Genomic DNA, 288,358 nt, shown 5'->3' with positions numbered 1-288,358 from the left:
AATGTTTTTGCAGATGGGTGTTTATCCACGGCCTGTTTTGAAAGAATTCATTCTGAATCGCCAGTAATAGGATTTAACCTTATTTTCTAGATTCAATTATTTTCCATGGTTTCATGGCTAATCCAAAAATACATTCGTCTGCCACAACATTAAATCCAGTTACCGGTTTTTAATGATCGGTGTATTTTTATTCATAACATTTGATAACATAATACAATTATGATATTAGATAAAATATTTCAACAAATACTACAGGATGTTTGGAATTAACCAGATGAAGTCGTCTGTCCCTTTGCACCTCTGCAAATTAGATGGTAATGGAAAAGTTCTTGGATGGTAATTCTCCCAGCCCCCCCCCCCCCTTTGATTAAACATCAGCATTGCTTCACTTCAGAAAACACTGTTATTACACAATTAGTCTTTGGCACTACTTTAATCAATATGTATCCTCTCCCGCTGATCTTGTTTTCCAAGCAGTTTGCCCAGCAATGAGTTTGCCAGCATCTGAAAACACATCTTTTTAAATGCTTATGAAACTCCGTTGAGCTTTCAATTTTTGCATCCGCTGTTCCGGGAGAGTAATTGCAAATAATTGGTCTAAAGCAATGTCAAAGACTTTGGTGGAATTTCCCCCGCAGCATTACCACAACAGATCAATAGATGTCCCTCATTTCATTAAGCCTGTCTGTACTAAGCTCTTGGAACCTGGTCTCGTAATAGATCGGACCAAGTCACTGTAATTTGCTGCAGGTGGATGATCAATAGCGTGCTTGTTTTGTGTAATTGTCGAGCATCCACTCTAGAGTGAGAGCTTGATTTGTCAAAGTTATTCTGGGAGCTTAATAATTAATGCTGGGCCATCTCATTTAGAAAGGAAACAGGGTGTGATTACAGCCATGGATCGCTCTGCATGTATGTGTCTCATGTGTTTTAATGTTGGACATACCATAGAGGTGGAGAGGAGGGAGGGTGTTTTATATAGCATCATCTCTAATGGAACTGGAAGAGACAATGTCCTTGAGGAGGTAGCCATGCAGTGCTGTAATATCGCCCGGGCTTCTGGCCAGTAAGTGGAAGATCAATCTTTAGGAAAGCAATAGAGAACAGCTTCCGCAAAACTTGGAGCTGGACACCATGTTGGCGTAATGGTAATGCTGGTGTGCAGTGCCTATCTGTTTCTCATTAAACGGCTTATAAAGGCTCAGCAGTGCCATGTGATCAGCAGCGAAAAATGGTTTATTAGCTTATGAAGAGGCTTTTTTCAAGATGCTTTATGCCAGATTGATTTGTAGCTGGCTGCTGTGCGGTCATTTGATTTTATGAGCTAAGTGAAGCAGATGACAGTTTCATCTCTACCTCCAAAATTTCAAGAGGGGATCAGTTATGTTAGAAATTGTAGATAGAGACGTCTAAATTGGCATCAGCTATCTGCTCGGATTCCTTTTTCAACAATTCTCTGCCCTTGTGACATGTTGTCCTCATGATAACACGCACACACACACACACACACACACACACACACACACACGCACACACACACACACACACACACACACACACACACACACACACACACACACACACACACACACACACACACACACACACACAGGGTGCCGGTTAATGACTGATGATTATCTGCCTCCTACGTGTCTCCCATGTTCCAGGAACACTTCCTGGAGGTCATTCAGAACCAAGAGTTCCTGCTGCTCCCCACAGCTGAGATTGTTAAGCTGCTCTCCAGCGATGACATCAACGTTCCCGACGAGGAGACCATCTTCCAGGCTTTGATGATGTGGGTGCGATACGATGTGCAGCATCGACAGAAGGACCTCGGCGTCCTGCTCGCCTACATCCGCCTGCCTCTTCTTCCTCCACAGGTGAGATTACAGAGGTGGTGGCTTAAAAAAAAGGTACAATCAGGATTATACACTGTGAAGTGAAAAAAAAAAGGTTTTGCTTGAAAAAAACGTTAATGATTCACTGAATAGCAAAATAGTTGCCAGTTAAAGTGTCAATAACCCATTTGTTAGTGGCTGAAGTGAAATAACTCTCCTCTCGCAGAGATAAATCAAAGAGGCAGCATGACAGCAACACATGACATTTTATGTGCGCTGTCAAGGACATCGATTTGTAGCCTGGTTTGAATTGTTATTGATGGAAACTCATGTTTTATGAATGTCTTGTTTTTAAGAGGAGCAAATATTTTACTCTGTCATCCAAATTTGTATAACATCAAACACCGATAAGCCTTTATTGCAGATAATAGGTATGAACATCTGAAAAAACGAAAAAATGCTGCTTTATTTAAAGATTATTTTCCAAAACTAATTATTCTATAGTTAAGCAGTCTTTCATTGTCTCGCAATGTATTTTTATTCAATAAAAACTAAATGGATGAACAAGATCAATACATACATGCATAACTTTCAGTCACATATAATATTCAATAAAACCAAAAACTACTTCATCACATCTCAGCCCAGGTTTAATGGTATATGGAGATAAGTCACCTAAAACTGAAAAGACTACAAGTCCATCTTATAAAACATATCCTTATTTAACTTAGAAAATTTATTAATCTTTGAAGTAACAGAGATACAGAAATGACTGATATCTCTATTCTGGAATGAAATCAATAACTATATAGCTCAGGTTCTGGATCCCATCTAAAGTTTTCTTTATATTAACATTAAAACAGTAAAACCCTTACGACAGATTTCTTGTAATGTAGCTCCTTGCAGATCTAGAAAACAACAAGATGTTCTCTGATGATCTGGAATGCCAAAAGCTGCTGATGGAGGCCATGAAGTACCATCTCCTGCCCGAGCGACGACCCATGTTTCAGAGCCCCAGAACCAAACCTAGAAAGTCCACTGTGGGAGCACTGTACGCTGTGGGAGGGATGGATGCCACCAAAGGTATGAGACATTTAGTAATGTAACACATCAACGCAAGCTTATCTGAATAATAATACTTTACGTGTCTGTGGTTTTAGGTTCGACCACCATAGAAAAGTACGACCTGCGGACAAACACTTGGGTCCAGGTTGGAGTGATGAATGGACGGCGGCTGCAGTTTGGCGTGGCGGTGATAGACAACAAGCTGTATGTGGTCGGAGGGAGGGACGGACTCAAGACGTCCAACATGGTGGAGTGCTACAATCCGATCAATAAAGTGTGGTCCACCATGCCGCCCATGTCAACACACAGACATGGACTAGGTAAGTGTGTCACACTGTACTTCACTTATTTCACAAAAAAAAAAGTAAGGAGGAAATACATTGAAAGAATTTTCCTATTTTCTCATAAAAACGTTGGAAATCAAGTCAGGACACTGTTTCAAAAAGCTAATCATGTATGTCAGTATGTTAAGGTCTGACACTTTTTTAACTCCACTAAGGAGAAAATGTTTCTGTCTGGATCTGTTTGTTTGTTTGTTTGTTTGTTTGTTTGTTTAGTTTTTTAGCAGGATTACAAAAAGATTTTCATTAAGATCTGTGGAGGGGTGGGACCTGACCTAAGGAGTAAGCAATACAAATTTAGCAAGAATCTGAATTGGTCCCCCCCCCTCCACCTTTTATTCAACATTGCAAAATATTACATTTTTTCAAGATTTCTAAGAAAAGGATTCGTTGATCTTAATTTAAAAAAACAGACATGTTTAGGAGACTGATATTTATGAGTGTGTGCAAATTGATGCAGATCCAAATAAATATCTAGTAAAGTTAAATATGTTTTTCATAAGGAGATTGATGGGCCTTGGTGGTGGTATGCATATGAGTTTACCTTTTAAGATAAACTGATAAAGACTTTGTGAATAATATAGTAAAGACTCAAATATCCTTGTGTGTATATTTCTAAATGTTTATGTACATACCCTCTAATCTTTCCTTACTTCTGTCAACTATCATTATTATTATTATTATTATTATTATTATTATTATTATTATTATTATTATTATTATTATATATAAATTACTGTTTTCAGAGGGTGTTCATGATAAAATACAGTTCTTTCAATCATTTCAGTGTTTGAAGTTTCCACTCCATCGTGCTTCCTGTAGTTCTTTTCCCAGAAATTTCCGGATGCATGCTCAGAAGGGGTCACAGTTGGCATGCTGTAAAAAAAATTACACATGTCTTTTTGAGATAGACCTTTGATATTTTCCCCTTTCCCCTATCAAAGCTTGGCAGGCTGTGCTGGCCCTGCTCTCCTTTACCCTTCCCAACCCAATAAATCTCATATCAGAGGCATTTTGATTCACAGTTGAAACAGTCTGGCTAACAGAACGGGAAGATCTTGTCAAAGCGTTCTGTGTGGTTGGACGTATCAGCGAGCCCAGGAGATCACACTGTACAGATTACCTGTGTCGTCTTTCATCTTTCCTGTAGCAGCTATCTCTCTCTGCTTGGCTTGTTCTGTGAATATTCTGAGTCTGGATATATTAGGAGCTTAGTGTCTACCAACATCCCTGCATGCACGGCCCCTTCCTGCTGTGTGCATTACGGGTAAAGACGGGAGAAAGAAAAATATTTATTCCAAAACCCCCGTGCAGTAATGTAAGCGAGCCTCAATATGAGAATTCAAGTCAGTCATTCAAGGTTCTCTGAATGTGGTCTTGCCCTCGTGCTCCCTCGGCATAATTGAACTCCCACGAAAAAAGGAAATAAAGGGTGGTAATATAAAAATCCATTGTGTTAAAACATCCTTTGAAAACCACTTTCCTCTGTGGTTTGGGAATGAGGAATAACAATGCAGTTATTTTTTTTATTTTATAGTCTTCCTGTTTTTTGGAAAAGATTTGGTCAGCTCTATGACTCACTCTGCTCGGTTCTAACAGAGAAATATACCTCTCCTTCAGCTCTCTCCAAGAAACAAGGACATGTTTGATTCGGAAATGCCACTTCATTTATTTTAATAGTTTTGTGAGCAACATGTGGTTTATATTTCCTTTTGCCTACAGGATGTGTCATGATGGGAGTTTGAAAAATCTTTGTTTCACTAGCTTCAAAGAGGTTATTTATGTACAGTAACTTCAGCTTTGATTTTTGTTTGAAATACTATAAGTCATTACAAAACAGGTGGATGTTGTAGCAGAACCACAAACTCTCAATTCATAAAAACACACACACACACAAACTCACAATTTAAATACACTAGTGCCTGTTGTAAACCGGCCTGTTTGTAAAGGCTGTAACAGTGACCTGTAGTAAATGAGTCAGGTCATGTATAGACATGCTGCTGGACCCTGACGCCTTGCAGCCGTTCACCTGTTTATTCAAAGTTCAGTGGAGTTCGACGCAGAACCCCGAACAGGAGAATCAGCTGTTGTTGCCATTGTTGTGAACGTGCTGTTGTCATAATCGACAATGTCTCTTGTGTTGGGTCATCCCAGCCGCCACTGTCGCTGGTCATCTGTTTGTTCAAAGTTTATTAAAATCGAAGCGATCTCGTTTCCTAGTCAAACCCAATCCAACACTGCAGTTCCTTGGACCTGTAACAATACACTCTCCAAGTGTGAAGCCAAAAAGATGAAAGGTTCTCGAGATTTGCGAGATTTCTGGTACTACTAGATAGAACAAAAAGGTTTCTGCCTTGTTCATGATTGCTTGCAATTATAGAATTCAAATCATGTAATGGTACAACTTTTCTTCTTCTTTCACAAAACCATATAATAAAACAATAGGTTTTGCTCAGTAACATTTATCACCTGTATCCATTTTTGTAGGCATCGCTGTGCTGGAGGGCCCCATGTACGCTGTCGGCGGCCATGACGGCTGGAGCTATCTCAACACAGTGGAGCGCTGGGACCCGCAGGCCAGACAGTGGAACTACGTGGCCAGTATGTCGACACCACGGAGCACCATGGGAGTCACAGCACTCAATGGAAAGTAGGTTGGACTTTTTATTTTTATCACACCTCCAGAATATTGTCAACATAACCTTTTGATAAGAAATGTGCAACTTTAAACTTTTGGGCAAATGATATTTGTCTTTCTTCTGCTTTAAAATATCATCTTGCCTGAGGTTGAGTTCACTGGTATTTGTTAAGCCCCAACAAGCACAGAGTACAGGCAATTTACACTGAAAAGGAATAATACTGTTTGTGCATGACTTTGAAAGGGCTGCCAAGAGGTTCAGTTTGCTATTTAAATGCATTTAAACTGCATATTCCAGTACTGTAACAACCACACAATACCAGTGTTCTTGCACACTCTTGCATGTTTTGTCCAATTTGTTTAGTTTTAACAAGAAAATCATTATCTAACATTAATTTGCCTTTTTGTGAAATTCAGTGTCAGAAAAAGGTTTTTCCTTGCAAGTACAATCTGTTTCAGACTGAAAAAGAAATGCAGATAGTAGATTTAATCATCTGCATGTGGATTTGCAGACAGTGTGAAACGAATTACCATTACGAATCTAAAAATCAATAACTGTATAGCTGCCTTGTTTGTAGAGATATTTGGCACAATGTGTTATTTGGAATGGAGCATGCGGTAGAACAGGCTCGGTTGTGTAACAGTGCCCTGGAGAGGCTAAGGTGCAGCATTAGTTTGGTAATAGTTTGACAACATAATGCTTCTTGTGGTCTGTGTGAGATGAACTGCAGTGTGGCTGCAGCAGCACGGAGCTCTTCTGATTAGCGTGGTAATTCATGCAGTGTAAGCGGAGTCTATAAAAGCAAAACAGTTTGTATATTTGAAAGTATTTAATGCCTTACAACCCCGTTTGAGAGTAAATTAAGCAAAAATAACGCAGCTCTCTGTCTCATTTAAATATGTCTGTGTGCTGAAGGAGAAAAGAGGCCGCTGCTGCTCGGCTGCATCCAGCATTCAACGTTAAAGTCGATGCTGAGTTATTTCTGCATCTAGGTCAAAAATAGACAACAAGGAAACTGTTTCCCTAGCCTCTACTTTCCTACTGTCGGGCCTGTGAGCTACAAGCACTTAAAATACTGATGTGATCTTTGTGGCAGAGAACACTCAAGGAAAGGGCCTTTGAAAAATGCTATCCACTGTGTACTGCTGTATCTTATAAAATCTGTCACATTGACAATGTTCTGTCACTGTTTTTTTACAAACATCTGACAGCTGAGTTCAGCTTCTCTTGCAGGATTCAACAGGACTGAACATCCGTGTCAAACACTGGAGATGTTGACGCCGTTTTGTTTCATTCCTCAGATTGTTTGCAGTCGGTGGTCGAGACGGCAGCTCGTGCCTGAGGTCGATGGAGTGCTTCGATCCGCACACCAACAAGTGGAGCATGTGTGCGCCCATGGCCAAGAGGCGAGGAGGTGTGGGTGTGGCGACATACAACAACTTCCTGTATGCTGTAGGCGGACACGATGCCCCTGCCTCCAACCACTGTTCTCGACTCTCCGATTGTGTTGAGAGGTCGGTAAACGCTTCTGCCCTGGAGGAAATAACTGACACACACAAAAATGTTGCGTAAGCTGTTGCATTTGGCCGAGCTCAGTAAGGCGTGGCTGCTGAATTTCTCATGAGAACAAAGTAGAGCTAAACTCCTGGAGATCTCCACCCTGTTCCTGTATTTTCAGACCTGTCAGTGTTGCACTACATGTTACTAAACTCAAGAGATCATATTTTCCACACTTGGTTATATTTGATGGTATCTGGCACCATCTGCTGGACATGCTGGTAAAATAACACACCAGCAGAGAACCTTCATTTGTAATTCACTGCTCAGAATAAACAGTGGTGCAGTGATGAGCGCCTCGCAGCAAGAAGGGTTTGAACTCACACAGCTCTTTCTTTGGGGAGTTTGCACGTTCTCCTCATTTCTGTGTGAGTTTTGCTTCCTTGCACACCTAAGACATGGAGATTGGGTTAATTGGAGGCACTAAAAGTTGTGAATGGTTGATTGTCTCCATGTGTCAGCCCTGGGATGGACTGGTTGTACCCCACCTCTTTCCCTATGTCAGCTAGTATTGACTCCAGCTCCTCGGCGACCCTCAAAGGATAAGCGGTATAGATAATATATGCTAATGGAGGGATATATACATATGCTTTCCGTTATGTTCATATTTAAACATACAGTGCAACAATATTCTTCAATAACTAATTGATGCCATTTTGCAAGTGGAACTGAAACAAATCTTCCTCAGCAAGGCAGTTTTATTTACAAAGCACATTTCATACACAGAGGTAGATTCAAGGTGCTGGACATTACAAACAAAGAATCTAGAGAATCAGAAAGCACAGTTTGAAATCATTTTTAAACAAAATAAAACAAATAAGAAATAAAAAGGATCAAATCAGTATAAAGAAAATGTAAAATAAGTCAAAGAACTATATTCACAAAACGAATGATAGATAGATAGAAATGTGTAAAATAGTTTTCTTAACCCCCACAAATAAATTTGGCACATAGATTTCTCACCATCAATGCTGTTTCTTTAATTATCCATGAACCTTTTAATAACTGAGAGGATGCATGTTTAATACTTTCTGATTGTTACATATTGTTTGGGCTTATTATTTATAATGTTTATTATTCCTGGAGTTAAATAGACCCACAAAGCAATTTTAAAACTTGATAAAAAATGTTTGATGCATCAGCATTGTTGTTGGAACTTTTAATATTTTAATCAGAGGAATAAGTTTGTTAAATTGCATCATTTTGATTATATCAGTTCCTATCCAGTCCCACATCTGTGTGAGTATGGCTCTTTTCCTTATTCTGCTGGGATCTGTTATTTAAATCCACTATTTCATAATTATTTTCTTGGCACATTATGTTGCAAGCATTAGGTTATTTTGCTTAAAAATGACAAAAACATTTGAATAACTTCATTTCATTGAATTCATACAAAGTTAGATCAACACAGCGTCTTTGTTTTCCTCATCGAAGTGGCCAACATGGTGCAAAGGACTTTTTTTTTTGTGTGCAGCAGCTTTCCGCCCTCGCTGATGAGTTCAGGTCTCTGTGGACCCAGCGTCCACCAGCTGCTGTTCCAGAGACAGTTTTGTTTTTAACTTTCAATTTGGTTCTGTGTCTACAGTGCTGCAAAGAGTTCCCCCTGGTGACCATTCACACAGCTGTGATTTATAGTGAACATAAGGGTGTTTGACTTCACCATCCATAATGCAAAAACAACCATTTGACCAAAACAATTGCATTTACAGGTACGACCCAAAGACGGACATGTGGACGACTGTGTCCTCCCTCAGCATTCCCCGCGATGCAGTGGGTGTGTGCCTGCTGGGCGACAGGCTGTATGCTGTGGGGGGATATGACGGCCAATCGTATCTGACCACTGTTGAATCCTATGATGCACAGAACAACGAGTGGACTGAGGTAATGACACAAAACTAAACCATTTGTAAGTCAGGTAACGGGCTTAAAACATTAAAATCCCTATTGTGTTAATATAAATAATAAATACTGCCATGCACATTTTGTTTTAAGGAACTTTTGACATTTTAATTGGATACATTTTAATGAGATTGTAGGTTGTGTTTGCACATGTAACATCAGGGTTCCACTTAATGCCTGTCAGGAAGACAAATCTGCTGAAGTCAATGAATCCTATCAATATTTTATAGCTTGCTTTTCTCTTTTTGCCTCTGTAGCTCTCGTATTTGTTTGCTTTTTATTTTTTGAGACGGCCTCAGATGAGAAGCTGCATGTTAACCTCTCTGTCTTCCTGTAGGAGGTCCCTCTGAACGTTGGCAGGGCGGGCACCTGTGTGGTGGTGGTGAAATTGCCTTGAGTGTTTTGTCTCATGACAGCACGGGAAACAAGTGAGAGAGTGGGCAAAGAAAAAGTGGACAAACAAAACAACGGATCAAGGACACCTCCTTCGAGAGTCGTGTTTTCATCATTATTTTTTTTTTTGCTCTAAATCCATGATTTTTCAGAGGGAAACACAGACTGAGCCTTCACCCATTGTTTCTATCATTAGTGGACATGTCTGCCCACTGGGGAGGAGCTGTTCAGAAACTCTGCTCCGCTCTGCACATTCTCCACATTCTCAACCGATCAAGAATTTTCATAGACTTGGCGAAGCTGCAGCGAATCAGTGCCAAGCCTTTGTTGTTGCTGGTTTGTTGCGCTAGTTTTATGGAAAGTTCTGCGTGTGTCTGTAAGATAAAATGTAAAAGTTGCATTTTGAGTAAATGGGCCGAACTCCAGGTTACGTTTACATTTATACACCAACATTTCCTCTCAGTGCCATCACATACAGTATATTTTTGGGGTTTATATTTCCCTTTATAGCTACTCTGATGAAAAAAAAGAAGAAGTTAAAAATGTAATGTACCAGTGTCTTTCCTTAGTGGGTGGTCCAAACAGATTCTCTTTAGCGATGAAGAAACCACTGTGACCACTGAGGCTGATGAGTTCGGGAATTAAATCAAACTTTTTGCTGAATAATAATAATATATTTGGACATTTTCTTTTTTTTTTATTGAGCCTGTAGCTGCAGAACACCAAAGTCATTTGCTTGTCTTAGAAGAGGTTTTGTTGCGCATTAAATAAAAGTTTACAAAATTGTGAATTACAGAGAATATATCATATTGATATTTCACATTGCTGTGTAATGTTTTTGTGGAACTACATTTGTTGTTGATGGGAATCTCGCCTAAACCAGAGCACTGGTGACTACACATGTTATTATTCTGTTGGCTTCATTTCTGGGCATGCGAGGTGAGCTACTGTTTTTGTTTGATTTTTACAGTATTACACATCAAGATCATTGTCTCTTCAGTACTGTAGGGGACTCAATGCCTTCTTGGTCATCACATACACGGCTCAGATGTTGGATGAACCCTGAAGAAACATCAAACTGGGGCTCAGTGTCACCGGGTGCATCCACAGTGCTGTTTTATGTTTTTTTTTTTGGGTGCAGCACTTGAAAACCAGACACTCACAGCACTTCTCTAACGTGACTCTGATTAGACTTTTTAGATTTGTCAAGCTGCTCATAAAAGTAAACATTACCGACTTGCTCACGATGAGATCTATTTGTAATTGTAATTATAAAATGTTTTTTGGGGCCAAATGTTACTTTTTATGTTTTTATCATAATTTTGTACAGCATGCGAAACCTATAAATAAAAGGACTTCAGTCTCCTCTGCATGATCAAATCCATGTTTAGAGCTGAATGTGGTTCCCTCGGTGGGCAGATCTTTCATTTCTCTTGTTCTGCTTTAAGTAAACTAAGCTCGCTCTTTCACCTAAACAGACTGGGAAGCTACTTTGATGTCAGAATTAACCTCAGTCTTGTCGTCGTCACTGCAGCCACTTCTTGAATCGAGCGAGCATGTTTGTTGGTACAGCTCTGGGCAGCTTTTTATTTCCTCACCAACAAATTGAGGAGCAACTGCCTCTGCTTGCCGTCTTTTTCCTTCGTTGTTTACTCTCCAAACAGTTTCAGTCCCTCCACTCTCCGCTCGCGTGTTTGGTTAGATTACAATGGTTTCTGCATACAAAGCGCTGTATTATGTGCCCAGAAACCAGTCTGTGTTTTTAGAGAACACAAACATATTAGGAACACATTACAGCAAGATCCCCCCTTGTTTCACAATCCATATCTCAGATGAGGCTCCCTCACTAAACTTTCTATTTCTGTTTATCTGCATCTCCTGCTGCCAGATCTTATAAAAGAAATCAATAAAGGATAACAACTTTAACCTTCGTCAACCTCCTCAGAGAATAATATCACTGAAAGCCCGAACATGTAGAACATTTATCTCAATAGATCTTTGTGCAATTAATTCAAAAGGCATAGGCTTTTAATGGCTGTTGAAACATGAGAGTGTAATGATAGCTCCATTTACTTTCCCCCTGCGTTGGAAAGGATTGCTGCAAAAAGTGAACGATTTTATACTTTTACAATCTGTTTTTCATATCTTAAACTCCTCATCTGTTAGTCTTGCTTTGCCAACTCGGTGGAGGTACCACCCATCGGGCAGCAACCGCACCTAGAAGCACACAGTGATAAAGAACAGGAGAGTCCACACCACGTGATGAGGGTCTGATGTAATACACCACCTAGGTTTCATCAGGTTTCAAAATCGTAAAGGGATGGTTCACCCAAAAATGAAAAACAAATGTTATCCTCCTCTGGAACTTAAATGTGGGGGCTTACGGACACTAAGATGACACCACAGGAGCAGTATGGAGGCATTTTATCTTTTTTTCAGTTGTTTTTTTCTGTTTGAAGAAGTTGACGCTAGTTACTTCAATTGTATTGGATTTGGCTGCAACGCTGTTTACCCCTTAAACTCCAAAAGTGTTTTGTGGACTCAAACACTTCACCCACCCCTCAAATCGGCATAGCGGTGAGTAGATAATGAGGGAATTTTCATTTTTTGGTGAACTATCCCTTTAATGCAGCTTGAATGACCCGCAGAAGAATGAGCTTTATCTTTTTGTACATTATATTTCTACACCTTCACTTGCACTAAACTTTCACAAGAGAATTTTCACTTCTGCAGCCATTTTTGATAGAAACCCTAAGAAATAAAATGTGAGATGAGGTAACTGATAATTCAGATAATTCAGAAATAAAGTCTCACAGCACTGGCTTATCTGAAAGGTGCTTTGTTTTAGCTGATGCGGCACAACATTGATAGTAATACTGTTAAGATTATCCTTAGAATCATTTAACCATTTACTGTAAGTAGGATTTCTTATGGTTTATTTGTTATTTTCTCTGTGAAGAAAAAACAAACAAAAATAGTAGTGAAAAAGCTTCTTTTTGTTCAGAGGTCTCAACAAGAATCTGCTATTTCGAATGTATTTTGTAATGAAATCATGCAGAGTATTTAAATATTTAATAACACTCTATTCTGGTTTTGTTAGTGAGTGTTCATCTTAATTCATTTTTGCAGTTGTATTTGTCTGAGTCTCACACAGACACACACACACAAACACAAATGCACACACACAAATGCACACAAATTCACACACACACACACACACACACACACACACACACACACACACACACACACACACGCACACACTTTGTAAGCTCCTTCATGGTGATGTAATCATATCATAAATTATCAAGAGAGGGTGCTGTTGCACTGTGGTACCGAACACCGCTCACCACTGCAAACGGCAAATCAAAGATCTCCAATACCATTACTGTTCATAATAAATGTCAACCACCATTAAGAATTCCAAGGACAAATACTTGAGCTAATCACCCTGCATAATTATCGAGACATGATGATGAAATGTTGGGAAATTGGCTGTTAAGGCGCCACCATCCTTAACTTTCATACGAGCATCTCGCTGAGTTTAAAGGGAAGCACAGAGCCCAACGAACGAGACAAGTTGTGACTTGACAGATGATTTATCAGGTTTTAAAGGGATTTCGGCGTCACCAAAGTCTGAACAACCTCTCACAATTGTGTGACAAATGTAGACAGATTGTTCTATTTTTGAGCTCTGCTCCTAGGCTCCTTTTGATTTTTGTTTTTAGAAGTGAGATAGCAGCTCTCCCTCCTATTTTATTCTTCTGGTGACAGTGAGAGATGGAAAGTGATGAGGGAAAGATGCAACAGCACAGCATGAGAAGCAAACAATGTTCTATATCGATTGCAGGTTGCGAATACGCACCATATGTGCACCAGGCTGCTTTCTCATTTAATATATATTTTTAGATTTAGGTGGAAGGGCAGTTCGCATAAATTAAAAGAGAAGAATCGCTCCATTACAAAGATAACGCTCTGCCTTTTCATTTTCAAAGAAGAAAGACTGAAAAAAAAAAAACAGCGCGTGAGATCATTTTTACCACAGGGACAAAAGACAAGATGGATCCTTCTACAAGTGCCACAACAAACTGTCGGCTCATAAAAAACCCCGAAAAGATTGTCTCCTCAATCCTGCTTAAATTAGCCTGTTATCTTGGCACTTTTGATAACTTGCAATGAAACGCCGTGCCAGGCCAAACGCTTGGTCTTCCCTCTCAAGGTAATGGCAAATTGATTTTACACTGCAACAAATTTTTCTTGTCCGAATTCAGGGAAGACAAAAAGATTGAAAAGATCCCAGAGGCAGCAGGACAGTAACCACAGGGACGTGTGTGTTCCTGCGCAGCTCGACAATCCAGGTGAACTTGAGGGATCGCCCGCTCGAGGAACTACACCACAAACTATTGCCTTTTCGTGACACTGCTGGTGATGAAGTAGTTAGCCGGGCTTTCATGAGTCTCGCGCCGATACAAAGAGTGACAGTTGCTTTTCTCGTCCGATCAAAGGCGGCAGACAAGTGCTGCAGAATGTTTCCCCCCCTCCGTCCTCCCCCCTGAAACCCCGTCTCTATCTAATGATAGTTGAATACATTGTCATCTCATTATCTTTGAAGAGAGGAAAGATCCCTCCCATATGAGTGGGCACCGTGTCTCTTGCCATCAGACGGGCCCCGAGATTGGTGAAGCGCACTCTCCTCTCATTATGTTGAGTGAGAGATATCAGACACATCCCATCTGCCGAACGCCTTCGACACACATGCCGCCATGCTTCAGCCACGCTGGCTGATGCGGAGATACGCCGAGTGGTTTATCTGTAATTCTGCAACTCTGCTATGAGACTGGTGTTCTAAGAAGGTTCAGGCACGGCTATCGGCTAAATCAATGTGTGGTTGAAAATTGCTGTCAGAATTAAAAGAACACACACTCACTTGTGATTGGATCAGTATAAGCAGGACTTGTTATTTCAGTGGTTGCCATCAAAGAGCCCTGGACCCTTAGACGTCGGTCTCGTCTGCATCTTATACCATCATTAATATTGCAAGGAATCATGTAGTTTATTTCTTAATGGTTTTAAACTAGAACACAAAACTTCATTTACCCCCAGGCAACTGGTTGCAAGGCTTTTACTGGTTCCTGCTGACAAATGGAAAGAGAACAAAATTTCACTTGTGCAATCCCTCCCAGTTTTCCAATTTGCAAACCCTCTATGGGGTAAAAAAAAATAGTACCAATAGGGTAAAAATATAAATAAATGAAATGAAAAAATCACAACATGTTACTCACACCAAAATCTGCAGCCTGAAAAATCATGATAAAGCTCACATACAAAAAATATTCACCTTTTAATTAACTTTTATGTTGTTTAAATATTTTTTTTTAGATCAAGGTATATCTTTTATACTTGTGTGACTATTCTATTATGAATGAATAGCACTTAAAGGCAAAAGTCAACAAAAATATATGTGACAGAAATGCCAAATTGGTCCCAGTTTCTCTTGACTGGCTCTAACAGATGTCATGGGCCGATTGCCAAAACATCTTATCGTGGACACAGTACAGTGGAACCACAACACTGATCTACATGATGGATGTCAGATCAAAATGAATCCAGCCATGGTTTTACCAGCTTTGAATTCATGCATGGGGAGGCCTGTCAGGGGCGAGAGATGATGTGGACACTGGCTCTCAAGATTTTACATCCCTCCCCCTCGCTACTCGTTTGAAGCAAGTCGTCTGCTGTCAAGCAGCCGGCTGCCAGTACGCCTGAGAATCTGGATTCAACATTTGTGGACTTTTCACAGGAATGAATGCAATTAGACTGTTTTGTGGGTGTAAAGCATCCTTTTGCATACACCAGGCAATCTATCATTTTAATGGGCCTCAACTTTCTCAGGGAACGTGCTTTAATTTGGTAACTGCACTTGTCTATTCCTTTTTTTATGTGTCTAATTCAGACAGTAATTCAGTGACCCATCAGTGGCACCTTTTTTTTCTCCATCAGTTTTGCCTATTTAGAAGACTGGGAGGAATAAAAAAAAAAAAAACAGAACTAAAAGCAGACTTTTGAAAGTCGAGCATCAAATGATTTTTCAACATCAAATGGAATAATAAGGAAACATCAAGACCAGAAAAAAGATCACATATGCAAACAGCCCAATTCTTGATATGAGACATGTTGTTTGTTTTCTGACAACCACAATGACAAAGTCGCACTGGTCTGACTCCGCTTCTGCCTTTGCAGCATCCAGAATTCAGAGAACATGATGTCCACTTCAGAAATACAAACCGCGGCGGCTTGAAGGACACACACAATATACATTTTACTGCTTTCTTTTTTCAGATAAATCTTTGCAATAGGAGGAAAAAGAAACATCTAGAGTTGCTTGTGTGCCACTATTTTGTCTGCTCCGCCTCTTACCCCATATGATCTTCCCCTCGGCACATTACTGCTGCCCCTGCAACACCCACTTACGAATTACCTCCAGAACTAAATCACTTCCTTTGTCAGACACGACTGCCTTTCTTTCCCAGACCCATTGCTTACTGCTATTGTTAGTGAAGATGAACAGCTCACGACAATTAAAGGTGTGGACCATTACTTTCCCCTGTAAGGACGGTTAGGCCTCATGCTTTACAGCCTGTGGGAGCCACTGCCATATCTACATTTGTCATCCGGAGCCATAATGGACGGCTTTCGAATGGATGAGGAGCCAACAAATGTCCACTGCTCTGCACGCTACGGGTCAGGTTCATGCAGCCATGTCGGACGACTTGAGGATGCAGGCTGAATAGGAAGTGAAGTGAAACTAAGTTATAGAAATGTGGCTATGCGGCAAAAACAGAAAACACAGGAATGCAACAAGCCCAGTCTGCTGCTTTTAAATGGTGTACAAAAATTTGCTAGCAAACACTAACTTTAGATTCTTATCTTATTTTGAAATTGCCTATACATTTAGCTATAGCTCCTCTGCAGTTTTAATTGTTTAAATGCCTTTGTTTGCAACTGCGGTTCATGATTGTTTTCGAAAATAAAACGTACCAACGCTATTTATTTCATTAAATAGGTTATGGTTCGCACAGATACGACAGATGTCTCAGAAAAGGTGGTTCTGTCACAAATACCATTGTGAATTCCAGTTACCTACATGGCTGCGATATGTGCCAGAACCATTAGTGATTATCAGTTTGTAAGTTAATATAAATGTTGACGATTAGTGCTAGCGATTAGCACTACTAGCAATTAGCCCTACTAGCAATTCCCAGGCTAATTTAAAATGTTGGCATTAATGTGCATTTACAACCAGTTAGGTCTGGTAAAAGGTACGTGAACGATCGTGGCAGTTTGTAGGTGTAATTGTATAGCTTTTACTGTGACCCATATACGGCATACTGCTTCAGCTTTATTCATCTCCACAGTGGTGCTAGCATATGGCCCGGACCACAACAACTTAGCAATTATTTTTCTATGTGAACAGGCCAACAGTTGGTCCCTTATGGCTGAATACCTGTCAGGTAACTGCAGGCAAACACATATGTGGCTGTTACATGTGATCACTGAGAAACATCATGGTGACATGGTGCAAGAGATAATATGTGTGTTTGACTTGGACTTGGTCTGACTTCCAGTAGGACACTCTCTACTTCTCGTAGCGTCAGTGAGACGAGAAACAACGGCCGTCTGGTTTTTTGTGATTGAACAACAAACTGAGAACTTTTGTTCAGCTGAAAATTAAAACTATAGTGTAGAGTTACCCTGTCTAAACCAGAGACTAGCTGTCAGAAGGAGATGTAATTCATCACATCCTCTTTGGATAGAAATATACAGAGATACCGTTTTTCTTTTTTATTAATCACCACATTAGAAATACAAAATAAGACACAAAGAAACAAAGAGAAACAAAGAGATATAAATAGAGATAAATATAGATATAGATAAATTATATAGATATTTAATTACGAGGTAAGAGGTGGATAATGTTCCTATATAGAACATTTTTAGGGTTTGCCTTTTAACATCTTACATTCATGGATATACATGGCAGAAAATGCATCTGAATTCTCAGAATAAAAACGTAACACACGTCACACACGTCACTGAAGCCTTCAGCCAATCAGTTTTCAATGTCATTACAACTGGAAACATGCAGCTAATCTGGATGACTTGTAAGTGCGGGGAGCCGGACCAGAGTGGCCTTTAAAATTCAGACTCAGAAACCCATGTTAGATGTGTAATGAGACATGTAACAAGAAAATAACAGTTAACTCATCTCGATATATAACGACCACAAATAACATCACATGCACATGGCTACACTCTGCTGTACTTTCTCCCTGACAGTTAAACGACAACTGCTTATATAGCCCCTCCATCAGCAGGAGCTGGCCCAGACTTTACCCTCCTGGAAACAGGCAGGTGAAAGTTATAGATTAGAACCAACTTTAAAAGCGCTTGTGCTGGTACTTACACCAAACTTACATTTGGCAGCTTGATTGAAACCCTATACACAAAATATAGAAAATATAATGATAACAATACCTACCACACCCCCACTCACACATGGTTTCTTCCAGTGACATCACTGCTGATATCACCAAAGGTGTAAATGCAGGACATGGTGGGCCACATTCTACTTTAGTTCCAGCAACACATGGTGGGAAAGGTGAGTACCAAAGAAATAGTGATTAACTAATGAAAAACTTAACTGTACTTGTCTGATTTTATTTAATTATGATGATATGTGGACTGTAACCTTACACAATGCCAAACACAAACAAACCTAGGATAGACTGTGTCTGCAAGCTGCAACTTAAGATGATATTATGGTTGAAATAAACAATAAACAAGCATAGTTCAATTATATGGATTCCGGCTTCTGAAAAGGACAAAAGCCGAGTTCCCACTTTGTCAGAGTAAGGAGAAACACTGATAGAATTAACACTCTTTGCGGTTTGAGTGTGTCCAGCAAGCAACTTCTTCAAGGTTTCCTTCTGAAATGCTGAAACAGAAAGACAATTTGTGAATGTGCCTTTTGTTGCTGCTGTGGAGCTTCGGCTAAAGTAAAATTGTTTTGCTGGAGGAACCGTCACGAAGCAGATATGGCAAGCTATTGACAAAACACTAAAGGGAACCACAAGAAATGTCCAGTGTTTCTCTCTGGTCTGCAATGAAAAAGAAATAATAAATACCACCTGAGACATTTTTATGCATGCTTTTACTGTCAACTTTGATACAAGGGAGGAATTACTGTCTTTGCAAGCAATACCTACCACTACTAAAGGTGAGAAGCCTATTTGTATGAGCAAGTTGTTTTGACTAAAAGCAGGTGTAAGTGGCATCATCATCATCATCATCATCATCTGACATCAGAGGTCACAGAGTATTAGTTCCAGTCATTGCATTAGAGAGGCCAGTGTGACAAGTAATGGACCGGAATTTTATTCTCTAGAGCACCTTTCACAGTCCTTAGAGCAAAGGTTAAAAACTACAAACAAATAAGGACAGAGATACAAGTATACCATATAATGTAATCTAGATAAAAAAATTATAGTGGCCAATGAGGGATGTTTTGAAAAAATGAAATGAATGAAAAAATGAACTAAATCCAGTAGATGCTGTAAAGGCCTAACATGAGGGTAGTTTTTTTAGAATTGTGTGGACATTCAAACTGAAAAGTGTAAAAATATGGTAATTGTTGAATATATGTTTTTTTGTACTTTTGTAGAGAAAATGTTATGTGGTTTTGGTGCAGTAGTCGTGGGCAGGAAGCTCAGCTCAACAGAAAGAGAAGCGATTTAATTGCTTTTATCTGAGGCGGCACGTTGCGTCTGCTCAGCTGGGGTGGTAGCATTAGTTGATAACTAGCTGCTGCTATTCCTACATTTATGAGCCACCTGGGTTTTAGCCATAGCTGAATGGTGTTTAGACCCTGCAGCTTGAGGATGGGATTTCTAAAATGTTCTTAAGCTATCTGTTGATGGTCAGCACGCCTTTCAACTATACGCTGGTTGCTTGTTAAACTATTTTCTAGTTTCATATTTTTCCTTGAATTAAATAAATCGCAGTTTTCTAATAGCCACAGTTGTTAAAAAATAAATAAATAAATAAATATATATATATTTATTTATTTTGATACTTATATCTGACAAATAATGTTGGTCAATGCAAAAAAGCAATGTTTTGTTACCTAAAGTCATCTGCTGTGCTGCGTTATCTCAGTGTGACTGGATTATTTTCAGGGCAAAACTATAACACCAGATAAGTAAATTTACCTGAGTTACTGACCAAACACATCTTTGATACAAGGGAGGAATTACTGTTGGTTAAAGTTAACTCGCAAATACTCATAAAATGTAAAACTGTTTATCATTTTTTTTTCCTGCCATCATGTTTGGTACCAACTTACTGTGTATTTCTACAACACAGCCCCAGAGACTCTGCTTTTGATGATGGGTATTGTAATTGGTGTAAAAGCTGGTGCTTCCGTCTTGCTTTGCAGCCGCATTAGCGATAAAGTGCTTTTGCACTAGCATATCTCCTCTTTTTTCAGTTCTCACTATGAAAGAAAAATATATCCTGTGCACCAAGGGATTTCTCAGGAATGTCCTCTCTGACACATGCAACAGAAAGTCAGTTAATGTATGTTAAAACATATTTAAATCACTTTCATATGTATCTATTTATAACATATTATTAATTCATTCCTAATTCAAAATCCCATGGAGAAAGATGGCTTAGGTCAAACCGACTTTAATTAATCAATATGAGATGTAGCACTGCACGCACAGGGATGAAGTGACAGTTATGTAAATGTGACAAGAAAATGAAATTTCTGAAGTAATGAGGATAATGTGCGAGTACAGTGAGGTGATGTTGTAAATCTGAACACTTCTGCTGTGTTTCAGCTGTAGGCCACAGTCTATAACTACCTACAGATGGGATCTGAGCACAGACACACCGGGGTTGATTTAATCAATTTTTAGAACATTTTGTTTCTTGCTTAACCCCAGGCAATCAGCATCACACAGGCAAAACCCACACAGAAGCCATATTGCCAGGAGGATTGCCCACGGTGGACAAAAGCTGAACCATTCTTATCCGCCTATAGCCTGCCGTCTGAATCTGATAGTGTGTTCATGCAGATAACAACTTCAAAAGATTAATTCACATCTTACTACACATTTCTTGCAGGAAAATCCCTTGTACTCCGAGAAGTCTAAGTCTTTTGTTACATAGCCTTTAGCTTGGTAAAATACTTTCCCTTCAAATTCATCCTGCGGCTCATGTCTGATACCCCAGTTTGACGTGCAGAGGTGTTCAATTATTTAGGTTGAATCTGTATTTTGTTATAGAATGGAGCTGGAAGGAATACTAAAAATATACCAAGTTACCAGTTCTGATGACTGGGTGACTAAAAACAGAAGATATTGAACCTGTGTCCTCTATCGCATCACATTTAAGCCAGTGAATGAAAGAAACATTTCTGTAGAAGTTAGTGCATGTGAGCTGGTGTTTAATGAGTTTTCTCAATGGCCAAAGCATATGGCAAATTTAAACTAAATGGAAAAGTAAGCTCCATATGCCACAGAAGGAAATATGGCACCACATACAGTCTTATTTGAAGAAAATCAAATAAGGAGTAAAAGCAAAAATCAAATGCCAGGGTAAATAGTGACGGCCACCTGTCTCCCTCTTTCTCCTCTCCAGCACTGATACCGCATGCCTTCTGTCCTTCACAGCACAGGAAACCATGCATAAAGACCAGGCTTCCCAGCATGCCTCAGGCTTTCCAACATAGCTGCCAGCAGGATGCAACACTGCAAAAGGTGCTGCCTCTTTAAGTCTCCTGTGTGGCATGTTAAGCAATGGTAATCTGCCGCAGTGCAGACAATAAATTCCACTGCATAACTAAGCGTCGCCATGACATCGTACCTGGATGGAATATCATATGGGCAGATGGAGGGATAGATGGGTGGAGGCCATGCCCACTGCAGGACCAACATATGACGAACCAGTGTCGACACAAACGGCACGGAATCTTATAACTATAGTCGCAGTGTCACCGCTTTTTAGAGAAAGGAAAAAAAGAGGACTGCATTAATTATTTCCCCTAGCTTAGTGCTGGATTGGTCAACATGTGATTCATCTGTTCAGTGCAACAATGGAGCTCAATGCTAAGACAAATCTGAAAGCCTGGGCTGTCTTCCCAGTTCCCAAAAGCTTAATAGTGTGCCATGTGGAATGATGTAATGCTAAAACACTGCAAAACTTGAGTGCTCACCAGCTTCAGTGAGGGCAGGGGAAAGAGGGGGAGAGAGAGAGAGAGAGACAGACTGGAGAGAAAAAGAGAGGGAGTGAGAGAAGGAGGGGAGGGTGAGATGCAGAGAGACAGAGAAAGAGACAGAAGGAGACTCAAAGGGCCTGATTACTGCATATCATCTAGAATACAACTTGTCCCGCACAAATCTCCAGTGAGATCCCCATACTGTTGGCGTATGATAACAGAAATGAAAAGCCAGTTTGTGCTGGGGCTCTTAACGCAGCCGCCTCGCAGTGTTGAGGACAGTGATCTTTGAATGTTCACTGCATGACTTAGACAGCAACTCTGCACTTATTTGACAAACTGAAAGCCATTTCAGGCTGTCACAGGCAAAATTATTTGGAACACCCTGTAGCAAGGACCTATAATCCCCAACAAAGAAATGTTATTATTCACAACAGTGTGAAAAGAGACACACCAAAGCTGCCCTGCACTAACTGTGGGTTTGCTTTGGGTTTTGAGCATTTCTTTTTCTGGAATTTTTTTTCTGAAAAATATTAGACTGGCTTTTTATTCTTTTCACTTCTTTCAAGTAGGGAAGATTAAAGGGTTGTGCAAGCACAGTAACACTATAAAACAGCTCTTTGCATAGACATTGCTTCTCACATAAAGGAAACCAGTCAACCAGTGTGCTGTCACATGTAATGAGAAATGCCAAAACAGATGCAGTGGAGTATTAAGAATAATGCTCAATTGTTCTAATACAGTTATAGATCTTCCATGATTGTTATCAACATTCAGTACAAGTGATTCAGATTTTTTAGAGGTGACAATACATGGATACGGCTTTGAATAACAGTCAGCTATATAACATGATGAGTCACTAATAACTCTGACATCGCTCATGACTTCAAAAATCTTTTTAGACATAAAACTGCGGCCAAACATTCACATCAGGGTAATAAACATGCAGTGGTGAGGGAATAAAATAACATTTTGCTCCAAGAAGTTTATACACACTTTTAAATCGCTAGAAATACAAATCTAATGTGATTATTATTATTATTTTTTATCTCCAGCTAGAGTCTGTGGGCATATTTCAGTGTCATCTCACACTGAGTTATATATGCACGAGGAATACATATTAGATTTTGATCAGATAATTCCAGAGACTAATCGTCTTAAGCTCCAGTTTCTTTTTTTTTTCATTACATTACCAATCAAATTACATTATATCATCCGGCAACATAATTTCAGTTTGTATTTTAAATCATGATTTAGATCGTGGGAGAAAAGCACTAGATCTAAGGTCTAATGAGGCTGGATTCTTAAAAGGTCTCTTAAGAGTAGTTTCTTCATGGTAAGTCTTTATTATTGGATGGCACAGAAATCAATTACAGTTTTATAGAGAATCTTGATCCCTTTAGGGGCAATTCAGGAAGGAACACTTTGCATTTTACAGGTCCTCAGGTTCCAGACGACAATGAAAAGTGTTCACCGGTGACATGTCTGTGGTGTTTCAGTGCCAAGTTCCGGCTCCTCCTCATAATAACAATAATATTCATAATATTGACACCAAATCCAGTATAATTCCTCCATCCTCTCCTCTTTCCTGCCACCTCTTTGATGCTCATACGAGAAACTTTAACATTCATGGTCAATTTTCAATTTCTATTCAGATCCCAGACCAATTTGTAGCAGCCTGTAGAAATGCACTCTTTACTATGCATGGCGTTCAAATACCTTTGGCCCTTGGTGGACAAAAGGCAGGGCAGAGGACCAGGGGCATTTCATTTCATGCTCTGCCTCCTCAACCCCAGATGTTCACCTCGAAAACATCTCCACTGAAACAGGTAGGAGCTTAATGGCCTGTAAATTGCCCCGAGCTCAGGTAATGAAATGCAACCTCTGTATAATTTTAATTGAGAACTCTGGATGGAAATCAAATGATAATGTGCTGCATGCATGGGAAGTTTTCAAGTAACAGTGAAATTTGTGTCTGGTGTGTAAGTGCAGCTTGGCCTACGGTAAATGGCTTTTTCCTTCGGAGCCTTGCTTCATTTTAATTGAGGATTGCACGGTGTAATAAACAGGTTGGTCATGACTTAGCATCTGGTAAATGAAGCAGAGGATGTACACACCTCTGAATGTACAACGGTGCTCCATATTTACAATTCAATCTGACAGGGTGCCTATTAGGAGCCATAAAGCTGCTCAACTGTTAGATAAGATATCCTCTATAACCCCTACCCCCACTTCACGGATGCGCAGATCTCCTGTGGTTAACATTGCTCAGTTAATTTGTCCTCATTAATATTACGTGTTTTCTCTGCATGTTTATTGAAAGTATTTGTTTGTAAGACGATCACAGATCAGTGCCCTTAGCTGTAATCACCCATTATTGTTTCAACAGGGTTGTGACTCACAGCAAGAAATAGAATTTTGAGCATATTCATTTTTTTTTTTTTTTGCCATTTATAAAGTTAATGTCAACTGTGTCGGCTATCAAATGCTGATTTATACTTCCAGCAGACACATGGCAACGTTTCAGATGACCTGAGTAATGTAAGTCTAATATTCACTCTGTTTTTCTCTCTGTTTTGGTCTCTACCAAGTCCTGAGGGATACGTTTGGCTTTTTAGTTCTTGAATGCCCCACTGTGTTCACTGGCTAGCTGCCATCTTTGTCTGTCTGCTGTTTGCTGCAGGGCAGGTAGCGTGCTGTGGGTTTATCAGTGTTTTTAACTCTGAAAATGTGCTGCTGGAAATACGATTGCTGTGTGTGTCTTCGTCCGTAAAACCAAACTACTGAGCTGAGAGATGCCAAAGATGCTTTGCGGAGCTGAGAGAAACAGCAGGTCGGGTGATAATTCTCCGCGGGTTTGTCACAGACACAAGTGACACCTTTTACCTCATAGAGCAATGTCATACATGCAGCAATCTTTTCATTGTTGATTTTCAAATATTGATTTGTACAGTTTTAACTCCAGAAACATGGCCAGCTTTTATTTACTGAACATGATCCTCTTCATCCTCCTCTAAGCTCCGGCAAATTTACACCACAGGTTTGTTGACCGAAAGGAGGTCGCAGTCAACAGATGTCAGCCAAGCAGAGACGCTATGTGCAATGCACTGTGGGACGTGCTCGGAGGAGTCGGAGGAAACCAGATGTCGTCAAACTGTCAAATGAAGCCCTGTCACCGCAACAAATATAGTATTTGAACCAGAAGTGACAGTGACATGATTAGAAAAAAATGTGCGGATGTAGAGATATAGCTCAAGCGTTAGAATGTATTACCCAGAGTCAGGCTGGTGAACGGTTTACCAAAAAAAGCAATTTATATACAGCAAATTATATGTGTTCTTGGCTGTGTCATTTGACACGAGGTGCAGAAATGCAAACTTAGTGACGTGCTGGTTTCATCTCCAGGCACCACTGCTTATTTGTCACCTGTTGCACCTCTCCCAGATGTTCACGAGGCACCTAATGATGTTCTCTCTCTCTCTCCTTCTCCCTCCAGTTTTCTTAAGGTAGAAGAAGGAATTCGGTCTCTGCTTGATGTTGACTCTTAAGTATGTTGCACACACATGCACACACATACATTCATGCACTTAGGGCATGGATGGACCATATCTGAGAGCCTTCTGACAGGCAGCAGGTGATGGCGCCAAGGCCAGCTGCTCCTGCCCCACCTCTGCTCAGCTGTCCGAGCCCAGAGCAGCCTTTGAACAGCCTATTACCCCGACACAGCACCGGGGGAAAGCAATCAGCTCCAGAGGTGCACCGCTCTCGCACCAGATGGTGTGGGAGATGAATCGAGCCATTATATTAGTGCTGGGTAATTCCTCAGATGAAGGTAATTAACAAGAAAAATAAGTGCTATCCTACCTCTTCTTACCACCTTTGCAATCCGGATGGAAACTCCACAATGACACCTTTTTACTTCACGTTTAAAAAGAGAAAGGTCGTTTTCGAGAATCCCTCGAATTAACGTTCCTCGAAACATCAAGAACATTTCAAATGGAACGAGATAACCAGCATTTGAAAAAAACAAAAAAACACCTAACTAAAATGACTGACAGCACAATCTGGTGCTTTCCCAGACAATAAAGAATACCGTTGACAGAGTAGATATGCTTTACAGGCTGGAACCTGTGTATTTTAATTAAACCGTAATAGAGCATAATCTGATTAGATCATCACCTCATGATTGTTTTTATCCCAATATGTTTATTATAATCAGGCATTAAGCACCCCAGCTGCACGAGCTGTTATGCATTTCACAACATTTAATAGTAAAGATTTAACATCTTTCACTCACACTGACAGTCACGAGTACGGCACAGCATTTTTCAAATCTTCCCTGTTTTTTTTTACGACTCTGGATGTAGTGCAAGTTTGCACCGAAAACCGTGAAATAAACTTTACATCTGCTATTGTGTGTCGTCACACCTTGAGAAATATGGCTGCAAAAAAGTGTGTCAAAGAGCTCTGTAAATATGGTACCTGCATTGGCTTAAGCCCGAGCAGACAGAGACAGATGACACCAGAAGGTGGATCTCCGTTAGCTTTAAAGGATTTAGGTAAACTCTGAAACAGTGCTTATTGCTCTCTTATCCACTTTTGTGTTAATGAAAAGCATGTCCTGAATCCGTCAAGGGAGATTATAGGTGAATATCATTACTATTGTCCTTTTGCCAATGTAGATTCACTGTATCCACAGGGATTATAGTCCAACCCATTCCAACATGTATTACCTTTCCCCGCCAAGGAAACTTACGAAAGGTTGAGCTGATGATAAGGGCTGGATATCATGTGTCACAGGAAATTCAGACTGCATCAAATTGTCAGGGGTGGTTCCTATTTTTGACTGCGCCATAACAACCCAGTTCATCACAACACTGCACTTCAGATGGAAGATAGGATTCTCTGACCATGACTGGGAGTTGAGTTCAGTCACGGCCATTACTACTTTTCATGTAATACAATACAAATTTTAAAATACAAATTTTTCTCTGGGCCAGAAGTCTTTATACTGCATCAAATTATCATATAAGAAAGACAAGTTAACAATACTTATTGTCTTGTAATGGCTAATCACTCAGATCATTCATTAACAGACGATAACACAGATTTGTAAAGGAGATATCTTACAATATTTATTCGTTCTTTATCTTCATACTTTATCTTCAACCTTCATTTTATTTCTCATTTTGCACGTTACTATCCTCTGCACATTACCCGTATAATGTATACCAATTAAACCACATTAGTTTATATTATTCTACATGTATACCTCTTCTTGTGATTTCATACCCTTAAGCCTGCATACCTTTCTATATTAACACAATATTGTGTGGTATTGTGAATCTATTATATAAAATATGTTGTGTTTTTAGTTAAATATACTGAATTTATGCCACATCAATAGTATTCTTATACTTATATTGTCTAATCTGCATATATACGTGCAGCTCAATATTTCCTTATTCTAATGCACACATACAGTTTTAATTCTGCAATCATCCTGTGCAGCTGCACTTTACCCTAGTACATTTCTTTGCAAAAAATAATTCTGAAGAGAAAGGTGTATATTATGTACATATTCAGTTTTTTATCAAAATTGTATTTATTTATTCCATTGCCTTTTTTATTTCTCTTGTCATTCTGACTTGTCTGCTGCTGTAACTAGTGAGTTTCCTGTGTGGGATCAATAAAGTTTTATATTATCTTTAGTAAAGCAAAGGACTTGTGGTTTCGTTGTAAATTAACAACAACATATGCATATTGTTTCTCGAAGCTCTGAGTTCATGTGTCCACCGGGTCGATGACCCTAAAATGTCAGATTGATTCCCTGTGTCAGGCTTTATCATTCTCCGAGCTGATCACACACTGGATATAGAGACGACGACAGAACTGCTCTCCATAGGTGAAGCCAAAGTGTCTAGATCACCCCTGGTGGTTGACTGCAGTATAGATCATAAACCTCAACCTTCTCCATGTTGATAAGTGTGACATGGAGGTGGTTTGTAATTTAAGGTAGTTCATGGTCAGGTACTGATGTTCAAGTTACCAATACATATTAGAGTTATTTATACATATTATGACAGCTGACACTGACTCGCTTTTGGTAAGTGGGACTTTTTCAAATTCCCTCACCCAGCTGCTCTGAGCGTAGCTCAACACCACAAACCAGTTTCACTGTGTTGATATTCCTTTTAAATGCCACCAAAATCCATATCAAGGTAAAAGTATTTATATTCAGAACCATGCTGTTCTGCAGCTTAATTCTTGACTCGGGAACAACATCCCAAATATGTAAATCAGTCATCTCAGTGTCCTTCCCCATAGCTTTTAAAATCAGGGGCAAAAAGCCCTTGGCCTTAATTTTAAAAAATGGACAGGTTCACCTGGCAATGCCTGGAGATACCTTGAGGGCTTTTCCATGAAAAGTCGCAACAACGGAATAGTATTTTCAAATGAAGTAATTAAATTAACCATGTCTTGCTGTACATGCACATAGTATTTCTTGAGATGAACCCGAATCTAGACTCAACATTTAGTATATTTGTAATTGAATATTTTTTTACATTGTCCACGGATGAGTTTTTTTTATAACTGTGTAATGTTGAATTTCATTTTGTTTGACACTGGTTTGGAATAAAGTCTACCTTAAACACTCGCAGATTATACAAACACTGAATGATTTACAGAAGGATTACACTGATCTAAAGACTCATTCCTTGTTGAGTTTTTCAGAACTGAAGGTTCATTCAGCAGCAGCAGTAAATTACTGCAAGTCAGTTGAGAGGAGTGAGTTCCAGTTATCAAAGGTCATACTGCTTAGACGAACACTTCCAGTGCAGCCAATGCACGGTTTTCGAGCTGAGAGCATTGCTCTCCGCTCATGTTCAGCATCTAAAAAAACTTTCTTTAAAAAAACCAGCGGGGGATGTCAGCTCAAAATAGAAAAAAGTCAAACACATCCAGAAAATGCAGAGCAGCCAATTATAAAGTCTCTGTAAGTTTGTGTTCGTCGGAAAAACCTCAGAATCACGCGGGTTGCTGTCTGTGAACTGCTGCACCACCTAAACTTTACTTAGGGCACGTGTTCAGTGGTCAGCCTCGGAAGAGTTAGCCTCAAGTTTGGTTTTGAAATACCTCCTAATTCAGATTTTTTTTGCAAAGCTTCAACCTACTATTCATTTCTGTTCACTACTAACTTACAATGGAAAACTGAATCAAACCCTCTTCTCCACTCTTTTTGTTGTTAGGGAAGCTATCGGCCTGTTTTACAGATCCATCACCATTAGTCTGAACAGAGCATGGACCCTATATACCTGTATATATAATGTATGCAGAATGTCAACACACATTCATTGAAGTCAGGTGTAAGAGCCACTTAAGAACGTTGACATTTATGACATGTTACGTATGGGCTAATAATATGTTTGAAAATTGGACTACGCTAAGTTATGTATAAATATTTGTTTTAATATTTTAGAATACAGACAGTCAGCGGAGTTTCTGACCTTGTGATATATAAAGGATATCAATAATCGCCGGTGCTGAAATGTAATGTTGCTCTGGATCACCTGCAGTGACGATGGTTGTATACCAGTAGAAGTTTTCCTGCTTTAAATATGATGACATTGGTTTTTCACAATAAGGTCAACTTTGGAACACTAGGGGGACAGTGGTGTTATTTTTCTAATTTGTTAGATAAAGTATAGAATAGGGGTAGAACTTGCATGTTGCTTCTTCTTGCTATTAATCTATGTTGATTTATGTTGCTGATATCTATTTTGAAATGTTTTTTTTCAACAAATGTATCTTTTATTTTACCTTTTAAAAAATTTCGAAACAAACTAGACAAGTCGAAATGAGATACTCAGGAGCATCTTCAGTATAAGAGCTGGAGAGATCATAGTAAACGGCCACTACATCAGGAGAAAGCTGCTCCATTTAAAAATACAAATATCATATCTCAAATACCTTCAACTACTGGTGTTTCACATTATGATTCTCATATTACTGGACACACTGGCAATCATCTACCTGCATCGTGTCAAGACAAGTTTGGCACTTCAAACTAGTTCCGAGCTTTGAAGAGGACCGACGGCACAAATGAGATTGTCAGTGCCACGGGTTTCAGCCTATACCCAAAGCTAAGATGCGCTTAAAAATTCATAGAGTATCGATCCTGGCGCTCCAGCAAAGTAAAATACCAAATATAAGGGCAATATTGATGTATACTGTTCCTGAAGTATGATGTTTAAGATATAAGTTAAGGGGGGCACATCTTTTAGGTTCAGGAGGAGGTGTGCTCAGGTCACCATTACTCATGGGATACTCAATACAATCTTTGTGTTGTACAACTTTATTTTAGTTGACACAGGTGAAAAGAGGTCAAGGAAGAGAAGTTGAAGATTTAAAGGCTGTTTACGTGCACGTATGACTGAATGGCAGTAAATGGAAGAAAGATTGAGAAATATAAAAAGTGGATCCTGATTATAAAAAACTAAACAAGCAATCAATAACTAAGCTTTAGTAAATACTAGTTTACAGGAGTAGAAGTGTAGTCCGTCAGATAGTTTTCCTTAGGTGTTCCAAAAACTCCAAAATGTCTTGCCTGTTAGCAATAACAGCTAATCATGCAAATGGGATCAAGGGTGCCACTTTTCTTTTCCCGAGGTGACACTCTGGGTCCACACAACACATGCACTTACACACACGTACACAAAAAAACAACACAAGCCCACACTCAAAAATACATATTGCAGACAAACACCGGGAAATTTCCATACGGCTTTCATTAACAGCCACTCCATCATGCAGAGGATGCCAGACTACATGAGTGATATACAATCAGTGGCAGAAGTAATCCATAAAATAGCCATGCACTTGTCCAAGGTGTAATTTCCATTTCAAGACGTGATTGCGCGCAGTTGCTGAGTGAAGTGAATTGGAATACTGTTTATATTTCTTTTCTCGATTGATTTTCTTATCACCGGCTCGACGCCGCTCCATTCAGAATGTTTTTCTTGTGTCTTACCTCACAAAACGTGAACTTATGGACCGCCTCGATCTCGTATTTAAGGCGGCGTTTGTTTGTTTCGCACGCTCAACTGACGTCATTGCTATGTAATGACAGAGTTATTCCCTGTCGGTAGCCTCAACATTTTGGCTTTGGTCAGAGACATGACCAAACAATACAACTGTAAATTAAACGTGCACAAAAATAGTATATGCAAAACAGCTCTGAACATAGTGTAAATGCAACCTTGAAATGCTAATATTTTGCAAGTCTCAAGAGTTTCTCTGACAGATTCTCAGAAGAAAAGTTTGATGTTTATGTAAATCATATGGTGCTGACAGATGTAATGCTGTCTTTGGAAGTGCAAACAAAGAAAAAATGGGGAAGGCGATAGTAAGCACTGAGGAGCATGTCTATTGTTTCGACAGCTTGTGTCCCCAGCATCTGGCATCAAGCACGAACAGCATGTCAAGATTAATGAAATGTTACTTTTATTGATCTGCAGCGTGCAGTATATAAATATTCACTGCTTTAGAAACGGCAGGCACTCAAATAGTGCCCAGCAGCGAGCGCGAGATCAGTTTGTAAAGTTTCTGAAGTTTTCTGGGGGTTTGCAAACTAAAAAAAAAAAAAAAGATAAGAAATGAGGTTTCAGCCATATACTGTACCACAATTTAAAAACAAATGTTCAGCGCACGGTTTAGGGACTAGATAATCTTAATGTCTCCCTTGCTATATTCTGGGGCTTTAAATTCCAATCAATGAAGTGAAATTAAAGACCATGTGAATGACTTTCAGCGCGCGTCGACTGAGTGGACTTGTTAGTGGGAGCAGGGCCATGGTGACAAGAGCGTGGCAGAGACTGCTCCCTCACTCTCCTCTCCCCATTTAATTTTCCAATCCACTTCCTCCACATAGTTAGGAGAAGTGAGTTTTGTTCTGGTTTGATACACCATCTAATGAGACCTACTAAGAGCCTGTTGAAATCATTCCCTAATAACACATTCTGAAGGCTGCGAATGAGAAATATCCCCCCCCCCCCCACACTCTCTCCATTCCGGGTTTAATATATTCTTTCACTCACCCCTCTTCCATTTACATTCCTTCGCCACGTTTCTCCACTTGCATTAAATGTATTTTGGAGAAGGAGAAAAACACTCATTACACTTTGATTTTATATGGTTTTAAACAGTGATGGATTTTAGTTTTACGGTTTGTGGTTTCTGGCAGCTGACGCACTCCCACAAAATCCCAGAAAGAAACAACTTTGTGAGGAAAAGCATTAAATATCTTCAGCGTAAAGATTCACAGATACAAGTGTTGATATTAGAATAACTTCTTATCTTAATAAGAGCACAAGCTTTACCGAGTAACCTTGATTTGATCCGAAATTGGTCACACGTCAACCATGAAAATGTGTAAGATCCTGTTTATCAGCCAAATACTGTACAGGTACTTTCTGAAATAAATATGCTATGCTAGCATATACCCCATTGAACTGAATGGTGCATGACAGGCCAGCCTGTCCACCCTTAATCAATTCTACTTGCTTGACGCATTCTAGCTCTAACAGGAACAAGTGACCTGACCCGTGCTGCTATACGCTGTCTGCTTTAAACTCCTCTGCGGTTTAAATGTTATCTCTTTCAAAGATAAAGCACCCTCCCCTCCACTTCCTTGGGCTGTGGGCATTAGTTACAGCTGAAACACTGGTTTGTATTCCGCTTTGAATTCTGGAATTGTGTCGGCACCTTGACGTTTGATTGGATCTGTGCAAATACATGTATATGCAAATTCGCCAGATATCAGTTCTTGCTCGGGGTGAAATGGGAAACAGTGGGCTGCATTCTGACGAGCCGCTTGCATGGACCTTCCCTCTCTTCCTCCTTAGAGAGCAGCGTTTGGTGATCTATAAATTCCCAGTAAATCTCGGAGCCTGGGTGCCTTCCCTGACATTTCCACACTCCCACATAGCATATTTTTAAGCAGGTAAAATCCATAATCTGTGTCAATGGTATCACATGCTTTATTCACAGGGGGGCCTGCACGCACTAAACTGGCCAAGGATGCAGTGCAGAGGCTCAGAGGAGGTAGAAATGTTTGTTCTTACCTCTGTTGTCATACGCGTGCCTCAGGGCCTACCTCAGTTATTCATACCCCAACAAAGGCTTTCCAGTATTCTGCTTACTACACAGCGACGCTCTTCATGCAACGAGACTAAATGTGACCTTATTTATAGAAATGATGCAATTGTTGTTGTTCTGAATAGAAATAGAACAACAATTAATTATCTGGTTTGAAAAGCTAAAAGGTCAAAATGTGACATAAATTCAGCAAATTAGAGACAAATGTTTTTAATGGGATTATAGGAATATATTATAATTAGATTTTATTGTATCTTCATCTCCATCTTGTCCTTTTCATAAAGATAATAATAATGTCATTGTTATATAAAACATCAAGGGAAAGGGATATCAACCTACTAATTCCACAAACATCTGTATGTGGAATGCATATCTCACTTCATTTTATCTGCATCACACGTGGCATTTCTATTGTAACTAAGTTGAGAAAGTGCAGTGCTGAGTTTGGTGCAATTTGGACATGCAATATAGTTACAATATTAAAAGAAATTAAATAAACAGGGGTCAGTGGGGGCGGGGCAGTGTGCTCACGGTCAGTCTACAAACCAAAATAAACAGGATAAACCACAGCAGCGGCCGGCAGCTATCCCGCCAGATCATTTTGACGATTTTATTATTTTTATTTCACCGTATTGGACTGACAGACATGAGTCACGGGTGCTGATCTATATCATGGCAACAACAATCATAGAATCACTTCCTCTTCAGTAAGTTCTCTTATTTTGTAAAAAAGCTATTAAACTGGGTCTGAAGATTTTGTTAATTGCCGGTGGGCTCTGTCAGAGGTCTGTTACGCAATCAATTCATCCTACCTGATGAACACACTAGTTTATAATATCCTTGGAGTGTAAAACTACCTAGCATGTAATTATGTAGTTTTTATCTGCTTATATTACACTCGTACGCATATCTATAACCATTATCTTTGCAGGAAACTCTATACTGTATGTACCCAGTGGTGATGCATTACATCAGAAAGTACTGTACGCTCCAGAAACAAGGTCGAGTAGAATAAATAAAACACTTTCAAATCATTTTGGGGGTTCTGATGCATTGCTATTCTGACATTCATTCTTGCAGAGAAGAGCAGATGAAGGTATATGATACCCACCAGAAAGCTGTAATATCTGTGCACCTATGCATTTGGACACTGGTAATCATTAGTCTTTCACAGATCTCTGCAATTAATCCACCTTGACGTGATAATTTGCGTCTGTTCTATTTGAAGTGTTTTTGGGAACCTTTGCTCAGCAGGGTGGCCCGACGCCGTGCATCTGCAGACGAAACAAGAGGCAGCTGCATCCAGTGTTTCACGACGCAGGCTGAGATCAGAACAGAACGGGTTTCCCTCATTGTGTCACCAAATTACATGTGACAGGTGGAGGGGAAAATGGTATGATTGATGAACAGAGTGATTCTCTACATGTAATTAATACAGTACTAATGGCGAACCATTTGTCTTCCGTACTGCGCAGTAAAAACCCAGAGGAAGGTGGAAGCAAGGCATCATGATGAAGGCTCCTATCTGACCGCCCGGTGAACGATTGTGTTTCCTTTGCAAGATTTAGTTACCTAATGGCTCGTCTGAAAGCCATGGGGACATTGTAATGGACCATGTAATGGATAAAGGATTGTATTGATGGCCTTGTGTTGACTTAACAACATTGATCCGGAGAATTTATATTGAAAAAATATTTCGCTGTAAAAACACTTTTACGGGAGGAATAGCACAAAGCTTTTTCATCAGCTAACAGTATAAATCTATGACATGTCCTTGAATCAAATGTCATTTTGATACATAATATTTGATAGCATGAGAGCTATAACATATTCTACTTTAAACACCACTTTAAAAAAAATATCTAGTGCACGGAAAATTATCCTTTGCTTTCCACCAACAGCAACATTTTTTTGGAAGAGACGAGAAAAACCGAGCACAAGAACCACAGAGCGGCTATAATGAGCGGCGATGCCCACTTATGTGGAGCAGACAAAGAGAAGAAGAGCCACATACAGACACTCAAACTTTATAAATCCCGAATCAAAGGGGCAAAGAAGAGAACTAAACACACTGTTTGATTGAGGAGAGATCTCCAGGGAGCTTAGTTCAGCAACACGACAGCAACAAGCACTTAGCAACAAAGACAAGCAACAATAACACTTTTTTGTTTTTTTTGACAAAGTCTCTAATTTAGGATTGAAAAAGCACGGTATGGCTCCATCAATTAGAGTAGACAGATCTGACAGACAGACGTAAGCAGACAGATAACAGAGCACCTAATCAAACAATGTGAGCATGGCGTAATGGTACAGAGGGAGAGAGAAAGAAAAGAAAGGGGGGAGAGATTGTGATGGATGACACAAGACCCAGCATAGTATCATATCTCTGTGGATTAAATGCTCTGGGAAACTGGCCCCGGAGTGTGCTTGTGCATATCATCAAGCTCCACGAAGAGGAGGAGGAGGTGGAGACGTCTGCCCGGGCCAAGTGCACGGATAGGCCACGTCTCACAGCTGGCAACCGTTTCTAGGAAGGATCGGTTTCGATAACTTGTATATATTTTTTTCCCCCACCGAGTATTTGAGACGATAAACATTGCATCCGGACAGAGGGAGAACAATCTAAGTAGCCCTGAAGGATCTGTGCGTGTCTGAAGAGCGTGCGCCGGACAGAGGGTGGTTTTGCAAGGCTTTGCACATCTATCCACATCCTTGTTCACCGTTCAGCTTGTCTGGCGTCCAAAGTGTGTTTACCTGTGTGAGTTTGGCTGTGTGCGCCGTGTGTGTCATTCTTCCCGGAAGGCAGTTTTAAAAACACACTATGTCAGATATTGGATGGCTACTGTATAATTTGACGGGTCCGTGCACAGAGGCCGGCTGTGGTATGAGTCATTGATTACACATCAGCTTAGTATGCTGCAGTGCAGACCCTTACATTGGTGGAGAGGCAACCTGAAGCCCCCGAATCAATACCGGCAGGCCTGTGAAGCTTTCCGCTCGGTCCGCGCTGAAGGACTCCCTCACTCTCCTCTGGGCCCAGGCCTAACCTTTTCCAAAGAGAGGTGATGAAGGAGCTCATCATTTCTAATGAGGAATTAGTGATCGGGGCCAGAAGAAATGACCGTCAGCACCACATCGAGGAGTCCAAAAAGGTCTCGCCGAGTGGGAAGTGCCAAACAGTATTCTTCAGGGACCGGCAGATTTTCTTGATTCGCTTTGAGAGGCAGACAGCGGGGTTTAGCGGCTGAGCTGAGGAAGCCCAGTGATTAAATATCTCTGTGGTCCTGACATTGAATTTTTTTAATGTTTTTGAATTGGGGAGAGAATGAATATCGCTTGAAGATAATTCAGTTGTCACCGCTCGAAGAGCAGAGAACAAAGCAATATCGAGAATTATTAAAGATTTAGATTTTCAGAGGGACCTACATTTTAATGTCAGAACTTTTAACCCTGATAACATGCCCTCGTTCTAAAAACCGAGCTAATGCCGCCTCTCTCAAACCACGTGATACATTCCATGTTTAAGAGATGAATCACTCCAATTGACAGAAACATATTCACAGCTAATTAAAAATGTAATTGCGTGCACTTTAGCCATTTAGAGGAAGATGAATGTGAAATCATTAGGCATCCTCTAAAAACCAGATGTTCATTAAATTATGTCTATACAAATGCCATTGTTCAATAGATTGCCAGAATATATGCTTACAGTAAAATGCCGAGTAATTCATCGCTTAAAGTGCGTTAATTGATTCAAGCCTGCAAAAATAGCCCATCACTGCAGCACAACATTAAAAGCCAGAACCGGAATGACGGTTATTTTCTCCCTTTCTTTCTGTTGTTCTATGGCTCATCTATTATTAAGATCCATTTTAGAATCTGAGATCAATTCTGAATGAATAAGAAGTCTGATTAATCTTAGGGGAGTAATTCAGTTGCCAGGCAATGTTGCTTTTAAATAAATAATATCTGTAACCTAGTATAGCTTATGAGTGTAATCTGCTTTTGACGCACGTGGTAATCACAGCAGAGATGAGGCGACATTCCTCTTCGCCTGGCCTCAGACAAAACCCATCTCGGGAGAACGCAACAATCATGCCTCAGTCTCTCTCTCTCAATTAGCCCCCGCTGTGCAATTCATTGGGTCTGCTGTAACAGTCCCTTAACAATACTTACCCAGGCTAGTCATTACTCAGTTCTACAAGATAGGGGCCACCATCTGCATATTTGGGAGACATAATATAGGGTCTGTGAAACAAATAAGAAAAAGGTCAAAAATCTGATGGCTCCTGCCGATGAAAGAGAGACACAAAACTACCCAACCTCCTCAAAACCTAAGCCACCTACTTGTTATTTCCTTTTCCTCATTTCTTGTCAAGTTAAACTTGGCCACAAAAAATACAAAAATCTATGTTTGGACTGCCAAGTGGTAGGCTGGAAACAAAAATCCTCACAATGTCTCGCCCATATTTCCTTCGCTGTTTTGATTATCTGGCTTTTCCGAATACAGACAAACTTGGGACTAACTATCTGAGTTTGTGCAAACTGTATATATGTATTTTCTGTTCTGAGACAAGATCAAAAAGGCTCAGCCGAGTAACGATTGTTTGTAGACAAAAGGTCTCTGACCTTTCCAAAATTATCCCCTGTTGGTTTCCTTCTTTTATACGCCCAGTGAATACCTCCTTTTTGTGTTATGACAATTATTATGAGCCTCTGTCAGACACACCAAGAAGCCAACTCACCACTCACTTTATGTACCTAATAAAAGCTATGCTGAGTAATTTCAATTTCACTGAAGGCTTAACCACAGCCACTGCCTCTGCTTTTTACATTAGACAGCTCTTCCACTGGCTGTGGATTGGACTAATGGAAAGTGTGCTTTTGCCTTTTCCTTGGAAGAATGGAGAGAAAGAGTGAAGAGGGCAGAGCGCGTCGAGGATGACAGATGGGTCGACTGCAGCGTTGACACAGCATCCTGTTATGAAATGAAGATTCCTGCAAATTTAACTTGTATTTTGAGTAGTTTAGAGTGACAGACAAATATTCCACTTTATGTCAAAACACTTCTTTGACAGACAAATTAAACTGTGTGGATGCCTTAGTGATTTTCACAACCTTACAATTGATTCTCTGCGTTACTCCTGGTAAAAGCCTAAATATGTTTGCATCAAAAGGTTCTTTGCAAAACAGACTCAGACACTTTGCTCAAAGCAGCTGCGTCTGTCTCCAGTGTCAGTCGCTTCTCATGAGGAGAGCAGATGGGGACCGTTCACAAGCGTTCACTAGGTGGCAGTCTAGTAACATAAAACCAGGTGGCTGATGTGAGCCTGCATGCATACGTCAAGGTAGAGATATGGATCGACAAGATTTAGGTGTTTTACGGCTGCATCAGAATACATAATTTTATGGTGGTCTTAAAAACCAAACTTAGTGTAGAAGTTTTGTACATCCAGGTGCTGCTGACTGTGATTATCACTTTTTTTCTTTCTCTTTCAGTTACACTGATGGGGTCCGGGCTGCGGTGGGTGCATGAGGTGGTCTGTTTTACTTTAAGGATCTGTAAATTGTCCAAGCTGTGTTCTTTGCTCTGATACCTACCCACCTGAAACTGCTGTTCCTACACTTCACTGAAGCAATTATAGAGAGGGACTTTGGCAGATCAATGAAATCCCCTTTAGATGAGAGAGCCGTACGGGCATTTTGATCAATTCCAGATCAATTCCAGCATTTTGCCCAAACCTTGGCCAAATAAAAGTGGAACTTCTGGTTGAGAGTGGAGCACTCGCCAATAACGACGGCGTCTCCTTCGATTGGCTGCTTGTATCTGTGTTCTGGCTGGTGTCTGGATACAGTATATTGCCTACAGTGCTAGGCTCAGCACACACCTGCTGGTCTCTCTCTCTCTCTCTGTACATCGCCCCATTTCCCTTTTTTTCCAAACGTGGAAACGTGACAGGTGCTTGAATGCAATCGGAGTTGGCAACTCGCATCAAAGCTCTCGGTAAATTCTAAAGACGAGCTGAGAATTGTCATTAAAGAGACTCCGCATGGCTAAATCTGACAAGACTAAGTACTGAGTGTAAGTGAGAAGGCAGGAGATTGAAGGAAAGAACAGTCGTAATTTCTCCCAAATTTCACTGTCATTGGACAGTATGTTCATTGTCAAGAATACTGCCGGAATAATTTTTATGGATTGCTGTGATGCATCCCATTGGTTTTGATTTACGGTCACACATTACCATTGTAAAAGTACAGTCTATGCTGTGTTTCTATGTGGCTCCTACTTGCAGTGAGACAAAACTGTTAAAGCCATGGCTTAATTTCAAAAAGCGCAAGTAAACAACAGAGTAGATCTTAAGAATTTCGCTATCTTTATAGAAACGGACTAAAAAAGAAGAAGAAAGATCTCCTGCTGGTGAGTCTTTCTTTGTCTGGACAGAGATCCAGATTCCTAAGAAATATTCCTAACAGAAGCAGAGTTTCATCTGAGCAAACAAACCGAATCAATGCTTTTCCGGTTAGTGAAGATGGGATTGTCTTCTCTAATGCAGCCTCACTTTATGATGAGGCTGATAAAGTGGGTGACTTTCTACATTTAAAAAATACCTTATGCAGCCTAAAAACTATCGACTAATGCTACTGGCCTACTGCATTACTACTTTTTCACTATTTGAAAAATGCCCTGTTTGCTAATAGTTATATATTGAATCCTCATTTTATCCCCTCATTTGGATGTGTTTTCCTCCCTTTCCCTTGTATTTTAATCCTCTCTTCATTCGAAGCTCTGTGCTCTTAACAGAGTTAATATAACAAGTGAGAATGATGATTTCACACACTTGAAATATAAACTATGCTCTTATCACCACACAGACACACGAGCTTTGCCTCTTCTCCTGTATACACGAGGAGCACAGGCAATATTTGTAGAGTCAAGCATACTCATCCTGTACTTTGCACCGGAGCAAGTCAGGAGCTGTTAATACATTTCGGTGCAGCTACAGCTCTCCACAGCTTCATGATAATATATTTCCATCAGCTGGAGACAAGAAAAACACATCTGAGGCCTTTAATAATGTAGACACGAGAGCCACTTTGCCCCACCCGCACAATGGATCCCAAAATTAGTGTCAAATGCATGCATCTTCAGAAATAGCTTGGCTGCGAAAGCAGACTGAAAAATAAATATGTCAAACTTATTGGCGTTTTGTATGAATAATGGATGTTTTAATACATCAGCGTGTTGTATTGTATTGCAAAAAGGCCATATGAAATATACATCATCTAATTAGATGTCATTCTCGGACGTGGCACAGCCTGTTTTTGATCAATATGTAATAAGATCTAGTATCAATTAGTGATGGCTGGGGGTAGAGATTTAGCAGCAGACAATGGCAACTCTAAAGGTAAGTAAAACAGCAGTAAAAACCACTGCAGCACAGGGAATAAACAAAGCACACAATAAAGATTTAAAAGCTCATTTCGAAAGCAAAATATTGAAATATGTAGATTTACTGCATCATTATGCTGCGGCTAACCTATAACCACTGTATTGATCAAGAGGAATTATGTCTTCTGGGTGTTCTATTCCCACCTACAGCGCAGGAAGACTTCCATCTGTAAAAAAGATAACTTCTGAAAAGGTGCACAGATGTGACAGTGACTGCGTGCTTAGCAATAACTCCAGTGATTATAATGACTGTGTTTAATCACAACCATAGGTCCTTTTTGCATCTACAACTGCTATTCACTCCAGACTTTATTTCAACAACAAACCACGTAGATTTTTATCTTGTGTTTTCGGAAACCTCACAGAGTCAGTGGATGATAAATGAAATGATCAACATGTCATGTAGCATTTGTATGACACTAAATGATCAGTGTTATTGTACGGGCTATAAACCCAATCCATATACTGAAGTCAATACTCTGCCTTGTTACACAAACCGGAAGATTAATCCTGAGTTATACGCACATCTATCAATTCACTCATAACTACGAGTCAGCCCAGCACAAGGATCTCGCACGCAGAAGGACGGGAGGGAAGATTGTGCTCTGACCTGCTCTGCCGCTGGTGGTGGCGGTAGGCAGCCTATCTGTGATGCAGGGGCAGTGTGAGTTTGTGTCTGCGTGTGAGTGTGTGTTGAGGGAAGTCACTGAAGCAAAGACAGAGCATGCACTTGAATGATTGAGGTTACCCGGGTGACCTCATAAACCAAAAACCGTGGCAGTCTCCCAAGGTGAACGCTGAATTATGCCGTCATTAAAGGACAGGCCCAGTTGCCAAGGTTAGTATGTAAAGTATAATCATCTTCCTCCCCCTTCTTCCAGTCACTCATTAGTCCCCCTCATGGGCCAACAGAGATTATACCTTGAACTTGCTTGACTATAGCTATCTGCCCGCCGGGAATGGTTCTGCTATGGGCCATTTATATCCCCTCCCGCTATCGCCAGCAAGCTAGGCCTACAATTCTGCAGGTGTAGCGTCTGTATGCTCTTGGGAGAGTGCACTTGTGTGTGTGCCTCCCCACCCCACCCTCCGCACACAGATCATCGAGTTTGTCCCATAAAAAAATGAGGGATGCTTTGACTTACCGCCGCATTATGTCCCAATTTATAAAAGAACCACTGGGAAGAAGCCCACTGGCGTTGCAACAATTTGTTAGAATTAGGACCATTTGTTTTGTTTCCCTGGGCACTCAGTGCTGATTCAAACCCTTTGCTTCCAAAATGGTACCCCTGCCATTTGAGGTGCAAAAATACTGCCAAGCGTCACAAATATAACTTCACCTTTCCGTTGTAAAAGACGATTGAAAGTAATGGCAATCAAAATACATCTTGCAATCAAGCACGGACACTTTGGGGTTGTTCACCACATTAGGATGCATACAGGGCAGTCACGTTTAATCAAAACCCTGAAGAGCAGCAAAAGATTTAGTTTTTAGAGGAAATCATGTGTTGCTAAAATCCAACCTGACCATTTATCACAATCATTTACTTTTGTTTACCACATTGACCACTCAAAATCACAGTAATAGTTCAAATTAGCACTACAGGTTTGAATTAAGAAGCCCCATTCTGTCTAGTGGTGCCTCTTTTCAATGTTCAATGTATTACCTTGAGGTGAGCTGGGATTTTGTTAAATATTATAGAACTCTGTGATAAGACTGTTTATGTTTGCACAAAGTGATGGATAATGTTTATCCACATTCCCATTCATTGTAGCCAATTCCCTGCTAATGCTGGTATCGGACGCTAAGAGAGGGTATTCATTTCAAAATTGGCAGTGACACTAAGCACACTTAACTACGAGTGCTTCTGGTTGAACGTACAGCCGCTAAAAAGTAACACATTCTGACTCTGTTGATGTGTCTGCTCTCAATTAGTTGTACACTGTCATTCCATTTAGGGGGAATCATTTTGCCTGCTTTGTGTGAATTGTTCTTCAACAATAGAGAGCTTGTGCGTCAGGTATCCATTTTATTGTACACTAGGTTTATAGCTTCAGTCACTGACACTGCATCTCCTAAAGACACGAAGTCAAACTTTCTCTGGCATACTCCTCTTCAGAAGCAGGACAAAAGTTCATCCTCCAAACCACTAACCCCCCCCCCCCCCCACACACACACACACACACACACACACACACACACACACACACACACACACACACACACACACACAGATACACAAACACAAATGCACACATGCACCTACACAAACAATTTTACTATCAGCAATTATTTGCAACTAATAAAAAAGGATCCAAGTTGGATGTCAGTGAACTAAAGGTCAGCAAGATAGCATCGGCAAACTCTTATTTATTTTCCCTTCATAAATCATACTTCGTTGAACTTCATAACTTCACTTCACGAGCTTCACTCCATAATTTTTCCCCTGGTAATCCGCGCCCTCCCTGCAGTGGATTTATGCCCACCACCAAGGGGGCCTGCCCTCCAGCCCGAGGCTTCATCCACTTTATGTTTTAGTAAAATGCATCTCTTTCGGTATGTTTACACCTGGCATCCACTCCAGACATTCTGAGCTCCTTAAACCTGAGGCTTTTGAAAATGCCGTTGGTCCTGTTTTAGTTTGAAAACCCTGGGGTTGGTGGGCAGAAAATGAAACTTTTGGAAGCAGCGATGTAGAAGCCCACCTTTGCTTCCTGATTGGGTCTTTCCAGTCCCGACTCGACTGCCAGTGGTGAACCCAGCATGGATTTCAAATTACAAATGTGTCTAACACTAAGTTACAGCTCCACTTTGTCAAAGTTCATCAGGTCAGACAGTAATGATCAGCAAAACCACTCCATTTCTAAGTAGAAGATGGCCATGGACAAGAAAGCCCTTGTGCTGAAACTCAGAAGTCCCACTGCACTGGCTGGCAGCTGGAAGTTCAAACATCAGCAATGAAATACTCACACACAACAAGTTTGTCACTCACAGTCTTAAGTGCTAAGTTCAGCCCTGAAGAAAAACGCAGATACATCGAGCAGGAGAAACTGATGAATAGACAAGTGAATCAACCACAAATCTCCTCCACTCAAGCTGCACTGAACAGAGCTTGATGCCTGAACACTTCTTATGCAATGCACACAAACAGCTGTAGGAGGATCCCATTTTGATATGCCATCTTCACAGGACAAATTATGCAGCCTCTCTGTCACTGTCCCTGTCATCCTTACGGGCGGACGGGATTGAGTGCATTGTGCTTATGTATTAGAGGCAAATGCTCTTAGGTAAGAAAGATGGAGTCAGTTTGAGGTACTACGGAGACCCACTCTTTCAAATATTCAGCTCAGGTTTACTGAAAGGTATACAAATCACTCACACTCTTTGTTGAGGTCAAAGAAAGTAGCTGCGCCATCTTAATTGCCAGTGACTTGAGAAATGTGCCAAATATGCTCAAAGGGCTCGTTTGAAAGGACCTCAATAACCAAAGCCAATTCCCACTGAGGGACAGAGAAACTGATCAGTGGACAATTCCGTAACACCCAGTCTGAAATGCTTCAAGACAGACTGCGCTTCTTCCAAAACTCCTCATGCCAACAGAGGCTCACTGAAGCATACATTTTCACTCAAAGAATTTAATTTGAACGTAGCAGTCCATATCCCTGCAGAGCCTTCATAAGTTGCACGGATTCTTTTTTTTTCTCCATAAGACAACATAGAATCATTGCAACAACACACTGGGGACTGGCATCATTTACTGCGAACTACTTGCACTGGTTTAACCTTTTTGTCAACTTTATGAAATTATAAAAATCGTAGCTTTAAAATTTATCAATGCAGATAAACGTGACACAAGTTAGGTGAGCATTGCTAAGGAAATCCAAATCAGGCCTGCTCATTTGTCCATCCCCCTTCCCCGTCTAATTCCACTAATCTCACCAAGAGCTTCTACTTAGCGACCCCTCTAAATGAATTGTGGCCTTTGACCGGCCATACTTAATAAAGTGACATAATGTCGGGACTAATCTGTGCCTGAGTGTAAGGGTGCAGGGAAATCTACGGGGTCATCAGGTGTATTCGTGTGTTGTTCAAAGTGTCATAAGATCCCACCACAAGTTCCGCACTCGCTCTAACGCACAGGAACTACGGTGTCTGCTTTAAACTCTTACACCAAGTTCACTTAACGGGAACAAAACTGATTTGCCAACCAAACCCCTTCAGCGTATCCCCACTGGGCAGACCTCAAGTTTCCAGCATCACTCCTCTGCCTCTGGAGCCACCTCTGTAGGTTTTTCCTCTCATAGGCTGTCAACTCCGCAAATTACTCAACCCACTGTGGCTCTGACCACAGCAGAAGATTTGGTCTTAGATTAGTCATAGCTACCTCCCGAGGAGCTATGCGCTGCTTTCTCAAATCTACTCTAATTTGCCAGTATCTCCCTGCCTTTAGCTGACAGGTATAACACCTTTTCAAAGCCACTTGCTTCCTGATTTGTTCACTCTCACAAACAAACAAAATCCCACCTTGTTTCCTTTTTTACATCTGCTAGACAATTCAGCACTTGGGTACGTGAATGAATACCCCTGCATTATCCTAACCTTCCTCCTCATCAGCACAGAAAACAAAACACCTATACAACCAAGAGTGTCTCTTGCAGAAAAGAACAGTAATTGCTTAGTTGCACCATGCAGCACATACAGACAACTATGCACCCAGAGTAGAACCTTAAAGTATATTATTTTGACATGTCTCTGGGCATAATCTTAAAAACTATGACAGTTCGCACCCTCTAGGATCCTTCAAATTCCCCTTATGCAACAGAAAAGTCGGCATTATTGAATTGAATTATTGAAGGTGTAGGATCTCTGCCTGCATTGTCAGATCCCATCACCCTCTGCACGGGCACACTGACCAAGGTAGAGGTTGCTAACTGGACTAATCTATATCCCTGTTTTGATAATGTATCAGTTAATGAAAAAGCCCACTGCAAATCAGAGAGTGCAGATTGAATGCACATCACTGCTGCTGCCTTCAGATGAGTGTGGGCAGTCACTCTGCTTCAAAGTAGGGGTTTCATACAGACCGCTAACAGCTGGGGATGAGATATAATGTGTATACCCTCTGAGTGTATGTATCTAGATGGGTCTGTTGACGATTGCTGGGGAAAGTATAGCAAAAGTCAGAAACGATTAAATGTACAAGGGTGATTTGTTTGTTTTGTTGTGCACTTAAGACATTTGGCTTTTATATAAGATGAATATTAAACAAAATTTGAGCTATTATTTCCTGGTATTGAAATCGACATATGTTAGACAATGTATAAGATGACGCCTTTTCTATCCACGTAATTTTTAGGTGAACACAAGTAACTCTCTAGCATTCTTCATTCGTAATGCTCTTCCAGCCTTTTAACACTTTTCAGTTCTTGTTTGTTTCGAGAGGTTTGTCTCTTCAGTCTCCTCTTCACGAGGTAAAAAGCTGCTCTATTTGGTTAAGGTCCTGTGATTGACTATGACTGTCTAAAGCTTTTCACCTCCCCCCTAATGAAGTCCTTTGTTGTGTTGGCAATGTGTTTTGGGTCATTGTCTTGCAGCATGATGAATTTACTTGTCTGTTTCTCTGTAAATTGGCAGGGAAAAATGTTTCTGGACACCTCTGTGAGCTTCCAGAAGCAGTCGAGAAAACCCAAGCCATGACAACACCTCCATTCTTCATGGGTAAACCTTTATATTTTGGCTCATGAGCAGATCTTCTCTTTCTCCACACTTTGCCTTTTTCATCATTCAAGTAAGGGTTCATTTCGCTCTCATCATTTAAGAAAAGACTTCTGTGTCTTTTGTAGGTAAAATTCAAATCTGGTGATGAGTGATTTGTGTTTCTTGGGTTGCATGTTCAGCTCTGCCCTTTGGATGTTGGTGGTGATGGCACTGACTGTTATTTTGAGATTTTTCATGGGGGCTTTCTTGCAAAGTTTCTGTCATCAACTGCTTTCATCCTTGGCCTGTTGCTCAGTGGAAGAGATTTTTTGGTTTCCAGGACTTTTCCAAATTGTTTTAGTGGCAATACCGAATGTCCGTGCAGATCAATTTCCCCTTTTTTCTCAGCTCTCAAAAGAACTTGCTTTTTCTCCCAAAGAAAACCCAACAAATGGAATCCAAGGCTAAAGCCAAGAGTAGACATTTTTATTTTCAATATAAACAGCAAAACTTGGAATAAACAAGAATAATCTATTAGTCACACTCCAGTACCTTTGCTTACTTGAACAGTGGCTGGGTTCAAAGAAAATGAGCTATGTCCTACATTGTTCAACACATCAAGGTCTTAGTAAAAGCTGAAAGTTTGTTTTGATCTAAAATCCAGATTTCATCAAAAAACAAGCAAATTTGAAAAAGCGAGCATGGCATGCAGTAGATCAATGCGTGTTGACTTCCTCTACCACAATAGTACAATGAGACTATGTAATAGTAAGTGGGTGATTAGCTTTGCACCAATGTCTGATTTAGGTTAGGCACACACAATAAACATTTTAATCTATCCAGTTACAGATGCCATTATTCAAATAACTTATTCTCAAGTTATTTGACAATTTATATATTATTATCACGAACAATAAAATGACCTTTCTTAACAAGAAGTGAAGGATTAATGCTCACAACCCCAGGGTGCAAAAATACATTGCCAGCCATGGTTCAGTAGAGCTGCGAGGAAAAAGCTCTGCCAGCAGGGCTAAGCTCAGCAGCTTAGCCATAAGAGCAAAAAGAATAGGTTTATTGGGAAAGGTCACTCCACCACAGACCAATGGTGAGGAAGCACAGAAGGGCAGTTAACCCGCTGCTTATAATTGGACACAAGAAACAGGAAGATGTGTTACATAGCTGCAGCCGTGGACATGTCTAAGTGTTGCAGCGATATGTGATCGTCTCAACATCAGCAGGCTCTAGCAGTCAGTGTTACTGCCATAGCTCAACTTGTCTCTTGCTCTTTCCTTCTTTTGAGTCACCGAATGCTCCCCTGATGATTCGGCTGCAAACACCTGGTTGTTGAATGTGCCGAGAGTGAGAAACATGAATAAAGAGCAACGTCAATACTGCCCGTTTATAGGCAGCAGCCCCTATAGGTCCCCCCTGACTCGCTCTGCACTCATGAAAATTTAAGCATGTAGAGATGAGTATAGGTGTAACAAGCCTTGTTAGAAGGTGAAGACAGGAGCATGCCTCACATTAATTAGCCCCCCCACGAGGTGCCACAAATGATGACAGATCTTTGAATAAAACACTGTCAACAACAACACTAAACACATGTAGAGTGACAAAGCTGGGACTAAGTTGAAGAAAAGCAAGGAAGAAAACTGACAAAATGTATTAGAGTATGTTGAATCTGCACACATGAATCTCCTGACAAGAATGGATTTGGTCACGTTCCTGTGTGGAGTTTGAGGCTGTACTGATGTTCTTCATGTGGTGGATGTGTGGTTGAGAAATGCTATTCAGTCTATTTACGCAGAATTCCAGTGCTGTGAAAGGCATTTTTTCCTGATGCAATATACATGCATTAGTCAATATGCTGTAGAGTCTCGTTAAGAGATACAAATCAGGAGTCTCCTATGCTGTCTCCTTCTGTCAGACACTGACTCATCCAAACATCTAATGGTGATCTATAGTCGATGTTATACGGCACTAATCGTTGAGTTATGTTTTCCAATGAGCAGCTTCATTTCTTATACTTTATGTAGTTTTTTGTGATACAAGTCCTGCACATTATAGCAATGAATGATTCCGAAATTATGTAAGTAGTGTTTTTATTTGCGTGTCATCACACACACATGAGTTAACTGGGCCGACTCTTTCTTCTCTCTCCACACTGCTGTGTCACAGAGTTCAAGCACTGACCAAAAAAAAGAGGTATTAGAATTCAACATTTTTACGTCGACTGTTGGCTGACTGATGGTATTATTTTATTAATGACTTAGCACTGAACTTTGCATTGTGCTGACACCAGAGATGGGGTAGCTAAGCTGTGAATTAAGCCCCAAATCCCTTCGATTCCCCCTGGCTGGCAGTCTGCTCATCACCATTACTTATTCACCTGAAATAAAAAAGTGACTTCCAGTGTGGTAGCGGGCCCTCTACGTACACTGTATCGTCCAAGTCCTGCCTACCTGTTATAATCCTGCATAATGGAAAAGTGGAATGTCACCTTGTGTGAGAGACAGCTGATATCTCTCCGCGAGCAGAAAAAAAGCCATTTAGCACAAGTGCAGATCACATTTAATTAGACGAGAGGATTTAAATTGCCATGCATCAAACACTGCAGATGACCAAAACGGATAGAACTTGGGCCACGGGCCAGATTCCTTGAGCTCTTCCATAACCCATCACAATCCCTTGAGCTACGGGGGTCAATAAGTCAGAACACAGCCGCCTTAATTAACAATGACCATAGCTGGGGGGGGTGTCCAGAATGTTAATGCGTGTCACCAGCATTCCAGTAAAATATGGAGGAAAATTACAAATTAGCGGTTTTAGCTAGAAATGTGCCATTATTGTTTTATACAGTTCAGGGTTTAATTTGGAATGTCTGTCCTGGAATGTGTGATCGGGAAAGAGCATGAGAGGATTATACAGCAGTAACTCATTACACGTCTATGATAGATATCTCCGTGAGGCGTCGCAGATAAAATGAGTTTGATGTTTCTAGTTCACTAATGACCCCAGTTGAGGTACGGTCGGGTAATTCTGTGATACATGTAAACCTGTCAAAGCCGGCGAATATTTCCAACACTTAGCTGCCACCTATTGTTGAGGAGTGATTTCACTTTCATTATGCTTTGCCCATACATCAATAATAGCCACACAGCTGTCAGAGTCCATTAAGACACATCTACATAAGGATAGGGGCAAATATTCATAGGCATATCACTTTTCTGGGAACGGCTCGGTGAGATGGATTGGAATGACACAAAGATGAACTCCCTTTTCAATCCATTGTGAGACAGGAACTGCCACATTGGCTCACGGTAAAATATCACCCACACATGTACACACACATTGAACAGCACACACACTCACAGGTATGGACACATCACGCACATATAAAATTATTTATAAATCTCTCAGTCATGTGGCACCTTCTTTTTTTACTGAGGTGTTATTGTCTGAGAGCTCATCTTTCCAATGTGACATTGCAGAGAACCTGGCCATACAATAAGGAATCATTGATTCTGTGGATATTTTTCTGTCTTTACCTTTTACAATATTTGAATAAAGTAAACTTTGATGGTATTGTACACATAGAACGCCAAACAGATAATAACCACATGAATAGACACTATACAATAAAGGTGAATACATAATTAGTTTAATAAATGATGCATAAATTAGTATTTATTTCACAGACCTTTATTGACTTATTATTTTTGATAATAGCAATCCGCAATACCCCTTTCATTTCATTTAGAAAGATATAACAATCCCCAACCCCTAGGAATCATAACACCAATTAATCTGATATGAAAACATCTCATGTGATCCCACAGCTACTGAGCTTTTCAGATGCCATCATAGGTAGCATCTCCATTGTTTGCATTTTACTCATTGTCTCTGTGCATTAATTTACAGCAGTGGCTATTTATTTATTTACACCTTGTTTTGTACAATAAAAACTAACTGGTTAATTGGGAATGTCTTTGGCATTGGTGGTTTTGCTACATGTAGTAGTAGACATCACATAATAACATAATTAAATACAACAAAACTGTCACGGGGGGGGGGGGGGAATCTACGTATTATTGTGCATGCGTTTTGAAACACAACATAAAAACAACAAAACAAAACTAATATTCTGCGCAAACTCAAAATTCTAATAATAAAGACACAAATGAGAAAAACGTACAATTAGGTAAGTTCACCCGGAGCACAAATCTACTTCTTTACATGATATTTTGTGCAGAAAATGAGTCCTCGTCTCGTTGTTTTTGATTCACATCTGTGACAAACAGAGCCAAACTGAGTTAGCATGCACTGACATTATTGCCTTGATACCTCTGTAGCCCCCAGCAGTCCCAGTATAATGAGAACAATGTGTGCTTGATGGTCTCATGATTGCTTCATATTGCTTTGCACACACAGGGCCTCATTTGCACTGTAAGCCTAAATACAGGTTTACATGCATTCCACTTCAATTAATATTCTAAGGTGTGTTGCCTTCTTTGTCTTAGCTCAGCAGAAACACACATTAATAAATAAATAAAAAGGAGAGGAAGAAATGAACGCTGTGATTATGGATTACACTGGATCAAATCCCAGATGGAGTAGTTTCATTACAATGACCGAATATCCTATAGCTCACGTCCAGGTGTCCCTGGAAACGCAGGTATTGACCATCACAACAGTGCTGGAGTGAGAACAAGCTTCCCTGTGGGGCCCAGATGAGTAAGGAGCTGTCAAGCTTGGCTCCCCTAAGCGTTAATAGACCCCCTGCCTGAAACTATCTCCAGGTCTGCATCAAGCCTCCAGCTGAGGCTTCCTAAAGCTCTAGCTGTAGAACCCTGTTTCTATAGTCACCTTCATCTCATTCTGTTTTATAGTTAATTGTTATTAGAGCAGCACTGCTCACATCTTTTAAAATGCATCAGTATGATTTTATTTCATACAGCATATGTTTATATTAGTAGCAGAAGCATAACCCTAACCAGTGATGTGAGGAGCCAAAGAACCAACAAATCTATCTTAGGTTCAGTGTAGAAGTGGAAAGAGATGTAAAGAATATTTGAAATTTGACTGTCCAGTAGGTGGTGGAGGGGTTTGACGAGGATTATTCATAACAGATAACACTTCAGGTCAGTGTGCTCCTCTACTTCAAAGATGTCTCGCCAGTTCGCAGTTAGTTCCAGAGCCAGCATTCTGGGTCAGTTCAATCAGTGTGTTGGTGTCACTGGCTCGGAGGCCGCTTCTCCTGCAGACTATGGCAAAGTACAGTGAGCTTCCATCATCCTACTTCACACATTGATGGATCTCAGCTTAATCTGGAAACAGACCCTTCTAATATTCAGCCTAAATTTTCATTTTCCAGTTCTGTCTGTTCAATGCTGAGGCCTATTGGTACTTGTAGCCCTCCACCCTTTGGACATCCTTTCCTAAAATGCACATGGGCTGTGTCATCGTCTTCCTTCTCAAGTCACCATCTCTCATGAAATGTTCTACTTCTACTCGGTACCCAGTAGTTTTACTAACTAAGTCTGAGGTGTGCAAGGTGAATAGGAATGAAACATTGCCTGTAGCTCCTGGACTAACTAGCACCATTTCAGACCGAGCACTGCCCATTTGGACAAACTAGTGTCTGTCTGTCAGGTAGTTGGTAATCCAGGAAATGCGTCTACCCTCATTGATTGTAGCTTCTTCAGTAGCAGTGACTGGATGGTATTGAATCCTCTGGAGAATGGGAGTGAGCTGGTAGATCCACTCCAAGGTGAAGTTAGTAGGAAAACTACACATAGTGATGATTTCCCTTGTGCTCCATTGTAATCCAATCCATCCAGCACCTTCATCACGGTGATTGAACTGGCAGCAAATATGCGTAAGGGAACCACTTGGTAACGGGGTGGGATAGCAACTGGTTGATAGTCATTAAGGCCAGATGGAGTTGATTTCTTGGGAAGCAGAACCAGGCAGGAGGTTTTCACAGCACTGGTTTCTTCTCATGGTTCAGATTCATGTTGAGGAGGTGATTCAGAGGGCAGATGGTTCGCTGGCTGGAACAGGTCCTCCAAACTCTGGGGATGCAGCCTTGCCTTGGTGCAGTCTCTCCAGCTGTCTCCTAACCTGACTGTCAAAGTCAGACAGGGAAGGATGCTCGTCTGTTGTGTTTCGATCCATGGAGCTCACCAGAATGGATTTAGGTTGGGGAGCGTGGAAGCACTGGGAGCAGTGGGCATGTGTGGATCCTTGGTTGTGCGGTGAAGGAGATCGCTTAGGGCTGTGACCGTGATAGAGACAGAGTTTGGCTCATCATTGACCTCATCAGGCTGTCCACTGGTTGTCTCTCATCTTGAGTGATTTTCTTCATCGCGCTCTGCACATCCCTCATGCTGTTCTGTTTGAGTTTGGCCTCCAGCTTCCTCCTGTAGGAGTCCTTGCACTCCCTCAGCTTCACCCTCAGGTTGTGTTGTAACTTCCTCAGTATGTCTGCTATTGTTGCCATAAACTGACTAATCTGCATAATCCTTTAAACGGTATTATATAGTCACTTCAACTCTGTTACGTTGAAAAACCTTTCTGTGTGAGGTCAAGATTGTTTCGGCCTTCAGTATTGCATAATAAAGAACTGGTATAGTTGAAGATGTGTTTTGAAGTAACTTAGTGAAAAGTCTGAAGTTACAATAGTTGCATATTAAGTGTCTGTCAATGGTCACAGACCCGTGGTTACACAAGCACAAACTTGAAACCTGTAGTGGTGCTTTGTTCAAAATGAATAATCTGTCTAGAGATACAGCTGCACAAGGTAAGGCAGAATTCTAATCCTTTTCTTTAGATTACATAACAAAAACATTATTTATATTTTGTTATATTCAAGGGATACCATGAATAAAAAGCAAGCATTGTGAGAGAATGTTTTAAGTGTACAAGAGTATACTGAAGAAGATTTATTCAGCTGAAACTTTCTCTTGGGCATTTTGTACTAACCTGTGCAAGCTATATATGTTTTTTTTAGATATATAATAACTATTTATTTATATTGTTTACTTACTTAACTAATATGATTGGGTGGTAGTATAATAATTGCAGTAACATGATCTAGCATGTAGTTACTGGACCTAAAAAGACAACATGCTCAATTGCACAGGAGAAAACAACAAACGAAAAAAAATAAAAATAATAAAACAGAATGGCACCCCCCTTTTTTTCAGCAATAGACATAAATGCTTTTTTTATTTCGTGATGACCTCTTCTGTCAGAGTCTGCCATTCATGCACTCGATTTAAATCACCGTACGTCACATGATGTGTCTATAGCTTTAAATGATTGTTAACTGTTCAGTCTCCTGATGCTGTAAGTTGGGTCAAAGTGTCTCTGAAAGGTTTGTCACCCGCTCGCTGTGCAGCTGTAGTCAGCTTGAATTGAACGGTGGTAAAATCTTCATCAGAACATTTGAAGTAGAACCCAACCCTCTGCTCTCCGTCCACATGGTCAGGCACATTTTGACATAAACAGACGATTGCAATGACCTCATGTGGAAGATGAGTATTTTGAATGTTTGGATCCTTTTTTTTTTCTCACCAGTCCAAGTGTAGCCACTCTTCTTTCACAGAGACCATGTATAAATAGGCAAGATCGAGAACAAAGAGTCCCTCATGTATTTTGTCTTGCTCTGCATTTCTGGAGAAGCTGCAAAGCAGATGCCACTGCCAGCAATGACACACAAAAGGCTTTTTTCCCCCATAGACAACCAACTAAAATCATTTTGTGGTTATTTATGGTACGAAAATAAAATAAAAATAGTTGTCTGATATTGTTTATCACCTGAGGCCACAAGTTCCAAATCCAAGTTCGTATGATTATCAGTAGATTGTGATATTTTGACTGCTGTAGTTTGTGAAAAATTTACTGAGTAAAGCACTTAAACAAAAGTACAAATATATAGTTTTATGTATATGTTTATACACTGGTATTGTACAATATGGTTGATGTCCAGGTGAAGATAAGTCTTTAACTTATAGACCAGAGTCTGGCTCCCTCATCTAGAGACTTAGATACCTTATCCTTTAATTCCTGCCCTTAACTTCAGCCATGCCTTCATTAAACCTAAAATCCTATTTTCCCTCTCTCTCACCTGAAGCCAGATACTGATTTAAAGATAGGGATTCCACTGAATATATTTCGGCAAACTCATTCATATTAGGGAAGTTGATCAAGAGATGAAGAGTCCAACAGAAAGTCTGTGTGGAACACTGACATGTTAAAGCTGCACTGACCACCAGCGGATGAACCCAACACTTCAAAGCAAATGCGCTGTCTGTGTGCATGAGGCTTTAGCTTTTCAAGTTCTTGGAGGAAATTCACTGGAGTCCTCTTTCTGGCTACCTGTCCAGTATCACACTCACTGGCCTGCCAGTTATTCAGACAATTTTTGACTAGCTATTTCTTTTAATTTCACATTTAATAAATGAAGAAAAAAAATTTGGCTCTACGATACAGCAAGATTCGTGTGAGCTCGTAGGCTCAAGAACGTTGCCCGTTACTTTATAGAAAATTAATTGAAAGCTGCCACTTCCAACTGGGGTGTTGATTCTCAGCAGAATAAGCAGCAGTTGCCACTCTTTCACACGACTGTCAGTTATTTGGTTCAGTGACACACTTCCTCCCTAGCTCTGGAGTGATAGCTGTGATCAATGAAACCATTTGGCAAAAATAAATCCATGGCCAGCAAGTGTGCAGACATTGGAGAGATGTACCTCTAAAGGCACAAATCTGCCAACTGTGCTTCTCAGGACTCCTCTGCTGCTTGTTGTTTAATGTCTCTGTTAAATTCAACAAGATTGACGATCACAGTCGGTGGTTTGGACAGTTGTTGTATTTAGTATTTTTCTAATTTGTGGTTTACAAAACGGGTAAACTAGCACCATCCAATCAGAGTGAGACATCGCCTCAGGACATGTCATGAATCAAGATCGTGGCTTATTACTGATAATGAAAGGATTTCATCATTGTTACGTCTGTAGCTTGTATGTTGCTTTGATCTTGCGTTTTATAAGGGACCCTCCTCTCGGCTGTGTTTGCAGTAAAGTTTGCAGTAACTTGACGTAAAGATGAAAATCTCCAGATCTTTTTTTCTTTCATTCTTAGAAAGCAAGTATACAGACCTCAGTAATCAAAAAGAGAACCTCTTCTGAATAGAACCAAATGACACCTTTCCCTGTTCGTGTTTGTGATTGAAAGTTATGTCACCACGATGTCATATTCCCAGAGTTTGTGTTTAACTGGTCGAAAAAGTGATACATAAATTGATGGATAGAAATTTCATGATTGTATCCTTTGCTCAATTTGTTTGACATATTCATGACAGCATTTAATCCTTTATTCCAACGATCTATTTTCCATCTAAATGTATATTTCTTTTCCGCTTTCTCATTAAAATTCCCTTTGAGTGGAGGTTTAATTCCCTAAGCCAAGGTCCCACGATGGCTTATTTGACGTATGTCTCGGAGTTCAACAGCTCTTAAAAACCCTGTTGTAAGTGTCTCATGGTGCACACCATCAGAACTCTGCCTCATTGAGATAGACAAGCACAAAACACAAGTGAAAATAGGATATGTAGAGGGTAAAAAGTTTCCATGGCAACAAAGAGAAAGGCTTTGATACCTCTGGGCATGGAATGATGAAGATAGAGAATGACTGGATGGATTTGCGTCGCAGTCCTGCACTGTATGAATAGGGCTGCCATTAGAAAACTTTGCCACGACGAAACCTTTCAAACCTATTGAAACTTGCACATTCTTTTTTTCAGTTATGTCTATGTTTATGTCAAAGAATGGAACGACACTGAGGTATAATCATATGTCATAAAGGAGTCACGTATTTACTGTAAAAATTCAATGCCACGCCAAAGCCTTCGCCACTGGCTTTATCTCTTACCTTATCTGAAATCCATTACTGGACCCACAGAGCCTCTATAGTATTGAAAATAATCATGAATAATTCAGATACTTTTATATATTTATTTTATATGGAGTGATTTGAGTGTGTGGTAACGTTTCTATTCCTTTCATTTCAACATCCATTGATATCCTCTTTCTTTGTCAAACGCGAACAATAAGCCTATTAAATGACAAGTATTAGTTAAAACTTTCTTTCTGTAACCCACGTTATCTAAAGTCGTGCTGCTTTGATTCTTACTTGGAAAAAGCTGTGGTGTGCCATGTTGAGATGTAAGAGTGTCTGCCCTGTTTTATAGCCAGCCTGTCAGAGTATATTATTACAAGCCTTATTGGTTCCCTGATTTTCATTTAATCTACCTCCGAGATGCATTATTGCTCACCCTTTATGATCTCATATTGTTTTATTGAACATGCATTGTGCTTCTCTGGTAGTGCTTGCTTTTATGGCGATGCAGTAAATTCCACTCTTTTAAGATGAAATCATGAATTACGTTAAAAAGTTGATGCTGAGCAGCGCGGGGGGGGGGGGGGGCACAGGCAAAATTTGGAGGAAGTGGCGAGCTGTGGTTTAATGCCGGGTTCCCAACAGTCTAACAGCCAATTGTGGCGGAGTCTGGTGGAATATGCACAGAGTCTTGATGCTTCCACCAGTACAGCTCAAAAATCCCACCGATCAAACTTCGGCATTCACTGGTTGTCTTGCTCTAGTTGGAAACACCCTGTATCGTGCACATGTTGAATCTAAGTCACTAAGATGTGCCTTAGGATTTAAATGACTCACAATCTGAGGTCAGCGACGACCACAACTCAAATCTGATGATGGCAGTTTTATGAATGACAGCAGTTAATACAGGGGAGGGGCGTTATTGTTTTGATAAACATGTTTATTGTCTTTTTCAGAAGCGCAAAGAAAACCACTTAACATAACATAACAACGCACGTCAACATCAAGGTCACACGCAGGCCCCCTGGAGGCCCTTGAAATGTTGAGGAAGTATGACACGTTTCTGCTCCAGCACGGGTACACAACTAAATATTTCTCATCATAGTGGATAGAGGGAAAAAATAACATTTTAAAAGAAATTATATGCACACACGCACATACATGGGCGTTCTTAACAGTAACTCTGTGTTTGCACCGGCTGCTCTTATACAGCATCGTTGACGTATCAATAATTACGAGCTTCAGACGATACATTACATCTTCAGTAAGATCCAAACAGAAAGGTTACCTCGTCTTTAGTCTCCCCCGAGGCGTGTAGCACACTGACTTTATATAGAGCAGAGATATAATGGATGCATTTGAGCGGTAAGATGATTTGAGTGATGGCTTCAGCTCTGAAGTAAATATCACTGGGGAAGTGTTTAGCGTTAATATGCTACAAACCCTGGCTGTTTAGGACCATTATTATTCCGGACTTATTTTACAACAGAAACAGATATTCCAGGGAGTAAATGCAATCATTTAAAAATTACAACGAGAAAAAAAGACTCATTTAATTTGTAGCTGCCCTCTATTTATTTATTTTTTTCATTTCGTATTATTCTGGTGTCCTGTTGTAAAACGGTCGGATGTAATTGTCCCTGTAAATGTCAGCCCTGCACAGTGCATCCAAAATGTATGTTAGGTGCAGATCAAGTTTAACAAGATAGCTGTTTAATCATAGGCTAATTAATTGATCAACTTCGCACTGGGTCTAACAACACCCATGGCAATTTACACCATTGCCTGCTGTCTTGTTATCGTTACTGCTTTACCACACTCTTATTATAGGAATGTTCTGATTCTGCTTAAATCGGGCTCTTTCTTTCTTCCTTATGACAAAATCAAGGTTTTCTCTTTCAGCTAGCGAAAGTAAAGACACACTTCATTCCCAGGATGAAGAGGTTTCATAATCATTGTAGCATAAGTGGGAGTAATTTTGTTGAACTGCACTCACACAACTTGAAATTCGAAATTTATGTGCATTTCATTGAATCTGCTTTCCAGTTTGCAAGAATGAACTTAATCTTAAAAACAACTATATATCTTGAACTATCCAAAACTTTAATGGCACAGGTTCATAAAAGAGTTTCCTCCCCTGGAAGTAAAAGCACAGCGGCTAGAAGTGATTGTTCTTCAATAAAAAAATGTCAAAACTTTGATACAGTTGTTTCAAACACATGCAGAAGTGGAGGATTTGATAAATAAGGAAAATTACAAACGAGCTTCCTGGTTTCCACAAGAAGTGGCATGGCTACCAACAGAGCATGGTTGGTTTGCTTTATGGCGATTTCCGACACAGTTATAGAGAACATCTCCGACCAAATTGCTCGGCTTGAACTTCTCGTTATACAACAGAGTATTAACTACAAATTGTGAGTCAGCAGAACTTGAGATGCATTAATGTGCCCTTTATTGTATCAGCGGTGAAACTGCTTGATTTAACTGAGTGTGCAGTGAGATGAGTAAAGGTGTCTTGGTGCATTCAGGCGAGAACAATAAAATTCAGCAGATTTGGGAGTAAAACTTTGAAACACACAATGTAAACATTCTGGAGTGCATCAACATTACACCTACAACCAGTATGTGATTGTGCAACTCATTTACCAGTGGTACAATTATGGCACCATATGTAATCCTCTGCCGACCCCTCGAAATTGCACCTTGTCTAAATGTAAATCGAAGTAATATGCATATGTTTCCATTTCAGAGAATCTAAAATACCATGTTTTTCTTCAGCATACAATCATCTCTCTCTTCATCACTTGTGCTAAAGTCTGGAAGAACTACTGAGGTGATGCTATTTACATCTGTTTTGCAGAGACCTCCTGTTGATATTTACTGGATGTCAGTGAGGACTTATTCATGGCAACTATATCTCACGCTCAGGAGCTCTAGCCCCAGTGCCGCATGTTGGGGGAATTCTTCGCAGTGAGAAGAATCATACGGATGTATAAATCAAAAGGTGCATTTTCAACTGATAAAGAGGAAGATAAATAGGCCAAATCCAATAGTGCCTCTGGAAGGAGCTGCGGGCTCGAGGCATTCAAAAGCAGCCCACCCCCTTCAATAAGCCATGAGCAGATGAATGGACTGTTCTTCCATTCCAGGCTGATTGGTGCTGACAAACTATAGATCACCTGTGAGGGAGCAGCACATTATTTTCACCTCGACTTGTCTCACTCTATTCCTCAGCTACTGGTATCACTCTACCCAAGACAAAACGTCAACTCTGGCTTCGGGTGTGATTTTCTTTCCACCCTCACACAGCCAATTGAATGCTAATGATTACGGATGCGCTACATGTACGCGGTAGCGACTTTGCTCGGCATGCAGGTACACGTTTCCTTGAAGAGTAACACTTGCGATATTACTGTTTTCTTCTAATATTGTATAATTCTGGCAAACCTCCTCTGCACTAACTTGGGAAGGTGAATTTTGGCTGCTTCTTTGTTGACGCCTGTGTGTTGATGCCGTCTGCTAATTGGAGAGAAGACTTGTTACCAAAGTGAGAAATTCACCACTGATCTCAGCTGGTTTATGTCTGACATCACTTTTTCGCTGCGTGGGTGATGAAAGGCCTCAGATTAAAAAAATCACCACACACAGAGAGTGTAGCCAAATTATGCTAATATACAGTATGTCTATGAACCCTACACGTATCATCCAGTTGAGAACACATGACAATTGATGTAATAAACCCATGCCTACAGTGACTTTTACTTTGAAAAACAGCTCATTAGAGACAGAGAAAAGTGTGCGTTCCGAGCCCGAACGACGAACAGTTGGTTTGGTAGTTACAGGAGCAGTTTTATTTGTGAATGATGAAAAATAGCCCGTGAACTACAGGCACTACATGCGATGCCGAACCTATCAATTGAATAAGTTGCATGATTTTCTATCCTGTTAATATATCCTTCAAACTCATTTTTAATACATCTTTTATCGCTTGGGGCAAAACTCTGTTTCTTTGATCCTCTGCAAGCCTTTGCATAGAGGATCATAAGGAATTGTGCCATTAGGATTAGGGGAACAGCTTCTTTTATCAATTACATCAAAGATTCCGCTGGTGCCCATTAAATGCATGCTCACGGAGACACCCGAACATATGAGTACACATGCACGCCATTTAATTCTCTGGACATCCAAAAGATTGTTGGTAAAAATAAGGAGCACATTCTTGTGCTCGACTTGCCTCAGTGTCTGCATAGTAATCAGCTTGTAAATTTGGGTTGAATCACAAGTCAATCCTCAAAGCATCATGCTTGTTAGACCCATAGGCTTGAGGCTAGGAGCTTGGAAGAAAGCCAGGGGCATTTAAAAACAGTCTTCTATCCAAAGAAGGGATGAAAGCTTACTTTTAACTTCTGCGATGCTGCCAGTGCACTGCTGACACTGTTACTGTGCTCTGTGCAAACATGCTGACATGTACATCAACCGTAGATGACGCTAATGATAATAAGCAGCGGGGAATATTTTGTTATTACCAAACAGCGCTTAGACTCTCTTATTAGCGGCATAACATGCAGCTACTGTTTACTGTAAAATTTTATAACGAGAAAAAAGCGTGACTGGTTCTGATCAAGACGGAAGCTATAGTTGGTTATTTAAAGTAATTACAGCAAAGAAACGCGATAAATTAACTCTCTGCTGCAGGAAGTAAAAAGCACAACCTCTACAATGCCCTTGTGAGATGGTAAATTTTATGATGGAGCCCTCTGTGTTGAGCATTCATTGAATAAAATCCCTCATGACTTGTTATATGGCAGCTAAGAGGAGATGGATCACCCTCTCAAAGCAGATGTTGCTGCCACACACAGGGCCCTCTGAAAACAATGTGATCCTCCAGGACCAACTAAAGCACACATAGGCAGACACAAACAAAACACAGACACACACTGATCTTAATATATTACATGGACGTTCCCCTTTACTTGTAGCTACACAGACAAACACATGCGCACATGGATATTCTCCTTTCATATGCTTTCACAGCGCACAGACACACACACATGAGGCCACAGATACACAAAGGGACTTTTGCCAGCACACAAAATGCACATCACCCAAGGTTTGTTTGTGTGTTATTCTCAGAGCCACTATGCCAGAGAGGACATCACACAGAGAAGAGCTGTCGATAAAACCTGCTGAGCGTGCCCTGAAGTGTTTATTTTAGTATTAAAGGTAAGGTCACACCATCTTACAGAGAGCAACTTCCTACACAGAAAACACAACTAAAACGCTCTTATCATATGTTACGTTATAGGACACATTCTATGTGATGTTGCTGCATGCCACTGTTGTGTGTGGTGTGTGGTGCTTTTCAAAGTGAGAACATCAGAGATTTTAAAAACAGGCCTGCTCTAAAAACTCAAATCTGGGAGCGTTTTCCTAATGAAGGAGCGTCTCACGAGGGACAATTTTTAATTTCACTTCTCGCATGCCTTTTGACTTTAGATATTCTGCTGCTTGCATGTTTTGTAAAGTCGACCATTGTCAGGGGAATTGAAGTGGAGCACATGCACACAGTGACACACACAAAGCTAAATGTCAACCTGCTTCCCCGGGGTAAATGAGTCATATGGTGTTTGGAAAGGTGTGTAACAAGACCCAAGTTGGGCCCAAGATAAAAAGTTGTTGGTAGCTGGCCTATTAAAAAAGAGTCTGCCCTACGATACATACTGAGTGCTCTTTTCATGTTGTACTTTCAATCTGTGCAAAAAAATGTACCTTGTCCTTGGAGTCCTAGCTGCAGTGTAGACTATTACATTGACATCAAAAGAGAGATGCAACATGAGCACGTGTGATTAAGCTTACTGACGATTTTAATCTTGCGGTCTCGGGTCCAGTTCTCCTCATCAGGACGGACAGAGCAGGCTCTGTGTGCAAACTTCCCCCATCGTCTCTATTGTGTGATCTGTAAATGAGAGACAATTTGCATTACGTGGCGTTGGTAAAGGGATTAGGAGGCATGATTTATGCTCAAAAGACATTTATCATTCAAAGCAAATGAGTTTCTTTTCTCAGAGGAACAATGGGGGACTGCCTGACTCCTCCCTTCATCTTTGTGAACAAAAAGGGCTCACTAAACTGGAACTGAGGGCCCATGTAATTCAGACCCTGATTAAGCCACTTCCACTAATTTAACATTCGCCTGGCTTTCTGTTCCCCCAGTTATGAGCATTAATCACAGTTACACAAGCCAATAAGAGGTCAAAACAATCTTATGCGTTGCTTTTTATTGGTTATTGCTGAGGCAGGGAAGCAAAGGTTTGAATCAAAGGCTTTCTTCGTCTTTGAAATAAGTCGAGAAATTTGTAGAAGCCAAAGTAAAAACGCTTTTGTTTCTTTTGTTCTTTGTTCCTCTTTTTGTCCAGAAAGCCATTTGTAGATGATGAGCTGAAGGTGCCTTTCGTTTCTCTGAAATAGGCAGTTGCAACAAAAAAAAAAGACCCTCTACAGTTTACTACTGCCCCTTTTGAAAATGATTTGTTGGAATTGGTCCCTGACACAGCTCCAGGATATTTTGTCGTTAACATCCCAGATCTGAAAATGTTTTTGACCTCCTCCTCCTCCTCCTCCTCCTTCCCTGCCTTCTCCAGCACAGCTCACCTGCACCACAGATCTGAAAACACACACTGTAACTCCTGTTTGAACGTCCGTCCAGAACTCTGAGGCTGACAGTTTCTGTATTTTTCCACAGTCATCAGGGGTTTGTCCACGATCACAATGAGCCCACAATGGGACCCTGGAGTCAAAGGAGTCAATGTGATTGGCATGACTTTCAACCTTGGTGAGGTTTGACGGTTAAATGTTTAGGGGGTTGGGGTTGCATGGGGATGGGGTGGGGGGTGGGAGGGGTTCCTGGCGGTTAACACATGGCATAGTACTCAGCCAGGGAGATTAATGGTTCTGACTGCATCAGCCCAGTGACTGGGGATCAGAGGATGTAATTGGGTTGGGCATTCTAGACAGCTGCTCATAGCAGGAGCCAATCACACACTCCCGTCCCTGCCATGCTTCCAGTGGTTCACCACCTCAGGTAAAGACATTGGAATGTGCTGGAAAAGTTGCTGTGAGAATTTTTGCTATTGATCACTTGTCTTTTGTTGGAAGAGATTCTTTCCAAAATCAAACATGCATTATTTCAGATGCTTAGTTTGAGTGTAAACGGATGCATAAGATGTAAAAGCAATGTTCTCAGTTTGTTGCAAACCATGTCCTCTTTCCATCTCGCTGTAACTCTTGTCTCTCTACTGATATATGGAAAAAAATATATACAGAAAGCCTTAGGGAAGCTCGGTAAGGCCAGAGCATTTCTGGCAAAAACATATATATAGTACAGTGTTTAGTTCCACTACAATTTGGTGATTAGAGGAAGCGTTGTAAGTACAAATTTGTTCTGACTATATATAAATGAAGTTCAAGTCTTTACCTCAAAACTAGCCAGTTTGGAACGAGTTGGCCTTGCTCCTTTGACATTGTCACACTCTCCTAATTCCAGCAAAGTCCCCACTCTGATCCCAGCTGTACCAGCAAAGATATCATGTAAATTTATTGGTGACATTGAGATGGTTCTTTGCTATTCAAATGAGGCCTGCCTCATCAGACGCTAAACGGTAGCGCGTATTGGCCGGTAGCGGTAACCTCCCCGCAAACAGCTGTGACCCCATGCAGGAAGTCAGACATCCCACTTCCTGTGGCAAGCTGTGCCGCTGGCTCTCTTGGCCGAGGATGGCTTTCTAATTGGTGTCCTCTCACCTCTCCACTATGAGATGCTCCTGCCTGACAGGTCTTGGCAGCGGGAGGAGATGTCCTTGGGGGTAAAAAAAAAGAAAAAAAAGTGAGATCTAAGAAAATACCAGAGTACAACATTTTTGAAAAAATCCCTCAAAGAAAAGTACTGGTGAATTTTATTAGATGTACACAAGTGAGATAACGTTGAGCAAACGCAACCTCTTTGTTATATAAGCCAAATTCCTGCTAGTTTAAGAAATGGCATTCAGCCACTGTTTGTTTGAGACAGGCAAAAAAGCTGAATTGCTGAATAATAAAAGTTGTATCCAAGGTTATAAGAATGTGTTCTGTATATTTAAAAGAACTGTCTGTTATAAAGATGAATTCTTTGTTGAGTTTTTTATCCTGGTTTTCTTTGAAAGCCTGCAACGTTCAGTATTATCGATGTTTTACGAAGTTAAAAGCTGAGCAAATGGTGCAAAAAAGAAGTTAACATTCTATACTTCTCTGAAACATTAACAGAAAATAAAGAAGTTATGTTTGATGACTAGTCCTAACTTCTATGCTGCTCATAAATAACTCAATAATGATATTATTTCATAGGATTAAAGGAAGCTTGTAATAATGACCTGGATTACTGTCCAGACTCATATATGTAAACCTTGAAGGAATCTAAAAAAATCTAAAAGTTGATTTCTTCAGTTATTATTAAATACATATTCAATATTATATTAAATTTAAAGAAATTCCCTCAACTCACTCATGAAATATCATCATTAAGAAGCCGAAACAGGTGTTTTGTAAAATCCATTCGACCTTGACCTTTGCCGACAAAAATCAAATCAGTTTATTCTTTAGTCTTAGTATAAATATTCATTTTGAGTCTCAGTGAATATTTATACCAAATTGTAAAAAATTCCCTTGCGGCGTTCTTGAGATGTCAAGTTCATGAGAGTGGGACGTCGAACCATATGGACACATATGGATAAATGCATTAAAAATGATGGTGGACATATTGTATTCATGCCTGATGCTGTACGATTAGAGCTGTATTCCCATGTTGCATTTGCAGTGCAATGCAATACAGTGCAGTGAACATGTAATTTGCTCTGTAAATTAGCTGCTATCTGTATGGATCATCAAAGAAACAAACACTGCCCACTTAAATACACAAAGGTCACTTTCCTCCATGATTCCCTCACTGCAGTTTTGACCACGAGTCCACTTCTGGATCACACACCCTCCAGCAGTTCTTTGATGATTTTGTTATAGTGGGTGTCTGGTGGAGTACGGAGAACCATCTGCGGCTAAATGTCAGTAAGATCAAGGGGCCGATGGTGAATTTCCGACAGAGCGAGCAGCTACTGACACCTGTCATCATTCAGGGTGAAGAGGTGGAGATGGTGCAGACCTACATGTACCTGCACATCCACAAACCCTGCCGACCTGACAAAAGAGAGACACCGTATGAGAGAGGCCTGCACAGACTACTCATCTGAGAAGAGACTTAGGTCTATGCAACAGACTGCTTTTCATGTGTAGTCCAAGTTTAGGGCACTGTGGTTTGTGTTTATCCTATAAATTTAGCAGTCAGGGTTTTATAAAAGCTGTTTGAAAACAATTATGGAAAAAAGGCCGTCCATACACAGCATCGCCTTTCCTCACTTAGTTCTCTTTCAACTGCTGCTGCTATTTGGCTGTCATGGCTGTATTTTAGATATTTTGGTACTGATTCAGGTAATTCATATCACACTGGAGGTCAACCCGCTCTAGAGCTTTCAGTTAATATTTCGGGTCTTTTGTATATATTCTTCTGACTTTCCTTTGATAATATTCCACTCGCATGTGTCCTGTTGCTATTTTCTCCTTTGAGGGTTTGCCAATGGTGATTATTAAATCTATCTTCCTATTGGCACAACACATTATTTTCCACTCAAATGCCCCCAACCTATACAAAATCCAATTGTACGGACAGAGATACAGCAGTAAGCGGTGATAGAGTAGAAGAATCCAGCGTGTGGAACATACATCACGGTTTTTGATATGGAGTGCACCGGCTGTGCTCTCAGACTTTATCTGATAATGTGCAGAGGAGAGAAGCACAATCTATATTGTTAAAGCCAAAGCCTGTGGGCATCAAACATCGAAATGTCAGGTTTGGGCTCAATTCAAAGGATAAATTATTCATATGGCCTCAGTAAAGGCTGTGCACGGGGTCACCAGCAGGCCTCACAAGCAAAGGAGAACTTGACAGGGAGCAGCACAAGAGTAGTCTCCCAACCCCTGTAAGGAAAGAGAGGAGGGGGCGCCACCGAAGCAGCTGTTCAAGCAAGCAGGGGAAGTGACCTGCTCAGTAAACCATAAACTAGTGTGGAGAATATGCAAAAACGGCCTCTGCGCTGTACACCGAGTCGGATTTAGCGAGATAGCGTGCTCACCTTGGGGAGGTGAGGAATTGAGATGAGACACGCCAAGTCAAACACACTGATGTCACCGCAGATTTAAGAAAGCGCTTGATCCTGCTGATGTACCCAACATCATCACAGGAGTCGGTGCCACCCCCTATCAGATGACAGCTCAACAATCTCGGGTCAAATATAACATGACGCCGTTGATTAGGTCGCCCCCTGCGAGCGCGAGTAAGTAAAATAAAATGTCAAATTGTATTCTTTTACCTCAACTTAATTTAGATGGCAAGACAGCTTAGAGGATTACAGGCACGTCGGGACCAAAGACTCAGACAGGTAACAAACATTTGATCTCACAGTCTGCTGGGGAGTCGCTTCAGATAGATATGATAGCTTATGAAAGATTATTGAAATCTAGATGCTCATCCTGAGGGGGAAGACACAGAGTTTCAGCTCGTATCCTTATTTGCTGGGACAGTTTGGTGTATATTAGGGAGTATTTACTTTCTTCACGTAGGATAGAAAAGCTCCTGAAGCCACAGCTCAGAGGATGTCGCACCTTGTTAAGCCCTATGAGACAAATTGTGAATATGGGCTTTAGGAATACAATTTGATTGATTCATTAATCAATCAGGGTTTGACACTTTGAAATGGATCATATTGAGGTCATTCAGATTTAAATCTTGATGCAATAATGGCAGTTGATCAGAAAAACAGTGCCTCTTTCATCGCTATGGGTAAAAGTGCCAACACTTTCATTTCTTTGATTAAATCAACTCTAAATTGTATTATTTTTTTGTGGTTTTCCCTACTTACATCAAATTGTTTTACTCATCTGAAGTGTGCTTCATATACTCCCGTGTATACAACTATCACACGCTGCTGCTTTAAAGAGAAAAGTTTTATTGAACCAATTAATCCCCGAAGACAAAAGCAACCTCTTCTCGTCTTGCAAGACCTTTTTCTTTCAAAAACACAGATTGCTATATTTCTACTGTGAATCTCTGTGGCAGTGACAAGGAAACCAATGCTGACCTTCATTTAGACTATGGAATGACAATACCGGAGGGGAAAAAGAAAGTGAGGGGGGGGGTGAGAAAAACGGGAAATCAATAGCTCATTTTCTGCTTTTTTGTATAGGGATTCTGATGTTTGCTTAGATAAAGGTCGACAAGCCTGAGAGATCTCTTACAGCGTCTTAACTTGAATAACCCTGAAATTGCTATTGTGTCCACAGCAATTTAAAACTCAGAAATCAGATTTTGCCAGATAGTCTAAAATGTGTCTCAAAGAAAAAAGGTTCAGATTTGTTTATTATTATGAATTATCTTAAATTCCCTGAAAAAAAAATCTATATAAGCCACAACTTTTGTTCATATGTATGAAAATAGCACATTACTCCATAATCCAATCAAAACATCTATATCCAAGATCTACTGTGGACTGTATGTGACATAAACAGTTAAAAAAAGTACACTTATCATATTTTTAACTACAGCCATAATTGTAATATAATGTGTTACCATGATTACATTGTATTTTGTTAATGATCAAAGCAGAAAAAATGAACGCACGGATTCACAGAAAAGCATCCACACAGCTGGTGAGGTGTGTCCACACTGTATATCAAGCATTACATATACGATACGAGATACTAAAAAGCAAACATCAAAAACACTGAAAACAGCTTGGATGGGAGGACTAGCCAGATGTTTAATTCTGATATCACACATTACAATTAATGTCAATGATGTAAAGCTGCGGACTACAGTGAAACAGTTGCCTTCAGACTGGCATGGCAGTTAGCGATTATAAACACATGCAAATCGGGCCTGTGATCAAGATGAAAAGACAATTACAATTGCTTAAGAACAAGTGCATCAGCTCTCTGATTCAACAACACGAGGGCGGAAGCAAAAAATGACGTTACACAACCAAAGACAAAGGTCAAATGAAGTTAACCGAACAAAATATTCCATAGCTCCATTTAAGAAAAAGTCACGTTTCTTTAGATTTTTGTTAAATCAAAGTAATTTCACAATTTACAACGGCATTCACTTTGATCTTCCTGAGAAAAAATGGCTAAAAGCTACAGTAATACGGATCATCCACCTCATGTCAAAATGGGTTCGTGCCTCCCATTTCAGCAGAGCTGTCTTTCCCTTGCCAGATGCTCCCCGTTGTGTGTTCTCACAATAATTCGTAGGTTTTGACGATGGATGTTGAAGTCTCCTGTGGACATAATCACACCATCTCCACTTCCATCATTTCTCCCATTCAAAGAAGTGTCAAGTTCACAGCCTCTGGTAATTATGATGTCTTTTCTCAGCAGGAGGGGACGTGTGGAGATGGGTCAGAAACCTCCAACTCAACTTCTGTCAGGGCTACTTTAAAAAATGGGGAAGAAAATCTTCATTGTGGCATCTTCATTTCTCGCTTGTGACCAGACTGTCAACACGTATATAGATAGCCTTAGCACGACTGGATCTAAGTGCAGCGTATCGATGGGAATGATCAGCCAACCTTGTGCAAATACATATTTTATGAATAACACTGGCTAAGGTGTGTACTCCCACTTGTAGGTATTGAACATGTTTGTTTTCTCAAGGTTGTGCAATGCAAATTAGGCATTACACCATCAATCAACACAAGAGGGTGCACTGAATAACACTATGTAAGGCTGCTGAGGGCACGTTGTGTGGAGAGGCATAGTAAAGTAAGTTGAACATTGTGCACTTCACAGAGCGGATATTTCTACAGTCACTGCACTGACAAGTTTTCAATTATAGGGGTGTTAATGATAGTGTCCAACCCTGGTTCATGTAGTATGACACCAACATAATTGGCAGGTGTGTTTAAATATACCGTCATTGAACGTGTACACAGTAAGACAAAGTATTTTACGCCATTTATAAAATGTGTGCCTTTAAAGGATAAGGCAGAAAAACTACATTTTTAACAAAATACTATGGAAAGATCCAACAAACATGAGTCACTGTATTTTTTAGTACATGTTAGTACTGTCACTGTATTTAATAAATAATACATTGACCATTCTCAGCTATAGACTAATACACATCTGTTCCCCCAGTGAGTGAATTATTAATATGCCCTCATGGGATTCTGGACAACTTCGGATGGTTTGCATTAAAATACTTATACAAATAATACAAATATAAAAGGGGTATTTTATGTTCAACTAGAATTGCACTCAGACGAGCACATACCCCCACCAAGGTCCAACAGTCACTGAAAATTCAATCAAGATGCACCAAAATGTCTTATGCTTTCACAAAGTTTTTGGGGAAATCTGTCCAGCTTTTTTGCATAATCCTGTTGACAAACAAACAAACCAACCATACCAACAAACAATCAAACAGACAGGGGCCGAAAACCTAACCTGATTGGTGGAGGCAGCAATATCAAAAAAAGGCCGCATGAAGACATAAAGCCCAATATTCCAGGTAATGGAGCAGGTTCGCTGTTAAAGTACCCGTGGCCATAAAATCACCTGTTGTATGTGATTATTTGTGACATTGATGGCATAAGGACTGAAACCAGAAAACAGATGCTTCCATCCAACCAGTCTGCTGGGCTACTAATGAATCACAAACCCCTTGAATGCTAAGTGGCATTTGAGAAGTCCCAGGGTGTGCTTGTTTTTTTTAGCCGGAATGGCTCTCCCAGAGCACCTTCACCATGACAGTTATAGATGCCTCACTCCCAGTGCCTCATATGGGCGGCCTGTCGAGTGTGTGGTGAGGCATTTTATTTCGTGATGGAAACATGTAATTGTTAACCAGTTAGAAACAGGTTTAAGTCACAGCAACCTGCTACATGTGTGGTTATGTTTGATTAAAATGAAAGCATCTTTCCAAAGAGAAAAACCTCCTTCCAGGTTGATTTCCAGTTGATGATGCAGCCAACCCATCAATGGAAGTGACTGTTGGGATGTTCGAGATCTTTAATCTGAATAAGCAGCATCCTTTGCCCCCTGCAATTGACTTGCACGCATCAGCTGTTGTCTGCTGTGATCAATTATCTCAGATGAAAGTGACAAGTCGTCTGCACCTTTACAGTGGAACATTTCCTGTGTGAGCCCCGGCCCGTGGAGTGATGGGATGTCTCTGTCAGCAGATCTGTCTCTGGAAATTCAGGCTTCTCAGCTGTGACACTTGCTCAAACAGCAACAGAGATGTGACTATGTTATGGAAGAGAGGTGTCAGTTATTGAATGACCCCCCCCCCCCCCCCTCATATATTGGTGGAAAAGAATGAGGTGTCAGAACAAAAGTGGTAATAGACTGGAATACATTAAATGATGTGGAGTGTCCAGCGGACTGGAACCAATTCTGCCCGTGTCTTTAAAGCTCAGTTGCCCGAGAAACAGTGGAGGGCTCGTAGCCATGTGTGGTTTAGGGGATTAAAAAGGAGAGGTGTGTGTGTGTGTGTGTGTGTAAACAATGCTGCTGAAATTATCTTTGATTTCGCACGTGTATCAGTGTCAAAAGGGAAACGTTTCGAATTAAGGGCTGTTTATTCAACAAATTCAAGAAATTATCAGAAAAGAGATTTTTAATACATAAAAATGCCAAATTTAAACCAAATAATCGCGGACATGAATTAATTGAAGCAAATATGTTCAAAACATGCACAATATACAACAAGTTCAAACTTCAAAGTGCTCAAGGTAAATTTTCCGAAGCCTTTTATGAGAAATAAAAATGTCTCAGGTTTATCATCTAACAAATGTGCATGCTGACAAGACACTGAAGCTTGACATTTCAAAAGATTTCAAAGTGCACCCGTGCCCCTCCCAATCTCTCTCCCTCACACGTGCACACACTTACACACACACACACACACACACACACACACACACACACACACGCTTCCACACCTTCCTCTCCAGTCTAGTAAATCTCATGGCATCAGCTGTGAAAGCTGCTGGGATCTGCTATTTTGTTCTCTTTGGGATTGCTGCCTCTTCCCACTTGATCCAAACAGTCAGCTTAGGGAGCTTGTGGCACACAGGCGTACAAGTTGCCAAGGAGCTGTCACAGGGATGTCCGCACAAAGGATTTCTGCTGCAGACTAGTGGAGTTTGATATATAGAACAGCGCTTTCCCTCGGTATTTGAATGTACATAGCGGTGGGGGGTGATCCAATTGCAGCCCCGGGAAACGTTGAATTTTAAACCGCAAACCCAGTTTAGCAACGAAATGACAGCTTGAGGAATAAAGGGGCGTTGATGAGGTGCAAGACGCAGCTCGACAACGCTGAAAACATTCGATACCTGGTGCCATGCAAATTGAAATCAGGCAGAACTGGGAGAAGGCAAATGAGGACGATAATGTGGTTATCAACTACTTTTCAACGTATAAAATGTATAAAAAACAACAAGTCAACAAGAAAAAGGATTTAAAATACACAGAACTGAACCACAACCAAATCAGTGCTCTTATTTCATCACGATTTCAAAAGAACTGTTCCATCTGAATACAAACGGAGAAAACAGCCCTGATGGTAGCTGTTTATATTGTTTCTGTCACTATACCCCGATGATTACTGACACACCGATGTCACTCAAGCTGGACAGGTTTGGTTCAAGTGCTGAAAAACTCCAGAGTGAATCTTCAGCCGCTGTCCATCTAATGGCATCAGAGACTCGAGCGAGCCCCCGACCACAGACAGCACTCAATCAGTCTGGGCCTTCAAACTGACCTTGCTCTGCAATCATCTAGCTACAGGGGATTAGGCAATCACTCAAACCACCTGGAAAGGACTGTTTGTTCACATCCCACAGCCTCCATCATATCACAGATATACGTCAAAGCAATTTTTCTTTTTTTCCTTTAAGCCCCCCGGATTCATCAATAACTCTCTGATTAGGGAGCAACCCCAGTGTTTCGCACAAACAAATTTACAGTGTCAATTGTTCGTTTATCCCTTTCATTTTCTTCTAGCTAGAGGCTTGCTCGTGCACTCCTAATTGGACATTGTCTCTTGATTATATCTATTATACAATCATGATAATGAGAAACTTCGCGAGAGATATTCAGCCTTGTCTGCTTTTAGCAATAACACATACAGAATATCAAATTTTCTCATTACTGTACATCGCTGTTTTTTCGTTTAGTTTTTCATAACTGTTTGTCTTTGTAATTGCTGTATAGTCTTCAAAAGCAGCCCTGCTTGTTAACACTTATTCCAACCAGTGAGGGGGTGTGACAGATATGCCCCCCCTCACACCCAACAGCATGACTGGGTCGCTCTGTGACAGCCTCCCCCCCCCCAAGTGGCTTTACTAGTTTACACTTTGCTCTATAATTGCTTATGAGACGATCAAAGAAATGCCACAACTGAAGATCCCGCTGATGTGTTCTGGTCTTTTCCTTCGTTCATGCTGTTGTGTTGCGTCTTTTTTGTTGTCTGACGGCGTTTCAATACTAGAATGGTTACATCATTTTATCAGATGACTAAGTTTAATAAGCTTCCTCTATTGTGCAAAAACAGATACCGCAAATAATTGGGGATTAAATCACATTTTCTAAATTGTTCAGTTTTTGTGAGAATTTGACTTACATGATTGATCAGAAAAAAGAAGAAGAAGAAGAAAAGAAACAGTTTGTAGAAAATATGTATAACTTGCCCAATTAAAATAACAGCCGAGCCAAGGCGACAGTTTTCAATCCTTTTTCTTCTTTTTCATCAAGGTTTTAGTTGGTTGGCAGGAAAACTTCTTCCTCTACTCTAGTTTGTACAGTCATGCCTATAACACTGGGATATTTGCTTCACACCAGTCAATGGAAACACACGTTTCCTTTCTTGGAACATTTCAAAAAAATTCTCTTCAAATTTGCTTGGAACTTACACGGAAACACACATATTGACTCCTCCCAAATGTTTTACAATCCTGAATTCTAGCCATCACTTTTTTGAAAGTGAATGCATAGTGACAGATCAAAATAAACATGTGTAAATCGGTAGACGCGTACGCAGGGTTCAGCATTCAGTGAAAGATTTACTTTTGTCTTTTCATTAAAGCACTTGCTCATTTGATGTCGGACTCATTGAGGCTCTGCTGAATGGAACCACACCAAGGTTAAGCGAATAGCAACACTGTCGCTTGACGAAAGTGAAACAACATCCAAAGCAACCGTCGTGTTTTAGCCTTGTGGACTGAGGGATGTTGATGTTTTGCTTCCTCTGAAACCAAATTCTTTGTTTTGTTTGTGAATAGCATGATTTGGTTGTTGTTTTGTCTAGCAAAGCCTTTGCATCGGACCTCAGTGCCCTTGAGAAGATAAAGTCAACTTGCAGTTCCAGTCAAAACACTCAATGACAAATGTCAGTGCATGATATCCGTTATGCATATTCATTAGAATCTGATGCCAGATATTTGAAAGGAGGATGAAGCACCTACTTAATAATATCTGGCCCGATAAATTTGGCCCTCCTGCCTTAATGTGGTACAAGTACAGTTCATTTTCTAAATGTATTGACATGGCCTTTGTCCGTGCAACAACGTGCGGTACAAAACGGCTGCCCTGACTCGGTAACATTTGACCAAACAGAGAGAGAAAATTATGATTGCGTGAGGTGAGGGAGCAGCTAAGGAGTGACTTTTCAACTCACGACACCAAACATCAACTTTGCGTATACTACCTGGACTTACTGCTAAATGTCAGTGTGTTGCTACAAATGAGAGGGATTAGCTGAGGGCATTTCCAATAATGCTGCAGCATCTCTCTCATCATCTCGGTCGTTTGCCTTGTTTCAGGAGCATAAAGCCCTGTTGCATCCTCGCTTTATACGTGATACTTCCTGCATCCAATTACGGGGCACATTAGGGTAATTTTCTAACAGTGCTGCATTTGCATTCTGTCGGAGACAGGCGACAGGGATGTCAGTCATTAATCATGGCCCAATGAGGGCTGTCAGAGCATTGTCATGCTTGTCAAATGTCTGCTCTCTAAACTCCCTCCAGTTATCAAATCCAGATCTCTGACCCACCTTCAAAGCTCGACAGAGCTGGAGGTGACCTCCTTTGAGCAGGTAAAAGCGTGAAGGGGAGGAATGTGTGTGTCTGTGCGTGTGTCTGTGAGTGTGTGTGTGTGCGCATTTTTATCTGTCGTTCCTCCTAGACTTTCCACTTGTGTGTGTGTGTGTCTGAATGCGTGAGTTGGGGCTGAGGGGTGAATTTTGTCGCCTAAGATCTCAATTAGCTAATCACTGTTTGTTTCTGTTTCTGTTTTTAGGGTTTCCACAGTCGATACAAACATAATAGCGAGCTGAATTTTAACAGAGGCTGGTGATTGTGAGTAAACACAAGAAGAACCCAATGATTAGATAGTGCTAAATAATGCTAATTCAGCTGTGGCTATGCTGGGAAACGACAAAAAGCCACTGTTGGTTTTTCAGAGACTGCTGACACTAAATCCATGCCAGAATGCCAGATGTGAGACAATGAAATGTTTGCACTATTTGAATTGGCTTTATGTTACCTCTTCTTTTCGGTCACTCCAAATAACACCTTGATGTCCATTATCTGCACACGTAATTGCCATATTGATTTTCCCTGTTGCTTCTTTCTTTTCATCCCACCGTGCTTTTGCTTGCCATTGTTCAAAAGATGTTCTTGAAAGTAAAGGTTGATTGCCTAGAGTAATACTGCTTTGAAATAGGGCCATGAAAAGCCCATAGCAGTGCTTTTGCAAATGTTGGCCCACAATAAAGTAAATTATAGGTAATTTATATTTTTCAAAGAACATTATGGTTTTTAAGCTTTCAGTTTTCAGAAATCTGAAAGGTAGGAAAAATGCATACTTATAGATAGATAGATAGATAGATAGATAGATAGATAGATAGATAGATAGATAGATAGATAGATAGATAGATAGTATTTATTTTGTAATCTAGCAACAATGCAACAGCATATAGAAACCTCTAACCATGGAAATTGATTATATATTCAAACCACAAACACAACACACCCTGCATCAACACTGTTGTTTTGTTTGATCTTCCGGATTTCAAAGGGGAGGGAGAAGCGTCCCACCATCGGAGAGACTCTGACAATAAACTCCACAGAGGAAGAGCTTCAGGGACTTGCTGCCTTAACTGCAGGAAAGCTCTGGGTGTGTGTGTGTGCTGAACGGGAACAGGCTTGTCAGGCACAGTGGCTGCCCTGTGATACTGTCTTTAGATTCGCACAGAGAAGTCGCAGTAAAAGCAGTTTCTCGGATGTACTTCCTCACTGCGAAAGGGGCATGATGTGAACTTAGTTTCTCTTTATTACCTATCAGGCAAGCCAACTTTATATAGGTCTCATCTTTTTTCATTCAGGCAGGAAACCCCTGAGAGGAAAAAATAAAGTGGTAGTTGTTATTAATGAAGTAGAGCAACACAGAGAAACACCTTTACACGGATGTATTTATTTATTTATGGAGCCATGCTGGCAGCATGGATGTCGATAATGGTCTGTTGGTCAGTTCATACAGTCATTCATGGCCCCCATGAGAGGAATCCTTCAGATTCTCGTGATTCTCAGACTTCTCATCTAGCGCCACCACGAGGTTCACATTTTAAGTTTGGTGTGAAATACTTATTTTAAATATTCCAGAGATATTTAAGGTCCCTTGAGATTCCTATCCTTTCATATCATGTAATAAACACTGCTTATAACATGTGAGAATGTTTAAATACTAAGGTAAAATCTAACATAGCTGCTAGCACACTGTCTGGGTCTGGGTCTGATATCCTATTCCCAATAGAAATAGCTGTACTGGCTCACATGCATTTTTCTGTATAACAAGAATCTTTGTGAAAAGAAAACTTAGAAAGTCAAACTTTGGGTCAAGGGATGGCTGTGCAGTGTTGCATTTAGTGTGATTACAGGGAATGACACTGCAGAAACACTATATGAGTACCCACTTAGCTTCAACAACATTACTAGTTTGAAAACAAAAACACGGTTTTGTCTTGCATAAGTAAGATCTATGGCCTTTTGTCTTCTGCAAATCTTTTTACATCAGGATTTAGCATTGTGCAAAACACATTTTGAAATAAAGACACAGCTGCATAGATTGTATTTTGCTGTACAGTCTCCTATCAGTAATTGCTCTCTAATGGCGAGGGGAGATTTTCTGGCATGGCTTTGATTCTCTAATGTCCAAGAGGACAAGGTCAATGTTAATTACCAGCAATTACCCCAAATTTTGACGAATCATTTGGGTTGTCTGGCAGTGAAGAGCATTGTCTCTGACCCTCTTTCAAACCTTGCCATAAATACTCAACTGAGATCAGACTGAATGTGGTTATTCATTGGGCCTGGCCATATGGTTATAATCATTGTGATGGTGCTGAGCCCACTGGGTGACTACTACTGGTCTCTCAGTAATAATAACACTGGAAGAAGCCAGTCCGTGGAAAACAAAGTATTTCACCACCGATCGCCCACTTTTCTTATCTGTTGTCACCTGAGTTCCACAGGTTGATGCAGTTTTAAAGACTGGTTCTCTCTCTGCTTATGTATTTATGTTGCTCAGAGATGTGAGGGACAGTTGTGTGCTAGGTCCCAGGGGTAATCTCTGCAGAGTGTCCCTAAAGGTTGAGCAGAGATGGAAAGAAACTCCACAGAACCTCTGCCCTCTCTGTGGAGAATACCCCACAGAAACATAAAAGCATGAGGGAGCAGAAGCTGTAACTGGTTTGGAAAACTACTGAGGGAGGATGAGTCTGTTGAATTCGTCTTTATTCTTATGTTAATAAATTATCAAGTAAAATAAACAAATGGTGAATAAATAATTATGAATACATTGAATACAATGCTTTATGTTTATCAGGTTAGTTGGTTTCAGTGTTTTTGACATGAGATCTGATTGGAATTAAAATCAGGTTTATTTCTTGTGTAGTCATAGTTTTGGAATCATGGTTTACAAGGTTTTATTGGATAGCCAGCAGAGTTGAGAGCATAATAAAGAAGTGTCAGCTTGCACAGCAGGATAATATTGGATCCTAAGCCACGCCGAGATAGGCTATCTTCTCTCTCAAAAACCCTTTACATTAACTTTACATGAGTCACTCTGTTTTCTGGTTGGCAACCTTCTTCTTTGTGCAGGCAAAAAAATTTCATTTTGTCTTTCAGGGCTTATCGCAACTATCTCATTTTCTCACACACGAAAAGCGACGTTTTTATCCATCTGCTGACCTCATTTTCATGGCCAGGCTGAAATCGTTGAGTGGAATTCTCTTTGTGTGTACACTCAGCCGTCCCTTGGATGTCGTTGGCATGTCTCCGAAGCAATTTTCTCAACTATGAATAATTCACCAGATATTATTCCAAAGGTCATCTTATAGTAATTAGTACCCTGCTGTTGACTAAACAGCCTCAAGGTACCTGATGGCCGGTTTAATTACAATTTGAAATGAGTGTACTGTTTGACAATCTCTATATGTTCTCCTGACACCTCAACAGATGACACCTTGAGAACTAAGCAGGCTTACAATAAGTTGGCTTGTTAGCAGATGGGGACGGACTGCCTGTGTGTGTCCGGGTTTGTGTGTGTGCTTGGGGTGGAGGTGGGAGGGCACCGAGTGTGCTGTTAAATCACAAAATCCTTACTGCTCAAATATGCAGTAATTACTGGAAATGCAGATTGGTGTTGTTGAGTATGCATGTGTTTTGACAGGGCGGACATCCTCGGCGCAGACCCTGTCTCATTATTAACCAATTACCATGGAAAACTAGCGGGACAGGTCACAGCCGGCTCTCTTAAGGAGGCTGGGGACTGAACATATGCTGAAGATGCAGCGGGATGACACAGTCCAGCAAGCCTTTGGCACGTTACGAGCTACATGACATGGCTCTTTGTGTCGCGCAAGTTAGGAGTCAGTGCCGGGAGATCCTGTCATGTACTGTTGTCGTGAACATCAACCCCTGCACTGTACTGTATGCTTTAGGTTTCCTCTCTGAGGGATTGTACGTATTCATAAGAGAACAGTGTAAAAAGCAGGAAGTCAAAAGGGCCTCAGGTAGGATACATAGCCCAGGGGGGATTGTCGAAGCTGTTGCCGAGTTTGCCTTTGAGGCATCAAAGCTCTCATAGATGGATGGATGGATGGGTACATGGACGGATGGATGAGTAGATTTACAGATGCACAGTCCAGATTTTTGACAAGGAATGGACAAAAAAGTCTGAAATTAAATCAAATGTATATATATATAATGTACATGTACACTCTTGTTTTCTATATTTTGACTGTGTATGAGAGCAAATGGCCACAGGTATAGTGGACAGCCTGAGGGTATCACTGAAAAGATGATGATGATGATGCTCAGTGAGTCAAACTAAACCACAGCTTGTCATTCTGAGCGGCCACAGCAGATGCTTTTCTATCATCCTGACTTAAAGTTACATTTACCTCTTGGCCCTGGGACCAAAAGGCTAAAATCAAGGGTTTGTTGTATTCTATTGATTTACTCGTCTGCTTTATAGGCACCTTCCTAGAGTCTATGGCCTATGCTGATATGATACTGTCTGGACAGTGTATTGAGTAGAGGAGCCACCTGGTGACGGGAAGCACATTGATTTGACTCTCAAAACTTTACGTATACTGACATAAATAACTCAAGAGTTTTACTGAGTGTACAGATGAAAATGAGCATTTGATTGGATTCAATATTTAAAACACCCATGAGTTGTACCTCTCATCCCCGAAATCCAGTGGCTATAGGAAGCTATTTTCATTATTAATGGTGTAAAAGTCCTGCAGTTTGCTATGCTAAGGTAAAGCTAAATGCTTTTCACATCATGTGGGAGGGAGTGTAGCTTCAAACTTAGAAATATAAGCAACTACTAATATCAACAACATGACTGCACAAACCCTAGGGGGAATTCTCGAACGTCTTTAGGCTCATTGTTTTGGTTCTCCAGCCCACAAGTCACCACTTTTGGTTTAGTCTCATTTATTGGTGCTTTAATGAGCATGAACATTGGCTACAGCAGGTATCTCTTTTCAGAGAAACAGCTCTATAACACTACCTGCCAAGCACCAAAGAAAACCGATAATTATGCTGTTGGCCAGATCATGTAGTTTTTAACAAAAGAGACAAATAATTCTGTCAGTCATTAGTGGAGACCAAAAACAGAGTTAAAAGGGGGGGAAATATTGCTCAAATGCTAGTTTTCCATATCAACTTTATATGGTGACAATAGTCAGTGTTGATTTTGCAGCTTGTTTCTGCTAATCCAACTCCCTGCCCCTGCAAAAAAAGATGTTATTTTTTTCAGTTTTCAGTTTTTTTTATTGACTTGATGCATCCACATTCTTTGCATTTTGTTGAAAGAAATGTTAGGTTTGAAAATGTTGAGAATATATTAGATTTAATATGAATGTATCTACAGCCAACAAGCCTGGCTTTAGCTGATGTCCATAATATAAAATATGGTATTGTTCCATTTTGAGGCTGCCAGTTTTATTGTTATTTGTCAATTAGTGTTTTAAAAAATACACGTATATGTCATAGGCCATATCCCCACCGGCATTAATTTCTAGAAATTATGAGGGTAAAATGCCATGTCCGATTTGATGGGTCTTCTTTCATTAGCTGGTAATTGCAATAATTGGAAAACAGTGACAGTATGCTCTCGTGTCGCATCTATCGCTGAATGACAGTGCTCTCGAACAACGATGTAAAGTGAAGGACAAACACGATCCAGGCATACTTTGAGGACGCAATATTTAATGGCTCAAGTAAAATTCAATGACAAGAAAAATCATTTCACCATATGGAACTTTTTTTTTTTTTTTCTTTTCATAGATTTAAATGGAATATCTTACAAAGGCATGACAACACAGACTGTATAGCTTTAACTGACCAATACAGATTCGCTGGCAAGCATTGAAGCCTTCTCTCAAAGCAAAACTCAACCTGACTCACTGATGACTAATTTACAAGCATATACTTAAGTCTTATATCATATTTTGATATAGTTTTTTTGTACAAGATACATTTGTGTACATAAAATATTCTGGCAAGGTGCATGCCAGTATACACGTATGTGCACACACACACATTCATACATGCAAGGAGACGCGCACATTCCCCCTCACACATACATACAAGATCACCTATAAACACATTCAAACACACTCTCATCAATATTATGCATATGTAGCCATTTACATTACAAGAGAGATTGTCATCTCATCACTTCTTTCCTTTTGAAACAACATAATGAATTCCAGTACATAACCTGTTGCCGTTCATCTTTCCTGTTTGTCTTTCCAGTTTGTAACCATTGGTACTAGTTCTGAGGGGTACTGCTATGTACAATTTAAAATCCAGTTAACCGGACAGTATAGATATTTGTGTGTACGCGGAGGCATAAGTGGTACGCACATTTCACAAAGTTCGAATGTGTACACTGTATAACATTTGCTTTGTTCCATAAGACAGACTAACAGGTAGAGTAGTAAACACCAATACGGACACTGAATCTAATGACGGATGCGAGGACACCCACAGGCAAGTGTCAAAACGCCTTGTGCGAGTCCAAACAGTTCATGCAAATCATGACACGGGTGGGCATGGTAATTATGACACACATTTGAATAGAGAATTTTCAGAAACTTAAAAAAGCAATTTCCAGTCTTAAGTATAATGTCTTTTCTATTTATATGATCAGGGCAGAGGGAGTTAGAAAACTATGAAAATAGCAGAATGAGGGCAGAATCGTGCAAAGTGAAAACATGTCGTCACATCTTGTCTTTGTCACTGTGTGTTTTGTGAGCGATGTAAAACCTTTGACACAGTCAGACGAGCAAATCATCCCAAAAAACAAACAAACAAACATACATATGATATGTTCCTTGCTTAGAAAATAAATTAATAATTGAAACACCACTACGTTTACCTCTAAAGGGACTTATGGTAAAACGATATGTTACTGCAGTAGACAAAATAACTTATGTTAGTATCAAAAGCAACATCCTACAGAAGTTACATTCATGCAGTTACTGTACTGTTCCCTCTCTTTTGATTAATGTAGCTGCTGCAGCGTTTACAGTACATGTGGGTTATGTAGGCAGGGAAAGTTAAAACACAGTGAGAGTTACACGTAGGTAATATTGTGCTAACTGTACACGTGTGATTGGATAAATGATTCCACACAATCACCGTCCTTTTACAGTGTGTGACAGTGTATCATCTCTAACTTATCTCATGGTTATTCTCTCCCTCTGCGATATGAGGAAGGGCACAATTTACTGTGTCATATTTATAAACACTCCAACAGCAGATAACGTCTGTGTTTCTCATTGTTAAAGAATGGGAAAGTCCGCTGTTATTTTTTTCAGTTTTATGTTTGTTGAAACGGTCCAGCCAGGGAGTGATCCGCCCTATTTATTCATGTGATCATAAACAGAGACTGAAAAGACCTGGGAGTACTTCGAGGAAACTTTAGGATCACATATCACAAATGTTGGATTTGTCAGTGATAAAATTCCAATTTCCCGTGACATCATGATGCATGTTCCCTTTGATATAGGCTCCTTTTGATTAAATGTGAATTGTTTGTACCATTTGGTGAAACATGTCTATCCTTGGAAATGACATGGAGAGTGATAGAGAGAAATAAAAAACATCTGAGTATTAGTAAATGAGCTGAAATTGAATTCCCAAACTGGGACATTTTCTTCAATCTGTTTAGAAGAGGATTTATTTAAGTGACTTGTTTTGAATTAAATCAATTTTCACAATTGACTGAGGTGGAATTGAATTATCCCTTCCTGTGTCCTTGACACACTGTTCCTTTTAGTGATCATCTCAGAGCCTCAGATAGATTCCCTTCATAATGATAAGAGTCCTGACCCTATAGTATCACAGAGAATAGGCGTGGTAGCTAAGAGCATGCAAACACAATTTGCCTTGCGCCTTCCCTCGAGAATGCCACGTTGCATTATAGATTTAGGCCTGTTCCCAATTTGCAGGATGGTACAAGAAAAATGAATCGCATGAATCATATACCTGATGATGTAGACACCTGGCTTGGATGTTACTGGGGAGAAAAATGGATATCAGCAAAGTCACTTATTGCTGTAGCAATAGATTATACTGCACCCAATCTGTTACTACAGAGTTAGTCCGAAGTAGTTATCATCATCAGTACAATTTGCACACACAGGCAGTGATGCAGTGTGTGCATGTGAAACCATGGTGAGAGGCAGCCTGCAGGAAGGTCCTTTCAAATGGTGCCAATGCCTATTATTATGACAACTGCAAGAATAACTTTAACATCAATAATTCACTTCGACTCAGGACCCTGAAGAAATTTATGCATGTACCTCGGTCAATTATTCTGGTGTCAACACGGATAGTAAAAATACGACAGTAGAAACTTTGCAGCTAAACTGAGCTATATGAAGATGCAAAATATTAATTGAAGCACTAACATAGGTGTTTGCGTTGAAACGATGGGAAGAGAGCGAGTGTGTGAAGCGCTGGTAACCTTTTCATTACCTCTACATGTGTGGAGCATGTTTCTGGCCAGCCGAGAGAATCATTCCAGACCTCCTTACCACAATGAGGGTCGCCTCTGAGATCGCCCATCAAAGTAATTAGACTGAGAATTTCATAATTGGCTCCAAGGCTGTTATAATGTGAGAGTTTCTGAGCAGAGAAAAAATGCAAGAAACAGAAACAAAGGGAAGGAAACAAAGGGTACATTTCCAAAGCGCATCTGTCTGCGCTTTTCAAGGCTAAGCTACTGATATAATGCTAGGAGTGAAAATTTTTCTTAATAGAGTTGGCAGAGATGAGGCGACCACCGTATGGAAAACATCCGGGGCATGTGTGTGTATGTGCAGGAGTTTGTGTTTTTTTTCTTCTGAAACAGTTTGTGTACCGGTCCATGGTGAAAATGTAGAATACAAAAGCTTACCGGTGCTGTCTAACATTGGCCTAGTTATGCTTTGTAGACTTTTTTTTTTTTTATCCTTCTGCAGTCCCCTGACCAAAATAGACTTCTGAAACACGTTCATTGAAGACAAAGAAACATCTCCCACCACCAAAGGAGTTTGTGCTGCGTGTTATACAGAGCAATACTTCACTAGAACTTGAACACAAACACTGTCCACCCAGAGCTCATAATTAACATTTAGCCCAGTTTAGTGCACTCACACAAAGTAATGTATTTTTATTTGTTTCTGTGCAAGGGAACGTTTTTTTTTTAGCTGGGCCCGAGGACTTTAAAGCGTACATCGCCCTGTCATGTCACTAAGCAAACATTGTCAAACCGAAAGCAAAAAAACTTCTTTTTTTTCTGTGATGAATCTACTTTGGTATAGAACTACCTTTTATTTATTGTACATGGGTCTGCTATGTTAACACTTACATTTCCTTTCAGAGACTTAAGCTTTCAGACTGATCCCCGCATGGTTTTGTCTGAACGACATCGTCAAGATCAAATCCATTCTCAGATGTCTTCATTAGTAAAACTAAGCAGGAGCTGGTCAAAGTTATTCAAATTATGCATACCTCCACACGTACGCATACACACTGATCATAAGTCACTGACAAAAAGCCGTCAAAGGAGGGAGTCACAAGTACGACAGGCCGGCGCAGCTCTGTCTGTTATGCTTACAACTGGTGCTCATGTAAGAAAGAGCTGCTGCCCCCGCCGGTGGGCGTCTGCTGACCGAGGGGGGAAAAACTCGCCAGGGGGATGACCTTGATGGTGTCCTCCTTCTTACTACTGCAGTGTCTGTCCAGGGTGTTGTAGAACTGCGGTCGGTTGATCCCTTTGTCCAGTTCATCCTTTTTGGGCACAGACCTGCCCAGGGTATGGCGGCCGTCCATGACCCCCATGCCTCCCATGTTAGCTCTGGCTCCTCGGGCACAGCTCTGCTGGAAGCCAAAAGAGGGGAGGGTACCAATGATGACGGCGGGGTTGGAGGTGGGGCTGTTGCTGCCAGGACCCTGGAACTGGGCCAGGGCTGGAGGCATCCAGCAGCTGTCCGAGTGGCCCAGTATCAGACACTCCTGGGTACAGGTCTCAGAGGCCTCAGCCAAGGCTTTCTGCAAGTTCACCTCAATGGCTGTAAAAAAAAAAAAAGAGAGAAAAAGAAGAAAACAACATAGTTAATCTAACAGGTCAGAACATACAGACTGCAGCTGAAATGGTTTTATACCAGGGTGTTGTAAAGGCACTGAATGAACTCATGAATCATAATGTAAACAGAAGACAGTTGTCATCTTATTAGTTTTTGACCCACAAAATGTCAGCCTTTTAGAGAAATGAAAGTCAGTGATAAATGTTTCATTTCATCTTGTAATGAGAAAAACACCAGCAGAGCATTTAATTTCCATTGGTATTCCCGTGACTCTGTCTGTTTACCTACAATATGCAATGAATTCCCAGTAGCTTAATTAGAGTTAGAAAAAAAAAAATGTCTTGCTGTTTATGTCTCGGATTGGCTTTAGTGTATTCAATATTTAATGAACGTCTTAACAAAGCGTTGTTTATTTTCATCACTGTCAATGTGGCACACCTTAAATCCCTTTGATCTTTCAGAATCCAGAATAAATCTGGTCAAACAAGAAAACTCAAACAATGAGAACTGGAAGAAAAAAAATGAGAACTGGAAGAAAAAAAGAAAGAACGGCAGGATCCTTTTGCACATTTAGCGATAATTAATAAACGTAGTTAGTTCTTCCAGCATTAGGTCGCATGCGTGGAACCGAAGGAAAAAACTGTAAACTGAAACTGAGCAGAGGACTGGGCAAGGCTAAACACTCAAACTATCTTATCTCATTATCCCGGCACATGTGGAATGAGTCTGAGATGAGGCCTCAGCATTGAGCTTCAGCAATAAAGCCTGTCAAGCCAGATAATTAGAATGTAAAACAGTATGCACCAAGGCAACCAGCAGCCCCTGGTGTTATGTTTCCTAGGCTCTTGCAAAGAAAAGACGGGTCCTCATTCAAACATCACATCGCTCCTCTAGGCCTCAGCTTCAAGCTGTCATGCAGAAATTATTTAGTATATTTGCATAAGTAAGAATGCTATAAATAATTAAGCGGCCGTAGACCCTAGTACACTGGGACAACAATTTCCTTAACACATAGACGTTGTGTTATTCTATTCCACAGACATCGGCACATCTTCCTGTCGTCTAGTTTATTGTCCGACGGCATTCTGAAAAATGAAAATAAATATTATTATCACTCAATGTTAGTGATACCAGCCTGGCCTCCCAAAACTATCTAGATCGGTGCATAACGGCCCACTGCGCTCACTTCGTTTTTTTGTATTTCGGTGCAGATTGAATAGCACAGCATCAACTTTAATTACGGAAGCGGTGTCTGAAAATGAATTGCCTGGTATAAATTGTGAGGATATATTTGGACTGCCCACGTGGAGTCAAATCTGTCCTCTCCTTATTGAACTGGAGCCTTGGAGCAGGAGTGTATAAATCCCCAGGGCGGTAAATGTGTCACCTTTCAGAGGGTCACTAACTTCATTAAGGCTAAAATGGATGCTACGTTCTCATTCTCTGAGCCCGCACAATAGGGCCGATGCCTGGTCGCGGCAGCTCCCCGACTCAATCTGCCTCTCAGTGTTTCCTGGTGTGTGTGATGCCTTTTCAGAGTGGCGCTATTGATGAGGTAATACCATTAGCATAAACGTTGCATTCGCCGAGCACGCACAAACAAATGCTTGAGGGTTCTAACACAAACAGACACACATTTAAACGTGAGTCTTCTCCTTCCATCCTCCTCAACATTAAATGATTGGCACAGCTGCCTTTATTGTGGCGTATTTCACCAATGAAAGGCAGTCTGAGGCTCAGTGACTTCACACAGCTTGAACTCACAGCAGCTCTGTGTCAACAGCCTTCAGTGGCTCCCGATTTTTCCGCGTGCAATATCTCACATATCTAGCCTCTCCAAAAGACACGGGCCTGCACTATTTTCTATTCCAGTGGGATAGTTCGTAGAGGTGGTGGCAGGTTGGGAGGGTGGAAGCGCGGCGTGAGTGATGTCGCAGACAGCTCTGGCTGCTTTCGTCAGCTGGAGGTATGCCGCAGCCTGCTTGTGGTGCCGCTGTCTTTTGTATTCAGGGGAAACAACTGTACCCCGCAGAGCTTTCTGGAGGTATCACACATAACTGACGTTGCAGATCCCCTGATGCTGTGAACTTTCTTCTCTACCTTTCCCTTCAAGGAAATTTGAATGGCAGACAAGAGGGGATAATGGCAAACAATGGGGTGTATCAGACAGCACGACTGAGCTCAGACCTTGTGTTCTCATTTGAGAGGATTCATCTTCACTGAGCAGCGGTGATGTGGTTGAAGCACAACCCTGGTACCTGTTTACTTACTCTGTGGAGTTGACTGAACATCTAATACGAGTTCAGATGCAATCTCCCTAAATGACTGACTTCTGTTGACTCCAGAAATGAAATGGTATTTAATTTGTTTTCTGATTCAATACAGCCTGCGGGCTAATTTGATTGCTCTGTCACAAGGTAATCTATTATCCATGGTTTGTAGACACCCCACTGTGCCACCGCGCTCGGTTTCTACTTGATCGTATGGTCATGCACAAGGTCAATACCAGTGGCAGCCTACAGCAGTCTTGTTCTGCAACATCAACACATCCTTTGGCCAGCCACTGATCGAACGCTGCGGCATCCACCTTCAGCTGACCTTCCATTCAAGCGGTCAAACATTACAGCTTGTGTAAACATTGAACACATTTAGGATAGAGGTGTACGAGAGTGCCGGACAGCATGCAAAGCAAACCCAACCAATGTTTTTTGAGCGAAATGAAAATATTGCAAATTGACTGAACACAAGGTGGGGTCGATGCAGTGCAAACGCTTCGCTGTGATGTGTAATATTTGAGTTAAGAGATATATATGAGGTGGTTGAACGAGATTAATTGAATGTAATGCAATATGTTGCAATTCAGTTCAGTTCAACGGAGTTTCAAGTGTTGGGGTTAGGCTTATACATGAGACATAGAGTCCTTGCGTTCAGACTTTAAAGTAATTTAGAACTGGAGTTTATGTTGATACAAGCCAGGGGGGAAAGAGCACCAGCAAACCACGTATATCTTTTAGTCTGACGGAGTCGAGTGCATCATCAAAGAAAGTGAAACTACTGGATGAAATCATAAAGCTCATTTCCTCCACCAAGGCTCAATCAAGCTGCACTCATTTGCTCATACTTATACATATCATTCCCCTAATATGTCCGCTCATGTCAAGAAAGAATTCCTGTTTCCACCCCGGAATTTGGATCCACAACAACATTTGTTGGGTTCTTTCTTGACGCATACGACATCCTTCCTCCAAGTTTTGCGGTAATCCGCACAGTAGTTTTGGCGTATTCATGCTAACTAACAAAGAAAAAAAGATACGCAGATGAAAGCATAACCTACTTGGCTGAGGTAACAATAGAACCCCATGCATGATGCACCAGTGCTTCTATTTTTTTCTATAACAGTGGTGAATACGGGATTACATATGCTGCGTATACACATGATATTTTGCCCTTTTATTGCACTGATATGCATTCAATCCCCCATTTTTTCACTAATGGGCATGAAATCCACTACTGCACATAGAAGGTGTGAAAGGCAAAAACACAAACACACACACACACCTGTATGCACACACGCAAACACACACAAGATGCCTATTAGCTGCCTGATTGGGGCTTTTCACTAAAATAGTGAGATATTTAACATGACAGTTAATGATTTTTACTGACAGAGCTTGTTACATCTTGATGAGCTTCACATTAAGATCTGCACACATATCACGACTCAACTCATTATTTCAGCATGCATAAACTCATTATTGCTAATTAAAAGGATAATTGCATGCATCTAGGACATTAAATTCCTCAATCAGCCATCAGGAAGGTGGACTAGGCCCCTGACTCATCCTACACTGTTAATTGGAACAATCTTTTGAATTCTTCAGCCAGAAACCTGCGCTCATCAACAGCACATATTGTCCTGTGAAGGCTTTATGATGTTGTGCAAACTGCCTCTGTGTGAGCCTGCATGATTATGGCCCTATTTAAATTATATTTGTTTGTTTTACAATGCTGTAGCTGTATTGTAGTTTATATGGTCCACCTGTAGCCCAGGACTGCAGAGCCTGGTCCCCACGGTTGAGGTCTTTTTTAAAATTTTTACACGGTGATCTTTCTCCTTTCTTTAGTTTTACTGTCCAAGGTTTTCATACGTGGTCATTTTTCTTTTTTACTCTATAGTTACACAACCGCTCGAACATATCCCAGAACATAACAATGCCAAGAAAATAAACCTTTCCGCACCCAGAGTATTATCACCTGGAGCTACACCCCCTTCATTGTCAGGTAATCTGGGATCGACAGGTTTTTATGTTGCCACAAAGTAAAATAAAAATGCAAAGAGGCTTAATATTCAGCTGTATGAGAAGTTTCAAACGGAGACCTTGTCTTTACAACCATCCTTAAATACTGCATGTACTGTAGCTCTGATAAGTGCAACAATATTATCATTATCATATTATATGTTCCGGTGTGATAGGCGATGAGATCAGGGGGAGAGTGGGAGAAAACAAAAACCACACACACGTGAACATGAGTGTGTCTGCGTGTGGATGACGACCAAGAGATCAAAACACGGTCACGTGGAAGATTCTCTCAAACCAAGAGAATCTCCGGTGAAATAATTGGGTTTGTAATTACCAGGACTTTTAGAGAAATGAAATCACAGCTCTGGCAATCATCATTTGAAGAACGGAGTAATGTCTCACTTCAACAGAATCGCAAATATGAGACAGCCCACTTATATTCTTGATGCATCTCACCATTCCTTCTCGGGTATCATACTTATGATGCACACTTAGGACTGCCTCATAGTTTTTATGATGTGTACTCATATGGATTCATGTTCTATTCAAGATATCAGAAAGCTTGTGAGAGGCTGCAGGAAAGAGAAGACTATGCTTTGGTAATAATTCCTGCATAAACATTACTTTAACAATTAAATAAGAATATGCACGCTCAGAGACAAGGTCTGTGACTCCTCTGCTAAACCTGTCTCTGTGGCAATGAGTCTGAAAATGAACTTTTCTCTGCTCGCAGACTCAACGGCTATTTGGTTTTTCCTTATCAGAGGGAGGTATGGTATAATCCCTGGCGAAGGCAATAAGGGCTGTCACTGTCACTGCTGACAAGGGCGTGGAGGAGGAAGTAAATATTCCATTTTACCAATAAAAACTTGGCATGCTCTTCGGAGGGCAGAGACCGGCTCTGCCGTAGAGGTCAGTGGTGCCATGTAGGAGGCTGACATGTATTAAGATCTATAAGGAGCTCTGACAGCTTGTCAACGCCTACTGTAGAATCTCATTAACAAGATTTTATTATAGAATCAGGAATGAAACAATGGTAATATCTCGATACAGCCTGTTTTGATCTCCTCACCAGTGATGACATGGTCTGAAGCATGGTGAGTGAGTGTTGATCAATAACTCACTCTACAGACAAAGGGGATTTTTTTCAAACGTAAATTCCACAGCAGTTCTGTGCAGCGGCGATAAAAAGTGCGACGTAAGAAACGGCGGAGCCACTGCTCCTTCTTTTTTTTTTACTTTTTAAAACAGATAGTGCCAGATGTAATAAATGGCCCTTTTTACAGGAGACAATGTGATGCAGATAAGAGGGGAGAGAGGTTGTCCATATATACTCTAGACTAATTACTTTTGATGCATTTACTGAGACACTGCTGACAAGTGTGAGTCTCCGAGCCACATACGTATTTATCAGCACTTGTGGGACCTATACAGTTCATCGCCTGTAATCCATCTAGCCTTGTCTACCCGCGACCTCTTTTGCTTTCCTCGTGTTTGACCCATTGTAACTGAAAGTAATTGCAGGCAGAAAACAACATCTAATGATTACTTTATCTGGGAGTGTGAGAGCGAGTGAAAAGTCACAGACAGGTACCTTCAGCGAGAGGAGGAGAGGCCTTTTTGTTCTCAACACACAATTTCAGACAACAAAGAATATTATTGACTTGGCTGAGATTAGAACACCAAAACAAATAACAAAGCACAGAGAGAGGACAAAGTGCACAAAGAGAGAAAGGATCTCTTGAACAATCCAGGGCCACGCGCTTGCCATTGTTGCCATTGATTAAAAGTATGTTATAGGTTGAAGCGACCATTTCCCCACTGAGAATATACAACAGCAGCAGAGTGTGAAGACTTAATTTATTGTAAATCCCCTTTTTTCTCCAAGTCACCTTTGTTGTCACGAGTTGAAAGAAAGAAAAATCCAAATTTGTTTATGTCCTCAGCATAAAATGTTCTCAGAAAAGCAAAAACGCCGACATCAACAACCACATTCGTGTGATTTCCATCGACAGGGAGCACAGCTGGGAAGGCAGAGCACAGAAACAGCTATTCTCCGCGACACTTGACTTTCCGCGTGTGACATTGGTTGATTACATCTCCTTCATTATATCTGGACCACTGTTGGGCCTCCCTACCCGAGGACAAGACGCGGGTGCAACCATCAACACAATCAGGCCTGGCCAAATACCCAGCGTGGGCCAGATGGATGAGAGGTGAAAACACCATAACAATCTGCAATCAGCCCTCATCACCGCGATGACACACAGAGGAGGAGGCACAGAGTTACTACGGGGGGTAGAAACACAAGACAGGCTCATGTACAGTAGACGTGCACAAACACACACACGCCCACACAGAATCAAACACATTTTTCATGCGAGGGTAGCCATTAATTATTTTCTTTTTCGGTCTGTACTTGTGCAGAATGTGGATGATAATAATGGAGATGTACTGGAAGTGTGCTGTCATTGGCGAGGAAAGCATTCATGAATGCATATTTATAAGGTTAAATATAAAATGCAATGCACAAAATGGATAATGTGAGGTCACGGAAATGAAAGTAACGAGCGTGGAATGAAAAGGAAGCAGAAATATTTGAGAGAGATTGAGAACAAAAGGAAAACAGGCTGATTAAGTGGAGCCTGACAAAGCTGTCTTGATATCTGCGACAAGATTGGATTGTCCCAGCAGGACTAAACAATCATAATTTTGGGAATTTTCAGTCTAAGAATTAACATGTCACTTATCACGATCAGATTCCGTTTTTTAAAATCAAAACGTGGAGCTGATTTGCAGCATAAGGGACTCCTCTGGGATCTGAACCTGTTGCATTTATAGGAGACATTAACCACAGGATGTTTTCTGATAATAAATGAGGCCCCTGGTTCACGTGATGGAAGCGAGACTACGGAGAGACGAACCAGCCACCACTGCACCGCTGTCATGTAACAAGCAAATCCATCACGCTGACCTATTGCCCCCAGTTATTATGGAAAACAAGGATGAATCGCATTAACATTGAGGAAGAAGTTCCCAGATCTGTGCGGCCTGTCTGTGCAGCCGATGGATTCCGCAGGAGGAGAAGAGAGGGTAATAAACTAGGTGCCACTGCATATGCTATATATCTTGCAGTCATTGATGATTAGCTCTGTTTTCCCTTAGCCATACATTACTGTTATTGCCTCCCCGGCCCGGCAGATAGGAAGTGGATACAAAAGCATCGTGAAGCCCATCTTTCAACGGATAACTGGCAGGCTGAAAACCACTCAGCACCGGGCGGCCGCATGATTTTAGTGCACGAGTGACCCGGTCATGGTGAAAATTGTAATCTCTAATGTGGAAGAGCTGCGAGGAGGACCCACTGTGCACGCTTCATTGTTTTTCCAGGGGTGTGTGTGTTTCTCTACAGTGAGATATTTCTAAGTGAAATCATTTAGTCTCTAAAAAGGAGCCTCTCTTCAGATGTCAACAGCTCGAGTCCTGGCGCTTAGTCCTACTTGACTATTCCGTGTGTGTGTGTGTGTGTGTAATCTATATGAGGCGTCAATGTCAGGACCAGACACACATCCTGTCCCTTTTCCTCTTTTCTTCCTCCATTTTCAAAAGATTTCGAGGACAGCTTAGGCTTGAATGCAGACTGCATGCGGTATTAGTCACAGTCATTAGTGCTGAGCAAACTTATATTTGAAATATCAGTGTGTGGTGTAGCATGGTAAAGGTTTTAATATGAGGGGCAGCCTCTCTCCTGATCCCCCTGTGCATGTACACTTTAAAGGTTTTCCTCCTCCGAAGCGACACAGACCCTCCTCCGGGGACAACTATTAATTTTTCACTGAAACCTCCCCTGAATAATGAATTCTGTCCTATTTATACGCTGTGATAAGTCCACTGAATGTCTAAAAAGGGGTTATCATGAAAAGGGTAAGGCTTTCAGAGAAAGACCTGTCCCTGCTTAACATGTTTAATTCATCCGCATCGCCATGTTCTTGAAAGCAGAAGAAAAGTCATATAATGTATCACTGGCAAACATGAAAGCCGACACAAACGGCACATTCAATAAATCATAGCCTTACTTTGACTGTTTTGATGTTGACTGTCACAATCCTCCACCCAAACGCCCGTCGCAGAAAGTTCAGATGTATCCTTTTTACTCCCCCAGGCCCCGGCTGACAGATACGTTCTCACTAAAATCACAGAGGTACTCAGTGTGTTAATGTCTCTGTCACTATGCACTTTATTTGGGTTGTGTTGAGTGCAAGCATTGTCAACTAACACTCGCGACAGGGCGAGAGCGACAGATACCAGATAGACACGCCGAGGGGGAGGTAGCGCGAGGGCGCACGGCTGCTGCTGGGACGTAAATAAAAAGATGTAAAGTTTAACCCATAAATAATGCACTAAAAACTAGAACATGCTTCAAACTCTGTGCAAAATAAATCGACCCGCCTTGATAAACATTTCATAATACTTAAAATAGCTGTGGCTGTATTGACTTCTATTTGCAGCAGGATATAAGAAACTTAATTTCTGCGCTGTTTGTCTCGGCGCTTTAAGTGAAGCAAACCATTCATTACACTCTCAGACTAAATAACCATTCGGTTGTCACATAATAAAAAACTGCCGCTCTTACACAAACAGGATTAGTTGATGTTACACAACATGAACAGTATCACACAGTGTTGCTGACATAGATTAGCACATGATACAGAACTGTGGTGGTTTTAGGACAGTGTATCTTAAATCATCAAAAATATAAACACAAATGCAATTACAGCTAGATTTTGGCCCTAGTCAGTCTGGTTATATACCGAGAGGAAATATACAAGCTGCACCCTCATAGATATCAGTTCCCTTAATATTCTGTTTCATCAAGATCCAAGAATTATTCCCTGTGATATGGTCAAAATGTTGAAAAACATCTCACATCTCACACGCAAATGTAATGGTTTTAAAGTTTCGTAAGAGAGGTGTTCAGTTATTTTTGTGAGAGTTTTACACAGATACAAACAAACCAACCAAAACACAAACAGACAGAGGTGAAAACATAAGCTCCTGGGCTGAGATAATTAGGGACAAATGTAATTATCACTTAAAAATAATTTGTTTTTGTGCTGTTAGTTTCATATTTGTCTGACTTGAGTGTCACTGTTTTAGATTTGACCTAAATATATTGTAACTTAGCTTCATCACGTTCAAACTATTTTGAGATGATCAAACTACTTGTAGTTGAAAACTTGTAGCACAATAGCAAATCTAACAGCTCCTTTTTTTTGGGCTCCAAACAGTCAATAGGGAAAATAAAAGATGGGGGGAAAAAATGGAGAGAATTATATTAAAATAAAAGGGCAAAAGGAAGAAAGTAGGTTCACTGATTGTGTTCTGCCTGTGATGAGGAGGAGAATGCTCCAGTGGCTCCAGCAGTCCACAGAGGAGGAGACAGTGAAAATAGCCACGCGACTACTGCGCTCCGGAGACTGCCGGCAACCCATTGACCTCAATGTCTTTTGTGCTGTTTAGCCCAGAGCGCTAACTATCAGATATTAACACCCCAACGTCTTTGATTTTGTGCGCCTGTCAGGCCCAGAGGGCTCTTGTGTATATTGTTTGTCCCGGGGTACCATCCTCTTTGTGTCAGTTGTTCCCCCTCTAACATGACAAACACCCACAAAGAGGCAAGGGTATGTCACATTACTACTAGCTGGCATCTAGTATCAGCTCTAATGTTGACATGTCTCTGGGGAGCCCCGGGGATGCCGTGGAGACACAGGAAGTTGTCAAAAATAAAAAAATAAAATCCCTGATTGTGACTAACATGTTTGGATGTTTGTTGAATTGTGGGAGAAAATTGCCAGAGCTTCTCCAGCACCACGGCCACCGCTGCTACAATGACATCACCGTAGCCAATTTCATCCCCGCAGTTTATTTCAAGCGACCGTGTCCGTGTGCGCTTGTACACACACGTTGTGCACGTGGCTGAGTAAGTGCACGGCAGAGAGAGACACAGGCCTGCTCCCTCTGTAATTCAGTGTGTGAAGCCACCAATACCCATCTCTATGATAATTTCCTATTCACTGTGAGCAAAGACAGTAACACTGATACAATTCATTTCCCCTTTATTAACTGGTGCGGAAACGTTGGGCCTGGCAGAAGTGACTTCTCAAGTCGTCCAGGGCTGTGGGGGCGGCAGGGTTTGTTTTATGGGTGGGAGGAGAAAGCTGCTCGTGTGGGGGTTGATGGTTTTGGGAGCCAGGCTTCAGTAATAGACATTTGCCAGAGAGAAGAGGCTCAGTTTCTGTGAACATTTAGTGGACTATTGAGCGTCTTCCTTTGAATGAGACCCTGTGTCAAAGCCTTTCAGATATAAAGTAAAAAATATATATATTTAAAAAACCTTTGGCAAAGTTGTATTTTCATATATGTCCTATTTGCATTGCTTGTTTGAGTTTGAGCATTTATCAGAGATTGCATTTGGGCGTGGACATTTTCCAGAGTTTGTCTTTCACGTATGACAGATGCGGCGGGAGCTTGTCGGAGTCAGATACATTCACAAAAGCAGGGAAACGATGACGCATGGGTAGAGCAGGGAGCAGGACATTACGCACACATTCTGCTGAGGACGTTTTTTTTTAAATGCATGTCGACACTGGCGTTGGTCCTTATAGCCAAGAGATCTCAAAACTTAGATTTTTTTTAGTTTTTAACATCTTTGTTGACGTCTAATACGTGTATGGTCACTTTTTGGGATCTTGCGATATTTGTCTTCTATTTTTCTTTTTCACTTTTGTGTCCATCGCATGGTAGAAAAGTCATTTACACGCCTACTCGCTGTGAATTACTGCTGTATTCTCACTCAGAAATTTGCTGGTAATCATATTGGCAGGCTGGAAAAACTATGGGAAAGGTCAGGAGCAACTGACTCGGACATTTGTGTTCTCCCTCCAGAAAATGTCTGGAGTTCAGTGCATGCCTGAAAGCAGATAGTTTCTGTGAACACTTAGTTTGAAAAAAAAAAGAAAAAGCTTTGGCAAAGTTTCATTTTCATATATGTCTTATTTGAATTCTTGTTTGAGTTTCACACGTGACATCCAGTCAAGTCCAGTCCATCACAGTGACATTCAATTCACTCGAATTGATGACTTGCCGTCAGTCTGCCATTTTTATCTCAGCATGATGTCCTTTTTATTTTTCTTCATCCCCGACTCTTCCTCTCTGCACTCTGATATATTGCTAATTATTTCAAACTATCAGGTAGACAGTTTCAATTTCAATCAAACCCTGTCTTCTCTCACTGACCTTGGTAACAGGGTTGGTCCCTCAGCCCTGATCAGTTCCTTTGGCAGTTATGGTCGCAATTTAGGGAGAAATTTAAACTCAATTCGAGCCTGACTTCAGTGAATACATGCTGAGTCCACTGATGTTGGAACAGGAGTGTGCTATGTTCCTGTGAAACACTTAATGTGATGATTGAAAAGGGCCCAGTTAAAGCTTTAAGGCATAACTGGGCACTCTGGTAGCTGTGAAGGATAGATTTACAGCCATATGCAGCTAATCTAGCTTGTCTCGTACGCTGTGAATCTTAATACACTGATTTTTATGATGACACACTGTGTGATGGCAGTTTACACTATTTTTTTGCTCACACTGTCGCCAAGAGGGCAAATGTAGCCGTGCGCCGTCGGTGCAGCAAACGTCCAGTCTTCATAACAGTTCATCAAAAATCACGATTAAAATAATAGTTTTGCAAAGGAAAGATAAAAGAGCCCTGGTAGATCCTGCTGCAGCAGACGGAGGGCACCATGTATGTAAGAAAAACAATTACGTGATATTGACAGCTAGTGCAATCAAAGGCTCCCCTGCCAGACTCGATGAGGTGCCAATCAAGTGAGTGTCTGTGCCTCATGTTGCCGCCGCCGCCGCCGCCGCCGCTGCTGCCTTTCATTTTAGAGTCAGAGGAGAATCTGCCGTGGTGAATCATCAGTCGATAGCTCAGAGCTGATGGTTAATGCTGATTGATGACATTCACCTAGCCCTCCCCCCCCCCCTAAAATACCTAGCATCTGCAATAAACAGTACGGGTGAAGGTGGAATCAAGACAGTGAATCACAAGGAAAAAAGTGAGGTCTGCTTTCAAAGTTATTAGTCATAGTGCAATGCCCGTTCTATGCATGTTTGCTTGGCCTGTGGTGATGCTGGTTGCAGCTTTCTGTCGGAAACTTCAAAAGGGACCTGCAGTAAAGACCGGCTGCGGGGCTCAGTCCCCAGAACCCTAAGGTTGCACCACAGCTGTTCACCTGTTTATTTAAAGTTCAGTGAGCTGGACTCAGTGCGCAGGACGCAGAACTGGAGAATCATTATCAGTATTTTTGTCATGATCGACAACATCACTTGTGTTGACGAGTCCCAGCCACCGCTGCTGCAGAGCACTGGTTCGATATCTATTCAAGGTTTGTTAATATTGAGCGTATTCCATGTACAAATCAACCTTGTACTTCCCTGGGTCACTAACAGCGCACATGCCACGTGTGCGGCCAATAAGACGAATGGTTCTTCAGATATTTTATTTATTATTGCTATTATTATCATTATAGTGGAAGTAAAGGTACTAGTATACGTACAAGTTCTAGCAAACTTGTTTGGATTAACATTGCAACGAACTAGCGACGGAGCATCTGTCACCGTGTTTTGATGCCTTTATTGGTTTTGCGACAAACTGGTTTCTCATTGAATGTTGCTAAAGGTCGTCCGTGATTGATTTAAGCCATAATTAAAATGATTATTAAAAGAAATGATAAAGCACCAGATGCTTTCTCTTCATTGTCCCCTGGAATAATGTGAATTAGAATGTCATTCAACACGTGGCATTAGCCGACGCAACCTGAAGGCGTTAAAGAACAATTTAGTACGTGCATGTAATTAAAGTGATTCTATCAAATGTGACATTTCTTTCACCACAGTATTCAGCCACTGCTCTTCCTCCCGTTCACCTGTGGTGGCTTGCACACGGCAAGAGAAGGGGAAAAAAATAAATACTGTTTGTCGACACTGAAAAAGATCATTTCTCTGAAAGTATTTTAATGTGAATTTATGTGAAACATGGCAATGGTGAGCTGTAATAGGCACCGTCTAACCTAGAAATGTCACGCAGGAGGAGGAACACTGCAAGAAAACATAGGCATGATATTGAATCGCCTAAAAGTGTCACTCCTAGAATAAAAAAATAAAATGATTTTCCATCTCTCGCTAGTCTCTCCCTTATTCTGTTTATCTGTTTATTTTTTTTTATACTTTATCGTCACCTTGAGATGTGCATATTTGGTAGTATATGTCATTGTTAAAGCCCATGTTGGATCGGGTGAACTTCCTCTGCAGGTTGTACGTGCACCAAGGTAAAAGCATTAAGGGATGCAGTCTAAAAAAGAAAGGAAAGAAACAGCCATTATGGTGGATGTGGTCCACTGATGGTTTCTTTCAGCAGGGTTTGCAGCGTTCCTTTCATTATCCCTCCTCCACTCCTCACCCACACAGCCGCTCTTATTTACAATGGCTCTCAGAGAGTCAACATATTTAAGTCCGACTTAAGGGACGGCGGATCTGCTAAGCATCTATCTCTTTGACATAGACACAGAATAAACTAATTTGCTAATTTGCAAGCATGGGGCCCCAGTCGTTCATAATTCATTATGGAAATATAATCATCATACCAGAGATGATGAAAAGAAAAGAATAATAAGACCATAACATTGTATGAGAGACATTTAAACAATCTGCTCCACTTAAACAATCTCTGCAATTTAGAGACTACAAGGAAAGCATGTCTCCCATCACCTTTGTTTCAATTGCTCTTTCATTCAAACAGGTTTTGAAGAGTAATTGGCCACAATTATAGCAGTATGTCCTTTCATTTTTTTCTTCTGAAATATTATTCATTGTTATTATTAAACTTGTTGAGAGCACTTCTCTGGGTTCTCCTATACTGTACATCTTAACCACGTAGCAGTGATAAGCAGCCACAAAGCTCCAAAAAGCCAAGTGGCGAGAGGGGAATAATCATTAATAAACAGCTTCCCGGAGACGCGTCCTGTCAGAAACAATTATCAGGAATTGAAATGCTATAAGGGACAAATCACAATGATGTTCCATATATGACACTTCACTCCCCTTCTACTTCTCGTTCGGTCTGCACTTCACAGAGCGCACAACAAAGCATTGGAAACTCTACTGGCAGAGGAAGAAAGGGTATTAATTTTCCAACCTGGAAACGGTAAACTGAAAATACCTGTGAAGTGGATAATTCTGTCTGGGGGAGACATGTGTTTTCCCCCTTCCTTGTGTCAACACAACTTCTTTTGAGGTGTGCAGCGATGTCTGTATGGGCCTGATAAGTCTCTTATTCTCGGCAAAGAGTAATTTGCAAAATGCAGACGGCTGTACACAGACTCTCCACATTGTTAATTAAATCATTCTGCCTTTGATGTTTTCTCAGGTTTTAATGGGAAAATAACAAAATTAAATAGGATGCTGTCTTAGCTCCTTATGAAAAGGATGATGCATGGATGGTGCATCAATTATTGAGGCTGAAATACGGTAAATAAATTAAATTAAGCGTAAATAAAACTGCATGACTTCCTTCTCAAAGCAAAGCATTGTTTTTGCCTTCTGTCAAGGCGCTGGCGTGTGAAAGGGAAAGAAAACATATTATTCACAGTTATTTACACCTTGTGCTTTACCTGTTGCCAAATGATATTTCAATCAGACGTTCAGGCAACAATCCAACGAATTGTGTGATATAAGGTTCAGGTTTCGTCTACACTATAGCACATAGATGTTTTTGCACGGATATTTTAAAAGAAAAACAAAAACAAATACTCCAACAAGCATGCAGGCCCAGTTGGTGGCGATGAAGTCTACGATCCATCAGATAGGCTACCAGAGAGGAAGATTGTGAGCGTGTCCTCAGTAAGCTTTGTCAACTGGTATATATATATATCCTCAGTGAGGACAGAGCATAAATGTTTTTCTTCCTGGTAAAATCTTTGCAAGTCACTCCGGGCTGCAACATGTTTCACAATCTTTGTGTAGCTTCTTTCAACTCATTCAACATTAACATTTTCCATGTGAGAGAAGCCTCTGCAGTCGATCTAATTCAGAAGAAAACGTGAAAAAAAGGAGAGGTCACGGAGTTGACATGGTGGTTTGGAGCTCAGTGATTGTGATTATATGCAGCAGAATACACCTTTCAGCCTTTTCTCTCCTCCTGCACCCTGCCTCTTAATTTGATCAATAAAGATGAGTTTCTCTCCATAATGAAATTCACACTCAATCCCGAGTTTGTCAGTAGCCACAAAGAAAGGTCAAGTAATAAAAGGAGATTTTTGTCTCGCGGAGAAAAAAGAACAAACTGCCTGATTGTTTAACTCTTTTCAACACCGGGCGGCTTAAAAGTGTGATGTCATCCGTCCAGTTTAGTCAATAACTTCCTGGGCCACAAATATGCTCTGAGTATGACGTTTGCACTAATCAATCCGCTAACACTTTGTGTCTGAGGAGCAGAAGTCTACAACTCAGCCGAGGAGCGCGCATTCTCCAAGTGGGGTCAAGCTGATAACAGAATACAGCCCCAAAGGTGTTAATGGCAAGCTGATTATCTGACTGGTTAGTGTTTTTACGCCGACCTCTAATTACTTCCAAGGCTAGTTTTTGAAAAAGCAATTATGAGCTGGGCAAACTGTACATCTCTCACTTAAGCGGTTCAGTGCTTTTATTATGCATTGGGCCTAATTTGCAAAAATATATCGGCAACAAGTAGATACAGAAATAAATAAAAGCCCTGACTTGTATCTGCTACCACGTGCCAGTATTTGTACATTGTGCAAAATAGAATGCCTATTATAATTCAGCCTGTAATTGCAATTAGCCTTGCGAATACAGATAATACATGCAAAATGTCGCAAAGCACACAGTACTGAAGGCTGTTATATGCACACACGAAATGCATGATTATTTACTTACTTGATGCTGCACATGAAATATCTGTGTCACATATATGAGTAAATTAATAATATTAAGCACATTAATGTCAAAGAAGCACATGATGAGTTTAACTCTCCTGTTTTTTTTCTTTATTTGCTTTTATCCGCCTCTAGAGGGCGTTTAGTCTCCCTCACTGTCTCGTTTCAGTGTCTTTCAATGCCAATGTCAGTTTTGAAAAGTAACTTAAGACCTCACTAATGCTGCAGCTAAGCCCCTTGATGTACTATTCAGTCTGAGGTACCTCTACAGGGCTCTCTGTTGCAGCGTGTTACCAGCAACACATCCCCCCCACAGCATGTGTAGCGCTGCACAAGGGGGAGCAGCAGACACGCATAAACCCCACCATCGAGAAATGTGCAGTGGATTTCTTTAGTGCTCACTTGACAGAATGTGGATTTTTTTCTCTCCTTGTAGTCCTCCTTGAACAGTCAAGTGCTCCCAAAAGAAGGAAAAAAGACATAAAAGATGATTTTTTTTTGTTGTGCATTGTGTTATATTTTATTCTGAGTTATTATCTTCGAAGATATATAGTTGGCTTTCTTATGAAGAGGCACGCATATACCTCAGTGCAACAAAGAAAGCGCCGCAGGTGAGGTCAGATTATTTTAAGCTAAGATTGGAGAGGTGCGAGGCACCTGCTTAAATGATGTGTCCCGCTTCTGTCTCGCCGCAGATGTCCAAAAACAACTTGACAGGGTGGCCCCACAGACAGGCCCGAGATTAATGATTTGTGACAGCTTCAACAAGCCAGGATATGAACAGTCGTCCTGCGGCCATTACATAAGTAGAAACAGCTGTTGTTTCGGCGCGGGCTTTCACATCTCACTGTACCCGGTCCACACAGAGGTGCGGCGGGAGAGGAGAGGGGGGGGGGGACCTCCCGTCACATACAAGTGGGATGAACAATACTGTGGAGGCAGCAGGTTTTGCAGAGAGCGAGCGTGCGGCTGCTAGCGCCGGTTGCAATTTCACCAGAGCCCTGCATCGGTGAAATCAGTGAAAACTACAGACCGTTTCTACGTGGCTCATATTGATGATTTAGGAGGCTCTCGTCAATGACACTTCTGTAATTATGTTTGACAGTGTGAATTATGTTCGGCAGTGATTCTGCTGCACAGACTATGTTGTGATTAGCACGGGGCATGAATGGAGCTAGATTAAACCCAGTTGCAAATACAGTGAAGGAACTGCAATTAGATACGACATTATTCCTTTTCCATTTGATTTGAGAACACTGCCTTGTTCTGTCACAATAGGATTTAGATAGTCCCATTGTAATGAAAGCCTATTTTCAAACCCGGTGAATGTACAGAACATGACGAGCCACTTTGTTCCAACAGGACAAAAGACAGGCTTGGCATGTGTTTTCTGACAATTGTCTTTGCTTGCTATTTCTAAGTCTTTTTTTTTTCTGGATCACCCCAAAGAGCGATCCAGAGCCTTGAACACACGTCCAGAAATAAAGCAGGGAGATTGCTTTGTATTGAAGGTACAAGCACAGACTGAATCCTTTGGAATGATCGTTTTCTTTTTATCAACACTGCTCAAGCTTTTATCCAGTTATTATAGTTCAGGAAAAAAAAAAATACTGTTGTTTAAATTGGTCTTTTAGCAACTGTTTAATTAAGTGTGTAACAATTAGCACCTCATAAAAAAATGATGACTAACAATTTCGATATTCTCTTGGTACGTTTGAACTACACTGCCAAAACCCAATGCAAATTTCCCAGGAAACCGTCATTGCATATCCTGTAAACAATTAATATTCTTTACCCATTCATCCTTTTTGCACAAATCTACATTAGGGCTCCAAGATGCCAGAGTCGAGGTTTGCATGTCTGCATGCTCTGTCCTTGTTTAGGATTCAGCAGATGGAACCATGGGATGGAGGTTATCAGCCATCCCATTCCCCTCTGGACTGTAATTCGTTGTCGACAATGTGCTATGGACCCTAAAGGCCTGCCATCTGCTTACTTTCACTCCTTCCAAAGGTGAGAAATTTCAAACCACCTGGTTGATGTGTTAGCCGTGGATGCCACCCTCGTCACTCTCGTGCCCATGTCCATGTTGTGCACAGATAGAATTGTTACATGTGATGAAATTACTCTCAAAAGTCAACAGAAAAATATGAAACATTTGCATTTCGAAGTAGATGCTACGGGTGGTGATGGGGGAATTACATCATTAAAACACTTAGGATGCTGACCCGACTCTAGAATAAGAAACTATTTTGAGTTGGGCAAAGATTTGATGAATGACCCACGTTAACATTGAATTCTCAAAGTCCTTTATGGATTTTGGCACTAATCACAAAGCTTGTGCATGTGGAAGTGGAATTGATTTAAATCAGAGGTCTTGAGGCACTGTCACTTTTCACTGTGAAAAATGAAGTGAGTGGTAAAATAAACTCCTTTTCTCGTGCACGGACAATGAAACACACACTTTTCCTTCAAAAAAACCCCAAACAATTATTGAATATTCATCAACATATTCTCACAGGACTGAAGTAGCCATGCAAAATGTGCTAACTCATACTCTGTCTGCTCATTCACAATGTGTCCAGTCATTCATGTTGAGCTCTTCCTCTGCGCTCAGAGACTTGCTCGCAGAGGGGAAGGAATTTTCAGGCCTTGAACGGATGTCTTATTGCTTATGGGTCGCCACTGTGTGCAGAGATTGCATTTTGACAAGCAAGCCATCCTTAATCCTTGGTCACGTCCAGTTGCCAAGTCGATGTGACCACATTTCTTCCCCTTTTTGTGTGTGTTTGTGTGTGTACGTTTGAGCATGGGCAGTGGCTTTTACACACAATATATTGTATACAGCTAATCTGCCTGAAGAAAATGCTGAAAAATCATATACAGCACAATTTGTTTCCTTGTAAAAGTTTCGGACTTATTAAAAAAACTTATAGTCCAGTGAATTTAGTGATGAAGATTATTACCCCCAATAGATTTTTAAATTCAAGCAGGTGGGAACTTTATTGTGTAACGTCGGCGTGGAAAAACATTTAAATACTTTAGGAACACGTGTATATCACAGTCATGTATTTAACTGGTTGACTAAATGACCACATAAAAAAACAGAAAGAGCATTACTGGAATACAACAAGGGCATTTTTGCAAGCTCAGCAGAATAGACCAGGCACGGACATTTTGGAATTTGCTGGCCCGATTTTTGTAAATTAAGCAACATTCATCTCTGAAACACATACGACCTCATATCTTTTGAGTTAGCTTTTAAATTTCAGCAGCCGAGAAAGTCTTCTATATGAGGATGTACCAATCATGACAACTGTGAGTGTGCAGTAACGTCTGGCCATTTCCCGGTCAAATGCCACACTCCTTTTTGCTGGATTAAGCAGATTTAAAATGTGTAAAAACACTGTGTCCCATGTGTCTCTTTATGCTTAAATATTGAGCTCTTATCCCAAGCTTCCAGTCTAACCCTCTATACATCATCAAATTGATCTAGTAAGGAAGATTTAAGCCTGAGCCTGGAGACAGAAATCTCGTTCCAAGGTCAGGCGGTGGGAGGCAAAGGCCATGGGTCACCTGTCTCCTCACACCTACCCTTGATGTATCCCCGGCCCAACTCCCCGGGGACCCGAGTGATTCCTATTCTGCTGATGAGTTAAACCTGCTTGAGCCTTAGGAATCCACAGGATTTCCATCGGCCTTGTCTGCTGCTGTGTAGGACAGCAATCGTACCACTAAGCTACATCAATCAATATCTATGCAACATGCACACAGCGTGTAGCAGCTGGCAGAGCCAATGAGTGACGTCTGAAGTTTGTCCAGCGGAGTTCAACTCGCAAAACCTCTGGGTTATTCATCAAGTGATGGATTATTCCTGTGACTCTGCATGGGCACATGGATTCTTTAGGAAGCATAATCTCATTACAGGAAATGACTCGGTGCCTCGATGCAGAGATAGAGGCAGTGGCGAGCCGTGTTGCCATACACTTAGATTCAGGGTTGCTAAGTATAGCGCATGCAGCCAATAAAAGCCGCGGACAGAAGGTATCCTCTGGGCGCTCGGAGAAACGCTACATATTAAATGGAGCGGCAAACTTTCTCTTTTTTGAAATGAGGCATTATGTATGCATGTGGGGTTGTTTGTTAAAAACCCTTGTCTGCTGTCAGGCTTCACCTCCTCTCCCCTAAGCCCGGAGAAGGAAACATAAGCTGTTTACAAATACACTATGACAGGTTGGATACTGCTAACTTAAGTTTTCATGTCAAAACCTGTCAGTGACATTTAACAAGAAGAAAGAACATGTCAGATCTAAAATGCTTCCAGAAAATACGGAAAATAAAAAACGCCAAACCAGCTGACACGTGGACGAAAATAGCACTTAACCTGAGTAGCATCGATGTACTTTAGTTCATAACACACAGCTTTACTATTTACACGTAATCACATGTTCTGATCTGATATATGTTCATACTTTTTTGAGGTACTGTAATCCCACAATAAAAAACAGATCACTTCATTGTATTATAACCCATTTTTTTCTGTGTATGGAGGCCGATTGAGTTTGATACTGTAGGTGTCCTGCAAATTCGTGGCTACCGCTTCTTTTTGTCCCTGTTCCTGTTTCCACCTATAGCAGAATGTGTGCAGGATAAATATTGAGTTTGAAAGGCTACGGGCTGTTTTTTTTAGTTCAACTTGGAACAGATTTTTTTTCATGGGCAGTGTGCAATCATTGAGCTGTGTTATTCCCTGTGATCGCCAGACCAAAGTGCACAAACAAAAACACACACATGGGTGCGGACACACACATGTGCACGTGGCGCGGCTGTGTGAAAATGTGACTTCACAACATCAACAACATATTCAGAGGGAAGATCAGAGTGAGGAGACATCAGACACCCAAGTCCAGGTGATACCACCATGTTTTTTTTATTTTCTATGGTCCAACAGTTTTGCCTCTCGCACTTTGGATCGGCCAGGTCTGTTGTCAAGGCAACGCGATGGACATACAAACCCCCAAAATTAAGAAGCTTTCACGGGTACCAGAACTCCGTAGAATGATTGTGCAGCAAAACATGACGCTGTAAAATCACCTGGAGAAAAAGGACAAAAATAAGATAAATGGACTGCAGCTGCACTATTTCATTCTAAGTGGGGAGGTAGAATAAAACTAAGTAGAATAAAGGAATTTTTTATTTTTTATTTAAAGAAACTGAAAAATGTGCATGTTTGCATGCCACCAAAGCATTTTTTAAAATACTGTTATAATTCATTCTTATAGATAAAGCCACGGCTACCTTTGTTAATACCAACGAACAATGTTGGCAAATATTCCCAATTTGCACCAGGAGAAACAAGACATACAAGTGTCTGTTTTTCATTTGCGTTATCTCATGAACCTACCACCGCATAATGCTCCGTTGTGCTCGTCAGATTAATTCCTTTCATTAAGTTATCATTTTTCGGATTTTTAATTTTCCCAGCTTTGTGGTTTGTGTGTGCGTGTAGTGGGCTCTGCCTGTCTGCGGTGCCTTGGAGGCTTTAGTAATGAAAAAGGAAACAACTTCAAAGAGATTAAATCATCAGCTTTGGATAATAACGAAACAATAAGATAGCTCATCATTTTGTCCTCCTGTTGCAGCCACTGTACTGGAAATCAGGGAAGAATATGTTGAATAATTTGTTTATATGTTCGTTCGCTTTCTCTCTCATTTTAGTCTTCTTTTTTTTTTACTTGGTTTTTATTAAAATGAAGAAATCTGGGCGAGGAAAGTGTGGTGGTTAACAGCCAATAAAGTACACAGTGGTTTTAGAAAACACACAATAACTGCGCCTGAGATCAGAGGCTGTTGTTCTGCCATCATATGCAGCTCCGGAAAAAATCCGGGAGCACGTCGAAGCAGATCATGAACTCGACTGCAAGGAGAAATATTCGTTTTTTACACTGCAAATTATAGTAGCGGCCGCGGTTGTTGTTCGGGAGCTCGGCATGCAGCTTATCAGGGCATTGCATATTAGAGAGCGATGCAAATGTGCTGCCTGGCCTGTGGGTGTAGTGTGGCTTTGAGCTTGTTAAAAGGGCCCGGTCAAGTTATGTCAGATTTTAACAGCTATCCGCACAGATTGGCCTCTCCGGCATTCTGAAGGCCCATAAAGCCTGATTCATCACCCCTCTCACTCGCAGAGGGCACGCAGAAGGCAGGGAAAGAGCAGCACTCAGGTATGCTAAAGTCATCCATGATGGAATCTGTCAACTCTGCAAATGGCTCCCTTTCGCCCCGCTGCCTTGTGCGTTTTATCAGCTGAAGGAGTCGATGACAGAAAGTCTATTGAACTCTGACTGTCTCTCCATACAAATTATTTCATTCCGCCGAGCAACGTTTGTGTTCGGACGGAGTTTGATTATCAGTCAAATTTGTGCCCGGCTTGACATTAAAAGAGAAATAACGGAGGAGACGATACTTGTCCAGAGGCTCAGCCCCCTTGTTTGCCGGGAACATCCCTATTTACCTCCTATCAGCTTCTCTCTCTTTCACCTTCCCTCTAGTAATCATAAATACGCTGGGAAATTCTATTTGTTGCAAGGCTGCTGACAACCCTTGAGAGTGAAAAATACAATTTAATAATTTTGCTGCCGCAGACACATCCTCAAGAACAGCGGGGTTTGGGGGCAGAAGACAACGGGTGGGCTTTAGCAGCATCATGAATACTATTGGATCTTTTTTTTTTTGAATGACAGATAACAAACTCAGAGGCACGGTGAAGTTTTCCCCTCGTGGATATTGAATTTGTTACGCCGCTTAACAGACCTATTTATTCTGGTCATTAAAAAAAAATGGGAAAAAAACGTCTCCTGCCTGTCAATGAGGAAATGCTATTGATTGACAAAAAGAGGTTCGCTCATTGGTTCTGGTCAATCAGTGTCTGAACTTTGCATGTATTTTTAAACATGTGCGAAGTATTAATCATTCATTCTGCCTCTTCAAAAAGGCTGTTTTCGTACCAGATTCTCCCTGCAGATGCTCGGCTATGTAGTGCAAGTATTTATGCTGTTGATATTAAGGAAAACCCTCAGAAGGTGGGGTAGCCGAAGGATTGTCGTTTTTTTTCCTTCCCACTGAATGTCTACCCCTGCGTTTCTGTATACTGCAAAATGGAGTGTTGGATTTAGGCATACCGTGTGCCGGGCTGCCTCCTCACATTTTGTTTCCCTCCACTAGTCCAATTTCATATTGATGAGCTCTGCAGCAATTCAAATTGCATGTCATCTTTAAACATTTAACGAGCAAAGAGAGCAATCACACTCTTTGCTCAAATCCTGCCTCTGTTAAAAAATGCAAATGACAGGAGGCTCAGGAGAAAGGTAGCTTCCGTGGAGACGTCCGGAATCCTCCAGCCAATGAGGGCAGAGTTTGACGAACAGCGCTGACCTGTGACACAGAACAGGCTGAAAATGCAAACGCTACACATGATGGATCCTTTTGTAGTTCGGCTTCCACCGAGGATCAATAGCAATACTGAATTGTAATATCACCATCTGTTTCAATCTGTTTAAACTGCGACTCGCTCCCAAGGATTCGCTGCGTTTCCACTCTGCATATGTATCTCTCGACGGATGCCGACTGCATAAAACAGTAAAGTGGGTTGCTTCTGTGATATTTGCTATACAGTCCAAGGAGAAATCATTGGGGGTGTCAATGATTTCTCCTCCAAAAAAAAAAATAAATAAATCACATGATAAATAATAAACAAAGCACGTAGGTTCAATGCTGCATCTCTTTTTTCCAAACAGAAGTTTATGAATTCTTTACGAAAATGAAAACAAAATATTTTGCATGAACCACGGGTATTTGTATATACGTTATTCCCTCATTATTAATAAAAACGAACCAAGAGCAACGGATTCTTTCTGCATCATTCTGACGACGGCTCTCGCTCTGCCCTCAAGAAGCACGTGTAAAAACAGCAACGTGCCAAAGCTGATTGTCGGTGACAGAAAAACTTTAGTCAACTTACAGCTTGGAGTGGGCTGAGTGAGGCTCACAATGCTTTTGGTTTTGGGACAAATGAAGCAGAACTTCCCTAGATTAGGGTGAGCAGTAAATTTTTGTAAATCTTATGAAAAGAAGCAAATTGGTGAAATAACTAAATTGGCATGGTCTATTTTCTTTTCCAACCTTGGCTTTTACAACACTCATTCTGGAAGCTCCCAAGGAAGCTGCTTAAAAATGATAATCCAGTAGAGAAGGGGAGAATCTCCACAGACCTGCCACAAGCTTGCTTTCAACCCTATTAAGAAATATTATGCAGCCTTCCGAAGAAACCTCAACTGCAGCCTCAAACTGCCTGTTCGGGTTCTCCTGGACTGATCCTCTCTGCCTGAGCAGGTATCAAAATGAAAATCTCCGACTTATCCGACGGACTAATTGATAAAGGAAGAAAAAAAACATTTCTCTGACAAACACCACACGATAGAAAATAACACGCAAACGTTCTTTTCCTTTAATCTAATGCGCTTGCTAATTTAATTGTATTCCCTTATTCAAATTAAATAGTAAAAAAACACTCAAATGTAACAATGAGGCACCCAAAGGCACCTTGTTCCAAAGTGATGGGGACATTAACCATCAGCTCCTTTCCACTTCCTGTGACTTTTCGCAGTGAAAAACTTAAGATTTCAGGTTTCTCACACCACCACACCAAATCCCCAAACAGCGGCACATGGAGGAGCACTCAGCCTGGCTGCAAGCGATGTTCGTGAGGCCGCCTCGGGCAAAACCTTGGGACTCTTCATTACGTGCAGCAAACCCTCCACTCAGGGTCAGAATGGATTGCAGATTTGTGTTCAGTTTTTTTGGGGTTTTCATGGGTTTAAAAAAAACATGGAGTGGTTCCCCTCGTTGTATGAATACGCTTTCTTCTCTTTGTTTGATTCTAACACTTGGCTGAAGGCTGTCTGCACCTCTACCACCTGGCGTTCATGAGGAGTTCACGAGGAAATTAATAGATATTATGATATGACATCCTGCCCATCAGGTGGTCTTGTTTACCCAGCATGCATCTTTCTGACAGGGTGAGGCCTGACAGGAAGACCCTGGGCATGCAAGCTTCCCTGCAACCTGAGGGCTTGTTAGGGAGTTTCAAAAAATACAAAAAGTAAATTATTGAATTAAAAGTTTAATGCATTAATATTTGATTTCTTTTTTTGAGTTTCTACTCCATGGACAGTGAGTGGAGTCTCCATCCGGCTCCATGAGGTTAGTGGTATTTTGTGAAACCACTGGATCAGTGTGGATCCTTTGAACTTAGCACTCTGTCAATATCCATCATGGTTGAAATCCTTACAGCACATGCAGTGTTCACTGAAGCCTTTAAAGAAAGTCCCTCTTGTGGCCCAGATGCCAATTTGTCTGGTGATTTATTTGTTGGCTAACTGAGCTGGTATCACCTAACTCATTCAGGTCGACGAGTGCATGCTGTGTATGTGTTTGCTTGAGCCGCAGAGGAGGAGAGAGAACCGGGGAGAGAGAGAGAGAGAGAGAGAGAGAGAGAGAGAGAGAGAGAGAGAGAGAGAGAGACAGACTACGCGATGCAATCATACTTGGCCTGCATCCATTCGCACTGTAATGGGAAAAGCAGCGTGCAAGCATAACTCTCATGAGAAAACAGGGAAAGATGAGAAAATAAGTGGGTCAAGCGCTAGGCATGAGGGGCAGGACTGGCGAAGAGGACGCCACTGAAATCAATGCACTTCTCAAGCCCTGCTTTGGTGGGATATCGAACACCAGGAAAGTGTGCCGTGGTGCTAAATGACCGGCTAAAAGCTGGAAGGGCCCTATTTGTGTTTGATTATATCCTTCCCCGTCATCAGATCTTGCGAGATAAGTATCAAAATAGTTGTGTATTTTTGCTGTTACAGTAAATGTTACATAAATTGTCGGGCCGTGAAACAGACTCGTCTCCCAAGACAGAAGCAGTGATACATCTCTGGGGCTCTGGTGTAAAAGATGCTAATTGTTCCGTCAGTCCTTGATAACATCCACCCTGGCCTTCACAGCAAACACCAACGATATCAAAATGGCGAACCGACAGCGCTCACAAAAACCGATGCCATGCAAACTTAGTGACTACTCTGACCTCCATTAATTTTCATGCTGATTGTTCTGTTTGGCAGAAAGCCTTGATCTTTCAGAGGAAACCTGGCAAGCTCCTTTAATGGTTTTAACTGGATGAATTTGAAACGACTATTATATTATTTGGCCATGAAAAAAAGTTGCAACGTTGCGGGATAATACATTTTTATCAGCAGCGTTATTAGTTTTAAACAAGCAGCCAGGACAGGAAATGAAACCACTCGTTTGTTAAGATGAAATGAATTGAGCAAAGGAACCCAGAGTAACACACACATTTGTTTACCAGGCCTTCAAAACACCTTCTTGACCTTAAACACAGATCCATCTGATACGGAAATGTTATCATCTCGTTTCATTCCTAATGCCACATGTGCCCCAAGTGTTTAGAAAGGAAGCAGCAGTCTCACTCTATAACTGTCACAAACACCATCAATGATCTGGATTCACAGATACTCCATAGACAGCTGGAGTGTGCTTTTGAAACAGGTGCGTATATTATGTGTACGCTGTTAAAGATATAACACACCAGCATTGTTTCCATAACAAAATCGTTCTATCTAAAGAGAAAACAAAACATTTCAAAGTGCTTCCTCCTCGCACTTTCTGATTGTACTTGTTTTTCTACAGTATCCAAGGAACAATAGATGTCGCACGCGCTGTAGATGTGAATCCTGTGGGACAGACCACGGCGCCATAATAACCCTATAAGCGTCCCACTCTGCCATTAGACGTGAATAGAAGAAGAAAGCAGGCACAGTTAACAATAAAAACAACATGTGGAATGCCAGCAGCAAGTGGAGGTGGAGCAGCAGGCTTACCACTATACTTATGGAAAAAACAGAAAGATGCAGAGACTGGTGTATGGAGGTATTTGTCATTTGCCAAAAAAATCATAATGGATAAATCTTCAAAAGCCAGGATGTACATTTCTAATGGGAAGAGGAAACACTTCAAACACACAGAATTCCTGGAAGGATAATTTCAGTTGTTAACCTTATATTAACAACACGCTGCCATCTGTTGTGGCAGGGCTCCACACGCCGTGTTCACAAAGGCGAATGACACCTTCTTCAGGCTAACACAGGGACAACTCACAATATGAACTGTGTGCTCACAACATTAGTGGAATCATTAACATCCAGTCTGTCAAAACATCAGCTGAAGTTTCTTTTATAGTTTATATTTTCGGATTAATGAATCTGTGACCTTGTTCATTTAAACTCCTGCTTTTCCACTAGTTATATAAAAGGTATGTGCACGTGCGTGTGCACCAGCCTCTGTTGGTTGCTATAGTTTTTGCTGTGGAATCAAATAGGTATCAACTGTCAAATCTCTGGTTGCATGACGTCCTTGAAGCAGATTAAACTGTTCTGTTTGTTTCACAGGATCAACAACTCAACATGTCACACTCCTGGCACAATATTCACTCTTTACAGTTTCATATATATCAAGGTTACGTAAGAAAACAATGTCCATGTGCTTTGTTTTGTCCAGACGTAGGGTGAATTAAATGAACAAATTATACAGGTTTCATAGTTCAAAGCTTTCCTCCATGTTACATTGTAGCCACAGGAGCTAAATTAAACCCCAGTGTGTTTTAAAGTGAAATGAATACATATTTACATTAGCCAGACACTGTTTGCCATTTTATGCAGGACTTATTTTAAGGCTCTTTATTTTCCCAATGAATATAAAGGTCTGATAATTGGTTTAAAATTGCCAACGATGCACTCGTCTATAAATGTTTACGTAACCTGCTGCTGAGGATCCACAGTGACACGCTGGAACCGTTTGGGCCTTTTGGCTCAATTACCATCGCTGCTGCAGGAAATTGCAAAGTGCTCTGTCACAGAACCTCCTCTAGACAAACAGCTTTTGTTTCTATAAAAGGGATCAACATATGGAATCCTTTACTCTGACAACACAAAATTGACCATAATTTGGACCACTTTAAATAGAAAATGGAGCACTCTATAAAGGGCAACAGCCATGATGGAATCACAGCTGACCTCCACTCTGTCTCTGTCTGTTGCATCTCTCTCTCCTTCTTCTTCTTCTTCTTCTTCTTCTTCTTCTTCTTCTTCTTCTTCTTCTTCTTCATTCATTAAATGTCTGCCAACACTGCAATGTGGGTTATATATGTTATGTCGAATATTGTGACTGTAACTGTATTTACATAAAATTTGTGACCTATGGGCAGTGAGCGTATGTATGTTTCAGTTGCTGTCAACCATTCAGACAAATTAAAATAATTTTGAGTCACGTCTTACTCAAAAAATTGTGTAGCGATCAAAATTCTGGGACTTTTTCATCCTTGAGCTTCTACAAAACTGAAGCAAATTATGAAATAATCAAAATATATTAGAATTTATTTAAAGTCCTCAGGGGGAAAATACAGCATTGTACTGTAACGCCTTCTTTATGTAGTGTATCAATATGATTTTAGTGCACACTTTAATATGACATAAATCGCCACTGGGTCCAGATCCGGGTCAGGGGAAAAAAAATCAGATTTACAAATTGTGTCCTCGTTTGTTAGTGGCACGGCACCTCAATTACCCAGTGAGCAGGTTTTATTTATTCATGCAGACAAAGTCACGTATTCATGAGGATTAACCCAAAACTCGCTCATAGACTGGCAGGCACAGATTGCATATTTTACCATAAGAGGAATAGCTGACGCGTTTACCCTCAGAAGATTGAGAGAAGGCAAGATGAGGGGAGGAATGGCTGAGTGAGCTTTTGGGTCACTGCATGGTCACTTTCACTAACTTCATTCTGATTTGTGTTTTCAAGAATATATAAGAGGCTATTATGAATAAAATGTTTGCAGTGAAAAGCATACTTGCTCGGAAGAACTGAAAGGCCACATGGCGCCGTAACACAAAGTAGAAAATTGTGTAATGCTTTACATTTGTAACCTTATTTTATATTTCCCCATGAGGAATATGGGTTTCGTATCTGAAACTGCAAGAACTACTTGAGTGGAAATATTGCCTGAATAAATGTAGATACAACATTCACATTCACAAACAAGCTTAGAAACAAAACAGACAATACAAGCATCAATTCCTGTAACTAAAAAAAGTATCACAGTGTCACACTGAATGCCAACGAATACAGTCCCCTCAGATCAAATGTACTCTCCCCGGAAAATATCAAATCATCCTAATAGCCAAACTTCTCTTCAGAAATTGTTAGGGAAATCCTCTGTCCCCTGTCATATTACCCACATTTATCAGGATGCAGCATAGCCATTACGTCTGGGGGTTTATCAAATTATCTGCTTGCAGAATGGCCGAAAAGGGACACATTACAACCAGCCGACTTTGTCTGAGCTGCTGCAAAGCAATATTCCGGGATGCTGCAGCAACCAAAAGCAAATTATGGTGAACATAACACAGAGTTCAGCGGAGCGTTAACAGAATGGATGGCCCTATCCTGATTTTCTATCTGCTGGGACAGATGTCCCTAAGTCCCTGTGACTCGTGAGGTGGACGTCCCTGTAAGCGATGGCAGATGCTCCAAAGGTAAGACAGATGGATTTAGGGTTCTGTGGAATTGTGCACATTTTTCACTTTGGAAAAAGGAATATTAATCATATTCAAAGCAATAATGTAAGAGCCTACCTAGAAATGATAATAAAATAAGAACGTAAAACCGGAACTGTTAAAATTACAGATCTTAGATATACACTCCATTATATTTTCATGGGATTTCAAAGTAGGAAGCATCTTTAGAGGAACCACAGGCTTGAATGTCTCCCTGACCTTGAAAGCACAACATGTTATTCAACGCTGAGGACGGACCAGAAAACTGCAGTTTAGCCCGACGGTAGTGTGTAGCCAGTGTGCTGCAAATTCACACTTCAGAGGAGCGGGCTCACACTTCGGTTCACACACAGTAAGATGAACTCGATCACGGTCATAGTTCACAATTTTGAATTTTGAACTCAGTTCACACACAAACGAGTTCATGTTGATTTTTTAAAATGTTTTGATTGAGCTGTTCTGCTTCACTTTCTGTAGAACATCTCTTCCCAGCCGCCGACTGTCGTTAGTCTCTAAACTAAATGAAAGTTTAGAGACTCAGATACAGATTACCTTTAAGAGACAATAAAAATAAATGTGGGGGTGTTTGTTTTACCAATCAAACAACTTGTCATGAGCAGGACTAGAGCAAAAACAATATATTCAGCTCTTTATCATAATGTTTTTTTACGCAGAAAGTGGTGCAGTAAAGGTAACCTATACTGTAGATGCACTGGAAAATGTACTTAGCCTGCATGAACCAAATTATGCAGCAGTTCAAATGACATTAAAGGTTGGTGCAGACTCCAAAAATACACGTTTAGTCTCAAAACTGAAGACACAGGGTGTAAAACTGGTGCTCTGTGCAATTGATGAATGAACTGGCTAAATAGAAAAAAAACATCCATTCATGATGCGCATTATTCTGTATGTGTCTGCATTCATCTACTGTGGAGAGTCCAAACCCAGTGGTTCACAAACACCAGGCCTCAAATGCACGGTGATATTGAGCTCACATTGTCGGGTAATGGCCACTGATGGAGGAAAAAAAAGGAACAATATTTCATTCAACACAATCTGTGGTAAACTGAAATCAATGAGGCTGAATAGTGTGATTAAAATTTGATCGGATCACTGACGACCAACAATGACAACAAACACGGAACAGAGCCCCTTCTTTTGAGCGGACAAAGCCGCTCAGCGGTTTAAATGTTTTTCAGCGTGGCCAGGAAAATGGCAGCCTATTGATCCTTTTGGAAATTATTCTGAAAAGCCAACTTTTCTTTTTCTTTTTTTTTTCAGTGCTTCACTTTAATTTTGACAAAGAGGCAGTGACACTACTATATATGCGAGACCTGGTTATTTAGCAACACCGGGTGAGGTTTTTTGTGCTCGAGTTTTGCCACGTTCTCGCATTTGGCTGCAGTGTTTATGTTTGATCTCCTGCAGCAGGAGAACCAGACTCTGGAAGGATCAGCGAGGGGAGGCTTTCAAAGACCCTGAGGTTGTCGAAGGTAGTGTTGTGTGCTTGAGATACGTGTTCTCAACTGTAGTAGTACAACGTGGGAGGTTTGTTCAGCTCGATGCAGATCAAGGTGTATGATTCTATGCTCACTTTGTACGCCGGCTTTGTGAAGTTTCTGCTTGAACTGTGCATCTGTGAAAAATAATGCCGATTGATCTTTTTTTTTCTTCCATTTCTTATAGAATAAATACAAATGTACAGACGAGTGAAGAGAAATGGCTCAATCTAAATGTTGCATGTTCCTTTCAACTCCGTTATTGCTAAACAAATAGATACAAATATGTTAAAGATTGGGAAATAATCAGTCTCTTTTCAACAAAACACAACTATCTGACACTTCTTGCCCCAATATAAGCTACTGTTTGCGCAAAACATTACTAAAGTGGTTCCAAATTGAAATTTTCTGATGTTTTTAGTGACTGTCTCTTCCTTTTACTCTTTACAACTACTTCTCTTCATCTGGGGACTGTATTATTTGTGCGCTTCCTCTCTATTTAGACACAAATCAAAGAAATAAAAAAGACCTAATAAAAATTCCAAGGTAACAAGAATTTTTAAAAGAGAGCTCTCAGTAATCAAATGTATTGAGTTTCTTCTGGAATGATTTCAGCCAAACATCCAATATGTGGAGTTGAAGTGTGAGAGGTGCTTTTTTCCTTTGGTGTGTTATATGGACCTGTATTCCCTCAATCATCCTTTATATCACATGAAATAGAATCCAGTGTGAGGCCCTGTGGCACCTCTGCCTACACCACCATGTGTTGCATTAAGGCTGTATTATGGCACAGACCAGTGATTCCCAGATGCGACAGCCGGGCTGATCATCAATTATTATACCTCAGCGGATAAAAACGAGCATATCTGCCCAACATCCCCAGTGCCCGCCTGTGGCAGCAGAACGACGGCTTAGTGCGCCTCCAATGTCGCCACCTCCTCCCTCTCCCTCACCCCCCCACCATACCCTCTGCACCTGTAAGCCCAGCGACACCAGCCGGAGCCCTCGCGGAGGCAGTGGGACATGCCTCGAGACAACATCTGCCTCCCCTTGGTGACCTGCCGAGTTAAGCCAACTGCAGAATCAAGGGCATGCTCGCAGAGGTCCCTGATTTTTATCATCACAAAAGACTTTTGCTGCTGCTCCTGCCTGTATCTGGCTTCAGGAGACATTTCAGTCTATTCTCTGCCAACACTGTGAACCCACTCTGTATAATGCATTCTGTCTTCCTTTCACTCTTTCACTCGGTGAATGAACACCGAGGGATACTCAAAGAATATATGTCTGTAGCACAATAGGTATTTCTTCAATGTCCCAACAGCATTATGTGATGTTTTGTCATGGCGGGTTACGGTAAGTCAACATGTATATACTGTAAACCCAATACTCAATTACAGAAGAAAAACTACACAAGACCTTGGGATTGGATAAATGCCATTTCCTTGTGCTCATCCAATTTTTGCCGCATATTCACAATCAGTTCAGGGAAGATTTCGCTGTCATAAGTGTGCAGAGTTAGTGAGCGTGAGGGAGCCTCCGCGTGACAGATGTTTGACACTTGAGTTCCAGAGGGACCCCTGGCTGAATGGAATCAGGACAAATCAAAGCAATCATGCAGGTGTCTGGGGGAGAAGGGGACAAGGGGACCCAGTCTGTCTGCCTGCTTGCCGGAGCTTCTGGCGAGGCCCGAGCACCAGGTCTGTTTCTGCATGCATGGAATGGCAGCTGACTGACCTCGCGAGCGCTACATTGCCTTGAGGTCCCCGCACATGCCCCCACAAAGAGCCCGGGCAGCGGCGCCTCGCGAACTTTACCGCGGTGAATGTGATGAATGCCTCGGCTCGCTTGCTGAGGTGGGTACACAACAAGCGGGTTCATGCGTTTAGTGTCAAGCCCTTCAAAAGCCCCCTGTCATTTTCCGTTAGGCCAAACATGTCCTGTAGGGCCTATCCGAAAATCGACTTCCTCAGCATGTCTCATCTGAAAACCCCCATCCTGTTTCTTCCCTCTTTCTTCCTGCGCCCATTCAGCACAACTCCTTCTTCCTTTCCTCACCACACTTTCACTCCATTTATCAGCGTTACCAGCCCGTGAGTGGTGTGTGAAGTGATCCATTTATCCACGAATACCAATTTATCAACCAGTGCATACATTGATCAGGTGGGGATAGGGGTCCCGTACAGTGCAGTGGGGAGTAATCCCATTCGTGTGTGTGCATTCAACACCTGCATTAAGGCTCAGCGGTAACTCAAGATGCAGATTAAAAACATACTGTAACCTGCATGCTGTATTAAATTTCAACCGATTGAATTAACTGCCTGTAACTTCATCAAAATCCAACAGCGTATGGATGCGTGCGCGCGTATGGGTGTGTGTGTGAGAACAGCTACGCATGAGATTTATTGCAATTTTATGCCCGTGCTTGAGAAATTAATGATTTCACAGGAAAATATTGCATTTCTTGTGAATGACAGATTTTAGTTGAAATATGCTAATACGTGAAATATAGACAGATGGCATCATGGTTGTAGCTGTCTGTCATTATAACATTGATGTCACTGCGGCGATGCCACAGCTATCACTGTGAATTAAATCTCATCAGAACTGTAGTTTATCTCACAGTGATTTCTTATTGAGAAAAAAGCCAGAGAGGAGCAGCAGTATAATTTAACATTGGTCACACTGTGCTGTTCTGAGAGCAAGTGCATCTCACTTTTTGTTCCTTTTTCTTGTCTGGCAGCATATTGAGGCATTAGTTTTACCCTGATACATCAATACATTTTCAATTTTTTGATAATGGTACTTGAAAGATGAATTTGCCATACAACCAGCCACAATATTAAAACAGATAATTGTTTTTTCTTTTACTATGGTAGATCAGTGTTGTTGTTTTTTTGACTGAGTTTTGACTGAATTTGCTATGGCTTCCATAGAAAATTATTGAAAGTAGACCCCACCAAGGCCCAACAGTCCATTATAATTCAATCAGTCTGCCCCAAATTTCACAAACTCATATATCTATATATATATATCAGTTCCCAAAATATTCTTGATTATCTTCATCAAGATCCATGAATTATTTCCTGAGAAAACTGTCACAATCTTAAAGAAAGTGATAAGAAGAAAATGTATCTTGGATCTTCTTCCCCTAACCCATGGAGTGACATTGACATCGTGGCAATGTCAAACCAAAAAAATAAACAAAAACCAACAAACAAACAGACAGACAGGTTGAAAACACAACATAACTAAAAAATAACTTTCAAAAAACCAGGTCACAGCCACACACACCAATCAGCCACAGCACTAAAACCAGTTACCTGTTTCAGTGCTGGGGCTGATCGTGTACGTTTCTAGCCTGCTACGCCATTCTGCAGCATATCAGGACAAGCCAGGTCAATAACATTAAAGGCTGAGAGAGTTGGTGAAAATACAACCCCTGTGATGCTGTGGTCTGCTCAGCCTTCAGGAGACATATTGATGCACAGTTATTTTGGTCAATAAGTCCTTCTGAGCAGAGGCCATCCTTATCCTTGAGACCGACTGCATGTGAAAAATGAGAAAGGGATGAGACCATGCATTTTAATCTGTCTATGGCGCTATATGTTAACGGTGGGGGGCAGGGGGGGGGATGTGGGGAGAGAAGGAGCCAGTGGGGAGAGAGAGAGAGAGAGAAAAGGAGAGAGGGAGAGGTGCACTTCCTCTAACCCCGTCTCAGCCTTCACTAATGCGGTTGTTAACAATAAACCATGCCATTGGTTACGCTGAAACGCAACACCCCCAAGCCAGAGCATAATGGCTTGATTGAAACACAAAGCAGGCTGACCTCTGACCTCACGGCGGAATTTACAAACAGACTGTAAACACAAAATCATCAAATCTCAAAGGAGGAGATTTTCTATAGACACACTATTTTCATGACTATTTTTACCCAGTTTGAAAGCCGAAGAAAGTCCATCTCATAGATATCAATATAATGTTTGTTGCCTAGACACTGGGCATAAAAGAGTGGAATATGCATAATGTAATGCTTTAGGTTAGAGCTTGAACTGGGAACGTGTGTGTGTGTGTGTGTGTGTGTGTGTGCGTGCGTGTGTGTGTGTGTGTGTGTGTGTGTGTGTGTGTGTGTGTGTTGGACAGGAAGGGGGTTGATGGGAGGGACCGGGGCCTCAGAAATTGCGAGGCAAAAATGTTAATGCTAACACAAGCCCTCAAACTAAAAAATGAAAAGGAGTGGGGATTTTTGTAAAGAGCTATCTATAACAAATGGCCTTGAATAAAACATTAGCACATCTATATTTTATGGCTTCCCATGTTTTCCTCCTGCTTCTGAAGGGAAAGTTTCTGCTCTTTCAGGCAGGTGTAACCTCGGCTCATCACACTGAAAGGGCAGCGTGATTCGCGAGAAATGTTGGTGGGGGGGTTGCGGTGTCCTTGCCACACTCTCTGTGAAGAGATATCTTCAAAGTTCAAAAGCTGGAGTCGGTTTATTATCTGCAGGGCTCTGACTTGGAGGTCTGAGGGGATGTTTACCGGCTGCTTGATTTCAACCACGTTTAATGAATTGAGGAAACAGACGATGGCGGCGGAGCCTTATGCCCCACATGCCAGAGACAGCGTTGGCGTCTGATGAATAGTTTGCAAGTTTTTAATGATTCCTGTTTGGTGTTGCTGAGATCATATCTGCGAGATGGAATCAAGGACCAAAGGACCGCTAACCTCTCTGAATCCCACCAGGTTTAATATGCAGCCGGAGCCATATTCCAGTTTAGAAATCACAGAGTCAGTGAAATGGAACAAAGTGAATTGCTGGCTTGGGCCTTTGAGCCTCTGTCCTTGTTTGAAGTCTCTCTCTGCCCCTGCCGAGTTCAGAATACATTGTCCAGAGACACGATCAAACTTGGCAGCTATTGATCCCTTCCCAAACCAGACGCAAGACTTACTGGACATGTTAACAACTTCGGAATGAGTATTTTAATTGTGCAGGTCTTTGAGAAGCGCACTTGGTGCTGCCGAGTGAATTTGAAGCAGTGACTTATAAGCAGTCAAACATGGTGAGCTCTGCCAACCGTCCTGTTTTTCTCTCAAAGATCTCGCGGACCTCTCCGAGCATTCAAATCTCCCACGGCACAGTTTAGCATTAAGAAATGTTCAACTAAAAGCATTAAAGGACAAGTTAATGACAAAAAAAATATTCCTTGTTTAAATGTTATTTAATCCCCTAAACTAAATAATAAATTGACTAAACGCATATGAGTTAATTAAAAAGTAAATGTGTAGATTCCCGTTTAAAGCCAAAAACAGCTTACAGCAATCTGTCCTTAAGTCGCAAAATAAACGTGTCACTCAAAATGTGTTGTTTTACAATTTCAGTCTAAAGGCTGCTTCGTCTGTTGCCATTACTTTGTATGTCTGCCCTGTGACAATTTGTTCAACTCCCATTATGTGTGTTACTTTCCGCGGGTCACAACACCGAAGCACTTCCGTTGGTATGATAACTGTAAATGTCGCGCGCTGATTGTTCTCAAATCTTTTAATATCTTCGCCGCCCTGTCCTGCTGAGATGTGCATGATTGCACCAGAAAGCTCCCGTCTCGACTTCACACACGGCTTTGGCGGGGCAACAAAGGACGGCTCTAATACTCTGGAAGAGGAGGGTTTTTTCGAACATGACACTTCTCACTTGTTTGAAGGAGGGTGCAGGAGAGATTTCCGCGAGCCGAGTTGACTCCCGCAAATCAATAGCGCGTCTTGCACTCGGAGACAACTGGTGTGGCATTTGAACTAGATAAAACAAGGGGTTTCCCTCCACCACACCTCGGAGAGCCGAGCCCCACCGCCAAATCCCAATCGGTTGAGAAGGATACAGATGAGTCCATCTAAATCCCCTTCTGACTCATCTGTGGACCCCCGGCGGTCAAGAAAAAAAGGGAGAGAGGAGTCTGAAATCATCTTAAAAGGAAAGGTCCAATCTATGTAGGTTAATACTCTCTGTTGCTTCATTTAGCTCCGTTGCAGGCCCACTGGGGCGGCTGTAAAAAGTTCTGGGAGCCGGAAGGCACAAAGGCTTTTATTTATTTATATGAGGGAGAATATATAGCGTGAAGTAATCTGGTGCAAAAGATGTGGGAGAAGAAAAAAAGCAGTTTAAAGAAGTTGTCTTGTAGATTCTGGTATGTCTGCAAAAAAAGGAATAAGCAGCGTAACAGTTTTATGTGCAGAATGAATTAAGTACACACACCGCGGCCGTAACATGGCAGTATGTGAGCTCATGTTGCGAGATGAATGAGACATGTTTCCCCCCTGTCTTCCAATATCTACCAGAGATGTACCCTTAAGCAAGGCACTTCGCTCTTAATTACCTCAGTGAACCTGCTCATTTGTCAGCGATCCACGGCAGGAGGGAAAGGATGCACCGGCAGCTCTTGCGCATGTAAATGTGAATAAAGCCGTCGCTATCAAAGAGAACGCCCGCTCAGCCAACTTTACATGAATACCACTTGAAAAAAAAAGAAAAAAGAAGAGGAATCAAGCCCAACTGTCTCGGAGCAGTTCATCATCTTTCTAACCTGTGGTCAACCAATTATTTGGATCTTGCTGCAATGTCGGACTTTTAACTCTCGTGACAAGGGTCCTCTTCTGGCTCGCATGTCAGCTTAGTCTTTCCCCCTGGTCGCTGATGACATTGTAACACTAATTACGGCTAATTGTTCTACGCTGAATGGATTTAGTCACATTGCAAATGATATGCCATTGGTCAGTGTCACAATGTTTCCACAGAAAATTTCAATGGGGAATGGAAATTTGCACAAATGAATGTAATTAAGAAGCACATTCATTACTTCTAATTGCATATGAGAACACTCAAAGTGAAACTGAGATTGGACTCATATGAATAATTAATGTGGCTAACTGTACTGAGCACTATGGCGCCGTCGCCGTCACATAATGATGTGTTAAACTGCTGGTATGAATCACAAAATGTTTTGCACTGAGGCCGGTCCCGCTTAGTTGTAGTTCAAGCTCCAATCACAAGCAATTTGACTGTGTTTTTTTTTTTTTTTCTCCCCTGCCTCCTCATGAAATCCCTTTATTCATGGGCAGATTGTGTCTAGACAGTTGAATTCCAGTCTTAGCGCGAGCTCGCCATTGGCGGCCCAGACATACTGGGTATGGACTTGGAGGATTGAAGGGTATTAAACATTCAAGTGGTACCAATGTGTTTGGCGCACTAGATCAAGTCAAGTGGCCTTTTTTGCAAAGACGAGAGAAGGGGCAGTTGTAAATCATTCAACTGGAAACTTGGTCCGAGGGCTATTAGGAAAATCTTGGAGCGACAGGGATCAAACAGTTGAGAATGTAACCCCGACAAAGAGCTCAGCAAGCCTTTAATCAGATTATTTGTCTTCTGGTATCAGGAATTGTATAATGTGCTATAATAGCTTTAAAAACAAAAAAATTGTACAAAGTGAAAAATTATTTAAATATCAAACAGAATAATTGATTAAAATCTTTGACTGGATGAAGCAATCCCCCTGCGTAAAACGTCTCTAGTTTTATAATACACAGAGCAGCATGCTTAAAACTATAATCTTATTATACTTGCAGTATTTAAAAGGGATTGGCTTATTTTAATAGCAGATTTAGATCTTAGACAGACAAGGTGTAAGCTGGTCATTTGAAAGCCATATGCCGCAGATTAAGATACGGCACTATAGCATGACACAGTTTTCATGTTTCTCGCGGAGACTAATGCACTACTTCAAAACTGCCTTTCGAGCGCCGCTTGTAAGTGGGCAAAATCACAAGCTCCTAAATCCCTCAACTCCGACGACAGGAGAAAGAAATAAGTATATTACAAATTGTCCGGAGAACAAAATTGTGTATTGTTGGAAAAAAATGTGAGGGATTTACACTCGGGGATTTGCCCCCACTTTGCTGCACTTTGTCTGAGGGCTTAGCACTGTTCTCTATTTGTGACATGATGACTCCCGTCATTCAGCGAGGAAAAACCTTTCAGGACATCATTAAGCCAACGTCAACACACAGCAACAGCACAGACGGCCCAAAATCAATAAATACGTACAGATAAAAACACAGAATTCAATTATTCCATGTCAACAAAGCCGAGCTGATCACAAGTGCACCATCACATCACCCAGATCAAAGCCAATGGTCGTTATCATTAAAAGACAAAGACAAACTCCGCCGGACACGATGGGTCAAAAATGTCATTTTCATCAACCGGGCGCTTTTAGTGTTCCGTGTAAAAACAACAGTGTTCTTAGAGATTCTAGGAAAAGAGTCAGTCACTTGTGATAGGAGGGGAATCTTTTGTATTGCTGTGCTGAAAGCCTACTACTGCAGATGCCACAGAGCAGACACTCAATATGGGAGAATGTCATCTGGAACAGCAGCGTGCATCCTTCTTATTCAAGGGAAGAGATGCATCGCACATCATTATGCATTCCCCTTTTTGATGTTTTGATGAAGTGTCGCAATTTGGCCAAAAGGGACAGGTACTATTCATCACGCCTAATTGTTCTGGATGTGTAGTACTGTAAAAGCCCGCAGTCAGATGCATGGGGGTTGGACCTAAATAAAACGCACATGCTAATGATATTAATTTGCGGCTTTTTATCTATTTGTCGAGACAGAGGAGGAAATATCAAAACCTTTGGAACCGCGTGTGACAAAAGAGGCGATGGAATAAGACTGATGGCGGGGTGGTGAAGTAAGCCTGGGGGGGGGGGGGGTGGGAGCAAGAGCCCATAAAATGAACAGCCGCCTAACTCATAAATAATAGAAACATAAAATGTCATATGAACTTTATTTCAAGAGTGGGTGGTCTAATAAAGATGCAGGTTTAAAGAGGAGTCAGAGGAGTTGAGAAATTCATTGTCATAAGAAGGCCACATGGCTTTGCCTTTGGCACAGACGATTATTCACCGCGAGTTGACATTCAGGTCCAAGCTGAAACACCTTTTACGAAACAATACTGCTTTTGACTCCGGAAATTCTCTCCTTTTTTGCCGTCGCTCCAGTCTTTCAATCTCTCGGCTCCATTTCTCCCTCTGCAATTGGAGTCACGCCATCGCCTCTTCCCACTTTTACTTGTTCCTTTTTTTTTTTTTTGCTCTACAAATTGAGACGACACGATAAGAGATTGCCACCGCCATGCCAGCCTGGTGCTCATTGATAAAACCATATCTAATCCATCTTAGCCCCCCTCTGTCACTGAGGCACTCATCTCAGAGACGGTCAACACGCACGGGATCCATCTCTCTTTTTTTGAAGCGAGCATCCCAGAGTCAGAGTTTATCTGACTTAACTTCTGGAGGGAGAAAATGGAGTCAGATGAGTCAGGTGTCTTTTTTCCACTGATGTGCGACTGTAGGTGTGTTTGTGTGTGTGTCTGTCTGTTTGTTGTGTGTGTGTGTGTGTGTGTATGTGTGTGTGTGTGCAATCGCACAGCAGCAGCATCTAAACGCAAATGAAAGGCCTTTTGTGACTTAGGTGAGAATGTTTGCTCTTTCAAAGAGCCGTCCATCCTTTTAGGGTCACGTGGGGGGGAGACAAGATTCACCCCCGGACAGGTCGTCCACAAGTTATAACAAAGCAGACAATAGAGACACTGTGGACTGTGGGAGGAGGCTGTTGTAGCTGCAGAAACCCATGCAGGCATGAATAAAAAGGGAATTCTAACGCGGAGCCTTCTTGCTGTGAGGCAACACCACTGCACCATCATCCCTCTTTAATCCATTCAAATTATATAAAATGTTCATTTCCTGATGCACGCAAAGGCAACCTATCAGAAAGATACACAGCCCTATGTGCAATTCTTAATCACGTATATATATACGAGTACACAAATTGGATGAAATGACTTCTCATATGATGTTCACACAAGCCCTCCAACGTGGTCAGATCCCGTCTGATTTAACCTGTTTTCACATTAGAATTACATCCACTTTCACAGCATTTCATGTGATGATGTTACAGCGGAGCCAAACTACTGATATGAGACACCGATATTAAACTCTCTTTGATTCTGTTAACATTCTCACTCCGCAGTGATTTTTAATGCAGCAATTTATAAAAGTACACATGCACTTACTGCATTAGCATGGTCGCCTATCTAAAACTAATGCACTCCAACAAATATTACCCAAGAGGAAAAGTGGGTAATAAGTGCAGTATTTGAGCAAGTTTATGAAGTATGAGATGTTTATGTCACTGACTATTAATGAGATGATGAGAAATCGTGTCTCTGTACATGAATCACATGTATGAATCACTGCTGTCACCATGGTGAATACATTAAGGAACAGCTGGGGATGGAGGTTTGATCATTAGATGTTTGTGCATGTGTTTATACGTGTGTGTGTGTGTGTGTGTGTGTGTGTGTGTGTGTGTGTGTGAGGGAATATAGAGGTCAGTTGGCTGTGTAAAAAAGGCTATCGGGTGAAAAAAACAAAAACAAAGATTTCTTGGATTTCTTGTTGTAGCTTGCAAGATCCTCTCATCGAAAATAGAAAAATCACGAATGGGACGGACCGTCGCATGTAAATGAACAGGAAGCCATCGCCTGCACGTCAGCCGCCGTGTCTAATGTCTAACAAATGTATTCACAATCACACTCACACTGACACCCCGGCCCGGACCTGTCGGTGCAGCTGCTGGGGAGGCAGATGCATCAAGGACTGTTGTCTCACTTACAGCTATGGCACAATGGCTACACTGCATGTAGGTGTGTGCATCTATTTCTTCTACCTGCCCTGTAGATTTTATTTTCTCTGCTGGGTGAAAAAAAAGGGAAAGGAAACCGACGTGTTCATTGACAGGTAACTCCATGTAAGTGGCATGCTGTCAGGATAACTGAGGCAAGCAGCGCTTGACCAGCTTAAACTAAAAATAGACATCAATTAGAAAGATACCGAAATTGTCTCCTTCAAAAGACGGTCGAATCCTTCTCAGCAAACATCGAACGGTATTTTTGCTTGACATGTCGATTCCTGTGTACAAGATCTGCAGTAGGTTTAAGGAGTTTGTGACAGAATATCAAAGCAGGAAAACACGTGATTCTGCTTCGTCTCTGTCTTTCCCTGTTAAAGGCAAATACTACCATAGATAGTCTTCCATACTACACATCGGATATGTTTACTGCCACTTCAAAGCAGTAAAACTAGTAATTCTTCAGCCAGGAAGGAGTGCAGAGTTGGGGCTTTGGCTCGGCTTGCCTATCTGTAAAAGTCAACATGCACCACTGCTCCATGCAACGCCTAAAGCATTCTTGGCAATGATACACAGAGGCCACAGGAGGAGTGAAGGTCTGCTGCGATCTGAGCCTCGATTCAGTCTGCATGATACGATGCAGCTTTACCTTCAGATACCCAGCTCCTAGTGTGTGTGTGTGTGTGGGTGTGTGTGTGTGTGTGTGTGTGTGTGTGTGTGTGTATGAGAGACAAGGCCGCATTGATGCGGGACTCAAAATAGCCTTGTTCATGTTGAGGTGGAGCAGAATCATTTCCTCAGCATCATTGGCATGCTGGCTACTTTCAGCATCCTCTGTTAAGGGTCTTAAGCATTTGTCTTTTCCCCTCAGCCAGTTATTTAAGCAGTGATTTTTTTTTCGTGGAAAAAAATAATTTGTATATGTATGAGTTGTGCCTGCTTGCGTTTAATGGAGCTTTTTATAGGGAGCATCATTGGGCAGTAAGCCATGCAGTGACAGCTGTCTTGTAAATCATGTGAATAAATTCAGCAACAGAGTTTCAACTTCAGAGGTATAATTCCCCTTACGTCCCACGGCTTAGCATGGAACACCGTTTACAAACTGCAGGCTTACAAAATTAATTGTCAATAATAAATGCAAGTTACACCCTGAATGTTATATTCTGCACTCCAGTGACAACAGATCCAATGTCTGTTTTGATTAAATCCGGTTTATTTGCATGTGACTCAGATGGTTTCTGGTTTCACCTCAACAAGGACAAACTGAGAAATACAGCACATGCATGGAAACCAAAATTCCTGTCCCCTGTCAGGAGTGCAACCCTCGTCAATGTAGCAGAACTGCCCCGCGCTCCTCTCAGGAATGACCTCACAAAATATGTTAATGTGCAACTAGCTCGTTACCAGTTGTTTGACAGAAAACGTTTGCTTGTTAAGCGTGTGCAAGGCTGAGTTGTTACTGTGCAAATCACAGCTGTAAACTCAGTAAATAATTTTAACTGTCTAAAAAACACAGATGGCCACTTGCAAATTACATTGCATGAAGAAAGAAAAAAAAAAAGGAAATGAAACAAGGGATTTGCCTGATGTCTGAACATCGCAAAACTCAGTACTCACTGGATTCAGGGTCTGAGTTCCCATCTCCCTCGGTGCGGCTGTTAGGTGACGTCTGCTCATAGTACTCCTCCTGGGGGAAGCTGAGGGGGAGAGGCTGGGTGGTGCTGGCCGTGCTGCTCGGCTCTGGGTCCCCCAGCCCGCTATCACTGCAACTCTCCTGGGAACCGTCTGGAAGATGGAACGTCACACGACGCTGGGTCTGAGGCACAAACAACAAGAAAGGCGCTGTTGGACATTGTACTTGAAAAAAGCTGTTTAAAAGTCCCAGAAAATGGGAAAAGGGCCAGTAAACAAGCAAGTACAGTGGTGTGTGTGATTGAGTACAGAATAGAATGTTAAAGTTCGGTCTGACCTGCAGTTCTCTGGTGCTCACAGTATTGAAAAATCACGTTGAAAGAAATCGACAATGTGGTCGGTTTTTTTTCGGAAACAGTTTTTGGTGGATAATCTATAGAAGATAATGAAAACCGTTTTCATAGGGACTTTTTTCGCAGAAGAAAGTAGCCCCAATGAAAAGTGCTCACAGCCAGGTCTGTCTGCAGGAACAAGGACATTCCTCCTGGAGAGTCACACTGTTTTAAAAATGTAATATTTCACTGCTTTGAGCGACACAATTTAAATTCCTTTCACCGTTAAGGTGAGGACAGAAAAATCTTTCCCCCACATAAAACCCAAACCATCTGCATTAATAACACTAAATTGTTTTATTTTATTTGTCTTATTATCAGTTATACCCAGGTTACTGCTGCATGATATATTGTTTTGTTCTCTTATCCAGAAAGAAATATTTAAATAACGTTGTTAAAAGTGTCTGTCATTCAGGCAAAGCAGGCACATTGGTATTAAAGGAAGCATTTCTCCCTGCTCCTCTTGGCACACCACCACTGACAAACAAATATGAATAATATCTTCATGAGTAGCGACAACACTGCTTGTTTATGGGTGAGTGAGTACTGTGAGACAGCATTTACAAGGGGAATCCTTGCCTAATTGAATCAACCGTAGTTGTTACCAGCACTGCATCCATCATCCATACCTGCTTTGAGTCGGAAAACAAAACAGAACTGCATCTTGTCACCGAGGGGACGAGATGAAGCAGTGACCTCATAACCCAAAAAATGATTTCTGGTCTGTTGAGCCTTGTGGATTACTTTTCAGATAATACACTGTCTACGAGATTCATAATTGAGACTTCCCATAATAGATGGGATGTGTATTAACAGGTTGAACTATGTCCTAGTTTCCCCCTCTCACCCAATTCAGTCACAAAAGGAGTGGGGCCGCGTGTAGACACTTTGATTTGTAAAGTCTTGGGGATCACAGGCGTGCGGGGCATTTTCTTCTGAAAGGTTCAGGCCTCTTTGATTTCTCCCGAGGTTTACAGAAGTTCATGCTGCGACCTTTCTGAGGAGCTAAAAAGGAAAACACTTTTTCTTTGTGTATATGGTGGTGTCTGCCAACATGGTAGCAGCTCTTCAGAATACAAACAATCATTGGTATTGCGAGGGGACACTGGGTAAGTTTGCAGATTTCATCTCGGTTGTTTTTTTGTATATATTTTCCATAAAGTTGGAGAGAAAATAAAATATGGAGAATGAGGAGATGTAACTTGGCTTTGAGGCAAAACTAAGCGTTGTCGGGTGATATATGCTTTGGCTTGAATTCATGTCCTCACATGATTTCTGTGTAGCATCGTACTGCATCACACTGTATGGGGGCATAAAACCCATAAAATATAATTACGCCCTCAGCTTCGGTTATTGCAGAGAATTTTATTCGTCCCATTATTCAAACTGATAAGAAGATTTTTTTTTTCTCAAGAGCAAATGCAACTGCGGCACGTACGACTATCTTGATTTGCTTCAGTGCTATAGCAACAAAAGCAATATGCAAGTCCTGAATTAAAAAACATCATTAACACATGCTGCTCAAGCTCAGGAGGAGGTGATGTCTCTGTGCGAACATTTTTTTTTCCTTCTTTTCCTTAGCCACTATAGTGCGTGTGTAGATGAAGCACTTATTGTTCTCTGATAAGATTAAATAAGGCCAGGAAAATAGAGCAGAGGGGGAGAGTGAAATAAAGTCTGGCACTAATGAAGGAGAAACTGCCAAAAACCAAGTGCACAAAAAGCTTCATTTAAAAACTATCAGAGAGGGTTGACTAACCTAAATCCACACAATTAGCACCCCGAAAGCACAACTGAGTGGTTTTCAATGCTGTGCTGGTGAGAGAGCTAGCTAAATATTCTATTTACTCGATTTATCTAGATCCCGAGGCCACAAATCACAGTACGTGCGTGGATGTGTGTGTCAGTGTGTGTGTGCGTGTGTGTGTGTGTGTGTGGTTGGAAAAAGACGGATGAGAAATAAGAGAAAAAGGGTGGAAAAAGGGCATGCAGCCAAAGAAACAAACAGAACACACGCAACCTTCACTCGCTGTGTAAGATACCTCTGAACCTGAAGCTTTCCGTTGCTGTTGTGTCTATTAGCGAAAATAGAAAGGGAATTGTTACCTGTTCACATGCACTGTACGCGGAAATATATGAAATGCAGGATTATAACGATTCTCTCTTTGACTGCAAGTGGCGTGACGTTGTGCCGCTAAACCGCGAGGTGTATTTCTACAGTTCGGAGCAGATTGGGATGTTTCCCCCCCCCCCCCCCGTACTCTCCTCATGATTTTATTCATTTGCTGAGCCAGAGAGGAGATGAATACCTTGTTGGCAAAATCATATAGTTCCGTGTGCCATGTTTGCCCACGCTTTCAAGTAGTGTAAATATCAAGTTGTTCTCAAACAGTGTTGGCAGCTGTTTCTCAAATGACTGCAGAAGCAAAAGTCCAGGTTCCAGCAAAAAGAAAGAGCCCACTTACGGAGGGGCTGGCAGCTCCACAACAAAGCATGCTTCCTCGCCACATGATTCTAATTATTGGGAACTTGCTCCAACAATTGCATCCAGAATCTATTAGAACAAACAGCTGTCCGTGACAATTAGGACATAATCATTTTACATGAGGGAGTGTCTTCGTTTTTAGGCTCCTGTTTACCCGGGCCCATTCAAGTCGGTGCCAGATGTTAAGAAAAAGGCCTAATTTGATTCCACGATACACTCAATGCTAAGTTGTTTAGCTACAGTGTTAATTACAATTAAATGCCATTAATGGCTGTTAAATAAATTGAAAGTTCGCCCGTCGGCGGGATAATGACACGTGCGACTGAAACATTAATGTCGAAAGACAAACATGACAAACACAAACAAACATACGCAGAGGAGTCAAGGTGAGTGTTGTGCGAGGCTTTATCACTTATTTAAAGAAGCTGCCAGAAATCCATAAAGCAAAGACAAGCTGCGGTAAGAGATATCAAGACCAAACAAAGCCCGTTCAGCCAGATAAAACACTGCCTTGAGAAGTATTTACACAGAGATAAAATGAACAGGAGAGATGCATGCCAAGTTCTGCCATGTAACAGGCCAGCCAATTCACCCCACCCCCCCCCCACCCCACATCCCTCTCCCCCCTCTTTGGTTACCGCCCAGGCAATAGGCAGATGGGGCTGGATTCACGGGTTAGCAGATTAGAAGTCGGTTATATTTAGATACAGAGGAGGAGAGGCCAAGTAGCTTCCACCTTTGGTCGACATCAGCTCTTGAGTTTTGATTATTGTATATACTTTCTCTTTCTCTTCCCCGACAGCCAATAGCTAGAAATAGCAAAGAAGTCGGTGCCCACGTGGAGAAGGACCAGCCTGACAACCGCCTCACTTTGAGTGATAAACAGGGACCACTTAGGAGTGAATCAGGGGAGATTGGCTCTGCCATTTCAGATAAGGATCAGCTCGCGGGCACACCTAGACCTGCATAAATCTGTTGCGAGAGGAGATGCTGATTTGTCATGTCACACGTCTTATGTGCAGATAAGAGAAAAGAGAAAGAAAAAAAATAACAATGGCACAAGGCAATAAAATGGAAAAATCTAATTGAAAAAACGCTGGCCCGGATGTTCCTTTTCTTTTTGGTGTCAGCATCCTCCCAAAAAATGTATTTTCAAGTTGCGGGTGTGTCCTTTCTTTTTGTACATGCTGTTCCAGAGCAGCCTATTATGTGTGAGGTGAATATGCCACTGTGTGAAAGGGAGAGTTAGCAGGAACATGCTAGAGGGAGGTGATATTAACAAATGGGTTGAGATTACTGGGTGATTTTTGACGAATCAAATCCATTTATTGAGTCATCATGACAGTGCCACATGAACTATGGCGGTATTAGTAATAGCCCACTCTCCAGTCCTATCTAAGTAGGGTCTTGCTATAAAACTTTGATAGCAAAATGTTACTAATGTGATGCCGTAATTACATAAAACTTAAACCCTCAGATAATGTATTTAACTGTTAGATTGCAAATCCACATCATGTAATACCAAATATAAAATATAGTAGAAATACTCTGCAAAAACTAAAGTCAGAGCTGAACACAACATAGCCTTGTGCAGGTTTCCCAGTAACAGCATGGAGAAAAGGCTGAACAACGTGTTACAGTGTTATTGTATCAAGCTAAACTTCACAGTACAGCTGCTTTTGTTGAAGAAAAAGAAAATAAATCTTTAAAACGATGAGAAGAAGCTGTCGATGTTGATATCATTTCTGTGCTTCATGGGAAAATATGTCACTTGAGAATTGACTGCTGCTATTCTAAACAGATACGAGTTAAACACTTTGAAGAAAAACATTTAACACCTTAACAATCTTACCCACAGTTCTTCAATGATGCTCGAGTAACAAAGCAATTTTAAAAGAAGGATATAAATATAGTAGAGAACAAAAAAAAACATGGCTGTTGGGTTTCAGACTTTAACCTCCTCAAAACGTTTACTTTACAAGGGTCTCCTAGTCCTAACGGTTGCATAACGATTAAACCACAGAAGTAGGACATTGAAATCACCATGTGTGTGACACTGTCGTAACAGACCAAGCACATGAAATGTATGATGCTCATGCACATGCAAGAAAGAGCAAGGCGCAATGACTTACATTCACAGAGGTAATCTTGCCAAGTTGACAGGCCTCCTGCAAGGACAGAAGAACAGTCATCTCACATCCACGTCTGAGTACAACTTTTTAAAGTCAGTCAGAGTTCACAAATGACAACCATCATAGATTTCTGGAGTTAAAAGTCTTTTTTTCTTCTGTTGGAATTGAGATTTAAGATATATATTGATTTTTTACTCAGACTCAGTTTGTACAGCACATTTCCGTGCTCGGCTGGCACACCATCAAACCGGGCTGCAGAGCACACACCCTCTCCCCAGAAATGTAAAGAATAGGGCAAACCTGACACCCTGACAACACAAGCCACACAACTGACACTTTGATAAAGATGTTTTCTCTGCATGTCAGGGAGGAAAGTGAACAGAATATCAAATGATGCATCAAAAATTAACAATAAACAGCGACAAGCTTCTAAATTGGGAACAAAAGACACCCGCAAGCCTGCAAAATAGCATCCTCTCTCTGGGGACCGAGATAACTCTCAGAGAGATAAGAGTATTTAATTTTTAATCACCAATTTTGTTTTCTTTGTACTGTGTATAATAATCTGAGTACATGACTTGATTTGCAAAGAAAATAGAAGAAATCTGGCAGTGAGGAGCCACTTAGACAGACGAGATGCAGAGAGGACTGCCGGGGTGGAATGCAAAAAAAAAAAAATGAACAGGAAACAAGTTCATGTCAAAGGATTATTCCGCAATAATTGTTCACCCAGGGACGCTGCTACTGACTGAGCGATGGAGCGCTACTCTCCAAAATCTGTTCATCTGAAACAAAGCCGGGCTTCATGGTGGACAACTGAGAGAAGTGAGAAAAAAGTTACAGCTCCCAACTTCTGACAAACAACTGCCTCACACAGTGAAACTATTGCGTTGGGTTGTCTCTATAGTAAGAGCGGATGTTGAGACGCTTCAGAGATTTATGTGGGAAACTATTAAATCCTCTCATTGCCAAGAGCAGATGCACAAAATACACTTATGTGATTTGTATATTGGTAATAACACTGTCAGCGTATTCTGTATCAGCAATGTGTCGCCAACATTTTGTCTGTTCTGCAATCATTACAAGATCAAATATAAATTTGGCAATATGGTCAATATTTTAAATCTTCTTCAGGTTTTTGTTCATTATGAAATTATATTGTTCTATGGCAACATTTACATTTTCAGTGTTGAGACTTGTTTTGGGACTAGAGGTGGTTTATTTAAATAAAAAACAAACAAAAACACAAAAACTAAACAAACAAACAAAACTACAAATGTGAGATAAACCCCCTACCACACTCTACCCGCACCAAACAGCAGACACACATACTTAGCAACAAGCTTGAGAACATATTTCTTTGCTAAGTCTGATACACCTTTACACTCAGGAGTAGGTAGGAGGAGACCAAAACAGGGCTAAAAAAAAAGACTTGCAGGGTCAGATTCTCGTGGCTCCAAAATGAATAAAAGTAAAAAAGAAAACTAAAATCACTGAGCATATCATTGACAAATATATAATAAAGGTAAGAATGAAAACAGGAACACTCACTTACGACTATCTTTACTTTTATACTACTTTGTATGACTCTTACTTTACCGATCATCATCAGACTGACATTGTGGTTTGACATGTTACGGCACAAATCCATTTTTTTCTTCCCGTTTTGCATTTTTGAGCACACCAACATGTGTCAGGTGTGTTTGAGGGGCGACTCATTTGCATCCACTGACTGGTCATTTAAAGCTGGGTTTTACTGGAGGCTGCCATCAGCCAGTTGTTTCTTCTCCGCGTAATGTTTTATTCAACATCTCGTGACACACACTTCAAGTTAGAGACCCTGACAACCAATTAAATATATGATAATGTTCATGAGGGATCTGAGAAGGTGACCTACGGTTGTCTCACATTTCGATAAAATTCAAAATAGTAGTTGTACGTATGATTGTCGGAGACCATTAATGTCTTGTTTTTTATTGTTTTTTTTGTCCTCCGTATGGACTGGTCGGTGACCTCCTCTCTGTATGCACGCCTCTCAAACTAGCACTTTCAAAGCACCCACATGCGAGTATGGGAGAGAGTTATGCTTGAGATAAGTGCATTTGTTGGTGAACCACATCAAAGTAGAGAAGGATTTCTTCGTGAGCAAAGGCAGTGGAGCTCAAACCAAACCTTTGATCACCCCGGGCACTGTGATCATTAAAATATTGGCTAAATAATTGATTAAAAACACCAGACATCATTGTGCTCCGTTTCTGCAGCCACATGTATCACGATTTTTAGACATCGGCTGTGCAATAGTGAATGCGGTTAGGAGAGAGAGGAGCATATAGTACATATTGCATTATTGTTCTTGAATAATTATATCTGATGTTGTTGCAACATGTAAACTGCGGAGTAGTGTTTGAGTTCTCCAGCACCGAGCTGCAGAGGGAACAGGAAGCAGCGGTATAACCTCTCGTCTCCGAGCTCTGGCATGGCAGGTTGGCACAGACGCAGAGGGCCTGGCTAATAAAGGCATAGTCAGAGGTAGGCAAGACTTATTTCCAGAGGTGCATAGGTGACTGGAAGGAAGCTAATATTACATGTACAGTTAAAGCTAAGCCCATATGCGGGAGAAAGACAACTGAAAATCAGGCATATTAAAAAATAAATTTTCCATCAGCTTTTGAACACAGGCTAGTCAAGCGATCTCCCTCAGTACATATGCATTTACATTTAGAGTATAAAAAATGAATACAATTTATTATTCTAACTGCTGGAGAATGAGATCTATATTCATTACTGTAACTGCCTCGCTCTCAGCATGAAATAAGAAAAGCGAGATTGACCTCACACTCAGACCAATATGTGGAAACATTATTCTCACTCTCTCATAGGTGGAGAACAAAACACATGATGGAGGGACAACAATAAATATGGTTAAGTCATAATTGCTGGTAATTGACAATATTTGCTGTTATTGACGAGGTAAAACTCAATTTCACAAAGTCATATTCGAATTTCATCAACGTCTGAACATATTAAAGCATCTTCCAAAAATACAAAAACACGTTTGGTAGCAGCTCCGTTTTAAAAATAATTCATAGCCACAGAAATCATTTGTACATAGATGGACATTTTTAAAAAGTTGTTTTTTCCAGGCATATTTAAACACACGGACAATCAAATTACTTCCTCTGGGTTTCCAAGGTTTTGTTATTCCAGTGTCTTCGATGAGATTTTGTTCTGACCTCTGTGAACTTGATGGCGCTGACACTATGTGTGCATGTGATTTCCCATTCCTCATTTTCAGCAATTACTATGACTGGTGTCAAAATATCCTCTGACCTCACAACGACCTTTTCCACTACGAGATAATCATACAGAAAATTAAACCCAATGTTAAACCATTTTTTTGGAAACAATTATCTCCTTGGCTAACTGGCAGATCTCAGGACCATATCACGATATCATCTGTGGTTGTTGATTTTTTTTTTTCCAGCTAAAGTAACAAGTAACAGCATCAAGGTTCCTCGCTGCTGTTTGTAAAACAATTTTTTAGAGCATATGATGTGATAACTTCAAGCTACACTGAAAGCCTTAAAAAAACCCTCATCCCCGGGGTCCTCATGCTCCTAATAGTTCAACACTAATGAGATCTGCGGCTCCTGTCTCCACAGCCTCCCACGTAGCAGTTCATTTCGTAATGTAAATACTTTTTGAAGGTGGAGAGAGGCACAGAGCGAGACAAACAGACAGGGAAACATGCCAGCTAGCCACAGTCTCCTGAGCGGCCAGAGCTCACCCTGGCGTATTTCACATTTGTTGTGACCGTGACACCGGGAACATCGGCGAGGCTCACTAAAGTGCTGCTGTTCAATTTAACTAGTCTCTCTGCAAGAAGTTTGCGAAAAATAATGGTCAAGATGGACTTGTCTGCGCTGCTCTGTATTCCATAAATGTCCGCGCAGCACCGCAGTCACTGAGTTAAGCCGTTTGGAGAAGGTGGGAGAGAAGCATGTGGCCTGCTACCAAGTGGCTATCCCCACGAGACGAGATGGATGTGTCTGAATTTATCAATGGGAGGAAAAGGACAGCTCTGTCAGGTGGCCACACACATGCAGACATATGCACATATAGTCAAAATATCCAGAGTGGAAGACTTGGACGTGGATTGCCATCTGCTCGCGAGTGCGGGCACGGGAGACGGGACGGCCTCAGCCAAGAAGCGGTGCGCACAGTTCAAGTTTACGTCCCCTCTATTTCTGGCGAACGCAGCACGTCTTAGACAGTGTGATAAAACTGTTGCAAACAAAACACCTCCTCATCAAAGGGGGCTAATAAAGTCTTCAATATACTTAAGTGTAGCCTTAGATAAATAGAATCCCCATTCCCCACTGCACTGGTGTTCAGTTGTCCAAAGTGTATTGATGCACTTATTGACATTCAATAAAGGGAAACCCTCTCAGCGAGCCACACAGAGCGGTGTAAATCGTGCACACTTCTCCAGAAGTGTGCACGAGGAGCAACTTTCCTCTAACACAATTACTAGACAGCAATAATGTCACGGCGCGTTCGAACCCAGATGATTTACAAGTGGACAACATGTTGCCTTTTCATCAGCTTATTATTATTAAGTGGTCTGTATATGTGTGTTTTCCCTGGACATCCCCCCCCCCCCCCCCCCCCCATCTTGCTTCACTCTTAGTGAGGTATTGATCCTCCCAGTGTACCGGCCCCTCCTGATTTCATTAGGCTAGCTGCTGTTAATTACTCCACACTCTAACCTTTCGCTGTTTCATTTGGACCGACAAATTGGGTGAATTAAAAAAGGGGAGGCAGGAAGAAGAAAAGAGAAAAAAGAAAGGGGGAAAAAAAAAAACGCTCGCAAGCAGCTGTAGTGTGGACCACCCCCCCCACCCCCCGCTGTGGCACTTGTGTCAGAATCCCAAGCGGCGTAATAATTAAAAAAGTTCATCAATGTTCTCTTTGTTCATCAAATTATGCAGAAGGAGGCTACTTCAGTAATTGTTGCAGAGGATTCATTTACAAAAAAAACTAAAACATACCAGCTACATTAGATCCAGTATCTGGGGAGTTGAAGAATCATGACTTCTTTTTTTTTTAAACTTATTTATGTATTTGTAAAAGGTTTCTCAGCTTTCAGCAGGATGATCATTAAAGCACATTTTATTCATTTATGCACCTGTATTTACAAGGATCATGTCGCAGTCTTAACTAACTTCTGAAATTTTGTTTTACACAAAATCAAAATGCAGCAGCCGTCTTGACTGACACACCAATTTGTCTACTTAGCGAAGGTATTAAAGGAGCATGATGTGACACATGGCTGCAAAGTTATAATTAGACTAAGTTTAATACCTTATTTCATGAGATTACATGCACAGTGCATGGCATCTAAGCACACTTAAATCGCTGGGGATGTAATTGATTAACCGTATGAGACTGGAAACCAGATGATGAGGATGATGCTCTAAATCCATGTTCAATCAATATAGCTACTTCCTACACACTGAGGGATTATTGACAGAAATTACTACCAGCTTTAATTAGTGACTTACAACACATCAGATCATTTCTGGCTTGGTGCATGAATGTGTTTATGCTACGTGAGTCACAATGCATTTCGCTGCCACGACTGCGTCAAGCGATCCCCTGCTGTTAGAGGGACAATTCTTCAGCGTGGACACATTAGCGGCCGGGCAGGTGACACTTATGGGATCTTCTGGATCCCTAATATAAGAGATGCCCTTTCCTCAAGGTTGAGTAGTTGAACACATTCTAGATGATGCAGAAGGAGCCGTTCAGAGTCCCCCCCCTTCGGCTGTGATAATAACTTCATCATAATTAGCTTGGTGGTGCTCACAAGTGTTGAATTGTCAGTTGCAGTGGGATCTGGGCTGATTTATTGCTTGATTTAATTACGTATCAAAATTCAATTAGACACGCTTTCAACCAAATTCAAAGTGAGTTTTGTCAAGCTGTCCCTTGAAATCAGGCGCGGCTTGAAGGACATCCTTCATAATGCTGTGACAACTAACTCAATAATTATCACTTAGCACAAATCAGTCATCTGCTAAAAGATGAAGGAAAAAAGAGAAAAACAACACCCCCCAAAAAAAGCCTGTTTTAGAGAAGAAGTGATTTTTTACTTAATCGCACGTGTCAGCTCACATCAAACGGCATCAAGTGCTGTGAAACAGACCTTGATTCAGTGGTGATGTGAAGACGGTTGCAGGTACTTTGCTAAGTGGAGATACATGATAAAATGCTCTCTGAGGCTTACAACGGCTCCGGAAGTGTCTCAGCTTCTTTACCCACATCGCTCAGTGGCTGCTCACCCCCTTTCGCGCCAGACTACACCAGGGAAAAGACGGGAGCTGTTTTGAAAGTGTCACACCAGCCTCCGAGAGCTACATTAATCTTTACTACTATGCAAATTCAGGATGTCATGGTGTCTATGCTAAGTAGCCGAGGAAGGGTGGGGGGGGGGGTTATTTGAGCCGGAGGTCTCTAACTGAAGTGCGGTCCTTCACCAGTGTAAATACACTCACTGTATTGCATTATAGAGACACACCTTGGTAAAACTGTGTGGATCGTGTTTGACCATCAGCCCTGCCGGTATCTTTTTTACTTTGTGAAACATTGATCCAGTAAGGTGCCAGAAAAGTTCCATTGGGATTTTGATCTCTACTCACTTGACGACATCGTTTGTGCAGTTTCTCAGTGGTGTGAATGCTGTGAACAACCCACTGTCCCCACTGTCCCTCTTGTCCCAAATGTGTTTTATTGGGCTGTGACCTGGGGACTGTGCAGATCATTGGTGTAAAGTAATTTCCTGGAACCACCTTGAGACAGTGATACATTATCTTGCCAAACAGAAAAAAAAACAAGCCCTTTGAAAAACCAGTGCACACAGTGTCAATATGAAGGGCTGCACCTGGTCAGCAACAACGTTAGCTGTATTTTTAGAAGCAACAGTATCATGAATAGACTGCTGGCCGGCCGTGAGGCATTTTTCTGAGGTTTGCTTCCTGCAATATTAAGTATTCCTTTCTTTGGAGAGATGACCCCATTGCCCTTCCTTACAACCAAGTTCAACTGTGCACACACACGGCTACTGTTGAAGCGTGCTATCTTTTTTCTTTTTTTGCTTCGAATTGTCTTGTAAAAGTGAGAAAATATTTCCTTAACTGTACATTGACCTGCTACTTTTTGTGCCTCTTAACTGAAACAAAAAAACATCCCCATTGTCACTTAAGCTGGGCATACACAATGTGATTTGATCCCATTTGTGACATGTCAGGACTGTGTCTGCACAAAATGCCTAACCCAATAATAGAAGATGTAGTTCATGGCAGGACGCAATTGCACAGCAAGACAGAAAACGAAGTAGATGAAGGGGTTCTTGCAGAACCGAATGTATTTACAATACAGGAGCTTCATATGTAGTTTGCTTTCTTTCTGCAAAATAGCCAAACCAAAATGTCTGCATCTTCCAAGCTACCAGAATGTCCATATGCCGAAACTCTTGGTTTGGTATATTTTGACACACAGAGTGACACGAATGTAATCAAGGCAGCGTGCCTCCCCCTTGTTAGCATTGTCCGCAAACAAAGCAACTTCTCCAGAGCTGGTCTGCCGACGGGGAAATCGGAGCTTTGGTTTTCCATCTCAGGCAATTTACTCGTACAGTGCGAGGTGGAATTTAACAACATTTCTATAGTCGCGCAGTGTATACCCGGCTTTAGCAGCTGCATTAGGCACATTTGGCAGACATTGTATAGTGTATACCATGATGTTGATTGACTGTATTTTCAGGGAAGTGCTTAGGTTTTAGTAAGCCTGCTATTTTTTTTTCTTTTTCTGTTAAAAAATCAAAGCCCTGCAGCAGCTAGACACCCACTAGTGAGGGTCGATATACTGTATGTGAGACGTCCCGCTGTACTCTGACATCATTTTATTCTTCTCCTGTCTAGTGCAACAAGTCCTCCAAACTAAACAACAATAGATCACTTGTCCCTGCACCCTCTAATGTGACTCATGGGAACATCTCCTGAAATAGCCCCCGATATGGCAGCAGGCGTACCAGACCTGTGTCGTCATGGTCACAATAATAAACTCATGTGTGAGCAAATTGAACAACCAGTTTAAATCATGGTTTAGGTTTAAAGAAGTACATCCTTATGGTTAGAGGAGCTTCTTCATCATGCTTACAGTGATAAGCATGCAATTAACGTTGTGGAGCGGTTGTGGCTAAAACAAAGATGATGGTTGGTTTCCAATGGGAAAACAACAGCGATCTCCAGCGTCAAAGTGCCGCATTTTGTCGTCCCATAAATCCGCCCTAAACCCGCGTCCTAACACAGACCTCATTGCTCTTTACACTATGTTATCTGATTTCCTCCAGTTACTACGCCCGCCAGAGGTCACCTGGCAATAAAACATAACTGCGGGTCATAATAAGAAGCTGTCAGAAACGACCTAGGGGCATTTTGTTTAACAGGGGGACAGGCTAGTTGGTGAAAGAACATCCGCTGTAGCTGTCACAGTCGCTGATGATAATCTTATTAATGCATTAAAACATCCAGACCTTTGCAACTGACTGAATATGCATTGTGAATGTGATATATATATAAAAAAAAAAACATTTCCAATTTAACCAAATCTGGACAGAGCAGAGAAATTAATTAAAATGACACAAAATATACCCAGCGGCAGGACCCCGTATTCACTCTGTATGTTATGTTCTGGTTCATATGTTCGCTATTGGGCTCGGTTTATGTGCAGCTACAAGGCATGGAGATTAGATGTTGCTGCAGGCTCAAAGATAAACCAAAAGGATACATGGGAAAAGCAAGTGATTCGAAAACAGTATGTTCACTTGGCTGTGGAGCATTAAAATATAGAGATGTTATCTATAATGTTTCAGTTACGAGTCGCTGGAAATAAAAAATAAAACACCCCGGCCACCCACAACAAGGTCGCAGCCCAGTAGCAGACAGGAGCAGCGTTGTAGTTTTTTTATATCCACGTAACCTTACATGTGATTAGACTCGGGCTACATCTAGTTTTCATTACACCATGTATTGATCATTACTTTTACCATCAGGGTTGAAAAAAGCACTGTTGATTTAGCTTGAAGAATACAACACCCCCTGATGCTGACAGGAGGCGGGAGAAGTTTAGATTAAATTTTGATCATCTGCATGATCATAAAGACGAGTAAAGATTTGTCTACTCTTCAGAGATTTTGTTTTAATGATTGTATGTCGACCAAAGGTTCCACAAGACCTTAAGTGCATTTTCAGTCTTGTCCAATGACTTTCACACTAAGTGGGTAACGGAGCAACAGATTTTTACTTATTGGGACACCCTGGATCAAAATGCAGCAATCCATCCATCCATCCACCCATCCCTCCATCCACCTATTATCTACACTACTTATTCTTAGAGTGTCATTGGGGGGGGGGGGGGGGGCACTGCACACCTTGCAGAGGTTGGATTAAAATCAGGAAAATAATTAAAAATGGTGAAGGATTTGACTGAGGTGAAATTAGTCACGGTGTAGTCATCGATGACTCGTGCTTGGAGCTGACAGGTTTAGCTGGACACTGAATGAACCACTCATCTATGTCGACTCACAAATGATTGACTCACTGTCTGAAGGAAGGAGCTGCATTACCAGGGAGGTGCACGTAATGAAGTGACCACTAGGTGCACTGTCAAAGAGGAAACACGTAGGAGACAACGGACGGTCCCTTGATGCGTCAAAACTTCAGATCATCAGGATTCCCTAATAATGCGAATTGTTCGTGCGTTTGATCTTCCTCCCGCTGAAACGCCTGACAGGTTCCTTCATTGAGACTGGCAGAGGCATTGTCCATAGATTGTGATGTGCAGTGACATGCCGTATCACAGGCCCGTGTTTGAAGCAAAGAGAAGGAATCATTGTCGTTCCCTGACAAACACGAGGCACAATGATGATACTGATTAATGATTCTCAGAACATTTATGGAAATGATCCTCCTGGAAACTGGGAATTGCTCATGACTTAAATTTAAACGCGCAACTGATATCCAAACGGTTAGCAGTAATGTCATTCAGCTAATTTCATCACAGTTTCAAAGTGCACCCGCTGTCACTCTTCACATATCACTGTGGGCATAAGGATCTCACAAAGAAGGTTGTGAAACATTAATAATCCGCACAACTGTGGGATTGATATAAATTCCAATGAGAAGCCGGGAACAAGACGTGATAATACTAATATATTTAGATTATATTGCATATCAATCTTTCGAAATATAACAACCTCCTTTCTATGGGTCTTACTTCGAAAAGAATGCATGTGTTAGTAATGTGATCGCGATGCATTAATCAGTTTATACGTTCCGATATCAGATTTATTAGAGATAACTGGAATGTGTGTACAACATTTACTGTTGGTTGTAAGTCAAACAGTTCTGTCATCACGGCTGCCAACACAGTACATCACCACTGAATCTCACTGTATCTCAGAATAAAGATTGTCTTCCTTTATCTGCCAAGGACCAATGTTACTTTACAAGCAGGTATGATAAAAGACATTCTTACAAGGCCGATTAAGAGGAATGTTTCTTTGACACCAAGGAGTTTATATAAGTTTCATACAATTGAAATATTACAGTTTAAGCAAGTAGGAATTTTTGTATTAGCAACACATTGTCAATGCTTGGTTCATAGTGTCTATAAGGATGGACGACATGACAGCTCCCCAAAAGTGAAGCCAAAGCATTGCTGTGATCATCATCTGGTGGCTGGTTGCAGTATAGGTCACACATCCCACCACCTCCATGTTAGTGGATGGGACATAGACCAAAGTAAAAAGTTACAGTACCCGTCAAATAAAGTTTTCTCAAAGATGTTTTCACTAGTTCTGATCACACTGTTGTATGTCCAAGTGTAAATTCAGTGAAGTTTTGGCTAAACCTCTGGATCAGCGTCGTCCATCTTTTCATACAGACCACACAAGTCAATACCTAGTGATGGAAGATGCTGTGAAGTGAATGTCAACAGACTTTGTTACATTGTTAATGAGATGTTTTTGTGCTGAATCTTCCATTCTTAGTGCTTTGCTCTCTACAATGGACAAACAAGTTGGTGCCGGTCAGGTGTTTACTTTTTCTCGGTGAAATGGTCGTAAAGCCAAAGACCAGACAGTGGAATAGGTCAATAGACATGATTATTTAAAGAAGTCCACTGTAGAACGAAGGAAGAAAACTACAACTTGCTGGTTAATTACTGTAACATTGGATGCACACAGGACACACAAACTACTTTGGTACCGATAAAATATTAAAAGTCAACATTGTCAATAATCAGGAAGAGACACTATTTCTCCCACTGTCTCCCTGTCTTTTCTCAGGTGCTTCGTACGTACACCAAGCCAGATGTTTATTTGCTTTCTGTGGCTCGAAAAAAACCTTTTGGACATAAATACACTGTCCAGACGTGGCAAACTTTTAAAGTCTTTCTAAACATGCAGTACAAAGCAAGTATAATCGCAAACTTTCAATGCTGGACCAGGGTATAACTTTTTCTACTATGTTAAAAGATGTAAACCTGTGTGTATAACATACAGTACAGTTTATTTCATATTCACTGATAACTTGGTACTGTGACTCTGACTTAAAGAGCACAGACAAGCCTTCTTGCAAAGACAGTGGCACAGTCTTGGTGAAACATTGATAAAGCACAGATACAAGGCTCAAAGTCATATCCCCATTTGCTCCATGCATATCTTCCTCAAATATGTTGATGTCAGTTTTTTCTGGCAGTGCAGTCGGTGAAAAGTGTGTCATTGATGTAGTTCAAAAGCTACAGAGTACAGAGCTGTCTCTCTTCCCCAGCCCGCCTCGACCAATTGGGGTCCGTCACCACCGCCGAACTAAAGTTCTCCTCACAGCTGGTGTAAATTTTCCTCCTCTCCCTCCACTGAGCACCAGTCATATTAATATCTTTGTAGATGGCAAACGTGTGCTCCAGGAGGCCAGTCCCATGTGCTGTTTTCCCCTGAACCTCTTGCTGTTTCTCTGGCCACAGCCAAGTGCATTAACATATGTTCTCACCGTGCACAGTGCTACTCTGCATTGGTAAATGCCTTATTACAGCAAGAACCGCTCCGTGCTCTTCCACTGAATATCCAAAAGTAGTAAAACACAGCCATATCTGCCCACTCAGAACAGTAGGGATGTGTCTCACATGACGGGGGGCTCCTTAACATTTAGTCAGAGGCCCTCTTTGCGAAATTGATATTCCTCCTCCTCTCACAGTAATGGCGGGTGGTAATAATGACAAATAAAGGCAATATTGCAACTGGATGGTACACACTGAGCATAATAAGGTCATCGGCTGGTTGTGTGGGGTTTTTTCCACCCATATTTATGCCTTTTTAGCATGCAGTCAAATTCTCTCAGTATGACTTACATCTCTAAAGACTACACCAGTGTGAAATATGCAAAGGCAGAGGGTGAGAAAAATATCCCGAGCAATGCACCATGCTCTTGCCTGGAGAGCGTACACACTCGTAATCATTTGTAAACTACCATTTCCTTTTATCATTACATTTGTTTTTGTGTTTTTCTTTATTTTTTTTCGTTTCCATCTGAAGTAATTCAAAGATATCTTAAAAAAAACAATTCTTAAACAGAATCGCGTCCTTTACGATCGTAGCAAAATTGGGAGATGACACTAGCTATTGTCTAAACAGGCTTTTGGCAATGACGCACAAAATAGAACCCACTGAATGGAGCAAACTGGCAGGAGGAGAAATAATGATGTGCGGGAGGCACCTCTCAAAGTATCGCGGGATGTTGTTTACAAGGCATCAAATGTTTGGAGATAATTTAACAAATGAGTGTATGTGTGAGTTTTCGCAAATAACCCAAATAACCTAATCTGTTCACAAAGCGAAGATGTGATGACATTCAGGAAAACATTAAACACTTAAACACAACATGAATTAGAAATGCGGCTTGATTAGTAGATGCGGTGAAAGCGTTCCTGGTAGGGCGACTATAAATTGTGAAACAGTAGAACAGACGACACATCCTCTACGAGAGCAGCTTGCGGATGATTATGTTGATTTGCTGCTAAAATGCAGCTCCGGCCCCTTGAGGTCGTTTGAATTGGTGTGATCGCGGTCGTTGGCTCCTTGGGATTTTTTTATTTTTATTTCTAATTTGGGGCGATCTTTGTACTGTCTGCCGGAGACACAGTTGTGCTGCGTGGATCTGAGGACAGATTCTAAAATAATGTGTATCAAACACCAACTTGTCTTATTCTTACAGAGAGAAGTGGGGGCTGGCATCCATGTCATCCTGCAGCACCGCTCTGATTTATAATAGTTGGGAGGAAAAAAAATAAGAGGCCAGGATACATCACTGAAACATGAAGGCATTGAATAATACTTTACTCATGAATAAAATCATTAAAAGAAGCTCTTTTATAACTTGGGCCATAACCATGAATTTTGAACATTTTATGATTAATGCTTTATCTATAAATTAAAGGTTTTGAATTTCAAAGCTTTTTTATTTATATATTTATGTTCTCAGTTATTTATGATTTCATTCTGGTTTTGACGGGCCAGATCACCTGAGGACACAAGTTCTGTTTGCTTTAACTTTTGAGATCTTTTTTTTTCCCCAGACAATCTCGTTTGGGCTGCACCATTGTGCAGACTAATGAAGCCTCAAAGGCTTTGTTTAAGTCATTAAACATGGAAATCTAACTGCACAGTTTACTTCTAATGGCAAACAATTACATGACGCCAACCTGTCCAAGAAAATCAATGTCAGGAAAAAAAAGAATTTAGGTGAATTGCTCAAGTGTTTCGAAACACTTTGACGGGTCATTTACGAGTGGATGGTGAACAGATATAATCCCGTCCACTTTTATTTGGTACATATGATATGTAGATATAAAACTTACAATAATGTCAACTGAGTATAGTTTAAGAAAAGACAAGAAGGCCACATGAAGCGTAAAGTAAATACTGCAACCACTCTGCTTGTGGGTGATAGGTGACAAGGTCCGCTTCATGTTTACAGCAAATCAATAATGATTAGTAGAAGAATCCTTGGGCAGTGGTGAGTGTGTTTTAGCCGGAGCAGCGCAACCTAAGCAAAAAACGGGTCTTGACATATTGACCTAAAACGTAACTGTCTGGTAAGTTTATTAATTTGAAGTAACTGAATGAGTATGAGTTCATCTAAGGAATGGGACTCAACAGTGCATTTCGTCATTAAGTGATATTCAAGAATTACTTTTTCCCCTTGAATTTAGATTCAATTGAATGGTAAAAACTGCAACCAGATCCGGAGGCTGTCTTATATTCCTATCAGTATTTAACACTACATTAGCAGAGGGTTAATGGTCAATGATCAACCCTAGAACCATCAAGGTAACTATTGTAGATTCCAACATGTGTAAGATCTATACTGCTCCAATTTGAAGATTTATATATCCTGCAAACTTTAACTACTCTACACACGGATCACAGTTTATTTCGCGTGAATAGCACAAATAAAACAAGGGGAAAGACTTGTGAGATAAATGTGCAATTGTACAGGGGGAAAAGTGTTTAGCATCTTTCTCTCATCATTTAATGTACACCTGTCACTCCGCAAGGCTCATTTGCACTCTAATTTTCAATTAATCTGTCCCGTTGTTTGATATGATGATTTTATTATAATGAATGTCTGTTTATTCAGATCTCTGCAGTGGCATTTCATTAATTATAACGTGAATAATTTAATTCATGCGTACTTAGTGTACTGTTTAGCGCTTCCGCAGGTCTTACTGTCAGAGGGTTGGCTGTGACACTCACTCCTGATCGTGTGTTACCGCTGTTGTTGTCTTTAATCATTTCCTTTCGCCGTATCCTCATCTTATCTAGCGGTGTACTTGTACATGAGTTCAGATGTATATTTTGATCAGGACTATTTTCCGTTGACAGGAGAAAACATGGTAATCATGTGAACACCTGCAGGATGATGATTATCGTCTGGGTATTCTTGGGTCTTCTGCTTTCATGGATTCGCTCGTGTACGAAAGTATAATTTGTTGCAGCAGGTCAAATGCGATAATGATGCATTTTAAAAGTGCACCTCAAGTAGAATCAGCTAAAGTTACATTTTGCCTGCCTTAAAATATAGTCTCAGGTCGACTCTGGGACTCGGAAATATCCACCGGTCAGGTTAAGATGCTTATACATTCGCAATCCAGGGGACCGGGCAGCTGGACTGCAGTCCTGGAGCGCACAATGACTTCCCATTAATAGGTTGGGGAGCGTGAGGGGAGCCCGCCCTAAGCAGAGATTTCCATGTGGATGTGGCCTATGGCACAGGAGTACCTGCCCCCAGCCATCTGCACTGATTTGACAAATGATTCTATATCAAAGGCCTCTGCACTGATTTGGGTGGTAATTGATTGGAAGTGAGGCCCTCAAATCCCTGATTGGTTTAGCTGGATGTAGTGGGGAGATATGCTGTGGCAAGTGAGAGGAAAGGACAGCCAGCAGGAGAGAGGGAGCGAGCGAGAGCAGTGGAGGGGATCGGGGAAATCTACGAGAGAACTCTGCCTCATTTGCACTTTGAGAGAATCCAGAATGAAATGTTGTCAGATTTGTGGTTTTTCCACACGCAGTATAGGCGCTGTACAGTTGTTTTCTTTTCCAGATGATCCCATGCAATGTCAGTGTTTGTGTTTCTTTTTCTAATGCAGCTGACAGGATATCCAATTTGTTAGTGTGTCCGCGAAGATTAGATTTCACCATTCAGAAAAAGGGGGGGGAACTTGGTTAGAAATGGAATATTATTGATTTGTTCCACATGGAGGTGTGGTCTGACGCAGAGATGTTCGCATGCGGCGAGTTGGCAGCGAGGGAGCATTGGTTAATGGTCCTTCGTCAATTTTCCCTGAATTCTTTATGCCATTAACCCTTATTGTGGAAATCGTGTGACAAGGGAGATAATATCATACGTTGAAGTCCTTGGTAGTGATTTGCATGAGGGTTACCTCAACCTCATTAAACTGTATCTGTGTGAGGATGCACACTGAAATTAATGAATGATACGCTGAAGGCTTATTATAAAAAAATGATCTTATATCCTTTATATTATTATAAATCTGGTTTGGACATACTCTCCAATCACGTTGCATAAAGTGGGGACGATCCCATCAAATTACCGTTGTGAATATAATCCTATTCATGCATGCACACCTCCATGTGTGGCCTTAAAAAGTGCTTGTATTTAAAGTGCATGTGTGCTAGCCATGTTGTGACCAGCCCTTCATGTTGTCCCACCACTCATGTACGCCATGTTGGACATTCTGTAGAGAAGCCAGGAGACTGTGGATCCCTGCTAACGCAACTGTGACAGGGATGCTCCGTACATGTAGGCCTACTGCCTTTATTACACGGCAGGCTGGCTGCGTTGCATACCTTTTGCCATTTGGCACAGACATGTGGTGCTTGCTAGTGACAGATGCTGCACAGCACTGGTCCCAGAGGTCACGAATGACCTTTTGGATTGTCTTTTATTTTCAGTCACAAAGCATTATTTGCTTGACGATGGCCACCGATGCGACCCCAGGCAACCTGATTGAGCCGTCGGTTGTTGCTGCTTGTCTTCTGAGATCACATTTACCTCAAATAAATTGTGTGTGTATGTATGTGAGAGGGATTGTGTGTGTGTGTGTGTGTGTGTGTGTGTGTGTGTGTGTGTGTGTGTGTATGCTTGCATCGTGACGTGAGTATGGTCGCAAATTTTCAGGAAGATGCCTTGCTAACCACCCTCAGTCTGCTTGATGCCTCTAACTAAGCTTAATTGCTGCATGACTAGCCTCTTGTTTGGATGCCAGAGGGATTTTCTTTTATTATACAGAATGAATCATCATTAAGATGTGCTTATTCAGTGGCCTTTCCTCGGATTCAGAAATGCTGCTGGATCTCTTGAGCGTTACATCTGTGGCAGTCGGCGTGTTCGCATTTGTATCCAAGTTGAACTTCACAGGAAAAAGAAATGTGCCTCGAGAAGCAAGGTGTCTGTCTCGCAAATTTCATCACTCAATTTTTTAAGTCAGGTGACATTTCGCCGGGGAGGGTCTCATTTTGTGTGGAGTATAAAACTGTGAATTGGCATCCCGGAGTCGCGCGGTTTTGGTTTACCTTTGCAATTTCGGAGCTGGCAGGAACAGGGTGCAGCGCAGGCCCCATACTGTCAGAGGTTCTTGCTCCCCACCCCCATCCGTTGCCCTCTCCATCTGTCACCGAACTAGATTGCACCGTTCACACAGACACAAACATGCACTTAGGCATGCATGCACACACATTCTTGCCCACGTACAGACTCGGCCCTATCAGCCAGAACACCAACAGCTATATGCAAAAGTAAAGAGCTCAAAACCAACTATTTACTCTGTAATTCGTTGTTTGCGCGGAAAACACGGAAAATAATGTGCTCAACACAGATATTTCTAAAGTTTCTGTTTAGCACCTCTGTTACAAATCTCTGCAGTTAATTCACAGAAATATGCATCAATGTGAGCATCCCTGTTCACATTTACTCCTATCCTGTTTGGCAATAATGAGATACAGTTGTTCATGCTGTGGATTCAGATGAAAACCTTGTGAAAAACACACAATTTTCTACCGCCTCAAGCCTGGTGTCAGAAATATGATCTTACTCTCACCTCTTACCCCGACTGCCGTGCTGTAATCATGCTCTGAGGTGAGGCCACTCATCAATTATTCACCAGAATGCAAGATTTTTCACCCTTTATCTTCTCGCCAGCTAAAGGAGACCATTTAAGAAAAATAGAGAACCAAATAAGGGGAAGAAAAAAGAGAGAAGAGCTGCTCGGCGGGATGAATAAGAGAGTTTGCCGTAGACAGACAATGCTCTGGATGTGAGTAATAATTGTAGTTTAACAATGTGTGGACCTCTGGGATTTTCAGTATGCAATATATGGCCTTTAGACTAGGATCACTATGGAAACCAAAGGCCCTGAACGACCTGCAGTGCCCACCCACTCGGACAGCCGTTAATCATCTTCGCTCAGATCCTGGCACTGCAGAATTTGGCCAATGTGTCAAGAAGCAATTATATATACTTAGTGCTTGGGCACCCGATCTCCTCCCTCCCTTCTCTTTCCTCGCTCTCACACTCTTAATATAATCACAGAGCAGTCAGTTTAAAAGCCCTCTGTTCATTTCACTATCTGTCTGGGGGATGCACACAATGCAGATGAAGAGAAGTGTAAAAAAAAAACCTGAGGATATTCTATTCTGAGAGCCATTACAATCAGAATATTCTTTTCATATAAATCATATTCAGCCATTTACTCATTTTGCCAGCCTCCTGAGCTGACTGACATACTAAATTACCCCAGCTGGCCCAATGCATTCGCTGCACATATTGGGTTGGTGCGGATCACGGAGACTAATGTGAGCTGACGAGAGGGAGATTATGTTCCGCTGCTAACAGCTAAAACGTGAATAACACCATTCGGCAAACCCACGGTGTTCCCCATTACATCAGCCCCGATCAGCTGTGTGAAAATGCAAAGAGAGCAAATCGGAGACAGAGAGAAGGAGCCTGACGGAGACGAGCACCCAGGGAGTCAGACGCACACGTCGGATACTTTGTAGGAGGAGACGCGCTCCTGTGTTTAAACTTCTGCAACATCCTATCACGGGTGGAGAGAGAGAGACAATCAGATTCAGAGACAATGACACAGACGTTGATACTAAGACGCGCAGATCAGATATTCTGTGAAAGGTAGAGAAGCGTTCCTGTATTTAAACCGCTGCAACATCCTGCCGTGTGCTGTGTGGAAATGTAAAGGGAGCAAATCGGAGACACAGAGAATGAAACTGAGATAGATATAAACTCAGGCGCACGGATCAGACACCAGAGCTACTGGAAGAGACGTGTTCCTGTATTTAAATTTCTACAACATCCCATCATTTACTAGGTCAAACTGCAATTTCTCATCCACCTCATCTTTAATATGAGAGGTTAAGGTTCCCATGTGAAGGACATGGCGTGTAGTTTTTTGTCGATTGCTCTAGTTTTGCCTTGATTTCTTACGATAGACATGTTGGAAAGCGGTGTCTTATTTTATCATTATTTACAGCCCCCACCAGCGGCCACAGCTTTCAACGCCATCAAAGTCCTTGTGGACAACTTGCGGTGCATTAGCGACGTATAGAGCGGTGTTGGGCTTTTGAACACTTGATGACAGCCTGTCAGACAGCTTCCCCCCCCAATGGACTCCTTTTTTTTACCAAGGTCCACTTTTGCAGTAAGCCACTCTCCATCATACCGGCCAGTCATCCAGAAAAGGACACAGGCTTTTTTTTTTTTTGACACGTTTGGTGCTAAGTGAACTGAATTTGTGTGAATTTCACTACAAAACACATTATCACATTTGCAAGAAGCATGCACCAGGAGTAGGAGGTGAAAGGGGAACGTTCCCCTCAGTCAGTGTGAGGCGAGGACTTGAGACCATCGGAGAAAGTGATGACTTTTACTGAGCATGATCAGGACTAATTAGCATTGAATAAATCTGCCCTTCTCACCTCATATCAAATGAATATTGAATCATAGTGGAACGCAGATGGAGAGAAACGGCAGAAAAGAGAAGCTTCAAAAGAAATAGTTCTTTTAGAATTAAAATCATTTTAGAATCATTTGTAAATTGATTTTCAAAGTTTTTTGAACAGATATGTGAAAAGATAAGAGGGGTCTTGACATCATAAAGAGCTAATTTACAATGTGTAGGCACGCAAACAAACTCCAACGAGACCATGAAAAGCTTAAAATGTCTGCAATTATTTCACATAAATGTTGTTTGTCCCTCGGCTGAAAGCAAGCTGGAGCTTACCTTATGAGGACAAATGGGGGGTGGCGAGTTAAAAGACGTCTCCGGTGTCTGGCTGGGATTCTACAAGAAAAACACATTATCAGGGACATGTTTTCAGCGGAGGGCATCTCCCAGCAAATCTTCAGTGACAGAAGTTGCAGCTTATTTCCTGGCCCTTGCCATTAGCATTTTTCGCAATATATTTTAGAGGGGTTAAGCGAGTCTCACTCGGAAAGCACGTTTTGGCCGCGCAATAATCCGGGGACAACAGCTTTTGTGGACAGTCGTATTTTAAATCTTTATCATGACAATATCATCTTATCCTACATCATGTGACGGGGGGATATGCTGATGTGTTTTGTTTTGTTTTCCAGTTTCCCCTTCTTTTATATCCCTCCACAAGGATATTATAAATCCTTCTTTGTCAGAAGATTTCACTGAACATATGTTCAGACTTTTGCATACACGCCTGAATGCATTTTTTTGAGGTTAAATGATTATCACATTGTTAATACACCAATACATCACTCAGACACAAGAAAACACCATTAAAAAGGAGACACAAGGTAAGTCAACAAGCCAACAACAGATGGTCCCGCTGCTTGTGATTATGCAAAGATCCAAAGCATTTGCATATTCACAATTCCACCATAAAAAAAAAACAGAACCAAGGAGCCATTTGGAGTTGACCTCAGTGAGAAGCGAAAAGAACAACGGGTGAGGCAGACCCAGCGGGGAAGTAGACAGGCTCTGAAAACTTCTTTGGGAATCCACTGAGGGTCTGCCACCTGCGAAGGGCCTGTTGATTTCCAGGCAGGTGCCTTCAGTTATGTCCTCATATCCAATTATGTGCCTGTGGTATATCTGATGCTCCCTGACACTATTAATGGCTGCCTTATGGTATCACCAGGACAGATGAGGCACTCAACTCTCCAGACTCTCAACATCTATATTTCATGGTGACGCAGAAGGAGAACACCTCACTGGCCGAGGCATCAGAGACGGGGGGGGGGAGAAAAAAAAGGAAAACGACCCCCCCATGCTTTCAATGTGGCATAAACACCACGCCATGAAATATAAATGAATAAATGGGCCTTGCTGGGACGATGGAATTAGTAGATAACATTTTCCCGACAGACTGAGTGGGCTATATAATCATGATATCTTAATTGATGTGACAAATACACATGAATTATTTTCTTTGGGGACAGGGGCAGGACATGCAATTTGCTGCCATGTGTGTTTTGTGTGTGCGCACAAAGAAGCATTCATGTTGATGGTGTGATGGCCTCCAAACAATTCCACTAAAATTGTGACTTATTGTCTAATTATCAATTTAACCATATTCAAATATATGTATCACAGTCAAGTTAATCATAACATGAACCGCAGCTTTTTCAATATGCAGACAATTCTGTCCTTGTGGCGGACAAGGTCAGAATCAACAATGCTCGAAATGAAAAGCTTGAAAAACCTCACACCAAACATAAATAACTTGCAGTCGGTCTGCAACGGTTTGAGGTGCGAAAAGAAAAAAAAGGGTCAAGATCTTCTGTGCAAACATCTGACGAGGAATACGACAAATTTACAGAGAAAACGTGATGTTATTCTTAAGAGGTTTATTTAGTCTGTATTCCATAATCAACAGCCACTTTAATTCGCAAGCACAAACAATGTGGAAGAAGCAATATCTACAAATGAAAACATAGTGTGTTGCTAAAAATGTGCTTGGATCCAGTGCTTTAGTTTATATGAATACAAGAGCCTGTTCACGCTTGATACCAGCCATAGATAATCTAAATCCCTTTCCCTCTCTTGGACACACACACACACACACACACACACACACACACACACACACACACACACACACACACACACACACACACACACACACACACAAACACATAGCAAGATCTCCCCTGGCTACAATTACGGCTGCTTTATTTTTTTTGCTCTTGCTTTTTTTGTTGTTTTGTTTAGTTTTTTTAAAAAATTTTTTAAATACAATCTCATTTTATTCTTTGAGCAGAACGAAACAGTGCATTTCATCTAAGTTACATCCCTTTGTCACACAGCTCCAGTGTAGCTCACACATGTAAAAGGTAATTATTAATCATTCATTTTTCATCAGCGCAGAAACAACGCGGCTTTGTGGGCAATAACTCACGCTCCGTACTTTCACAGGCTGAAGGTGTTAGCAGGAGAGAAATGATGAGCAGAAAACACCAGTAGTGGAAAAGCAACTGTCATTTTTCAACTCACCTTTTAGTCAGGGACATTTTGAATCTGATAGAGAAACACTATTGACAAGGCTTGCAACAAAGGCTCTTGGATTACACCACATATTGATGTTTTTGTCGTTTGGGGAGGTTATTGTAATTTGATGAGGCCCAGAGAGCATCGTGGTAAGATATATAACAAAATGTATTTTCTGATCACTGAAACATGATGTTTCTTTGTCTGATTTCTTGGAGACATGCTGAATTAGCATGGATCGCTTCTGCTGTGCCTTTTGGTTTGTATTTCTTCAGAGTAATCCCTACCCTCACCTGAGAACCATTATGACCTACAAATTGCCCAAGTCCCAATTATAAGGCTTAATTAATTTTTAGGTGAGGCAGCTCAAGAACCTTTGTGTAACTTGCCATCTGTTACTAGGTAACAGATGTAAATGGAGTTTTTTTATTCATGTACAATGTGGCACGTCTTTTTAACATCATGTATCAGATAACATCCTGTAAATCAGCCGTACTGCTGCAATAGCAGTTTCCCCTGTGGGAATCAATAAAGTCATAATATATGTTGATGTGGGGCTACTATTCTAGGAGTTATCGTTCAAAAAACAACACTGGTGTATGTAGTAACTCCAAAAGTCGTAGAAGAAAACAAGTGAAGTACTGTTCATATAATAAGGCCCTGGAGTGGAATAATCCAGTTCAACAGGAACAGTCACCTGCCATTCTACTGGCTGTGGAATTTCAACAGGATCATTTCACGAATCTGAGAGCGGGAGCTTTGCAAACCCGGCCTGAGTGCGAGGAGAGGGACTCCAACTGAAGTGCAGGGCATTTGTGCGACAACAGTATATGTGAGGGCAGACAAACAATTTTGAGCAGGAGCAGAGCACATTTACGCTCGCAGGGGCGATTTGAGAGGGAGGTCAGGAATCTGAGGCAAAGCACTGCGAAATCTGAACGGGAAATGAAGAAATAATGCTCTCAAAATGAAAGGCCGTGCTCTTGAATAAAGATAGGAAAGAAACTCCATAGATGTACTATATAGCAGTCTGGTCACATTCAGCAAGCCAACTTCCCCAACAAGCCCCATGAACAGAACAAGAGATCTATTCAGTGCTGAGTGGACAGGGACTTGTGGCACATTTGTGTCTCTAGCCCCCATCAGCTCAGCCTCCACTCCCTGCACACATAAGGAGGCTTTATGCCGTCTCCTTCTCCGGATCCCTCGGAACTGCCACGCTACTCTGAGTAAACTGCATTTCCAGCAGCTAGTTACTGCTTTTTTAGCCCTGTTTGCCACGCTGACATTGTTGCCCCCACCCCCCCACCCCCCAATAAAATACAGTTCTCTCACTAGGATTAAAGAAGCAATGTAGTTCAAGGATTATCAAATGCCTTTGATCATGTGACTGCCATGTTTTTGATCCGCGGCACATAGCACCGAATATATTCTCTTTTTCTTCCCCTTCTGTCTCTCTCCCTCTCCATGGATTTCCCCTGTCTTGATGGTTCTGTGCAGTGCGAGAGGAGCTCTTGACAGGCAGCGAGGAAAGAGCATGTAACAAGCGTAAAACACATATATTTGTAATATCGTGATGAAGGAGACCCTGCTCACTGCTTATCAGAGGTAATACACACAAGCGAGTGCCTTGAAACATAAAACTGTATAGTGTTTAAGTTTGATTAACACGTTTGTGACATGTAAGAATAAGACGAGCATTCATCTTAGTCCAGAATTGCTTTTATCGACTCTTTTCCCTATGAAAGCACATTTCATGTTTCGCTCGTTTTAAGGTAATGACACAGATGCTGCGAGTACAAAGAAAGGGACCACAGATTATTTGCCATTGAAACAGGAAGTAGGGTTTTAGATCCCTCAACCCCCCCTTTGTAGCCCCAACTGCACTCCACTGCTGCTCATTAGCAATTTCTAAGCCTTGGGCTATTTTGCAGTGTTTCAATTCCTGCATCATTGTTATTTAGTGGCTGACTTGGACATGCAATCAAAGGGACACGCAATATGTGCTACACTTGTATCGCAAAGCAATGCCTTTTCCATACTGCCCAGTCGGAAACCCTGTAATTGTGAGCCAGGGGATCCGTGGCTCACATTTAGTCAACATACCTCAAAAAATGTTCTTTATCTTCATTGTGCGATCACCCCCTATTAATGTCATTGCCAAGACAAAAACTGGACATATCAAAACAATTATTTTGATGTGGCTTCAAGCAACATAACATTTCAATGTGAATGGCCTTCAAACCTTGCATCATTATGAGGCGTGGTTTTGGGCAAAGGAAGCCCATCAAAAAATGATTGAATATCATTTTAATGGATGAAAACCGACTCGGCTTTCATACTGTCTACCTGCCATGTTATTAGATAGAGCGCGTCAGTCAAGCTGAGGAACACAGAAACAACATACAGAGAGGCTGACGCGACGTAAGCATGCTGCCTTCCATCTTACTCCCTGTTTGGCATGTTTATCTAGTCTTCCATGAGAGCTTAGTGCAGCACTGTGCATATGCATACAGAGTGATGAAGGTTCAGAAACCAGTGCCTGGAGGAAGCTGCACATACAGCACAAGCTCTTTGAAATGTTGCCAGGGTGGGCCTCATTTGCAAAGCAATTTGACAACAAAAGTAAAATACTCCACAACTTCAAACCAAATTCGAGAGATGCCGACTGGTACCGCGCCGCAGAGTGCTAAGAGAGGAAATTCAAGAGGTTACATCCGGTGTCTTGTGTGTGTGTGTGTGTGTGTGTCTGTGTGTGTCTGTGTGTGTGTGTGCTCCTGACATGGCTTATTTGCAAACCTTGCATTGCACCAGCGCTATGTCATGATTGCCTTGGCAAGGAAAGGGCGCCTAATTTACATGAGAGGGAGTCCTGGAGGCACACAGGAGCTTGCCTTTGACCAAGGTGCCAACAAGCCTGCAGAAAAACATTGTAATTACAACTTACAAAGCTGCTGTGTTTCGAACAAACTCGCTCTTAATACAAAGGGGACCACATACTAGTAAATCAGTCGGTTCCTGAATGAGCATGACAGAAAAACGTGTGGTTAACTTGAATATGTTGTTTAATTTGTTCGCTTTTATAACTCTCTACCCACTCAAATCAAATTTCAACAATAGAGGCCATTCTGGATTTTATATCGTTCATTATTTTAGGTTTGAATATCTTTCATGCAAAATGTCCCAGGGGATATGCAGGCTACAAAAGTGTAGGTATGGATACATATGGTGTTTTTTTCCCCCCCCCGTGACTTTAATGGTACTAGGGATTGCTTTGACGAGTACAATATTACTGTGGATTAAATGGAACAGGACACCATATGGTTTTATTATAATCTAAAATATATCGAGGAAAGCTTAATATTGTTTTTACTGCCTCCACAACTGCCAGGACTTTGCATTCAGAGGTTTTGTTTTCAGAAAACTGATACCTACAGAGACGGGAGACAGGAACATTTCACAGGCTGATGCGGTTTCAAATTGAGCAATAGAGCTGCTGTGTACCACAATTCATGGATGGCATATTTAGTAGTTCGACAAAGGTTTATGTATCAGTGATGCCCATCGTGCCTTCTAAAAAAAAAAACAAGTCACACAGGATTCCTATTTTCTTTTAGTTTCAGGCTTTTTTCTATTTCGACCCGCTGCTGTCCACCGCAGTGCGTGACCTTCAGGTGAGAGAGGGTGTGACTTGATTTATTTTTTTTACGTTTGACCTCTGACAAAAACCTTGTGTGCACTACTCTCACTGTATTTACCTCAATACTAAACAAAGAAAGCGTTTATTATCAGATTGACTCTCCAGTGCTGCTGAATTTAGTCATACATTTTAAATCAATTATAGCCTGCCATTATAAAAACAACATGATTTTGACCTGATTATTTTTCTAATTGTCTAAAATGAGTTATGTAAATGCCCTGACTCTGGATTAACTTGGATATAATAACATGTGTGTTTATGAATCTATGAATATTAAAACACTGTCCCTGTCTAAAACATGAGTTAGTAGGCAAGCATAGCAAATGCATTGTTGCTCACATTGTCAGGAGAGGAGGGACAGTTTGATACAAATTGAGGCCATGAGATGAGAGCCTCTGTGCTGAAAAGCTCTCTAATCCAGTAATATTTTGGGTGACTTTCTAAGATAAATACTTTGGCATTGTCTTGATGAGAGCGCCTCGCCTCATTTAAGTGTCTTTGGGATCCGGATCAATCCACATGGCGGGAGTCAGACTTGTACACTTGACCATATAACGTGGCGCGCTTGTCACAACCCGGAATGCATTTCTCTCTTCAAAGTATATTTCTTGGCCTGCTCTCGTCGCTCACTCCCTCTAACCAATTTGTCATTCTAAGCCTAGCTGCGCTGCTGCCAGCGCCTGGATGATAGCAGTGGGCCTCTCTGATCCAGGCAGTGGCTAGGGAGCAGGCCAAGTGTTACGCGAGCCTCCCTGGGACACCAAGCAGGCGCTTCTGCCGGCTGATGCACGCCTCCACGGCCGAGAGGAACCGGCTTTGCAGATGCTTTCAATTCGACACAGAATGAAGCTCATCTACTTTGTAAGGACATTTTCTTTTGTGTTTGCGTACTGCATTTGTGCCTGTTTGTGTATTTTGTGTGCGGGCATGCACTTGTGTGTGTGTGTGTTACAAAGATTTAAGAGAGGGCCGTGTTTGAGGGTGCATTGTATATGTCGTATATCCAGCCATGCACATGTATTTTTGCATGGCTGGATGTACTAGACAAGCAGTTTTTTATTTAAAATTAAAATTATCCTCAATAGAGGGTAAGCATTTTTCTTATTTCAATTTTTTGATCCACAACTTATCTGTTATTGTCCTTCAGAAGTCAGTCTATTCACCATTAATGCCCTGATTGTAAAGCCTACATGCCACGTAGCTGTTAAGTTAATCAGCAACAGTCAATTTACCACTGCAGTTCTCTCAGGTAAGCAGTGCATTCAAAATTACATTAGCGGCATATTGTTACCAACTGCCTATTATGAAAATAAATATGATTAAATGAAGTTCAAATATACAGTGCGTGTTCTGTGCATTAGCAAATTCAAAATGCTGCCTTTTTGAAGGGAGTCAGATACATGACACAGTGGCTTTGATCCAGGGAAAGACAAGTCGGTTTGGGAGTAAATCTGCTCAATGTATAATCATTTATCTGTTTTGTCAAATTATAGAGGTGCTGCTCTGCTTTGATGAGCGGTCCACTCTCCTCTCAGCAGAGGTGCTCAGCGTCGACCTTTTAGACCACCTCTGTTTTCGTGTTGCAGCCTCTTGCTATCATGTTAAGGGTTAAAATATGCAGGGGGCTAATGCCTTTTCAGAAAGGACTAGATGTTCTTTTCTTGATGTACTGTCATCCACCATGCTGTACCCAATAATCATCCCTCTGAAAATAGACTCCGTCATTTGTCTGACTTGAAGTAGCTGGTTGAATGCATAGCCTGAGCTTTCTTGTTAGACACTGATAACCATCTCACAGAGCAACACCAGCCTTTTTTATCTGTCAGAGCCTGATTCAGTATTTGATTGGGAATGAATTTGGATGGCTCCAATCAGTTTCCCTTGTATGAGCACAGCTAACATGTGTGTGACTGCTCCTTGAGCGCTGATGGCAGGGACATGGGCGATTAAGGCCAGAGCCCAATCAAACCAGCTGTGTGCCATTCCCCCCATGGCACCGGTTGTGCCAGGCATGTGTTCCACACAAGTAGCAGGCGTATAGAGGCCGCGACCAAACCCCCAGTCTGGGGAGTCACGGCCACACATGTACTAGGACGTGTAGGCAGATTGGGGTTTTAGCTATACAAATAGTTTTCAAAGACAGAGCTGCTATGCAAGCACAAATAATCTCATTGGTTTCTTGCCGGGAGCAAGTGGTGGTGGTGATGGTCGCTTGCCAAGAGCTTCAGCCATCGTTGTGTTTACAAGACAAGAGGTTATAATACACCCTCTGGGCAGCGTGACTTAACAGTGGCGTTGCTCTCCACTGCTGGAGTCAGCGCTTGGCAGGGAAAGGAGCGAAGTTGGATGCTGAACTCACGATGTTCATGCTCGATTGGTGAGTGAACAACTTTGAATGCTAATGTGGTAATAGCTTGTTATGTTAAGCACGCTTTCATCCAGGATGAAAGTAGCAACACCTGTAACCAAGCACGCAACCACATAAGCTACAATAACTCATTTGCCAGTTTGTTTGTTTAAGAGTGTTTCACAGTGTCTTGCTTAAAACTACCATGTGCCAAAGTCAGAAATTGTCTAATTTTACAAAATGTGTTTTTGAACTAAAACTATTCAGTAGGTTAAATTCGGTCTGTTTGGGGCTTAGATCCAATACAGCTAAAGGTTTATAGCATCACAAGATGTTACGATACAATTTTTCCCAAGCCAATAATACTGATAGGCCTACGTGGTCTTTGCATATCAGCTGATACCAAGTAATTTATACTTATATTCCATATTTTAACAGATATAACCCTGTATGGAAATGATGAATCAAACCGTGAATATCATAGACCCTCTTTTATTGTCTATACAAAGCAATTACTTCCTTAAAGGGATAGTTCACCCATAAATGAAAATTCACTCCTTATCTACTCACCACTATGCCGATGGAGGGGTGGGTGAAGTGTTTGAGGCCACAAAACACTTTTAGAGTTTCAGGGGTAAACAGCGTTCAATACAATTCAAGTGACTGCTAGTTACTGCTACAGTTCTTGCGAGACCTCGTAAGTAGGCGATCGTGTAAATGACACTCTACAATATTGCTGGTATTGGTATTAGAACGTTTATGTGTGTGTGTGTGTGTGTGTGTGTGTGTGTGTGTGTGTGTGTGTGTGTGTGTGTGTGTGTGAGCCTATATGTATGTGCAGCCTAGCCTGTATATGTAAGTGCTCAGCACCAGCACAGTTTTCTCTTTTGCCCTATGGCTGTTCATCGATGTATATGAATAATGCAAAGATTCAGTGTTTCAAATTTAGAAAAGATTAGGTTTGTATAGATGCTCTTGTTATGCATGACAGACCCGACCAGACTCAGCAGATCTCACTCAGAAATGTGGTCTGGCTTCAGCCCTCGACACAGAGTATTTTCTCAGAACGACTCGCCAAACCATCAGCCGGCTATCACACAGAGGCACATACAAGGTTTTCTAAACACCTATTAGAGCTATCGATAGCAGAGGCAGAAGTTATGACCATTGGACATTGAGGATATTTGTGTCTCTCGCTCCACATTACCAGCATCGCTGGAAAACAGCTTTATAGATTTGGACAGAAGGCGAAGCAAGGCTTTACCAGCACCAACACACAGAAACACATTAAGGGATCAGAACCCCAAAGGTCAATTGTGGCTGAGGGCAGTGCTTTGTTGTGTTGTCCTCTCAGCTCATGCTGCACTGAAGCCAAGTGACACATGTGAAAACAAGTAATAACACCACTTAAACATCAGAAGCCCAACATCAGTCGGCCTCCTCAGTCTACATATCAGAGCCTAATGCTCGCTATTCTGTTCCGTTATCATAACACGTTCATAGCAAAGGGATAACAGGCAGAAAATGATAAAGGACGATAGCTTGCATCTTCCTGAATTCATGTATGTGTCATATGTCATATGTGACAGATGAACTGAGTTGTGACATGAGCATAAAGAACCTGATATTTAAAATTTCTAATAGTTTCTGTGGAAACCTGAAACTGTAGCTGAACTCTGCTGCCAGACATCATTCTCACACTCAGGTTTCTCGATCCTGTGAAATGCTGTCATTAGAACAGCACATTGCTCTTGTTCAGAGGATGTAGACCTTTACTTTTCAGGATTTCATTTCAGTTTTTTCTTTTTTTCCCCCCTCAGGAACTGAACAATACACTTTGTGACACTGTGTTGTGATTTACTTGTATTTTGCAGGGCAACACTCACTGGTTGAGACAAATCCTTAATCCCTCACAAGATAATAATAATAATAATAATGTAATCCTTATTCCCAGATGGAACCAGTTTCTGAAAAGACAGTTTTAGGCCCCGCAGAGGTTCTATTCAAGAAGAGGAGCAATGGGGAAGTTATTTAAAATACACAACAATTAAAATAAGACACACTGGCCAATCCTAACCACCGAGCTAATCCTCTCTGACACAGATGTCGCTATTGTAGTGCAAAAAGTTTCCCATTTTACTGTATCAGTACATTATGTTGCACTTGTACTGTATCCCCCGGGTATTTATTCAGAAAAATGAAAATGTATTCTTTTCAGATACCAATAGGTGCAACCAGTGACGCGCCTACATGTCATTGAAGAATCCAGCTTCAAAGAACCCAGTTTGCAACATTTTGGAGAAAAAAGGGCGAAAAAAGAAAAATGGCTACAACAGCTGCTGCAGTGCCGGCGCAGAATAAATGCATCACAGATGAAAGATGATGAGAGTCTCTTTTTTTTTTTACGCATTGAATTTCACAAGAGTTTGGGAACACTCGCATGTGCAGGGAGAGGCGCATCAACATATGCAAAAACACGCAGGCAAGCACACATGGTGCCTCATGTTTTTTCCCTTTTCAATGCTAAAGACAACCTATTTGAGAAACAGATGGAACCATCCCTAACCATGAGAATTGTTCAGCTAATGACGGTGAATAATCCTAATGAATGCTACAGCATGTCCTTGATTTCCATTTGTATAGGGTCTCATGGAAAATGTTAATTATTATTCTAATCTTTGGAACAGTGATAAATAAAGATGAGGAAAAAGGCTTGTGTTTGAGGCATGTCCAGCTTATGTATGCCTTCTTTTTGATTCCTATTCTGGATTTCCGTTTCTTTTTGTCTTTCATTCTCTCTCTTTCTCCGACCCTTTTTTTCCCCCCCTGTTGAAAGGCAGTCTTTCTAAATCCAATACAGTTTCTCTCAGCATGAGGCAGCTTCAAAGCCCTGCTCTGTGGTCAGGCCCGTCGATCCTCTCACCCACCTCCTGGTTGTTTAAGAGAGCAAAAGCACAGCAGTGCAGTTTCTTAAACACACAGATCCACCCCAGCACCAACAGAGGGACCGCTGTTTGGCAAAAGAGCCTCTCTCTCTCTCTTTCTCTCTCTCTCTCTCTCTCTCTCTCTCTCCTCACCTTGGACTCTGACACCCCCTCCTTCCTCTCTCATTACCCACTCTCCTGCACAGTCCTCGTTATACCCAGATACTACTCTCTCTATCTCCTCTCTCTCCCTCCTGATCTAACTGTGCAGCTCCCCCATTTATCTTTCTGTTCTCTCTCCCACCCTCACTCCATCTGTCAGTTACCTCACCCTCTCCATCCCTCCACCGTCATCAACCTTTTCCCATCTCCGGCTACTTCATCTGCCCGTCCCTCTTCACCAGCCACTCCATCCCGTTGTCCCGTGCCCTCCCCTCTATCTTTGCTGCAACTCAATCCCTATCACCGCCTCTGCCTCGCGCCTCGCTCTCAATGTAAAGTGATTGATGCCAAGCTTGGGCTCCGGGCCATCCCTCCCTGCCGCACACACGTGCGGGGACACCACGGTGAACCCGGAGGGAGGATGCCATTACACCTCGCAAACGGGAGTTCAAGTGGAGGGAGGCCGCGGAGGGTTTCGGCCAATAAGCCGTGCCCACCCATGTCTGAGGGGGGGAGCGGGCTTGGGGGACCCATTGGTGGGGAGCACGAGTTAGTACACTGGAATGCTCATTACGCCTCTGTGGGGACGGTCCTGCAGGGCATCCACTGTGCGGCTTTGGAGCTCATTACGCCAGGCAGCCGCCGAGCCCCGGGCCCCCGGAGGCAGCAGGGCTCGGTGCGGAGATAAGAAAGGGGAGGGCTGCTCAGATTACCCTTAATCAGAGGCACCTGTAGACAGCCGGCCCCTCCCTCCTCATTGCCTTCCGTTAAGCCCCCACCCTCCCTGACGCACACGCGCGCCGGCTTTTCTTGCTGCTATAATTATTGCAATTGCTTCACTTGACTTTCATTCCCGAGCACGGAGTCGCACAGCTTGCCTCCTAATGAGAAACCCCAGCCATGATCCGGAGGTGTTATTTATTTATTTAATTATTTATTCAACACAGCATGTCTAATGTTAATTATTTAAATTTGCGTGATTTTAGCATGATGTGCTCGGCAACCCTCTCCTCACTGCGTTCTTTTTTTAGGGAATGCGGCTCACGTCGCTCCCCTCGTAGTGGTGGATAGAGCGTTAATTAAGCTTTAATGTGACATGTGCGCCAAAGCGTAGGGACGTGATTCACATGAACTTATTTTTGAAGCAGGAGGTGACACAAGGAGTTAAAGTACATTAACGAAAATCACCCCTTGTAAAATGAAAAGATAAACACCATATACAGTGCGGCTAAACAAGGTGATGGGTAGCTAGGTAGGATACGATAAGATAAGATATGACAAGATAAAATGAGCTAAATAGACAAAAGATAGACGTCAGTAAAGTAAAAATAACTAAACGTGTAATATAAACACAGGAAATATAGAAATACAAATAGAATAGGAAAACGTTTAACTGTGTAAAGAGAATATAGACAGAATATATATAGCTTGAGCAGAATTGCCTGATGAAGCCAAGCTAGTCTGATTTCAGACAGCTCAAACTGACACAGCAATTACATCAGTTCAGTTTTCGGATCTCCGCTCCATCACTTTTCCTCCACCTGTAACCCGACGTGAAACTTGTCCCACCCTGCGCCGAGGAACAATGCGAACTCCTACCTGCGCCATTTGCATAATAAAACGTGTAACTGTCATTTGTTTGGGCAAATGTCTATTTCCAAAGATGACACAACAAACAAGTGCCGACTTTGATGCGAGTCGCAGGGTGCGAGCTGGAGTCTGTTTTAAGTGCCGCGGAGACGTACAGTGGGGATTAATAAAAAACTAGAACAATGTGATATGCACGACTGAACCACTTTTGTGATTCACTCCATCCTTGCACACCTCCCTTCAGGTGCCGAGAGGTTCGTTTGAAACCGTCTGTCAAGCTGTTGTCTGTGCAGGCAGCATACAGAGAGTTCATCCAAAAACTGCACTCCGAGTTCTCGAAGCGCTTGGATGGGTGTGCGGCGCACCTCCTCTCATCAAACCGTTTGTGAGACGTTCGAGACAACACGTTACGTTCATCAGTGTTGTGCATCAGAGTAATTCCAAACATCATAATGTGAACCCGAATTATGCTTCATGGCACGGCTTCATGGGATATTGTTATTCATATTATTTATACAGCATAATTAGACTGCAGGGGAAATAAGACTGGATATTGGAATACTTAAATTGTCAAATTACATTTCATGTCACTTAATGGGTATTAGGAATTCTATAACCAAAAAAAAGCATAAACATCATTAGCAGCTAAACCTTCCCACCCACATCCCTCTATCATGTCACCCAACAGATTCTGCCTCAATTAAATTAACACGCCCACTTAGAGACTGGTTTTAACTTGTGTGTTGCGCATAAACCATTTCCTGTGATTACATTTGGCTCTATTTAGTTTTAATCCACTGTGGTTTAGCCCATGTTAGTACCAGAAGGTAACATTTTAAATATAAAGCTTTTCTTTCTACTCTTCATTCTAAATGATATCAAAGAAATACAAAGAAATAGAGATGGAGAAGAGCAAATCATTCTTTTGAGAAAAGTAGCAGTTTATCATCACATAAATATCTAAAGAGTTGTGTCACTAATCACGGAACATGGCCTCATTATTTCAGCTTGATGAGCTGCCACACCTGACAGAAATATGACATGAAAAACAAAAACAAAAGATGAGTGTTGAGAGGCTGATCAGCTCGTTCCCTCGGTGCCCGTAAGAAGACTTGCTTCATGGGCAACACAGTAGCTGCACCATAGGGGGAAAAAAAAAATCAAGTTCAAAGAAGTTGTCGTCTCACAAACTGGAATGAAGTGGTAAAACATTCAGTTTTATACGTGTTTCATCTCCGAGTTTAGTTGATGAAATGGAACCGCCACACATTTTGTTTTGCCTGCAGTGGGGAGGCAAAAGGTGAAAACGAAGAAACAAAAATCAGGAAATAGAAAAAAAGGCACTTTCAGCGTGGAGAGACAGTGCATTTTCAATCTCTGTCATGGTCACAATTTTGAAAAAAAAAATCTCCCCAAGTTTCACGAAACATGGCGCCCCACGAGCCTTCACTCGCACTTCTGTATTCTCTTTGTAGTTATGCAACTCTGAAAACTGAAAGCTAAGGGCTTGTGACAGAGTTACCGAAACTAAATTGTCATAAATATCCGGTGCTTACAAGATGATGGATTACATTCATCAGTGTGAGGCCTCTAATCTAATCTGGGGCTGCGTTCATCAAACTCCTCTCAGAGGAGGTGAGCTGATCTGGGATCACTAAATATGTCCTTGTTTTTCTTCCATTTTCGGCGTGATCTGAAGCTAAGAGTGATGTTGGATCAGCATGGGCACTTTGGAAATAATAGTCCTGATCTCATTTGTGCTCTGATGAGAGAGAAAGACTCAACCGCTGAACATCTCAACACGATATAAGAAGGTTTAATGTTTTAGTTAAATGTGAATCCTTAAATTCACATAGATAGATAGATAGATAGATAGATAGATAGATAGATAGATAGATAGATAGATAGACAGACAGATAGATAGATAGATAGATAGATAGATAGATAGATAGATAGATAGATAGATAGATAGATAGATAGACAGATAGATAGATAGATAGATAGATAGATAGATAGATAGATAGATAGATAGATAGATAGATAGATAGATAGATAGATAGACAGATAGATAGATAGATAGATAGATAGATAGATAGATAGATAGATAAGGAATTCCACAGATTTGTTTTTCACCAATGTTCATTGTAATACATGTGCCGTGCTGCACTTTACATGTCTATGAAATTACTACTGTATTTGGATTTTTTTCCTCTCCCTGCCAACACATAATGACACACTTTAGTTGTTAAGCCTGCCTTTCTGCATAAACCGGGGGGCCACAGTCCTCGTACCAAATGACATGGGAACATGAACTGCAGTGTAGTGTATTTCTTTTCTTCCGCCTGCCAGTACATTTGTTTTCATTAGACGGGATTGGTCAGCAGTCTGGGCCCTTGTGTCCAGTAATGGAGCGCACATCGCGGGCCCATTATAGACTCCCAGTGAAATAAATGATATATTGACCCTAAATATTCCACATTCTCGTGTCTGTGAACAGCTGTGTACCGCCCCACACACACACAAAACCTTATTGCACATCTTCTTCGGGGAATATTCAGTGTACGTCATGCATCTCACTCACTGCAACCAACAAAAAAGAAATTCTACATGAGCCTGGTTGTATGCTAAACACAACGTTTCTGTAGATATCAAGAATTTGAACAAAAAGGCGACGTATCTGCTGAAGCAATCGCCGGTAATGTACAGCTGTAATGAAAACAAACTATAACCAGAGGTGCAACACGGAGCATTAATAAAAACACAGAGCCGGAGCTCAGTCGACGCCTCTCTGTATTGTGCAGTGAAACAGAACAGGACAGGAGAGCAAGTGATGCATGCGAGTCACAATTACTATTTCATTAAGGAGCCGCTGCCATTGGCAGGCGTTCTATGGCATTGTGGTGAGGAGGCTGGCACGGCATCAGTGGGGGGCACAAGGGTTTAGAGAGGGGTCTGAGGAAGAAGTGGGGGGGCGATGGCTGGGGAGGAAACACGCTTTAATTTGGGTCATCTCCCAGTCTGCACAGGGGTCGGGTGACAGACCCTCCTCTGTGCCTAATCTGAAAACACATATGTTGTACTGGGTATCCACCTGAATTAATTGCCCTAATTATTCCTGATACAGGAAGGCGGGGGAGTTAGATATGTAAAAGCATTTTTTTCAAAAAATGGCATGCACATTAGACCTACAGAGACTTATTGCCGTGGCACAAATGCATTGCGGAAGACGGAGGCTACCTGTCAAGATGATAGGGGAGCTCTTAATTGCTTTGAGAGGGGGGAACATGCTCATTCTTTATGCTGGAGAGTGGAGTGTGGTTGTTTCAGTAGAGGGGGTGGGGGGTGGGGGCTTGGTTACCACAGACACACGCTAACACTCACACGCGCACACACACGCACACAACCCTTTGAAGCAGACAGGCGCCATGAGTCAAGGAGCTGCCTTGGAGGCCACATTGCATCGCACTAAACAGCTCTTACGTGTCTCTCGCAGCAATTTTTCATACTTAACCAAATGGACAAACAATAGCTAATCGGAAACCACATGAAAGTTACGGATTTGTGGTCAATTTGAAAACAATGCAACTGCTGAATTGAGGGGGGGTGAACTTTTGCTGTCGTGACAAATACTGACTGACCCTGAAGTACTTATTGTACTTCATGTCTACTGCAAAATCAATCAATCACATGGTCGCGATGAGATCTGTGAGTGGATATGGATCACAAATGGTTTTAGTGTTGAGAATAAAACATTTGCAGTGTTGTTTAACATGGTAAAAACAAGGAAAATGCTTGTATACGGCAGCAGAAAGACAACAAAAGGGTAAACCACGGACACCAGATCGCACAAATAGCAGGAATTATAGTTCATTACTGTTTATTTCTAAATTGCCTTCAGTAAGCCAGGGCCACTTCAACCGTCACAAAACCGTGGGGCTGATGGTAGCTAATTTTTGCAGGTGTTATACTGCACTTTATCCATCTCACTTTATGTGTAACTGGTTATGTTAATAGGATTTCAACCCAATTTATTCAAGTGCTGATCAATGACATGCAATCTCGGCACTTCATGCATTATGTATTTTAATGGAACTCACTCGCTTTATAGCTGAATGGCTAAAGGTTAACAGTCCCAAGAGGTGGGACTCCCTGAAGACTAATCTGAACTTCAAACACAGACTCTTTTTCTTTTTTTCCTCTTTCACTTCGCGAGGCAAAAGCGCACAACAACAGAAAAGTTGTTTTTATCACCACTTCTTATGGCTCATTGGGAGAAAGAAAGCGATTTATTACCCCACATCCTTTGCTCATATTAATGCGACAATAAATGCCCATAGACATTATGCTCTCGGTAGGAAGTGAGGCAGAAAAAGAGGAGTTAGAGGTTGGGGAATTAGTGCGATGGAATCTGGTGCCAGGGAGGGGAAAGAGGGAGAGAGGGAGGGTAGGAGAGGAAGAGAGGGATGTGTACGTGGGGTAGAAGTGAAATGAGGAGAGGGGAGGGAGTGGGAAAGTGGAATACAAATCTCAGACCAACAACAGAGATAGATATGTCAAATCTCCATAATTATGCTGCATGAAGTGGAATTTTGATAGTGGAAAAAGAAAGTCATTTCAGCAGTGATATCTCAAACCTCTCTCTCCTTCTTTTCCTGCAGTTTACCATGGAAAACAGTGAGGCGTCTCTGAGGGCCCCTGCCACTCCTTGCTCAATAAACCTGGCATGCAATTCCCCAGATGAGAGTCCCACTGGAGTACGTGGGGACTGTGAGGTGAAAACCCCTCCAGTGCCTACTAAATCTAGAAGTGGGAGACAGGAGGTCCTAGAGATATATCCAGTGAGGGTCACTTGGCAGTTTTTTGTCCCCACCTTATTGTCTCAGTCTAGAGATTTGCCTTTGGCTGCCCATGAGGTGACTTTTTATACTTATAGACACTGTATATATTTTCTGTACATACATTTTTTTTTTTGTATCCTTGAAAAATGGGAGGTCCAATACAAAATTTGCAGGGGAATGCGTTTTTGAAGAGATGCAAAGATGTGATCGGTGGTTATTTAGCAGCATTAACAAGATGAAAGAGTAAAAATGAAATCTGGCTTTGTCAGGGCTTGAATGGACGAGCGCCGCAGTGAGCCTCACAGCTAGCCGGCATGATTATGGATTTCGCTGCTGGGACATTTTTACACTATTGCTAGGTAAACAAGCATGATTGCATGAATCAATTCAGAACAAGTTAATGGGAGCGTATCTGACGCGTGCAATCAAAATTTGGCTGCATTAGCTGCTATTATCATTCTGTCACTGTTTTAGTTTCACATGGATGAAAGTGGATTAATGGTAAGATGCACGATTGCTTAGGGAATAGGGGTATTTGTCGAGGCGAGGGGAAGCTTAAAGCTGTCAGAAAATCACTTAGTCGACAAAAGTTTCCAGTCAGAAACATGACGTATAACCTGTAAAGAAGCACTTGCCTTCGACACAGTCTGAACTGGGGCCAGCCGTTTTAACTGGCGCCATCAGTCTCCTCCAGGTAATGCAATTAGATGCCACTAATATCTTGGGATGCTCTTCAAACTGCAAATGCACTTTTGCTAAATAGCACACACTGTAATAACTAGTGACAGCACTCAAGGAGCCACAGTGAAAAAGCTTTTGCATGTGATTGGCTCAAGTAATTGCACACACCGAACGCTCCCAGTGATAGAATTTATGAACTGAAACCAGATGTTATCTATATGTATGCGGGGCTTGTTTGCTTTGTTGCCAGGCAACACGGCCTCACCTTGGTTAAAACATGCAAAGTTAATGTGTAAGATGGACATGGGCGATCCTAAAGGGCAATTGCACTTCTGTGGTCTATTTTCATCAAGTCACCAGGCTCTCGACCCAGACTACGGGAAAAACTATTCACAACTTGAATCTGCAATTCGGGCTGAACACCCTGTGTCAGGCGTCGTGGAACTCTTTTTTTCTGCCAACGCTGGAGGGTAGATGTGTTTTGTTTTAGTTTAAAACAGCATTAAGGAAAATTATGCTCTCTGGGATTATGTCTACGCTTTGTCATTCATGTTTAAAACACAAACCGCCTACAGTCGCTCCGAGTAGCTCGGGGGGAAGCTGTGGGGCTGTCAGACCATCGGTGGCTGTGCTCACTATCTAGTCAAAGTCGCCCACACATGAGATGGAGACAAGCACCTTGCGCAACACACACAAACACACACCTACAGTACAAATGCACATACTGTAAAGTGCGTCAAGAAAACTGCCTCAGGGCTACAAGCATGTGTAGTGTAGCAACAAAAGTTCACTGTATCACGGTAATCTCAGGCTAAATCTCTTCACTTGACGGATTAACTGGAATATCACAAGAACACATGCAAAATAACTGAACAGGGCTGATCAGGAGCTGATAAAGTGACTACGTATCCTGAGAAAAGATAGAGAGACAGAGACGGAGGGAATGAGATCTGCGTCTTGCTCCCACTATTCCCCCCCAGGCAACGTCAGGATAAATCTTCCAAGGGATTATCCCAGCTACACAATGTTCTCTGTTCTGCCCATTGTATGTCTCTTTAAGCACAATTGATAAATTAGTTATTTATATTGTGGATGGATAAAAGTCAAGCACAGGATTTTCTTGTGATTCATCTGGTTCGGGGAGGCATTAACGAACAACGGCGGCGGCGCGCGTTCCGCCCGTGCCAGGCTCACTGCGTAGACATTCAGAATCTGTATCAGATTACAAATTGGAGTGCATAAATTGTAGCATGGCAAAGAAAGTATGTTTTCTTTTTATTACCTAATTGTACCTTGTGGACATGGTTTTCCAGTACAGAAACCTCAGCCGCGTTTCCAAGTTAAAGGAAGGGCACAGAGCCAGGAGGAGTTAGACAATACTGTGCAGTTGGGCTGCTCTGCTACCCTAATTCTGGTTTGCCTGGCAGCTCAATGGGGGCCCAAATCAGTCTTAAATGAGTTACACATGGGATCGGGTATCTCTGTGGGAACCCTCCTGCTTTTAATTTAAGGTAAACTAATAGGCTTCATTTATTTGCAATTAGAAAAAAAAAAAATAATATCATGATGTGAACCTCCCCGCTTTCTACTTACTGGCAGCTCACTCTTCAACAGTTCATGAATTTTAATTCATGTCGGTGGTGAGGTCAAACCCCAGTTGTACGAATGACGAGAGAGTTTTAGTCAAATTGAATTACCCCCTCTGTGTCTCACCGGTCTCACCCCCCTAGCATCCTAATTTCGCTCCTCCCTCTCCTCCTCCCATCCTCCCCTCATTTCCTCTCACTTTCTCGTCCTCCTTCCTTGTTTTACCCTTACCACAGCCTTATTGTCTTCACAGACTGCCTCCAGACAGCAGTAAGTCGCATGTCTGTCTTTTAACTGTAGTTGCCCCGAGCACATGTAAATGACTTTGGCACTTGATGTTTGAAGAGAAAAGATGAAGTAAAAAAAAAATCCCTAAGTGCAAAATCAAACAGATAAGAGGCAGGAATTTTCACTTTGCCGAGGAATGTGTGTCTTGACATACACTGACTTTTATGTTTTTCCTTTTAAAGTAGTCAAGGACAGTTAGTTTTGGAGGTATTCTAATCTTGAATGTTAAAGTTGCATTTATGGGTTTCGATTTCTGTGGCATTAAGTACTTTTTAATGAGTCATCGAATAGAAGGATAACTGACATTGCTGTGACTTCCACACTAAACCAAACTGATGTTACAGGTGAGGCCCTTGTGTTATCGCCCAAGCTCCATATGTGCGGCCCTGCACCCCAGAAAGAGTCAGGAGAGTGATCATCCGCACGTAAGCAACCAACCACAGGCATATAATAAAAACCTGCTAGAGAGGAAATATCTCACATGCCGGTGAAGTCAGTGGCTCAATGCGTTTGATGCTATACGGCCGCATGACCCACATTACACCAAGTCATTCAAATGACCTCTGAGGTGTTATCTCCAAAAGTCAAACATGGCAGCATTACTCCCCCACCCCCCCCCCCCCCTTCTTGCCAAGGATGCCAGAAAATATCTGACTTTGCAAAGATCCAGGTCTTGCTGCATCTGCAAATTCACATTTTCAAGGTCAAATGTTGTATAGAGTATACGGGGAGATAATGTTGTTACAATAAATTATGGGAATACATTTCTAACAGAGTTCCAGCTGAATAAATCGATGGCTGAACAGTCCTCAGCGGTAAAAAGGGAAGCAACATCGCGACAGGTCCGCTACGGGCAGCAGCAACTTTGATGTGATTTAGACAGAGCATCACGAACCAAAAGGCATAAGAATTCTGTAGGAGTTAAGGTTAAGGTTCAGCAATAATAATAATAATACAATTTAGAGTCTTAGATGTAGAAGGTTGAGAGGTTGTGGTCTGGCTTATGATCCCTGCTTCTAACTTTCTGGTGTGGAGCACTTTGTCCTTGTCCTGACCTGGCTCATCAAGCAGTAAACCCTATTAGAAAGAGAACACCAGATAACAAATACCACAGGATCATGCTGAGTATTCATCTTCTACGTTTGTCTGAGTGACAAAGCATTTCCTGGGGGGGGGGGGGGGGGGGGGGGGGGGGGGGGGGGGGGGGGGGGTGGGGGGGGGGGGGGGGGGTGGGGGGGGGGGGCGAGGGGTCACCTTGCATGTGGCCATGATTACGCACTAAACATAATTCAAAATACAACTCCCTTGATCTCATGATGATCTATTATTGACTATCCATGAACCATGTCCATCCCCGAATCCACAGAGCTTAATTGACGTTGTCCTCGGCGGAGGCACTGGCCCTCCATTTCATCCCAGCGTGTGTCTAGGCCGTGAGACAAGCAGTTGTACATTGACAAGTGTATAAAAACTCCATAACTAACCAGAGAGACTGGACACCCCTGGCAATCTCTTTGTTGTGTCTAAAAATAGTGGGTCCCAGCGGCCTCACTTGGAAAAAAGCAGAGGCACACTTCATTATTTCATTATATTCCCTCCACTCTGATTTACATGCACACCAGAGGAAGAGTAATTTTCTATCTGAGCGTCATGGCTGTGGCGAGGAGATGTGTGCTGATCCCCAGCAGAATAGCAAGACACAAAAACAAGCCAGATATCCACTCACTGCATCCCGCCCTCAAGAGGCAGACATGATCTCATGTTATCCCTGTTTCCCTCCAAGCATTACGGCATGTGTGCATCACGTCAATGAAACCTGGACAGATGGAAACTCAGCATATACGCCGCCACCGACGTTAAATAATGTATAAAGCCAGGGCCCGAACAGAGTTAAATCTGAGGCGAATCCAGTATTCGCTGTGGCGTCATCTTTTCTCATGCTTTCAGCATCACACTTGATCTTTTATTTTCCCTATATGTGATGCATACTTAAGCAACACATTTGCATATTCCCTGAGAAACTGTGTATGCATAATTCTTTATTCATCTTATTGCACTGAGTTGCTGCCATTGCACTGCATTACTGTGCACTTTCATTTATAGGTGCCATTGAACTACTTGTGACCTCAGCGACTCCCCCTTTTGTGGAGTCAGCACCCATGGCGAGCACGTAGCAATACAGGGACTGTATGAGTACCAGCATACTGTGCACCATCCATTGATTACATTGTATATCATATTGTTGTCCAGTCCTAAAACAAAAGAAGGTTGACTGAAGTGTAAGAATGCATCTTCTAGCACAACGAGAGCTGGTTGCATCCATAAATTGATGGAAGAAAAATACACTTGGTTATTTTAGGGTCACAGCTGATTGGTTTATAGAAATCTACCAGGAAGACCTTATGTCCTGTATTAGGGAAACAGCATGTTTTCTTGCATCTCCCAGGACAATACGATTGCAAAATAAATCAGGAGCTATCCTTATAGGGGTAATTTAATCATCCTGACACTCTTCCCAAACATCTTATCAATGGCCAGTGTTTTGCATTAAGGAGGAATCCCACAAAAGACACACCCACGAGGATTCGGAAGACAATTGGTTCCCCTGATGTGAGTCACCGGGGGGGGGGGGGGGGGGGGGGGGGGGGGTCACACAATGTGGTGTGTCTGGGTGACCTTAATCACTTCCAGGTTCATCCGAGCTCGGATTTCACTTGTGTGCCTTATTTTTCAGGTCACTGCCTCAAAGTCAAGTAGGGCACAGTCTTATCTTGGGAGCATAACACAATCATCCATCACAATACCATAGGTCAGGTAAGGCGCAGATTCACTGAAGTGTTGTCCATTACCTCGGGCTTGAAACACATTGTGGCTCCATCACAAGCTGAGCCCGTCTGTATGCGTGGAGCTGGGTAAATATATAGAGGAAATGGTCTGGAATACATGTGGCAATTCTCCTAGATGCCTGGCTTTTTCTCTTCTGATGAAAAGAGAGAATATAGCCCCAATCACACAAAGCAGAAGCAGAGAGGAACTGAACTGAGAGAAACTGTGGAAATGTCTTGGTATAGTCATGAGCTCTTAAAGTTATTATGGAAGCAGTTGAATTCCAGTCTTTTTGATTCTATCTGGACAAGGCACCGGAGGGACTGGAATATCGTAAATTAAGTCGCTGATATGATCAAGTCACACGTGCAAAGGGGTATTAAAATGGGCATCACAAGAGGTGTGCGAAAAGCACCAATTTCCCTCAGAATTCATGGCGCAGCAATGTCGTGAAGCCTTCTCACTCCATAACGACTGTCGGACCAGTCAAGCAACACAGACCACTGCTACAAAAAAAATGTCCAAATGACACATAATAATCTGCCTGACTGATCTTGAGAAGGGTTGCTGCTCTTTTTTCTCTTTTTTTTTGAAGACTGCATGCACATAAATTCTTTATGGCCAACGCTGAATATCACGCATTATTTAAGAAGACTCTTCAAAAACAACCCTCATTCTATTATACTTTCATGTTCCTGGCTCAAATTATCCCTCCAGTTTATTGCAGAATATGATCTCTGACACTATGCAAACAGTTATATTTCGATCTGCTACCTACTGTATGTTCATGTTATTCAGGTAAAGGTAATAAAGAAAGCGGAGCGGCTCCTGATGGAGGAAAGCGATTAGGTCGAGCCTTGTTAAAGCTTAGAGATGTTTGCCTTTGCTGCTGTGCAAGTTAATGCTGTGGTTTTGACTCAAAGAGTCGACAGTGTCTTAATACGGGTAACGATGCAAGCCATTAGAACGGGTTGCACACTATGTGTTACCGCTGACTTGCATTAGCTTTTTTGTGGTTCACCGTTTATGACTCCCTGCTAATGGCTGTGCATTCTTTTGCTCTCGTTGATATGTGACCAGTTTTCATACACATCTCAAGCACGTGGCACGCCGTACATTTTTTATCGAACCATCACTTAAAAAGCAGAGCACGAACGGCAAGAAAAAAATAATGACGCAAAGACATCATGCTGTGAATGTAGCTGCAACTACAACATGCAACGTCCCTGGCTCTCATACAAATTGCTTTGAATGTAACCTGATATTCACGTTTCCTTCAAATGCTTGCTTCAGTCTTTTTCTTTTTTTTTTTTCCTTCATGAATTCACTTTGAACTCTGTTGCTTGTCACTGGATGAAGTGAGAGCACACAGAGAAAATCAATATGTTATTGTGTATGTGTGGATTAACTTCTCAGAGTGTGCATGTTTGAGCGAGATGCATTTGGGGCCTCTGCTTGTCTTTTCGTGTTTCTGCCCCAGATTGAGCCTGACAGCCACGTACAATATCTTGTTACAGAACACACAGCTGCACAGAGAAAGAAAGGGGAGGGGGGGGGGGAGGCATGGAAAGCTTTGGTTTTGACAGACCTTTCCTATACGTGCAAACCTTTACGCAGTCATCCCACCTATGCCATGCGGAACTCTAATTAGTCAATGGGCTGATCTCATTAGTCAAATGCTTTTGTTGCAGGTGTCCAGTCCAAGATGAGGAGATTGCCCGAGGAACTAAGGTTAGAGGGCTGGGCTTAGGAAACCAATCTTAACGACTTAATGGCTTATATGCAGCCATGCTTAGACACCGCATGTAATCAGAGGTATTGCATTTGCACGGTTACGACCAAGAAAGAAAAATACTGCATCTCATTGTTACGTTGAAATGATAATCGTTCAAATCTAGCAAAAGAATAAACGTTGACATCAGTATGGGCGATGCCACATTTTGACACTTTACTTTCCACACTCTACAAGAGAAGGGATCTTGCCTCTATCTGCAGTCAGAAGAGGTCGGCACACTCACTGTCCGGTGCCGAAGTATTACAATTACCCTGGAGTAGATTTCCCGGGTTCATCGTGTTTGAGTGTGTCATCACATCGAGGAACAGGCTGCTTCAAACACAAGTACTTACAACATGGAGATATCACTCATGGGATGTCTTCTCACAGCTGGATATGGTTTGTCCACTGTGCCAGAACACGGGGTGTTTGAAATGCAGTGATTAGTGCAGTGTCCAGTTAATTTGAACAGGGTTTTCAATGGGACTAATCGGGAATTAAGAGTCGACATCTACTTTAAATCGCTTTCTTTACGCATTCGTCGGGGAATACTGTCAGGATAGAAAAAGGCAATTGTCTGCGCCCTCCCGATTATCCCCTGGAAAAGCCTATAATCTGGCTGAAAGTACTTAAAGAGTCAAGCAGGAAAATAAACAACATTGATTATCATCCCACTGTTCTTTTTTTTTCCAAAGTGGACCTTGCAGAAAAGGGGGGGGCTAAGGTTGCGCCTTCCCCCGTCAGCGCCATCTGCTTGGGCAAATGTTAAGGCAGGCTAAATACCCCCTGAGTCCTCTGTTCAAACCAGATTATCAGCTATTCTAAGGAGGCGAACGTGCGTCTTATCGTCTCCCAATCTCTTTTACAAAAGCAAATCAAGAATTCAGTACGAGGATTACCAGGATTAAGGAGGACACAGACATGGCTCTCCTTGGCCAACGTCTTAAGTTGTTGCCTTTCAGTCTGGCTACCTTCAGCATGCAAACACGCAACAACTGCATCCAGTCATGACATTGTCCTCAACACAAGTTAATTTGTTTTGGCTAAAACGCTTCTTCCAGGAATGGTGGTTTCCCGCAATTTGATGTAGTGATGGTAAGTACACAGCAATACAGTGTTCAGATGCATCGCAGTTTGACCCTTTTAAGCCTGCAGCTGAGCTACACTTCAGAAAAACCCCTCTGCCCTACACAACACTGACAGCATCACATAGTGTTGAACAGTGACCCACAGTGGGACGTGGCTAGGTTTGAAAACTGCATGTTTTAGCCGGAACAGAATGATAGATTGCTGGTCAGGTTTTCCACTGTATGCTGGAAAGCAGGTACAATGAGGAACGAATTTCAATGCAAACAACCTCTGTGGGGCTTCACCTTAGGAGCAGATGTCCGCGGAATGCAGATGTTCCACCGATGACCTGCGAGGTCACAAAAAAAAAAAAACCTTGCAAAAAAAACCTTGTTTGCCTTCTCTTTACCGTAGTTGTCTTCATTGGGGATTAGTGTTAAATCGACATGGTTAAAACAAAGGTCGGAACTTTGTGATTACTACCAAGAGGGGTGGGGGGTGGGGGGCGGGTGTCTCCTAAAGAATGCTTGTAAAGCTGCCTTATCCCTGTTGTAACAACTGGAGTAACATACATTCAACAAAACAATCACGCGCTAACAGAGCCACGCTGGAGCACCAGCAACTGTATCTCCAAACATTTTGTGTGATTGAGGGCATTATTAATCCTGCATGAGGGATCACGGTGGATGTCTCCACCTGAGATATTTTAAGTTAGACAGAGGCGCACCGACTGTCTTGCAGGCACACCGGCGAACCACATGCGCTTTGCACACTATCAGCAACTACTGCTTTAGATCACACTTTTAACAAGGAACAAACAATTGTACAAGCAATCGATGCTCCTCAGATCCGCGCTCCACAGTCACACCTCGTTTAATCAACAGAATTGTTTTCAATGAAAACAATCTCCGGGCTGTAGAGCTACTCAGTGTCTCAGAAAGAACCACTCGGCGGGCTTCCACACTGATTTGATTGTTGCACACACAAAGGTAGAAAGACCACCGCGGCTATGGGGGATGATTGAATTATTCAGTTTGGCAGAGATTTGGCATCAATTGTGTGGAGTGTTGCCTTGAGTGGAGTGCAACAGAAAGACAGCATCTTCTTGTTTCCTGCACCGCTGCACAGCACATGCATAAATCGGCCCTGCATAAACAGTCAGCATCGCTCCAGGACAACTTCACATCATAAACCGAACACGCTTGCTGCTTGGCTAATTGACCCACACCTCCCCATAGACTGTCTACACATTAAATGCCTTAAATCCAAGCATTTGAATCATCAATATTTCTACATTAAAAAAAGAGGCATGTTTTCTTAGTGGCCCGAAGTCCAAACCCGCAAAATACAAATTTCCATTTTTTTCTGTACTTAAAATCGCCTATTAAAGATGGAGATAAGGTAAAAATGTATGAAGGTATAAGCAGCTGCCAAAATCCCCATTCCCAACTCCTAAAAACCGGGCAAAACAAATCCATACAGACTTTCAATAAGTGATTTTATACACGTTTAGAGAAATCTGAAAAATCCACAGCGGTGCTCGGATTGCTCAGTGCACATTGCTTTTTGAAAAGTTCACTGAGACAGCAACTACAGCAATCATTTAGTTCAAACGATCCGTGCTCTTGAACTGTCATTCTGTGCTGCAGATGGCAATACTCTCAGCAGAGAATCAGGGCTGACTTGTAAATTCAATGTAATGTGATTTAAAAAAAAAAAGGGGGTTCTGCCGTTTCCATAGCTCCTTCGCAATGTTATTCAAACGGGGAACAAATATGTTTTAGTTTTATGTTACATTGATCAGAGGGGAAATAACTGATAACAGAGGAGAGGAAGCACTGATTGAACTGACTTCATTCACAAGGTTACGGAAAGTCACTGGACCGGCCGGGTCCACTTCTTTTTCCAGAATGGTAAACTTTAGATGTGGTCTCGGATTCATCTTTTGGAAGTGATAACCATAGATGCTCGATAATTGCAGTGCACCCAAAGGTTTTGTATTACAGGAAACAGCAAGCTTCACTGAAGAAGCCTCTAGGCGCACTAAGAATGATAAGACGGAGAAACCGGGAAAAAAAAAAGGAAGAAAGAAATACAATTAATGAAGACCATATGGATAGCCTCACCACCGCAGCAGAATTAATCGCTGCCTGTGTGCCAGCGTAAGATCATGTGTGTGGGTCTGTATATTTCTCCATCTGCAGTCTTATCATTGCATTATCAAAGTAACTACATGTAACTAGCTTCCTGGCCTGTTCGTAATAAGCGATGCTGCATCCTCATAAATCACAAATCACTATGTCAGCTAAGAAAGAAAGTGAACTCGTCCCTCGGTGACGTATTGTAATGCAACCGCGGGACAACCGTTAAGAGTCATTTTATAGACGATAAAAAAAACACAGGAAACGCACTTGATGTGAGCTGACCAAAATCACAACTGCATATTTCTACTGGAGCAGAGGAGCAATAATGAAAATGGTCCAAAGACATACCGAAGACATCTTCTGTTGCAAACCCCCGAACGGCAACTCTTTTTTTCCCCATCCCCTCGTTTCACATCTTCCCCTTTTACACCGCGAAGCAGAAAAAAAATCCATTTATCGCCGACTCGATCTTCACAGGCAAATGTTAAGACTCATTATTGGTATCTTTTTGTTGGAGTTCTTCTTATTTATTTATGTATGGCTCATTTAAACCCATTTCCATTTCCTAATTATGCATAACATGAAAATCAAACCATAATTTATCTAGCTCAAAGAGATAAAAACTACCTTATGATCTACCCAAGCTCTCTGTTTTTAAGTAGGAACGAAAGCATTTAGCAGGTTTACATTTATCTATTCATAGAACGCTGACATTTCTGCACCCGCTATATAAGAATGCTCCACTTGAGCGTGCACCATTTCCTCAAATCACCAAGGACACTTTCCCCGAGGGAACTGATTAGCTCTTTCTCTGTTTTAAAATCTGAAGTAACTTTGATAAGCAATTAAACATTTTCTGTTGTCTCCACTCTGGCTTTGTTTTATGCCTTTCAAGTCTGTATTTTTGGATCAAATCCACATAAACACGGCGCAACGCGTTGTTAGAGCGGCGGTCTTTCTACCTCCTAGAATCAATCACCCTCTCAGATGTGTTAACACCACGTGTTTGTGCACTATTGTACATCATCAGAGCAGGGTTATTGTTATCAAATGATCATTATCAGCTCTCATGGAGTAGGGGGGGGGGGGTGGGGGAAGGAAAAAAAGTTGTGCTGTGCCAAAAAAAAGCTTCCTTCCTGCTGTTTTCTGTCTGTGAACTTCAAAGGATGTGCGCCCACCAAATTTCCATAACTTTTATGTGTAATCTGTTCCTAATGAGCGATGTATATCCAACCATTTCTCCATTTCTTTCTACTAGTCAAGTGTTGTATTGTAGAAGGAAAGGAGGAATGGGCAGTTTATTTTTTTCCTGTGGCAGAAATGAGCCAATTAATTGTGTCCGGCCCTGCACAGCCACATATGCTTCTACAGGCTAGAGCTTCTTTGACCTGCGCTATATGCTACCAGTTATATATATATATATATATATAAGAAAAACAAATTATTATTCTACAACGTGTGTTTTTCCTCGTTTTAGTTCTCGCTGTTCTCGCCGAGCAGATCCAGTACAACGTGCGGAAAAAAACTGAACCGACTGAGTGATAGCATCGAAAGCTCAAGATAATGAATAAGAAGAGTCGTCAAAATATTCAATACAATGCAAAAGACTTTAATAAATTTCAGAAGCGCACACATACATAAACAAAACATTTACAGTTTTCTCCACACTGGCAAATCAAAGTCAATTACAAAGATCATGTAAGGTGCATATTGTAATTCACATTGAATAAAAGTGAGGTTGTCGTGTCTCTTTACAAGGACAAAAAAATCTTTCCCCATGTATGAGTGTTTTTTTTTTTTCTCTTTTCCCCAAAGATCAGGCAAATCTAATCATTACACAGTGCTAGGATGCTATGTATATTTAATACTGTGGCTCCTACGCAGTATTGAATACATTTGATACCATAATTACATTAATATACCTCCTTCAATAATAACAACCTGTCTCACAAAGAGGCAACATACATAGAATTAAAAGCTTTAAAATAGACATAGTCTGTAGAACCGTGACATATAGAGACTGGAACAAAATAACAATTAAAAAAAAAAGGCTTTTGGTCTGTGCAGTAATTTTGTTTAAATACAGTATACATTGTCTCTCACAAGAGGGGGAACAACCCTGGTCCAGCCCATCTGTACATTTCAAATTGACTACACAGGCTATGTCCATTTTAATGACTCTAATTCTATGGTTATATGTATGTACTGTAAATGCCGGTTAGGCCTTACCTATCAAAGCAGTCTGTAGCTCACCAGTTAACAAGACTATAGGACAACAACGCTGCTAACCCATCGAGCCAGTTACTGGTGTGTGCTGTGGAATATACTCAAATCAGAACACACTGAAACCATAGTGAATCTACTGGTGTAGAAGTAGTGAGGGCAAAACGATGCTCTGAACCAAAAGGGCTAAGAAGTAGTAGTTTCTGTCAAATGTTAACTTATTGCTGTTTTTTTAAACCGAAGCCTGGATTACCTTATTTTTTTTTTTTTTCATTTTAGTGTTCAATTTTCTTCTCATCAGAAAAATTCCTTTTGTCAGCGTAAATAAGTCTAGTCGTTTTTGCTTAAGCCCACCAACCCATATTAAAGACCGCCTGAGGATTATTACTGCTCTTTTTTTTCACCATCTGGAGTCATTTTAATATGGATCTCACAGGTTAAATCACTTCCGACTTAGGAATTGAAGGCGACACACAAAAGGTTAGGCTTAGTGCTCTTCAAATCTGCCCTACATAAACAGCTTTTGATTATAACCTCAGGAGTTAGTCCCTTGTGATTGTGGCTTAGCTCAAAGTATTAAACTTGTCCTACCACTCCTCCCAGTGTAATAACAGCATGGCGATCGGCAGCACAACTGTAAAGCACTACAAACGTGGTCATATTGTGGGGCCACGCATTTCTCTGTCACATTAGCCACACTCGTCACTAACAACGCTATAAGTGGCCGTGAAGAAAGTGGGGCCGAAAGAGGCAGAACAGGGTTCACTGTACTAATGTAAGCCTACAGGTTGTAGACCTTGCAGCATAAACACATTAGAAGTCATTAGTTCCATGAGCAACGTCAAATGATACAAAAGTCAGAAAGTAAGAAAATAAAATGGCCACCAGGCAGTTTTGAAAACAAGGCAAAGGAATGGAATCAATAAATATAAACACCATCAACTCTGTGATAGATATACATACATACATATAAACATACTTTACAGATCTACTGACTGTATTTGACACCTATTTTACAGAGTGGCTGCTGGAGTGGGACATTTTCCGAGGAGGGTTCAGGGGCATACAGTTTCATCCTCACCAACACAGGTAAGTAGTAGCATAGGACTCAAAGCATTTTCAAACTTCCAACAGATTCACAGGAGGAGCTTTGTCAAGTTTCAGGCAGGCAACATGAAGCGTCCTCTCTTTTTCTGAGATTTTTTCCCCTTCAACTTCATCTTTTCTCTCGATTGTATGAAGAGGTGGGGTTTGAGGCTGTAGACAGTAAAGTACTTGTTTCACCTCTTCAGTTCTCGCCTTCCTCCTTTTCCTTCCTCTGCCCTCTCTCTCTCTCTCTCTCTCTCTTTCTCTCTCTCTCTCACACACAGACAAACACACTCTCTTTCTCCTCTTTTTCTCTCTTTAGGTAGTGGGAGCTAGAGATTGATTTTAATCCTGTGGGAGCGAGCTGTACCTGTGCCACAGAGTGTGCCATAGTGTGGTGGTTTCAGTGCCGTCTCCTGAAATATAGAGAGACAGACAGATATAGGGAGATTGTAGTTACAATATCATCGAGCTCTGAGCAGCCTAAGCCTCAGTCTTATCAGTGCGAGGCTACCCTGAACACTGAATAAGAAGAATCTCTGAAGAGAGTGTGGAAGATAAAGAAAAAAGGAAAAAAGCATTCTTCAAGGCACGGCTGGCAATCACGTCATTATCTTGTCAGGTTTCCTTGAAGAATGCTACAGGTGTCACATGTTTGTGCATTTTTCTCCTGTACTTATCAGAGCATGCAATCTCATCCAATTATCACTCCCAATTTGTTGTTTGTCTCCCACCACACTAGTGCAACACTCTTTGTGTCCCCTCAAAAAGCCATTTGGATCAATTTAGGCCCACTCTTTCTTTCGGACCCTTGCCAGTGGGTCCTCTGATATGTACAGAATATCATATTTGGCTGCTCCTCAGAAAGTTTGCAACACATCTGCCCGTATCTGCATCAGGAAGAATCTGAACTAGTAGCGCGAACATCAGCAAGGCACAGTGATTACGGATGCAATGACTCAACAGAAAAAGAAAAGAATCAAATCATAAGAAAATGAAACCAAATACGAAACAATGACAATAAAATAAAGTTGCTGGATTTAATACTGGCATAAGATTTGATGAACGAGCCTGGTTAGCCTTTTAAAATCATCTTGTCCCCCCTGGTTATGTACCCACTTGGAGTCAGCACAAGCCCTTTGTCATCAGACCATGGGTGGGCGAGTGGGAAAGGCCCGTGCCTTCACCCACACAAATAAATGACGATAGGCAAAAAGTTTGTTCACTGCTGCCCTCGTAATCCAACGCATATTTTACAAAGATAATACCATAAATAAGGTAAAAGAACAACAAATATGGTCGAACGGGTATTTAATCAAACTGTAACTGTATGCCTATGTGATTTTACAAAACCACATACAGCAGTGTCCCCGCTACTGAATCATCGGCGGTTAGCTTCGTTAAGCAGCGACCCCTTCGTGCTCCGCGGCTACAGAATTATGGGCCAAACAAAAGAATGTATTAGCCTTTTCCAGCCTTGCATATTCATGGTGATGTCTGAGATCACTCAAGCAGGGTGTTACTCGTTTGATCTGCCTCTGCTAAAACACACACTCTCACAAGAGCTCCTCATCACTGGAGGCAGATTGACCTCTTATATCACGGGGTGGGGGTTAAAAGAAAATGATGATATGCGTAAATAAAAAAAGAGAAGAGCCGGGAGTGGAGGGAGGAGGTTTCGCATGTGCAAATGTGGCTCTCGCTGTATAATGAAGCCATATGGCGGCACAAATCTGTAGTCTCTGAAGTATTTTTACAAGCTTTACTCTTTATCAGCTACATCTGTAGAGTCCCTGAAAACATTTTCCGTGACCTTCAGCCATAATCGTCTCCTCCTGTGCGGCCCTCCCCCTTTTATATTCCATGGGTGGGCGTTTTGTCGTACCTTTTTTCCATTTTTTAAACTGCCTTACTTATGTGGGAGGGCGTGGGGCAACGACAGATCATCGCAAAGGCACTAAAGCACTGCCTGTCACTTTGATGATCAAAAAGGAAAAGGAGGCACCTACCTATGATCTTTGATTCTGGACTCCTGGTATTAGGTTTGGGGCTCAAGAGAGACTGAATCGCTGCCACTGACACGACTAAATGCAGCTTTCGTTTTAACAGCCACACTTGAAATGATCTGAACAAGATCTGGAGTGCTCAAATATTCTCCTACCTTGTCAGATAAAAGCGACAATCAATTGTTGTTCTTCGGGGCTTTGAAAATAGTTTTTCTTCAAAGAGGCATGAAGATCAAATCAGGGATAGTAAAAAAAAACAAAAAAACACTAGACTGCTGGTCAACTATTGTCACATCACTTTGGAACCTGAGAACGCCACTAACCCAAGGATACGACGTGACATCACTGATAATCTTAAAGGACGGCTGCCTTTTTTATTCTTCCTTATCAGCCTCATTCGAAACCTAATTACAGTGATTTTAATCATACTGTAGTACGAGTGATTAACCCTTTGGTGCATTTAATTAACCTTTGCAGCCACCAACTCTCACCAGGCAAAGCTTCATGCTATTTTTTTCCATGACACATGCTTTAAATAAGCACACTTAAAGCTAGTGGGAAATCTAATGTCTAAAGTGGGAGGCATCACTTGTCAGTTGCTCGAGGGGACAGGGAAATTTTGATGTATTATCAGCTAACTGAAGATATGGTTAGTGAGTAGAACCAATGAGGACAGATTGTTCTCGATAATGCTGCAAGCGTGTGACACAAAACTACGAGAAGATTACGAATGTTAAGCCTGACCTCTCTCTCTCCGAGCAATGAATAAATATATACGTAAAATACGATCAGATACAAACATAGCCTGATGTTTACTAATCATATATTCATTGATTTTAAATTCTTCGCTCAAAAATACTCCACTCTGATTAGCAACATAAGCGAAAATCAATTTGAGTCCCTGATGCATAAAATTTATGACAGATAATAATTCAGAATGGTAGAGCGCAGTCTGAATATTTCTGCATATTCCAGGGCAGTCACTACCAGTACGAGGGGGAAAATCATTCTGACAAGTCGTCAGTGTGTCGTACAAACACATTATGAATTAAATCTTTGGTACCAAAGACATGTAGTAGGCTTACGCATAAAGTACCGTGGCAGAGCATAGCTTTTAACCAGGGTTTCAAATAAAAGGTGGATGAAGGGGATGACTATCAACTCTGTGTGGGTGTCTTCATAAATTATCCACAAGCACAATACTAAACGGGATCAACAGTCATTTACGGAACGGTGCCATGAGGAATTTCTTGCTAGATGTCACACAGAAGCGCACTGGGAGCAAAGAGGCAGAAATGAAGCAAAGATCTGAAAGCTGTGTGCAGCATGAGGCTAGACGCAAACAAAAGCAAGTACCTCATCAAACAAAATCAATAATTGATGCAATATTATGAAATTCACCCAGAATCGGATGAATGGCAGTTGTGATAATTATGATCAAAAGTGTAACAAAAATGAAAGCCAGTGCAACCAAGCAACAACCAAAAGTCCCCAAAATCATAAAAGAAACAAAATGGAGAAAAAAAATGGAAATTGTTGCAAAATCAACTGAATGTTTGACATTGAGTGAAAACTATGGCAGAACACAGATCAGTGTGAATAAATTGCAATCGTGTGCGCTGATTAATCAGCCATGATTCAATCCATTGTTCTGGAGAAAGCATATCAAATATCAACATGTATGTTCTCTGTCATGCACTAGGGATACAATTATTGCATTCCTCTGTGTCCTCTCTTACACAAACTGCAACACACCACAGATGCAAACTCGTGTTGTGATGTCATCGCACCCTCTCCTTTGTGAGCTAATTCGTAGAATTTAAAGAATGTGTATCTACGTGTGTCGTTTATAACAATAATTGGAGTCATTAAAGTGGAGCATTTATGGGCTAAATGCAACGTCGCCCTGGCAGGATTTTTTATGGACTACTGCTCCCTTGGTGTTTAAGTATATTGGTCTCAAGGCTCTGCATCACCTTGATCCCTGTGACCCCCTCCCCGCCCAAAGCAGTACTCAGTCTTCCCCATGGCGCTCTGCTCTGGCTGTCAGGACCGAGCAAGGCCACCTCTCCTTACCTCTGATTTACATTTATTTCCCTCGCCAGCTTTTATTTATTGGGGCACTTCGCATTTGGCACATATCTCTTAGGGAATCATAAGTCCTTAGCTGTACCTTGGCATTCACATGGGCTTCTCTCCCACGAAGCCTCTCAGGCCCATGGAAGCAAGTTAATATTGAGGACAGAAGCCATAAAAAGTGGAATTGTTTATCGACATGTTTTACCATGTCAAAAGCAATTTTTTTGTTCTTTTCTTGTGCTACAGCCTGCACACTTTTTTTTTGCCTAAATGCATACCTGATAAAGTGAATAGCCTTTTTCACTCTGGCTGCCACATTCTTTTTTTCATGGCTTGTTTAATGTGTCAGTCAAATATAGTAGCACACAGGTTCATTCGCCCTTGACCTTGAATACATCAGTCGAGTTCAAACATTGCTGCCGATCCCTGGCTCCTCTAAATCACACTACATGGCCACCAACCACTCATACTGGTATTTAAAAGAGCTTGCCATCATAATTGCATTGCTGCGATAACCAAGCTTTTGAATAAGAAATTAACCTGGAAAAGTAGTTTTGTAAAAGATTATGAGATTTAAGTTGCTTATAAAAGAGGGTGAACACATAAATAAAAAAATAATCAGGACAGAGAAATGTTCTGTCCTCTAATTGCGACACATTGTGTTTCTTTTGTTTTGTTGCAAGTCTTGAACTCACTGACTTAAGTGCAAATGACATTCATGTAGACGTGGTCATTGTCTGTGTGGGAATATCCCCTGGCTCCATGCTGCCACCCTCCCCCTTTCACATCACCTACCATGGGACAGCAAGGGAAGTGTGAGTGGGGACTAGTGTGGGTGGGTTTAAAAAGGAAGTCGTGAATTACCTGTCGGGTGGTGATTTGCCCCGCAGTCTTGAATCCCCCCTGACAGCTGCACTCTGAGACACTGTATGGGTCGGAGCTAGTCGATGAGCACTTGGAGAGTGAGTCACAGCCGACTACGAACGTGTTGTCCAAGGGGAGCTCCTGGATCACGTGGTGTTTCTTTGGGGCCACTGGAGTCTCCGGTTTGATTTGAAATGTAGGTTGAGGGGACGCTGACTTGTAATGCTTGGCTAAGTCTGGGCTGTCGGGTTTGAAGGTGGTTGGCGTGGTGGCCCAGTTGTACTTCCCCATGGTTTGCTCCTCTAGCTCCACAGGGAGATCCAGCGTACCATTAACATGCTCATGGCTAGGGTCATCGTGCTTGGATTCATCTATGGTCACAAAGTTCAGGAGGAGGCTCTTGGGGGATCGCTTCTTTCTCTTCTTCTTCTTCTTGATCTGACGGTTCTCTTGGTTGGGGGACACCCACTCACCACTCTGCTTGCCCTTCTGCACCACTTTGTGTCTGGGTGTCTGCCGGCAGCGCACCAAGGCAGTCACAAATATCACCAAGATAACAGTCATGGTCCCTGCTATGATAGCTATGACAACAATCACATATCCATTGGCTTGAGGTGTTACCTCACTGTCCCCAATGTTACGGTCCAAGGGTGTCTCCATACTTTTTCGCAGCTGCTCTTGAATGAAGGTAGCATTTGACACAGTGTCATTGACAAATAAGTGAATAAGCGCGATAGCGTGTAATGACTCAGGCTGGCCTAGATCTTTCACCTTGACAACAAGCCTATGCAGCCCCTGATCGGCTGTCAGTATTTTCTCCTGTAGTGTTATGTTACCAGTTGTTTTGTCGATGGCAAAGAGACCTCGAGGAGAGACCCTAGATGTGATGATGATGCTGCTGATAATGCTGTACTGCAGCTCAGCATTCATACCTGTGTCATTGTCAATGGCAAACACCCTGGTGACCACAGCGCCAGGGGTGGTGGTGGTTCGCACTAGGTCATATGAGTAATTGGAGGATGGGATGACGAACACAGGGCGATTGTCATTTACGTCCACTACATTGATCGTGACCTTGGCATAGGAGGAGCTTGGAGGGTGGCCTCCATCTACTGCCTTGACCATAAATGTGTAGGAACTCTGCTGCTCCCTATCAAAGGTGATATTGGGCTTGATCACACCAGTTTGAGGGTCGATGATGAAATTATCTTTGCCGTTCAAAATGGACAGAGTTATAACAGCGTTATCTCCTGCATCTGCATCCGTCACTGTGATTAAGCCCACAGTTCCAAAGAGAGGCAGGTTCTCAGGCACATAGAAGTTGTACTCGGGGTGTGTGAAAGCTGGACTGTTGTCATTAAGGTCCTGGACGATTAGCCTGACAGTGACATTGCTCTGTAGGAAAGTGGAGCCATTGTCCCTCGCTATGACAGTGAATGAGTACCTCTCCTGCTTCTCTCTGTCCAGTCGTTTGCCAACAGAGAGGATTCCTGACCGTCTGTCTATGTTAAACCCATCAGGTGTGTCGGGGCCAAGAGTATAAATTATCTCAGCATTACGTCCGCTGTCTGCATCAGTGGCACTTATTTTTATTAACTGTGTAGAGGGGTCATTGTTCTCCGGTATGGAAAGTTGGATTTCCGGCTGGGGGAAGATGGGTGCATTGTCGTTCTCATCCTTGATTTTAATTAAAACCATAGCTGAAGTGTTCAAAGGGGGCGTCCCCCTATCCGAGGCCACTATCTTAATTGCATATTCTCGTGTCGTCTCGTAATCTAGGGGGGCAGCTGTCTCTAGTAGGAACTGATCATTAAAGACAGGCTTCAACCGGAATGGAACATCATGGTCAGTGTAGCAAGCTACTTTGCCATACAGATCTGCATCCTTGTCAGTTACAGTAATTAGGGCTATTTTGGTGTTGAGAGGAGCATTCTCAGACAACAGAACAGTCCCATTAACCAGGTTGATAATGTAGCGAGTGTCTATGGAGGGAACATTGTCATTAACGTCTGTTACATTAACAGTCACTGTGGCTCTGGACGGGGTAGAGCTGCCATCGCTGGCCAGGACAATGAGTTTATGAACAGGAGTTACCTCCCTGTCCAGTGGCTGCTTCACAGTAATCAGTCCTGTAGAGCTGTCAATAGCAAAATGACGTTTGGTGGAGGCAGAGATCTGGTTGCTGAAGGAAAAGTGGATCTGTGCATTAGAACCCAGGTCGGCATCTGTGGCATGGAGCTGAGCAACCGATGTTCCCATGGGGGCATTCTCTGGTACCGTGACCTCCAGCTCACTGTCCTTGAAGATGGGGCGATTGTCATTGACATCAGAGATGGTGACTTGGAGAATGGCAGTGCTGGACTTGGGAGGATTTCCACCATCTTCTACCTTTATTTTCATGACGAACGTGTCCTTCTGCTCCCGGTCCAGGTTCTGCTGAACGATGAGCTGTGGCCACTTGTCACCTTCGGGGGTCTCGATGATGTCTAAGCCAAACTCGCTGACACTCTGCAAAGACAAAACACATTTTCACTTAGCTTGATTCTTTTTTTGTACACATAATACCAATATCTGAACTCCACACAGTTTTTTATTAACAAACTTATGATCATTAAATAACCTATTAGATTTTTCAGTTTATTTACCTCATATATCCAGTGTCTAAAGATAGAAAGTGTCATAAGTTGAGCAAAGCCCTCTATATAAACAGACTGACATATCAATTCCATAAGTAAGAAGACTATATTTTCTCCCAGGTAATAACAAAGGAAGGTACAGTGATACATTCTTTATTCTTGGTGATATGTTTGTTCTTTGAGTGTGGATTTCTTTTCAGCTGTTTTCGAAAGCCGAACAGCCTGTTGAGATATTTCCTTAGGCTACTCGGGTTCATTTGTAGTCCTTCTTCGGATCAGGCTTTTAGGCAGTGATGAATGTCAAGAGCAAATTAAACAGCCCAGGACATTCTTGAACAAGGCAGCTGGTTCTTAGCTTTGCTGTGCTCATCTCAGCTGGGTGCCTATACTAATGTAAAGCATTTTCAAAAATACTAATCATCAGCTAGTTTTAAAGATTAAATTTCTTACATACACTACAAAGCACATGGAGCAGAAAATTACCAAATGTCAGTAAGTTGATCCTTCTAAAAAATGGGCAAATTACCATGCTCTGAATAAATTGTATATTGCATATCTTACTATTGCCATCTGGGTATACATTATTTGCTTCTATAGTACCTTCACTAGAATAAGATTTCACTCGTACATTCTAACCACCCTCCTTCCTTGCATCCAGTTAGAATAGAGCAGGCAGCTTTGTAACATTTCAACTTCAGTATGGAGAGAGAGACAGTTGGAAATGGAGACACACCAATAAGCTCCCATTTATATACACTACAAGACCAGATCACCACAGATTAAGAGTAGGAGAGTGAAAAATCCTGCCTATTAGAGGGATTTTTGCTGGAGAAGTGCTAAATCTAGGCAAAAGTAAAGCCGAAGGAAAATGAAAACAAATGCATAAGTAATCCCCATGAGAAACCAGAGGAACTGGCAGTGGCTGTTATGAGTAATTGCCTTCCACGCAAAAAAACTAGCACTAATATTTACAATTGCAGATAGGGTATGGCATGGATCCATGTAAGTTTTCAAATTAGAAGAGAGGGGAAGTAAATGAAGGAGGAGAGGGGGAAAGAGACACAAGCGGCAGAAACAGAGAGAAAGAGAGAGAAGGGGGAGGGAATAAGAAGAAGATCAAGCCCATGAATGAGCTGCATGCACATTATGAAACAAAGAAGCCCTTTGAAGCTCTTTCAGTCAGAAGCAGTTTCATGGTAAAACAAGAAAAAGCATCCTATTTAAAGCGATAAGCTCCATGCTGCACATAATGTTGGAAAAGATTACTCTGTCTAGGCACAGCTATCAAATGAGATTAAGATATATACATTCTCCATGTTCAAGGGAGGAACATTTCAACCAAATTGTGAGCACACGAGTCCTCGGTAGGTTTCAAAATCCAGAGCCAATCCTTGTGCCAACACAGTGTTGTGGCCGACAGAAGCAAACGTGCAGCTGCAGCATGTAAATTATTGTGTACTCTGAAAAATTGCTTGCCGAGGGAATGTTGTCAACATGTCAGTGATTGACAGAACTACTTAAAACAGCAAACACTGCAGCAATGATCTTTCAGACCTTATTTTGTGATCCTTATGGCAAGCATAAGTCATATAGGGATAAGCAGACATGGCATATAAAGCTATGTGTGAAAACTTAAATAAAATGCCTCACGGATGAACAGTGCCCGATCCCATGCCGAACTATCTCTGTCGTAACTGAAAGGTCCAAGGCAACATTCTGGGGGATCTATTACGAGGCACTACTCCATCTGCACAGAGCTGCTCAATCCTTGGTTGTTTGAATAAGCTCACAGATTCAGCACAGTAGCTGAGTAGCTGAACACTGATATTTGGCAAAGCCTGATGTTAATAGTAGGATGTTGAGTTAGGATGTGTCAAAGGGAATGCTCCACAATGATTTATGAGCCTGCATTTCTTCTATGCTTTTTTCTTGGTTTCACACAATTTTACAACTGACAAGACAGCGCTCAGTGCATTTCAATAAGTTGAAGAGAGCTATCTCTCAGGCTGTGCATCCTCCTGAATGCAGAATTAGTCTGGTGGATTGTGATAAAATCTAGGGCAAGCTAAGAAAAGGCCAAATACTAGCATGAATCACTCGCTGGAGACCCTAAGGCTTAGCAAAGTTCTCTAAACGGCTAAGTGTGCATTTTACCATGCCTCACTCATTAAACACATGTGTACTGCACAGGTATGTTGAACTTCCATGACTCACCATTCATTTCACATTACAGGGCCAAAGGTCTCCTCGGTGATCAGAGTGGGAACGGGGCACTGTACGTGGGATGTGTGTGGTACACGATCTAATCAGAGCGGGATATGAAAATGACTGAGGGACACTGACAGAAGCAGGGGTGGCTGTTGATGAGAGAGAGACGACTCTCAACCTCATTCTGCAGACAGTGCCTCAAATTATCAGTGGATGCATCTTTCAGTCAAGTTGACGACCTTATTAAAACTCAGAGGAGACTGAGATTGGGCTGTGAATATATCAGGAAGACTGTAGTCACGCTGATGCCCATGGATGGGGCGAACTGGGGACAGCTATTCATCACAAGCTATAGCGGCTCTTTATAATGCTGATAGAGACTCACCCTCTCTCTGTGTTTTTCCTTCCCATTTTTTTCCCTTCCAAACCTTATTCACTTTTGCCCCTGGCCATGATCTCATGCATAGAATTAAGACAAAAGAAGCTAGGAAATGTTTGTCTTTTTTGTCAAACCCTAAAAGAGGATAATGTGTCAAAATAAGATGCTAATGAAAGCTGGAAATGCTTGGCAGCGAGCTCACCGCCCCAAAATCCTATTCACAGCCTATAGGCAGCATGCAGTGCATTAATCAAATTTATGTGCTACTTGGCAATGGAGCTTGAATAAATTTTGCAGATTCAAAGTTAGAATGAGTTTCTGAATAAACTTCAAGCTCAGTCTTTGAGTACCAGCGAAGACCACTTCACCCACTCGAGAAATTAAGGTACATTTTGAGATAGACACGTAGCAACCGAGTTGGTTGCAAAATATAAGAGAAAAAGCCGAGGTAGGTGGCTAAAGGTTGAATGGAAGAGCCTTCCACTGCCCAACCAAACTGCAGACATCCACTTCATTATCCACTTTATCAAGGAGACATAGCCAGGCAAGCAGCAGACCACAGTTCCCTACAAACTTGAACAAGATGCCCACTATACATGTGTCTGAAGAGAGTGACATCATTTGGATTTCTGTAGTTTTTGATGTCGCATAACTCATACATCACTGAAATAAGAAAGTTGGCCCGCCAATAAAACCAATGGCAAACTCTCCTTTAGTCCTATGTGGATGTTTCTGTGTTGGCCTCTGAGATATCCTGTGAATATGTAAAGTGATCAGATCTGCTTTCAAGGGAGATCCTCCTCCATCCATGCATGTGATTGCTTTCTCTGACCTTGACCATTTCTTAGGTGCCTTCTCTGCAGTTCAGATGACGTAACACATCACTGCACAGCACTGATGGCAAAGTTTCACTCAAAGTGTAATTACCAGCCATTACGTGTGGAGCACTGTGTAGGATGAAATTACCTGTTGTCCCTTTTCGCGTTAGAAAAGGACAAAGTTGTGCAAAACGAGGCTACCGCGTTTCTTCTACTTGTTCTGTACATTGACAACTCAGACATGCTACATATGGAGTGGCTCACTTTGCTACGCTGTGGTAGCAATTTCAGCAAAGTGCCCTGTGTAACACAAGAAAACTGGGCAAACTATCATTGTCAGGAAGCTTCTGAGAGAAATCTCACAGGACCAAACAAAGATAGTCTAAGGGTGGCTTAAGGGCCGAGAGTTATTCTAGGAAATGCTTGCACATTCCCTCCCCTCTAAACCCTCGGCTTTCTACTGCACTTTTGAAATAAAAGACACCAAAGGTTGAAAATGTTGCTGGCTCCCATAATGTTCCTCGCTGTGTTTTACTCATATGGAGCCTGGAACACAAGGAAATTAATCTTGAGTACAATGAGAATATAATGAGAAGAAGTGAATCAGAGACACAGTGCCAAGGACGCTCTTATAGGAATTTCCTGCAAAAGATAATACAACCGCCGCCTCTGCAAGGGGTTTAGAAAGCTGTATATTGTGAAAAGGGCAAGAAAAATGATTGCGGATGATCATCATAATGAGCAGAGCATTTGGTTGGTGATTTTCCCGGTGTGAACAATTCAGGACATTGCGCTGGAGAGGCCTTGGTAGTGGAGCGACTCTTTAAAAATGCAAATCAGTATTCAAGGCAGACAGCCACGATTCTGCTCATTCCAACCCCATGTTAACTTCATCTGAGACTACAGGATGGATTTGTCATCTCTGTCTCGCACCGTGCGCTCGGTTCCAGTAACCTTCCTTTATTTATTATGTTTAGGATTTCCCCCAGAGTACTTGCATCTCCCTCTTTAATTACACTTCATTTGTAAGGGCTCGTGTCACCTCTAATACTCGTCTATCCACAAAGCAAAGAGTGTTGTCTGGACTATAAATGAAGAACGCATGATATTATCCTACATTTCTGGGTTTAGGGCTGACTCCATTAGGCAACAGAGAATATTGCACTGCAGTTTAATAGTGCATCAATTAGATGATGAAGAAAAGCTTTTGCTAGTGCTGCATGAGACACCTATTAGCATAATATAGTGCATTCCTTCTCTTTTGCTTTAATCTACGATGTTCAGCACATTCAACCTGTTGCTGGAAATTGGACATGGAGTGTGTGCTGTGTCTGCACTTTCCACTGCATGTTTTCTGATATTATTGTACTTGGTGAAAAGCCCCCTTCCTTTACAGTCTTCTTTCATAAAGACACAGAGCATATGGGAAATATCACTAGTCGGTACAAAATAATGTAAGCTTATTCCACTATATGAAAAAGTAGGTCATATCTTCAATCCAGATTCAAAATTAACAACACTGAGAGCAGGTTTATAGAGGAAGCTATAATGCAGAAGGTGAATTTTATTTAAAACCATATGAACTCAAAAAAGCCAACTATTCAGACCTGTTGTAAACAGATGGCCGTCTGCAGACTAAAATACTGCTTGCATTGGAGACAGGCATCTGTTTGTTTGAAAAAAAGAAATGCTCTACTATCTGTCCCATTTTATATCTTTCTAATTGTTTCTCCAAGACATAGATAGCTACACTAGTGTTTGTTTTAAATTTATGGCAGCAAATGTTCCTCTCTTGGATTTTCGAAAAAAAGCCAATTTATTCCACACTGAATAAAAAAAAAACCCTCTTTAATCTATTAAGTCCAAAAAAAAAGCAAACCAGGAAGATGAGGCTTGTTCCAGTGTTATAAAGCCTCAGGCTTTATCTTTCACTATCAAAATCTATCACTCGTTCACTATTGAACTAAATTAATTTGCACAAGATGGCTTTTAATTTAGACATGAGATTGCGGACATACAGTAATAGCCTCTTATCAATTTAAATTTTAGTGGAGTGAGCACTTAACAGTCTTTACATAGAAATTCATTTCAGTTTCTTAGACGTTTTTATTTATTTAGTAAGTAGCTGACAAATGGGCAAATAATTAATAAAAGAAACAGGTATATAAAAGAGTAATTATTGTTATGCACTCAGACGCTGTAGCAGGAGGGATGTTGGATAAACCACATTCCATGTTTATACGAGAACTAAGGAGAGCTAATTTGAAAATGGGCTGATGAAACAGTTTCGTCAGTTTTATGTCTTTTGTTATGTGTTTTTTTAAGCCTCTTTAAACAAACCTGATCAAAAAGGTAATAACTAAATCTACTCTGAACCATACACCTTTACAATACTGCTTATGTTCTTCCAATCAGCTGCAGTTTCCATGAAGGCACACACTAAAAATCTTAGTTTTTCCAACTAATTTCAAACCAATGTATATATATATAAAATAGACCCCTGAATAAGATAACTGTAATTACTCCTAACAAAAACAACAGTACCTCTGCATTTCATTTTATACACGATAAAGATGAAGAAGAAGTGATCCTCACCTTGACCAGTTCGTAGTGTTGGATCCCATTGATCCCTACATCAGGGTCAAATGCCGAGGGCACTGGGTATCGGGTGTTGATAGCTGTGTTCTCCGGGATTGAGATGTTTATTACAGTGGACTGGAAGAGGGGTGCGTTGTCGTTCACATCCTCGATCAGGAAGCGGATCTTGACCAATCGGAAGATCTCGTCCGGCAGCACGGCCACCTCAATCTCATAGTAGCAGCGTTTCTCTGCGAAGACCCCCGAGCAAAGCTTCTCCCGGTCTATTCGGTGATTGGTGGTAAAGATCTCCCCTGTGTTGGCCTCCACTCTCACCAAAGGCACGTCACCTGTCTTGTACACAGGCTTGAACTGCAGCGGCGAGGATAGCCTGATGTTGGGGTCTAAGTTGAGGTCCAGGTCCTTGCGCAGGTTGCCGATGCGGACGTTCTCTGGCTGCTCCTCCTTCACCGTATAGTCCCTCTCCTGGGCCCAGCATAGCAAGACCCCACAGGTGAGCAAGACCCCCAGCACATGAGCCTGACTTGCTAAGTCCATACTCGGGAGCGGATGGGAGCTTCACTTTTACAGCAGCAATTCTGTCGCGAGAGACAGAAAAAGAGAGAACACACAATGTCAGTGCGAAAAAAATTACACGGCATTCAAGTTCTGCTGTTATTAGTGGTACTTTTCCTCACAGAGAGTTTTCAACTTGACCTATTCATCCTAACTAGCTATGAGCCCACATCCTCCCAATGAGAGCAAATTAACGTTAGTTTTACACAATTAACCTTTGACGACATCCACTGAGCAAGCGGACACGTAAAGGTTGGCAGTTCACATATTCCATCAATCCGTTTCATCGCTGTAATGAATCATTTCTCTTTTTTTTTTTATTGAGAAGTATGAACGCAGTTGAGTTCAGTGTTGCGATAAAATAGTTGGCTTTGAAAGCTTGTTCACAAACCTACTTGCGCACGGAGAGAGAAAATATTTGGGACACAGAGAAAAAACTCAATTCATTTCTGAGTCTGTGTGAGTCAATGTGGTGCGGGTGGTGTCCTCATAAACTGCACATCGCATCCAGACTTCAGCTGATCGGGAGACGGCATAACTGAGCCCTGAGCGCTGGTGCCACGCCATGCATGAGCACAACACATGCAGTCGTACCGCTTGACAGCAACTATTAATGGACAACCTCATTTGCGCTGAACGTAAACAATTGAAGCTGGCAAATGTTTCATGAACGCCCATGTGGTGTAAACATAAACAGTTTGATAAGAGCACTGTTTAAAAGGGACTCTGGTGGAAGGAGAGGATGATGTGGAATTATTTACTGTGCAGCTGCCATCAATCAAATTAGCGAAATTTAATCATCAACTTCATTACATCCTGACAAATGAGCCTCTTTCCAACAGCAAATTTAAACAGCACCCACTTCTGCCTTCGATAAACTCTTACCAGAAAATTCGGAGCACATGAATTTAACATCACTGAACATTATTCTTTAATTGGTGTCAATATATTTGATGCTGCTGTTCTACAAAATATGTAACTGTTCTCTATGTGCCAAAGCTTGCCAAAGGGCAGGAGGCCCAATTGCCAAAACCCAAATAGGTCATTGGAAAACGATGAAGGAGTCTCACTCTGCAATGTCTTCGTTGCCAGTATACGCTAGCAAATATTGACTGCTTTCAACCAGCTGATTAGTAGGTTTGCTTAGTCATTCAAGGTACTTGCTTCATGTGGTTAGCTCGCTTTTTGGCTTATTTGTTCATTTAATCCATTCTTGGAAATATTAAATAAATGGAAGTTCCATTATTTCCACCACACTCCCAGTGGTCTCTGTCAATGGTTGGCCACACAGGCTGTAATGGGCTTTTGACAGAATGGTGGTAAAGCAGTGTAATTAGTATATCAGGATAAGTATATGTTTGTTCAGAGGAGTTTTGCTGTAAAGTAAAAGAATTTCATTACTAGTCTTTACATTGATTCTGGTGTGCAATGACATATCCAGATAAACCCACCAATGCCATGTTCACTCTTTGTAATAATACTGGCTCCCAGAGTGTATTCTAGTGCAATATATTTAACGACTAATATAATTTCATTGCTCATATCCCACTGTGTGTTTACATCCGCCAACCCCCTGAGTGTTTATTAACCTCATATGATTTTCCTCAAGATATTGGTTCGTATTCATAAGGCAGCTGGCTTGATATCAAACGTCCATTTCCTTTAAAAGGATGGCAAAAGTGTGTGACAGCGATCACACAAACAATGTGCTGCTAGAGCTGAAAAGGCAGTAACAAGGGACCACAAATGCCTGTTTGGGAACCGTAATATTTCCTACTTTATGAAATTTCCATCCATTTACATGAGTTGTATAATATCCTGCAGAAAAAAAGGTATGACCACCTAAACTGCACTACAGGGGTCCTCTAAATTGGCAAGGCAACAGCGTTCATAGCCATTGAAGCACTCGGCCTACCGACAAAAGGGAATTGATTAAAAATAAGAATTTAATTAAGCTGGTTTTGAATCAGCAACAATTGCAAGGCATTCATGCAGCCTGTAAAGACAGATTCCGTTTCACACATTTCATAAAGCAGTCACACGAGACTCATTAAAGACAGCTGGACAGAAAAGAAAAAGAAACAGCTGACATTGATCCGTGTGAGGGTTAGTCACTCTGCACATATAGAACATGCTTTATTCTACTGTCAAGTCAAAATATTGATGAGATATATCCCATTAGTGACTGTGACACACTTTACTTTGAAGTGTGCATCTTTCTGAGAGGGAGCAGCAATTGGCTTTCTGTGATGATCGCCATGCTCTCCAAGGCTGAGCTCACACAACGCATAATGAAGTTTAAATCACATCCCTAAATGGGATGTGATTCGCGGAAGTAAAAAAAACAAAAAACAGAAAAGATCAAAGCATGATCCAGATTTTCTCTTCCTCGTAAGTGACAATAATGTTCCGCAGGATGAAGGGGTGTCGTATGTCTTTTGACTCTAAGTATGTGAAGGAGTATGTAGTAACAAAAAGGACACCTTTGTAGTCCTAACATGTTTACTACTATAGATATATACATATAATACATTTACATACACTAAATGTATATGCAGTAGATAGATATGTCGAGGTCTTTCTCCTCCCACGGAATTAGAAGGCAAAACGTGACGTGCGATAGGTTGACCTTCAACATATTACGGACAAACATGTTTACTCCTCTTTTTCTATTAAATCAACGTGTCCTTTTTCCCGCTGAACAATGATTTTCCAATATTTGCACAGCTTTTCACGTGTCAAAACTCTTTATAAACCTGTCCACGAGGAATAGAATGGGTGAGAGGAGGAATTATGCTGGAGGGGGAAAAAGGTAAGCGGGAGGGAGACAGAAATCCTAGGTGTCAGTCAGAGTGTCTCCTTTGCTTACATTTCACTAGTCTCCCTGAAATGCTATTTTGAGCCCCAGACAGCAGGTTGAATCCAGTAGGCAAACTCAAGCCTCCCTCTTGAGAGACACAGAGCGAAGAGCACCGGGCCCGGCCCTGGATCACTTTACACGACAATGTGATGGACAGGCCTTCCTGGCGTTTGCATCTGCTGGAGGGGAGCCGCCAGAGGGGGAGAAATACAGCACATGTCACCCCCCCCCCCCCCCCCCCCCCCCCCCCCCCCCCCCACCCTCGCCCATTAAGATACCCTCAACTGGGACGCGGCCTCGGACCCGAGTTAGTAGGAGTCCTTTATATTACCCGTCAAGAGCCAGGTTTTCAGTTACTGGCGTATCTTTTAAGATCGCCTGTGGATCCAACAAAGGATTTTAAAAAGAAGGGCATCGGCAAATACAATACTTTTGATTGTCTTGGGCTTTCCCTCTTTTAAACAGCTTTAAGGATCGCTGACAGCCTGACAGACCAGGTTTCTGTCAAGATCACTCACTTCTTTTTCAGTCCACGCAGTCAGAACAATTTTCCTTACAAGGTGGAGGTATAACAGTTCTTTTCTCTTGGGAAACTTCAACAATGACTATACAACTCACGCTGGAAAGCCAGTAAAGTGCGAGAAAATGATGCTTGACATAAACGCAGGCTGCCATGACAATGTTTATAATTTATTTAATACTGAAATAAATACGTCTATTCAAGTTGAAATCTCACTGGGATTTGAACACCGCATTATCAGTGTCATTTCACTTTCATTTCTTAATTCTCAGACAGATTTGGGGTATGGACAGGTCATTGTACTAGTTGGGTAATAACGTTGTTGCTGGGTAATATTTCTTGTCCCCAATGCAGTAGAAAAATACCAAACTCATTCACAACGCTGTAACCGTAGACCTCAAGAGGGCAGTCCATACATGCAAATGCAATCCTAATACCAAATATACGTATCATATTTCTGTGTGCAGCTTATGTCATCTTGAATATTAAGTTAGACTTTTTTTTATAAAAAAATGGGACTAAATCAGACAAGGGAAAACATTTTCAGAGAAACTGTGCCATTAATTAAAACAAGACAAATCAGTCAAATCAGACAAATGAAAAATGTCTGAAAGCAAAATAATAAAAAGCTATTGCTCGAGTAGAATTTAATACTAGAATAGAACTGGAAAAACTGGTGGCAGTACATTAATACATGTATCAAATTGGCCACATAGTTGAAGTTGTGCAGACACCATCGTTGGGTTTTGAAATAAGGAAAATTCAATGTGGGTTGTCACATCCAATGTAATATCTGTCATGGGGGAGAAGAAGAACTGAACTACTATATGATGAATATCAGCCAGCTAGTCAGGAGAGGATTCATAACTAAAACGATAACCAGACTCATGACTATTGCGATATAAAATAAATGTGACTTGGGAAGCAGAAATTTATAGAAGCTTGGACGCGTTCAAGTGGAACCACCAAACTCACACAGTGGGACGACAACTAAAAGCAGAGCTAAGAGAGAACATCTCTGACACCTGGGAGGCTTCTCTGAGGCTACAGGTTAGTTACACCATGAACTCTTTAGTCACTTTCTGACTCCCAAACTCATCACTCGTACTCAGTTGAATTTATCAGAGGTATGAAGACAATTGCAAACACTGTTATAAGAAGTAGGCTATAGAATGGAAGGATATTGCAGACTATGATCAATTGCTGTACACCTCCTGGTGAAATGGAAATGTGCGAGAGCAGATGGTTTTATTGCTCTTTTCAAATCAGACAAATAGTCAGGCTGCACCCATTTACTCGCTGATTCATCTTTTAGTACAAATACCATTGTGCAGCCAAAAAAAAAAAACCCTGCTGCTTACCTTGGGAAGGTTCACATCACCATTTGATTTAATATTGAGCTGATAAGCGAGGCCTTGTGGGAGTCTTAAACGGGCACAATATGAATTTATTGCATTTTCAGCAGGTATTGAATATTAGGAGCCCAAACGACCAGCTGGCGGTTACTCCTCGGGGCCAACTGTTTTTTTTTTCGTCGTGACTATCTGAACTGAGAGTCCCTGTAGCACACACATGGACGGGTGTTGTCTGAGTGGGAACATGCCCGTGGCCCCAGAGGTTGTGGTCTGTGACAGTGGTCCGCTTGACCAAACCGGAGCGCGCTGCTGCTGCTGCTGCCGCCGCCGCGCACCCGAGCACCGCGCTCGTCGGCGGCCGCAGGCAGCTGAGAGAGCCGCACTTTAAAGTCCCTGCGGTCGGCCGGATGCTCCTGGAAAGTGGGCCTATCTCTCCGGCGATCAGTGTTGAGCAAGACTGATTAATGCCCGAAGTCGTGACCAACCCGCGCGGTACATAAGATATTCGTAATGCGACTACCCGGGCTTAGATTCTCCACAAACGCACCGTGTCCGTGGAGAATTTGTATTTACATCAGGTGCACGGGGCCGCCTGATATATCTATGGATAAGCTCTAGGAAGAAGAACAAAAAACCACGGAACATGAAAAGGATCCACTATGGCAAGACGCAGATTTTCCCAAGTACCTTATAGAGCGTCACTAACATTTCCATCCAGCATACATGTTACAGTATGTTGCGCTCAGCGGATGGAAATACAGCTCCGGCACTGGGACGTCAATTTGATTTTAAACGAACCCTATATATTAGGTTGTTGGGCGCACTCCAATGTTTCTGAATGCGCTCGGGAGACACGCCACTCGCGTGCACACATGTGCCAAGAGACCACTTAAGTAAAAAAAAAAACACATTTTGATGTGAGCAGTAAAGTCGTGATGAAGAGCAGAGCTTACCTTGTCCTCTCGTACGGGATGGAAAATCAACCGCGAGCACCGTCGCGGAGAGACATCACTGATTTACTAAAAAGATGTGCCATGAATTAAACTGAAGTCGGGCTGAGAGAGGATCCTCGTCAGAAGCAGCAAAATGCGGAGCAGGCAGGGGAGGGGAAATAAAATGTTATCCACTACAAAAACTTATCCATGCGCTAAAAAATCGGCATCCTCATGTGCAAGAGAGAAAAAACAAATCGTGCACAGCGAACAACTTTGAAAAGGAGACGCTGTTATTCCTCTTCGGATGTCTTCGGGTCGCAGTCCCACCGGCGAAGATACGCATTGATCCAAGCGTGTGGGTGTATGTTTTTTTGTTGTTGTTTATTTTTATAAACTTTGCATCTGTAGCCTACGTTCGACAAATTTCTGCTTTATTTTTCCAGCTGGGAAATCGCTGGCACCGGAGTTACACGTGTGCGTCAAAACGCGTCCCGACCCGCGCGTAAAACTTCAATCCAGGAGCGCAAAAATGGACATCTGTGGAAAAACCGAAAGCTTGGACCTAAGTTATTCTAAAATCACTTGTTTAGACTGATTCGAGGTGGTGCGCGCTCCCCAAAAAGGAAGGAAAAAAAACTCTTAATGGAGGGATGCAGAGAGCGCATCGCCCCCCCAGTGGAGTTGGATCAAAGTGTGCCTCAGTGCAGCATCACTTACAGGAGCCGGGATAGGCGGTTCACCGTATCTGTCTGCTAAGCTGTAGATGTCTCAGTAGTATTGTATGAACTCAGTTCCTGAACACAGCCCACCTCTCTCCCTCTCGCTCTCCCTCACGCTGACATCATGGCGGAAGGAGGAGCCAAGCGCAGATTTAAGAGCCCCGGTCCTCTTAAAGCCGCACTGCGTTGGAGAGATGCTTGCGCGGAGATGTAGGTGGATGGCGTGGTGTGCGCGGACCACAGATGCCTCTGCTGTGTACAGTAGCCACACTGCTCCACAAATGCGCCTGAAAGCATGAGGGGGGCACTGTTCACTTTTGATGCCGAGCCTTGCCTGTCTGCTTTTTTTTTCCCATTTCCAATGGAGCTGTCCTGTATCCCCGGCACCTCTTAATAATGATGAGGTTCAAATTCTTTTTTCAGACATTCCCGAGAGTGTCAACAGGCCACGGCAGAGCTCATCTCAGGGAGGAGAGGATAAATTAGCCTGATAATGGGTTTGTTCACAGTTTCCATAGTTCCCATGTATGAAATGGTGTCAAATATTTCCTGTTATGTATGAGCCAATCACGGTTCCCCTTATTACCGTGAACACTTTGAACACTTGAAATGCAAGGAATGGTAAAATGTTAACAAGAGATTACCTTGGAAATTGGTGGAAAATGTCACGGTATTAAAAGTGACAGGGTAACTCAAATGCCTCATTAAAAGGATTCTGAAGTGTGAATGAGACATTCAGTATGAGCAAAGTGCTGAATCTTGTTTAACAGTGTGTATCTCCGACCATAAAACCTATTGAAGTGACACTATAGATCTGGTCGTAGGGCACAATGTCAAACAGGAATCTGAGCAATATATTGATTGGTTCAAAAAAAAAAAAATCACTGACCACAAATCTTCACCTTGTCACTTTCCCGCCGTGGCTCTGCCCCCAAATACCCTAAGGTAGATTTTAACAGGTGATTTTACGGGGGTCATAAAAGGTTATGGTCAGACAAAGGCCAAATCGTGACCCCGGTTATGTTACGGCTAATTACCCTTGTCCCTTTGCTGTCACCTCGTACAACAAATAGCTGCGACTTCGCATCTTAACAAGTTTAGCCCCTGGCAAGGTTTCATAAACAACATTCCTCACCTGTTCACCATTTCCCTCTACATTATTTCACATCACACTGCTCATCCCTGAAGATAAAAGGATTTGGTCAGATGGCTGTTTGTGTTTAAACACCAAATTATGCTTAAGTCCTAACACGGGGTGGGGAACGTGCAGCCTTTGGGCCATTCGCAGCCCACAGGACAATTTCTAATTATTAAAAAAGCTATTCAAATTCAAAAATATTCTCATGACAGACATTTTTTGTTTTGCTTTAAAATGAAGTAACATAGACTTACATGTCAGGGTGGTCCCTTCCATCTCTGAGTGTCAGGTCACAGGCAGGGTGAAGGAAACACACGTAGATGTTGCTTGTCATGGCTGACAAGTATCATGGTGGCTGTCAGGGAAAGAAAAGTAGATGCAGAGTGTTGCACTTTCCAAGAGATTGTGCCTAGTTTGCTCTCTGAGTGAAAAAAAAAAAGGGCCAATCTCAGGCGTCATTACAGCCGGAGAGATGCAGACGCACTTGATGAGTTGCGAGGACAGGGCACTTGGGTACATCCTACAATCTTTGGCTGAGTTTGGGAGCCCAACAAGCAGCTTTCTCGTGACTTTGTTCTGACAAAGTTGGACGAAGATAATGTTATGCAGTCAAATATTGTTTAATAACTACGAAGCTGAAACCTTATTCGGAGAGATAATTTGTGGAGGAGACTTGCTGCTGCTGGAATCAGACCAAGTAAAATAGTTCCAAAGTGTTTGTTTGTCTCCGAGAATCTTCTCAGCAAATTACATATATCCTATAAAACAGAGGATGTAGAACACAGGAGAAAAACGCAAGACATTTCTGGCCTGCATTGAAACAATAACATATGCCACCAAAGACGCCATTTTTGTTTGTGGGATTGTTTCGGATTTTTTTTTACGACGGAGGAATCACTGTCTTGGCAAGATTTACATGGCACTGCCAAAGATTTGTTTTAGAATGCTGTTTTGGCTGTAACCAGCGTGTGAGTGGCATCATCATCACTGTCATCTGACATCAGAAACCTGAAGCATTTCCAGCCATAACATTAGAGGTTAGTGAAATATATGTGTTGAGTAATTTAATATGGCCCTCAAAGGACGATTTAAATATTTAAATGCCCCTTGCTGGGTAAAAGGTTCCCCACCTCTGGCCTAAAGGCAACTGCTGGGTAATTGTAGCCACATGTTTCATTCCATAAGCAAAATTACCTCTTCCCCAGTGAGAAAACACAGCAAACCACAGGATTTTGCGTTTTTAATTTTTTCTTTTAGTCTCCGAGGATACCTTAAAGGGATAGTTCACCAAAAAATGAACGTTCACTCATTATCTACTCACCACTATGAAGATGGAGGTGGTGGGTGAAGTGTTTGAGTCCACAAAACATTTTTTGGAGTTTCAGGGGTAAACAGAGTTGCAGCCGAATCCAATACAATTGTATAAAAACAACAGAAAATAAAAAAAAATGCCTCCATACCGCTCCTGTGGTGTCATCCAAGTGTCGGTGAGTCTGAGTTTTGTCATGTATTTTTGTTGTAGTGATTGTGGCACATTTCCCCCAAATTCTTCTTCTGAAAATCAACACAGTTCACTGTTGGCTTTCGAAAACCTAACAATTTCACTGGGGTAACGGAGGATGTGACAGCGTAACCACACCCAAACTGTGCCCTGCTAAAAAAATTAGTCACAGAAAAGCGTAGAACAGCGAAGCTTGCTTAAGATTTTTTTCTTCTTTTTTTTTTAAAGATATGATCAAATAGTCCTTTTCCTCAACATTGCCTTTAATCAGCCATGCTGTTGCCCCCCCTACTAAATCCACGACTTGTTATTCACACATGTAAAAGAAATAATTGGTAGAAAGAGCACACTCACTAATATACCTTATCAGTCAGGCACAGCCGGACAAGGGGATGGGAAGGAAGAGGTTGCAGAGCTACATTGCAAGGTCACTATGTATTAACATCCAGAGGTTTTGCGGAAGAATAGATTGTTTGCGGACCATATTCAATCCAGTGCCATTCTGTATCATCCGTTCAGCTTAAACAGCATGACTTGTCCAAAGAGACCACAACAGTAGCTGGAGTACCCTCGTCTTTGTTCACCTCTTAGTTAAATGCCAGTATGGATTCTTAATTAATTTTATATTTTTGCATTTGAGGCTAAATTGTTTTAATTGGATCTTCAAGTTTCCTACTGTCATCCATAAAGAGAGCAGTGTAAATAGGTCCAAATCATATGCTGTAAGAAATATATCAGACATTTGAAGAGTTGGACACATCTCAACAAAAGCTTCTTTTTTTTTTTTTTAATCCATACAGGCTGGGTTTGTATCCATGGAAACTTTCAAGAACCACTGAGATTTGCCACAATGACTCAAAACCATCTCTATTGCCTCAATCTTTTCTTTCTGTCTCTTTCAGTCGCACTTTGTCAAGCATCTCTGGAGAAAGGAAAAGGTTCAAGAAAGATGGAGTGGACAGAGCGAGGACAACTCAATATTTGCTTTTACCTTATTGACAACAGAGGTGGAACTTCATAGAAACCCAAGACAGACAAAAATGCACCATGAATGAAATAATATTTGAACTTATGTGTCCAGTATGAATATTCAACATGCACAGCTGTAGCTTCTTCCTCAGCAGTACATATCGAGGAACAAAGGGGCTTTAGGCCAGCGGATCACAGTCTGTGATTTCTGGGACAAAATGGCTAAAAACAAGAGAGACACAAATCACAAGGCATCAGAGGGTGATGAATATTTGACGATTGCTTTGAGGATTTTGAATCTTATCAATAATGAACATCAAGAACATGCAAGGTGTCCACATTTCATTTGATCTCCTATTTTATTTTATCGGTGTGCTTTATAAATGAAACTGGATTTGACTTGACTTTTCATACCATTGTATTTTTGTTATTAGGTCCCAGAACCAACTAGACCTCATTTTAAGAAATATGATTTATTTGATAAATTTGAATTTGATTTTGCTTGTCAAGAAACTGAAAGTTACTTGAACTCAGCATTAAAATTGAATTTCCTTCGACTTTGACTTTTGACAGCGCTATCGCTGCAGATTTTTCCAGAAACTGCAATTTTGGGGCTTTGCCAATTAACAACTAACAGAGAAATCTGCAGTACCTGATCGTGTGACTCAAGGTTGAAACATCAAACATACGCAGTCATGCCCACATCTTGGACTTAATGTGATGCTGACGCAGTATTTTAAAACTCAAAACGATCACAGATCTCAGGTAATTTTTCTTCTTTTGCTGAGACGACCGGTGTCAATATTATCCTGTCAAGTTGAAGGATGGCTTAAGCAGAACGAGGTGAAATTCATTTACAAAACACGGAGCTCTTGAGACTAATGAAGGGTCTAACGTTGAGTGACATGCATCTGCAAGACACCAATTAGGCTACAGCCAGTACTCTGAATCACCATTATTGTCATTTGACATGTTCTCAACTAATGTTCCTCACTTGAATTATTGCGTGTGTTTCTCTGTGTGTGAGACAGGTACAAGTTATCGTTTCACGAGGGGCTGATCCAAAAGTGTGTTAATGTCTTGTAGACAGTAAACTACTAATTGCATATTCGAGCATTTTGCAGATTTGGTTGACTTCTCTGTGACTTTGCCTCATCAGCTTTGTCCTTGACAGATAATTGCTAATTGTTTGTTGTAAGCTACCAAGTAAGGTTACATTTATTTGACTGTAGTGGGTTTTGTATAAAAGAGTGGCCTTTAAAATCTTCAATTGAGCTGTTGATAGCAAAATGGAATTTGATGAGAGAATTTTAAAAATTTGAAGAAAATGTCCCCTTTTTCTTTATAACAAGGTCACACCTTTAAATGTGAAACCAGTGTGTTTATCAATCATTTATGAGCTCTCTTTAAATGTCTGACAATGTTTTGTCGTAAATAGAGCAAGAACAAAGTGATAATTGTGTGATAAATCACAGGTGGAAAAGTGTTGTTTGATGGTAGCGTACTTGTTTGACAGTGGTAGTGTTGTGGTTCTGCTCCGTTTCATGTACATCACACATCTGCTTTCTGTGAGCACACAGTGAGAGATCAATTTGTAGTGCAAAAGAAGAACAAATGTTTCACCTCCTCACTTTTATCTGTCACTTTCTGCTCAAAATAAACCCAAATAACACAAATGCTCCGAAACACGTGCAGAACATCAACAGATATCAACATGACAGGCTTCCCTTTTTTTTCAAGATGGATACCGAAACCATTTCCATTCGGCTTTCTTGGACAGCTTTCTCTTTTCTCAAGATGTAACTGACTGTTAAAAAAGCTTTTGTGTGTTGTTTGATGAAGGCGATTGAACATGCTGTGGTGATGTTTCCCTCCATCTGTCTACTGTGAAACGGAGCCTGGGGCAACTTTGTGAGGCGAGAATGGTTTGCCTCGCTGTGTACTGTACATTCAGTTAAATAAAGTCCCACCCTGCAGTCGAGTGCGGTTGCACATTCATGCGTCCATTCTCACAACACTTAAAATAATCTTTAATCAAAATTCCCCTTTACAGAGGTTACTATGTGTCCTTGAATGTGAAAAATTAACATGATGGAGATTTAACCTAACAGAGGGCGGATTAATAAAGATATGCAACACTTGTTTAACACAGTGTCTTGGACTGCGAAGGGTTTGACAATGTGTTTGCCTTTGTGCGGTGAAGGTCACTGAATTGATTTCAAATAAAAATTTTATGTGGTGAAGATTTCAATCTTAATGACGAGCCTTTGTGAGGTCAAGAACCAGACTGGCCATGGTGGCAACAAAAGCAAGTGGGAAATAAATTGCCTGGAAGTCAGTTGAGGGTGGGAGGAGGAATTTTAAATCAATCAACATCTGTGAATTGGCCGCCTTTTTTCCCTGCAGGTTAAAATTTCCGTGTCGCTGTTTCCTTTTTTCGCACAGGAAAACAGGATGGGGCATAGAAACACGTAGTAAAATCAATGTTAACACCTATTTCTCCTTCATCCACTAGGTTTTGGGGATTGACAGGAGAGAAAAAGAATAGCACTTCCATAATCACTAAAGACTCATTATTTGGCACTCTTCCTCCCCAGATGGCCGAATGCTTGATGTTCTTGTCACGTTGTGTTGCATTTTTCCTGCCTCGAACGGGCTGTGCACACAACCATTGTTTGATGAGTAAAATTGAAGGCATGCCTTGTAAACTATGGATGCCCCCTTGCCAAAGACATGGCACAGAAAAGACAGCGTGCAGACATGTCTGTTGCACTCTCGAGACTTCATGCTCCTTAGCTTGCGGCTTGAGAGGGGACAGCCTGGTATCACCAAATGGCCTATGAATAAAACACCAAATTCACAAGTCGGTTTGCGTGAGATCACTGTGCACTTTCATGTGTTATTTCAAAGCACGTCATTTCTCTACTGACCAACACACAACCATAACCCTGATGCAACTTAAATGTCAGTAATGCAAGAATGAATTGATTGCATCAGTACATGACTTTGCAGGTGAAATGTCCTTAAACGTTGTTGTGCTATTTATTTTACCGTCCCATGATACCACGTAGGAGAGGAAGCAGATGGTTTTATTTCAAGAGAAAATACCTCACAACCTTTATATGCTATATAAAGCTTCAATAGTGTAATAAGACAAATATCACAATGGTTTTATGATATTCTACCAGGATAAAAAACAGATTAAGTGGCATTGTTGTTTATCCCCAACTCTTTGCAAAAAGTATACACTGCACAAATTATCATCCTTATTTGACAGAGAACAGAGAACTGTCAGTTCTACCCCTGTCAGTACAGAGGATATCTTTCATATTTCTTCCATTTTATTTATTTTGAATTTGATTGGTTTTTTTAGTCGTCTGACTGAGATAAGTGCTTTCAGGAAGACCAGATAAACATACGGGAAAAAAGCACCATCAATACAATAACAATTATTTCTAACTTCCGAATATTTAACTTCAATCCATCCACCCATCTCTCCATTCTTTTCTTTGTCTCAAGCAGGGTCACATTGGGAGGCAGCAATACAATCCAGACATTACTTTCCCAATTACTGTCCCCCAGTAGGTGGCAGATACTGTCCCTCTAGCTCGCCCTGGGGCTGTCCTGAATGACGACAGTACATGTCCACACAGAGGATGGAGGACAGTCCACCTGTTTCCATACTGTGATGCCTGTCCATATACAACCGAATTCATCTTAAATTCAAGGTGGAGGGTAATGGCGAGAGAGAGGTAAGTCATCTGTGTTTTACAGGTGAAGAGATTGTAAAATGTTTCAAAATGCCCATAAGGTTTGCATGTGTAACCTCTTCAACGACAGCATCAAATTTACTTATGTTTCCATAAGGGGCTGCTGTGGCTGAGGGGTAGAGCGGTCGTCCTCTAACCTGAAGGTCTGCAGTTCGATCCCCAGTCTTCCCCATCTGCATGCCGAAGTTACCTTGGGCAAGATGCTGAACCCCGAATTGCCCCTCATAGAACAACAAAGTGCTGCTAATAGATGCACTGTGTGTGTGTGAATGGGTGAATGTAAAACTGTACTGTAAAGAGCTTTGAGTGGTCATCAAGACTAGAAAAGCGCTATATAAATACAAAACCATTTAACCATTTACCATAATGAGAGGAAGGATTTTATTTACTCTCTCTGTTTGTGAAAGTCAAATGCACTTGCATTGGTAAATAAACAGTCCAAGGTGAAATATAAAGTGAAACTATGTGCTGAAATTCTTTAATCCTCCTGAAATTTCTTTGACACAAGTGAGTCACTGACTGGCAACGTCTACACCAGCTCCACTGGTGTATGTGACAAGACTGCTCTCGCATCCTACACACTAGTTCCATCGACGATAGTCTTATACGTTGAACCTGCATATCTCCCTAATCCTCTCTCCTGACACCAGTCCTACACCGCGTATGTGCTCGTAGAGTGACAATAGGTCATCTTCATCTTATTTCACTCACGGCTTGCACTGTTGTGTTTCACAGACTACGTAAATTCTGATGGAAAAGACTAACATTCGACACGTCCAACTGTGTCCTCAACATGACATTTCAATATGGATCAACTGGAAGAGAGCATGTCTGATTGACACGTGGGTGTGGAAGCGCTTTGGCCTCAATGTTGCAAACACTGACCAACATGGCCATTTCAAGGAAAACACTATCCCACCATGGTGAAGCCGCCTCCACACTTGACCAATCCAACTAATAAAGAAGCAGATGGTCGACCTGTGTGGGCCCCCACTCAGTGAAGCACTGACAATCATTTTGTTCACATTCATTTAACAACAGCTCCCATGAGTTCGAGACTCAGTAGCCCAGTTAAATACTCACCTGTAAGCCGCAATTATTGAACTCATCTTTGTTTATAGGGTGCTATCTTTTAAAGGAGACATACGCCTTTAATGTGTTATAGTTTTGTGTATCTAAAATGTTTGCAAAGTGATAAATCTCAAATTGTGCAGTAAAGGGAGTTCCCTTCCCCCACAGAAGACACTGCTCCTCACACGGCTCGTCAATTATTCGGCCAGTTCTTCTGCACCATTGTGATGTCATGGACTAGCCTATATCAGCAAGTCTTCTAGGGCCCCTAACACGGTAGGGTTAGGTACAGCGAGATCTTAGGCTGATGCAAGCAGTTGAACGATCACAGCAGAGTGAGCCGGCTGGTCAATCTAAGCAGAACAGGCTTCATCAGGAGACATAAGCTAAAACCAAGCCTTTCAGACAGAGGCTGCAAAGAGGAGCTGCAGCAATGGACATATGAAGAAAGTAATGCATTTTCTGAACATGAGAGCAGCACATAAACCGTTTCAAGTGATAAGCCAAACTAAAATTACGAATCTGAATATGAGGGTGATATATATCCTTTAAGCAGCCAATATAGTAGATGCCCATTCAGCTTTGAATAATCACAGATTAGATCACGAAAAAGAAAGAACAACTCCATGAGAAAATCCACACTGGAGCTGAGGTTACCCTTCCCATGGTAGTAGATTCATGTTTGTATTATCACAGCAATCAGTCGGACTAGTTCCCTTCAATATTTCATGTGACATTATGTTACATTACAAAGTTCAAGAGAGAGGTGAAATCTGCAGAAAACACAAGTTTATCAGCTGCATCAAAGATTTGTTGAGGCACAGCTGAGGCACCTGGCTATCAAACACATTCTAGCTAAGGGGGGATCAAGAGAGGGTTGCTAATCGGAATCTAAACAGGATTCAACAGAGGGGACAATGAAGGTACTCACTACAAGTACTCCTAAGAACCCTTTCCAAGGATGAGAAAGACGGAGCCAGAAAAAGTTTCCAAACAAAGCTGAAGCCTATTACAGAGTCGGACACCCACATCGCCACATATCTGTTCTGACTACTGATGGCCGCAGAAGAGTATGGATGCTTCAAAAAAATCTCTGGAACCCAGTGGCCTCCCTTTGTGAGACAGCCAGTGGGGTGTCGCTCTGCAGCCCGCAGATTCTCCTGGGAAGAGCAAACGAATGTTTGTTTAACAGCGTCTGTGCATGAACACTCCGCCTCGGCTGAGAAAATGTGTCAGAGGAAAAGGGCTTCAACAAAATGGCTGGTTCACCTTCTCCTGCTCAGACCGATGGTGGGACAGAGTGGAGAGAGGAGCAACGTGGCCGCGGAATAGGAAGCTGCAAGCAGAAAATACAAGGGGTACTGCATGTACTCAGGTAAAAGTACTCTTACTTAAAAGTGATATTACCGAGCCAGAAGTAACATTACATATCTAAAAATGTACTTTGATAAAAGAGCAACGTGGGTCAGGTAAAATGTACGACGACAAAACTTAACTAGCCAACATTTTTAAGAGGGTTAGGGGTAAAATGTTTTATGATGGTAATGAAAATATGTGATGAATTTATTAAATTTAAGTACATTAGAGGCCACCAGATCCATTTGAGTATTTTAATGCATATATGCTGTTCCCATGTGAGAACCACACCAAAAGCAATCAATAAATTCAAGTCAGGCACTTTGCAGCCTTTTCATAGAATTGATAATTACAAGTCCATGGACTGCACTGTGGATGCTAACAGACTATATGTAGCAGTATTCAGCTACACAAGGCCACTTCTTAAAGACTGATCAGCTGAAGAAAGCAGCTGTAAACAACATGAGCTCCACAGGCCAGGTTCTATCATACATGCCATTGTGAGACCTGGACCGAAGGGGCAGATTCAAACAACATAAGGCTGAGACGAGGTCATCCTTGATTGGAAGAAAGTCATAAGAGTAGTTGTAGCTATTGCAGTTGTTAAATCAATTGAGATACTCATTGGTTCATGGTAATCTTATAAAAACATTAACTAAGTCATTTACAAGTTACTCACATATTCCAGTGCACAGCTCCACAGAGGAGCGTGATCAGGGCCTTAGATGGCTGAGCCTTGGTGAAATAAACATGGCAGGGTTCTCTGTTTGTCCGTGCAGCGTTCATCTCCATCCTGGCACCCCTGTGTCTTTGTTATTACCTTCTTGTGTGAATCACAGCCCCTACATTTTGAAAGGCAAATATGGCAAAAAATTCGGTAATGAGTATTAGCGGTGAACCTTCAAATCATAATATTATGAAAATGAAAATTAAAGGCTCTTGGTTTGATTAGTGAGTAAATGCTTTAGCCCTCGAGAGTAAATCAAAAGTGTGAATTGATCCATCACATCAGAGACTACAAATGGTTTTAATCCCTGGTTCAAAACAGATTCTACGGATGGAAAATGCAGAAAATTAAAACAAAGTTGGGTGACCTTTGAAAAAGAACAGCCGCTGTTCGCTTTTGTTTTACTTATCATTTCTTGTGTCTAAAGATGTAAAATATGTGCCCAAAGTTTTTATACAACTTATCGGAGGAAAAAGAATCATCTTCAAGTAGCTGCCTCTACTTTTCACTTTCTTCTGTTGCTTTTGGTTAATGCATAACCATAACAAATAACACGTGTATTGTACAATCCTCAGGATAACACACTCATAAACCTCCACAGTTACACTACATTTAACATTTCGAAAAAAAAACATTTGAATGTTTTCAAATGTTGGCGTGGTCTGCAAAACAGCTTCAAGACGTGATCACGGTCGCATCCCACACTGCCAGATGCTGTAGTTAACAAGTGCCTCAAAACAGTTGATTTGTTTGCAATCTTAAATTTACATTTTTCACTTGAATTGAACAGCGGTATTGTCACAAGCTGTTGTGTGTACTTACTTCATTGCTGGACTGAGACAAGGCTAAAACGGACAGATGTTGGAGCGTTGTCCTTCATTTTAATGTTACAGACTAAGGGGGTGAAAGTACAAATAGAATGTTGGATGTGTGTTCAGATTTGAAACGGAATGCATGATGTGGACCTCTGAAAAAGGAAGTAACGGGAAGCACAATGGCAATGCACATTTAACAGTTGGAGACAACAGCACAACATCGTTGGAATACACTCCCTTGCTGTCAGGGAGAGATTATCACAATAGATCACACAGTATCTTCCTGTAGAGCTGTCTGTGTCAGTCCATCAGTCACATTAGCAATCTAAGTGGGGCTCAATCAAGTGCAGTCTTGGTAAAGGGGAATCTGTCTGTCCCCAGTATGTGTCCATCAGGAGGAAAATGTTGAGTATTGATTTCATGTCTGGAGAGCCCAGACTGCAGTCGGAAGTGACAGTCGGTGCCTCAGCTCTGTTGTGTTGACAGACAAAAAGCTGAAAGAGAAACAGCTCTGAAGGTGCACTGAGAAACTACCGAGCAGATGTTTATTGTAAAGACAGAAAACTAATTTCTTCTCGACAGTGTCACGCGAGCACCGGGTGCCAACTAGTTAACGTGGCATCACTGAACTCATAACATTCTCCTGACTTAGTTTTTGATAAGAAGAATGACAGTGTTATGCCAGGTTTATGGCAGCCTTCCAATCGTGGAAGCCAGAACAACAGCTCTGTGTAAATTCACATTAATCTTTGTGCCAAGAAATAACCCCAAAAAAAGCTAAGAATAATGAAAATGATGGTATCAGTTTTGTCCCATTCACATGTTTGGTATGCTGCCATCCCTGTTGCTTATTGACTGCTCATGTTTACTTTTTACAATGTGTTGGTAGGTCAGACCTTTATAATGAGGGCAAATAGAGAGGCCGGAGCATGTGAACACAGAGCCAACTCTGAGTTCCAGATTTAAATGCTAAATATTGGCTGCCAAAAAGGAAGTGATGAATGAAGCTTATTGCAAAGTGTAAAATTAATTTGTGCCATTATGGTGTGATTTTGGGTTGCTACTAGATTAATGTGCTGTTTTTTTTTTCATAATCAGAGCATACTGTACGTCTCACACCAGGGGCGGATCCAGGGGGGCACTGGCTTCAGCTGGAATCTGATTGGCCCCTGAAGCGCGCCTGTCCTGTGAGTGGTCCTTTTTTGAAAATAAGAAGTTACTTACTAACAACGCTAACAATAAATATGTGAATAATATATTTTAAAAAAGATTTTTTTAGTAGACAATGTGCTCACAACTACAAAGCTTACATTAAACAAGGAATTAAATGATCAACATAATTGGCACTTCATTGTATGCTGTGGCCCTTTATGGCCCCCGATTTAGAAACATCCTAGATGAGCTGCAGTCGCACACATGAAGTTCAGTGTACTAGTCTCACGGACTCTAACCCTGTTAAAACCGCTTCATAATGTCTTCTGTGGCTGCGGAGGGAGCTCTACAAAGTCAGAAAAGACAGCCAGGATATATCACACTGTTCAAAATGAGCATCCCCTCTGTCCAGGCACACACTGTGCTTTGGTGAAAGAAGGAGCAACGCATGACACCTTCATCACCAGCTGACATACGCCGTTGTTGACTAACTTCATCAACTGTTGTGAAGTTGCTTCCCCCGAAGAGCTGCGTCGACGAGACAGACACGTTCCCTTGTTGTCTTGTCTTTGGATTGTTTCCTTTATCATAGAGAAGAAATTCTTGAGGACCAACTATTTATTTCACACTCACGCATTCTGAGAGATTTTGTTTCGGGGATATCAGAAGTAAAAAATAGCATAAAAACACATCGCAAAAGTCGACATCACGCTGAAGCTCTTCAAAGGTAGAAGTAAGAAGAAATAACATAAACATGCATTTCCTATTCAGAAGCAGACTGAAGACCTTTTCACTCAGCCAGAAAAGGCTTGTATTCAATGTTTATTAACAAGCTCTTGGAGTCCCTCTTTTTATTTTGTCAAAGCAACAATACACCCCTTCAATTTTGTTATTTGAAGACTAAAACAATTCTGTTTGAAGTGTCTCTTATTTACTCTATTTTTTTTTTTTTTTTTAAGATACAGATTTGGCTTGTAACCATGACTTCACGTTTTTTTTGTGCCACAAGATTTACATAAAAAGCCTGCAGCCTGGAAAGTTTCGAACACATTCTGGCGAAAAAGTAGACTAAGGATGAGCGACAAAATGAAAGCCTCAAGGACTGGTGGGTTGGGGTGAGGATGGGGGTGCTATGTGTGTGTGTGTGTGTGTGTGTGTATGTGGGGGTGTTGGTGGCAAGTGCGGGGGAGGGGTTGTTTCTGGGTGTAGCTCAGCTTTACCCTGGCTGCGTTTGAGTGCAGCAAATCCGACTTGGTTGGTAAACAGAGGCTCCAGGGACACTTCTTTTGCATGCAGGCAGCTGCGGACTAGATGCAAGCCCTCTGTGATTCTAATAGAGTAAGCTCATAGAAATCACCATAGAAAATGCCAATAAGGCTGTCAGCCCAACAGACTCTCACTCAAACACACAAGCGTTGAAAATTACACAACGCACCAGCAGAGAAATGTGCATTTATTTGTGATCTCTCTCTGGCTTTTCCACATGGGTATAAGCATTCCTTTCTGAAGAATAACTCAGCCCGGGCCTAGAGCTTCATAAGGGGCATCATCTCTCTTTAATTTAACCCCCATTGGCTTGGAATGGGTTAGTTTAAAGGAGGCATAGTTCTTCTCAACTGCACACAGAAGCTAACAAACTCATTTTATGGTTGTGGTTTTCACAGGGAAATTCCACAAACTGTGTTGTTCGTTTGTCCTTGAAAAGTTAAGTCAGAAGTTGGCTTTGAACTGGATGTCGGCTTAGTGCATACAAATTTACACCCATGTGAGGTTTGTGTTCTTCTTCACAGAACTAGAACTTGAATCTCGTTTTGATCTGAACTTTGATGGCTGCACATAGTCAGGGTCGTAGACTGTTCATAAAGATGAACGACATTGTCTCCATCTACCACTATACACACATATCCTGGATATGGATGCTGCCATCTTGCGCCAGTGACGTCATTTGGTGCCAGAGTCAGTATCACTGCATGGAGCCCCGATCGAGGTATTAAGGTCCAGACCATACATCTGCTAAACCAATCGCGAGGCAGTCTCTGCTGTCAATCATGACTATTCAACCTATCTTTATAGCTTTAGATTAGTAATTAAAACCAAACCTACCATAAAAAAAACTAGCTTTAGAACAAACACCAGTGATAAGAACTACCAACATGTAGAAAAAATACATTTTTGACATTTGACATTCTAGTTTTGCCCATGTCCCATCCACTAAGATGGAGGAGGTGAGGTTGATGACCTATCCTGCAGGCAGCCACCATGTGGTGATTGAGATGCTTAGGCTGCACGTTTCGGGGAGCTGCCATGTTGTCCATCTTTATGGTTTATGGTCAGGGTCCACAAGCTGAGAGAAGCATTCAATTGCAGACCCTTCAAACCAACCCATTATCATTCGCAGCGGTCATTTGTTAGAGTTCAAACCACAACTACCCCCACCCCGAACCCTAAATTCAACTTCCTTCAACTTAAACTTCCCGTTTGCTCTTCAAAGGTGCAGCTGGATATACTTGCAAATCCGCCGCCCCTTATTTTACACGTCAGTGACATCACAAATTCAAGGGTTCTGCCTCTGAAGTCTAGCTTTAGGAAAAGACTGATGTAAGTTCACAGACATCGGCCTAACTGTCCTGGGACAGTGAAATAATCGGTGAATACTTAAAATGTCTGGCATTACCTTTTAATAACCTTTTATTCCCTGAACCGTTCAGCTATAATGGGCTAACGCTCAGTGCACAGTATGGATAGTCTTCTCTGAATGTATAAGAAGATGAAACAGACCTCTCCTGAGATCTGTTTTCTCTTCCTCCCTTTTCATTTCTTTTCTCTCGGAGGGAAGCATCTGTAATTTGTCTTCATCAACTATTATGGACATCCTCAGGAACAAAACCCGGACCCGAAAAGTATCAAATCAACGGCACATTTTTCAGAAAATGGCAGATCCAATTTTATACATGTCCCTGAGGCTTCCCTCTAACTGTTGGTGTGCTGACCCTTCACTCATTTGACGCTGCCTCTTGGAGCCTAAGAGGAGCTTTTCAAGATTGTTTCTGTCTCTTGCAACCCGCGAGATGGGCCTCGGTTGGAGGAACGCTAACAAGATGTCCCAATGATGTTCAATATAGCGTTTTGAAGACATGCAAACCCGACTGGCAAATTGCAAACAATCTACATGAGAAGAGAACACAGGAGATGGAGTTTCGTCTTATTTTGACAACTGGCAAGAAAGCGTTGCCTCGTTTGTCAGTCAATGTGATGTGTGGTAGGGGAAAAAATAACAAATGCAAATGTTGATTTGAATCTCCAAAGTGCTTATTCTCTTCACTGCTTCCATTAACATGCTCAGGATAACGACTTGCATGAAAGGAGGAGCACTGAACTTTTGAAGACACACCGTGACGTAACCGGATTTACTGACCCTCAATCAACATTTGAAAAACTGTTTCACTTCGACGTTTTCATTCTGCCCAACCGCTGCAACTTGTTTTCATGCGGCAGAACCACCACGTGTCCCGTGAAGTGCATCATTCAAAAGACCATTTTAGACTTTCAAATGTCAAACTGACACACTTGTCATTCTGCAAACGTGAAAAACATTAAAATGTATCCAACAAACAACTTTGACAACTGTTAGTAATCAGTAAATTTCACTGTTTTGTTATTATGCTATTTCGACCATCTAGAAACTATTATAACATTTATGAATAATAAGAAATCAACATTTAAAGAAGGATTGATTTAACAACTAAAAATATCAATAATAAAAGCAATATTATCAGGGAAAAAAAACATCTGGATCTTGGGATTTTAAAATATGTTAATCTCCTATAAACATCAAGCTGAAGTGCTACAAGTATATATATATTCGATATTAACAGTGATGAGGTTTCGTGGAACAAACACTTCTGATGAATCTTGTTTTGCGGAAATATAAATGAATAAATGTCAAAATATGTAAATTAGAAATGCTGTACTTTCCAAATGTTTAATTACTGCATTAATAACAATGAGTGGATGCTTAAAAATCATCTCACAAGAATAGCCACTAGATGTATGAAAAACAAAATCATGCTGATTTCAGTGGCATTGCTTTATGTCTTGTAAGTAATTAAATACTAACATTATTTAATTAAACATTAAGTATGTGATCATATTCCTGTCACTGAACAAGGTACTGTAGCATTTCTCATGTTAGCAGAAATTGATTAGCACTTGCTCAATTGCCTCCCACATTGATATTCTATGTGGAAATCTTATGAGTGCATAAGCAAACGATGGTTTCCTGTGACATTAAAATCACATTCCAGCAACTTTGATTGGAATAATTTATGGGTGTTGACCGAGAGCGGTATCAAACGATATGGATTGGGTCCAGGCGAGATACTGCATCCTGTCAGGTTCAAATGATAAAACCAGACTGAAATTGGCCTGCGTGCGGAGAATTGCTGAGGGCAAGGATTATAAAGGTTTTTCACCCACCACCTTGCCCCCTGTATTGATTTAAGTATAACTAGGAGATTTATCAACACACGATGTTTGACAAGGAGTTCAGTAACACTTAGAATTAAGTTGCAACTACCAAGGTGGAATAAAAATGCCACCGCAGCAGAGATTTAGGAAAAGCGGCTCTTGTGGCCTTTGCCCATCGGGGACATACTGTACATTTTTAATACATAACCTCTTTTAACCTCTTTGATTTAAACAGGACCACTGTGACAAACTGATACAATTTGAGAGTAAACTGATGCAGCTCCACAAATCCACTGGAAGGAACAGCACAATTTGCAGCCATGTTGTTGCGGCTATTAGCTTTAGAAGTGGCACAGTCATGATGATAAACGCATTTCTTAGAGTCTTGTGTTCAAAATAGGCTCAACATGCATTGTGCACACGTCCAAACCCCCGACTCCACTCGAGATTGCACATTTTTGTAGAGAATTAAAGATACTACGAATAATCTTTTTCCCCCATCTTTTGGTGTATCTGAGCAAATACTTACCACTGAGAGAACATTTATACCCCATCTGTTTAACTCGCAATGTTATCTTTATGGAAAGCAGGCTGTGAGCCTTGCGTTGCCTGGAAGCACATGTGGGATGAGATAGGAGACGGATACAAGAAGATGGGAGACAACACAGCGCACGGAGCATTGAAGCAAAAAAGCAACAAGGGAATATGTCAAGAAATCAAAGCGCAGACAAGTTGAAGGGGAGAGGATTCAGATGCACAAATATACTCTGTTTTTCTCAGACATGGAGGTGGAAGAGTGCAGCTCAAATCAAATTCCACTTAGTTATTTTCAAACTTGGGTATGCTCTCAATGTAAAATGGTTTTGTACGACACGCCTCGTTCAGCCTTAAAGTGGGACAGTGTGTGAGGGCCCACTTGTGTAGACCTGTTCTCCAAAAGGTGTACACGCCTCCGCCTCCACAGAAAGTAACTTTAAAAATATATCTCAGACCCTCACCAATTTTACACACAGGCTACAGCTTGATGCTATTTAGATACCTGTCTCGCTTTAAAATTGAAGTTTAAGATATCAGAACTGATATTGGAGTGAGATGAATTTTAAGATCAGAACTGGCGAGTCATGATGAAAAGAAGAGTTTTCATCAGGAGACACACTTTGTATTCTCTTTTCACATCCAGGAAAAATCACAAACCTCTTCACATTGTTTTTCAATCCAAATAGCATCACTCTGTTTGCAAGTCCTTTGTTCTATTTGTATTCACTTTATTTATATTTCTTATTATCTATTTTTGAAAAAAAGGGAATTTAATTGCGCTCTGGTCTCTGGTGTGGACGGGTTATGGCCTAAACGAACCCTGTTACTCTCTGGGCTGTAATTGCTGCTTTGCACCGCGCTGTCACCCGTGTCAAGCCCTGGGCTACAGCTCCCAATGGGAAACCCTGCATGATTTCATCAGCTGCAAACACCTTTGAATTATTAAAGTCAAACATCTGTATTGTTGTTGACTTGTTCCTCTTCTTTCCGGGTTGAAAATGCATCAGTCAGGCGCGCATGTTCCCCAAAATAATGTTTTGTTTTGACTTTTATTTCCTCTCTTTTTTTTCTCCTTATCAATTCCAGACCTATTTGATCACAATTCCCCAATGCCAATGGAGGTTTTATATAAAACACATTCATTTGTTGACAGACATCACATGCATAAACTGATAAGGGGCTCAGAATATGCTGGACTTTATCTGTCACTTAAAATACAGCAAGCTGGAAGTTCTGGCGATATATCTGTCTCCTTTTTTTATATATATATTTGATTAACTGATCCTTTGTCCTAAAACTTTAAAGTGTTGGTTCCAATTACGGGGAGATGGGGAGCTTATCCGCTAAAATCCTTCTTGGAGATATTAACGGGAAGCTCTGAAATGTCATCCATTTTTGTTACAAGTTACAGACTTTGATATTCTGTACAACGAGGTTCAAGATATAATTAAATAATAGTAAAGAATGTCAATGTGTGTTTTTATCCACGTACATACCAAAGTCCGACCACGTCTCCATTAATTAATGTGATGCTACGTCCTTTCCTTCTGTGGCCATCCATGCGTGGTGGCGCTGCCCTCAAGTCATTTGTGTTTTAAGGTTAAGTCGTCTCTCGAACTCCTCTTCACTGAGTTTGCTTAGCTGCTGTGTTTGAATGGTTGATGGTTACGTGAGTAAGAAGATTTTAGTCCGTTTTTTTTGGAATTAAAGGGATGGGTCAGCCTAAGAGAGTCACACAAATAGAATGTTTTTTGCGATACGCTACAATTGGCTGCACTGCCGCACCATTCCATGTGTGCGTTTATGTGACATGTGGTATTGCCACCATATAATAAGGACCCCTCTAAAGCCACTGTGTGATTTCGGGGGTTTTAAGGTGTTTGTCAGAAAGCAATAAAAACGTATTATTAAACATTGATTATTACGTGTTATTATTATATAACACTTAGCTAATTAACACGTTAGGGGGAAAGGTGACTCTCGCACCTTTTTCAATGTTTATAGAAAGTAATTAGAGTGTGTGACTCCCGAGTCAATCATTTAGCACTGCTTCTCACAGATATTGTCAAGCAACATTTTGATGGTTTTGCTGATAAACAAAAGTGGGATCCGAAGGTCACGGCATCCTGCAGAGAACATCGTCAATTAAGAACCCGGGCCGAGTATTAGAGCTTCCTTAAATGAAAGTTATCTTTGCAATTACTCTGCACTTGCTTATCTCTGATGATATTGGCACATGGCAGTGCAGAATAATGATGAGACAGGATGACTTTCAGCGATCCTTGTTTTGTCCTTTCTCTCACTTCAATAAAAATGTAAACAATGTTTACAGTTTGTCCTTAAAGGCTGAAAACCCATGACACAACAGTATTATAATTTATATGGATGGATGCTAGGGGACAGCATGCCACATTTGATTATTTAATCGGAGGAAAAAAGAAAAAAAAAAGGCGGAGAAAACCCCACATTGTGATAAAATGCTACTGTTAGAGGACAGATATCTGGCCTTGAGGTATCCTGGTAACAATCTGTGACAACATCACAATCGCATCTCATTGTTGTCACCAAACACATGTTACAGGCTACTTTCTCACCCTTATTTCCAGTGCTTGAGTATTCCAAGCTGAATGTGAAGCTTCATAGTGATGCGCTGGGACACCAGTCCAAAGGCTTAAGCAGCAAATGACAATCTATCATGGGCCCGCAGAGCACCTGCTGGGACCCAGATGTGCTCTGGCACTTTTCTACAGGGTGGCTGGTGGAGCGCTCCCTCAGGGACTCAGCCTACAGCTGTGACAGTGGCTACAATGCGTCTGCCTGATCTACACATCGGAGTCCGTCCCTGCTGGTTTACATACAGATGTGCACAGGCCAGCCCGGAGCGCTCATGCAAGCCTCGGCTTTATGAGCATAATATGCACGTAGGTGGATAGAAATCTGAGGCGCACGGCAAATAGAGAGGGCACATCATCCACACTGCGAGACTGGAGTGTGGGATTCGCCGAGAGGCACCTGGCTGCTGATAGGGGATTCTCAATCCAGCTACACGCCATACACGACTACAATGCTGGAGAAATGAATGAGCTGACTAATCTCACCTTTCACTTTAAGCTCTACTGTTACTCATCAACCACTGTGCTGATGAGGCACGTTTCAGACTTGAATATTTATTTAAAACAGCATTTCATTTAGATAAGATGCATTTTAGAGTGTGTAACTAAACAAAAAAATAAGAAAAACTAGAATGCCACTCGTTACAGTGCACTCCTCCGCTTCGGTCCGACAGTCTAAATTAAATTGAGCTGCAACAAATTGCACACACTCATGGAATCAGTTCCCTGAATGGGCTTGATTCCATCAGGACCCATGAATTATTCCTTTGGGAATCTGTGAAAATGTTAAAAAAAGAAACACCCTATCTCATAATATTAAAGAAAGAAGTAAAAGAATCCTGGACCTGAAAAATGTAATGTGTTCTTTCACCCAATTTCATGATAATCCGTCCAGGAGTTTTTGTGTAATTGTGAGTCAAATCCAACCAACAAACAAAGGAACGGGTGAAAACACAGCCTCCCTGGTGGAGGTATCAGGAAAATTTGCATCTGAAGTATCACATTTAGCATCCCCTTTTGCATTTTGAAATATTCACATGTTCTGTAGGAATGCAGGAATTTGATTTCATTCTAAATAAGATAGTAAATATACTTGTGTGCTTAATCATTGCATACGTGCACACTCTTTACGATGACAGCCAATGATCTAAAATCCCATTCTCTGCTGCTGCAGCTACTACCATGCTACACGATGCTGTTTATGCCGGTTATTGCAGACAGCATGGGAGTTAGGAAGTCACCGGGGGGGGGGGGGGGTATTTGAAGGGAAACTTTGCCAGGTCATAAAAATCTAGTGTTTGTCCACAGACAGGCAGAAGCAGAGTGAGTTTCTCTCAGGAACAATGTCTCACTGATTCCATTTTTCGCTGGTGGATGGCCACTGCTGCTGCCTCTGTGTCCCATTTAAGAGCTACAATTGGCTTTCTAGTCTTCAAGCGTTTGGCTGTTTGAGAATGCAGCCTGGTGCATCTTTTGTGGTTCCTCATGGCACCATATGCGTTGTGTTTATGTTGCGCGGGGTTTTGTGATGTTTGAAGAACCGACTGAAATATGCAATTTGATGTTTTATCTGATGGTCTTATACGGGCATCTGTTCCACTCTTTGTTCAATTGGTGATTAAAAATAGGCCTCGGGCGCGTATTTGTCAAAGGCAAATGAATTGTTTCTTTGCTGCAGCAGAGTTATGTTACGGTTCATTTGCAAACCTTTTCCAGTTGGACAGGTTGAGTTTCTTGTCTCTTTATTTGACGGGTACTGAATTAGGATCCTTGTAGGTGAATATGTTCATACTGACGACGATGACACGTAGTGTTGAAAACACAGAAAATCCCTCCTAGGACAGACTGGGGATCAATCATATCAGGGGTTGACTCGTAGCTGGCATGAAGACAACAGGAGAAAATTTAAAATAAGGCACAATGATGTAAAAGTACAGCCTACAAAACGGAGCTGGTCCCCCACTGATTTTGGTGAAAGAATCTTACAGCCAAACTATTCTTGAGAACGGGGAGAGGGATACACAACTGTCACATGAAGGAAAATGGCCTCAAAGCCTTAAAACAACCAACCAAGTACTGTCATTTGTCGAGTATCTTGCCAGCAGCGTCTCAGAGGCTCAGCCTGTGTAAAACACACATTTGCCCAGAGGCCTTTTTCTTTTTGTGTCTTCTCCTTCTTTTTTTTTTTGTGTGGTATTTCTTGTGTATTTTATGCTCTGGAATCTACCACTACCTTCACACCTGGTGTCTTGCTGCAGATTCTGAAGTCATCTGCTTCCGTTAGAAACCAGGGCAAGATGAAGTGCAATGAAGGATGACCACACATTCCATGATGCGGAGGAGTCTACGTCTGCTTACAGTTTTCCTGCCTTCTGCAAGTTGAAATGTCTAAAATTAGAATAACAACTACAGGACAAAAAACAACATAATAAATAAAAAGTATGAACTGACCTGCATATGCAAGTCCAAAAAAATGTCATCCGACTATGAGGCCTGTCACTTCTTTAATGGCGTCCTACTTTGAGAAAGAAAGTAAACCGTGCCTCAAAATTTGTGTGCATAAACAATAATACATCTGCAAACCAGTTCAGACTGTACAGCATGAGCCTATACTGTTCTGCAACTGCTTCACCATTACAGCCAATGAGCAATCCAGAAGTGCAATTGATTCAAAAGTCTATCCTGACTGCTTCTTGTGATCGTAAACAAGTGACTCCTCTACTGTTAAAGACCTGAAATGATAAAGATGTATGACATTTAAGAAAAGACAGACAACCGCTGAGAAAAATGTTTCCACTTTTAGCACATGTATCTCCTGCTGTTGATTATCACTTGGCCTAAATGCCTTACTGTGCACTTACTGTACATTACATAACATCTTTTATTCCACTTTATTTATAATATTCACGGTTGTCTTGGTTTTTGCTGAACATGAGACAATACAGTTGCCTGTATTTTACTGTCAGTTATCTTCGGTAACAAGTGCTCAGACTGTTCCACAAGTGAAAGTGCAGTGAAACCTTGTGTCTGGCCCAGTTAATGTTGAACAAGAAGTGACCCTAGAGTTTGACTACTAACTGGATTAACATACCAAGGTTTTGGGATAATCCACTTTTAATCTGAAGTTACAGTCCTTCTTTACTTCTATTATATGTCAATCGTGTGTGTGTGTGTGTGTGTGTGTGTGTGTGTGTGTGTGTGTGAGACACACACATGAGCAATAATAGCAGCTATAAGAGTGCCTTGGTTATTGTAATTGGTGTTAATTATGTGTTGTCTTGTACTACATAAAAGCCAGACAGAGCTCAAGTGCTGGATGATCTATTTATCACTGATGTATTTTAATTGGAGGGCTCCACATCCAGACTTTGACAGCAGCTTTACTCCTCTGTAACAAGTAAGCAACACACGTAACCTTGTTTAAAAATGCACGTACTGTATATGTACGTGCATCCATTTCAATAGATGTTACTATTGAAAGAGAGGGGGAAAAACCTTACAAATATAAATACTGTATGATAGTGCATGTGAATAACTGGCAGTGGATAACAGGAAACGTCTGTCAAAACAATGCCCACACTCACAGAGGGTTCTTCAGTCAAAAGCTCAAAAAACTTCTTCAGGAGAGTCACCTTTTACTTCAGGCGCTGAAATACACCTTCATGTCCCATATGTCCCCTCATTGTCTTTACAGGCTCATTCTTATTCAGGTTGATGGAGGGGGAGAGATACGCTTCAAGCACGCACCAGGCAGAAGGTAACCATATACATCTTCAGACTTACACTGAGCAGGTTGCCAGTCCATCACAAGGCTTATAGATCAACGGGCACACATGGACAGTTACTAGTGAACCTGAGCTGCATGAGAAAACCAAGTCCTTAAAAATTTAAACTCAACACAGGGAGTCGCACGTCAGAAGTCTGGACCCAAGTAGCTCAGCTCCTAATGCTAACCCCAGACCCATCCTCAAGACTTCAAATAGAGAACTGCAATTCGTTTTCAGAGCGGAGTTTTTGCATCCTTCCTGTTAAATTATTTCCATAAATCTAAACCTAGTATTTAAAAAAAATATTGTACAAAAACTTGAATGCCACTAAGTAGAGAGCATACCACCACCAAGGTCCAACAGTCCCCTTCAAGGTCCAGTGTGTAAGATTGAGGTGAAAGGGATCTATTGGCAGCAATTTAATATAAAATAATCCTAGCGATGTTTTCACGAGTTTGTTTTCATCTAAATTGTACAAATTGTATTCTTTACCCTAGAATGGGCCCTTTATATTTACATACTTGAACATCGAGAGTGGGTCCTCTCTACGGAGGTCGCCATGTTTTTTTACAGTAGTCCAAACTGGACAAACTAAACACCTTTTATATTTTTATGACAACTGAAGGCTACCACAGGTTCTCTTTCATGTTTGGAAGGGTGAGTTGAGAGGTATTCAGCTGCAACCTGCAACTTCAACACTAGATGTCACTAAATTCTACAAACTGAACCTTTAAATTCAATCCAGCCTAACTAAATTCCACAGACCAGTCTCTTAGATATGCCTGATATTATACGATGATTTAATGAGGAATCAAACGATCTCGCAAAGTTTGAATCTGCCCCTTTTATGCAGATCGGCACCAATATTGAATGGGTTCTTTCTGGGCCCATGTCTAATCCTTCCACCAAGTTTACAGTTTACATAACACTATTTGCTTTCTGTATGAGTATAGGTGCATCCCACATGGTACGTGACAATGTTTTTTGGTATAGGAAACCAGTATGGCTCTCTGTTTGTCATTTCTATATCTGGAACATTAAAAAACAGATAGCACTTGGCTTGTTGACAAAGACAAACCAAAAAACTCCTCAGTGCATTTAAGGCATACAAATGTTTTGCATCTAAAAACCTATACACACTGAGCCATAGAAGGCCAAGGTCAATGATAATGTCATCATCTTGCCAAGTCACAGAGTGTAAAAATAACTTTTGGCTCACCTGCCAAGACCTGGTAAACTAGAAGTAATGTGCAAGGAATACTGTCCAAAAAGATTCTGTGCAAATAACCTCCACCAAGGAGGGCATGTTTTCTCCCATGTCTGTTTGTTGGCGTATCGGTTTCTTTATCTGTCAGCAGGAATACACAAAAATTACTGAACCGATTTGCAGCAAACTTGGTGGAGGGAAGGAGCCGTGGAACTGGACGTAAAAAAAAAATCAATATGGTGATTTGGAGATCTGTTGGAGTTTGTTGTGAATTTGGTGCAGATTATCAAGCTACTTTCCTTTTTCTATTATAAGAGCCATACAGGTTTATTTAACTTTGGCTGAGGTCTGTGATCAACCGAGTCCCATGCTAGTTTATATTTTGCACATTTGCTTTCACAATGTATTAACTTTGTTTCTCATAATGAGGTTAAAAAAAAAGAGTCGATAATGAAAAGCTATTCAATCATTCCTGTCTCAGTTCACGGCCGGAGTGGCAGCTGACTACAGTTTCTTTTTTTTTTTTTTTATCTTTTTTTACTGTTTAACATCCAGACATGTTAGCAATAATTTTCCACTTCTCCGCTTATCTCAATCTTACCATTGCTACCTTGAACGTCACTGCTGCATCCATACAGAATAACTGCTGTTTAAAAACAAAAAAGAACAAAAAGATGAATATGTATTATTATTGCTCAATATCCTAGTTTTGTATTGTATGATATTGCTTTCTCTCCTACTAACTGGACTCTAGGAGAGGAAATGAGTGTATATTCAGGTTTAGAGGAGATTTCCAAACACCTCTGATATGATGCCAAACTGTCCAAATGAAGTGTACTCTAATAAGGTCTCCTTGAAGACTCAATGTTAGAAATGTCAAACCTGCTGTTGTTTGGCATAACATGCAATAACCAAGCAGAGCGTCTCATGCTATTCCATTCACGTGCCCTTGCACCTTGGCAGATTTGTATTTTAAAGGTGGTTTTGCCAGCTAGGAAGAAAAAAAGGCTTCTCTGCTTTCTCACTTTGTGCGTGAGCTGATCATCTGTGTGTGTAATAAACAGTGTACTTGTGTCACGCACCCAACTTGTCCCTAAAATAACCAGCCATCGACTTCAGACCTGGTTTTCTTTCGTCAAAAGAACAATCGCTCGCCACTGCCTCGAGACAGCAACGTGCCAACGCCGCATGAGCTCAGTTGCATTTTGCCATTTACAACATATTGGGCGCTGCGTGAGAAAATTACTAAAACAGCATTGGTCCGAAACTAGTAGAGACACTTGCATTCGGTTTGATGCCAATTTGTTATGAAATACTTTACAAAGTCAAAGAAAGTTTGCCTCAAAAAAAAAGAAACACCAACCCTGACATCAAAAGGTGCTTCATTACAGCCCATGTGTGATATTTCATCAGACGAGTTTGGCATACATAAAAACGGGGAGACATTTTGTAAATTTATCATTTTTAGCACTGTTGTCATCGTGACCTTATGTAGTTTAATCGCAATGAAACGATAGTGGCTGTGGGGAATACACCGGCTGTGGAATAAAACATGTTTCTTTATGTATAAATAACGTGAGGAAAAATAGGCTTTTAAAGGAGAGAAATAAACAATGTGCTAAAAATGCAGTACTTTCATCCATCCTTGAGAAGCAGCATTGCATATAAAAGGCCTTACGCTCCCTCCACCATACACCAGCTTTGAAACAGATTGCGAAGCTCAACAGCGATGGTTCTTGCTGCCATTTTAATGGCAAATTTACTTGCAACTTTACCAACAACCAGAGAGAAAGAAGCAGGACATAAAAGTGAAGGCTGTTTTGTTTCACAGGGCTGCTGCTCTCGTGGGTTTACCGAGACGTGCGGCTTCTGCTTCTCTGTCTGTGGGAATCTTCTTTGTGCGCCTCCATCATTAGAGCTGACATGTGATATAAAACAAGCAAAGTCATTTGAACTAGTTTTGTAAACTGTGTTGAAAATGCAAGATTAAACATTGTGTTGAGATACAGCTGATGACAGGAACACCATGTTTGTAATTGCCGTTTGCGATGAACAGTAACGTGAACGCGTGCAACTGTTTTCAGGGCAGACGCATCGTATCAGAGAGAAAATGTGAAACCTCTTATCTGTAGTGTGAGTTGGGCAATCGCGCCGCTAAATGTTTTGTTGTCAGGAGGAATATAGAACAATACTGCGAGAACAAAGCTGCCAGAGAGAACAATTAATTAAAATGCAGTATAGATGCATTATCACTTACCTGAAAATAAACCTTGGTGCCACACCTGACCTTAAGGCTAACTTTTCACTTACAAATGAAATAGAAATCTATCTATCTAACGGTAGCATCAGAAACCACGAGAAATATGATCACTGGATCCTGTTATTCTTATAGTGCTCAGGATAAAATGTCAATGGGCATTAGCTAATTTCATCAGTGATGCTTTTTATTAAATTCTTTTAAAAGCCATTCTGGTTTCCTTGCCAAAGATGTCATATTAATTTAAGACTGGGGACCTTGAAAGAAGGATAACCCAATTTGTACATTAATATGATAAGTCTATGGTACATTTTGTGGGAATTAAAAGCACACACAGCAAAGCATTGCCTCTGATACAGAGACACTCGATTGCAGTGCAATGCTTATAAAGCCACGGTAATAAAAAGGCATAACTATTTTATATTAGAACACTTATTTCTGTAGAATGGCAGCTGGACACTGAACAATGGAATACATTGGCTCTCTTTGAGAGGTAATGACACAATATGTTCCCAATAGGAAACGGACTATTAACGTAGGTTATAATGGGCTGCAGAACACGCAGAAGTACCTGTGTGTCCCTGTAACTGTAGGTCTCATGACTTTATAATTACGACCCGTTGTTTCGCACCATGTTATTAGCCCAGGAAGCGTCCTTTATCCAGATGTTGGGTCAAACCGTTCATCGTGTATGGGTTGACACGGCTTCGCCAAAACACAGAAAGGCTCAGCATCACTCGAGTGACGAGCGACCTCGGGAAGCAGTGCATGGTGTATTGTGCAACCACCCTTATTTTTTACACTGCTATATGTTCCTAGTAAAGGCAAGACGAGATGAAAAAAAATACTTTCTTGTTTCCACTCACTTCTTCCTCATTTGCCCATTGTGACTCCACTACCTTGAATTAATGCATGTGAACTACTGGAGGAAGTTTCAAAGAGAATTGTGATGTTATTCAAAGCACTGTGCTGTTTGATTAAGCACTTCTATTATCATCCTCCAGCTAGAAAAAAATAGACTTGACAAGTTGGCAACTGGTAATACTTTTTTAGCACCACCAACACACATACTCAGCACCTCTCAGATTCATTCTCACGTATTTTTGAAGAGAATCAGATGCATTGGGTGTATACGAGCTTCACAGAATAAAGAAAATGCATTTAACAAAGCAGTGACCTAAAGGGACTTAAGGGAGATAAGTTTCACTCTAAAAGTAGAGTGATGTTATGACTTCCCTGTGGACCTGTTGTCCCGCTGTGAGACACCAGCCATGTCACTGTCATGTCAGTATACTGTAGGTCACACTGTGTGAATGAATAAGGGCTTAAAGGGCACGGACAGCTCACTGACAAAACTTGTGATCTGTAACCCTCCTCCAAGTCGAACAAGCGTGTGTTAGACAGTGCGGTATAATATTACAGAAATCCAGTGGGTAAGTGGTGTGACACTGAAAAACCGCCGGGTCCGCACTGGGCATGGTGGACGCAAACACAGGAGCCAGTTCATGTCTGGAGTATGTGTGAGTTTATATGTATGTTAAATTGTCCTCCACCAAATAGTCTAATTAATGCAAAGTGATATTGGCAGGCAATTGCCATTTAAACATACAAAGCGCCAAGGGGGAGGAGGGTGCATCTTCACTCCATGACTTTGTTGCCACGAGGCAGAGACAATTGCTTGATAGTCAGATTGTGACTTTTAATTTAAAATAACTGCCAGTAAACAGTGAAAGGCTGTGTGATGCACCAGTGGAATTGTGGACCTTGCTGGAGCTGCAGGGTATGAAGACAGCGACAAAAAGAACAGACAAAAGATGAATAAAAAAAAAAAAGAAGAAAATACAGAAACTTTACTCTTCATTTCCTTGGGTTGAGAAATTAAATCAAGGAGGGCAATAAGGAAGCTGGTTTCAACAGAAAGTCTCCAAAGATTCCTATAAATGCCTCCGAGCGATGGATGAGGATGACTAGTAATATGAATGCTCCTTTATATTTTTAGCTGCGCTTCACTGTCTGAAGTTATAAAAAGAAGCATATAATATTAAAATACGGAGCCCAGCAGGTATCAGTGGGACATTTGATGATTTGTGTCTAGGTGATAATTTGTAGGGTAAAAGTGTGTGATTCATGTGAAAGAAATACAACGTTACCCAGTTACTAGGGACAGTAGATTTCAAATACAAAGTTGTGTTCCACAGCCAAAACCTGAGAAAAATATGTTCAAAATCAAATTTGCGGAAAAAAACTTACAAGTGGCTTCTTGAAATCATCCATGAGATGACCCAGCAAAGAGGGAACAAGTGTTGAAACAACAACCTAGGTTAGAATAAATGAAAAAAAAATAAAAAAAGATAGAACAGACGCAATGATAGAATATTTGCTTTTCTTTGTCTGCAACAACTTTTTTAATTAAACTCTTGTAAAGCCTTTAGCTTTACACATAATCAGATGTCTCCATAATTTTTTTATGTAGATTTCAATTGCTTGATTTCGATTTCATGGTGCTGTACCGCTCCAGAGAACACACTGTCTCCAAACAAATTGGCATTAAGCCAAGATGTTGACTGATTATATTTTCTTCTATTATCAAACCAACTGTATTTCAATTAAATTAAAGATGTATAATTGAAAAGAGCTCATTCTATTCATTTAATTATACCTCCATCGAGTGTTTTAAATCACACAAACCCACGATTTTCTGCTTTGCAGCACTGAATTCAGAATGTCCCTACGTCTGCCTACACACACCTGGATACTTCCTTAAAGTCGTACCCAGCATGCTTAATGACCTTGTTTAGTTGAGGGGAGGTGAAGGTGCTCTTAGCCTGCCACATTTTCCTAATTGTGTTTTAATTACACCTCAGACTGTATCATCTGCAGTAATTCGAGACAGCAGGTCAGCTTCATGATGGACTAATAATACAACTTTAATTGAAAAATTAGATGTCGTTCTTCCAAGGCTTGTGATTCAATTGCTTACTTCTTAGAATTAAAAGAGTGGGAGAATTTCGTATCCATTATGAATTGCAAACACAGGAACAGAGTCATACGTTTTAAAGAGAGAAAAAAAACTCACTCGGTGATAATGAGAGTAAAATTATAACAATGTTGCCTTCACATTACAGAATGTTGTCCTTGATTCTCATGTCTGACAGCACATTGTCAGTGTCAATCACACACGTGTTATTGCAGCTCTATTTCACAAAGGCTTCACCCTTCAACAGGCTTGTGTGTAAAGCCTGTCTGGTTCTGCGGGGTGTTTTCTACAAATTCATCAGCCGCAGCAGTGGGAACAATTTTTGAAGCTGAAGATCTCGCGGAGTAACTGTGACAAGTTCACTGCGTCTCCACAAGCGGTGCATGCTGGCAACAACCACCTGTCTCTCCAGTGCTCTTTAGAAGCTGATGACCTTGAAGTGGATAGCGAGGCACCTTTCCTCTCCTGTATCCATTGAAGATTTCAGAGAGAGACCCCCCCCCCCCCACTGTCCCTGCAACAACAAAAAAAAGGCTTTCCTGTTAATATATCTGCAACAACAGAAGGCATCCACTTCCTCATGCCGGCGCAGAGATCTCTGCCCGAGCTTGGCCCCATGTTTCTGGCTGCATGTGACTTCAGACAGACTTCGGAAACGTTTGTGTTTCATGCCCCTTTCCCGGGCAACTTCTGGCGGCTGGTCAAGTCAGCCTGGCAGGGGACTTTGCAGCAGAAACCCGTGGTTTCTAATTTTTGGAGCTTCAGGCTGTCAGGCAAATCTAGAGAAATTCTACTCTTGGTCCCGATACTTGGATGAGGATGTCGGGGTGTGCGTTGTCCCTACCACTGTTAGCTGGACAGGCAAAATGTCTCCTTCTTTCTAGCAGAAGTGTGATGAAGAGAAGGTAAAATATTTAGTTATAGTCCATCTCCTCACAGCTAGGCCAGCAGCAGTATTCTCCTGCTCAATGTATAGAAGTCGGCTCGTTTGAAAGTAAGCAGGTAATGCCTTCCTTTGTGCAGAAGTTATTTTCCCTTCTTGTGTGGGCAGTCAAACTTTAGCATAGTGCAGGAGGAGGGATTGGATGCATTAGAAAGACATGTGGCTGACAATTTTACTGATCACTTATCACTTTATCTACTACATCATCTATCTTCCTCGTTTGCTCGCCTCATAATTGCTGCAGCTGCTAGAGGTCACTGAACAATAAAACATAACAACGAGCCATAATAAGCTGCTTGAACAGAAGAACCAGAGGGTTCGTTGTTCCGGGAGTAAAAATTCAGTAATATGCAAAAGAAGTCGCCTCCTCAACGCTGGTCAGTGTGATTGTTGTTCTTGCTTAACAAACGATACACAAAGACAGTGGCCCTGGTGTGTATCCACTAGCCTAGTGGATAATTGCTCCTATCTGTATATATCTCTGGTGTGAGAAAAAGGTGAAGTTTTAACCCAACACGAGTGGTAGTACTAACATAATTGTACTAACAAGCCAAAACGGGAGAGCCAAAACGGGAGAGCCTAACAAGCCAAAACGGGAGAGCCTAGTTTGAAAGTGAATGGAAGTTGGTAATTGTAACCCTGTGTTTACAAGCTCCTCGTCCATGAGGCCTGATTCTGTGGCTGCAGAGTTAAAAAAGGACATTCACACAGCTAGTACCAGCATGTATCTGCGGGTCCGTCATGACTAACCACACAAGTATGTGCAAATGAATGTTTTGGTCCACAGGAGTCAGCTAGAGAGCTTGCTGGAGAGCTCTCTCTCTCTGCAAGGTCACCATCCTAAAATTATATTTTTATTCTAAATACATTTAATAGTGAGTGTATCAGTGGTTTGAAAGCCCTCACAAAAAAAGCATGTATATGTTTCTCCTTGTTTTCTCTCCCCTGCTGTGCTTTCATTATGTGTCAATCTCGACCAACTCCATTGAAGTGGAAGCAGTCAATATCGCTCTGCTCTGTGCCACGTGAAGGGTGAGCTTTAAATGTAGACAGCATCGGGTGCATTAGTCCTCTAAGGGATGGCTCATCTTCCAAATAAAATGTATTGAAGCAGAAAAAACAAGCGGCCTGATTGCTTCTAAAACACTCGAGGATCTTTTCTCGCTCCATGTTTAGGCTCTAAAGCATGGGACAATTACTTAACAGTGATTTCAGTCTTAGTTGCGATTCTGGTAGGTAATTGTTTGGGTAAACATATTGCAGCAAACCCCTTAAGTCTCCGCAAACTGCTGAACTTGCAGTCCTAAACGAAGCTCCTGTAGGATACCCCAAACGCTCAATTTTTTATTTGACCCACAAACTGGGTGCGGTTTTAACAAGCTACCCGTTAGCCAGATATTTAAGGTTTTATTTTTTATACAAATGAACTTAATTCATGTAAAAGGTTTCATTTTATTGCATTTGATGTCATTAAGTTACTTAGTATTCTGTATGAGGAAACAAAGTTCTACCACAGTAAGTCAGCATACTGTAGTACAGCTACAATGGCATACCCATTAGACTACTTTGTTGAATGTAATAACCAAATGATGGTTGCTGCTGGTGGTAATAGTGCCTTAAGGTTATAGCTGTCAGTGATCATCTCTAGCAATGAGCATTACAGGCTAAGCCCTCCCCACACCCATCCTCCAGGACCCATAAAGGCCACCCTGCGCTTTTGTTCAGGCAATCAAGATATGCATGGGCATAAGTTTCGAAAGCCAAATGGTGCAATTCAACCCTGACCTGCCTTCAGCATAAAATGAATTGAGACTGAATTATTCTCCCCCAGTTACTTTCCTATGCAGCACCATCATAAAGAGCAGTGGCTCTAATTTCCTTTGACAAATCGTTAAAGAGCCCCGGCACTAATGTGTCAATTCATCTCCACTCAGGCTACTTCAGCAGAGTACAGTATCCACACATTCTCTCTGTCTCTCTCTCTCACACACTATTTAAAGCTGCAATAATAACTATAACAATATACTGTTTTGTTTACAGCATATCAAATATATTTCAGTTTTATTTACAGTATATAAAATATATTTCTGTTTTATTTAGCTTTTTAAAAAGCACAAGGGCTTGTTCCAAGTCCTCCATCATTTCTTTGTTTTTGTGTGTTGCAATATTATTTGCACTATGCGCAACATGCACCAATGTGCTGCCTGTCTCAATAAGTAACTTGAAGCCTTGATCTGTCAACATATTGATTTCAAAGCATTTCTTTTGTGCCTATAGGAATATAGATTTTACTTTGGGACTGATGCTGTGACACTCAAAGTGATTTGTTCAATATATAGTGTGCGGTGAAAATTAAATAAAATGTGAACACTCCTCACCCCTTAATGTTTTCCTTTGTTCTATTGCTGGCTTCCATTATACAGAGCAGCATTTGTATCGATCTGATGGAGACGCACAGAGGGCTGTAGCCAGTTGTGAGCCGACAAAGAGACCTTGTGTTGTGCGGGCTGCGTCAATAGTAACACTATAAATTACAGTAGAGTAGCAAAAGGACGGATGCAGCTCCTTGTTGATTGGGTGCTTGACCTAACAACATGCAAAACGCCACGTTTACAAACTAAATGCATTTTCAAATCAGAGCTTATTTGTTTCTGTTGTCTAAACATTGGTCCACAAATACATCCGAGGAGAGCAATCAATCAAAATCCTGCCTCTGACTCCAGCAGACTCCTTTAAGCTCAAATGTATTTATTTGCTGAAAGGGCCAAAAAAGGAAAAACTTTCAAAATCAATATTTTGGTTAAGTACTTACTAATTGCCTACTTTTAGCTTGAACAAATAAAAAAGTCTCCAATTGGTCTTAGTCATTTCCCTTGTACATCTAATGATTCCGGTTATTTTAAAAACACAATTTGATTGAAAATCCACACTAGGAAGATCAGTTATGTTAGAGAGGCTACTATAACTGTGAAGACTTAAGCCCGATCTTCAAAAAACTCTTTCTTATTCCAATAAACTGGGCAAATGTCCTTTGCAGCTAGATTTATTGTTATGAGTAAACTATAAATTTATTTTATACAATGTTTGCTTTCAGGCAATCACCTCCAGTACCCAAACATGATGTAACATGTCTTTTCACGGAACATTCAGAGATTATTTATTCGTAACATGCGTAGATTTTTTTACCCAAGTTGATCTTCTGTATTTTATTACATCAATCGGTAAAATTTAACCATTTTTATCATACACTGTTTACCTTAAAATAAGGTGTTAGTTATAAAAAGTTGGACGGTTGTACACCATGCACATTGCCAAGTACATCATGGAGTAGGTGATGTCTTTATATCTCTGTGAGGACTTGTTATGTGGTGTAACATTAACACTCTCACCCCATAACCCTTACAAACACATGTTGTTGTTGGTTTTGTTTAGCTGGTATTCGGATGTCTCTTGATCGTAGCGACCTGTCCAGAATAGCCCCGCCTTTCAGCCGCTGTCAGATGGGATTGGCTCCAGCCGCACTGTGACCTTCAAAGGACAAGCGATATAGAAAATGGATTGGATGGATTTTCAGCTCAATGTCACTGAACTTGAATCCAAAACTTCGCCATGGAACAGATTTCTTTTTTCCTTTGGCAAACATTTCAGGGTCAGTCTGCTCTTTAGAATCCATTTCCACCTGCTCTGCACACCAGACAGTCATGTGGCCGCACACCCACACACGCGTAGCTGCCTAAAGAGAGACTGATAATGAGCAGAATGCACTCAAACGGAACATTTTCCAATTCACACATGCATATACAGTATCTTCATCTAAATCTCGTTCATCACAAAAAGCTAGTGATTATAAAACGCCAGCAAAAAGTATAAAAGGGGTTGTTAAATGCATGCTTTGTTAATTCATGATTACACAAAGCATCTTAATGGAATATATCGACATCTCTGTCAGATAAAATGTCAACATATTTCTTGGTTTGAAGTTCCCCCATTGAGTACAGCAGGCGCGCTTGGCATGCTTCACCTGTTGTAAACATGCAGTGGATTTGTGGCATGCCCCTAATCTTTTTTTAATTGTGGGGGTGTGGAAGAACAATCTTCCTTTTGTAGTTCTAAGTCTAATGCTGCTAAGACTATTAGAATCGAACCATGGCAAAGGCTTTAGGGAATTCCTTTGTTAAGTAGATGTTGGTGCACGAGTGATAACAAGATTGAATTACTTCCATGTTCGACAACAAAGTTTTGGATAATCCATTGGCAGAGTAGGGGTAATGTGGTGTGGCATCAACAGTAGGGCTCAGAGCTCCTTTTACTGGTTGGTTCAAATGATTCTAAAATGAATATCTTACCCCAGTTTTAACTTTAACTGAGGGAATAAAATATGAGAAGGCACATAAAGTCTGCAAGAAGATGCAATTCCTTTTCAGGAATCCCTGACATACAGCCACCCCTAAAGGGGTTCACTTGGAGGTGAACATACAGAAACTATAGAACCAGAAGCACGATAACCAAAGAAGTCCTTTTTTAGGTTATGATAAACATTAGGATAAATGAAGAAACATATGGAATTATGAATCACCTTTCACATCACATCACAACCAGCAACTAGATCCCAAAGACGTTTTGTTGCAAATAGTGTCCAGAGATACACAGAAAACGAATACGCTACATTTCAGTTGTTCTTTGTTGGCTATGTCTACTGTCAGAGTGTGGCAATGTCCCATTCTTCTGACAGCAGCAGCTACATTCACTTCACAAAGCCCCTTATCCCCGATGACCCATTGCAGAATTCTACCTTCAGTACACCAAGCATTCGAGACGGCCTATTTCTACAAAAATAGTTGGCATGTGTAGCAACAAGGGCTTAGAAATGCAAACTGCAAGTATTTGGACAACAGCGGACAATAGGTACAGACTGAATGTATCCTATGCTAATAATGTCTGCAATGATGCCTCTGCAGTGATGCTGGTTGAGTATGTTAGGATGGAACTTTTAGGTATTTGGGTTAAAACAACACGACAGTTAGACCCAGGCTGTAAAATAAAACAATCTTGAAGCCAAGGCTGAGCAGATATACAAAGTAGGTCAATCATTAGCATGCCTTAACGCGTATGCGAAACTTAATGCTACATTATGCAGCCTTGTGACTCATGGCAGTAAAAGCGACATTGTTACTCCAACCTTCTCACCTCAGTTGGTTAAAAGATGCCATTCATCACCTCAGCACCTGTGATAAGTGCCTCTTGGAAAGCCACAGCAGGCCTTGAGGAATCAGATGGTAAAAGCCGCGGCATTTTTCATTTAAAATCACAAGACTGCATCTTGTCTACAATAAATGTAGCACGCTGTTGTAATTTACTGCCCTCTACCACTGATGCTGTTTCATTGCTTTCTATGTCACCTCACTGTGGCCATTGCTTGCTGTTTTTACAACATTTAATAAACCTAGCAGTTAAGTAGACTTAAGTGCACATACTGACACTGAAGATTTGGCATGGAGCATGTTCGGGTTCACAGTCAGCACCAAACAGCCAGTGGCTGGGCAAACAAATCAGACAATTAGCAGGAAGATGAGGCAGGAGCAACAGGTGCTTTGGACAGGGAAGCAGTTAAGTGGCAGGAAATAGGAAAACAGGAATAGCTTGAACACTAAAGCACCGTGCTGACAGGCAATCTGCCAAAGGACACAAAAACTGCATACACACAGACATTAATTGGAGATTAAGGACCACCGGGAAGACAGGCAGAGATCAAGGCCGATAAGAATGAGCAACAGGTGTGAAGGACAGGGGGGAACACAAAGGGTTCCTGGAGGACAGGTGAGAAATGGCCAAGCCAGAAAAACAAACAAACACAGAGTGAGAGGAAAATCACAACCAGCATGGCAACGGGGAGTAAGGGCGGCGGATGGAGGAGAGGAGTAAACAGTTGTTGTCATGTCACAATAACTTCTTTTCATATATTTGGTATAAAATTGTTTCCAATCAAATAATGGTCGAGGGACTATTCTGTGAAGCTAGGATACCATTTCTGGATAGTCACGAATGATTACATTTACAAGTGTAATATTTTTTTCGTTCATTCAAACCATTTGCCTCCTTCTAAATGGTTACAAATCAGAAAAAACTATAAGGACATGGGTTTAAGGAAGATCAAGGCTTGTTCTTAACCCTTGTGGAGTTTTATTAAAGCTCCAACAGGATTGAAAATGTCATCTTTATTCTACTTTATACCTTGCATAAACTATTCAGCCACACATTATTCCTGTGAGTTTCATTGAATGATCTGCAGTGGATCTTCACTCTGTATTTGTTCACTTGCTGAAAACTTAACCGGCTCTTTTATGGGATGCTCGCATTCATCTTCTCTTTACTTAGTATTTCAAATTGAGGATCATTTAGCTCTTAGCGGTCATCTTCAAAAAGGATTTAGCAGAGTCATTGTTCAGTCCAATTGAAGACTGCTTCTACATGAGTTCACTGCCATCAAGGCCAGAATATTGACTGATTCTAAACAGCTTGGACAACAAAACGCACCAACATTAGCTGCGTTGATCCTCCCATAAACAAACTTTCCAGCCCCTAACCCCTAACCCCTAACCCCTAACCCACTAACCCTAACCCCTTAACCCTAACCCTGGCATTTAAAGTCCAGAGCTACGCTGTTGGAGAATGTGCAAAGTGTAGCTCATCTTGATCCATCAGCTTCTCTGGTATCAGTCTCTTGATATTTGTGACACTAATTATATGTCTCCATCTTATGTTACTTAAGAAATGCAGCATATTTACTCTGAGTATGATTTAGTGTTATATGTTGTCTTTTCTATATATAGATCAGTAAGTCATTAAAAGTGCACCAAGTAAAGTAAGACGCTGCATCTTTGTGTCTTCATCTGTTCTTCTTGAATGGCCACTTTGTGGAGACAATCAAGGGGGAAGAGATCTCCAAGAAGTTGTCAAAAACATCCCATTTGGACTTTCATAGAAAAGTTAGTAGTAAGGTTTCTACCCAAAGGACAACCTTCAATAAGGGTGTCAAAACAAATAATACAACGGCACAACATTAAAAAGTGTGGAAGTACAAGTTGAGGATCCCCTTTGATGCCCCCTGATCTTCAACTCTGTGCGATCAAATCAGGTGAACTTTACTGTACTTTCCTCAGCAGTGCCTTAAGAAGAAAAAAAGAACAGAGGAATCCCGTTGACAAGCCTTGGAAAGTTGTCAAAACACTAAGTTAAGTAAAGTAATGTTGCATTCAGCCCATGCACACTGGACCCAGGGAAATCTGATTCGGTCCACTGGTGAGATTGATGCAGAGCCTGAGTTTGCTCTCCTGCAGACAACACTGAAATTCTCCTCCAGCTTATGGACTGAGGCCAAGGCTAGGATCACTTCCCCAAGCCCTGGAATCTCTGTCTCCCCAAAGCAACGCCTGGGTCCTAATTGGCTTTTGTGATTGGCTTGTTAGATAGCCAGGGTCCTATCCTGAAATTCCTACTCAAGTGTGGGGGGGGTCCTTCATTGTAACTGTGAGCCACTGAGCCTTAACAAGATCTCCGGTCCCGCAGGCAGGCCACCATGATCCTCCTGAGGGCAATCAGTCGACTCTCTCACCTCTTGCGCCTTAGAAAGAGCCTCCCTCAGGTGATGACCGGGGGCCAGGGATCAAGGGGGGTGTCACTGTGACACTCTTAGTCTTAAACACAAGTTCATTCCTCTACTCCAGTCCATCCAGCTAATTAAAGTCGATGCTCGGGAAGAAGCCTGACTTCAGCAGTTATATGAACCTAAGTGATAATCTTGGCCAATGTCGAGCTGCCACAAAGATTGCAGAGAAACAGGTTTGTCTGGGGTGGAGTGTTTTGGGTCGGATTCAGAAAACTATTGTGGTCATGTGTTTCGGAGATTGCAGAGTGCAACAACATACCCAAAGGGACACAGTTAAAATTGTTATTAATAACATCGACAGAGTGGCGTCTTATCTTTCTTAATATCCTGTTTAAAAACCTCTTCTCCTCATTGATTGGGTAATTGATTTTTTAAAGTGCAATATTTGGAGGCATCTCGCAGTAACAAGTAGAGTGCCTTCTAATGACACAATGTTGATTTAGCAAGGTGCCATATGGATCTTTAGAGATAACATTTTACTCAAGAACTTCATCAAAGTAATAAATTATTGCCCTTCTGGTGTGAGGCTCAGAATTCCGCAATAATTTGCATTACGATTGTGTTCCTCTGTTTTCTAGAAAGGTGATGTCAACTTTGAATCGTTCTCTTCTGAGGGCTCTCCCCTGTAGAACCTAGCTACCATAACAAACATTAGTTTACAGAAGTCTTGTCTCTAATTAACGTCATCTCGATAACAATAATTTTTTTCACTGCCCAATAATGATTTCCTTGAATTCCGGACAGCAGATTGAGCGCATGGCGGCTCGACAGAGATCAGACTGAATTAATGCAGCTACATAAATATGGTCAGTGGCCCATTGACTTTGTATTGGAAAAAAATTGATTAGATCTAATCAAACATTTTTACAATTCCCTCATTTATTCTGGTCCCAGATTTGCGTTTCATCGCTAGCCATTAGCACTTCCTCCACAATGTGAATGAATTAACCCAGGTGCATAAGGATAGTCAGTGGCCCAAGAATAAACATGAATTTCGTGTTTATGCATCAAATGTTTTGGGAAATTGTGGCCTGTTCATAACAATGCCATTTCACTTTGTTTTTGAATTATACAACACCCTTGTCCTCTGCAATTTCCTCAAATAGTAGGTTTGCGCTGGACGAGAGACAGACTACTACACAAAAGTGATATTTGGCGAAGCTGAGGTCAATTAAGTTGAGTCCCAGAGACCCCGGAGTCTGGGCTGCTGCTAAATTTCAATTTGGATTCACGGTTTTGAATTTAATTCGTAGCATGAGAGAAATAGAAACACACAGACATGGTTTTATTGAATCTCCTTGAAATTTAGTTGATTGAGAATTCAAATAACTGAAATCATAAAATATTTAATATGTGTGTCCCCACTCTAATAATGCCTGTTGTGATAAGCCACACAGAACTTTGATTTGATTTCCATTCATTGTGGACTGATCAACAAAAACCTTATCCCAAATCTTGAGACCATTACCAATTCAAGCCTATCCAACACACACACACACACACACACACACACACACACACACACACACACACACACACACACACACACACACACACACACACACACACAGACAGACACACACGCACACACACACAAAGTAGGCATAATCTAAGTAGAGAGAACAAAACAGACTTTTATTATCACTGTTCCCTCATCTTGTCCTGCTCCAGCTGTGTGTTTTAGCACTAGCCATTAGCACTTCCTCCACATTGTGCGGTTTCTGGCATGGCGCCAGGCTCTGTCATTGGCATACTCTCCCATCTTGTGTTTTAAATTGTAGGACGCAAAGAATGGAGCTGTGTGGGCCTTGTTTGTTAACGACACAACACCCCTATGAGTTGCTGCTGGCAGCTTGCCTGGCCACCGGAGCTGTGGCGCACTACACTGAAAAACTGGAAGTGAACCCATTCTCGTTTTTTAAACGTGCATATTTATTTAGTCATTTACCCAGAAGTCATTAGGGCTGTTGTGTGCAGCTTTTTCTCCCTGTGATCTACTCACACTAATTATATCAAACTTGCTCTTTGGGTTTTAATTTGTTTACAATATGATGAGGCCTTTCCTCCAATGGTCTCAGAGATGATTGAAGTGTTGCACTGGAATGCAGCTGCAGTGGGTTTACAGCACGGCCAGGGCGTCCAACACCACTGACTCAGTCATTGTCCTTTAAGTGGAATTTTGTTGCAGATTTACAACCTCCACCCTTCACCTCTGTTGTACGATGGCCAATATGAATCACACTTAGAGATAACAAACCAAAACCCTGTACACAGGCAAACACAGTCCCCCTGCTCTCCCACACATTCATGTGAAGACAAAACAAAGCTGCTGATGATGTTGGACATGCACATATAAACCTCATGTTCAGGAACTCATAAAAAAGGTAATAAAGGAGAGGATTTCTTTAAACCCATTTACCCTCAAGATTTCACTTCTGCAGATGACTTTCCTTTGCCTTTAAAAAATGTCCTCATTTCTACCTCGACTTGACCTAAAATAGAAGTAAGACATTTTCATATACAGTTTCGTTCTCAATTTTCACAGCACTCAGACATTAAAGATGCACAGATTTCAGCTGGCTGTTGCTGGGGACTGTCAGCAAGTCTATTATAAACTTAATTAAATATTTCACATGCGAGGGGCATCAGATGGACACCATACAACTGTGTGGAGTACAGTTGATAGGCTTGGCTTTATATTGCTGCCTGGCACTGCCTAAATAATCCATGAAAGCTCTTAAGGTTGCCACAGACAAGTGTAACAGACTTATAAACTTTTAATAATGAGCACAATGATAGTGTATTACTCTGATGGGAAGCTGGGATTATACATAAATGATAAGGTCTTGTTCCAAAACCATTTCCACCTAGCTGAGTGTGAGGCTTTCATTTCCAGCAGGTTGTGCCTACAGAACATTCAAGTTGAGAATGGGTGAGTCTTGTCATGCATATACTACACAAATGCATTATTCATTTTGAAAGACAAGAGAGAGGGAACCTTGATTCATCTATTTATTAGGACTGTCAGTATACAGTCGAGTGTGAGCAAGTGTTTTCACTCTCATAAAGATGGATCAAGCCAAAAGACAAAATGCATCAAATTATCCAGATACTGCCAAGGGTATTCCTGTTTGTACAAGGTTTAGCAGTGGGGGTGGAAAACAGTTGTAGGTTGTCAGAAATCTTTGAGGATGAATAAATATGATGAAGGGTCTTAATTATGTGATTGCCGGCTTGGAAACCATATCACTGAAAATAGACAAGAGCTCGGCGGGGAGGGAGAGAACTCCCACACCCTTCACAGGGGGAGAATGACAGGTACATGTTTGAATGGTGCTTTTCTGCATTCGGCATCTTTGTACACTTGAAATATATTCTGAAAAGCTAAACACACGGCTATCCACACGCTTAGATGGGTTGTGCTGAAACAAAGACTCTACAGACCTGTAGAGAGGGATCCAGCTCGACTACAGCTTACATCTCAAATATGAGCTCATTGTTGCTACTGCTAGTATACGTGTTCTTAACCCAGATATTCAAATAAAAGGGTTTTGGTCATAACTCTGAATCATTCCGATTATGAAAACAAACATTGTCAACATGTAGTCTCAGATTAAGGGCTTAATGTGGCATGAACAACGCTCTTCCTTCCACTGTGGTTTGGTTTAAAATCCGATACAGCGAAGGGACACATCAGTTTAATGTCAACCAAAACAAATTAAAATAACTATCGGTAACTTTATTGAATTATGTATTTGATATGAGGAATCCGTTCCTGCTGAGCTGAAAGAGTTTTCTTCTCACTTGTTTCTTCTATGTTTCAGGTTTAGTAATTCTCTCTGTCACGGGATATCAAAGAAATGTGTGTAATTTAACTTGAATAAGACTCTACCGCTCAACCGATAGCTGACTGTGTGCATGTGAATGTATCCCCTGTGGTGGGGTGAATGTTATAACAATAGACAGCTATCAGAATGCAAGCAAGGCTCTGAGATTATGTTATTATTGCTTTGGATCAATAATTTTCAGCAGTTAAATACCTCAGCAGATAGCGCTTACCTACTTGCAATGCTCGTATAGCTGCGTTCCTGATGAGATAATGGCTGCAATGCACTTGTGGGAGCGATTTTTATTTTTTGCAGAAACAAATATTCCATTTCTGAAGTATGTTCACGCAGAGTTGACTTAACACGGAGCTCCCTATTGATTCTTTTTCCCTACAGCTCTTTCACACTCTAATCACACTAACAAAACAACGGGACAGGTGCTCCTTGAAGATACTGGCAGCACCATTAAGTATTTAACAACAATGGTGCACCGCAGAGGCTGTACTGTATTCCTATTCTAGGGTAACCTACTTATCACCACAGTATGAATGCAAATGCTGATGTTTATTACACCGCGCTCGCACACTGAAGACATTAGTTGAAATTCACACTGTCTTTTCCCCGGCACACATGCCTCTGTGAGGGAGGGGTCTGATGAAAGTAACGGAATAGAAACAGAAAAGAGAACTGATTCATTTTGTAACAATTGGCTGTGTATATACCGACCACTATCTGATTGCGCCACGTTTTTTATGGTTTCCCTGTTTCTGGGTCTGTATCAGCCAGCGTTATCTTCCCCTGTGCAATGCAAACACAGTAGGATACATATTTGTGCATGTTTATTTCATGAATAAACAGCATCAGATCCAAAGAACATTGCATCTCCATGCACCGCAGAAGAGGGTCAATGCCGTGAGCCGGTGTGCGCGGTTGTCGCATTGTTCAGATGTGTAACCTTGCTCTCTGTGGTCCCAGAGCAGCACGCGCCTTCGTCACGTGGAACAGGCTCTATTACCCTTTTTACTTGGACCACAATACCTCGGGGGAAGAGTTCAGTCTGGCCCAGTTGACTGTCAATGATGCAGTTTGGCTTTTTTGTCTCTCCCAAGCCTGAGGAGGAAGTATAATTGAGAAACCAGCAGGGCCCTCTCCTCCTCCTCAAAGTCATTTGCTTACATACTCTGTTCCCACACCAATCATCAGCTTAGCGGCTTAGCTGTATTTGTACTTGAAGATTGTATGGCTGTTGCCGTCAGGCGTCTTATCCTGCCAGCGACTGTGAAGGAGAGCAGAAACTTTCGCTTTGGCATGCACATAACATTGATCCATTTGTTGAGCGAGTCTCTCAGTGAAATCCAATGATTAAAATCACTTGCAGCACAGGAACGTCTGTGGATGAATGACCTCGAAAATACATTCACAAAGACAAAATAATCTGGTAGAAGACACGCTGGATGACAATGCTGCCGCTAGTCGTTTTCACCAGAGCAGATTTGGTTAATGATTCTGAAAGAGTGATCACAAAAAAGCCCGAAAATTGACTCTTTGTAAACCCATCCAACAGTCATTTCACCCTGAACCGAGCGAGATGGATTCATGGGGGATAAAGCTCTGCTAATCATCTGTCTCAGAGTTGTTCTCCTCACCTGCCCTAAGGCCTAACACACAGTTTGATTGAAATACGTGGTGAGAGGATAAATAGATTCAAATTAGTGGTACAAATGGTGTATTATTAAATCAATTTTTATGTTTTTATATGAACTAAAGCACTGAACAAGTTGTTTCATCCTTATGACATTTTGTTGGAGTTGTCTTTTAGAGATCATTAAAAAAAAAGTCAATTAATGAAAGGTTTGGATGCAAATGTGCGTTGCTATTTTTTCTCTTCATTTATTCACATCTTGAAGGATCCCTCCCTGTTGTATTGTCAGACTGTGAACAGCTACCTTCAAATTCAAGTTACACCGAGAAAGAAAAAAAATGCTGAGGTGTGGGATTTTCCATAGATTACTGTGTCATCATTTTTGGGGTTACAGCGAGGAGTCAAGCCCTTGGAGATGTGATCATTCTCCTCTTTTTAAGGCGAGCAAATTGTCTCCTGAAGTGGCGAGACCTTGCCTGCCTGCGCCCGGTAGCGAATAGATTCGGAAACCGTTGTACGTTATTCCTTAAGTAATCTCCGAGCGCAGAGATAACACACCTCGCAGCTTTTAAGAAAATCATGTTACAAAAAATACATAATATATCACCCTGAATATATTTTTCTCTCAGATGAAAATCCGGCACTGCATCATCATAGAACTGCGGTTTGCGTTAGAAAAGAAATGCCTGCCATTAGTATGTAGCAAACGCTGAATTAACATTACTCACCACTTGACAATATGAATTATTTCCTTTTAATAACATTCTGACTCATTCCCAACTCCAACATGAATCCCCTGTCAAGATTTTATATTCCCACATTAGAGAAACCTATGTAAATTAATAGAGGAGATATACGTTCATACCAGAGCGGCTCAGGCTAAAAGAGATGACTAATTAAAATCGGGGAAATGGTATTAATGTTTCTTGTCGGCAGCTGATGAATAAGTATCGGACTGAATATCTGATTGTTCATATGAATCTCACCTGTTATGCAAACAGTCACAAGTGCAGCAGATGTTTGTCATGCGAGGCCGCGCCCCTGCATCCAGCCTGACCTCCCTCACGTTACAGGTTTATAGATTTTACCTTGTGTGACAACATTGCATTACTGCCACCTTTGATACGGTGAAAGGGCAAAATCATTATTCACTCCGCTGCAGTAGGTGACTTGTCGGCAGAATGTAAACATCATTTTTGAGCCTTCGTTTGAGCAACTGAGGCCGTTGCTTCCGTGAAGATGTTTTGAAAATGATCCTCATTAAAGTAACTTTGGAAAAAGAGACACTTCACCTCTCCGGTGTGCATAATTATCATATTAGCCTCAACTAGTAATGCTAATTATATTGTTGATCCAGCAAATAATTGCATTCTGTGCAAAATTTTTCCGTCAACACCGTTGTCCTCACATGACACACAAGCAATTTAAGGTGCACGTGGGATGGAGTTCTGTGCTGCCAGCGAGAAGAAACTGCACTGCGGAAATTACTCTTAATAAAAATAAATTGAATTCGTTTGTATTTAGCTAAATTTGATTTATTGGATTTTCATCAAATGTGAAAATATTGCAAGTGAAATTGAATGAGTTATTGAGACGTGCACAATGTCTTATCCTTGGAACATTCCCATTCAATGAAGTACTTGTAAGCTCGGCTGGATCCGTAACAGAAAGCATAGAGCAGATGCACAAAAGGTTTAATTCAATTATAAATGCAAATCACAAAGCTATCAATTTAAAAACAAGTGTAACTCCTGCTGGAATATTAAGAAAATAATGTTACATATGACATCCCAACGTCTCTCGACCTTAACATTTTAAATAAATAGATAGAGTTTCAGAGGATGTGGATGGAGAAAATATGATTATTGTTCAATACAATACAGGGTGGAATATAACTTACCGATTTAAATGGACTCTTGACTGGAATGAAACACCTAATACTAAAGGTTATTATGTTACAGCTGTTTGATGTCTCAAAAAATATTGGAATGAATAAACCGGAACATACAGAGTTTTGACAACCCATCAGAGCAGTTGATTTAACATTTGCTTTAATTGGTACAACAACACAGCTTCCTGCGTGTGTGTCTTTGTAAATCTGTGAATCTCCCGTTGTGTAGATTATTGTGGAAGAGAGGAGCAGTCGTAGCCTGCAGGTGAATGGCTACAGACAGAGAAGTGCTGATGGAGCATTGACTGTAATCCTTGGGCGTTAACACACTAATCTTCCCATCTGATAGGTTTGAAACATGGCAGCAGCATATCCTGTTGAAACACAGTAGCTCAAGGCACCAAACAACGCAGTCATACATAAAGCAAGGCAACAGTCAAGGTGCTTTGCTTTACACATGCTACACAAGCAGGCTAATTCATTTTATAAGAATAAAACATAGAACATATTTAATAAAACCTAGAACTATTTATGACAAATGTCCAGCGCATTATCACTATTAGAAATTCATGTTAACTACACAGAAATGTGACTGACTCACACGTGAATTCAGCCCTTTTTGTCCTGTTGTTTCAGATTGAAATGTGGAAGTTTTCCGGGCATAGAAGACATTATCCATCATCGTTATGTGTGTGTAGAGGAGTCACCGTGACAACAATAACAAAAACTTAGGAACTCAGGAAATAAACTTGAGCAGCTGCCACTTATTCCAAGACCACATCCATACTACTGCGTTTTCCTTTAGACCAACGTTTTCGAACTAAAACAATCTCTTTCCACACGAGCATTTAAGCTCTGTATCAAATTTAAAGGTTCAATGTGTAAGATTTAGCTGAGAGGGATCTATTGGCAGAAATGTTATATAAAATAATCCTAGTGATGTTTTCACTAGTGTGATTATCTAAATTGTACGAGTTGTTGTTTTCTTTACTAGAATGGGTCCTTTATATTTAAATACTTTATATTTACATCAGGAGAGGGTCCTCTCTATGGAGGCCACCATGTTTTTTTTTTTACAGTAGCCCAGACTGGACAAACTAAACACCTTTTGAGTTTTTATGACAACTGAAGGCTACCACAGGTTCTCTTTCATGTTTGGAAGGGGAGGGTGAGGTGAGGGGTGTTCAGCTGCAACATGCAACTTCACCACTAGATGTCACTAAATTCTACACACTGAACCTTTAAGCCCCGTCTGAACTAACATACCTGAAAACATATATCACCTGACCACTCATGAATACTGAACGTATGTATACAGTTGTAGCGTTGTAGAATTAAGAATTTAAGTGCCCAACAGCTGAAAAATAGAAAGGAAAAACTCTGAGAGATTACACATTTGTTCAGCCATACACAATGTATTTAGCTGATATTAGATATCTTTATGCTGACGTGGATACTGTTCTGTGTAATCCCAGATTTACTTCTCAGATAAAATGCACAACAGTGATTTGCGATTGTTTAAGTTGTTGTAGGATTTGATTTGGTATATATTCAGTTTTACCGTTCACATTGTGTGGGCGTATCAACAAAATGAATTTGCTGCTATGGTGCATAAATGTAATTTATAAGAGACATGGTTGAATGAGAAGCTAAAAGCTCACAGAAACCACAGATCTACAAGGGTTTCAGTTTACTCTATAAGAATTTTATCATTGACATGTATTTTTCTTATTCCACCATTTTTGCCAGATGTGAGGTATAAACACATCTGGTATGAGCATGTTTTGTGGCTAAATGTGCAAACTGTCATTTTCAGTTTGGGAAAAAAGGCTTCAGCCCATTCCTTTGCGTTTTTTCTCTGTGATATTAGAAACTCAATCACCTTCATACATTTTCTTTCCATGGTCATCTTTCTGGCATCCCACATTCAAAATTCATCTGACTCCACTTGTTTCATAATTACTCTGGCAGAGGGCTGAGCATTTTTCAATCCAGCTGTGAATCATCATGTCTGCAGTCCAGCTCCGAGATTAAAATTTAGTGCTAGGCAACAGCTGTTCTTTGGCCTCTTTCCTCCTGGACTCAACGGGGACAAAACAACATTTTTCTGTTTTCCAAAATGTTCACGGAGGCCCTCCAGAGGTGTGAGCTTGTCATTTAAAGATGGGACGGAGAAAAAAAATAAGTTTGCTGAAGTGTGTGTGGCTCGCTCAATGAGGGGTAACATTTTGTCATTTGCACAAAGCGGAGCAACATCCAACTTTAGAGGACATCTAGTTATTTCTATTAGGCACTGGGTCGGCACTTCATACTTTTATTTCACTCGATACTTTTCTTTTTACACTTAATACTTGTATTCACTGTATTCTATCCATCAAGAATTCCCTTAAGGATTCAGAAAGTCTAATCTTAGCTTATCTTATCTATATTTATTTATTTATTTGACGTAAATTTGTTCCTTGTCCTTCACTGACTGTAAACGCAAATCAAAACCTGCTTCAATCAGAAGATTTGTTGGTATTTAGATGGTTTCAAAACTACCCTCTCGATAGGGATGATACAATCTATTGATAAATCTTTTTTCAGCACCGGCTGATCTAATGGTGGTCTCTGCACCGCGTGTGTTTGTGCCTCCTGCAACGGTTCATGTGCAGCACAGAATTCGGTTGAACTTCAATAAACCCAAGAACCCCCTTTCTGGCAAAATAAAAAAAGAACATGCCTTTGGAGGGTATCTGTATTCCTCTTTGTACCCTTCTGTTTGCTGTGGACCAAGCATGAACCCTGCAGAGTAACTCAGAAGAATATTAAATGACTCTCAAATTAAACCAAACTCCATTAGCAAAATAACAACAAAAAACAACCTGTGCCAACACTCCCACAGTTCTTAAGTAATTCACCTATTCACTGAGATGTAATACAAAAACGAAATAGTCCGACAAAAAGAATATATAGCCGGAATAAACTTTTGCCATGCATTATTTACTCCGGGTTCACCTTGGCAGCTTGCTGCACGAGATTAAAAGAATAATTTCAAAGCTGTAAATAATCCGTGCAGGCACATATCACATCCTCTGAAGGGCAGTGAATTATTTATTGTAATCTGGCAATGCAAGGTTGTTTATCACATATTAATGTGATACATCAGGGGAGTAATTCTCCTCTGGCACACCACAAGCAGTTTCACTCACTCGGCATCGGGGTACATACTCTATCTACGAGGATTCATGAGGCTGTAATCCGAGTGGGAGCTAATCTACACCTGCAGCACCCTGTCAGCGACTGACGCTGATTATGTGCAGAGACTACGTGGAGATAAATGACTCAGGTGGTGATATTCCCAATGCAGACTTCAAAGCTAAATTGTACAGACAGAGAAATGTTCCCTCTGTGTGTTGTTCTTGTTTTTGTAAGCAGTAATGAGTTATCACCTTTACCAAAACAAAGACGAGCGGGACAATGCACAGGAAGACGTTTGGATTTGAGAGGAATTCATTCAGAGCGCGACATTGTTAAGTGATTTTACTCATAAAATTCTCCTAAGAAACTCCTCAAAATTGTATTGGCTGTTATTGGCTGTGCACAAATATTTTCTGTCGTCCACTAGCTCGGATAATGGCCTTTTACACACTGTATACAAATCAACACATCATTAACTTTTCTCTGCACCATTCTTAGTGATTTGCTAATTTAGGAAGTATTATTTGTGAGCAGGAACCAAACGTATCACAGTGACTAAGAGCCAAACTGCATATATAAACCTAATATAATCAACATTACTACATAACAACCAGAGGCTTAAAGAAATTGTAAAAATCCCCCAGATGGCCACTTCAAGTGGAAATTACTCCTCTTGTGCTCGGACTCACTTTTAGGGAGGTTGTGGCAACAAACTTTCTTTTCTTTGGTGACTGGTCCTCACTCTGTGGACAGACGATGTGTCACCGGTTGCACGAGAGACATGGTGGCTGTAAGTTGGAGAATGAGAGATTGCCTTTAGGCTCATTAGGAACAACAGCTGGTTGGGTAATGAAGAGGAAACAATGTGTCAAGAGGTTCCCTAAACTTCCCAAGAGATGCGTTTCCAGAGTATGCGATTGAGGGGAAAGATTAATGTTGATGCATCATCACTTTACTGCACTTAAATGACTCTGAAAGTATAGTCTCTATCATTGGATGCTAATGTAGTAAAAAGCACAGCATTTAGTTTAGCTGCGATATTCACTTGTGCATATATGACTCAAATGGCGTTATTTTACAGTTAGGGTATTTACTACACATTACACGTGTAAGTAGATTTTCCTAATAAAGAGACGCTGGTTCAATATTTTGAGAAAAATGCATATTCAGTCTCTTGGTATGAAAAAAGTAAAGGCTGTTTACTGCCTGTAGAGCAGTGGTCGCCAACCCGTCGATCGAGATCGATTGGTCGATCTTGACAGTCTTCACTGACGATCCCCGTAACGCTCTGGACTCACTGGCTGCGGTTGCGCCACAGACCAGCTGTGTGTGGCGATTGTCTGGTGTTCACAGTAGCAGCGTGTCGGTTACTGGCGGCGGAGCTGCTGGTATATTTCTATTATATTTCCTTGAATACAAGTCGTATTATTTACTAAATTAAATCACAGAATAGTACGGTATGAAGATGTGCATCTTTCAGTCTTGTGTTAACAATCAAAGCCCCAATAGAACAAATCAATGGATTCAGAAAAAGACAGTGCTTTTACTTTGAAAGGGATTCGGGAAGTGTTGTAAATATGTACGTTTGCGACATGGAGAGATAAACATTGTGGTTCACAGCTAAAGAAACAGAAAAAATGATCTTTCACCTGAGTTTTAATGTTTATCTTTTGAATTTATGCCACAAACATATATGGTTGCAACACTTCCTGTATGGCTTTCAAAATACATCCGTTCATTTGTTGAAGAAAAAGGGGTTTCATATTTGCGGGAGCAGAAGATGCAGGGCTTCATACTGTATAGTACTGGTATTTATCAGAGTACACAGGACTACTTTTATACAAGGAAATAGACATTTTCAAGGCAAAGCCTTGACATTGTACTGCATGTATAGCAGCTCCTCTGCAAAACATATTGCTGAACTGAGAAGCTAAATATTGTGCATTGAACAGATGCTGTAAATATGAATTGATATTAACGTGAATATTGTGCATTGACTAGATAAAGTTGCATAACTGCTTTTCTTTGTGTATATTAATGCTCGTACATTGAGCGTTTAGCAGAAACTGCAAAAATAATAAATGTGACCCTCCTAAATGGGTGTTTTGGAAGATATCGGGCGGAAGATCTCGGCTGACGTTTGGAATTAAAAAGTGACCTTGGGCCTGAAAAGGTTGGTGACCACTGCCTAAATATGAAGCTGGAGTCAGCAGCTGGTTTAGCTGCACAAAAACATGTGGAAACTGGCAGAAACAGGCCACTTGTCTGGGTTTATACCTCCACCAAGGCCAAACAATCCTGCACACGTCTATCTAGCTCTTACAATAGAAAAAAGAAAAAGAAAAATGAAGTCTGAGGACCTGCACCAAATTGTACTACTCATACATTTAAACACCATAAAAGTGGCGGCGAAATTGACAATCTATCTCGCAATGTTAAGGAAAGTGATATGAAAAAAAAAAATACTGGATCTGCTCCTTTCATTGGATCCGCACCAAAATTAAATGGGTTCTTCCCTGGCCTCCGTCCCATCTGTCTAATCAAGTTTGGTGCACGTTGGTGCAGTAACGTTTGTGTAATCCTGCTGACAAATAAACAAATACACCAACAAACCAACAGGGGTGAAAAAATGCCCTCCTTAGTGAGGTTAATACATTTCCAAAGCACTGATGTGTACAAGGTGTCATGTTTTGAACCATTTATCAAAGCATCAGGGATAAACATTATTAAAATGATTGATTATGACTAGTTCTTAATGACGAGTATAGTAAAAATATACAATGTTTTTTTTATATTTGCTCCTATATTTGATGTTTAGATACATGTTTTCAAATGTTTAAAACAGAATATGATGTTTTATTTCCCCATCACTTTATGACTAGATGGTGCGAACACTAAGAGGAAGATATTCATTTTGACTCATACCAGCTTGTTAGGGAATAACCTCCGCATCTTGTGACAGGGTTTCTCGGGGATTCTCGCCAATGTTGACTTCAGTGCTTCCCACAGAAGCATCGAGTTGACTGGAAGTAGATCTCCACTCCAAATGTTCAATCTCATCCCACAGATGCTCAATTGAATTGAAATCTTGTGACTGAGCAGTCTAGTGCGGTAGGGTGAATTTACTGTCATGTTCACCGAGCTGTTCCCAGACAATTCTGTTCATGTAGCATGGTGTATTACCCTGCTGCCGGAGCGGTGCTTTTATGCTGTTAGGGATGCACCTGATTGGCAACAGCACTCTGCTACCCCATGGCACTGAACCATCGCTTCTCTTTTATCAAGGGGTCCAAATATGTGCCACGCGTTGCCGTGCCACAGCCTGATGTATGACGTGATTGATGCATGTACTCATGTGTATTTTCCTCCATCCTCTGGTCTTTTCATCTGTCTGGAACAGCAGGACCTTGTCTGTATTTCATTGTTTTGTCCTCTGAAGCCACATCAAGTGTTATCGCCGAAAAATGTAGAAATCTGTCAGTTTACTTGCTGCATTGTGTCAAATCATTTTGTCAGACTCTTGATTAATGGAGGCCCAATTTAAAGCGATCAATCCGGTGGATATGCGAAGTTAATAAATCCTATCCTTAATACCCATGCAAATATATAGGGATATTGTTGTTGATGTTGTATTTGACACGAGGTAAAACTTTTTCACTTATACAAGGGACAGCTGGCAATCTGTGTTCACTTGACACTATTTATGTCACCAATGCCTCTATCAATTCCAAAGTGAATAATATTATCTCTGACAGCCTATTTCATTCATGTGCCATTTGGAATTTGCTGCCAGATATCGGATTCAAGCAGATAACTAATGCTTGAATGGTAAACCATGACAGGCTGTAACAAAAAAAATGAAGCACCGTTCACATTTAATAGATGAATTATGGCGGCAGGTTGACTAGGTTGATAAATCAGAAGGGAACCGTACGACGTGCAAAGCAAAAGGCAGCAGGGACTTTACAGTCCAGCTCACATCTCTTGGTGTATTTGCCAAACAAAAATGTCAAAGCGAGTCACTACGAGAAATGAAGATTGGCAGAAAAAGGTCAGCGTCGTCCTTTAAAGGTTAAGTGTGTAGGATGTAGTGGCATCTAGCTGTGAGCTTGAACATTGCAATCAACCAACCGAAAAAAGCCAAAAGACCGTCTTCACATCGATACTTTATTACAGGTGAATATACACAAATGAAACAAAAAAAAAAATACTGTGTTGAATTTCTGCTCATAAATCTCCCTTAATCTGGACTCTTAGGTGACAACCAACAGGATGATGAATAATGTCAAACTTTCCTTATTCATCGTTTGACATATTTTGGGTCTGATTTTTAATTCAGCTCGTCTCCTATTTCAAGGTGTCAGTCGGCAAAGAGGAGCGCCGTACGTCTCCAGGCTGACTGACTTTATGATCAGCATGATACCATTAAGTGCTTCTTTTCATCTCTCCGCTTCAATGGATAAAAGGCTTTTAAAATAGAAGTTAATTTGCTTGTAAACATTGTTAAATTGTAAAATTTCTAAATGCTGCAAATTCGTCAACTACAGCGTCTGTGAGTGTTTAACACAGCCACGAGCTGTTTTTCGTCCCATCGGTTTCAAGTTAGATAAGTGAAGGAGTTCTGAAGGTTCACATGTCTGACGTGATGGGAGTTGCGGAAACATCCAGGTACCTCTGGAGTCCGTGTGTCAGGATGCATCAAACGTTCCCAACAAATAAGAATAAGCTGCTCTCCAACACTCCACACTGTTTACCGATGAACTTGCATGTCGACTCCGGGGGAGAGGCTCCTGGGGGCAAATGAAGGTCAGATCTATACGTGTCATAGCGTGGACCTGTCATGTTTTTCTCATGTTGATGGATGTGCTGCCACTTTTTAAATCGTCTCATAACGTGGGACTGAATCTCCTCCACAATGACATCATTTTCACTTTGGAAATTGAACCTCTGTATTGTACGTACAGCGCTGACAAGCCCGCTGAGGCCACCGTTCAAACGCGGCCACTGAATGGACGCCACTTCATGCTGCACAAATTACCTAAAGGTCTCTATTTTCATGTGACACGCTGCTGGAATTATGTGCAGTATGGATCTGAATTTTGAAATTGTGACACTGTCAAGCATTAAATGGCTTAAATGTAGATGTGTTAATGTGTTCTCTGTCAGGAATAAATGACGTGTTCATGGATGGTCTGGCAGGTACAAATGTCTATACTAACCTTTTTCAGTGGCTGTGGCCATTGGGTCCTCTATTGAATTTATAATTAACTTGTGAGGAAATGTGGGCATTTTTCTATTAAAAGAGACATTTTGTCAATTACAATCCTTGCAGAGATATTCACTGAACTTCCTGTTGGAAGAAAGGTCAATAGCTGTGTGTAATGAGTAATTGACTCAAGGCAGAGAGCAGCTCGGGCTCAGTCTGTGGTTCCGATCAAGTAGCAAAATGTGATTTATTTCCGTATCATTTTCACTCTCATTTTCTAACGTGTTATAGAAAATCAGACCTGATTGAAGTGCCACTGCTGGGGCCAATTCATCACCAAAAGAATGACTTAGGAAAATGGAGCTTAAATGGGCTGAGTGATGAAAAGAACATGGGATTTTGAATATGAACAATGGCCCAGACAGGGACTAATGACCTGCTCGGCTGAATATCAGACTTAAACAATGGGCTAATGTTTGTGGTCCACTGATGATGGAGCACAAAGCTAACAAGCAAACAAGAGTGAATTCTACTCAAAGGGGTTGACATATTGTGGAGGGTATTTATGAGCCAAGCTAAATGACACATGGTCCTTTTGTTTCTTTCTTTATTCCGCTGAAATCATTCTTTAAATGAATAGAAAATAATGGAAAAAACGTATAACTAAATACTTGGATTCCCATCAAAGTTCTACATCTCCATACATAGTATGGTATACGTGCAAGAATTCATTTCAAAATAAAGTATTTTATTCTATTTCAACTCAATGTGCATTCTTTTGCAAGTCAAATATTAATAGCATAGCATCCTTCCTGGTGTCCCAGTAAACCAAACATCCCCCTGTGTACATGGGAAAAGTTCATGTAAACTTCAGGAGCAGCATCCACAGCACACAATTGAATTTATGACTGAATTTATGAGTTGAAGCGTGCTTTAGATTCGGCTTTTATTTCGGCGAGGTTTATATTCTGGAAAGTGAAACATAAAAAAAAAGGAATGCATGATAGTTGAACAAGAAAAATAATTCATAAGAGGGCACAGAAATAAATAATGTAACGCTGGGTGAGATTGTTTTTTGGAAACTTGGTGTTCAGCAGCTAGTCAAGCTGATTGAATATTTATAGAAATGTATGACTAATGACAGAGACAATACAGTACACACAAAGAGTTTGATGATGGCTTTTGGGCATATGAGGCATGGGAGAATTGTGTTTGCAGGGGATGCACGCACACACAACCACACAACCAAACCTACACTAAAGCATGCGCATTAAACACAACCTGCTGGCAGTTACAGTCTTTTTATGGCTTTTAAACTTGATTACAAGGATATAAATTAACCTGTCCAAAACATAATTATTACCTAGCGAAAGGTTGCAAACTTCCATAAGAGTAAGATGTTGCCTGAAGGCGAGATCACTCACTTTGGCCACAAGTCCCCCCAGATAACATGAAAAGAGTGAGGGGGGAAACTCAGACCCAAGAATTTCTAGAGGAAGAAAAATGAAAGATTTGGCAGTTTTTCATTAACAGGCCAAAGGGATTTCCCATGATGCCGAGCAGTATCACACAGACATCACAAAGTCACACATCGAGACCTTAGCTTAGATGTTCCTCTCCGCGCCAAACCCGAGACATGTAAACATATTGTGCAGTGTTAATCTTGACAGCTGTTTTACATGGATGTATTAGGTCTGTATGATGTTGAGCCTGCACTGTTGAGAACCCCCATGCATAATTTTCTGTGAAGTACAAAAGCTAAAACTCTTAAATGCTCCTGACAGATCCCAGCAGGTAAAAGTTTGGAGAGCTCTGCCGTGTGGATTCTAGCTGCTTTATTGGAGGCGGTGGCACATTTCCACACTGTATCATAATGCAAATATCCCCTCACCGCCACGGAAATCCTCCTCATACAGGAACCAGCACATCCTCTCACATTCTAAATTCATCATTAATGAAATACAGGATTCAGAGCTTTTGATCCATGGGGACCAGCCCTCCTTACAATTAAACACTGTGCACATTTTGTGAGTTTTTGAATTTCGCAATAAGATTTTACCCACATTTATTACATTTGTAATCCATGATAGACTGGCAATAAATATTAAGGGCGACGTCAATCAATGTCAACTGCAGTGCATCGAAAGTCAAATATTCCTCCGTCATTTCTATAAAGTATGAATATTAATCCATTAAATCATAATAAATGAAGATAATTTTTTTCTTTTTTAATTAATTAGAAACCTTTTCTCTACCAGTGCTTACATTTGTCACTATCAGCAGGTTTTCCGATTGGCAATTCTAGCTGGTCGGACCACAACAGAAGCTGAATTTCAATTGGTTAGGAGGTGTGGGAGTATTGAAATGAAGAACGTGTGTGGGAGGTGAGGGTCACCTGTGGGTGGCTCCGGGGTCCAGGTCTTGCTCTTTCAAAGGAATGTGAGCTCAGAGGGACACACGATTAGAATTTAGCGAGTGAAATGATTATTTTCAAACCGTTTGGATGAGATTGGTTCTTTGAAGCCACCGCTGTCTTCATGTCAGTCGGCAGACAGTGGAGCTTTATCACAGAAAAGGGACATTTTGCTTTAGATGACATCTTACGTCTCAAAACGATATGAATAAAAAAAAAAAACCTAAAGCCTCCTGTAGGTTGAACTGGAGGGTCACACGCAGGCAGGATTGACATTTCTATCCACAAATGGATTTGATGGCAAGTAAGTGAATAGAATAATACAAAATCTCAAAGTCAATCAAAAATAACAGCGAGGAGTGATGGAGAATACATTTCTTTTGAAGCGGACTGGCCGACTGTCCACTTAACTTTTTCATCAAGAGGTGTTTTCTTCCAGGCGCCGTTCATTTGTAATGTGAGTCAGCGGCCTCACAATCCTCCTCACAGATTTAACACTTGTCGGCAGCAAATGTCACAACGGTCCGGCTGACCCGGGATGTCAAGCACTGCCTTCCACGGGGACTTTAAAATTCCATCACATGATCAAATGGACCGAGCCTAACACGGACATATGGAGGTCTCCTCATAAATTATGGGACCTGAAAGTCTTCTCATAAAAGCTTTTCAGTCACGTGGAACTTGAAAAATGTAACACGAAACCGGGAGCGGCACCGACGCCGGAATATAAAGTCACTAAAAGCAACCAGCAGCTACAAAAAAAACATGAAATTCACTTCAGTGAGAATATTTCTCTGCACTTTCTCCCCGAGCTTTTCATGGTTTGCTATGCTGCTCTCCAAATGACTCTGATCAGTGAAAGGACTTTAAAATCAATACTTTCGTATGCAGTAAGAGCTCAAAGGGCAGATAAAGCCTGCACTCTTCCTCTCAAACATGCAAATACACTTTAGTCCCTCCACGAGGCACAGGATGATTTTTCATGGACCTCTGTGCTTTTTTTTTTTGGCTCTCCCTGGTTTCTGCTGTGATTCAACGGAAATACTAAATAACCCTAATGATGGTGCGCAAGAATGTGGAGGTAGATGTTTGACATGCCTCCAGAAGCACCCGTCTCCTCTGCAGAGCCATCAGCGCTGTATCAGTAAAGCCTCATTAGAGCCGGAATCCGACTGCAGAAAGGGAATTTTTGCAACATTAACTTTAACATTGCCAATCCAGTAAATAATATTCTAGTTATGGCCCTAATCACCTGCTACAAAGGGCGAGGGAGTGAGGAAGGGTGAGAAAGGGAGCGGTAGGAGTAGGTTACTGAAAGGGGAACTCGAATATGTTTTGCTCAAAGATTGTTTTTTTGGATAAAATGTGAGGCAATTTAAGAGAAGTGTACATCAAAGCGCAAAGATACTGAAATTGCCTTTCATGCCAAATCATGTAACATTTATATTTGTAAGAGAAAATTCATATGTGTTTAGTGCTCATGCCTGGAAAATACTGTACGCAATAGCAACGGGTGAATAATTCCATAAATTCCTTTAAGTCCTTTCTCTTTTTTAAATCACATGGCCTTATATTCAACAAGACAGTAATAATTTGTAATTTTTTTTTAATAGACAATTTAGTTCATTCCCATGTAATAAAACACAGTGAGTACAGTTTCAAGCACATAGAAGCCGTTGCAGCACTTGTAGGCCGTATAGGCAGAGGCATCACAACAGGGTACGGGGCCAAGCAGACAAGAGCCTGGGGACCTGAGCTGAGCGGGGGCCCTATGGAGAAGCTGATAATGTTAGTCTACGGTAACAACAACTTTGCGAGAGCCCCCTTAATTTCTATGATAGGCAACGCAGAGGCAGCAGCAACGGCGCCATGGTTGGAAACACCCTAACGATGCCCCATGCCACCGACTTTCTGCCGAAAGCTTTGTAATTTGTGTTTGCAGACTAGAACCTATAAATGCATTAGGGGAGGGTTGATGCAGGGCCCATTTTTGCATGGGGCTGCCAAAGTCCCTTCACACGCTCCTGTGAACACAGGGAAATATTGTTGAAATCATAAAATCGTACTTATGGAATAATAAATTAAATATAATAGGTTTGAATGCCTTTATTGTCTCATACAGTCAATGAGAATCAATGCATATGTGACTGTTGCTGTGGTGACTATAATAATATTATTATAATTAGTGCTTATTCTATTAAAATGCAGCAGTAATATTATTATTTTTCTGTAATTACCAGAGATCACTTGGAAGGACTTTGTAATGAATATATTCTGAATCCTTATTGTTTTAAAGCAATACTTTCATGATATGATGTGACACTAAATGACATATAACTTTAGATTACTGTAAATCCATACACATGCCACGTATATCATGTTTTATCTGGAATAGAAAAGAAAATATTCATATTGTATGAACATTAAAAGCCAAAACTTTATTTCTTTGGTCATTTCTTCTGTATGTGCAACTCACAACTGCAGGGTTAGGCAACTCAACCACTTCGTCAAGGTTAGACAAAGACAGGGGTCATGGATAAATGAGAGGAAAATGTCAATGCTGAGACAAAGGCAGGACACCAGGTGTCAAAGGCAAACACTTATACACCAGAGTCACCTTCCATACTTTTACTTCCAGCTGCTCTATATGACCTTCTCACATTGTTTCCTGCATTCATATAAAATCTAATCTGGTCGGCAATAGTCTCCCTCCCCAAAAATGTAATTGCTTGTGCAGAATAACTGCATATGAATGTAATTATTAGCGGATTGTTTTGCAGCCGTGCACGAGTACACAGCTCCTGTACGGGGTTGTTGTAGATATTGACAGAGGCCGGACATATTGATGACTTGTCACTTGATATCAATAGGTCATTCAGGCGGATTTGTTGGGTGATTTGTCAAACGTGGTTGTGCAAAAAACCCACTGAGCTTCCACAGAGCCAGTATTACTAGAGTAGTGCTACAGTTGATGCTGCAAATACTTGTACTAGTGCTAATAATCATAATAAATCAGGAGCGTCGGTCATGTATTCGATTTAAAGAGATGACTTTACCTGAAAGTTACCATAGTGACAAGGTCACTGGGATTTCTAATGAGTTTCTAATTCCAGCCGTCAACACATTCTCAGTATACATGCTGCTACTCTTATTTTATCCTTGTCTGAATCAATAGTGCGGGAAGGCAATTATAGAAATTATTTCAAGACATCCCGCAGCCAGACAGCAAATCCATGGGTCAGTTGTCAAAATACAGTAGGCTAAGGAATGACTTCCAGGGAAGGAAGGGAAAAAAAAAAGGTGAGTAAGCCACGTCTGCGGTGAGCTCGCCTGGACCTAAAAGCTTAAAATAGAGCCAGATATTATTTATCTTATCCCCCCCAAAAGGTGCCCTTATCTCTCTCTCTCTCTCTCTTCTTCTCTGTTTGTCTCTACCTCCCTTTCCGTTCTATCTATCCTTCGATCTATGTGCTGAGTTGGCTAAAGTGGAGTTAACGAGGATAAGTGGACCACACATGGGCGAAATAGTTCAATAACGAAAGCTGGAGCAGATGTTAATGATTATGGATTTACAAGGATGGGCTGGAATGCATAATCTCTCCTCACCTGGATCTACAGCTTCACTGTGTTCCTTTACTTTCACTGAGAAAGTCTGCAAAAAAAAAAAAAAAATGTAATTCACTGTTTTAAAGTGCTTTCAGGAAAAAGGACTCACTGGAAGTCATCAGACAGGTTAAGCGTTCAGAGTTGCCTTTATGCTGACTTCATAGCATATTCTGTTGTGCTGTAAGAAAATATCCCAAACAATCCACAAACTTTCATCACTTTGTATTTGGTGACTTTTTCCCCCCTCCAATCTCTGTGCCAACACATTATAGAATGCTATCAGTTCCACTACCTTGCCTCATATTAATTTTTCCCCTGGTTGGTTTTATATCCTTTCTCTCACCCCTAACTCTTAACTCTCCCACATTAAGGCTGCATACCAATCATTCCAGTTTTAATACCCCGCTGAGATTAGCAGGTACAATATTATGGAAGACATCCACAGGACTGTAATACAATGGCCAGCAAAGCACCCAAACTTGCACATAGAAGTTTATTATAGGGCAAACTATTTAAAGATTACACCTTGTAACCTGACGAACTGCAACACATAACCTTTAAATACAATTTAGTGTAGCATCACACATCATCAGAGGGTCAATATGCAGATAACAACAACAGATGATGAATGATGAAACTCTATTTTTGATGCCACACAGCAAAGTTTATACTTTGAGGGGTGGGGCATGGGGAGGTGAGCGGTCCAACCTTTCCACAGTCGAGCTGCTCATTAAGTAACAAAACAGGTCATTGATTTTACAGCTTTGTCCAGGGATTTTATGGGACATAAGTGACTCTCATAAGATTTCACTATGCATCATTAAATCAGAGATGTAGATGATCCCCCAAACATTTCCCCCTCTGTAATGACAGTCAGCCAAAGTCCTTAACGTTGCCCTCCAAGAGGTGCGGGGCGCGCACAGAGCTGAACGGACTACTCAAGGTCGGCTCAGCGTTCTATTCCTGGGCTCACCCACACGGGTGTCAAGCATACAAGTGTATCATTACAGGAATGAAGCAAAAAATTTGAATTCTGAACACTTTAATGGCTGTATTATAATAATGGTTTCTTTTTCACAATAAACCAGCTAAATATGGTAATTCAGCCGCAGCTTGTCCGGTGAAGAATGAGACGCACGTGCCTACCCCACTTTTTAAAATTAATTTCATAATACATGAAAAGGCTTTTAAAGCCTTGCATAGCTTAATGGATGACCTTCTTCTGAGACAGTTGCAGTGAAGTGCAAAATTGTTGCTTGATCCCTAAGAGTGCTGGTAGACATGCAAATGGTGCCATCTGTCCACTTTGGAATTAATATCCTAATATGGGAACAAAATTAGACTTCACAATATTGATGAGGTGCCCTATTTCCACCGTCGTGATTTCGAGCATTTTTTATTACACATGATGTCGCTCACTTAACCTGTTCTGTGAAAGTATTTTTTGAATTTAAAAAAACAATCTTTATTGCAAGTATATGAAAAGAATGTGTTTGTTTTTGAATTACATTAATTATGAAATACTGATAAATTCACGTGTTGACCAGTTGACAGAGGTACTGGTAATATAGGCTGCTGTAGTAATCCTGTCCCTAAAACCACCTGACGTAAAACACATTTGATTCATTTTGCTCCTCAAATACTTTGTTCCACTTCCTCTTTTGTCCCTGATTGATTTCAGACCATCAAATGATAGACCCCCCCCCCCCCCCCCCCCCCGCTGTACCACATGAGCCTTTCGCCAGGGAAATATATGACTGACGCTGTGCATGCACGGAGACATATATATGTGTTGATTGCCGGAGTTGTTAGAGGACTTTTACGGTAATGAGGTGAAACATCGCATGAAAGCCACACTACAGGCAGAGAAACAAGGGAGACACCTCAACCCCTGTGATCTCTGCACTTGCTGACGGTGGAAACTTCTCTTTCAAGGTTACTTTCATTTTTTTGTCATCACTCCCCTCATTCTCGAGGAACAGTGCAGCCTTCACAACGTCATTCGGGTCCCATTTTGCATTCCTCATTTTGCGCCCGCGGCATATACACACAAAAATATCAAACATTTGTAATAAACAAACAGAATAATACAATGAATATGCTTGAATTGTTTAATGTAATACTGTAAATAACAGACTACAGGTGTTACTGCTTTTTCTCCAGCGCCTCAATGATTTATTTAAAATATAATCATTGGAACTTTACATGATAATCCTACATGAATGTTTCATTATGATACAAAGATTTGGAAACACACTATGAACAGTTTTGCTCGCTATATTTTAAATGTGAATATGGATGGGATTTCCCTCAAGAATTGATTATGTACTGTGTAAAATCTAGCTTGAATTATGAGTGTTTATTTTTTATTTTCAGCTTTTATTGATTTATCTGTTGTCTTAACTGAATTTTGACTGAATGTGATTTTCTGCCACTGCTAGAGCTGCATAGAAATGTTTTCATGGGCAGTTGAACGCCATGTTTTGGGCTTAGCCACGAAGATGCGTCCTCACGTGCATAAGGAAGGGAATGGTGTGATATGTTTCTGCTGACTAAATAGGGCGGTAAAAGTTGCTAGGGGCGACTTTTAACCCTACCTTTATCATGCTAATTGCTACAAGTGGATTTAATTGGAAGAGAAGCCTGAAGAAAACATTAACAGTGGACAATTTGCGGACATTTTAATAGGAATGTTCTGTCTCATATGTTAATATACAAGGTAATTAAGGCAGTGATATGTTCTACTCAGGGATATTTTGGTGCTGTGGGTGCACTGTATTGACTGGTGTTCAGCACACACTGTATTTCTTTTATGAACCAGGGCTGAGAATGGGTTGACCTCTGCATGTCAAGAGAACATCCTGTACTTTCTCTAAATGCTGCACTGTAAGTGCGTATGTGATGACGTTTTTGACCAGATATGGAGTGTGACTCAGAGGGCACATAAACAAGATGAGGAAATGCTATTTGGTCGACTATGTTTTACAGCTACTTGGCACAACAAGGGGTAACCAGCAGACCAAACCTAAAGTTCAACTTCAATCAATGGAAAGGTATCTCTGAAATGGAAGTATTGCATTTTTATCTTAACACAAATAACGAATTCATTTCAATTTCAATCAAATTCATTAGAGAGACATATGAAGTCTGGCTAAAAGAAATATATCAACACATTTTTATTTTATTTTTCATATTTTTGGCCTTGTTAACTTCCCAAATCGCTGCCATCATTGTTGGTAAGTTGGACAGAGCCGTACACGCAACTAAGCCTTTATTCTGGACAACTAAAAATGCTTGATAATCCACTCGTGGTCTATTCGTTATTTCCCTGGGTTTGTCAATTACTTTGATTTGGGCCTGTGCTTGATGAGGTGCTCGCTTGTCCAAAGGGATTACATGTCTGGCTGGTGTTGCCAGTGGCTACGGTGGTGCAGCAGTGGCAGCGCAGTTATTCACTGTAACTTGGAGATAGCATCTAAATGTTTGTCAGATCCATTGCCCACTGTTTAGTGCTGCCATTACTTTTATTCTGTCAGGATTGTCACTTCAGCTCACTGTTGTCCCCTGAAGCCGAATGGGGGGTTGTGTTCACTCCTCAAAGATAGAGCCTTCCACTTCTCAAACAGCCAAGCCTTCAGCTGGGAACTCTGGGTAATGTATCTCAGAGCAGGCTTTGTTAAGAATTATGATTTCTATGTCATATAGAGAAAGATTAATGATTTTTGACATGAAATGCTTACAATGACTCAAAGTGATGCAGTGATATGAAAATGAACACATCGCAATAAATACAAAATAAATAAACTTCCGGCAAAGTGTGGCATTGGAGTAAAATGTCATTATCTAGTTGTTAGACGTGTCTTTTATTCTTTTTTCAGATCCTAATTTGTTGTGTAAAGATATACCACGTAAGTTCATTAAGGACACGTCATTAAGGACATTATAATCAGATTAGCTGCCTCATCTCGAAATACAGACAAGTGTCAGCACATGATACACCGAAGCTACCAGTTAACTGTCCTGAATTCAGTCTTGTGTTAATTTTGTAACTTCTCTGAGAAAGAGGTGCAACACCGTCAAAGCTAAATTTAGAAATATAAGTTTACAACTAGAAAAAATAAATGATGCTTTAAAGAGAATAATAGGTATGCAGGTATTAAGTTATAAAATGATTGGCTTGATATAATATGGGTTTATATGTTTTCTTGTATACTGTCCTGACGTGACTCCTGCACAGATACATTGAATGTTGACATCCAAGGTGATTGATAAGTCTGGGGCCTAAACTGGAGGGAGATGGGTTATATACAGCTCTTGTCACAATGCTTGTGCATCTCTTTGAGTGATAAGGCTGAAAGTTTGTAGTTCATCATTTTAGTGGCGTCTCTATTTTGAATGATCAAAATGATAAAATGGACAATATTGGCCTTTGTGCAGTTGACGCCCTTGTACTTATCCCCCTAAGAGATTCACAAAGTAGATGATGGCAACACTGGCGAGGGAGTATCTGCTTACTTTATGGTGAAGTGGGTTGCTGAATTAAAATGTGGCAGAGTCTGGAATAATGAACCCCGTCCTGGAAGGCCACTGACGGTCAGCACAAAGGATCGAGCCCCATCTCTCTTCTAAAAAGCAGGGATAAGAAGACGGCCACTGTACTAAGTGTGTAAATGTAGGAGGGAACTATGTTGAAAAAATAAATATGTTAAAATAAATTCCTTGATCTCAATTATTAGTTTGTGTGGCTCATTTCATGAATCAGATGCAAGCTTTTACTATTGTTTAAATATTCTTCATGAAAATTATTTATCTTCAGCGCCAACAGAATAATCCATGGTAGTAAACTGATAATATTGAACGTTGTTTCAAAGAAACAGGAGGGATGTGGGGAGACACACAGTAGAGAGAGAGAGAGAGAGAGAGAGAGAGAGAGAGAGAGAGAGAGAGAGAGAGAGAGAGAGATAAAGATAAAATATAGAGAGAGATAAAACTTTAACAATCCATGAGGGGACATATCATTTATAAAACTCATTTTGGTGGCAATAGACCAGAGGGTAAAATAGAATATGAACAGTAAAGTGTGAAGCTGAATATTTCAGCATTTAAAAAAGTACACGTTAAGCCTTGTTCGTACCAGGCATTAACAAGCATCTTGGGTGATCTGACCACAGTTCGGCAGCTTTAAGTCAGTTCATACCTGAAAGACTTGAACACAAACATGTACAAACAATGAGGGGCGGCCGCAAAGGCAGGGCTGATCTGCTGGGCGGCAGGACAGGTGGCATCTCCCTTGAGGCAGAGCAGGTGGATAATGCTGAAGACTGGATATCCCAGGAGCACAAGACTGATGGTGAAGTCAAGGTCACTCAGTAGGCAGAGAAGGAGAATGACGGTGGAGGCCCGGTCATTCAGGAGGCAGACAGCAGATCCCCCCCCCTAGACGGTAGCTGGAGGCCGGCGTTGCAGGCAGTGGCCAATGGCAAAGACAGGAGACCACCAGAGGCAGAACAGGAGGCCAACACTAAAGACGGGTTCCCCCCCAGAGGCAAAGCAGGGGGATGAAAGTCCAGACATGCCCCATCGAGGCCAAGTTCCAGCTGTGCATTGATCAAGGTGCTCAGAAGGGCCGGAAGCTCTGTGGAGCTGATGGGGATGGGGAATCAACTCCTCCTACTAGATCAGGGAGATTGCCAGGGAAGTCCCAGGGAGGACTGCTCAACGTTTAGGATCAGATGAGGAAATAGATGGCACAGCAACAAGACCAGACACCAGACTCGCCGACTCTTAGGTGTTAGGCTCACAAACCTGAGCCAAACAATGAGCTGGGGTATAGAATGAAGGCTAGCATGCCAATGCATAGCATGCTAGAGACTAACACACCGAGGACTGTCCAACTGTAGTGGTGGCTGGAGGCTAGCAGGTCGAGAGCTAGCCACCTGGGGGGGGGCTGCCTGAGAATCGGGGGTGTTAGCAAAGTATGAAACACGGTATGAACAGGGCCAAAGAAAGAGCTCAGGATTCCTCACATGTATGGATTTGTTAGCACATTCTTGAAATGTCTCCTATCAATATCTTTTTTCTATATTGACACATAGTACTGCAAATGCAGTTATCTTGACTATGACACAATTCTTGAGTGAAGCAAAACAATGATGCTTTCTGATTTTCTCATTCAGACATGTGTTAATGTATAGTTGCATCAGGAATTCAAACATGTACGTTCACATCGCAGCCTTCAAAACAAGTATTTCAAAGAATTTCAAAGAATTTACTGAACTTCAATTAGTACAGAGTCCAAATGTTTTCACAGATTCACAGACTCTCCACAATATTATGTGCTAAAACCCATCGTTGTATTTTATTCAGGCTATTCCTAAACCACACTGCATCATAAATAATGCCAACAGCTTCCACAACCTTAGACCTTTTTACAGCATAGCCATGCCAAGACACAATAGGTTTCCGCACTGTTCAACCTGCAGTTCAAAGACTGTGACATCACACCACCACTGCTCTAATCTGCTGGCGCCATAGTGATACATGTGGGCTGCTAGACAGATACATAACGCCTTATAGCCGCCCTCTGCAACCCAAAGATACTTTTTCGGAGAAATGAAGGAAGTTAGTGAGAAACCAAACATGCACAGATCATACAGATTTTATGAACCAGCGATGAGGTCAGACGAGATTAGCCTTCTTGGCCGTGTCAATGTTGTTGCACCGCTCCCGAGGAAAAGACTCATCGTAATTGACCGAGTAAATAGAGCAAGTGGACAGGCCTGTGGATTGCAAAGCCTGAATGAAACACAAAAAAATGCACGGTTCGATTTACTGTGTATTTCTGTTCAGTCGAAGCCTTGATCACAAGCAGTTCCTCCGAACATCTGCACTGTTATTGTACTGCAGGGTTGATAAAAGATTTATTTCAGTGAGAGCTGCCAACAGCAAATGAGAGCCCAGATTACAATGAAGTGACCCAGAAATGGTAAGTCGCGATTGTAATCATTGATTGCATTAAAGGGAGAACAATTTGGAAACTCCCTCCCTAAATCTATTATATTTCTAATTTAACTGCTGCACTATTATGTTTGATATTTCTACTGAGATGAGCCAAGACACTGGGTCTCTTCAGCCAATCTTTTGCCCAGACATTTGCCCGAATACTTCAAATACCTTGTTTCCTTCTCCATTCACTTTGAAGTGCATACTGATGTATGCTTATTCATGTTGGATCCCTGCGTGATCAATATACACAGCATGATCATCAGTGACAGGTACAGGCAGCAGAAACACCTCATTATCTGCCGCGATCATATTTAAGGCAATACAAATCTTAGAGAGATTCTCTGTGAAATCTGTCAATCTGTCTATAATCTAGTTTGTGATGCAATGCATTTTCGAAACTGATTACCATTTAGAAGTCTTGTCATATACCTCTAGTGTCGGGTGAATGCGGTATGCATGCGCACAGAAAGGCACTAGACGGGCTCTCTATGCCCTCCTTGCTCCACTGATCTGAGTCCAATTTGCCCTTCTTTGAATATTTGCTGTGGGAATGCTGCCGGTGCTGGTGATCTCTCCCCACCTATAAGGCGAGGTGAGTACACCTTTGATTGGCAGCAGCGATGCTTGAACTGAGACTGAAATCCCCCAGACCTTAGAACCCACCTGCTGGCACGGCTTTCCTGATTGCCCGTCGGTAATTGACACATCCCTTTGTTAATTATCAATGTGATGCGACACATGTACTCATAGAGATCAGTGAATCTGCATTGCAGACACATTCCCTTCTCAGCGTGTCAGCAAGGTGTCCTTTGCAAGCAAGCCTCTGTCGCAGGTGATTAAAGATCCTGTCATGTTACATCTTCCAGGACCAATAATTAAAACAGAAACATAAAGCAGGGCCTAATGAACTGCAGCTCGATGATTATTTCATCAATAAATACATAGCATTTAGGACTATTTTTGTCCCTGAGTTAATATCTTGCTTGCACTTTCGGGGAATGTCAGTAATTGCATGGGGCAAATAAGTCATCAAAACAAGCATCTTAATTCTAGAGCCCTGGAACTGTGTGTGTATGTGTAATCAGGTATATTATCACAGTAATTGGAAAGTGTTTACACTGTAAATAGAAAGTATCGAGAAAAAATATCATTTAAGAGCTGGTGTTATCGACATAGTTGATAAATTCACTTCACTCAAATCAGCACAAATTTGAGAGCCTAAATTTCTGTAAGTGAATTAAACACTACACAGTTGGCTTTTCTGTTCAGGGGTTAAAGTTATTCATCCATAAAAGTATTGATTCAAATATAACAAAAGCATAAAAACCATGAAGAGGATGTCATCAAGAAGTCTCCCAAATTCACCTTTTCTGTATAAAAGGTGAAAAATTTAATTTGGGGGTCTAACATGTACATGTCAATTTGACAAAGAAGTTTCAAACTTTGAGGCTTTCATTTTAGTTGTTTGTCAAACATCAAAATGGGATTGTATTAATTCAAGCCAAGGCCACACTCAACAGTAATGACAATGTCACATGAGTGGCAGCCCTTCCCAGCTGAAAATACAGATTTTCATGTTTTGGTAAGGGAGAAATGCTAATGATGTGGCCATGCTCAACATTTCATTCAGTAGGCAAGTGAATTATACACATAACCGCTCGTACCTAATAATTTTCAAACCCAGTTTCAGCCTGAATGCAGTGTCAACCACTCTATTATATACAGAGTTGTCCCTCATACTGTATTTAAAGTTGGTCCGACATGTTTAATTCAGTGGAAGTCATTACATGATAATAAGGTGCTGGAGAGTGGACGGGTAGACTGGTGACTCAGCTGGTGTCAGACAGAATGAGCTCCTTTCCTAATTAAGATCATTTTGTTTTCATGTTCCATCATATTGTTCTGGAGTATTAACGCTTCTGTATAAGAAGGTCACAGCGAGCTCTCCACACACTATGGCTCATATATTAGGGCATCATCAAGCCTCAGGCACAAAGCCAAACGCCAACCTGGATGAGCGTGTCTGTTCCACTAATGATGGCAAGTCTCATGCATTTCATCTAAGGCCTCATATCTCCATGTACTTTTAAAGGGACAGTCAGCCAGAAAAAAAAAGAGCATAACTAGCCCCGATCACATCGTTGTAGTGACAACTTCAATGGTTGCCGATTTTTGAGGAGGAGGACAAACGAGACAAATGGTTGAAATAAATACTAAAATATTGCGTAAGAGAAGTGTTTTGTGATGATGTAAGACAAGCAACAATAACCAAGTTAAAGCTCTTAAGATATCAACAGGGAAAGTGGCTTAGACACAGTCAAAGCAATGTATTCAATCATGAGTGACTGCTTAGAGTTCTCAATTGACCAATTTTCACTGTAAATCTAGAAGGATTAATGGAAACAAAGAGCGGTAAATGTATAAGTTCTACAATATCTCTGCTGGTACTCAATGATCTGCACACCAAGACTCTTCATTATTTTTGCACGACTCAACACAGCACGAAAAGGAAAAGCAAATAGAACCGGCAAACGTGGTGCTGTGAAAGAAAAAAGAAAAGGGATTCTGTGAAAACCGGAGTCTACATTTTAGCTGTGGTGTGTATGCTTTACGGCTAACGTGGTGGCATGGTAAGGAGGGGAAAGATAAGGGCTGTGGTCTTTTCACACAGCTGAGGGCTGTGAGAAGGCTCAGGAGTGATATGTGGTGACAGCACGGTGCTACGCTGTTGACACAGCATGCATCTCCTGGGTACTGAGGGCGGGATCGCCCGGGGCTTGATTATTTACAGGCCCGCGCACCTTCAAAAAAATGTTCTGTGAGGACACCCTGAGAAACCTTCCTTTGCGAGGCTTTTTAATTGGATCAGCGCTATCATTTATTAATGCGAGCGACTATATGCAAGTCTAGTTTTTTCGTGCCCATGATTATTAATGGCTGCTGGATCAAAAGACTGATATGACCTGTACGGTACTCCATGTCAGCCTGAAAGACGAATACATTTCCATCACCAAATTGCATGAGTTGGAAGGGTGGGGGGGATCTGCCGTTCACACAAGCGTGGGGGGAAGCGCTGGATCTTTGGAGTATGTTGACCCTGTAAGACATGCATGGTAATTTCAGTGAAATCGTGTAAAAATTTTGACTTGCATTGACTTGCATCATACACTGATTTTGAGTGGAGGGTAGAACGGATGTTCATCTATATCGAAGGCTCAATGCAGTCGGCCTGCTCCTGAAATCTCTGGGAAAATCATTGTTTTCGAAGAACGATTGTTGAAATTGCTCAAAGGAAATTTGTTGTGAAAGACAATAGAGTGCAATTAAATTGCTTCTGACGTGTTCTTGTTTTCATGTCAGCAACGTCAACGTCAATCATCAACCATCAAATGACGAGTTTCATTCTCGCAATTTCAATTCAGTTGATTATGTCTTTTTGTCATTTGAGGTTAAATGCTGCTTTTGGGAACAACATCATAATGAAGAGTAACATTTTAAAAGAGTTTTGACAATGTGTATTTAAATGCTAAACTCCTACCAAGCTACATTAGACCTACACCTCATCAATCAGACGTATATATCTCCACCACTGTTCAATCTCCCCTCATAGCTTCCTTTATGATACTCTGTGGCATATCTACTCATTCTCATTGATTGTGAAACTCAGAAAGTGAGAGCGCTCTTGAAATATGTAGCAAATGCATAATGTGAGCGAAGAGAATTAGCTAAATGAAATCCCAGGGTTGAACACCACTTCTCTGACTGAGATTCACGAACACATTTGTGTCGCTGTGAAACAGGATATCTGGAGAAGCCTTCCAATCGGATCCTGTAAGCCGCATGTTTCGGACTCATCATCGTCGCTCAGCACAACCAAATGAGACGTGACATTCTCTTGACTGCTTACTTCTTCAAATTAATTATTTATAACCTGTGTGGAAAAGTGTGCCAGAGTGGAATTTAATTGTCAAAGTCTCATTATGCTAAAGGTCATTTTCTTGTCACTCACTGGACTGAATCGTCTGATCATCCTTTTCAGGACTCTCATCGACCAGAGAATATTCGACGTAGCAAAAATACAAGAACAGACTATTTATGTCACTGCAGAAAAAAAGAATGCTATGATTTTGTGCAGCTGACATGCCGTACACACAGTATCCAGGATATGCTAAGGCTGGCTATTGACCAAGCATTTGCAGTCGGGACAGAAATGCATCAGTGTCAAACAGGGACCAACAAGAAGACAGCTTCCAGCCATTTGCTGTCCCTATTAGTTAAAAATGAAGAGTGCATTGAGTCTGCCACTAGCCCTCTTTAGAATGCCACTGAGGATGATAACACCATACGTCAATCACTTTTAAAAAAGAAGCATAAGGGTGACAGTCACAACATGAAAAATAAAATGCAAGCACTCATCTTGGGAAAAAAAAAGAAGCAAACCCTGTTTGTATCCTGTGCTGTATAAAGGTATTACCGTCTCCACACTGCGGTGAGGATGCATCGGTATATTTTCCCACTTATGTCCCGGAGCTCACCTTTTGTCAGCACATACAAGCCTGGCACAAACACGTGTTTATATGTCCCTTACAGTCCCGCAACCCCTTTGTGTGGCAAAGCTTGAAAGAATGTTTGAACCCTAAAGTTCAACATGATTGTTTGATTTGACAGATGTGAGAATAGCAGTGGGTGGACTTGACTGATGTTGAGCTCTCAGTGCTGTGCTATGATTGAGACTGGAATTACAGCTGTTGTGAAGAAAGAGCCCGTGCTGACTCCTGACTGATGTGCTCGTGTGTATGTGTGTGCTCGAGTGTTTATGTGGGCCCAGACGCATTCACACATGTAAACAAATTTACTACTGATATAAATGGACGGCTTGTTGTCTCGCTACTAAGCGAAAATCCTGTTCTTTCTGCAAATAACGGGCATGTCTGGTCTAACAGTATCACCCTTTTTTCGCAGGCTTTTGAGAACGTGCTACTGGTACAATTCCATATTGTCACAAGGGTGCTGTCTTGAGTGACATGCGGCAGGAATCAAAAGTACAACATTAATACACAATGACTGGGGGTCCTCCATGTAGCAAGTGTTAATGTGCTAATGAGTTCAAACATGCTGTTTAACGCAAGACTGTCAATCAAGCTTTTGGCATTTTGGCATCTGACAGTTGGGTCATGCGTTCCTCTGAGGGACATGAGCAGTTTGCCCACACTTGCCTTTCTCACAGATTGCTATGTGGAGCCCCAGAAGGGAGGCTTGTGCTTTACACTTTACCCCCTTAGCAGCCCTGAAACGCTTGTTCATTTCCATCGAGCGTTATCAATTTGGTTTGAGTGGTTTTGTGTTATCTGTTTATCACCACGCCGTATCATTGAAATATCCAGCCCAATTGTGTTCAGCCATTATCACCACTATGTGATGGGATGCGATTTTGTGGCTCTGATCTGCAATAATTGCCTTGACCCACAGCAACTAAGCTGTTGTCTACAGTGAAGATAATTTTGGTCGGTTCCCTTGGAGATGAAATGAGCAGAGTTTAATTTACAAATTCTATTTAACTACTGGTATTTGGGTTTTTTTTCGCATCAAGACTATAAATTAATGAGGAGATCCCTAAAAACTTTTCACATGGGATAAATATTTAAAGTATTTTTCCTCACATCAAACAACAATGATTTCCCCAAGTTTCCTCAAGTGCATCTTAATGATAAATATTTCACTGTCTGCTGAGGAGGAGACACAAAGGTGTTAGATGAGGGGACTGAGGAAAGGTTAGAATTAAAATAGTTGCATTGTAATATAAAAAAAACAACAACCTTTTTTTGTCTGGACCCCACTCACACAGTGAATATATGGCGCACTGTACCTACATATTGGAAACCATGACAGTCATGTCGTTCCTGTTTGGGCTGCAGGCAGCAGTTACCGGTGTTATCTTCAATATTCAAGAAAACACCACAACATATTAGCTGTGTCCCAATTCAGGGGCCACCTTCTTCCTAACTGAAATGAGATGGTCTGGTCTACAGAGAATTTTCATGACCTGCATCACTAGCTTGTTTTTTTTAACATTGTACCATTAGCTGTTCAGTTGACTTGAAGGCAGCTGGTGGAGTCTTAGCATTAGGACAGATTAGCTGTGCTACTCTGACACAATTGGTCTTCAAATGCATCCTAGGAATGTGGTTCGCCCCTGAATTGAGACACAGCTTATGATTGTGAGGCAAGATCTGAAGTCTTATTGGTCTTAGGATATGTGTTTTCTTTGAGTTTAGATGTGATCTAAAGAAGAAAGTTTGGTGAAAGAACCTTCACCTTTCTTCAGCATTCAAAGTGCAATGCTGCATTTCTCATAAATAACTGTAAATTGTAAATTATAATGCATCGAAGGTTCAATAATTAGACAAGAGAAATGCTCACACAAATAAAAGCCTTGAGAAATGCAGAAGGGTGAAAACGCCGTAGAAACTCCTCTCTTTCAAACTCACTCACACTGTTCTGACAATAAGATTTGATTCCTCGGAGTCAATTCTCAACATTTGGCATCACTTTATCTCTGTCATTTACCTCGGTCGAGGTGAGACACGAGAGGACTTCACAGGAAAATTGGTCGGAAGGTTGGTCATCGTGAGCCCATAGAAACAAAGAGAAGCAGCGCGACAGCCCCTCAATACCTCGCCTTGTCACAGGGGTCTCCAGAAAGTGACTGAAAATTTTATTTTTGGAGTCGCTAACTTTTGACTTGTCAGGTTCTTGCAAGCTGTCATCATTTCAAATGTGTCTGTGGGCCGCCACTGCTACCTTAAAACTCTGACTCGAGTCCTGTATAATTTCCCCATCTTCCTAGCTCCCTCTGTGCTAAATTGCATTGGAAGATGGATTTTTGGCATCTGAGGCTGTCAGGTCTCAGCCATGGAAGACTTTATGCACTAGTACACCCGCTATGAAAGTGAATTCTAGAGGGATAGAGGGGTATACGAGTGGTGAGTCAAGTACTGCTACTCCAGCAGGTCTTTGGGCATTTTTCTGACTGTGATTGTGGGCTATTTAACAATAATGCCAATGCTGTAGATCCCCCACCTTCTCATATTTCCTTTCTCCTTTTCTCTGTCTCTCTCTCTAAATCTATTTCTCCCACATACCCTCAGCATCCCTCTCTCGCAGGTTTCCTAATGATGATAGGATCTGGTCTGCCAGCAATCTAAAGACCATCTTCATTCCAGACTGAACTATTATCTTCACTGTCATTACAGTTATTGTGGTTTGCATATACATAGATTGAGGAACATATTTTACATTATAGCATGGCCTGAAAGAATATCCTCTTCTGACTGGCTCAGGGGTGTTCGTTAATTTTCGATAACGGGGCCCCTCCGACGAGATGTAGCTATCATCAGGGATGGGATTTTTTTCTCGTCCGCATTGGGGAAAAAATTGTGTCTGGCAAGTTGAATTTAAGGATGTCTGTGCTTCAAAGTAAAGATTCCCATTGTCTTCTCTGTGTCACAGTCACAGCACTGACACTGCTGTGATAACAATGTGCAAATCCAAGACACTGTGTTTTTTTTGGCTGAAGCCTCCTCTTTCCCCACCCCCCCTCCTGCTGGATGTTATTTGTGCAAACAAGACTCCTCCCTTCCCCGTATGTTCGGGGCTCACGGAATGAAAAATGCATCACAGTTTTAATCCTGTGTCCCTGTATTAATTGTCCATTTATCTTTTGTTATTTGCTAAATATTTGTCATAAAACCAATATCATTGTATTTTTTATACATCAAACTTCCTGTCCTCTCTATTCCTGTAAAACTGTTTGACGACTCTCAGAAGGCATTTACTGATTTTTCATCCAATGGTAATGCTTACTTCAATTTTTAACTCCCTATCCCTAACTGTAAATTCTACCAGTTACCGACCAGTGCTGATGGATCTATAAGCTGTTCAATTCATCGGTTAAATCCGCAGGCGTAGGAGGTGTAGAGAAGTCCTCACCAGCAGGGAACAGGGGGTCGTCACGACTGCAAATGCTAAACTGCTAATTACTGTCAACTATGTCGTGGGGGCGTGAAAAACATTCAGCGCTATTGGCTACTATAAACACCTATTAATATCTACGACAAATCCCACCATAGCTTTGTATCTTTACTGGAAAAGTAAATATTAAGATCCGAAGAGCACTCTGACTCTGATTTTAAATTTCTTTACCTTTTTTTTACGTTATCTGCTAAACACGCTAAACACTTTTGAAAAGGGTTACTAGTGAAAACGAGAGGCTTTCAAAATCAATCAAGCTGCTAATGTTTGCAAACATTTACGTGACAATATTAGCCTCCCACTGTTTGGAAGGAAAAAGCCGGATGTTGATGCTGATGGAGAAGAGGGGCGGCTGAAAGGTCTTTGAGAGGTCAGAGAGCTTTTATTCTCTATCTACACGTATGCCATGCATCCATTTAATGGCAATCACTAATTAGGAGAACGGAGATATGGCTTGTATCATGACATTTTTTAAATACTCCACTGTGGGCTTAAGTATTCTGAGTATGCAGAGATAATCTGAAATATTTAGACCTAATAATTAAGCCTTGTGGGGAGCTTCTATGGAGAGTAGGTACTGCTAAATGCACAAGGCTTGCACTGATGGATTTACTTGATATATTGATAAGTCAGGCTTCCTTCATAACGTGCATGACAACTCTCACTGTGATCTTGGCCTAGAAAACCTATAGAATAACAGGAATATACCTTAAAATAAAAAAAGTGTATCCTGAAAAAGGGTGAATATTTTGTTGCAGGAAAACCAAAGAAAGTGACTTTATGTAGCATTTAGCACGTTTAACCTGTTATAACCGAGTCATCCCACTTGAAACTGTGCATATACTTAGAGATTTTAATTGTTTGCCTAAAAATCTTTCTCTTAGTTACACAGGCACTGTATTCTACTTTCGGTGATAAATTATTTTGGCATAAAAGAGAGTTCTCGGTTTTTTCGGTCTTAATATAGAATATGCGATTTAGGCAAACACACCTCTAAAGTGTAAAACATACTGTTCACCATTTTAATTGGTGTTCATGATTTAGGAGTTTCAGGGCAATGTCAGGGGGACCTGCTCCTTTGTCTGCTAACAACACTTAAAGGCCCCTATCCCCCCATTTCAGCTCCGACTCAGTCTGCGCTCTGAGGGGTTTTTCTCTCCAAGACACAGGCTAACAATGACTGATGGGTAACAAAGCTCGCTGGAAAATGTCACTTTCTATTCCACTCATGTGTGTCAAGCCATGTGTGGGCAGAGGGGGAGAGAAGAGCGGGGTGGGGGGGGGGTCACCAAGGTCAAATGGGATTTAACGTGTACGTCCAATCTGTAAACAGCAATGTTTGTGTTTGATGATTGGTCACAAAGGATTGACTTTTCACAGAATTCACAGCAGAGCCCAACGCGCTACATGTGCCTCTCTCGCAGAGCAGCTGATCTGAGGTAATTATACAGCGGAGTATGTTTGTATTGGTACAATCTCCCGTCTCCTGTCGTGGCATAAAGCTGAAGTAGTGTTTTGGCAACGATTGTAAATCCGGACGTGATTGACAACGGGTAACAGCACAAGTGTGGACGGATCAGTGGGATCAGCTGTGAGCAACACAGTGGAAATACTTTCACACATCAGGTTGCTTATTGCTTGTTTAGCCCGAACTGACCCACAAAGTGTAGTCACGGGGTGTTAATAGTGATGTCGATCAATATCAGCATCTAAGTGATTACTGCAGGTTTTCTGGATTTTTGGTTCTGATGATTTGGAATAAAGAACATGACAATTAGCAAGCAGAAACAATATAATATGCATTCCTTTCAGTGTTGATATATCTCCCGGCTATACACACTGGATGCAGACTTTTCTTTTCTTTTCTTTTTAATGATGAATCACTAAAGATCAACCTACAAACAAAATCCTTTAAAATGGTGACAAATGAGACGACTTCCCACACACTTCCAGCTACATGTTTAAATCCATGTAATCAAGGTTTGAGGTCTGATAAATCACTTGTTTTTACATTGTATAATGCAAACCACCCAGTAGAACTAAGACTGACACTGATAGACTAGCTTTATCCAAACAAAGTACAGAAAGGAAAATATTTTCCCGGCACTAACAGAACCAGAGCGATTCAAACTTCAACCACGTTTAACCCCACACAACTCAAACCAAAAAACACTTCTCTGATTACAGAGGAAGAATTCATACAGCTCTCAAACCCTTAACACAAATCTCCACACGGCCACAAACCACACAGTCTGCTTGGGGCACTGGCTTGTAACTCTGCACAAAATGAAATGATTTGCTTTGATATGTTCATGTTTTCTTTTAAGGCATCTCTTGAAATGTATACCTTGATAACTATATAAGACAACCCTTAAAGAGACTGTATCATGTAGTAGCCTGTATGGATTAAAATGCTGTGGCTCAACCTTGTTGTGCTGTTAGCTTGTATCGGGGAAACCAAGCTAGTAGTGTCTCCCTGAAATTACTAATTCATGTGTAGAAATTAGTAAATTGTTCTGTTGAATAAATAATTTGTGTACATAAATTACTTAATTTGTGCCTTTAAATTTATAATAAGCATCCTCAGTTAACCCCCTCCCTTCTTTTAAATTAATAGATACAAGTTGTCAAGACTATTCTGGTCAGTTAGCGAGGTGCACTCGGTGTGCCGGCAGCAAGCAGAGGCAGGTGTCTGGCCATGGACAATCCCATTGGGTCACATGCATAGAAACTTTAAGACCAGGTATTAAAAGAGATGTATTGTGGTTTTTCAAGTTTTTCTCTTTTGTCCCATGTGTAATGTTGGGTTTTGTGTATCTAAAAAGGTCTGGAAAGGTATAAAAAGTAGGGGGAAAAATTTAAAGTTGAAAGACTGCTGTAAAGGGGGGCCTTAAAGTGACAGGAGCTAAAACCAAGTGTTTCTGACAGAGGTTGAATAGAGGATTGGCAGCAGCCATGTTTTCTGAACATATAGCGTGTGAACCCTTTTCAAGTAATAATCCAAATTGAAATTCGAATAAGAGCATATGTCTCCTTTTAACACAACAATCTGACATCTTGTGTAACTTCTTGTCTAATTGCTTGGTACATTTGTGCAGGTCTATTAGGCCTTTTGTGATTTTCTTTATTGTCACAAATCATCGAGCATTTTGCCCCGAGGCTGAATCCAAGTGAAAGGCCTTTAACACACACAAAGAAATCCCATTAGAAGTGATTTCCTCCATAGCAAATTTAGAAGTCAATTAGTCACCATCTAATGGGTGAGGACAAAGTTTCCCAGTTCCCCAAACAACTTTACTCTCACACTGTCAGCAGGGTGCATTTAAGTACATGCTGTGGAATATAAATACCCACTGCCATTCAACGTGTTCCAGTGCGTCTGAACTGCACTTTACAAACATGACACAAACAGGTCCGATCCTTGCATAACTATGATCTACCCTTGTTCCTCCACATAAAGAAGAGTGATAGATCTCCTCTGTCTGTCTGCGCCTCGCTCCCTCTCCTCTACTCCCTTCCTCACCTTATGTTTGCAGCGCAGCAACATACCACAGCTTGTCATTAATTTCTTTCAGGTGGTGTTTTCCTTTGCTGTTGCTCTTTCAGCGCCGCCTCTGTTTACATCCTCAGATGTTCTGGGCTATGTATCATTGCTAAATGGCGAGCAATTATTGAGAAAGTTGATTAGCTAGTAGAGGTTATAACTCGGATAAGAACATTTACACAACATGAGAACAAACATTAGTGGCATTCATCCAACAGGAAGTTCACCTAGACAGAGACATATTCATATAGATGTTTTCACTGTGTAACTGTGATTATTGCAATGTTCAATTTCTTAATATCCATATATACATAATATGCAACATCGTAGCCAATTGTAAGACACACTACAAAATCATAATAGGCTTTGAGGAATGTGTTTTTCATTAAAAAGGGACTGCAGGCCCTCTGACTTCTGTCCCTAGTCAGCCACGCTGAAGGCTGGCATCACTGGAACAAATATCAGCACTACTGCTTTGGAATTTATTAAATTTTCAGTCCTAAACAACATTGTGCGTGTTCACCACTCATACTTAAGCACTGGGGTCTGTTTTCTGATTTCTCTCCTTTCAAGTTGGGAAAGTTATAAAACAGGAACAATTCAAGAAGCTCTTTCCACCTCGTGCTCAACTTGCTCCTTTACAAAGAAAACTGTGGGATGCTGATTAGCTGCCTCGGCTACATCAGCCGCGCTCAGTGACGCTGGATCTACAATCAAGCTGACCTGGAGTGCACACAGGGGCCAGCGCATCCTGGGTGCACTCATATTGGATAATATGGTGGCGTGAATTAATTTGACGACACATGCACTACAAATACAAACAGACCACACAGCCAAATAGACTGCAAATCCAGTGCTGCAAATACACAACACAACAAAATACAGGAACACACTGCTAGTAGTAAAAATGAGAAAAGTATCTTTGTTGCAGCTCTTTTATCTCCAGCTAAGGTTCAGCAGACTGATGACAGTTTCATAAACTTTCAGCTACATGTTGTACAACATAGGATCCATTACATTCTTCATAAAGAAGCTTTGAGGTTTCATAATCACATCTTTGTTGCTATTTCAACCAGGTACATGTATGTCACTGTGACCTTGTGTACAAACAAACTAAGTAAACAGGAGATGTGTAGGGCTGTTGTGCCTTTCTTATCTGTTCATATTGACAGAATGGCTATGTTCAATATATCTGTATGAAGACTATGAAGGTTTTATAGTTCTGTGAAAAGAAGAAAAAACGTTTTAAATCCAGTAATAGACATCGGAAAACATCTCCCCTGACCTGCAAAACTCACATTACTTGTTACAAAATGTTTGTTATGGATCGAGGCCCTTAAACGCTCACTGGCCCTGTGTGGTCTTAATCCAGCCACTGCATTCAGTCACTTCACCGGCTGGAGAGAAAAAATGAAAGAATAAATACAAAGATCTGCATGCCACCAGATCTCTGGGGCCGAGCTTCTGTCTGCGGTCATTTCCCCTGTGCAGTAAAGAACAGAACAGTGAAATGTGAAAGGGACTCTTGGGGATGTTATTTTTCTTTAAGTACGGACACTAAAACCAACATGTAGAGAGGGTTTATGAGTGAGTGAGCGAGGGAGTGAGTGAGCGAGGGGGTGAGTGAGGGAGTGAGGGAGTGAGCCAGGAGGAGACGTGCTCGCTGAGAACCGTGAGACTCGGCTGTAGTCGCTGTCTGTCAGCTCTTAAATCAAGAGACTCTCCACTATTGGTAGTCTTACTGAACCACCAGGGTGATTTCAAAAGCATCGGTCTCCACAATGGTTATCTTGAACCAGTGAAGCAGAGAAAGAGAGAGGTTTCAATTCTATCTCTTCTCACCTAGAAGTCCAAAGAATGAGGCAATTTTAGTTCCCTATGGAAATAAGCTGATGATGTACTATCTGGCTTTCCTCTGCATGTATTGGTCGCTGACACTGATTTATTCCCTCTAATAAAAGCCTTTTGTGAATTTATGTCATTAATGTATTATTCTGACAAAACCTTTGAGGTATATTTTCAATTACAAATTGCACCTGGCAAAATAAAACTTCACTTTTCCCCAGGGAAGCACAATTGAGCTTTTGGGATGATAGCAGTTTAAATTATTTAAATTCTTGGGCCATTACCCTGTATAACTTCAAGTAATTCCAATCAAACTTATATATCAGAGAGCTCAGCTGAGCTTGTGCAGAATTTAGTCCATAAATCATGTGAATAGGTAAAGATGCACAATATTTGCCTGACCTGTGGCTCTGCCTGCTGCAATGCTCCGTGCTCAGTGGAGAGGGCGAGCCAGGAGCCATGATTACTTGCCAAGTAGCATGCCCATGGCAAATAACTGCATAAGCACCATGCCAACCCAAAACAGGCATTTTATTTTCACTGAAAAGGTAACTTACCGTTTGCAAAGCAGAGCTCTAAGGCAATTTACTTTTATAGAACCTTGTTTATTGTGCATTTAATTCATGTAAACACTTCACTTCAATAATGGATTGTTATGTCTGTGTATTAGATTGAGAAGAAAGTAATTTTGGGGAATACTGAAAACAGACTATTAAAGAGTGAAATTTCCTAGGGTAGAATGAGAGCTCTTAACTGAGAGTTGAGCTTAATCTGCCGAATGTGGGTTTCTCCTTCAGCATGATTGCTGTCCTTAGAAAAACTCCAAATGCAAGGTACAGTTATTAGTCAGAGTTTGTTCGACTTCTGCCAGGTTTTAAGCAAAATCCCACCGGGATTGGTTTAGCTTTCATGAGACGCTTTCGCCTCACTTTCTCTCTTCTGTTTCAAAGAGGATTACATGCCAAAGACATTAATGCCATAAAATACATTTTTGGCATAAAGGTGACTTCTACCAAAGTTCTTTTTTTTTTTTTTTTTTCTCGTTGGAAAATCTACTTTCATAATAAATTCATGCAACTTTGACACATCATCAAAACATCTAAATGAAACGCGCAGGTATAAATGGGAATTAGGAAGCAGATTAGAGGCACAGGTTGGAATTTCTGCTGTTGTGGATTAAATATCAAACTCTCGCACAAATTATCTGTGACGCTGACAAAGCTGTAACCCGGGAGGAAACATAGAGGATACTCCACTTTGCTATGTAGTTTGTTGAATGGCTTTCTGTGAATTGTTGTCTGTTCACAGTTGATTTTAATGTGAGTATGTTGAATTACCAGGGTTTGCTTTTTGGATGATAACGACTCTCTGAGCCACAGTTGGTGATTTTTGAAGGTAAATGGTCGGTGACACTGGCAAAAACAGATAAGCAGGACGTTACAGAATTGTGCTGCTGTCTTTTTTACATCAATAATCAATCAATCAATCAATAATCTCATTAAAGTGTCCGTAAATGACAGACACTGACCAACTCTCCTTCAAAACTACTAAAAACTGACCCCAGATTTTAATGAACAGTCTGATTGGTCAACACTATACATAGTTAAATAGGTGCCAGACGACAGGGAGAGAGAGTGAGGGGAAGAGCGAGGAAGGGAAATTAGTTTGGAGACTCACAACAGAGGTATTCCGGGATAAGATGACAATGATGGGTTTTTTTTCTCACTGTTTCTCTCTTATCTCTTGATCTCAAACATGCAAATGATTCTTTCACACTATTAAAGTTAAGTGGAGAAGATGAGCAGAAAGCGAGGGATTTGGTCTGTCATGGTTGAGCGAGTGAGCGAGCGAGGCAGACGCCGAGACGGAGGGAGAGAATACAAACGAGATGCTTATGTTTTG

General features: G+C 41.3%; 2 protein-coding genes and 1 long non-coding RNA gene across 10 annotated transcripts in view; 2 read left to right on the top strand and 1 right to left on the bottom strand.

Annotated features, from left to right (window-relative positions):
- klhl4 (kelch-like family member 4) overlaps positions 1-11,104 on the top strand; it is a 29,111-nt gene extending 18,007 nt beyond the window's left edge. For 4 of the 5 annotated variants that reach the window (XM_034598130.1, XM_034598129.1, XM_034598128.1 and 1 more), the window contains 7 exons: positions 1,668-1,880; positions 2,735-2,921; positions 2,999-3,223; positions 5,732-5,894; positions 7,185-7,397; positions 9,150-9,321; positions 9,677-9,736. In XM_034598130.1, the coding sequence (XP_034454021.1) occupies positions 1,668-1,880; positions 2,735-2,921; positions 2,999-3,223; positions 5,732-5,894; positions 7,185-7,397; positions 9,150-9,321; positions 9,677-9,736 (1,233 nt within the window). Of the gene's footprint in view, positions 1-1,667; positions 1,881-2,734; positions 2,922-2,998; positions 3,224-5,731; positions 5,895-7,184; positions 7,398-9,149; positions 9,322-9,676 lie in introns of all 5 variants that reach the window. The other variant, XM_034598125.1, reaches the window with a different exon arrangement.
- A 69,021-nt stretch (positions 11,105-80,125) lies between these two features.
- On the bottom strand, positions 80,126-206,836 carry pcdh11 (protocadherin 11). 4 transcript variants are annotated; one of them, XM_034598049.1, is made up of 7 exons: positions 206,727-206,836; positions 198,388-198,968; positions 189,752-192,259; positions 153,327-153,386; positions 133,389-133,424; positions 128,365-128,563; positions 80,126-84,502 (listed from the first exon to the last, which is right to left on the bottom strand). In XM_034598049.1, exons 2-7 carry the CDS (start codon positions 198,925-198,927, stop codon positions 84,045-84,047), a joined length of 3,801 nt encoding a protein of 1,266 aa, XP_034453940.1. In that variant the 5' UTR covers positions 198,928-198,968; positions 206,727-206,836; the 3' UTR covers positions 80,126-84,044. The 4 variants fall into 4 exon arrangements, with proteins under 4 accessions (XP_034453940.1, XP_034453939.1, XP_034453941.1 ...); XM_034598048.1 differs by lacking the exon at positions 206,727-206,836 and adding an exon at positions 204,634-205,932; XM_034598050.1 differs by lacking the exons at positions 153,327-153,386; positions 206,727-206,836 and adding an exon at positions 204,634-205,931.
- On the top strand, positions 174,658-209,334 carry LOC117769252. Its single transcript, XR_004615181.1, has 3 exons — positions 174,658-174,669; positions 184,471-184,805; positions 208,876-209,334. It is a non-coding gene; the product is annotated as an uncharacterized LOC117769252 (long non-coding RNA).
- The last annotated feature ends 79,024 nt before the right edge of the window (positions 209,335-288,358 follow it).

Source organism: Hippoglossus hippoglossus, chromosome 10, assembly GCF_009819705.1.
Source record: "Hippoglossus hippoglossus isolate fHipHip1 chromosome 10, fHipHip1.pri, whole genome shotgun sequence".
NCBI lineage: Eukaryota > Metazoa > Chordata > Actinopteri > Pleuronectiformes > Pleuronectidae > Hippoglossus > Hippoglossus hippoglossus.
The sequence above is the reverse complement of the archived record's forward strand: the minus strand, read 5'-3'. Positions and strand labels throughout refer to the sequence as shown.

What these genes read in the sequence shown, in the direction of transcription:
- pcdh11 (XM_034598049.1), bottom strand. Translation starts at nt 198,927, where the DNA reads ATGGACTTAGCAAGTCAGGCTCATGTGCTGGGGGTCTTGCTCACCTGT. An exon ending in GGCAAATCACCACCCGACAG is followed by an intron (nt 153,387 to 189,751) that starts GTAATTCACGAC and finishes TTTTTCTTGTAG; the next exon opens with AATCCCAGCCAGACACCGGA. An exon ending in CCCCCATTTGTCCTCATAAG is followed by an intron (nt 133,425 to 153,326) that starts GTAAGCTCCAGC and finishes CTGTCCTTGCAG; the next exon opens with GAGGCCTGTCAACTTGGCAA.